The 255,592-nt window shown below is 43.9% G+C and overlaps 2 protein-coding genes across 3 annotated transcripts; one reads left to right on the top strand and one right to left on the bottom strand.

The window, feature by feature from the left end:
• Positions 1-25,331: 25,331 nt before the first annotated feature.
• On the bottom strand, positions 25,332-249,433 carry RCAN2 (regulator of calcineurin 2). Of its 2 annotated transcripts, XM_033937347.1 has the most exons (5): positions 249,371-249,433; positions 188,381-188,607; positions 74,269-74,442; positions 70,600-70,771; positions 25,332-25,951 (listed from the first exon to the last, which is right to left on the bottom strand). In XM_033937347.1, the coding sequence occupies exons 2-5, from the start codon at positions 188,603-188,605 to the stop codon at positions 25,791-25,793; spliced, it is 732 nt and encodes a 243-aa protein (XP_033793238.1). In that variant the 5' UTR covers positions 188,606-188,607; positions 249,371-249,433; the 3' UTR covers positions 25,332-25,790. The 2 variants fall into 2 exon arrangements, with proteins under 2 accessions (XP_033793238.1, XP_033793239.1); XM_033937348.1 differs by lacking the exons at positions 188,381-188,607; positions 249,371-249,433 and adding an exon at positions 163,977-164,189.
• On the top strand, positions 214,750-216,465 carry LOC117357192 (transcriptional activator protein Pur-alpha-like). The gene is made up of 2 exons (XM_033937566.1): positions 214,750-214,759; positions 215,906-216,465. Exons 1-2 carry the CDS (start codon positions 214,750-214,752, stop codon positions 216,463-216,465), a joined length of 570 nt encoding a protein of 189 aa, XP_033793457.1.
• Positions 249,434-255,592: the final 6,159 nt, after the last annotated feature.

The following is a 255,592-nucleotide window of genomic DNA, read 5'->3' as shown; positions in this document are numbered from 1 at the left end:
AAATTGGCTTCCCAATTTGGCTGATCCTCGCCCCCTAAAGCAGGAGTGGCAGCGCTGCTCTTGCTGGCCGGCCGCTGCTGCATCTGCTTCAGAGGGCGAGGGAGAAGGGTCAGTCAGAAAGTGCTGGTGTCCGGCTTCCTCCCTGGCATCCAGTTTCCCCCCTGGTGTCCGGCTTCCCCCCTGGCCTCCCGCATCCCCCCTGGCCTCCCTGCACCGTTTACCTTATAGGAGCAGCCTGCAGAGAAGATCGCGGTGCTAGCAATCTTTGCAAACTGCTTCAGAGCTGTTTCCTCCTCCGCGATCCTGCCTCTGATGTCAGACGAGGGGCAGGACCATGGCAAAGGAAACAGCTCTGAAGCAGTTTGTAAAGATCGCTAGCACCGCGATCTTCTCTGCAGGCTGCTCCTATAAGATAAACAGTGCGGGGAAGCTGGACACCAGTGGGAGGCCAGGGGGAACACGCAGGCCTTCCGGGGGGGAGGCGGGGGGGGGTGAGCAGTCCTTCGGGGGAAGGGGGTGGGGGGTGGAACAGACCTTCGGGGGGGGGGGGACAGGCAGGCCTTCGGGGGGGATGCAGTCCTTCAATGGGGGGGGACATTCCTTCAAGGATGGTGTCACAGGCCTTCAGGGGTGGGATGCAGGCCTTTATGGGGGGGAGACAGGCCTTCAAGGGGGAGGCAGGCCTTCAGGGGGACAGGCAGGCAGGCCTTCGGGGGGATGCAGGCCTTCAAGAGGGGGGACAGGCCTTCAAGGATGGTGGCACAGGCATTCAGGGGGGACAGGCAGGCCTTCAAGGGGGGGAGACAGGCCTTCAGGGATGGTGGCACAGGCCTTCAGGGGCTGGGTGCAGGCCTTTAGTGGGAGGTGCAGGCCTTCAGAGGGGAACAGACCTTCAGGGGAGGGGGGCCCTGGTGTAGAAGTACACGGAGGGAGGGAGAGAAGGGGGGTTCAAAGAGACGTGCATATGCTGGACTTTGGGGGGGGAAGAAATAATGGTTCTAAAAATAGAGGAGAGGGAGAGAGATGATGGACAATGGGATTTAGGGAGGGAAGGAACAGAAAGGGAGAGAGGTTGGACACAAGGGATGGTGTAGAGCAGGGGTCTCAAAGTCCCTCCTTGAGGGCCGCAATCCAGTCGGGTTTTCAGGATTTCCCCAATGAATATGCATGAGATCTATGTGCATGCACTGCTTTCAATTCATATTCATTGTGGGAATCCTGAAAACCCGACTGGATTGCGGCCCTCAAGGAGGGACTTTGAGATTCCTGGTGTAGAGGGGGCTAGAGATACTGGATAGGAGGGTAGTTAGGAAAAGAAAGGGAGAGATGGCGGACCCTGGGGTGGTGGGGAAGGAGGGAGAGATGTTGGATGAAAGGGTAGTTGAGAAAAGGAGGATCTGTGGATGGAGACAAAAAAAGGAAAGATGCCAGACTTCCGGGAGAGGGAAGGGAAACGGAAGAGGAGGACAGAGATGGCAGATGGATGGTCAGCACGAAGAAAGAAGGAGACCCTGGCAAGCAAGTTATCTGAAGACAACCAGAGCCTGGGACCAACAAGATTTGAATAATGACCAGACAACAAAAGGTAGAAAAACTAATTTAATTTTCTGTTTTGTGATTACAATATGTCAGATTTGAAACGTGTATCCTGCCCAAGCTGGTGTTAGACCACAAACGTGAGCTAGGATTTAACAGGGAGAGGAAAAGTCTTTTTTGTTTGTTTATTTTGTTTACACCAGAGCGCCAGTGTGGTTGGGAGAAGGCAAAGGTGGTGAAGAGGCTATAAAATAAATCCACCAGGATGTTTGGAAAAAAACACCCAATTGGGCAGGAAAATCGAATCGAAATTTTTCTTCTTGAATCGGGCAGCGCTAGTAGACAGTATAGATGGCAGGTGAAGGAGCAGTGTTGCTTGCCACAGCTGCTGGCTCTTCCAGGGTGATACCCACAAACTACTTTTCTTCAGCCATCCATTGTGGATCCTTGTTTCTTCTGCCAGCAGTTCTAGGCTTGTGTTTAGGTTTTGGTTTTGTCTACCAATCTAAAATTCCCACCTGTAATCCACAAGAAACTTCCCCCCCTCTTTTACAAAGGCATGCTAGCTGATTTAGCGAGCGCTAAACGCTAGTGCGTCCATTGAATACAGTACTCCTCCCATATTCGCAGGAGTTCTGTTCCAGGAACCCCTGCGAATTTTGAAAAACCGCGAATACGGTTTTTCTTGGGGTAGCCTGAAGAGGGCAGCAGGAGAGCAGCCGGAGCGCTGCGAGTGCAGGAAATCACTTGTGGTACGCTCCGACCGCCTCTTCCCGCACTAAGTCGGGCCTTATCCATTCAGGAGCTGCGTGTCAAAGCAGCTCCTGATTGGATAAGGCCTGACTTAGTGTAGGAAGAGGCGGTCGGAGCGTATTGCGAGTGTTTTCCTGCATTTGCGGCGTTCCGGGTGTGCTCTCCTGCCTCTCCCGCTGCCCTCTCCTTGTTTGCGGTTCGTGGTCGGAAAATACCGCGAATGACCAGGACTGTGAACTGCTGACCGCAAACGACCGGGGGAACACTGTATAATGGATGCATTAGCGTTTAGCACGTGCTAAAAGGCTAGCGCGCCTTAGTAAAAGGACCCATATGTAAGCATCATATATGCAAGCATCATATATTCACACCACAAGAAGGGTGAACTCTATCAATGTAAGATGTAAAATAAAAGCCAAAGAGGAGAATTAAATAAAGACAGAAAATGCAGACAAACAATCCTGATATTTAAAATAACAAACATGTTTTAGTATATTGTGTTGGCAGCAAATATCTTTGTGTGGAACCCAATTAGTGATGCTTTTAAATTTCTAGATCCTGGCAAGAACAAATCTGCCATGTTATTTTGAAAAATAAACAGAACACCAGACTAGCAATGGTTTGCAACCATCTTGATTTTTATCATTTTGTGGAAATCAGTTTCCTTTTGTTTGTAAGGGCTTATAGAATTTTTTTTTTTTTTTTTGTATTACTGAGATAATCCAGGTACTGGCAAAACCCAAGAAAGAAAGTCTTGAGCTGAGCAGGAGCCTCCACTTGGAGGTTTGAGATGTGCTAATTAAATTGGCATTTCATTTCCTAAGCAAAGAACATTTTTCCTTTCTGCTTGGTTTCAAGCCTTTAACTCTGCTGTGATTTTAATGTGTTTTTCACAGATATCAAGATTTTGCTTAACATCTTTGAATTATTTTCCTTGCTTATAATGTTGTAACTTGCTTGGTCATGACCCTTTTGTTAAGTTAAAGACTGTAGCTGTGTTTACTTTGGACCTTGCAGTGATGGGAAATTTTGAATCTTTTATTCCCATCTAATAACACTGAAGTTGATTATAAAGGTTCATTTTTCTTGTGTGTGTTTTCTGTACGTGCATAATGATCTGTTCTTTTGTAAGCAAAGAATGAGTGCGAGGTAATGTGGATAGACAAATCATGTAGACCAGGGGTCCCCAAAGTCCCTCCTTAAGGGCCAAATTCAGTCGGGTTTTCAGGATTTCCCCAATGAATATGCATTGAAAGCAGTGCATGCACATTGATCTCATGCATATTCAATGGGGAAATCCTGAAAACCCGACTGGATTCAGCCTTCAAGGAGGGACTTTGGGGACACCTGATGTAGACTGACAGCTCCACATAGGAGCGAGGTTCTTTTCTGTTATGCACAAAACTAATCCATTTGGAGTAAATGCCTCCATGTAAAACCAATAATGGTATTCTTTCTTTCTTTCTTAGGGTACTATGTTGGGAGCTAGGATTTTTTGTAGGCGGAAGATGACCTTTTACCTCGTATTTCCATTTCATATATAATATGCAAAAAATATTTTCATTAGTGATATCCTGAAAACATAATTGGTCTATGGCCCTCTAGGAAATTGTAACGGGGACCTCTGGATGAGGGAGACAGGAAGGGAGTGGTGAAGGAGGAAGAAGAGGTGGCAGACAGACTAAACACTTTCTTCTCATTGATCTTTACAAGAGAGGACACATCCAACGTGCCGGAACCGGAAAAAATTTTCAAGGAAGATCAAGCGGAAAAATTATCATGCATGGAGGTAAGCCTGAAATACATACTCAAATAGATAGATAGATTAAAAACTGACAAATCTCCGGGCCTAGATGGAATCCACCCGAGAATACTGAAAGAGCTCAGAAACGAAACAGCGGAGTTACTGCAGCAGATTTGTAACCTATCCTTGAAAACAGGAGTAATCCCGGAGGACTGGAGGATAGCAAATGTTACACCTATCTTCAAAAAAGGATCGAGAGGCGACCCGGGAACTACAGACCGGTGAGCTTGACCTCAGTTCCAGGGAAGATGGTCGAAGCATTGATCAAGGACAGTATCAACGAGCATATAGAAAAAAATAAACTGATGAGAACAAGCCAGCATGGTTTCTGTAAAGAAAGATCATGCCAAACGAACCAACTGCTCTTCTTTGAGGGGATTGGACAAAGGTGACCCCTTAAACATTGTATATCTGGACTTCCAAAAAGCCTTCGACAAGGTACCCCATGAGCGCCTACTAAGGAAACTGTGGAGCTACGGGGTGGAAGGGGACGTGCACAGATGGATCAAAAATTTGCTGGCGGACAGGAAACAGAGGGTAGGAGTAAAGGGACACTACTCTGACTGGAAAGGGGTCATGAGTGGCATCCCATAGGGGTCAGTGCTGGGACCGCTGCTGTTCAACATATTCATTAATGACCTGGAATCAGGGATGAAGTGCGAGGTTATAAAATTTGTGGATGACACAAAACTCTCCAGTAGGGTTAGAACTGTTGAGGAATGTAAAGAACTACAAAGGGACCTGAACAAACTGAGTGAGTGGGCAAATAAATGGCAGATGAGCTTCAATGTAGAGAAATGTAAAGTCTTGCACCTAGGGAAGGGAACACGATGTATAACTATATGATGGGAGGGATGGTACTGGGGGAAGGCAACCTAGAAAAGGACTTGGGGGTTTTTGTGGATAAAACGATGAAGCCGGTGGCACAATGCGCAGCGGCCTCAAAGAAGGCGAACAGAATGTTGGGCATTATCAAAGAAGGTATCGCTACCAGAACGAAGGAAGTTATCCTGCCACTGTATTGGGCGATGGTGCGCCCGCATCTGGAGTACTGCGTCCAAGGAGTAGGATATGGCGATGCTCGAGAGGGTCCAGAAAAAAGCAATAAGGATGATAAAAGGCATGGAAAACCTTTCATATGCTGAAAGGCTAGAAAGCTAGGGCTCTTTTCCCTGGAAAAGCAGAGACTTAGAAGGGACATGATAGAGACTTATAAGATCATGAAATGCATAGAGAAGATGGAGAGGGACAGATTCTTCAGACTAGCGGGGAAAACAAAAACAAGAGGGCATTCAGAAAAATTGAAAGGAGACAGATTCAGAACAAATGCTAGGAAGTTCTTCACTCAGATGTGGTGGATACCTGGAATGCGCTTCCAGAGGAAGTGGTAGGACAGAGTATGATATCGGATTTCAAAAAGGGTTTGGATGATTTCCTGAAGGAGAAGGGGATTGAAGGGTATAGATAGAAGGTTACTATACAGAATATTAAATGATTAGGAAATAAAAGGTTTAGGTAAAGGATCATTTACAGGTCATGGACCTGAGAGGCCGCCAAGGGAGTGTACTGCTGGGCATGATGGACCCCTGGTCTGACCCGGCAGAGGCAATGCTTATGTTCTTATGTTATTCCTGAAGAGCAAAACTCAAGTTAGAAGTCTGTAGCCAAGGAACAGACTGTTTTCCAGTGCACCCACTTCACTGGCCTGCCCTAACAGTTCGAAAACTCAGGGACCGGTCCCTTGGGAGCAAGGCTTGCCCCAGGTTCTGTTCACAGTGGGCTTGAGCACAGGCTGAGAGAATCCGAGACTTTAAAAAAAAAAAAACTGGATTAGGGCCAACTGCATTCCCTCCACCATGCTGCATTCACGGGTTCTGCTGGGGGTTGAGGTCTCCAGCCGGTAGGATGGTTGGAGAGAAAGTCAGAAGAAGCAAACATTCCAAGTTCCAGGCTTGTTTGTGGCAGAAGTTTTCCCATCTCTCTGGCTGCAGTTTCAGCCTAGCCAGCTCCCAGCACATGGCAGCCCATCTTGAATTTCCCAGTTTGAAAATTAAAGCCTCTATCTGCCTCAAAATACCTCAATTTTGTTTAAAATCAGATGGGATGGACTCCTCAAGACAGGATACATCGGATTCATGCCAGATTTGTGCTGGATGGCAGGCCAAGGACCATCCATGTTCCACGCATCACACAGAACATGGGCAGGAGCCATGGGCTTAGCCTTCTCTAGTTCCCTAGGGGATGTGGGATCACAGATGGCTCAAGGTCCAGGCCAAAAGTCTTGATTAAAACTGGGAAAAAGCAAAAGTGCATCCCCAGCAAAGTGTAGCCACAAACCTGCTACAAAACCCCAAAAAGGGACACAGGAGTATGGGACCTCAGGGCATTCTGGGTATGGTTTTGCTCCAGAATTCATCAATATACTGTATGAAGCATATTTGTTTAACCTCTGGGTTCATCATGATGCTGATACCAGTGGTCTCTTCCTCCAAGGGTGCACTTCCTCCTTAGTGGAGGCATTTACAAAAGATGGGGATTCAGTTGGAGGACTGGAATGATATGGATTCAGTTTCCATGCCTTTGCTTTCCCAGTCTGGGTCTTCAGTAGCAGAGGATCCTGCTTCACTTCTGGGAGAGCCAGATCCTGAACAAGTGGAGGCTCTGGATCTTGGACAGCACCGACTGTGCACAGGCTATTTAAGCCCTCAGCAATTTTGGAGATAATTACGAAGTATCTCCGAGAATTAAAGATAGAGATTCTGCAGCTACACAGTGCTCGCTTATGAGTAGCACTAAGGATCAGACCACATGCCTTCCCTCATATCAGGGCATTACTAAGATGTTAACAGACCATGGAAAAGCTTTATCCAATGAATGATGATTTTAACTAACTATTTGTCCCTCAAAGGTAGATTCCCTGGTGTTGCAGGTAACCAAGTGTACCTCTCTCCCCAGCAAAGGCGTTGGAAAATACCCAGGACCGCAGGCTTGATTTTGTTCTCAAGAAACAATTTGAGGTAATGGCAGCAAGACTGGAGGCAGCAGCTTTATAAGTAGCAAGCGCCTGCCACTCCAAGTTGCGCCGTGAACCAGAGGCAGATGCCAGGGGAATCAGTAGTTTTTACTTGTCGAGAGTGGATTATGTAGCAGATGCTCTATTGATATTTTCAGGGTATTGAGTAAAGTTTCTGCCTATGCCATTTCTGCCCAAAGAATGCTGTGGCTCAGACAATAGGCAGGGGACTCATCCTCCAAGGTGACGCTGAACATGTTACATTTTAAAGGCCAATTGCTCTTTGGGAAAAGTCGGGATGACCTCATGGCTAGTATGCAAACCAAAGTCTTTACATGACAGCAGACCGAGAACCCCTAGGGGGTCAGGTTGAGTTAATTTTCGCAGCTCTAGGCATTTTTGCCAGATCTCAGGAAGTTCTTTGGTCCAGAGATCATCTCAAGGTGCTCAGTACTCCCCATCTTCAGGATCCCATCCCACTTCCACTCTCAAGAAGCCAGGGCAACAGCTGGACCTCCAAGGAGGTTTACGGCCTATTGGGAATGTAGGCAGGGATCACTTCAGACCTGAAGATTATTCAGGAGGCGTATAAGATCAAATTCTTTCATCCCCTTCCGAAACTTTCTGTGGACTCTCCAGCAAGGATACCAGGTCAGAGTTCGAGCGACAGTGCAGAGGCTGCTGGATTTAGTGGCCATAGAACCCATTAATAGGGCTTAGGCAGATACACCATATACCGTATTTTCTCGCATATAACGCGCGCGTTATACTTGGTTTTTACGTACCGCGCATACCCTTGCACGTTATACGCGTGAGCGTGTTGTACAAAATTTTTTTTACATAGTTCCCCCCCCGACGTCCGATTCACCCCCCCCTGCAGGACCGCTCGCACCCCCACCCCGAAGGACCGCTTGCACCCTCACAGCCTCCCGACCTCCCCCATCATGTAGAAGCTCCTACCGGTGTCTTGCTGCTTCCTCTTGGCGGTCCCGACACCTGACACGATCGGGGCAAGAGGGAGCTCAAGCCCTCTTGCCCCAGCCAACAGCGGCACCCCCGACACGATCGGGGCAAAAGGGAGCTCAAGCCCTCTTGCCCCGCCGACTCCCCAACTCCCCGACAATATCGGGCCAGGAGGGAGCCCAAGTCCTCCTGGCCCTGGCGACCCCCACCCGCTAGTTGTTCGGGCCAGGAGGGAGCCCAAACCCTCCTGGCCATGGCGACTCCCTACCCCCACCCCGCACTACATTACGGGCAGGAGGGATCCCAGGCCCTCCTGCCCTCGCCGCAAAGCCCCCTCCCCCCAACGACCGCCCCCCCCAAGAACCTCCGACCGCCCCCCCAGCCGACCCGCGACCCCCTGGCCGACCCCACGACACCCCCACCCCCCTTCCCCGTACCTTTGTGTAGTTGGCCGGACAGACGGGAGCCAAACCCGCCTGTCCGGCAGGCAGCCAACGACGGAATGAGGCCGGATTGGCCCATCCGTCCCAAAGCTCCGCCTACTGGTGGGGCCTAAGGCACCTGGGCCAATCAGAATAGGCCCGGGAGCCTTAGGTCCCTCCTGGGGGTGTGGCCTTGGGCACATGGTCGGGTTGGGCCCACCTGGGGGCGGGGCCTGAGGCACATGGCCCCACCCCGACCATGTGCCCAAGGCCCCGCCCCCCAGGAGGGACCTAAGGCTCCCGGGCCTATTCTTATTGGCCCAGGTGCCTTAGGCCTCACCAGTAGGCGGAGCTTTGGGACGGATGAGCCAATCCGGCCTCATTCCGTCGCTGGCTGCCTGCCGGACAGGCGGGTTTGGCTCCCGTCTGTACGGCCAACTACACAAAGGTACGGGGAAGGGGGGTGGGGGTCGGCCAGGGGGGTCGCGGGTCGGCTGGGGGGGCGGTCATTGGGGGGAGGGGGTTTTGCATCGAGGGCAGGAGGGCCTGGGTTCCCTCCTGCCTGTAATGTAGTGCGGGGTGGGGGTAGGGGGTCGCCGTGGCCAGGAGGGTTTGGGCTCCCTCCTGGCCTGAACAACTAGCGGGGGGGGGGTCGCCAGGGCCAGGAGGACTTGGGCTCCCTCCTGGCCCGATATTGTCGGGGAGTTGGGGAGTCGGCGGGGCAAGAGGGCTTGGGCTCCCTTTTGCCCCGATCGTGTCGGGGAGTTGGGGGGGGGGCAAGAGGGCTTGAGCTCCCTCTTGCTCCGATCGTGTCGGGGGTGCCGCGGTTGGCTGGGGCAAGAGGGCTTGAGCTCCCTCTTGCCCCGATCGTGTCGGGGAGTCGGGACCGCCAAGAGGAAGCAGCAGGACACCGGTAGGAGCTTCTACATGATGGGGGGGTCGGGAGGCTGTGGGGGTGCGAGCGGTCCTTCAGGGTGGGGGTGCGGGTGGGAGTGCGTGCGAGCGGTCCTTCGGGGTGGGGGTGGGGGTGCGGGTGCGTGCGAGCAGTCCTTCGGGGTGGGGGTGCGAGCGATCCTGCGGGGGGGGGGGGGGGAATCGGACGTCGGGGGGGCATCAGGCTTTCAGGGTGGGGACAGGACTTCAAGGGGGAGAGGAGAATCGGGGCGGGCGAAAGGAGAGTCGGGTTGGCCAGAGGAGTGTCGGGGCGGGCGAAAGGAGAGTCGGGCAGCATGCACGGTATATAAAAATTTCTGTACATAAATCTGTGTTTTTCGCGTGCTATACCCGTGTGCGCGTTTTACACGGGTGCGCGTTATCTACGTGAAAATACGGTACTCGGAAGATTGGAGGTTGATTCTGGATGTCAAGTCTTTCAATGCGGCTCTCAAGATACCTTGTTTCTGGTTTTTGCTTCAATGGCATCTGGGGAATTTCTCACCTTTTTGAATTTGTCAGAGGCCTATCTGTACATTCCCATTTTTTCCAAAGCACAGGGGGGTTCTTATAGTTCCATGTTCTGAAGCAACACTTACATTTCTCGGCCCTACTATTTGAGCTGGCCAAGATGCTACACACCTTCACTAAGGTGATGGTGGTAGCAGTAGCACACCTCCACAAGTTGGAGATGCAGGTACATCTGTATCTGGATGATTGGCTGATAAGAGTTTTGTCCGAACCTGAAAAAGCTGGGCTAGGTGGTCAAATTTTGGGAAAGTCACCTGGAACCGACACAATTCCTGGAGTATCTGTGGATTCTGTTCAATACAAAGGAGAACAAAGTTTTTCTGCCAGAAGCCTGCAGAGCTAAATTCAAGTGACAGATCAGGGAGTTTCAGAACAGGCCAGCACCCACAGCTTGGCATTTCCTGCAGGTGCTGGGGTCTATGGTAGTGACTACAGATGTGGCTCCCTGGGCAAGAGCGCACCTTTGTCCTCTCCATGATGCACTTCTATCCTGCTGGTGCCCACAAAGGGATGCATTACAGATGCATGTACTTTGGACAGTTGAGGCACAGCTGAGTCTTAACTGGTAGCTGGAGACTCAGTCTCTGGCCCAAGTATTCCACTCCTCATCTCATGGGTGATCCTAACTACAGATGCCAGCCTCTACAGTTGGGGAGTGCATTGTGAAGGGTGTCCAATTCAGGGATCCTTGTCTCCCTGCCAGAAGCAGCCATTCAACTGGCTGGAGCTGAGAGTAATCCACCTGGCACTGCAAGAATTCAGAAGCGCACTGCACAACTAATCTGTGCAAGTTTTCTCAGACAATGCAACAGAAGTAGCTTATGCCAACTGACAGGGGGGCACCAAGAGTGCTGCTCTATGCCTAGAAGCTAAATGTTGTTTTGGTGGACGGAAATCCACCTACTGGCACTCCGAGTGGCAGATGTAGCAGGAGTGGACATTGTGCAAGTGGATTTTCTCAGCCGGAAGACGCTAGATCCCAGAGAATGGGTACCTTCTCCAGAGGCATTCAACAGCATTGTGAGTCATTGGGGGTGCCGGACATTTGATTTGATGGTGTTGGCGGCCAACAAGAAAGTGGTGCAGTTCTTCAGTCAATACAAGCCAGGAGGCCAGCTTGGATGCCCTGGTGCAACCATGGCTAAAGTCAGGGCTTCTATATGTCTTCCTTCCATGGCCAGGGATAGGCAGTCCTGCAAAGAATAAAGTCACACTCGGGGCTGGTAGTTCTGGTCACACCAGCGTGGCCGAGGTGTCCATGGTATGCAGGGCCCAATCATCCTACAGGATCCAGAGAGATTTGGTCTTACAACATGGCTCTTGAGCACGCAGCCTTAGCGTGAAAAGGAAACTCAGACGTGGTAATTGCCACCCTCCTATGATCCAAGAAGTCAACATTAGCTGCCTATGCGAAAGCATGGAAGTGTTTCCAGGCTTGGTGTACCCTGAAGAGGACACAGTTTCAGTGCCAATTTCTTTGGTCCTAGCATTCCTTTAGAAGGAGCATAAAAAAGGTCTGGTGTTGGGCTCCCTCAAAGTTCAAGTAGCAGGTATTTCACGTTTCAGATCTCAAGGGAACGAGAAGTCCTTGTTTTCGCACCCAAATGTGGCCAGATTTCTGAAGGGGGCTTTGCACCTGCATCCTCCAGTACAACACCCACTTCCATTGTGGAGTCTTAATCTTGTCCTATGGGCGCTCTCTAGAATTCCATGAGCCCCTGGAGCAGGCATCATTATTGGACTTCACGTTTAGAATGGCATTTTTAGTGGCAGTCATTTAGGCTCGAGAGGTGTAGAAAACTGCAGGCTGTCTCATGCAAAAAATCCTCTCTCAGAATATTGGAGTCTGGAGTGATACTGCATAGATAGAGCATGACAGGGAAAAAATTTGTCCTCATTTCTGCCCTGTCCCTGTGAGCTCTGTCCCCATGAGCTCAGTATTCGTCTCTGCCCCATCCCTGCAAATCATCTAATCCTATCCGCACAAGCCTCGAATAGTTTTATACTGAACTTATTAAAGTACAAAAAGAAACAATATTCTGTAAAATTGTCATTTTATAAATCAAAGTTCTGGCTACCAAACTAGAGGAAGAGATTGTCAGCTGGCAGGGCTTTGTTTATAAATGTTTATCAACATAACTAATATACTACTTTATCCTAAAGCAAAAAAAAAAAAAAAAAGAAAAGAAATAGAAATTTTTTTTCTGTCTTTGTTGTCTGGTTGCTGCTTTCATCTTCTTGTCATTCTTTTCCTTCCATCCACTGTCTGCCTTCTCTCTGCATCTTCCATATGGCATTTGATCTGTTACTGTGCCTCTCCCTTCCATTGCTCCTTCCACCCCCACCCCCCTCCATTGGTCTGGCACCCATCTTCTTCCCTCCACTCCCCCCATAGTCTGGCATCTGTCTTCTTCCCTTCCATCTTTCCTTCCCTCCCCCTGGTTTTTTTAGCATCTCCTCCTTTCCTTATCTCAGATCTGATATCTGTCTCCCCAATCCAGCATGTGCCCTTTTTCCTTTATCCCCTCCTTCCCTTCAGCGTCTGTTCCACTCTCTCCGCCCCTTTCCTTCAGTGTCTTCTCGCACTCTGTCCTCCCCATTTCCCTTCAGTGTCTGTTCCTCTCACCCCTCCTTCTCTCTCCACTTCCCTTCAGCACCCTTTGTGCAGTCCAGCAGCCCCCCTCCCTCCAGAATGCCGTGGTCTGGGCATCTCCCTCCCTCCCTTCCCCCTCACCTTCACTGGTGATTTTCATTGTCTCCAAGCAGCTCGAGCCTGTTTCTCAAGTTGTGTTTGGCTGTATGAAACTTCTCCTCTGACCCAACTTCCTGTTTCCGGTTGCATCAGAGGAGAAGTTTCAGGCAGCTGCGCACAACTTGTTTAAAGACTTGTGCCACTCGGAGACAATGAAAATCGCCAGTGAAGGTGAGGGGAAGGAAGGAAGAGAGGGAGTTGCCCGGACTGCGGTGAGCAGGAGGAAGGAGGGAGGAGGCTGCTGGACCGCATGATCATTGTGCGCATTTCCTCACATCTGCGGGGACAAGGCCATTCACCGCTCCATGGGGCGGTGAATGGCCTTGGCCCCGTACCTTCAGCGACCATTTATTTCCCTTCCCATTTCAGTGGGGTAACAGTCACCATGTCATTTTCTAATACTGCATACTGTACCTTCTTGCCAAAAGTGGTTTCTCATTTTCATGTCATCTGGGAAGTTCAGCTGCCTGCCTTCAAACCCTCGGGATCCAAGAAGGGGAAAAAGTCTTGAAATTGTGGGATGTTTGCAGTGTGGTGCTTTATTATCTGGAAGTGACAAATGAATTCTGCCTATTGGATCATCTCTTTGTGCTAAAAGGTGCGGCCCATAAGGGTCAAATCAGCTTCAAAAGCAACTATTTCAAGGTGGATTCATATGGCTATTTCATCAGCCTATATCGGGTGTAGAATGCAACCTCCGTATCCTTAAAAGCACATTCCGCTAGGGGAGTAGCATCCTCCTGGGTGGAGGCTACAGCATTTACTCCTAAAGAGATTTGCAGAGCAGCCACATGGTTCTCCTTCCATACTTTCATGAAATTTTACACAGAGAATGTGGCGGCCAAATTGCACTCTGCCTTCAAATCATCTGTACTTGCAGCAGGCTCATCTGTCCCACCATAGATTCCAGGGACTGCTTTGATACGAGAGGCTTTCAATGATTTATCTGAGTATGAAAGAAAGTATCAAGCATGTTGAATCAAGTCTGTACATGTGACATGTCTCAAGATTGTGCACATTTGTGGCTCAGTGACAAGAGACAGGATGTCAGGACAGTCCTCATGCGAATCAAGTAAGAAACTGCTAGATAGGGAGCACCATTCAATGATAACATTTCTCAGAAATGAAGAGAAAAAGACAAAAGGAGATCCATGAGCACAGTTTATGGAGATCTATGAACTGCAGTTTATGTTAAGTTTGCCCCATCATCCTACAAAGTAACATTTTGGAGCAAGTAGTTTAAATAGGGTAGAAAGTCCATTGAAGATGACCTTCACACTAGATGGCCTGTGGAAGCAACTTCCAAAGAAATGTACAAGAAAGTTGAGGATTTAATTTTGTCAGATAGATGAATTAAGGTTTCCTGAATAGCTGAAGAAATGGGCATCTTGGCAGGTACAGTTTGGAAAATAATTCATGAAAAGTTGGGCATGTTCAAGGTTAGTGCAAGATGGTTTCCAAGAATGCTGACACCATATCAGAAGGCCACAAAGCTCTAGTGCTGTTAGGAGAACTTGGAGATGCTTCGTGAAGACAAATGAATATTTTTCATCATTTGGTGACTGGAGATGAGACTTGGGTCAATCACAGAGTTCCTGAGTTCAAAATGGAGTCAATGCAGTGGAAGCACACATCGTCCCCCACCTCAAAAAAGTTCAAGACAGAAAAATCTGCATGCAAAGTCATGGCAACTGTCTTCTGGGATGATAAAGAACTTTTGCTTCTGGATTTCATGCCACACAAGACAACCAGAACCGGGAAAAATTACGCCAACACGATGATTGCTTTGAAGAAGTCAATCAAGGAGAAAAGAAAAATCTCACAGCAGGGGTGCTACTTCTTCACGACAATGCACCAGTACACATCACAACAATCACAGGCTGCCATCTGAGTATGTGGGTTTCAGGAGTTGAACCATTCACCCTACAGTCCTAACCTGGCTCCCTCGGATTATTTCCTAGTCCGAGTTTTTAACAAATCTCTCCGTGGACAGCGGTTTTCAAGTGATGAAGCTGTGATTTCCTGGTTTGAAGGTCAAACAGAATTCTTTTCAAAGGGGTTAAAATCACTGCAGGAAAAGCGGATGAAGAGCCAACAGGATGCTGGGCATCATAAAGAGGGGCATAACAACCAGGACGCGGGAAGTCATCATGCCATTGTATCGAGCGATGGTGCGTCCACATCTGGAATACTGCGTTCAATATTGGTCGCCGTACCTCAAGAAGGACATGGCAGTACTTGAGAGAGTCCAAAGGAGAGCAACGAAACTGGTAAGAGGGCTGGAACACTGCCCATACGCCGAGAGGTTGGATAGGCTGGGGCTCTTCTCTCTGGAAAAAAGGAGGCTCAGGGGAGATATGATAGAGACCTTCAGGATCATGAGGGGCATAGAGAGGGTGGATAGGGACAGATTCTTCAGGCTGAAGGGGACAACAGGTACGAGGGGGAATTCGGAGAAACTGAAGGGAGATAGGTTCAAAACAAATGCAAGGAAGTTTTTTTTCACCCAAAGGGTCGTGGACACCTGGAATGCGCTACCGGAGGAAGTGATCAGGCAGAGTACGGTACATGGATTCAAACAGGGATTGGACGGATTCCTGAGGGATAAAGGGATCATGGGATACTGAGAGAGGTGCTGGGATGTAACACAGGTATAGAAAGCTAACCAGGTAATAAGTATAGAAACCCAACCAGGTAGTGCATGTGCAAGACCGGAGGGTTAGGACTTCGATGGGAAGATAGGACTCAATGGGAAACCAAGGTGGCAAGGGGGCCCCTTCTGGTGATTCAGACAGGTCGTGACCTGTTTGGGCTGCCGCGGGAGCGGACTGCTGGGCAGGATGGACCTATGGTCTGACCCGGCGGAGGCACTGCTTATGTTCTTAAGTGTATGGAGCTATCAGGGGAGTATATTGAAAAATAAAACAAACATTTTTTAAAACTCTTTACTTTCCTACTGAGGTAGATAAATTATTGAACGTCCCACATATGTCCCACAAGATCAGGAATGATGTGCCTATTGCACTATTAGGAAAGATTAGGAACTTACCTTGATAATCTTTCTAGAAAATAGGCACATCATTCCTGAGGACCACCCTGTCAGACGTAATTAGTCTGCTTATTACCTCAGACAAGCCAAAAAGTCTGATTTTCATGTTTCTTTCCTTTTCCAAGTAAGGACAAGAATAGAGGGCGACATGGCTCTTTCAGGGCATTCAGGGGATATCCTTCAGAACCCTAAGACTAATAATGCAGGTTCCACTCAGGTAGGTGGCTAGTTTATTCCACCTCATTATATGCTTAAATCTTTATACGTTTCAATAGTTCATGTGTTATATGACATGAGCAGAACAGATTTGTTTTTTCCGGGAGTATCCCCAAACCCCTCCCTCTTGTTTCCTCTCTAGGGCTAACCCTCTGCTTTGATACAAACCAAGGAGTTACAGGACAGCCCAGAGTAATGGGAGGTGGAGTGAAGAAAATGCTAATGAGGCTCTCTATACAGAATCTGACGGGAAGGCATTGACGGTGGTGGTGGGATCGCTGGACGACCTGGGAAGAAAAGTGTACATCAAGGAAGACAAACAAATTGCAGACAGACTAAATTCCTTCTTTGCATCTGTTTTTAAGAAGGAGGACTCCGCATCAATACCCGAAACAGTGAAAGTGTTCAAGAGAGTAATAGAGGACAGCCTCACCACGGTAGAAGTGGACTTGGACCAGATATACTACCAGATCGACAAACTTAAAAGTGACAAATCCCCTGGACCGGATTCACCCGAGAGTCTTAAAAGAACTGAAGGTAGAAATCGGGGACTACTGCAAAACCTTGCCAACCTGTCAATTAGACCTAGGCAGATACCGGACAACTGGAAGATAGCGAACATCACGCCAATTTTCAAAAAAAGGATCAAGAGGAGAACCGGGTAACTACAGACCTGTGAGTCTTACATCTGTCCCTGGAAAGATGGTTGAAGCACTGATTAAAGATAGCATAGTCCAGCACTTGGATACTCATGACCTGATGAAAGCCAGTCAACACGGCTTCAGGAAAGGGAAGTCATGTTTGACGAATTTATTTCAATTTTTTGAGACAGTGAACAAACAAATTGACAGTGGAGAACCAGGGGACTTAATATACTTGGACTTCCAGAAAGCGTTCGACAAGGTTCCACATGAAGGACTTCTCAAGAAACTACAAAGCCATGGAATAGAGGGAGACATACTGAGATGGATAGGCAAATGGCTGGAGAACAGAATGCAGAGGGTGGGCATAAATGGGAAGTTTTCAGATTGGGAGAAAGTGACTAATGGTGTGCCCCAGGGCTCGGTACTTGGGCCCATCTTATTCAATATTTTCATCAATGACCTGGAAGAAGGAACGTCCAGTGAGATCATCAAGTTTGCAGACGACACAAAGCTATGCTGGGCAATCAGATCACAGAAGGATAGTGAGGAACTCCAGAGCGACTCGTGTCAGTTAGAGAAATGGGCAGAGAAGTGGCAGATGAAGTTTAATGTGGAAAAGTGCAAAGTAATGCATCTGGGCAGAAAGAACAAGGAGCACGAGTATAGAATGTCAGGTGCAACTCTGGGTAAGAGCAAACAAGAAAAGGACCTGGATGTACTGATAGATAGGACCCTGAAACCGTCGGTGCAATGTGCGGCGGCGGCAAAGAAAGCAAATAGAATGTTAGACATGATAAAGAAAGGAATCACGAGCAGATCAGAGAAAGTTATAATGCCGCTTTATAGAGCAATGGTCAGATCACACTTGGAATACTGCATCCAACATTGGTCTCCCTACCTAAAGAAGGATATAAAACTACTGGAGAGGGTGCAGAGGCAAGCAATGAAGCTAGTAAAAGGTATGGAGAACTTGGATTACAAAGAATGACTTAGGAAACTGGGACTGTTCTCCATTGAGAAAAGGAGACTGCGAGGGGATATGATCGAGACTTTCAAAATACTGAAAGGAATCGACAAAATAGAGCAGGAAAAAAAGTTATTTACGATGTCCAATGTGACTCGGACAAGAGGTCATGGACTGAAGCTGAGGGGCGACAAGTCCAGGACAAATATCAGGAAGTTTTGCTTCACGCAGCGAGTGGTGGACACTTGGAATGCTCTCCCAGAGGAGGTTATTGCGGAATCCACCATTCTAGGATTTAAAGGCATGATAGATGCACATCTCCTTGCAAGACGCATAGAGGGATACGAGTGACTAAGGTTACGCCAGGGTACACCTGGCTGGGCCTCCGCGTGTGCGGATTGCCGGACATGATGGGCCTAAGGTCTGATCCGGAGATGGCAGTTCTTATGTTCTTATGACTACCCATGAGTGCCTATTTTTAAATAGCCTATTAAACCTTTTGAAAATTCACCACATAGTTTTTAGGAAATACTGATATAGGCAATTCTAGATTCCAGCAGCAAAAGTGGATGTGGCCAGCATACATGTAAAAAGTGATTTAGAAAAAGAAATTACATACAGTATATATTTTCTTTCTAAAACCCCTGTTTATACGTGCAACCAGTAAAGCAGTGGATACATGTGTATTTTTGCCAGCAGATGCATATGCACTTTGTCAAAGCATATTTACAAACACCAATCTCTGCTCCTAGGAAAGTCTATGTAGGATCACTCCCCTGAATATACTTTTATACATGTATATAGCAGTAGATTCTGCAGAGCCTGATTTCTTAATGTAAAACTGTGTTTTCCATATAGAAAGCCTTTTATAACTATCCTCTTCCTAGTCTTTTAATTTTTATAATCTGTATATTTTTTTCATGTTCAACTTCTATTGTTATCAGGGATCATTCAGTTCAACCAGCTCTGAATGCAGCAGGATATAACAGTATTTTCTTATCACCTGGCAGCACATTAGACAGCAGGGAGGGAAACAAGAGAGGAAGGTTTTTGTGGTTCTAAAAATGTGCCCAGTATTATCAATAATATGGAAAGTTAAAGGTATTCAGCACTGCTTTGAACTATATAACTGCAATAACCCATCAGTAAATAGGTGGTTTAGACTTTGTTTGCTCTAAATCAGGGGTATCCAACCTGCGGCCCAATAAAGAGTTTCGTGTGGCCTAGCTTCTCCCTCCCTCCCTTCTGTAGTTTTCTGGCTGGCTCCCTTGCTGCATTCATCTGTGGTCGGCTCCTCGTGTGATCTGCGGCTGTGTAAGAAGCACTTGAGAGAGAAGGCTTCCGAAACCGCCGTGAATTGCATGCGAGGAGCTGATGCCACCCGCAGACGACTGCAGCAAGGGAGCCAGCCATAAAATAAACACTCACCAGGAGGCACAGAAGGAAGGGAATGCTTCTAGCACAGGTGCGGATCGCCAACGCCCATAAAATAAACTCCATCACAGCCATGGATCGCGTGAGGAGCCAGCCACTGCCACCCACAGCTTTCATCAGAAAAACGATTGCAGCAAGGGTGAGAAAGAAGGCAAGATTTGAGTGGACAGAGGCAAAAAAGAAAAAGTTAAGAAGCCGAAAGGGAAAAATCAATATGTTGGAGACAGGCATAAAGAGGAAATAGAACAAGAGAGAAGAGGAGAAAAAAATGGACAGCAGACACTGGAAAGAGAATTAGTTGAAGATAGACAAAATGCAGAAAGAGAAACTGGGACCAAGATGATGGAAAAACAAAATATCCAGACAACAAGGTTGAAAAAATTGTTTTATTTTGAATTTATTAACTGGAATATGTTAGCTTTGGGATATGTGCATCACAATTATTTTTGTATTCAGTGGCATAATCATATACAGCTGATTTGGGGGAGGGACTGGAGCCCAAAATTAGTGGATGGGTACCAAAGTTTTTCCACACCTGAGTGCAATTTATAAATACTTGAGCTAGTGGGGATTCCCAAGCCCTGCCAACTGAAGACATCTTCCTCCAGTCTGGCAACTCAAAATCTCCAAGTTTCGCGAACAGCCAATGGCAATATTCTCAAGCTGCCCTTGTTTTCATGCATGCATGAAAGCCAAGGGAGGGGGGGCAGGGAGGAGGGAAGCAGCCGCTCTGCAATATTGCTGCCAGTTGCAGAATTTGGAAAGTTGGAGGGGGAGGAGGTGGCCGTCAGGTGGTGAGGTTTGGGGATCCCTACTAACTACAGTAGGGGAGATGTTCATTTTGAGGGAGCCTAAGCTCAAAGTGGGAGGTCCAAAAAAGCAGTAATATTTACCCTGATTAAACGATCCTCCAAGTAAGCTGCTGACAGCTGATTCAGCATCCCCACTCTGATGAGGCTCACCGTAGCTGTAATAGAAGTGAATGGGAGAACCAGGAGCGCACATCCCTGCTCATCAGAGTGGGGATGCAGAAGCCTGTGGCTGCTACCACTATCAGCGGTGTACATGGAGGATCACTCAGTCAGGGTAAGTATTACTGCTTTTTTGGGTTCCTCTCCAAGGTGTCCCTTTAATGAAGGTTTATTATTAGATACGCACATCTTCTATATTAGTGACTGCAAATTTAGGACCTGCTCAACATTTTTTTTGCTCATTAGCTAGTGTTAGTGTTTGTGTGGCCAGTGCAGCCCAGGGAAGCCAAAAGATTGGACACCCCTGCTCTAAATCATTTGTCAAAGCTTTTCTGCAAAGTAATAAGTTCAACCAATTGTACAAATATAACAAAAAATGGATTTACTTAACCATCTCAATGTCCCAAAGGGCAGACTGAGGAATCTTGCACACTGGAAATACACATTACAGCAAATCTCAGTTTACTTAAAGTTAAAACCAGACAGCAACATTTTCAAGAGTGACTGCATACAAGGAAGAAACAATAAAGACTTTTGCCATTTAACAACAACAAAAATAATAAATCCCCCAACAATATAAAGCACTGATTCTATATTTAAGTAATGCTTCCAACACTACAATATGGTACTTTCTGCCTCCAAAACAGTTAGAAAGGAGGACTTTAGCAACCAGGCAGGTTGGCTAGCACAGGCTGAGACTGTGCATGAACAAACACTGGGATCTCATGAAGTCTTTATTCAAGTTTCAGTATGGTCCTGTCAATGTTAGCCTGAAGAAAAAAAATAATAATAATCACAAAGCAAAAAAAAAAGTGCGTTTAAAAAATGAACCAAAAGCAGGGGAAATAACATTTCTGAAAGCAATGCTTCAATTTTTCTGCAGATAATACTTATAATTACATGATACAAAATTGCTTTTTTGGAACCCAGTTACTGGTTACAGAAAAGATATGTAGTAAAAGCAGCAGTAAAACTGTGTTTTACCCACAGAAAAGGGCTTTTATACTATTACCTTGGAGTTACGCATATATAAAATAGGCGCTTACTCTATACAATCTGAGTATAATTATAATTGGGGAAGGAGTTTGGGTGAAGAATGGGAGCTGTTGAAAAGAGGAGACTGAGAGGGGACATGATTGAAACGTTCAAGATAGTGAAGGGACTAGATTTAGTAGATAAAGACAGGTTGTTCACCCTCTCCAAGGTAGGGAGAACGAGAGGGCACTCTAAAGTTGAAAGGGGATAGATTCCATACAAACATAAGGAAGTTCTTCACCCAGAGAGTGGTGGAAAACTGGAACGCATTTCCAGAGGCTGTTATAGAACTCGCTGGGTATGGCGGTATATAAGAATAAAAATTATTATTATTATTATTATTATAGGGGAAAACACCCTCCAGGGATTCAAGACAAGTTAGACAAGTTCCTGCTGAACCAGAAAGTACGCAGATGAGGCTAGACTCAGGGCACTGGTTTTTGACCTAAGGGCCGCCGCAGAAGCGGACTGCTGGGCACGATGGACCACTGGTCTGACCCAGCAGCGGCAATTCTTATGTTCTTATGTACATTTATACCAACTTCTGAGGTATAAGTTTACATGAGTGCATTTGGAGGTTTTGTGAGTCTATTATATAAACAATTTACTTAGCACTGCTATTCTTCAAGCTGCCCAAAAACTTTCTTTTTTATTAACTTTTTTGGTATCATACCAGGGATCCTCAGAATACTACCCAATCAAGTAGATCAATAAGATCAGTATGGCAGCACTCCTCATAAGTTCTCCTTTTCTTTGGTGTGTATTCTAATGTTCCCTTTTCATATTTATGAGTTACATTTATACCAACAGTGTTTTTCTAAATTTCATTCTTATTTCATTAATTCATTTGGTATATTCTTATAACAAAGACTTAGCTTAGCCAAAAGTGTTGCTGCACCAGTTCCCCTCCGACGCGTTTCATACTTCTTCATGGTCAGGGTACTGGAAGTGCTGCAAGAAAATCCTACAATTAGACCAAGCAAGCTTATCTAAAACCTAAATATCTTAAAAATACTGTGGCTGCTTACCAGACTTCATAAGCAACTCGCTTACTCCGTTAAACCATGTCTCCAGAAATGTCAATATGGCTGCGGAATTTTTCTTAACAGTACTAATCAAATGCAAGTATGAGTTCAGGATCAACATACATGGGAAGCCCATGGTCTCAAGGAGACCAAAATTTTTGCCCCTAGGTCAACAGCGACAGCAGGGCAACCGCGGTCGCAGAGTTGGATTTCAACCCTGGGAGGGGCACCTCAAGGTCCACAAACCAGATCACAACAGAGGAATCTGCAACCTTAGTGAACATTTCAGGCAGTATTTTGACCATAGGTCATCAATCTCTACTTGACCTAGGTTTAGGTTTTGTTACAGCAGTAATATGATGCTTTTGAAACACGACTGGCAATATAGCACTTTCTATGGGCTCTGCATATAAAAGTTTATTTCAAAGATACTACAGCAATTGGAGACCAATCTATCATCTCTAGAAAATCAGGATGGTGTCCACCTCTTCCAATATATCCCAATTTAAGTACGTTTAGGGATTTGGTACTTGCTGATGTAGGAACCTTAGAACAAACTTTAAAAAAAAAACCCGGATAATCTTACAAGTGAATAAAGACGAGCTCTGTATGAATTAAAAACCAACAAAGAGCTACATATATCCAGAGCTGATAAAGGGGGAGCCCTAGTTATCCAATCTGAAATTGCATACTAAAGTGAGGCTCATCAACAAATTGATGACCCCCGGTTTTACATGAAACTTGTTGGGGACCAGTGTTGGAGTTAAAGCTAGAAATTTCTCAAATGGTCTCCAGAGCATACAAAGCAAAGATAATAACCACCAAAGAGGTGGCATTTATAAGACCCCCCTTTCTATGTCACTTCGATAATACAATTTTTACCAAAAATTCATAAAAATTTGCATTCCCCTCCAGGACGGCCGATCGTCTCTATGAGGAACTCTGTGCTAGAACCCCTGTCTTAAGTTTCTAGTTACCGTAACAGGTGTTATCCAGGGACAGCAGGCAGCTATTCTCACATATGGGTGACGTCATCGACGGAGCCCCAATGCGGAAGCCTTGCAAGCAGACTTGCTTGTAGAAACTAGAAGTTTTGAGTCAGCCGCACCACGCATGCGCGAGTGCCTGCCCGCCCAGCACAGGGCACATCTCCTCAGTTCAGATATCTAGCAGAGAAGCCAACCAGGGGAGGTGGGTGGGTTGTGAGAATAGCTGCCTGCTGTCCCTGGATAATACCTGTTACGATAAGTAACTGTGCTTTATCCCAGGACAAGCAGGCAGCCTATTCTCACATATGGGTGACCTCCAAGCTAACCAGAATGGGATGGTGGGAGTGTTGGCAATTTAGGAAAATAAATTTTGTAATACTGTCTGGCCAAAATGACCATCCCGTCTGGAGAAAACATCCAGACAATAGTGAGAAGTGAAAGTATGAACCGAGGACCAAGTAGCAGCCTTGCAAATTTCCTTAATAGGTATAGATCTGAGGAAAGCTACTGAAGCTGCCATTGCTCTGACCTTTTGGGCTGTGACTCTACTCTGTAGGGGTAATCCAGCCTGGGCATAGCAGAAGGAGATACAAGCAGTCATCCAGTTGGGGATGGTACGCTTAGAGATAGGATATCCCAACTTATTTGTATCGAAGGAGACAAAAAGTTGAGGAGCAGTTCTGTGTGGTTTGGTACGTTCCAAATAGAAGTCCAAAGCACGTTTATAGTCCAGAGTATGAAGAGCTGATTCTCCAGGATGAGAATGAGGCTTTGGAAAGAACACTGGAAGAATAATGGATTGGTAGAGATGAAATTCTGAAACCACTTTAGGTAGGAATTCAGGATGAGTACGGAGAACCACCTTGTCATGATGGAACACAGTGAAAGGTGGATCAGCAACTAAAACTTGCAGCTCACTGACTCTTCAAGCAGAAGTGAGGGCAATGAGAAACACCACTTTCCAAGTGAGATACTTCAGATGAGCCGTAGATAATGGTTCAAATTGAGACTTCATCAATTGAGTTAGAACAACATTGAGGTCCCAAACCACTGGAGGTGGTTTGAGAGGAGGTTTGACATTGAAAAGTCCTTTCATGAATCTGTAAACCACCGGATGAGCAGAAAGGGGTTTTCCTTCAATAGGCTGATGTAAAGCAGCAATTGCACTGAGATGGACTCGGATCGATGTAGATTTGAGGCCAGAGATGGAAAAGTGCAAAAGGTAGTCTAAAACAGAAGATAAGGAGGAATGTTGAGGCTCCTTATCGTGAGAAAAACACCACGTAGAAAATCTAGTACATTTTTGGTGATAGCATTGTCTAGTGGTAAGCTTCCTAGAAGCCTCTAAAATGTCTCTTACAGATTGAGAAAACTGAAGAGAAGTTATGTTGAAAGGTACCAAGCTGTCAGGTGTAGAGACTGCAGGTTGGGATGGAGCAGATATCCCTGACTCTGTGTAAGCAGAGATGGAAAAACTGGTAGCAGGTATGGCTCCCTACTGCTGAGTTGAAGGAGAAGGGAGTACCAAGGTTGTCTCGTCCACCGAGGAGCAATCAGTATAATGGTGGCATGGTCGTTGATGAAGAGGCGAGGAATGGAGTGTCCATTCGTGAGGTTGCAGAAGACGACTCAAGTTGTCCGCCAAGCAGTTTTTTGCCCCTTGGATGTAGACAGCTTTGAGGAAGGTGTTGTGGCGGATTGCCCAGTCCCAAACCTTCAGAGCTTCTTGACAAAGGGAGGAAGGCACTCGCGCATGCATGGTGCGGGTGTCAAGAATGTTTTCAAGTTCTTGAAGTGTCCGTACCGGGGCTCTGACGGTGACGTCACCCATCAGTGAGAATATGCTGCCTGCTTGTCCTGGGATAATGACATTTGTGGAGACATGGTTTAACAGAGTAAGCGAATTGTTTATGAATTCTGGTAAGCAGCCACAGTATTTTTAAGATATTTAGGTTTTAGATAAGCTTGCTTGGTCTAATTATAGGATTTTCTTGTAGCACTTCCAGTACCCTGAACCTGAAGAAGTATGAAACGCGTCGGAGGGGAACTGGTGCAGCAACACTTTTGGCTAAGCTAAGTCTTTGTTATAAAAATATACCGAATGAATTAATGAAATAAGAATGAAATTTAGAAAAACACTGTTGGTATAAATGTAACTCATAAATATGAAAAGGGAACATTAGAATACACAAGAAAAGGGGAATTTGTGAGGAGTGCTGCCACATTGATCTACTTGATTGGGTGGTATTCTGAGGATCCCCGGTGTGATACCAAAAAAGTTAATGTAAAGAAAGATTTTTGGCAGCTTGAAGAATAGCAATGCTAAGTAAATTGTTCTAGAATATGTATTACCATACCTATCAGCAGTTTGGTGTTCTATTATATAAAGACACCTAGATGCCTATGCTTTCTTTATAAAACAATTCCAAAATGGCATCTACTTGGACTTCCTATTTAGGCAACCTGTTATAATTTTGCTCTCCACAAGAACAAAAATCAAAAGAAACACAAAACAATTACAGATTTTCTGTCATCCATATTACATGTTACAATGTATGGTACAGTTTGGTTTGTGAAGAACTACTATTTTTCAGCCCTTTTTATTTCAAAATAGGCTCTACATTCAGGGAGCTAAATATCCTGTCTCTGAAAGGCAATCATGCCCTTACTAAAACAAATAAGCAAAACAAAACAAGAAAAAAAAAAAAATAAAACCAAGATAAAAAGTGTGTTGTAGCTGGCCAGGGGCAGGAGATTCAGTTGGCCTTCGCCGGAGGTAAGCCAGGGCGCCGGGTCTGCACAATCTTTGGCTTAGGGGAGACCCGGGGATCCTCCTCTTCTTCTGTATCACTGTCGCACACATGTACCACCACACTAGGGGTGGACTCTGTCCCTGCATGCAGCTCATACTTTTCCCCTGGAAAAAAAACAAACAAGGTGGATGTATGAAGAAAATGAAAAGACAACGCATACTGCTTGCTTTAGGAGCATGCTCATTTTCAAATATACACAGGTTTCACATCTGGTAGAAATAGGCTGACCAAGACAGCACCCAAATAAACTGTTCTCACATGAGCTCAGAAATGTCCTAGTCATAATAAAATTGAAAATCTGAATTGATGGTCTCTGCTTAAAGATAATTGGGATGACGTATCTGGTTATCAATGCATAGGCTTTCAGCAAGGCACCAAGACTCAACCAATTGTAGAAACATACCCCCCCTCCCCGAAAATAATAAAAGCCCACAGAGCAGAGCAGAAAACCACATCCTCAACTTGCTTGCAGAAGGAAAAGCTGAGAGGGAAGAAGCAAGTCTACTGGGAAGAAGGCAGATTTGAAAGATGAGTGACATCCTTCTGCAATCAACTTGTGGGTTCAGATGGATAACCCTATGGCTCAGGACTACTAAAAAGAAACAAAAAACAATGTGGAGAAATGATGTTCCTGAGATGGACTTTATTAATATTAAAATAATATTAAAACTTGGCAAACCACATAAAAACCTCTAGGACGCAGTCTGCTGAACAGTTTTGGACCCTGGTAAAGATAGTGCATAAAAATGCCAGTTGGAAATAAACTGTTCCATAGAAGCTGTGTGCAGGACTACTAAACACATTGTACTAGAAAACACAACAGTGGCATATATATCTTATTTTATATACTGTATATACAAAAAGGCTAGGCATCCCTCCTGCCAGTGAAGAGTACACTGGTTCAGGGGGGTTGTTCAGCAGGAGGGACTGGGCATCCCTCCTGCTGGTGAAGAGCGTGCCAGTTCAGGGGGGTTCCGGCAGGAGAGCTGGGCATCTCTCCTGCCATGATGTGTTGGGGGGGGGGGTTGCAGCGGGTGGTGGCAGGAAAGATTGGGTATCTCTCCTGCTGAGGTCGTTACGGAACTTATGCTGATTGCGGAACTTTTGCCTGTTTTGACTTTGTCTAAGTCAAAACATATAAGTTCTGTCTGGCAAACCTGTCAAAGTCTAGGTCTGGCAAACCTGTCAAAGTCTAGGTCGGCCCACATCCTGCCCACCTCCCACCCTATCCACTTCTCCAAAAACGCTCCTTTTCACTTGACGCACAGAGGCAGTGAAAAGGTCTAAGCGGTTTTAGATATGTCTGAAACCAGTTCTGATTATTGGTACTTGGACGATTTGTTTTCTTCATTGTCCAAGTACAGACTTTGGCTGGTTTTTGGACGTGTTTATTCATGAACCCGTTGTTCACTTACAAAATGGGGGTAGGGCCAAGTTTTCAGTTCTTCAGCCAGAGGCAATAAGAGCATTATCAGTATATCTGGGAAGCCTAAATGTATTGGTAGACTAGTTTTACCATCATAACAACCACCACAAAGATATTGATTTATTCATTCATTCATTTTTCTATACCTTTCTTCCAGGAGAGCTCAGGACGGTTCACATGAATTTATTCAGGTACATAAGAACAAAATGGGGGGATCACCGCTAGGGGTGAGTAACCTAGAAAGAGACCTGGGAGTGATGGTAGACACAACATTGAAATTTCCCCACATGCATTGAAATTTCCCCACATGCATGACCTTGCATTTCCCTATGTTGAAGCTCATTTGCCACTTTTTGGCCCACTCCTCCAGTGTCGTCAGATCCTTTTGGAGATCTTCACAGTCTTCCTTGGTTTTAACCCTGCTATATAGTTTGGTGTCATCCGCAAATTTAATGAGCTCACATTTTGTTCCCGCCTCCAGGTCATTGATAAACATATTGAACAGGAGCGGTCCCAGCACCGACCCCAACAGGAGCGGTCTCCAAAAATCAGTACCACAGATTTGTCACTCAGAGAATCTCTCAAAACACTTCCCAGAAGATTCTCACAGACTATTTCTAGCATCAAATAGTTTCACAGATAAAACAATTCTTCACATCAGCCAGAAAGAAATGTTTTCACCCTTGGATAAATACCAGAATCTATATATCAAACCTCAACTTCAATCAAAACCTCTAATTCCTATTCAAAATTCAATAAAACCAGCTATAATTACCTTCTCACAAGGCCCAGAAACCAAACTACCTGCACACAGATCCAAGTCACCCTCCCAACTGTCAAATATGACAGAATGTTCAAGCAGCTGATGCTGATCTCTGCACTAGGACAGCAAACCTGTGCAGATCAGCAACAGAATACCAAAATTGCACCAATACAAAAAAATATATACACAAACCAAACTTCTCAAAATAGGACCCCCCCCCCCCCCCCCCCCAGATCTTACATTCCAGATCCTCTCTGCTTCAAAAACCCTTCAAAATCTCAAGTAACTTTTAAACTTTTAATCCTGGTTACATTCAGTCACACATGGAAGGAATAATGTTAAGGAAGTGCAACTAGGGCAACTGCCCCCTGGTCAGAAAGAGAGAGCCCTAAGCCAGCTGGAAGCTAAATAAGCATAGCCTGGGCTTTGCGGTCCCCAGTTATGTCTAGCAGGATACATATTTCAAATCTGAAATATTCTAATCACAAAATAGAAAATATATATATATTTTTTACCTTTTGTTGTCTGGTAATTTTATTCTTCAAATCACATTGGTCTCAGGCTTTGGTCTTGGTTGTCTTCTGTCTTCATCATGGCATGGCTGTTTCCTGAAGGTAAAATAGGAGCAAGAGGAGCTGGGGAGGAGATGGTGAGTCTGTCACGGGTGCAATTTTTTTTACCACAGGAGCAAGACTTTTCACTGCTCCCACAGGGCGGTAAAAGGTCTTGTCCCCATTCATGAAGTAAACCAGTTGCAAATGTCCCCGTGTCATTCTCTATTTCTAACCCTCTAAATTCAGAAAAGCCTTGTGAATGTTTACAAGGTGTTCAAAATGAAGAGAGCTGGGATTGCAGGCACTGCAGTTAAAAAACAATTAGCTTTTTGCTTTATCTAGATCTCCCACCTCCCAAGGTTCAGGCTAATTTCTCAGCCATAGGGCTGACGTCAATGCTGCTGCCAGCCTGAACTGCGAGTCCATTGGTTATCACAGGTCACGCATAGCAGCTTTCTGCTCACAAGACCAGAGTGTCTCCTAGGATAGCCACAATATAACTCTCCCTTTCAAAGGACAGTAAAACCTGGTGAAATGTCACTTCTTTAAATTGTAAAAATCTCTCTAGGAAGAGTCCTTGCACTTGTAAGCCAGAAAGCTATTAACTAAACATGATTTTAAAATAAAATCTTTATTTATCTGCAGATCAGTACGTTTTCCATTAGTCATGCAAGACAAAATCCCTGCTGATGTCCCAACAGTATTTGTTCATTTAGAAGACTCATTTTTATTTTCAGAAGTTAATTTACAAAAACAATGTACTGCTTTCATGAAATGATTATTGTCAGCATCACAAAATGATTTAACCAACCTGCCTATTTCTGTCATTCTATGTATTTACAGCATACTTCATTTCAAGTTGGGTAAAAAAGGTGCCTTTGTTATTCTAGAACAAAACATCTCCTGCTTTCCCAAATATCCTCTATTGTCCATCATTTCTACATGGTCTCTCAAGTTTCCATACCACCTCAAGTTTCCATACTACCTCACAGGGACAGTATTTATATGATTCAATGAAAAGCATCATAGTCTTTGAAGAATCCTGGAAGCTCCAAATCAAGCCAAATTTTATTTATATCCCACTTTCCCAAAAGCTCCAAAGATAGAAAGGATAAAAATGTTTCCTGACACTGTGGAAATTAAGGTCCATCAAAAAATATTTTGACCCTCTATCATTTAGACTACTAGTGCAATCATTAGTGCTTTCAACACTGGACTACTGCAATATTGTTTATATGGGTATACCTAAAAAAAACGTAAGGAAACTTAGGATTGTCCAAAACACAGCGGTCCGCTTGATATTTGGATTGAAAAAGAGCGACCATGTTAGCCCCTTCTACAAACTATTTCACTGGCTGCCAATGGAGGCACGAATAATATTCAAGTTCTCTTGCATATGTTTCAAGCTGGTTTGGGGACTAGCTCCTACATATCTGCTTCCTCACTTCACTCTATACAGTCCTACGAGACAAACCAGAAACAGCAACCTATTTGCATACCCGTGCATTACCGGCTGCAAATACAAAATCTTCCTGGATAGAACTTTTATATACCAAGCTAACAAACAACAACACTGGTTAGACAACTACATAAATGGAGCAACACTGACATATAAGGCCTTTAGAAAAGCCATAAAAACTGCCTTATTCAACAGAATTGTCACCTAAAAAAGTATCTTCACCCAACACTACATATGTCCACTCCTGCTTTTCAAATCTGAAATGTATAACATTTTTTCTGCTGCCTTTTTAAGACTCTGTTTGCTGTATTTTTTCACTGCCTGTTGTAAGACTCCATATGCTGTATCTCTCTGCCTTTTTATAAGACTCTATATGCTCTTTGTAAGACCCTACACGCTGTATCCCGGACTTTTTTGTAAGTTTCTATATGCTTTTGTAAGTTTCTGTATACTCTATCCCGGATCTCAACACATTGTAACTTCGCTGATTGTCCAGCTCTCTTCGGTGTGAACCGCCTAGAAGTCTCACGACTATGGCGGTATAGAAGAATAAAGTTATTATTATTATTCATGGGCCGAAGCTAGAGTGGAGATTTGCAGGGCAGTGACATGGTCCACTGTGCACACGTTTGCTAAATTTTACCAAGGTAGTAATGATTTTACAATTTTCTCCTTTGATCAGCATTAGATCTAAATAAGCAATTCTTGTAGAATGGTAGGCCATTGTAAACTTCAGGTGGGAATTAAGGGTATTAATCCACTCAAGAAATGCATTCAGGGGGTCCCAAGAAGAATTGGATGCATTTCTTGAGTGGATTAATACCCTTAATTCCCACTTGAAGTTTACAGTGGCCTACCATTCTACAAGAATTGCTTATTTAGATCTAATGCTGATCAAAAGAGAAGATTGCAAAATCATTTCTACCTTATATAGAAAAGACGTAGAACGGAATAGCTTCCTACATTTCTCAAGTAGCCATCTGTACTTTTTGAAATACAATATCCCAGTAAGCCAATTTATACAGATACATAGACTATGTACACATATAGAAAAATATGAAAAACAGGTGAAGATTCTGATTTTGCGATTTAAAGAACGGGGCTACCCTTTGAAAGCTAACAAGAAGGCTTATTTAAGAGCATGTTATGCAAACAGAACTTTACTAATACAGGAAGAGAAAAAACAGCAGCAGGAGGAAAGTCTGATATGTGTTCTGCCATTTTCAGATCTGAGTAGTGCCTTCTTTAGGATCATAAAAAGACATCGGGGTGTTTTACAACTGAGCCCATTATTCCAATCTTCTCCTGTGGTATCATACAAATGAGTAAGAATGATAGGGGAACTGCTTGCTATACATAAATTTGAAATCAAATCAACAGAACATGAAGAAATGTATGCTCATAACATATGTGGACAATGTCAGTTGTGTACTCAAGCTATGATTGGCTCCTCTTGGATTGACCCTGGGACGAAAAAGGCATATCAGGCTACCTCAAATACTTCCTGTACAAGTACTCATATAATATATTTAATTAAATGCCCATGTGATCTTCTGTACGTGTACAAATAGGAAAATTACTATCCATTTGACAGAACATAAATCTAGAATTAATACGGGGAATATGGAAGTTCCTCTTGTACATCACTGGCACGATAAGAAGCATATAATTAATGATATATGTGGCAAATTATAGATCAGGTGAAGATCAGGTGGGAGAGAGGGAACTATGAAGAGAAACTCAATTTTAAAGAGCAAAAATGAATTTTTACATTAAAGTCGGTGAAACTTAAGAGACTGAACACTGAAATAGAGTGGATGACGCTTGTCTGAATGAGTACTGAAGTCTTTCCACGTCACTAAGGAGTTTTCCCTGTTGATTGGATACGTAAAAAGTTTTACCTTATCACATTAGTTCAAATGATGTTTAAATAGAAAAAAGCCACGGTCATGTTTCCTGCATGAACTTTGAAACACAGGAAGCATTGCTCTGGTAAACTAAAAGGTTAGTAGCCTGAATTTTGATTTAAATACTTTGAATTAAATATTGGGGAGTAATACCAACTTGATTGAAGAGAGCTAATCATTGAAGTAATGAAGTTATGTGCATTTAAAATAAGTACTTATTGGCATTTGTTTGCTCATAGGGGGATTCCTTGAAACAGCCTGTGGCAAAACATAATCCTATGTAGGAATATGTACTCCCAAGCCGCGTTCTTGCAACCAAACTAAGATGAGTATTTATACTTCTAAACTTTATAAACTTTAATAAGAAAAATATATTTATTATAAAAATAACACTATAGAGCACTTTAAAAATAATAGAGACCAATGACGATTCTGGTGTGTACTGTCAATGTGTATTGAAACTTGATTTACATGCAGCATCACCACCGAGGTCCATGAGATGACTCTAAATTATTCCATTGAGGTATTTTTGAAGAAAACCCTGTTACTGAACCATAAGGGGTAGAAAAAAAGCCTCAAATTAACGTAGCAGCACTATTAAATGGTTCCACTTCAGTTGCTTTCAGTCATATCATATGCACACAAAAAAATACCTCAAATACTGTTTAGACTTGAGACATCACTGGCACTGGCTAGCTGTATAGAAGGCAGGTAGACAGGAACAATACAGTGCATTACCTGGATAATTAGCTTTTATTTTTCTGGAACCAGCCAGATCAAATTCATTAGCCAGTTTGCTCCAGGGTGTTGGAGGGTGGCAAAGCTTTTTGGTATTCTTATAGTGTCACAAAGGAGAGAGGGTCCAATATCTCAAATCACATTTTAGATATTGTGACTGATTCGAGTGACCTGGTAACAAGGCTGCCAAAGGAGAAAGTATAAACACTTCAGAAAAGATTTTGATGGTGAGTAGGGCAAAGAAGGTTACTTGGAAGCAAATTCAGTCATAGATAGGATCCCTGAATTTTACATGAAAGGGAATAACAATGGGAAGGGAATTCATAATGAGGCTTTGCACTGCCACATTATTTACCTCCTGCAGATGTTTAACTTGAATTAACATAGTAACATAGTAAATGACGGCAGACAAAGACTTGAACTGTCCATCTAGTCTGCCCATTAGTTATACCCATTAAAAATACATGATTGAATTAACTTAATAATAATAACTTTATTTTTATATACCGCCATACCACAAACAGTTCTAAGTGGTTTACAAGGGAAGAGACTGTATACAGACAGCGACTTTACAGAGAACTTTCGAAATTGCTTTGGCATGCTAAGTTTAGTCAGGTTTATCTGGAAGTGTTTTGGAAGTACATCAGGTTGAAGTGGGGTCAGAGAAATTTGTCAAGGAGATAAGTTTTTATTAACTTTCTAAACGTTTGGTACAAAAGTGCATTTGAGATGAAGTTGGTTCAACATTTGTTCCATTTGCCTGCTTGGAATGATAGTGTTCTATCTCTTGTAGGTGCAGTCCTATAGGGATGGAAAAGCGAACAAGTAGGTACTGCATATATTAGTTGTGCCTGTATTAGTTGTGCCCAGGGCAGGATTAACTAATAGGCCAAGTAGGCAAGTGCCTAGGGCCCGAAATGGTCAGGGGGGCCCGCTGAAGGAAGGCATCAATGTTTTTTTGCAAACGGCAATGGGCCCCTCCAGCATCGATCAGCAATGTGGGCCCCACCCCGATCGACAACCCCCCCCCCCCCCAATCGACAGAAAGTAAGGCAAGCAAGCAACACAGGTAAGAAAGGCAACAGGAACTGTAATTTTGCAAGCAGTGCTGCTTGCCCAAAGCTTCTCTCTGTCGCAGCTTCCTGTTTCTGCCTGGGCGCATGGTGGGGTGGGGCGGGGCAGGGGGCCCAGTGTACTTGTGTGCCTAGGGGCCCTCGACGAATTAATCCTGCCCTGATTGTGCCTGTGTGTATTAGTTGTGCCTTGTCTCTTCTTTGATATTTCTGGGTCATAGACTATAAAGTCCACTTGGTATTATCCTAGGTTCCAAATAAAGTTGCTATCCAAGCTCACTCCAGCCTAGTTGTGTCATTAATTACTGTAATGCTCTGAATTTCTGACTTCATGTATGTTAGTCCAAAATTTTGATTGTTTTCTTCACACTAGTAGCAATTCACTCAAATGATTAAATCCAATTCTGTTGTCCAATATTTTAAGGCTTTGAACAATAATGGATGTAACTATCTTAGAGACCCCCTCCCCCTTTTATCAAGCTGCAGTAGAACATTTTAGCATGGGTTGGATTGGTAAATACTCCAATGCTCACAGAAATTGAATGAGCATTGGAACATTTACCTTGTTGGCCTGCGCAAAAATGTTCTACCACAGCTTGATAAAAGGGGGCCTTAAGAACATAACAAGAGGGTCAGACCAATAGTCCATCAACCCAGTAGCCTGTACCTGGCCAAAACCTAAGGAATAGCAACATTCCATGCTACCGATCCAGGGCAAGCAGTGGCTTCCCCAAGTCTTTCTTAAAAACAGACTATGGATTTTTCCTCCAGAAAATTGTCCAAACCTTTCTTAAAACCAGCTACGTTATCCGCTCTTACTACAACCTCTGGCAATGCGTTCCAGAGCTTAACAATTGTCTGAGTGGAAAAAAATTTCCTCCTATAGGTTTTAAAAGTATTTCCCTGTAACTTCGAGTATCCCCTAATCTTTGTAATTTTTGACAGAGTGAAAAAACGATACACTTGTACCCCTTCTACTTCACCCAGGATTTTGTAGATTTCAATCATATCTCCCCTCAGTCGTCTCTTTTCCAAGCTGAAGAGCCCTAACCTTTTTAATTGTTCCTCATACGAGAGGAGTTCCATCCACATTATCATTTTGGTCTTTCTTCTTTAAACCTTTTCTAGCACCACTATCTCTTTCTTGAGATAAGGAGACCAAAATTGAACACAATACTCCAGATGAAGTCGCATCCTATTTGCTTTCTTGGCCACTGCCACATATTGGCCCTGATTCTCCAAAGTGCCGTCCCGATTTTAGGCAGCTGTAGGCGTCCTACAGCTGTCTAATCAGCCAATTGGGATGCACGTTTTTTTTAAAAAAATGCTCCCCAGGCAGGCCTGAAGGCGCCTCCGGGAGCCTAGGGAGACCTGCAAGATGCCTAAGCTCGCCTAAGGGCCTTAGGCAGGCCTTAGGCGAACCTAGGCGGCCCTACGCGTCTCCCTAGTAGAGGAGAAGCTTAAAATGTAGGCCAGCAAAATGCTGGTCTACATTGTAAGTAGACGCGGCCGCTATACTTATCACGGGAAGGGATCTCTCTGCCGCGATAAGTATAGCGGGCCGCAGCCTGTCCGATCGCTGGCAGGAAGGGTGCCCAATCCCTCCTGCCCGAAGACGCACCCTCCCCCCCCCCAACAATATCGATCGCTGGCAGGAAGGGTGCCCAATCCCTCCTGCCCGAAGATGCACCCTTCCCCCCCCGGCGCTAACAACCCCCAAACCTCCACCCCACCAAACTAACCTGTTCTTACGGCCAGACCTTAGACTTAGTGGGGATGGGCGGACCCGCTATGCCTAAGGCCTGATTGGTCCAGGCTTCTAGAGCCTGGGCCAATCAGGCCTTAGACTTCAGCAGGATGGGCCGGGAAGGGGCGGGCCCGCCTCATTTCGACCAGGCGTGCCTGCCGGCTGGACGGGCAACACCCATCTGGCCGTAAGAACAGGTTAGTTTGGTGGGGTGGAGGTTTGGGGGTTGTTAGCGCCGGGGGGGAGGGTGCGTCTTCGGGCAGGAGGGATTGGGCACCCTTCCTGCCAGCGATCGGACAGGCCGCGGCCCGCTATACTTATAGCGGCAGAGAGATCCCTTGCCACGATAAGTGTAGCGGGCCGTGTCTAATCTAACCTGATTCTCTAACCAGCGTCTGTAACATGGATGCCGGTTACAGAATCGGGGTTTAGTGTAGGCCAATTCTGAACAGGACGCCTCTCCCGGGCGTCCTTTACAGAATCAGGGCCTAGGTGTCTTGCGGGCCTCGCCTTCAATATAGGCAGCCTGCCTGGGGAGCATTTTTTTTAAAAAACGTGCATCCCGATTGGCTGATTAGACAGCTGTAGGACGCCTACAGCTGCCTAAAATCGGGACGCACTTTTGGAGAATCAGGGCCATTGGGCGGAAGGTTTCATTGTATTGTCTACGATGAAACCCAGATACTTTTCTTGGGCGCTAATCCCCAAGGTGGATCCTAGCATTCAGTAACTGTGATTCGGATTATTCTTCCCAGTGTGCATCACTTTGCATTTGTCCACATTAAATTTCATCTGCCACTTGGACGCCCAGTCTTCCAATTTCCTAAGGTCTGCCTGCAATTTTTCACAATCTGCATACATTTTTAACAACTTTGAACAGTTTTGTATCATCTGCAAATTTAATCACCTCACTTGTCATTCCAATTTCTAGATTATTTATAAATAAGTTAAATAGCAAGGATGTTTTACATTCTTACAATCCTTACCATATATATGGCTCTTTGAGTTCCTTTACTAAATAGTGTAAACCTGCTTATTTTGTTGCGGCTGTGAAAATCTTTACCAGAAATTCTTCAAGATGATTCTTGGAAGAAATCATCTTCCAGTCTTCCTTAGGCCCCTCCCTGGGTCCCTCCACATTGCATCCAGAGAGGGGCCTAAGGCTCTGATTGGCCCAGATGCATAAGGCCTCACCCATAGAAGAGTCCTTTAACAACCTGGACCAATCAGAACTTCAGGCCCTCCCCAGTGCATTCCAGGGTGCACTGGGGAGGGAAAAGTCCACCATTTTGAAGAGGCGGGCATTTTGAAGAGTAGGCATCCCTCCGGCCAGCCATCTGAAAATAAGGTAAGGGCAGGGGTCATTGGAGGCACAGTGGGTGGGGGTGGGTTGCGTGGCGGCAGGAGAAAATGAGCAACTCTCCTGCGGCCGGGTGTGTGTGTGTGTGTGTATCAGTTTCCAACAATGGCCAACCCAAGTACCTAGCTAGATCCCAAGTAGTAAAACAGATTTTATGTTGCTTATCCAAAGAATAAACAGTGGATTTCCCTAAGCCATCTCAATAATGGCCTATGGACTTCTCTTTTAGGAAATGATCCAAACCTTTTTTATACCGAGTATCAGCCTGCCTGTATGAAATTGCTACCTGGATGTCTGGCCACCAGCTAATCATCTTCGACTCATTTCTTTCCTTCTTTTCATAAGAACATAAGAATTGCCAGTGCTGGGTCAGACCAGTGGTCCATCATGCACAGCAGTCCGCTCTTGCGGCGGCCCCCAGGGTCAAAAAACAGGGCCCTAACTGAGATCAACCCTACCTATGTACGTTCCGGTTCATCAGGAACTTGTCCAGCCTTGTCTTGAATCCATGGAGGGTGTTTTCCCCTATAACAACCTCTGGAAGAGCGTTCCAGTTTTCCACCACTCTCTGGGTGAAGAAGAACTTCCTTACGTTTGTACGGAATCTATCCCCTTTTAACTTTAGAGAGTGGCCTTTCGTTCTTCCTACCTTGGAGAGGGTGAACAACCTGTCTTTATCTACTAATTCTATTCCCTTCAATATTTTCACTGTTTCTATCATGTCCCCTCTCAGTCTCCTCTTTTCGAGGGAGAAGAGGCCCAGTTTCTCTAATCTCTCGCTGTACGGCAACTCCTCCAGCTCCTTAACCATTTTAGTCGCTCTTCTCTGGACCCTTTCGAGTAGTACTGTGTCCTTCTTCATGTAAGCCAACCAGTGCTGGACACAGTATTCTAGGTGAGGGCGTACCATAGCCCAGTACAGAGGCATGATAACCTTCTCCAATCTGTTCATGATTCTCTTCTTAATCGTTCCTAGCATTTTGTTCGCCCTCTTCGCTGCCTCTGTCGCACATTGCGCGGATGGCTTCATCGACTTGTCGACCAGTACTCCCAAGTCTCTTTCCTGGGGGGTCTCTCCAAGTACCGCCCCAGACATCCTGTATTCGTGTATAAGATTTTTGTTACCAACATGCATCACCTTACACTTATCCACGCTAAACCTCATTTGCCATGTTGCAGCCCATTTCTCGAGAGTATTTATGTCCTGTTGCAGATCTTCGCAATCCTTCTGCGTCTTCACTACTCTGAATAGCTTCATATCGTCTGCAAATTTAATCACCTCGCTCGTCATACCAATTTCCAGGTCGTTTATAAATATGTTGAAGAGCACGGGTCCAAGCACCAAACCCTGCACACTCTGCTCATGATGCATTTCCAGTCTGAGTATTGTCCATTTACCCCCACTCTGTTTCCTATCCGCCAACCAGTATTTTATCCATATGAGTATGTCACCCTCGATTCCATGGCTTGCAATTTTTCGTAGTAGTCGTTCATGCGGGACCTTGCCGAACGCCTTCTGAAAATCCAGATATACGATGTCAACCGGCTCGCCCTTGTCTATCTGCCTGTTTACTCCCTCGAAGAAGTGCAACAAGTTCATCAAGCAGGATCTCCCCTTGCTGAAGCCTTGCTGGCTGGTTCTCATCAGATTGTGTCCGTCAAAGTGATCAATGATGCGGTCCTTTATCAGCGCCTCTACCATCTTTCCCGGTACCGAGGTAAGACTCACCGGTCTGTAGTTTCCCAGATCTCCTCTCGAACCTTTCTTGAAGATCGGCATAACATTCGCCACTTTCCAGTCTTCCAGAATCCTTCCCGACTTGATAGATTGGCTATCAGTTGAAGCAGTTCAGCTATAGTCCCTTTCAGTTCCTTCATTACCCTTAGATGGATGCCATCCAATCCCGGGGATTTATCATTTTGAAACCTATCAATCTGCCTGCATACCTCTTCTAGACTGACTGTCAATCCTCTCAGTTTCTGATATGTTGTGTATATCCTCTTCGGTAAATACAGATACAAAAAATGTGTTTAGTTTGTCGGCGATGGCTTTCTCCTCCTTTAGTACTCCCTTTATTCCATGGTCATCCAACGGCCCCACCGCTTCCTTCGCGGGTCGTTTCCCTTAATATATCAAAAAAACGGCTTGAAGTTTTTCGCCTTTTGGCAATTTTTTTTCATAGTCTCTTTTGGCCCTTTTTACCGCCTTATGGCACCTTCTTTGATGTTTGTGTTTTTTCCAGTTTTCGTCCGTTTTTTACTTTTTCCATTCCTTAAATGAAGTCGTCTTGTCTCTGATTGCTTCCTTCACCGCTTCAGTGAGTCAAGCCGGTTCCTTGTTCTTTTTCCTCTTGGATCCCTTGTTGATACGCGGTATATATAGATTTTGAACCTCAGTGACCGTGTCCTTAAAAAGGGATTATGCTTGCTCTAGTGTTTTTAAAGTGCTTATCCTCTTCTTAATCTTCTTCCCCACCATGAGTCTCATCCCTTCGTAATTCCCTTTTCGGAAGTTCAGTGCCGTGGCCGTCATTCTGGATCGATGTTTCGCCCCTGTGTCCAGGTCGAAGCGGATCATATTATGATCACTGGTTCCCAGTGTCCCCTCTACTTCTATATTTTGTGCCGGTCCTCGTAGATCTTTTAGAATTAAGTCCAGAATTGCATTTCCTCTCATATTTTCCTTGACAAGTTGTTCCAGGAAGCAATCGCTTACAGCATCCAGGAACTTGGTCTCTGTACCGCAGCAGGAGGTGCTTAGGTTCCATTCTATCCCCGGATAATTGAAGTCACCCATGATAACTGCGCTATCTTCCCTTTCAGTTGCGTTTAATCTCGTCCGTCATCTCTCCATCAATTTCTTCGGACTGTCCTGGGGGTCAGTAGTGGATGCCGATCTTTGTTTCCGTTCCATTTGTGCCAGGAATTTTTACCCATAGAGACTCTAACTTATTCTTTATTTCCGGTGTGTTCTCTCCGGTAGACTCGATTCCCTCTTTGACGTATAGGGCAATGACCCACTCTTTCTCTGCGGTATAGCTTGTATCTCAGCTGCACAGTGAACCAGAAGTTTTCCTCATTCCACCATGTTTCTGTGATGCCGATGATATAAAGGTTATCTTTTTATGCCATAGCTTCTTTTTTTTTTTTTTTTGTAAATTATCTTTATTGACAACTGCAAAGGAACACACAACCACGAGTGAAACATCAGAAAGCAGAGCATCCAAAAACAGTACAGGATATCAGAACAACAAAAATCGCAGTACAAAAATCCCATGTGTGGGTTCCCCTCACAATTGACATTTGAAAATACCAAACCCCACCACACAAACACATGCCAATCCCATTCACGCAACCCAAACCACAACAATCATTCCCCACACATACCACTAGACAGCCAAACATCCAAGCAACCCAAACCTCCCCCCCACATCCACACCGGTGCAGCCCCCCGAGAAAGAACAAAAACAAAAACAGAAGCAAAAGCAAAAACAGGAAGACAGAGGGAGAAAGCGTAACCCCCCCCCACTAGGAACCAAATCAAGAAGAGGAAGACATGCCCTCCGACTCCAAACCGGAGCAAAGCTGTAACACCCTCTGCCACAGCTCCCGATAGCAGCGGTGAATCAAACTCCCAGCCTTAGGAAGACGCTGAAGCTCATAGCGCCCCACCATAGCCAACCGAGCCAGCCAGTGCGGAAAGGATGCAACAGACTCGTCCACCCAATGCTGCAACAGGAGCTTTTTCACTACCAAGACAGCCATGTAAAGAACCCTGCGTTGAGGGAGCGTGAGCCCCCCCTCAATCAATTCACGCTGATCCCCCAAGAGCAGAAACCCATAAGACCATGGTATATCTCGGTGTAGAAGGCGCTCCAAAAAGGGGAGAACCTGCAGCCAGATAGCAGAAGAAGGGCACTCCAAAAAGTGGTGAGTTAAGGTACCCACGAAACGCTTACATTTACCACAAACTGCGTCCTCCCAAAGGCCCATACGAGCTCCCTGAGCCCGAGATAAATAAGCCCGATGCAAAATTTTAAATTGCATTTCCCTAAAGTCCGTAGAACCCCCCATGGCGTGCACGGTGGCAAAGAGATCAAGAAAGGCCTTACGGTCCAAGGCAATACCGAGCTCCGATTGCCACCGGGAGGCCAAACGGTCAATAGATCCCAAATCCGAGGCGGCCTTCAGAATCCGATACCAAGTAGCCAATTTGTTGGAAGCTGGAGAGACCTGAAAAAACTGAACATCCAAGGGACCACTGAGCCAAGCATCCCCCCAGCGGCGGTTAAGAGAAAAGTAATAATGCCGGGCCTGGAGATAAGCCCAGAAGTGAGTCCGAGGCAAGTGCCAGTGGGTCTGCAGCTGTTCAAAAGAAGGAAACCGCCCCCCCCCCACGGAGACAATATCATGAAGTGTTCTTCCCCCTCTCTGCTCCCACTGCCGGAACCAAGCGTGTCCCACTCCAGGCGGGAAGTCGGAGTTCCCATATAACTGCAACAAAAGAGATGCAGCCGGAGATTTCCCCTGCCGCCGTCTCCACCACCGCCACGCCCGCCTCATAGGCAAGAGATATGCAAACTTAGCCCCCCCTCCCGGGATAACCGACAATGGGATATGCAAAAGAGACAAGACCGAATGAGGGGCACACCACGCCTCCACCCAACTCTGGGAAGAGAATTTATAACACCCCGACCATCCTTCATGAATAAAGCGGAACAAAGCGGCCACATTATAATAGCGAAGATCAGGAAGGTTTAAACCACCCCTATATTTATCCAAGGCCAAGGTAGCAGAGCTAATCCGGGCCCGCTTATGACGCCAAACAAAAGAGGAGATAAGCGAACGAAACAGACGCACCTCCTTAGCATTAACCCAGAGCGGTATAGCCTGCAACGGATACAAAATCTTGGGAAGGAGGACCATCTTAGTCAAAGCCACCCGACCCCAAACCCCCAGGGGAAGTTCTCTCCATTTCTCACACAAACGCCGAATCTCCTCCAAATGACGGAGCACATTATAGCGATACAGAAGCTTGAGATCAGGACTTAAATATACTCCCAGATATCGCATCGGCCCCTTCACCGGGGGAATCTCAAGGCTCGCATGCCAAGCCTCCACTCGGGTAGACCGCAATGGGAGAAGTTCAGATTTATCACAATTAACTCGCAACCCAGAAATATCGCCAAAGGAGCGGACCAAAGCGAGAACCCGCCCCAAATCCCTCCGGGGATCATCCAGATAAAGAAGAATATCATCGGCAAAAAGATTAATGCGACTCTCCTGGTCCCCAATATGAATGCCCCGAATATCCGGATCAGCTCGAATCCTGGCCGCCAATGGCTCAATAGCTAACACGAAAAGCAACGGGGACAACGGACAGCCCTGTCGCGTCCCCCTACCTAAAGCAAACGGTGCAGTAAACTGACCATTAACCAACAGCCTGGCCTGTGGCTGGATATATAAGCTGCTGATCCAATGATGAATAGCACCGTCTATGCCAAACTGCCGCAGAATCCAAAAGAGATATTGCCAGGAGATACTATCAAAGGCCTTTTCCATGTCCAGGCCTACGATAGCCGATTCTCCAGTCAGGCCACGCCTGGAATGAAGGGCCATCAAGGCTCTAACTAAATTCATTGACGCGTAACGTCCTGGCACAAATCCAGCCTGGTCCTCGTGGATCAAGAGCGGCAAAAAGACATTCAAACGACGCGCCAAAAGAGCGGCAAAGAGTTTGGCATCCTGATTGAGGAGGGAGATAGGTCGATAGGAACCCACCTGTGCCGCATCCTTGCCAGGCTTAGGCAGCAGCACCACATGGGCCATATTAGGAGACCCCAAACCACGAGACTCAGAGAGAGCATTAAACGCTCCCGCCAAAGCCGGAGAGATCTGATCCGACAGAATCTTATAATACTCAGATCCAAACCCATCCGGGCCCGGTGCCTTAGTTAACTTAAGCTGCTTGATACCAATCTGCACTTCTTCCGGACTAATAGGGGCATTCAATTGTCCCAACTGGGCGTCTGTCAACCGAGGGAGCCGAAGCCCCTGAAAGAAAGCATCCCGGTCAGCGTCCGAGAACGGTCTATTCGCATACAGAGATTCATAAAAGTGAACAAATTGCTGCTGAATCTGGCGCTCCTGCGTGTAACAGGTACCCTTGGGGTCTCTGATGGAGAGGATAACCTGCCTGGTACGCGGAGGCCGGACCAAATTAGCCAACAACCTCCCTGTCTTACCTCCCCAGGCATACAATTTATACCGTTGAAAATAAATATCGCGGGAGGCCCTCTGCGTCAGGATGGCATCGATCTGCCGCCGAACGTCCAAGAGACGAAGTTTGTCATCCAGCGAGAGAGAAGTACAATGGCGCGCCCGCAGCTGTCGAAGCTCCCCCGACAGCGTCAACAATTCCGCATCCAGGGACCGCCGTTTACGAGACAGATAAGCAATAATAAACCCTCGCAGGACCGCCTTGGAGGCCTCCCAATAAGTCACAGGACCAACATCTTCGGTATTATTATGCGAACTATACTCCAACCACTGTTCCCGAAGATATTTATGAAAGTCGAGATCTCGATAGAGAGAGCACGGAAATTTCCAATGGCGTTCCCCAGGATCCGGCGTGAACTGAAGCTCCATGACGACTGGTGAATGATCCGACAGGGGAACCTCCTCGATATCAATCCCAGACACTCTGGAGAGCAGAGAGGGCGACACCAACAAGTAATCCAATCTGGCATATACATTGTGGGGATGCGAGTAGAAAGTGTAAGTGCGCTCCGCAGGGTGCAAAATCCTCCAAGTGTCCAACAGCTGCAACTGGCTAAGCAAAAAGTTCACCCCCTTGGCTCCGTGGTCCCTGGTCCCACCCTTAGCCGGTCTACAATCCAGTGCGGGATCAGCGGTAATATTGAAGTCCCCTCCTACCACCGGTTGATACTCAGGATACATGGCTATCTTGGCAAGCAAATCCGAAAAAAATTTATGATTATACACATTAGGAGCATACACATTGCACAATAGCCACTTATGACCCCATAGTTCCCCCAAAACAATAACATAGCGGCCATCACGATCTTGGAGAACTTTATGAACATGGAAGGGCAACTGTTTATGAATAAGAATGGCAACCCCTCGCTTCCGGGCACCAAAGGAGGACGAACAGACCTCGCCCACCCAATCTCGCCGCAGCTTGAGATGCTCCGCAGCCGAGAGATGGGTTTCTTGCACAAAAGCGATATCTGTCCCCCTCCTTCGGAACCACGACAACAATTTTTTCCTCTTAATAGGGGAATGGATCCCGTCTACATTTAAAGTAGATATGGTCAACTTAGTCATGATGAAAAAAATGTCCCAAATGCAAGAACAGTATACCTGAAAATAGTAGAGACGGGCTGCCCCCCAGCTAGGCCTCCCATCTGGAACCCAGAGAACCAGAATCCTCCCAAGCAAGAACTCAGAACAAAGAGTCCAGTACATCCACCCCCGGGATCGCTGCACCCCCACACACACAGTCTACTCCACAACCCATCCAAACCACAGCCATCCAACCCCACACACAAACACAACAGCCCCCCCCCTAACCCCCCACCCCCAACCCCCCCTACCCTCCATCCACAACCCACCCCCTGAAAAAACACTATCCCAGAGCCATCCCCAGAGCCCCCCAGCACAGAATGAAAAAATGGGGAACAGCCCCACCCCTTCCCCCATGAGAAACAATCCCCGCAGCCATCCCCAAAAATCCCACCCCTGACAAAACAGAATAAGGAAAGGGAAAAAACAATGTACAGCACACCCCAAAACACAAGCACCCCAAAATCCCCTACAGAGCTCTCAAGAACCCCGGGTCTCCCAAGACAAAGAGAGAGTACTGACAGATATGCAATAATAAAGCTCACCCCCCACAGCAAGAAACGACACTGCCCAAGTAATCCCAGCTAAAAAAACAAACAACAACCAGAGAAAGAAAATGAAGAAGGCTGGGAACCGTGAAACCAGTCCAGGCTTCCTCCCAACAGCAAGGGAGCACGGCAAAAACACCAGACCTTGCCAGTCCCCAGTCCCTCCATCCTCCCCCGCTCACGCTAGCCGAGACCAGCCTGCAGAGCACCAGGAATCGCAGGGCCACAGTCTACACCACCGGTCAGCAGGCAGAAAGTCAAGAGGCAAAAACTGGATGCAGAACGCCCCGACCATGTGGCTCAAGCCACCCGATCAGCTGCAGGGACTCCTCCGTTGTCGGCCACAGGCAGGGAATCCAAATAGCGCTGGGCCTCCGCACGATCAGGGAAGGTGTAAGGCTTTCCCTCCCGCCAGACACGCAGAGACGCTGGGTAGACTAGCGCGAAGCGCACTCCTCTCCGATGGAATGCTGTACACAGGGGCGCCATTTCTCTGCGGAGGGACGCCACGTGGAGGGAGTAGTCGTTAAATAACAGCAACTTCCGCCCCTCATATTCCAGCAGACCGGCTTTCCTGTAAGCATGAAGGATGAGGTCTTTCTCTCTCCAATTCAGGTAACGCGCTATCGCTGCTCGGGGACGGTTAGAGTCTCCCGAGCGCTGCCCCAGGCGATGAGCCCTTTCGCACAAAAAGCCCGCCACTGGCGGCGCAAGGCCCAGCTGCGTCGGGAGCCAATCTTGGAAAAAGTTATACAGGTCCTGATCCGCCCGAAGCTCCGGCAGCCCCACCACCCGTAAATTATTCCTCCGCTGGCGGTTCTCTTGATCATCTAGCCGGCTGGTGAGGTGGACCACCTGAGCCCTCAAGGCGAGCACACTTTCCCGATCTTGTGTAGCCGCGTCCTCCCCATCGGAGATGCGTTGCTCCACCGCTGCGATGCGGGTGGCCTGGGACTCAAAGCGCTCATTTATGCCCTCCATTGCAGACTGCAGTTTGTGCAAACGATCTTCTAGGGCCGCGGTAACCATGCGGGAGATTTCCTGGGCCCATTCTCCCCACTGTGCCGGCGCCGAAACGGGAGCCGGGGACGCCGCCATTTTAGACCCAGATAGGGCCGACTTCTGCTTAGGTGTTTTTGCCACCCGTACCGGCATTCCAGTCCCCAGCGGCCCGGCGAGTTGCCCCTCGCACACGCTCAACCGTAGCACAAGATCCGGGAGGAGCTTAGGTATCCAGCCAGCAGTTTAGAGGTAGTTAAGCCGGTGTTAGAAGACCCGAGGTCAGAGAGCTCGAAAAACACGTCCGCTCACTCCAGACTCATCACGTGACCCCATGCCATAGCTTCTAATTCACACATCTTATTACTTAGGCTCCTTGCATTCATGTTCATACACTTGAGTTTGTGGCCTGTTACTTTCTTGCATTTCCTTCCTTCTTCTATCCATTTCGATCTGTCAGGATTTCTGTCTTGCCTATGATCCGGTGAGTCTTCCCCACTATCTTCCTGCACGGTATCCTCTGGGTATACCGGTTCCTGAACCATCGACTCTCTGTCAACTGTCGGCTTTCCCCTTCTTCCTAGTTTAAAAACTTCTCAATTTCTCTCTTGATGTTGTTTGCAAGTAGTCTCGTTCCGTCTCCGCTGAGGTGGAATCCATCCTTCCTGAATAGCTTGTTCTTTCCCCAGAATGTCGTCCAGTTGCACACGAAGTGGAATCCTTCTTCACACCAGCGCCTCATCCAAGCGTTGACTGCTTAAAGCTCCATCTGCCTCTGTTCATCGGCCCTGGGTACCAGCAGGATCTCAGAGAATGCTACCCTTGGCGTTTTGGTCTTCAGCTTCCTTCCTAGCATCCAGTACTGGTCTTTCAGTCCTTCCCTGCTGTAGTTCCTGTTGCTCACATTGTATGTCCCCACATGGATCACCACCGCCGTATCTTCCTCTTCCACGTTGTCGATGATCCTGTCGATGCGGTTCACTATGTCTTCTATCTTGGCTCCCAGTAGGAAGGTCACCAGCCGATCCTTTCTTCCTCCCGCTATGTGGCTGTCGACTTGTCTGAGATGGAGTCCTCCATGACGATCGCTCTCCTCTCTGTCTTCTCTTGTCTCTCCAGGTCCATGTCCCTGGTGTAAGTCCATTTCTCCAGCCGTAGGTCCGTGTCCTCTGTGTACTTCCATCTTCCCTTTACCTGATGTTGGCTTGCACTGGACTCATCTTCCTGTGGGCTCCCTCTGCTGTTTCCAGGAGTCGCTGTTGTGTCACCCATTTCTTCCATGTGGTTGTCCTCCAGGTGGTCTTCACTCACTGTGGGTGTATCTTGGCAGTTCCACTGTTGCTTGTGATTTTCCACAGCCTCCATGTATGCCTCCTCGATGAACTTCTCTAACTCCCGGACTTCTTCCTCAATGGTTTCCTCTGTCTTGAAGTTTTCTGCCTCTCTGTCCTTCTCCTCTACTGCTCGAAGTGCTTCTAGTTCCAGTATTCTGCTTTCCAGGAGTCTAACTTGTTTCTTCAGGCCCTCCAGTTCCTTGCATCGAGTGCATATATAAGACCGACTCCCAGAAGGGAGGTAGTCGTACATATGGTAAACGGTGCAGAAAACTGGGTAGCTCAACATCCTGCTTCTGTCTTCTGCTTCCATTGCTGTCCGCTTGTCAGTTTGCTGTCTGAAGTGGTTTCTCACTGCTTGGTTGTTTCTTGAGTGTCCTCTGTGTTTGCTGCTGTTGCCCTCTGCTCTGTTTGCTTGTGTGTCTGCTATGGTTGTCCTCTGCTCTGTTTGCTTGTATGTCCTCTGTGTCTGCTGCGGTTGCCCTCTGCTCTTCTATGCAGTGACTTGTTCCTCCTTAAGGCCCTTCACAAAGGTGCTCTCGCTAAGGTGAACGCCTTTAATGCTCACCTTCGACATGCGCCAAATGGCTGAACGCTGTTGGCCCCTCCCCTTTTAAGGGAGAGTTCCGGTAAATGACTTCAGGGGTAGGCATAGCTAACTCTCACCTTCTGCTCCTGCTTCCCTTCTCTCCTGCTTTTCTCCTCTATTCCTCTCCTGTCTCCTAGCTCCTTTACAGAGCCTCTAACTCAGCGCCGTTGGCCTCTCCCCTTTTAAGCCATCTCAATAATGGCCTATGGACTTCTCTTTTAGGGAATGATCCAAACCTTTTTTTATACCGAGTATCGGCCTGCCTGTTTGAAATTGCCTCCTGGATGTCTGGTCGCCAGCTAGTCATCTTCGACTCATTTCTTTCCTTCTTTTCACATATTCAGCAGACCACCAAAACTTGTCAATTCTTTCTTTACAACATCGCTACAATCCGGCCTTTCCTTTCTGAGCACGCTGCCAAGACCCTCATCCTAGCTCTTGTCACCTCATGCCTGGATTACTGCAATGTGCTTCTTACAGGTCTTCTATTAAGCCAACTCTCTCCACTTCAGTCTGTGCAGAACGCTGCTGTATGCCTCGCATTCCACCAGAGTCATTATGCTGATATTACCCCTTTCCTCAAAGCGCTTCATTGGCTCCCTGTCCATTTCCACATGTGGTTCAAACTCCTTTTACTGACCTATGAGTGTATTTACTTTGCAGCTCCTCAGTATCTCTTCTCTCTCTCTACACTCCACCTCAAGATCTTCGTCCGTCGGGTACATCAATTTTGTTGGTACCCTTTTCCTCTACTGCCAACTCCCAACTCTGACACTTCTACCTTGCTGTGCTGTATACCTGGAACAAACTGCCTGACTCGGTGCATCAGGCTCCCTCTATGGCAGTATTCAAATCCAGGTTAAAGGACCACTTTTTTGAAGCTGTATTTAAGTCCTAACCCTACCAATTTGTAAAGCACCAATATCTGTGTCATTTCCTCTATAGTCCCCTACCCAGGGCCGGATTAAAGGGTAGGCCCAGTAGGCACGAGCCTAGGGCCTGAAATGATCAGGGGAACCCATCGCTGGAACCACCCTCCGTATTCTGCCGCTGCTACTTTTCTTAACCAGCAGCAGCGGCAGCAAACCTTTAAATAAAAAGTGTCCAACCCGCGGCCCAGCTTGTGCTTGAGTCCCAACCCGATCTTCTCCCTTCCTTTCTTCTGTGCCTCCCTCCGGCGTGTGTTCCATTTCTGGCCGGCTCCCTTGCTGCCTGTTCAAAGCCGCAGGTGTCAGTTCCTCGCAGGATCCGCGGCTGTGTCGGAAGCATTCCCTCTGATGTCAGAGAGAAGGCTTCTGACATAGCCGCGGATTGTGCAGGGAGCTGACGCCCGCGGCTTTCAACAGGCAGCAAGGGAGCCAGCCAGAAACGGAATACGCGCTGAAGGGAGGTACAGAAAAAATACTGCTGCTGCACAGGGAAGGGGGAGGAGGGAGAAATGCTGTTGCTACTGCACAAGGAAGGGGGGAGGGGATGAAATGCTGCTGCTGCACAGGGAAGGGGAGGCGGAGAAATGCTGCTGCTGCTGCACAGGGAAGGGGGAAGAAATGCTGCTGCAAAGGGATGGGGGAGAAATAATGCTGCTGCTGCTGCTGCTGCACAGGGGAGAGAGTGGAAGAAATGCTGCCGCTGCACAGGGGAGGGAGAGGGAGAAATGCTGCTGCACAGGGGAAGGGGAGGGAAGAGAAATGCTGCTGCTGCACCCAATTGGGAATAGAGAGGGAAGGAAGGAGAATGAAAAGGGAGAGGAATGAGAAATGCCAAGTCCATGGGAGGGAGAAAAAGGAGATACCAGACTATGAAGGGGGAGGGAGAGATGCTAGGGCATGGGGGAGGGAAGGAGACAGATGCCAGACCAGAAGAAAGGAAGGAAGGATGGAGGGAGAAAAAGGAAGGAGAGGAGATGACAGATAAAGGAGGGGGAGTTGGAAGGAGAGGAGAGAGATGCCAGGGCATGGGGGAGGGAAGGGAAACTAAGGAGACAAATGCTAGACCAGAGGGAAAGGAGGGAGAGGAGGTGCCAGAGCATGGAGGGAGAGAGATGATAGGCCATGAGGGAAGGGAAGGAGATAGAGATGCCAGACCATGGGGTGGAGTGGGAAGGAAGGAAGGAAAGGAGCAGAGAGATGCCAAAGCATAGGGAAGGGGTGGAGATAGGAAAATAGAGAGGGGGGTGAAGCTGAAATGAATCATGTACAAAGGAGAGAAGGGGCACAGGATAGACAGTTTATGGAAAGAGCATAGAAAGAAGGAAGATACCATATGGAATGGGGAGAGGGCGGACAGTGGATGGAAGGGGCAGAGAGAGAGGGCAGACAGTGGATGGAAGGGGCTGATGCTGCATGGAAGACAGAGAGACGACAAACTGGCTAGAAAAAAGAGAGTGAAGACAAGATGATTAAAGCAGAAACGAGAAAAGGTAGAAAAAATATTTTTTGTTGCTTTAGAATAAAATAGTATTGTAGTTGTATTGATAAAACTTTTATAAACAGAACATAAGGTAATCTTTTTATTGGACTAATTTTTTACTAACTTTTAAAGACCAAAACCCCCTTTCTCAGGTCAAGACAGTATAATGTAACAGTAATATACTACATTGACCTGAAGAATGAGGCTATGGCCTCTGAAAGTTAATTGAAAAATGGATTACTCAAATAAAATGATATATTCTTATTTTCAATTTTTGTTTTATTTCTATCTGTTAATTTGTGAAGTGGTCAGTTTCTTCAAATTTACATCTGCTATATTTATATTTTGCAAAGTATTAGGGGGCTATGTGTCATTGTTTCTGTGGTGTTTCACTGTATGCAGTTTGGCTTCTTGGCGGTTCAGTTTAACCTTTATCTACATATTTCTATTTTTAGTTTGTGATTACTTATTCCATACTGGGTGAGGGTGTTTTTGTGTTCTGTGTGTATGAAAGACATGGTTTTCTGTTAGCGTTGACTAGCCTTGTTTGGCGAAATGCATCGGGCATGATTCTTGGGAGCACCTTGAATAAACCTGATTTGAATCTCCTTATTTTCTGCCGATCTTCTTTTGTTTCATATTGGATTTTTTTGGTGGACTTCTTGCCTTGTTGTTTCATTACAAGTTAACATACATGGAGTGGAACGTACCAGAGGAGTTACAGATTTAGTTGTTTATCCATACATATGGGTTACAGTTGGTTGACATAGAGTGAGGCAGTTGAGAGGCGTTGTAAACTTGGTTATTAATATAGACATATACAGTATTTCGGATAGTATTGCTGCTTTACAATATATTTGAACACTTTTATATATATATATATGGAAAGGGTTCAGAGTTAAAGTCCTGGGTAAGTAGGTGGGAAGGAAAGGAAGGGGGATTTATTCAGAGAAGTTTGGGGGTTGCATAGAAGAAAAACTGTGCACTGGTATGCTAATCTTTGTTTGTTTTGAATTTAAAAAAAAAAAGAAATATACAAGTGGAAATAAAGAAGTAAATTTTAAAAAACAGATAAATGGGGGCGGGGCAGGGCCAGGGGGGCCCAGTGTACTTGTGTGCCTAGGGGTCCTCGAAGAATTAATCCTGCCCTGCCCCTACCCTAGCTGCCTAATCAGTCCCCTTGTAAATCCTTACCTGAGCAGTATGGATAGATTCACCTCTTGTGCTGTGTGTCTGTCTTAATTAGACTGTAAGCTCTTTCAAGCAGGGACCATCTCTTAAGTATTTAATGCACAGCACTGAGTGCATCTAGTAGCACTATAGAAATAATAAATAGTAGTAGTAGCATATGCTAAACTTTAATAAAATAGCCTCTTAGTTTTTTCCAAGACCACTACAGTAATTGGTCTCTACACTACTCAAGTTTACACAGAATGTCTGAGTCAACTTTTAGGTACAGGCAGTCCACAGATTACAAACATTCGACTTATGTTGGATTCGTAGTTACAAACGGAGTCCTGCTTCTCCCTTCTGTGTCCCAACATGCCCCTCTTCCTCCCTTCTATGTCCCAACATGCCCCTCTCCTTCCCTCCCTCCATTCTGTGTCCCAAGTTCGTGCCTCCCTCCCGTGGTGTTTACCTGTTCTGGCTGGTTCCCTCCTTCTCTTTCCAAAGCTGTGGGCAATGGTTCCTACACACGGCCCATGGCTGACCTGGAAATCTTTCTTCTGACGTCGGAGGGCTTATTGAAAATTAATGAGAGTGCCTCTGTTTTTCTTTCCAAGAAGTAGATGTGGCAACGCTGTTCTGGTTTTTGTGAAGCTCAAACATTGACATTTCTGAACCTGCAGTTGGACTACTGTAGTCTTCATTGTTGGGTCATAGCGAGAGAAAGAACTTCATATATTTTGTAATGGCAGATGAGGAAGACGTGTCTGTGAAAGTACGCCAGAAGTGTGTGATTGAATTTTATGTTAAACTTAGAAAGAGCAATAATGAAACTCTTGAAATGTTACAGCAAGAATACGGTGGTGAAGCAATTTGTCGTGCTATGTACTCTCAAAGACACGTCCTTCTTCATCTGCCATGACGAAACGTATGAAGTTCTTCCTCTCATTTGCCAATCTCTCTCATGCATGTTCATTATGGCTATCCTAAAAACCTGGCCTGCCAGTAGTTCTCGAGGACCAGACTTGGGCAGCCCTGATCTACTATATAGATAATGTATTGTCAGATGAGTTTTATTTTTTCATAGGGTTACCATATGGCTTCAGAAAAAGGAGGATGGATTGAGACATCTGGGTTTTACTTCCATTGCTTTCAATGGAAGTAAAACACAGATGTCTCTCTATCTGTCCTCCTTACTTCCATTTTCAGTTGAAGTAAAACCCAGATGTTTCAATCCGTCCTCCTTTTTCTGGAGCCATATGGTAACTCTAGTTTTTCATCAAGTCTTGCTTTCATTTTTAATTTTATCTGCTTTTGCTTTCATTTCTCTCTATTATTCCTATTTATTTATTTATGTTACAATTTTCTATACTGTTTAAAACTAAACAGTTTACATACATAATTTTGTAAAAACATAATAAAACAGATACACAAACAATCATCAGAAATCATATCTACAAACTAATAGCTAAAAATCAGGATTCAGCCTGCATACTCATATCATGAACAACTATCACTGATGGCATTAGTTTGTTGTTAAAGAGAGAATGAGTTCTCTCTCTAAAATCTTAAAGGCAGTGATACAGCAACAAAGTTAATTATGCATCTCATTCCAATTTAATTTAATCCTTTAATTCCTGCCTTCTTCTGAACATATTTTTTATAGCTAAAATAATGGACAAGCTCCTTGAGAGAGACAGGCTGAAAATTTTGTATATGAGTTCAGTCAAAATTCCTTGCCCTATCCTAGTTCTCATTGTCTCCTTTAATCTTTTGTAAACCACACCTTTACCAACCTGTGAATGGACACAGGTGTAAATAGCCTAACTGTCCTTTTTTAGAGCAAGCTTTCAGAATGTGCATGATTTTAGCTGCATTGAAAACTGAAGTTCCTGGGGATTGATGTTTATGTCACTTTGATCAGGCTAAGTGGTCATCCGTCACTTCAGGTCTTCTTTCTCACTCACACACTGCTAAAACCCGACCAGGTTCCTCTGTGCTTTTCCCTGGTCACTACCGGGTTCTCTCCAAACCCTCCCTTGGACTTCCGGGTTTTCAGATAGCTTCAGAGAGATTACCAGTCTCTCCGCTGGTCGCCATGGCCCCGCCGGTTCCTCCACTGGCCACTCATCAACCACTGTCAGTCCAGGGTCTCTCATCCTTCACCAGGGCCTCTTCAACCTTCATTGGACCTCTGGGTCTTCGGGCTGCTTCCGATACCATTACCGGTAGCTTCTGGTACCATTACCAGTCTCTCTACTGGTTGCCACCGGTACTGCCGGTCCCTCTGTCGGTCGCTCGCCAGTCACTTTTGGCCAGTGCTCTCTGGGCCTACAGACTGTTTCCTTCTGGGTCTTTTGACAGCTCCCGGTACCATTACCAGTCTTTCTGCTGGTCGCCACTGGCCCCACCAGTCCCTCTGCCGGTCACTTGCCAGTCTCCATCAGCCTAGGACATCGGACTCCTCTGGCTGCGTCCCTCCAGGTCTTCTGGCCACTTCCTCCAGTCCCTCCGTCAGTTACTTGCCAGTAAACTTCAGCCAGACTCTTCACTGATCATGGCGGGTCATCAAGATTGAGTACTCTCCGGTCACTCGAAGCTCTAATGTCACAACTCCCTGAGGACTCGAGAATGGCACGATGGCTGTTACTCGCAGCTAGCCGTAGATAGCTGCGGGTAACCCACTGAAACGGGGGGGGGGGAGTGCTCACTGCAAGTACGGGGACAAGGCCATCCACTGCCTTATGGAATGGTGAATGCCCTTGTCCCTGCAGTTAAGGGAGGGACCAATTGCGCACAGCCCCCTCCCTCCTTCTTACCTGTCGTCCAAATCTATCCATCTCCCTCCCTCCCCCTTACCTTCAGGCACGTTTTAAGTTTACAATGTAACTTATTGAAGCCGCCGGAGCCTGCCTGAAGTCGTGTGCGTCTGTGGGCGGAAGCTTCTCCTCTGACGCAACCTGAAATTGAACTCTGTAAACTTAAAACGCGCCATGAAGATAAGGGGGAGGGAGGGAGATGCTCGGACCACACGAGGGGTGTTGAAGGGCAGTGGAAAGGAACAGACGCTGAAGGGGGGTGCTGAGAGGGAAGAGTGGTGGTGAAAGGAACAGACGCTGAAGAGGGGTGGAGAGGAACAGACGCTGGAAGGAAATGGGGAAGAGAGAGTGGGGAGAAGATGCTGAAAGGAAATCAGGAAGAGAAAGTGGGGAGAAAACGCTGAAGGGAAATGGGGAAGAGAGAGTGGGGAGAAGACGCTGAAGGGAAATGGGGAACAGAGAGTGGAGAAACGACGCTGGAAGGGAAGAAGACAGAGCTGCCGGACTATGGGGGAGGGGGTGGAGGGAAGAAGATGGGTGCCAGACCAATGGGGGTGTGTGAAGGGAAAGGCACAGTAACAGAGCAAATGGAAGATGCAGAGAGAATACAGACAGTGGATGGAGGAATTGAATGAGAAGATGAGGAAAGCAGAACCAAAAGGTAGAAAAAAAATTTCTATTTATTTTCTTTTTTTGCTTTAGGATAAAGTAGTATATTAGTTGTGTTGATAAAAATTTATAAACAAAGCCCTGCCAGCTGAACATCTCTTTCTCTAGTTCAGAACTTTGATTTATAAGGAAGGAATAAGCTACCTATTGCAGTACTGAGGCTTGTATGGATGCTGCGGGGATAGTGGTCGCTGGGACAGGGAAGGGGCAGGGACAGTGGTCGCGGGGACGGGGCGTGGACAGTGGTCGTGAGGATGAAGCGGTGGTAGCAGGGATAGGGACAAATTTTTTTCCCCATGTCATTCTCTAGTTCAGTCTTCATTCTCCCTGAGGACTCTCCCAGTTGCTCAGTTGTCTTCTGCCGGACACATGCCCTGAGGACTCTCCCAATTGCTCAGACTTCATACTCCTTGAGGACTCTCCCAGTCACTCAGTCTTCTCCACCAGACCCTCTGCCAGTCATCAAGCTTGACCCTCTCTGGTCACTCACAGCTCTACCAGACAGGCCAGTCTAGATCAGGCTTACCGAGAGTTAAGCCAAAGCCAACATTCCTCCCATCGAGAGTAGCCCAGGCTCTTGAAGAAGCTCTTCCTTTCCCCAGCTCTCTATACTAGAACTGTTCGTTTCATCATTCTTTTCCACTCAGGGTGAGTACACAGCTCCCAGGTGCCTTTGCAGGATCTCATATACAAATGAGCTCCATTCCCACAGCTGAGGCTGCCCTCTGCTGGCCAGTGACAGGATATTCACCCTGTCACAGTCACAGACGTTAATAGCATGCACAGAATGCATGTTGAAATCTGCAAGTATAGCCCTCACCCCATCTCCCCAGCCATAAAAAGAGGTGCACAATCCTTAGGGTCTTTTATCTCCAAGTACTAGTCTCTGATTCTTAAATCAAGCAATCTAAAGGCTGACCCTGCCCTATCCAATGGGACATGGGGCTGGGGAGGGGGAAGAAATGATCACTCCTACCCTGGTGATTCCCTCTACCACAATGGTAGAAATACTAGGGGTCAGCACCCACCAACATTTTGGTCTTACATCAGGTCTGAGGAAAGAGGGCTGCAGGGCTCATTGGGCCCTCAGAGTACAGAAGTTCCCCAGGTTTTACCCTTCTATCACAGCAAAGGTATCAGATGGCTTCCAAATCAGGCCATGAGATTCCTTTAAATTGCAACCACTGCCATGTGAAGTTTGTTTGTATATCTTGCAGCTCTAAAATAGTAAACATATGTCCAAAGGTATAGCCACATTTTTTGTGAAAATGGACCTGTGAGGCCTGTTTCATACACTTATTTTTCCAATTTTTGACATTTATGAGCTGTTTTGAATGTATTTGTATCACAGCAGCTCATTCTTGCTACATTTACATAAAAGAGAAAAAAATACACTTTGCATGAAAATTAGTATATTTTGTGTTGTAAGTGCACTTTCATGAAGTCATGCCATGCTTTAGTAAATGAGGCCCACTATTACATCGGACTACTACTATTTAGGGCCATTGAAACCCTAAAACAAAATTACGTACCTCACATATGGATGACAACATCCATAGAAACTGGTACAGACTCTACCAAATGCACTGTCATTTTAATCTTTAGACAGTGTCCATACCGCGCATATATGCCAGTACCCTCCCACCTGATTGTCAGTTCGCAGGACCATCAGTTCAGTAACAGTGCTAAGAAGCCAACTTGGGGAGGTGAGCGGGTTGTGAGAATTTATGCCTGCTGTCCTCAGAGAACACCTGCTACAAGTAAAAAGAGATTAGGTTACCTTGCTAATATCTTTTCTAGTAGATAGGTATGTCATTTTGGACAAGCGGGTAATCTCCCCATGGTCGTGAGCTTTTGGAGAAGGAATCCATTCTAGATTTTTTTCTGTAATCTTCCTACTTCACTGAGAGCTCTACTGCCACCTACACTTAGTCCCCAAGCCATGAAGAGCTCTTCTGAAATTAGGTGAAGTAGGGAAATGGGAAAACTTCCCCAACTAATAAGTCTGTTCTGCTCAAACAAAGTAACTGAAGAGCTATAAATAATCAAATAGAGCAACAAACATGCCAGCAGAAGCATCAAAGGAGCTCAAATAGTACCCCAAAGTACACTAGCAATAGACTACTCTTCAAGGCCCAAAGGGCTGATTAGCCTCCAAGTGACAGACTTGGAGAAGAACATTCTTAATGAGACAGAAGGCAGGTACAGGAAAGAAAAGACAGAGTGGGGGTCCAGAATGACACACCTATCTATTAGAAAAAATATTACCAAGGTAAAAACCTAATCTCTTTTTCGAGTACAATAGCTATGTCATTCTGGAAGAGTGGGATGTACAAAAGCAGTCCCAGGAATCTAGGGTGGGATGACTGCACCAGCACATAGCTCTGAGTACCCAAAGGCAGAGTCCTCCATTGCTGCCACATCCAATCTGTAAAACTTAGCAAATGTATGTAGAGTTGCTGCCCTACAAATCTCCTCAGGAGAGACTGTCCTAGCTTCGGCCCAAGATGAAGCCACACCTTTGGTTGAATGGACCTTCACTGAGACAGGAGACTGTTTCCCACAAACAATGTATGTGGAGGAAATGGTCCTCCAGATCCACCTGGAAATTGTGACCTTGGAAGTTGGTGCCCCTCACCTAGCTGGATTACTCAGCATAAAAAGATGGTCAGAAAGCCTAAACTTATTGGTGACCTCAAGATATTTAATAAGCACTCTTCTCACATCCAGATTCTTTAAAATCTGGTCCTGTTTCTTGGAACCTGTGGACTGGAACGCTGGTAATCGAACATCTGATTGACATGCAAAGTCAAAACCATCTTTGGCAAGAAGGAAGGAACGGGTGCGTAAGGAGACTGCAGTGTCAGAGATTTTAAGGAAAGGATCCCTACAAGAAAGCCTGGAGTTCCGAGACCCATCTTGCCGAGGTTATAGCCATCAGCAAAAACAGTTTTAAGCATCAGATCCATCAGCGACCCTACCTTCAGCAGCTTGAATGGAGCTTGGCTGAGGTGCCATAGAACCACGTTAAGATCCCATGAAGGGAACGAGGCTTTGACCAGAGGTCTGATGTGTAGTGCACCTTTCAAAAATCTGGCTTTGTCTTGATAAGACGCCAGGGTAGACTTTGCAGTGATGAGCCCTGAAACAAGAAAGCCCTGCAGCTTGGACCCAAGGGGAAACCACCGTTAAGTCCCTTGTCAAGGCCAGCTTGGAGGAAAGCCAACACCACAGAAACTGGGTCTGGAATGGATTCTTTCTGCAGGGCTCATGAGCACGGGGATATAACCTGCTCGTCCAGAATGACACACCTATCTACTAAAAAAGATATTCGCAAGCTGTGAACCTAATCTCTTTTTATACCTCATTCATTTTTGGTTTAATCATAAATTAATAATGAATGTGACTGTTGGGCAGACTGGATGGACTCTTCAGGTTTTTATCTGCAGCTATCTACTGTGTATATAACAATGTACGTAAACCAGTTTATAAACTAAATTAGTCTGAAAAGAATGCCAGAATAGAAAGAATAGTAAAAACAGAAAACAATAACAAAAAAATTATACCTACACAGCTAGCCCAATTGCATAACCTCATGCTCACCTTAGCCTTTAAGCACTATTTTGAATAGGTCCATCTTCAAGACTTTTCTAAATTTAGCCGGTGAAGTCTCTGCCTTAATAAACAAAGGCAGGGAATTCCATAGAAAAAGAGCCAAATTTAAAACAAAACATAAAAAGCACTGTCTCAAGTAGAGTCCAATTTTGCACAAAAAAATGACGGAACGCACAAGCATAACTCACAACCTGGACTGGAAAGTGAAATGGCCAGTATGATATAAAAACAGATGATAAATATGATGATGTACCACTAAGAACTTTGTAGATCAGAATTAACATCTTGAACTGCATGTTGTAGGCAATTGTGATGCCAGTGATGTTGGATGAGTAATGAGGGAACATGGTCAAACCTATGAGCATGACCTAATATCCTGATGGTACTATTTTGGACTATCTGTATTTATTATTTTGTTTATTTATGCATACAATTCTCCCAGGGGAACTCAGAATGGTTTTACATGAATTTATTCAGGTATTCAAGCATTTTTCCGTGTCTGTCTTGGTGGGCTCACAATCTATCTAATGTATCTAGGGCAATGGGGGGATTAAATGACTTGCCCAGAAGCAGTGTGGGTTTGAACCCACAACTTTAGAGTGCTAAGGCTGTAGCTTTAGCCACTGTGCCGCCACCTCACCCCCACCCCCATAATGCATATAACTTCTAGTGTAAAAGGCATATGAATCTTGAACAGTGGGTTATTCATCTTTAGTCTCGAGTTCTGTAGAAGGAATCATCTGCATTGCTGATCTGCTGTTAGTGATCTGTAACCTGTCACTAAAAACATCTGTAGTACCTGAAGATTAGAGGATGACCAATATTATGCCAATTTTTTAAAAAGAGTTCCAGGGGAAATTTGGGAAATTACAAACCAGTAAGCCTGACTTCAGTGCCAAGCAAAATGGTGGAAAGAATTATAAAAAATAAAATTGAGGAACTCGTAGACAAATATGATTTAATGAGACAATCAGCATGAGTTCAGCCGAGGGAGATCTTGCCTCACCAATTTGCTTGACTTCTTTGATGGTGTGAATAAACATGTGGATAAAGGTGAGCTAGTTGATGTACTGTATCTAGATTTTCAGAGTGCCGCAGGGATCAGTACTGGGACCGGTGCTATTTAACTTATTTATAAATGATCTGGAAATTGGAACGACGAGTGAGGTGATTAAATTTGCAGATGACATTAAACTGCATGCAGATTGTGAAAACTGAATGCAGGAAATGGGAAGACTGGGCATCCAAGTGGCAGATGGAATTTAATGTGGACAAATGCAAATTGATGCACATTGGGAAGAATAACCCAAATCAGTTACCAGATGCTAGGTTCCACCTTTTGGGTTAGAGCCCAAGAAAAGAATCTGGGTGTCATTGTAGACAATACGATGAAACCTTCCGCCCAATGTGTGGCAGCAGCCAAAAATGCAAACAAGATGCTAGGAATTATTTTAAAAAAGTGATGGTTAACAAAACTAAGAATATCATAATGCCCCTATATCGCTCCATGGTGTGACCTCACCTGGAATATTGCATCCAATTCTGGTCTCCTTATCTCAAGAAAGATACAGCGGCACTAGAAAAGGTTCAAAGAAGAGCAACCCAGATGATAAAGGGGATGGAACTCCTCGTATGAGAAAAGGCTAAAAAGGTTAGGGCTCTTCAGCTTGGAAAAGAGCCGGCTGAGGGGGAGATATGATTGAAGTCTACAAAATCCTAAGTGGAGTAGAACGGGTACAAGTAGATCAATTTTTCACGCCATCAAAAATTACAAAGACTAGGGGACACTTGATGAAGTTACAGGGAAATAATTTTAAAACCAATAGGAGGAAATATTTTTTCACTCAGAGAATAGTTAAGCTCAGGAATGGCCAGAGGTTGTGGTAAGAGCGGATAGCGTCGCTGGTTTTAAGAAAGGCATAGAAACATAGAAACATAGAAATTGACGGCAGAAAAGGGCCATAGCCCATCGAGTCTGCCCATACCAATGACCCGCTCCTTGATTCTTACTCTCCTAGAGATCCCACATGAATATCCCATTTTCTCTTGAAATCTAACACGCTGCTGGCCTCAATCACCCGCTGAGGCAGCTCGTTCCAATGATCGACCACCCTTTCGGTGAAGAAGTACTTCCTAGCATCACCCCGAAATTTCCCTCCCCTGATTTTCAGCGAGTGTCCTCTGGTTACCGAGGGTCCTGTAAGACTGAAGATATCATCTTTCACCTCTATACGCCCAGTAATATACTTAAAGGTCTCAATCATGTCCCCTCTGTCTCTTCGCTCCTCCAGCGAGTACATCCGCAGTTTCTTTAACCTTTCTTCATACGTGAGATCCCTGAGCCCCAAGACCATTCTGGTAGCCATTCGCTGAACCGACTCAATTCTCAACACATCTTTTCGGTAGTGTGGTCTCCAGAATTGAACACAATACTCGAGATGAGGTCTCACCATGGATCTGTACAGTGGCATTATGACCTCAGGTTTTCTGCTGACAAAACCCCTACGGATACAGCCCATCATTTGTCTTGCCTTAGACGAAGCCTTCTCTACTTGATTGGCAGCCTTCATATCATCGCTAATGATCACTCCTAAATCACGTTCCACCGTGGTCCTGGACAAGGTTTCACCATTTAGTGTGTAAGTTCTGTGTGGATTTTTTTTCCCTAGGTGCATTACTTTACATTTTTTAGCATTGAAGCCTAGCTGCCAAGTGGATGACCACTGTTCAAGCTGTCTTAGGTCCTGCGTCATAAAGTCAGGCACACTGCTTTTGCCAACTATGTTGCATAGTTTGGCATCGTCGGCAAACAGTGATACTTTTCCTCTAAGTCCTTTTTTTTTTTTTTTTTTAATTCTTTATTTATCATTTTAAAAATTTTAACAAAATCAAACATTTTGTACAGAAAGATTGTCAGATTGATCACAAAATAATAAGTAAATTATTAACATAAAAAGAACAAAATTCAAATCGGACAATCTCAAGTCCTCAATAATTATGTGATCCAAGATATATATAAGAGTGAACTTTTAAGGAAATCAATTATAAATTCTATATAATAAAGAACAGTATCATGTGTCTGACTTGAGGAATTATTCTATTACCAAGTCCAACAATTACTTAGTTGTTATTGTGGTAGTTGTTGTTATACCCTCTTTTTCCAGACGTTTCAGTGTCAGAAAAGCTGTAAGTTGAGATGGCTCAAAAAACACATACTTATTATCACGATATCTTACTATACATTTACATGGGAAACGTAAAAAGAAAATGCCACCCAGCTGTGTAACTCCTGCTTTCAACAAAAGAAACTGACGTCTACGATTCTGAGTTTCTCTGCTAACATCTGGAAACATTTGAATTTTCAAACCCAGAAACTCCTTACTCTTGTTCCTAAAAAACATTTTCAAAATCCAATCTTTATCCGGCAACAATGCCACAGATAGTATAAGAGTTGCTGGTTTAACCAAATCTTTATCTGATGTTTCCAAAATTGCTGTCAAATTTTGTTGAAGGTCTTGTATTTCCTGTCTCTTATCCTCCGAATGTTGGCCCCTTACATTCATAGGCAAATAATATACTCGAGTGAGAGGAGGCAATGATTCCTCAGGAATATTAAATATCTCCATGAAGTACCTTTTTATCATCTCTCTCGGGTTTACTGATAAGATTTTAGGAAAATTTAACAGTCGTAGGTTATTAGTCCGATAGTTATTTTCCATAATTTCCAATTTTTTTCTAATACTTTGATTATCTTGTATTATTGTAGATTGAACTTGTTTAATCATTTTCACTTCATTTTCGATACCTCCCAATTTTTCTTTGACATTAGAAATTTCCTGTTTATTTTCCTCTATTGTCTGTTTTTGAATTTTTATATTCTTTTCACCTTCTTTAATTTGTTTAGTTAGTGAGTCTCCCAGTTTGGAAACTAAGTCCCAAATTGAATCAAGAGTCACTTCAGCTGGTTTCTCATATTTAAAGAAAGTCTCATGTAAAGTTAGGGAAGACTCACCTTGACTGCCTTCTGTCTGTTGGTCTGGACTTTTTTCTCCTTCTGCTCTATCCGCTGGAACCATCTCTGGACTTAACAAAGCCATAGAGACTTCACCTTGCTGGCTCCCTGATGTTACAGCCTCATGATCAAAGAGTGCTGCTACTTCTGGCCCACTCCTTTCACATGGGGAACTCGCACTCAGCGGTGGGGGAGGTGGACTCCTCTGGTCGGGGCTCAGTGTGGTATCCAGCCCAAGGACTTCCGATCCAGCGTCACTCCACGTCGCAGAGTCCAGCGGGCGATTCCCCGAACCTACTGTCTCCCTCTGAAGACGCTGAAGAAAATGTTCAATTGAAGCGAGAGGGGGGTGTTCAAGACGTCGTGAGGCTGCAGCGGCGCTCTTACCCCGTCTCTTCGGCATCGCGACTGACAAATAGTCTGATCGCTGTTGAAATATAAACAATTGTGCCCTCAGCGTCTCACCAGTCACTGATACAAATCAAATCATATATCCTGGATCTGAAGATCTCCTGTATTCGTTCCTATATTCCAATAGGCAAATCAATAATCTCCAACTCCCTGGCTCCTCGTGGCTCCAAGGGGCTCCCAAGGGGCCTGGCGAGCCCCTTAGGGCACGCCCCTTCGGCCACACCCTGCGGCCGCGCGGCTGCGGCCGCAACCGCGGCAGCGTTCTGTTTTTAAATTGTTGGAGACGGACCCGGTGACGTCAGGGGTCCGTCTCTGAAGATGCCTGCTAGGAACCAGTGGGAAAAAGCAGAACCGCTGCTACAGGAAGCCAGGGAGAGAGGCACAATCCCCTCAGATGAAAAGCTCCGATGCAGGAGATCTCCCGAGTCTCCCGCGGCGGCGTTCTGTTTTTAAATTGTTGGAGACGGACCCGGTGACGTCAGGGGTCCGTCTCTGAAGATGCCTGCTAGGAACCAATGGGAAAAAGCAGAACCGCTGCTACAGGAAGCCAGGGAGAGAGGCACAATCCCCTCAGATGAAAAGCTCCGATGCAGGAGATCTCCCGAGTCTCCCGCGGCGGCGTTCTGTTTTTAAATTGTTGGAGACGGACCCGGTGACGTCAGGGGTCCGTCTCTGAAGATGCCTGCTAGGAACCAGTGGGAAAAAGCAGAACCGCTGCTACAGGAAGCCAGGGAGAGAGGCACAATCCCCTCAGATGAAAAGCTCCGATGCAGGAGATCTCCCGAGTCTCCCGCGGCGGCGTTCTGTTTTTAAATTGTTGGAGACGGACCCGGTGACGTCAGGGGTCCGTCTCTGAAGATGCCTGCTAGGAACCAGTGGGAAAAAGCAGAACCGCTGCTACAGGAAGCCAGGGAGAGAGGCACAATCCCCTCAGATGAAAAGCTCCGATGCAGGAGATCTCCCGAGTCTCCCGCGGCGGCGTTCTGTTTTTAAATTGTTGGAGACGGACCCGGTGACGTCAGGGGTCCGTCTCTGAAGATGCCTGCTAGGAACCAGTGGGAAAAAGCAGAACCGCTGCTACAGGAAGCCAGGGAGAGAGGCACAATCCCCTCAGATGAAAAGCTCCGATGCAGGAGATCTCCCGAGTCTCCCGCGGCGGCGTTCTGTTTTTAAATTGTTGGAGACGGACCCGGTGACGTCAGGGGTCCGTCTCTGAAGATGCCTGCTAGGAACCAGTGGGAAAAAGCAGAACCGCTGCTACAGGAAGCCAGGGAGAGAGGCACAATCCCCTCAGATGAAAAGCTCCGATGCAGGAGATCTCCCGAGTCTCCCGCGGCGGCGTTCTGTTTTTAAATTGTTGGAGACGGACCCGGTGACGTCAGGGGTCCGTCTCTGAAGATGCCTGCTAGGAACCAGTGGGAAAAAGCAGAACCGCTGCTACAGGAAGCCAGGGAGAGAGGCACAATCCCCTCAGATGAAAAGCTCCGATGCAGGAGATCTCCCGAGTCTCCCGCGGCGGCGTTCTGTTTTTAAATTGTTGGAGACGGACCCGGTGACGTCAGGGGTCCGTCTCTGAAGATGCCTGCTAGGAACCAGTGGGAAAAAGCAGAACCGCTGCTACAGGAAGCCAGGGAGAGAGGCACAATCCCCTCAGATGAAAAGCTCCGATGCAGGAGATCTCCCGAGTCTCCCGCGGCGGCGTTCTGTTTTTAAATTGTTGGAGACGGACCCGGTGACGTCAGGGGTCCGTCTCTGAAGATGCCTGCTAGGAACCAGTGGGAAAAAGCAGAACCGCTGCTACAGGAAGCCAGGGAGAGAGGCACAATCCCCTCAGATGAAAAGCTCCGATGCAGGAGATCTCCCGAGTCTCCCGCGGCGGCGTTCTGTTTTTAAATTGTTGGAGACGGACCCGGTGACGTCAGGGGTCCGTCTCTGAAGATGCCTGCTAGGAACCAGTGGGAAAAAGCAGAACCGCTGCTACAGGAAGCCAGGGAGAGAGGCACAATCCCCTCAGATGAAAAGCTCCGATGCAGGAGATCTCCCGAGTCTCCCGCGGCAGCGTTCTGTTTTTAAATTGTTGGAGACGGACCCGGTGACGTCAGGGGTCCGTCTCTGAAGATGCCTGCTAGGAACCAGTGGGAAAAAGCAGAACCGCTGCTACAGGAAGCCAGGGAGAGAGGCACAATCCCCTCAGATGAAAAGCTCCGATGCAGGAGATCTCCCGAGTCTCCCACGGCGGCGTTCTGTTTTTAAATTGTTGGAGACGGACCCGGTGACGTCAGGGGTCCGTCTCTGAAGATGCCTGCTAGGAACCAGTGGGAAAAAGCAGAACCGCTGCTACAGGAAGCCAGGGAGAGAGGCACAATCCCCTCAGATGAAAAGCTCCGATGCAGGAGATCTCATGTTCCTATATTTAAACAGTAACCGATATATTTCTCAGTAGCAATCAGTGACAGTCCTCAGTGATACCACCAGGGACTCAGTACATTCATAGTCCGTGGCTTTAAGTGTCCTCTCCTCATCGGACCTATTTAAACTTAATTTTTACTTTTTAAACTTTTATTCAATTTAATAATACTATTAAATATATAAGTACTTAGCTTAGTGGTCGATGTGAAGGGATGTCAGGCCAACATGTTTCACCTATTAAGGTTTTTTCAAGGCAATATTACCTTCCTGCTTATAGCCACTGTTAAAGGCCACAGCCATCATCCAAAGATTCACCTTTTCCTGGGCTCAAAAGTCTGCCATTGTTAGTTTCTTAGACTTAAGAAGAGTGGTAATGACATCCGAGGGTGCTGAAGGAACTTGGAGAAATTCTGGGGGCTCCGCTGGCTGACCTTTTCAATGGTTCTCTAGAGTCAGGAGTGGTACCAGAGGAATGGAGAAGGGCAGATGTTATCCCTATCTACAAAAGTGGAAGTAAGGAAGAAATAGGGAATTACAGGCCGGTAAGTCAGACTTTTGTGGTAAGCAAATTAATGGAAATGTTTTTAAAACAGAGAAAGGTAAAGTTTCTGAAATCCGGTGGATTACAGAACCAGAGGCAACATGGATTCACTAGAGGTATGTCTTGTCAGACAAATCTGATTAAATTATTTGACTGTCTGACCAGAGAATTGGATAGAGGGTGCTAAATGTGGTGTATTTAGATTTTAGCAAAGCTTTTGACACTGTTCTACATAGGCATCTAATAAACTGAGTGCCCTTGGTATGGGTCACAAAGTGACAGACTGGGTCAGGAACTGGTTGAGTGGAAGGCAACAGAGGGTAGTGGGCAATGGAGATCACACTGAGGAAAGGGATATTAACAGTGGTATGCCGCAAAGTTTGGTTCTTGGGTCTGCTCTTTTTTTATTTTGATTTCACATACAAATATACAATTAACAAAATAAAGTGCATGAAAATGGATAACAATATAGCATTATAAGCAAAATAATAACAACATTCCAGCCCTCATTAAGAGAGAAGCAATTATATTACAAATAAAGCAAAAACAACAACAACAAAAAGAAAACAAGTATAATTCTTCCTGGCAAGTCCGAATGACAAAATCAAAGATACTTCAATTTCCTTGAACGGTCAGAACTTTCCTATTGTCGATTCCATAAAAATTCTGGGAATGACGCTGGACCGTTCTAGATGTTCACACAGAGTTACTGGTTAAAAAAGGCTTCTCGACATTACGGAAACTAAGAACCATCAGAAAATACTTTGATGCAGCATCATTCCGCTTACTGGTGCAATCTTCCATTTTAAGCCTGCTCGACTATTGTAACATCATTTATCTGGGGTCTTTCAAGAAAACCATTCAAAGACTCCGAATTATACAAAATTTGTCAGTTCAACTGTTTTTTGGTATAAAAAAATGGGATCATATAACCCCCTATTATCAAAAACTTCATCGGCTGCTCCTAGAAGCAAGAGTGTTGTTCAAATTTGCCTGTCTTTGTTTCAAATCTATTCTTGGTTTGGCCCCCATATGCCTGGTTTCCCATTTTAACTTGGATTGTTCCACCAGGCCTACACGCAGAGTACATATGTTTAGCACCCAACAATAAAAGCCTGCCGATACAAAAGATACCTGGACAGCACTCTTGCTTTCCAAGCAGGTCAACAGAACGGTTAGCTGGGTAACATCATTAAGCACTCCTCATCCTATCTTCGCTTTAGAAAACTAGTTAAAACAAACCTGTTTAACCAATTTGTAACCAAGAACTCTTAAAGCCTTATCCCTGTATTCTACTTACATGTACTCGATGTCCCTACATTGTGACTATTACTCTGTCTTTCTCCCTTTCTACATGTATTCGATGACTTCATTGTAATTATTTTCACTGATTGTCCAGCTCTTCTTATTGTAAACTGCCTCGAACTACTATGGCTTTGGCGATATATAAGAATAAAATTATTATTATTATTATTACTAACGTGTAGCACAATAGCTAATTATTCCTGAGAAGACTATTTATCCTCATTATCTTCCCATAATCCCCGTTCCCTTGCTGCTCACCCCAGCCCTTGTAGCGCATCTAGCTAATCTGGTTTTCAGCATATCCACAATGAATATGCATAAGATAGATTTGCAGATAATGGAGGTGATATATGAAAAAGTATCTCCTACATATTCATTACAAGTATCCTGAAAACTTGACTGGCAAGGTATGAACTGAGGACTGGGTTGAGAACCACTGACATAAGAGGCAATTTTATAACTGGGTGCCAAAGATAGGTACCAAAAGTAAGCAGGTGGTGTGGCTATTCTATGATGACAAGTACACATGTACTTTCTGTTATAGAATGATAGTCTAAGTCAGCATTATCAAGCCTACATTTAGATGCATCCATTTATGCCAAGTCTATGGCTGGCACTTTGCCCTCAGATTCTATAAATTTACATACACAAAATTACAAAATTTACATACACAAAATTACAAACTATCCTGAGATAATGCGTGAAACTAAATTGGCTATCAAGCCAATTATCAACAATATTGGATGCTATCTATTACTGGCGTTCATAATAATGTGGACTTGTGTACATATCTTGCTATGCACTATTCTATAAAGATCTGCATGCAGATCTTGCAGCAAGCAGCTCAAAAGGAGCATGGCCATAGGAGGGGCATGCGTGGGCCGGGACGTTGACCAAAGATGTGTGCAATATTACCGAATACTGAGGATCTGTGCCTGACTAATGTACCAGGATTTACACCAGATTTCAGTTGGTGTAAACCCTTACACCTAAAGTTTGGTGTGAAAATCGACTCTAAACATTATTCTATAAATGGCATGCAACTTGGAACACTGTTTATAGAATAGCTCTCTGTGTTGATTTTTTTCTGTATAACCAAAAAAAAGGGGGACAGCTGAGAAGTCAAATCTAATCAAAATAGTCTTTATTCTTGCGAGTCCTGACTAGGATCCAAGTTTCGACAACGTACAAATTGCCTTCCTTGGGGGACATAAAATACAGGATAAGCACGAACAGCTTGCATTAAGGCTCAGGTGTCCAGTTCCTCTTCTGTTTTCCAATAAAACCTATTGTCGAAACTTGGATCCTAGTTGAGACTCTCAAGAATAAAGACTATTTTGACTGGATTTGATGTCTCAGCTGTCCCCTGTTTTTGGTTCTTCTGTGGTGATTAGTGGAGCAAGTTATCTCCTTTTTTGCTTCTGGATTCTCTTTTCTTTTTTTTTCTTTATGTTTATTAAATTTCTCAAATTTAACATGATCCACAAATACATCATATATAGAAATGAACAGTCTAGTTCAGTGATTCCCAACCCTGTCCTGGAGGAACACCAGGCCAATCGGGTTTTCAGGCTAGCCCTAATGAATATGCATGAGAGAGATTTGCATATGATGGAAGTGATAGGCATGCAAATTTGCTTCATGCATATTCATTAGGGCTAGCCTGAAAACCCAATTGGCCTGGTGTTCCTCCAGGACAGGGTTGGGAACCACTGGTCTAGTTGACAGAAACATTTAAAGGAAATTTTTTCCAAATAAAATTTAGAAAGGCATCTTGTTTTGCCTAGACCATTAATTAGTCCTCTATCAATGGAGGAGGAGAACCTGAAATGTATGGAATTATCAAATTAAGTTAGTAATTAAAGAAAAGGCAAATGAGGAATCCTGAAGGTTGGCCTGGTCTATCTATTTGAGCTTCATTCTTGGATATTAACAGGTGTACTAGTCAAAATCTGCACTTTACTTACAATAAATCTGGATAGCTGTGAAGATTCAAAAAAAAAATGTATCTATCTCCTTGGAAGTTAACCAAACACTTAAGGGAAATGTTAAGACAAAATATGCACCCAGTTTTAAGACTTGAGGTTGCAATAATAATAATTGCTTCCTTTTTTTCTGTGTTATTCTGGACACTTCAGGAAACATTTTAATTCTATGGGTCATAAACAATTTATCTCTGACTTTAAAGAACATCTTTAATAATCATTCTCCATCAGAGTCTAATGCCAACTGAACAAACAAGGTAGCTGTTTGAAGTAGTTCAGAATCAGATTTTTCCAAAATTTCTGTTATGTTTAGAGCTTCAGTTCCTGGATCAAACTGATCTTCACTCAATTTTTTATTAAGATAATAAATCTTTGAGATAGGAGGATATGAAGATTCAGGCACCTTTAAAACCTCAGAAAGATATCTCTTGAACAAATCTAAGGCAGAATCTGTAGGAACTTTAGGAAAATTAATCAATCTGAGGTTCTGTCTCTGTGTTGCATTCTCCAATATCTCCAATTTATTTTTAATATAACCATTTTCTCTCATTAGGAGCTGATTTTGTGCTCCTATACTTTCTAATTTTTTCTCTTGGTTCAGGACTTTAGACTTATTTCCCCAATTTCTGTTGTAATTTAGAAGTTTCTAGTGATGATCCAGCAGTTTGTACAGCTAATTTTTGGATTGAATTCCCAAGGGAAGACTGTAACATGGAAATTGCTTCCCATATTGAGTCCAAATCAACTACTGGGGGTTTCTTCAAGGGAGAAATAGAAAAGGCAGTTTCAACCTCTTTAATCACAGTACCTGAAGGCAACATCACTGTGGCAGATTCTTGTAGATCACTGGTCAAAACCAAGGTGTCGGTTGATGGTGAAAACAATGCTGAGGCGGTGGAAACTCTTTGTACTGCAAGGTCTTCACTCTCCTCGCTACCCTCTAGCATTGTTGCCTTGCTCATCTCCGACGAAAGTCGGGGGCGTGGCTGTTCCAGCGATTTCTGCTCCTCCTGTGAGAGGCTAACTGCCTCGAGGGAAGCTCGAGAGTGCTCCATCTCACTTTCTCTTCCAGCCGAGGACTTCTCATCCGGTTCCACCCCAGCGCCTCGCTCTACGAACGCATTTATCGGGCCAAATACTTGAGGAACTGACCAGGGTTCCGTGGGATAACCCCGGGTCTTGGATTTCCTTTTCACCATCAAATCAGGAAACAAGGCACAACGGTGTTCTGCCGAAATCCTTCAGAACTCCATCTTGGTAAGGCTCCTCCCCCTATACTGCCACAGTCTTGCTTCTGGATTCTCAGTGTTTTCAGTGCCATTTGCCAAATCTAGTTCATAGTGTCTAACTTAGTGTTCTGTAACTTATGCTTTTAACTGGAAGCCCCACCCAGACTCTGCCCATGCATACACTCCACTTGCTGTTACTCACTAAGGCAGTCTTGCATGTACTGTATAGAACACCGTTGAGTGCTAGTATTCTGTTTTAGCATTCAAGAAGTGTTAAAATTTAGGTGCCCTATAATAGAATGAAGGTGATAGTGCTTACCTGGTTCCAGCTTTGCAACTGCATAAAGGAGATCATAGTTGATAATGGGTGTAGCATCCTCTATGGGCTGCCATCCCACAGGCGGTGATGCTGGAGGTGAGATCAAGTACTGCTTTGCAGGTTGTGGGGGAGCCAAATGAAGCTTGCCTCCACCAGTTTCAGAGGTTTGGACCTTTCATAAATCACAAAGACAGAATAACATTTTATTTTAGGTGTAAGATAAATCACCCTCCCAGCCTCTCTCACAAACAGAGAAAGAGAATGGGACTTGTATACTGCCTTTTTATGGTTACACATTCAAAATGGTTTACAAATATACAGGAATTTATTTTGTCCCTAGGGCAATGGAGGATTAAGTGACTTGTCCAGGGTCATATGGAGCAGTGATGGGATTCAATCCCACAACCTCAGGGTGCTGAGGCAGCAGCTCTACCACTAGGCCACTCCTCATGACCTAAAAGTGATTTGGCTAGTGTTTATTGAAACTCGGGTACAATGCAACAAAGTAATAATACCACAAAAAACAGGGAGGAATGGAGGGAAATATAATACAAAAATTCAAAAATATCACTCCAAAACAAAAGCACCACACAAGCCAAGAAAGCTAGCTTAATACTTAAGCGAAAGAAAAGCCTCAGACAAACGGAGAGGTGTACCCACACTCTTCCACCAAAGCATCATAGGCAAAAAACTTTCGCACAAGTTTAAAGTTAGTAGGTGGGAGCAAAAATTAGCCGAGAATGATTAATGGTAAAAACCACTGAACGCAAACAGGCCAGGCCAAAATGTTGGTCCAAAATCTTGTCTCTTTGATAGTTTTTCACTTTCTGCATGTTGCACTGCTTTCAGCTGTGTAAAGCTGAAATTATCAGAAGGAATTAACGAATGATTTATAAACTATAACAAGTTTTACCTTATGCAAAGTTGTTATTTCTTTAATAAGACATTAAAGGCTCCTTTTACTAAGGTGCACTAGCATTTTTAGCGCATGCAGCAGATTAGCGTGTAGCAGACCCCGCGCTACGTGGCTAGAACTAACGCCAGCTCAATGCTGACATTAGCGTCTAGCGCGTGGCATTGTAGTGCGCACTATTCTGCGTGTTAACGCCCCAACGTAGCTTAGTAAAAGGAGCCCTAACTATTTTTTCTGCGCACCTCCAAGTACCTATAAATCCAAAATGTGGCCCTGAAAAGGGTTTGAGTTTGAGACCATTGGGATAGACCAAGAGCCAGGCCAACCGTCATTGCCATACAGCCTGAGCCTTTGCATAAGCAGAGATGTCTTTCAAAAGATTTGGTAAAGAGATCAAAGGGTGAGTAAGGGACAAAAGATCATCATATGCAAACAGTGCTAATTTATACTCCCGATCCTCCACCCAAACCCCCATAATGTTAGAGTTGGCCCTCACTGACGCTGCAAATGGCTCCATCACCAAAGCAAATAAAAGAGGAGTCAGGGGGCAACCCTGCTGAGTACCTCTTGTGACAGAAAATAATCCAGAGTTTCCTCTTAACATAAACACAAGTAACTGGGGACTTATAAAGGGGCTTTACCCAATTGCAGAAAAAAGGTCCAAATCTATATTTCAGCAGAACATTGTCCAAAAAGGGCCAGTGGAACCTGTCAATTCCTTACTGTACTACCACACACCATACATATCTGTAAAACCTTGCTCTTCCTCCCTCAGCTACCCAGATTCTCACCATATTCATCACTAACATCCATAGTTCTCTCCCTGCAACCCTCCACACAGTATACACTGCCATGTAACCCCCATCCATCAGAGAAAGAAGGGGAACACAGGGTGGGACCAGGCGAGATCCTGCATCAACACACCAAAAACACTGACTCCCCACCACCACACACCCACATTCATACACAATTTCTTAAGATGCATATAATCTCCAATTTCAATTCTGAAATCATGCAAGACTGTAAAGCAGCATAGCTATTCAGTCAGCAAACCAGAAGCAAAGATGATGGAAATTAGTATATCAATTCAAATCCAATGTAACCTACAATAAGTCAAGTTGAGTCCCCAGAGAATCATTCGTAGCCTTCTTCTGTTTAGACCCAGTAAATACCCTCTGCCACCATTGTAACTTAGAAGAAGGAGCTACAGAGCTAGGAGTGTGCCCACTAGAAGCAAGACCAGTCTGATGCAGAATTTGCCAGGCTTCCCCCAGGAAGTGCACTCAATATAACTTGCCTTCCCCTGGAAAACAGAGGGCAAAGGGGAAAACCCAGCAATACTTAATATGAGCCTTGTTCAAAAGTTCAAGAGCAGGCTTCAGAGCCTAATGTTGTTGTAAATTATAAGGGGATAAATCCTGATATACTGTAATTTTGGCATCATTATAAAGCAGGTCAGGAGTTTGCTGAGCTTTTACAAGAATCCACTCCTTCTCAACAAAATGTGAAAAACAAGTTATGATATCAGGAGAATTGTTCTCTTGTGGCTGTCCCAGGGAATGGTGCACTCGCTCCAAAAGCAAGGAAGTTGTTTCTTCCTCTGGGCTAAGCAAGGAAGATACAATGGCGTAACTATAGCAGGACAACAAAGAAAAATGGGGAGACCCAATGATCCACAGTGAAAACAATCCACCATTTTTATGCTACTTTAGCTTGTCTGCGGTGTTCTTTGCTCACAGGTTTAAAGACAATAGACTGTTTTCAGTCCAATTCTTTATATGTGAGTTTGCAAACCATTGGACCCCTGAGGAAGGTGTGTTCGCTGAAACACAGATTGTGTAGGGTCCGGTTGGATTTTTATCACTGTATTTTTTATCATTGTACTTTTTTAATTGAATTTTCATGGTTTTAAATGTCAGTGTTCAATAAATTATCTCCAGAACATCCGTATCCACAGTTTTTGTTTTTGTAACTATAGTAGGGACATCCTCCATTTCATTGCCCTCGGGGATGCTGAAGAACCTCAAGTTGCTACGCTGTCCATGGTTTTCCAAATCACCCATCTTGTACACCAAAGTCTTCCCATTGGGCATAAATTTTGATAGTGGATCCTTAGTAGCTGCAATAACATCTTTATATTCCCCTAATTTTGTCTCTACATCAGTCACACGGCATCCCAACTCTCATAGATCAGCTTCAAAGTCCTTGTGCAAAAATTTAATTTCATCTCAAATCTCCTGCAATAAAGTATGCAGTGCATGAAGTAATCGTTTGGTAACACCAGAGTTCTGTAGAAATTCATATGTAGACTGATGCAAGTTGAACAACTACAAAAGCAGAGCCGGGGAAGCATGGCAGCATGAGTTTTTCATTGCTGGTCAAGTCGGAGCCTTGTCTGGGTCTTTGTACGAAGAATTCATACAGTACCTGTGAGTGTCAGCAAATAAATTCCATAGTCTGCAGCTAAAGAAAAAAGCTGAGGGCTAGAAATATAGAGGATTTAGAAGTGGTGATGTTGGAGCTGAAGAGCCAAGCCACCATTCAGCACGCTGATGACATTTCCTCCTCCCTTTTGTTTATTTTTTTTTACTTATTTTTACAACATTAGCATAGTTTTTAGAAGATGTTGCCAAGACTGCCAGTTATAAGTTACAGAAATACATACACACACACACACAAAAACAGACATCTTTCTTACAAGCCTTAAAATGGCAAGGTTAAAACTTAAAATAAAGAAATTTTGTAGCTGGTCTTACTTGAGCAAAGTAGAGTTTTAATTTTTTCCCTCGGAACTGTGTTTCGTGAAGTTCTATTCTGGCTCGGGCTGCTGCTTTGGGATTGCTAAAGTTTATCCGCACACGTCTGAAGCTTTTGAAGAGCTGGAATGTCACACAGTCATCATAGGCACGAAATAACCCCTCAAAATTTTCCTAGGGGGATAAAAAGGGCAGTAAGGGTGAGCACAATAAAACAAGTTAATTGAGAATTTTGACTTATCAGTAACTTTTTTATTTAAAAAAAAAAAATTGCCCAAACTAGCTCACAGCCTACAGATATAAAATTACAACAAAACACAATATAAATATAACTACATTTATAATGTAGACGGAGGCTAAATTTACAAAACGGTGTTAATGGTTGATATGCATGAATTCCATTAATGTGTTATTACTAACATACTGACAGCACAGAAAGACCAACATGGCCCATTCAGCTCTGACCAGGTTGTTGGGGTTACACTTGACAAGCAGTCCAGGTTACCTTCTGTATGATTTCTTAGAAGGGCAAAAACTTATTATATAGCTGGTGCTCTATACTTGATTTACCTCTTCTTACCGTTTAGGGATCTACTGTGTATATCCCACTCCCTTCTGAATTCTAGCACTATTTTTCCTTCCACTTCTTCCAAGAGGGCATTTCAGGTATCCACTACAGGTGCAAGATCCTTTATCCAAAATCCTTTTCATTTTCGGAATGGTAATATTAAAAAGTCAGAAAAAGATGGTAGCAAGTCAAATGCAGGCAAGACAACTGCGCTCGGACAATTGCGTGCAGACAAGTGAGCGCAAGACAATTCAGCGCAATGACAATTCAGCACTAAGACAATCGAGTGCAACCACAATTGAGCAGAAGACAATTGAGCGCAAACACAATTGAGCTCAAGACAACTTAGCTGAGGACAATTGTGCGCAGCGAACTACAACACATGCGCACATGTGCAGGAAATAACACAATCAAGCGCAAGATGTTGACGTAAGGATGTAACATACGTCATTGTCATACATGACTGTGTTTTGCAAATACATTTTTAATCACTATGGTTACCTAGACTCTTGTCTTGCACACTATTGTCTTGTTCTCAGATGTTTTCCGCGCTCAGTTGTCTAGCGCTCAGATGTCTCTGCGCTCAGTTGTCTTGCACGCACGCATTTGACTATGAATCCTTCACGCTCAGTTGTCTTGCACTCAGATGTCTTGCGCTCACTTGTCTTGCGCTCAGATGTCTTCTCGCTCACTTGTCTTCGTGCAATTGTCCGCACGCATTTGTCTTGCGTGCATTTGACTATGAACCGAAAAAAAACAGATCATAAAATTGCCACCAAACCTTTTTTATTGCAAAATAAGGCTAACATTAAGCATTTCAAGCACTTCAAACACAAACTTGTTCACCAAAAAGCCCGCACTGGCTGACATGTCCCTACCTCAAATTTTCATGTAGGACAAATGTAAAATAAAATATAGGAGTGCACATCCCAACAATTTTACAACACCGACAACAGCTGCCGAATGAGTACTATCTTGTTTATGGAAAGAGTGTGCACATGCACCTCGAGAACTTCTGAAAAATAATGTCTCTGCACTATTCACAAAGGGCCCCTTTTACAAAGCTGTTACCAAGGGCTTGTAAAAGGGGTCGAAACGAGTGCGCATTACTGGGGAAAGAGTGGCAAACATTAAACAAGCACTTCAAACAGAAACGTGTTCTAAACACAATCACATCATCTTCTGTCTGTATTCGGCTATCTGACGATAGTGCAGGAACAGAGGCAGTCTTTTTAAATACTTCTTCCAGTGCCATCTGTCTAATTAATAAAGGTTTCTGTTTCAGTAGTCTCTCTTTGATCGAATACACTGACAAAATCTTATGCTCACTGATAAATGCAAGTTGTTCCATGCCAGCAATTAACTGGTCAAACATTTTCACCATATCATCTATAGGGATTTTTTTTTTCTCTGGTGTTCACAAGGTCTTCATCATCGCTACTATCTTCAAGCTTTTCTTTATTTAACACCATTTCAGCAATCTTGCCATCACTGAAGGAATGCACAACAGTAGAGTTGCACTTGTAGAGAGTTGTTTCATCAGCATTGTAAATTTGTTCAGGAGCAAGGTTTCCATCAGATATCCTCTTAGCAAATTCATCAGTGTAACTTTTAGCTGCCTCGTAATCAACAGACTGTTTCAAGTTTATTAAAAAAATTTTAAACCACTTAATCAGGTTTCTAAGCAGTGTACAATATAAAATTAACATTAAAAACAGGTTAAAATTAGGGATACTAAACAATTCCAAACTAATTTAATGAAACACATAATAAGACATATGGATTAACTTCAAACAATAGGAAAAAAGGGAAGAACTACAATCGTGAAAGAGATAGCGCAACAAAAAAGGGAAAGAACAATAGGTTAGGATAAAAAGAGATGAAACTTGTTTGTTTTTGTCCTTAAGAGGACAGTTAGGCCTAAATTCTCTATTAGTACGTTTAACTTAGGCGTGCTTTGGACGTCCGGTAAACGTAAATACCAATTAACTATATTTAGGCGTGAGATAGACGTCCCGCGAAATAGACGTGCGCAAAATAGACGTCCCTCGTCGCGCAAAATAGACGTCCCTCAAAATAGACGTGCGCAAAATAGACGCAGGTTTCTGAACCGTCTCTAATGGACCCGTGATAGACCTGAGTACGGGTTTGTTTTTTGTTATTTGTTTTTTTTAAAAATTATACTTTATATATACTCTTTATTATCACACATTCAGCATTGATAAGTATAGGATGATGAAAAACATAACTAAAACACTGTATCAGAATTGTACAATTTACCATTAATACAAGGAAAAGAAATATGTTATGTTTCAAAGGAAAACTAGAAAATGAAACGTACCGAGTGGGTGTTGAACTTACATTATCAGTAATGGAAGGTGGGAACCAGTAGATGTGTGCTACACAGAAAGCTATACAAGAATGTCATACTCACCTCATATTAGAAGTGGAAAGGATAGGACTTTGAACACCATATAGACTTTTTATAAACTTCGTTTAACTTCCACAAAGACTGGCAGGAAAGGCACCCTAAGTCATCCAATAAGCTTTCTCTCGATTTGCCAGAGACATTATTTCAGAGAGGATAGTTTAGAAGTGATATCTTGCTCCAAAGAACACTCTCCTGGTCTTAAAACATTCCTACTATCAGCTCATTCTTCACAACAAGAAACAGAATCAAAACACAGATTAAACCTGAATGTGGCTTCCAGTTCACAGGAAGAGGAAATAGCAAGCAGCACAATGCTGATCTCATTGTGACATCATCAAGGTGCACCTGGAAGGTAGATATACCACAAGTAAAAGACAAGCCGGGACTTGAACTCACAACCTACAGATGATCAATATAGTGCTTTTACTCACTAACCTACACTTGTGTCTCTGGTTCCCCTGTCAAAGCATACCTTAGTGATGCAATGATTACCCCTTGTCAAATCTTGTACCTAAAGCCATTTCTGGAGACTCCCATTCCCAAGTCCCCACCATAGCTCAGTGCTTAAAAGCACTGCCTGTATCTTCCAAAGGTCAGGAGTTCAAGTCCTGACTAAGGTTACCAAAGACATAATATTTTTTTTTTCCACCCACCCAAACATGCATGTGAACCTCACTTCCCAATCTTCACTTATTTAATTTGTCATTGTGTTTGGTGGAGGTGGTTCATTCTGCTGTACTTTTTTGTATAACAGCGATATCGGCGTGGTTTAGGATGTAATTAACAGTGTTGATGTAGTGCGGAATTGCCACCGTAAGCACGCCCAAGCGGCACAAACACGTCATCGCGTTTTTTTGCGTTGTGACATCATAGAATCGGCTGTTCTTCATACGCAGTTATTTCCTCTAAAATGGCAGCTAGGAGACAGCCAAATTTCTCCACAGAGGACTCCAGGCTGCTGGCCAGGCTCTTTTTAGGACATGAGCACCACTATTTTAGAGTGGCAGGCCATCGCAGGTCATACCTGCAGTTCAGGGACTCCTGGACCCGCCTGACCCGGCGGTTCAATCGTAGAGCCTCCTGTCCCAGGGAAGTAAGTATTCCAAGTCAGGCCCTCACAAATAATCATGTAAAATGTAATGATGGAAACCTGTCTCAATCAAATTGTTCATGTTTTTGTGGGCAAATTTTGATTCCTTTTAAAAACTACAATTGTGCATAATAAATCTTTTACATTGAATACTGAAATTAAAGCACATCCCAAAGGAGCAGTAGTAGGATTTCAAATGTCAAATTCAGCTCCTAGAAGGCATCTATTCCATTCACAACATGCACACAACTAATTTTTGGGTCACAAGCTTCGCATTTGTAATAGAAACATCTTGAAATCAACTTTGCCAAATTGCTGCTATGTCATTTCAAATACCTTCACCTTTCCTGGATCAATCTGCTGGTCTAGGGAGATAGTGGCATGACGTTTAAAGTGACAGCGTCAGTACCCTGACGTCAGGGGTTTCAAGCCACGCTGCTCCTTCTGACCAAACTATGTTATTGCCCCTGCTGTATGATTGTAAGCTCACCAGGACATGCTGTAATGTGGGGCAGTGCTGATAGGCTACAGCCTCAGCACCCTGGGGTTGTGAGTTCAATCCCACACTCCTCCTTGTGATGCTGGCCATGTCACCTCAAACCCCCCCCCCCCCCCCCCACTGTCCCAGGTACAGTAGAGAGATAGCGATGCCTCCAGCACAGAAAGGGGAAAGAGCTGGAGTACGTGAATACATTCATGTAAAAACATGTGGCAGAAGGGGGTAGAGGCAGGCAGCAAAGCGGATAGCGGCTCTTGGAGGGCAGCGTGCTCCATTTTTATGTGCTTATAGAGGTCAATACTTAAGTAAACATGTTATGCCACAGTGCTAGATGGCACTCATCATATCCCTCCCTCTCTGTTCTTTCTCTCTCTCTCTATTATCTAGGTTGAGGATCTCAGGAAAAGGGGGCGGCTGCTGAGGCGCCAGGAGCGGGCCTTCCTTGAGGGGGTGAGGGAGGAATTGCGCGCTGAAGCCGGTGAGTAATGAGTCCAGCGTGTGTTTCTTTGTGATCAGCCTACCAGAATAAATAGATGAAAATGCTTGAGTAGCTGTCAACCATTCTTAATCATAAAATCTGCAGTAAAGCTGCTATTGTGATATCATGTCACAATGGCTTTATGGTGTTCTACTTGCCTCACTTACTTACGCTACATTTTGATGTTTACAGTGGAGTAGGTGCTTTGCATCCTGTTATTAGCATTTGAAGAAAATAACGTAGTAAATAATGTCATGTTCAAAAGTGTTGTCGACATATCTGACTGTATCCTATTTCTCTCTTGTCAAGCAGCACCGCAGGCACCCCCTCAGGAGGCCCCGCAGGTGATGGAGGGAGCCCCACCCTGGTCCTCAGCAGAGGAAGAGGAGATGGAGGAGGAGGAAGAGGAGGAGGAGGCCTGGCAGCCCTCAGGACCGCCCACACCACCACTGCCCCCTGGACCTCCACCACTGCCACCTGGACCTCCACCACTGCCCCCACCACTGCCCCCTGGACTGCCTGCCCCACCACTGCCCCCTGGACCCCCACCGCCTGCCCCACCACTACCTCCTGGACCACCACCACCATCCCCTGTTGGACCTTCCCCTTCCCCCACCCACAGCCCTTCCCCTCACTCTCCTGCCCTTCCTGTTCCCATCCCACCCCCTTTCCTTGCTGTTCCCCCCCAGGAGCAGCCCGACCAGCCTCAGGAGGGGGCAGCCAGGGAGATGGCGGCCTACTCTGCCATCTTGGAGGAGGTGCAGGTAATGAGAGGGTGTGTGGAGAGGATGGAACATGCCCTCTTGCGGCTGGTAGCCGAAAGAGGGCATGGTGCCAGCAGCCATACACCCTCTCATTGACTGCACCTCCTTCCGCCCCCCTCGCCTGAGGTAGCTCAAGCTGCTCTTGGGGGGCACCTACCCTCTTTCCCTGTGTTATGTGTATGTAAATAGTTATTTAAAAAAAAGTTTTAAGTTTTTAAAAGTTTTAAAAAGTTTATATTTTAATAAAAAAGTTGGTTATAGTTTAAACTTTCCTGTGTGGTTTTAACCATGTAGCATCAGCAGTTTAGTGGACAGAGTCCAAGGTAGATAGGGGTTCAGGAGGGACTGCTGAATGGGCCCTTTTCAATATACAAGAAGGTGACATATAGAAAGTTTGACAATCTTTATTGGGGTCTGTCATTCATTCTATTACCTGCTAGCCACTCTGATGTCAAATCATTGCAGAATCTAGGAAAAAAAGTAAGTGAATGCAAGGGTATATGCAACTATAGGTAGATAACGACATCTCAGCTATGATGTGCAAAATAAGGCAGTCCCTGTTCCAAAGTAAATGGCTACATAAGGAAGAAAATATAAGTCACTGTGGTAGATTTGTTGTTAAGGAATAGGGTTACTGCTACTAAGAGTTGGCTCCACACCAGGAGAATCCAAATGAGACATGTGGGTTTTTCTTCCTTTCACGGAAGGTGATGGAAGTAAAGGCCACATACCTCAATCTATCCTCCTGGTTCTTGAGCTGCACTATTTTGGTTAAGCAGGTGTGGAAACCACAAAGATGCTCACAGCTGCACTGCTCTCAGTAATACAAAACTCCATCTGACAATACTGCAGTTGCCTGTTTAAGACACCTGAAAACAGAAAAGAGGAGAAGCTGGTTTACACAAGGTTCACAAACAGGGGGTTCAACCCCCAAGGTCCATATCTATCCTCCCTTCCCTGAAGCAATGTGTTAACCTCATTTATGTTGAGCTGCTGTTTGTGTGCATATAACAGCAGGAATGCGTGCCATGGTGTTCTATGAGGCCAACATTATCAATTTACTATTGTTCCTGAAAGTCATCAAGGATACCTGTGTGAAGAGAACAATAGAAGTGTGAAACATTTATTTCACTCATCAGAAGAGTGACTCAAGTGAAGAATAGTAGAGTATCATTCTCACCTACAACTGTTTGGCTAGGTGCAAGCTGGTGTGCTGAGCTGATGAGCAGAGTTAACCTGAAATGAAGAATAGAGAAACTGTTAACAAAGATCTATGTCTCCAAAATGAAACACTGAAGTTGTGGCAGAACACACACCTAGAAGTAACAGAAGTGCTAACATACCTTTAGACTCCTTATTAAAAATGGCAGCCATTAGCCACTCATTAGGAGTTTTCCACCTGAACCATGTACACTGATTGGATGTCCACTGAATGGCAGTGTTCCCCCCCCCCAACACACCCAACCTGTTCTTATCAATGAGTTAGTACACAGAACCATTCCTCACCTGATTTTAACTTGCCTGTAATTTGATTCTACAAAGAATTAACTTTAGCTCTATGAGTAAACCCTCTCAGATGTATGAACACATCCATTTTACTTATATATCCATATTTCTACCAGCAAAATTTCTACCAGCATGGTCTTTATCAGTCTTCTCAGTCATTTTTGTCAGCCCTGTGGAATGAAGAGTAAGAGATATCAGAAATAAAATAACTATTATAAACAATAGCACACAATGAAAGCCCATAAAGAGAAGTCAGTTTTTGCTGGTTGGTTTCTTTAGTTCTATCATAAGGACACCTAAGTAGCTTACAAAATATCATTCTCACCTGGACTTACTATCTGAGCTACTTCTAGAAAAGATAAAACAACATATTAGAATGACATGTAGCTTGTTAATGGCTCTGTGGAATAGAGAGAAATGGGAGGCAGAGATAGGAAAAAAAAAAGTAAAAGACTAAGACAGAGTAAAGTCTCAAACATCTGCATAAGGAATAGAACAGAATAGAAAAGAAACACTGCTCACCTGGACCTTCTTATACCCATGCACGCCTAATTAACGTCTGACGTCAGTAGGACGGGAAAGGTTTCTCAATGCCTATTGGGCACCGTTCGGGTGCGGTTCCTTGGCCCGCTTCCTAACCACGCCTATCACACCTCATTGGCTATTCTAATGGGGGTGTGTTTGAACGTGTTCTACAAGTAGCCTGAAAAGATATCTTCACCTTACAACATGGCTCCAAAACGGAAATCGAATTTCTTGCATGGAGAGTTGCAGATATGGAAAATGGAAGTGGGGCAGACCATGACATTTTGAAAGCAGGGAGAGTGGTGGGTGTAGGCATCTGTGTGTAACCTGGCCTGGCCCCTTCTTTTCCCTAACAATTGATTCCCCTCCACACTTAACACAAAATTTAAGTCCTCAACAATCCCTCACACCAACACCCAGAAAAATCCATAAACGAAAGAAATACAGATAATGGGGGTGGGGAGGAGTGTCAAAGGCAGAAGGGAGTATAAAGGAGAACAGGCAAGTTTCATAGCACAAAGTTTCATCATTGAGGAAACGGAACACCACAAACACCAACTCACATGAGGGGGTCTTACATAGGGAAAATGGCTGTGCCAAAGCTTTCTATATACTAAGCACGCCTAATTAGCGGCGGACGTCATAGAAACCGTTAGGATTCAAATCTAATTGGATGTGCATTGGATGTGGTTTTGCAATATACAGCTGTAGTGACGTTGTAGTCATTTCCTTCACATCTCTAAGCTCTATGTTCTAAACAAAGTTACCTCTATAGCTCTATGCCTTAAGGCATTGCTTTTTTTCATCGTCCATACATCAGGGGGTTCAAGTCTTGAGTAAGGTTAGCAAATAGGTTATATTCATTTCTCAGCCAGGACACCTGGTAACTCTTTAGCCTTGCCTTTACATATCAATATTTTGCTTCAGCTTTTATTATGTGCAGCCCATTGTCTAATAGTTAATGCAACCTGTTCTCTCTCATGCTGAACACCCTCCCCCCACCAAAAACATCCCCCCCTAACTGGATCATTCTTCAACACCTGTCCAAGCCCTCTGAAGTTTGATTTAACTCATAGAAAACAAATATGAAATATGTATTAAAGAATTGCAGCACAAAGAACGCCTAAACGGAACCGATTATTTACAGTCCTATATGCATTAGTACAGTGCTTAGAATGAAGATTAGCGTGTGAGAAAAACGGAGCTCCACCTCACATGCATTCAAGCACACTTGGGAATATGGGTTTGGGGCTCAGTGAAAGCAGCCTACTATGACATTATAGCTAAACTCCTTTTCCCTTAGCACTTCACTAAGATATGATATGACAAGGGAACCAGAGGAATTGGAGCTGTGGGTCAGTGAGGAAAGGCACTCTCTACCAATTGTCCGGCCTTTGAGGGTTCAAATCCCAGCCTGTATTTTACTTGTGGCGTATCTGCCTTCCAGGTGCACTTTGATGATGCTTTCCACTTCTTATAGGAGTTGAATATAACATTTCTCCATTTAAACATGGCATACGTTGTTAGTTTTTATCGTGGTAAAGTATACATTTCTGAAATGGTGAAGAAATGGCAGAAAGCGGTATAAGCAAATCCAAACTGCTATAAGCACAAGAAAGCATTTGTAGCTCAACACGCTAATGCTCCTTTTCTGAGCTTTGCCATCTAAAACTCCCCAGTTCGACTCCCACCTTTGCTAATTTTAATAAGGTCCTAGTTTTTTGCTATTAGCTCTTATAACATTTCCCTTTGCAGGCAAACCTATTTTCAACTTACCATGGCTCGGACATCCTAAGCAGTGATGAGAGACACCTTTCCTCTGACAGCAAGATGACATTTGTGGATCGCCTGGTTAATGTGCTCTCATCACTGCTTAGGATGTCCGAGCCATGGTAAGTTGAAAATAGGTTTGCCTGCAAAGGGAAATGTTATAAGAGCTAATAGCAAAAAACTAGGACCTTATTAAAATTAGCAAAGGTGGGAGTCGAACTGGGGAGTTTTAGATGGCAAAGCTCAGAAAAGGAGCATTAGCGTGTTGAGCTACAAATGCTTTCTTGTGCTTATAGCAGTTTGGATTTGCTTATACCGCTTTCTGCCATTTCTTCACCATTTCAGAAATGTATACTTTACCACGATAAAAACTAACAACGTATGCCATGTTTAAATGGAGAAATGTTATATTCAACTCCTATAAGAAGTGGAAAGCATCATCAAAGTGCACCTGGAAGGCAGATACGCCACAAGTAAAATACAGGCTGGGATTTGAACCCTCAAAGGCCGGACAATTGGTAGAGAGTGCCTTTCCTCACTGACCCACAGCTCCAATTCCTCTGGTTCCCTTGTCATATCATATCTTAGTGAAGTGCTAAGGGAAAAGGAGTTTAGCTATAATGTCATAGTAGGCTGCTTTCACTGAGCCCCAAACCCATATTCCCAAGTGTGCTTGAATGCATGTGAGGTGGAGCTCCGTTTTTCTCACACGCTAATCTTCATTCTAAGCACTGTACTAATGCATATAGGACTGTAAATAATCGGTTCCGTTTAGGCGTTCTTTGTGCTGCAATTCTTTAATACATATTTCATATTTGTTTTCTACTTGAAAACGTTCCAAATCTTTAGCCATTCCTTTGCTTAAACTTATTTGAGTTCATCCTGACATGATACCTAATGAAGCACGGACAGTTAAGTCAAGCAGCTGTAGCTCTATCGGTTAGGAGCCCAGCCTGTGCTGCTAACATCCAGAAGTTGTGGGTTCAACACCCACCACGTCTTTTAATTGTGGCATATTACTGGAAGATGCAGATTGATGAGGTCACAATGAGGTCAGTTTTGTGCAACTGAACACCTCCATTTTGCAATGAGGGAAGCTGGATTGTTAAGGTGTGTATCTGTTTATTCTCTTTTTAAGTGCTGATAATGTGTGCTGGTTTTTCTTTGCTTTCAAAAGAGAGCCGATTGCAGTGCTGTTTGTTGAGACAAAAAAGGGGGTTGTAAAAGCCATGTGAAAATTATATTATGGTTTGGGATGAAATGTGGTTTGTTATCCATGCAATATAATGTGTTCCATTGTTATGGTGTCATTATATTTATTCGGACAGAGAAAAGATGAAATATACCTATTGAAATTCACTATTGGAATTATTGATGAAAAACACAGCGGACGTCTGCCTCGCGTCTAACAAAGAGCCGCAATTACGATAGTTGAAACGGCATTGAAATCCAAGCTAGACCAGGGTTTCTTACGTCTACATAATTCACGAGATTTAGACGCACGCGTTCGCCCAAGTAGCGCCTATCTAGCGTCCCCACTTGGCACGCCCAACGGAACGCCCATGGAACGCCCACGTCCAGAGCTGCAGACGGGACTATGCGTTCAATAGACGTTAGTTCGTTATGTACTACCTAGGGACGTCTATGTGTCGTTAATTACCCAATTAACATCAATTAAGACCCTTAACTCCGTAATTATTCACTTGCAGCGGACGTCCAAAGCACGCCTAAGTTAAACGCAGTAATAGAGAATTTAGGCCTTAGTGTTCAAAGGCATCCTGGAACAAAAATGTTTTTAATTTTGATTTGAATTATTTTGTTACGGTTTCACAGCGCAAATGATTGGGCAGTGAGTTCCAGAGAAAAGGGGCAGTGACAGCAAAATTATTGGAACGCAACGTATTTTGAGATATTTAACATCAATGGCTTACTCCAGCCCATCTACACCCTCCCAGCCATTGAAGCCCTCCCCAGCCAATCCTCCACCAAACGGCCATATAGACACAGACAGTGCAAGTCTGCCTAGTACTGGCCTTAGTTCAATATTTAATTTTGAATCAGAAAATAATATTAAATATTGAGGGTATAGATGGGCTGGAGTAAGTCTGAACAGAGATTTCAGCAGTTGGAACCCAAGCACAGTGCTGGGTAAAGCTTTGGATTCTTGCCCAGAAATAGCTAAGAAGAAAAAATTTAAATTGAATCAGGTTGGGCAGACTGGATGGATCATTCGTGTCTTTATCTGCCGTCATCTACTATGTTACTATGTTACTTCTTAAATATCTGTAGCCTACCTTCTGAATATTCACAGCCACCGTCAAATCAGTTTTTGATGGTATATTTTGGCTTACTTCATTACCATCAAACCAGTCAATGGCATGCGTTCATGCCTTTTTTGCCAAACCTACTCAATCAGCACACGATCTAAATGTTTGTTTTTGTGTCCTATGGAATGGTTTTCTGATTTTCATTCATTTCCGGTCATCACTCTCATTGTGGAACTACAACAACTTATCTTCCAGAGTGTAATCTGCATCTCTCTGTGCCATTTTCCAGCGCTCCAATCTTTTCTGCTTTTCACAGCCACCGAATGGAATCTGAAGCTCTTCTTTGCCACTTTCCAGCCCTCTGACCAGAACTGCACAGAGATCAGGAGAAACACGCGCACTTGTGTTAGTTTCAGCATTTGTCACATTGGGGAATTGACTACTTCTAGTTTGTTTGACAAGTTTTGGGGTTTTTTTTGGAGCTTTTTGATTTTTGGAATTTTGGATAAAGGATCTTGTATCCTTAAAAAATATTTCCTAATGTTGCTTTTGACTCTACCTTCCTGTAGCTTCATATTATGCCATCTATCCTTTCCTTCAGTAGGATCTCCATTACTTTTCCCACAGTCTAAGTAAGTCTTACTGGCCTGTAGATTCTCACTTCTTTGTTACCACTTTTGTGGAGAGGGACCACATCTGCCTTTCTCCAATCACTTAGAACCTTTCCCATTTCCACCCTTGCTGACCCTGGGAATGTTAGTGTAGATAGTAATATATATGGACAGGGGTCATTCAGCCTAACAAAATATCTTTTTTTACTGAAGAATGTCACTAAATGACTCCTAAAAGACTTGAGATTAACAAAGACCCTTTTGCATAGTACTTGGGAGTATCCTGCAAAGCCATGGACTTTCAAAAGACAGGTGCTTAAGGAATTCAGACACAGAATGGCTCCAGATACCAGATCTTCAGAGGTCACTCCTCTTGTCATTTAAGAGCCATTGTTTCAAACAGATACCAAATTGTGACAGAAGATACTAAAAGTTACTATTTTTTATAACAAACTCAGGTCTATAAAGGTAGACTTCAAACCCCTTGCCCCCTCTCTTTCTCTCTTCTCCCTCAGCCCTTCACACCCTTATAGCTACCATTCAGAAATATAGGGCATTCATTAGTGGGGTTTAAAAAAAGTTTGGATAATTTCCTAAAAGAGAAGTCCATAGGCCATGATTGAGGTGGCTTGGGGAAATCCACTGCTCATTCCTAGGATAAGCAGCATAGAATCTGTTTTACTAGCTAGATGCTTGGGACCTGGGTTAGCCACTGTTGAAAACAGAATACTGAGCTTGATGGACCTTCAGTCTGTCCCAGTATGACAGTTCTTATGTTCAACACAAACACTGAAGTTGGACAAAAATCTGGCCATAGATATCCATAAGTTAGGAATGAAGGGGAAGGTGCTGCTGCTAGGAAATTTCAACCTGTCAGATGAGGATTGGGAGGTCCCATTTGTGAAATCAGAAAGAAATAGGGATGCTTTTAAAAATACACTGCTGAAACAAATGGTGACGGTACCCATAAGGGAGAGGCAACGTCCAGGTGGGTGCCCACTTAGCCAATAGTGATCATCATTCTGTATAATTTGATTAAGAGCTAAAGTGGAATGCAGGCACACAAACAATTTGTACACAAAGTCAAGACCTTGGATTTTAAGCATGCTGACTTTGTTAAAATGGGGGAGTACTTGAAGAAACAGCTGATGGGATGGAAGGACGTAACAGCAGGGGAGGATCTGTTGTTCAAACTGAAAGGAGATATAAAATCAACAACAGATCTTTAAAGGAAAGTAGTATAGCGGTTATCACGTTTGCCTCACATGCAAAAGGTCCCTCGTTCGGAACAGGCAGAAACAGCTTTAATTGACCATTTTTCTCAGTGGAGAAGGGTGAATAGTGTAGTGCCGAAGGAATCTGTACTGGGACCAGAACTATTTAACATATTTATAAATGATCTGGAAATTGTAACAAGGTGATTAAATTTGTGGATGATATGAAACTATTTAAAGTTGTTAAAACATATGCAGACTGTGAAAAATTGCAGGATTACCTTAGGAAATTGGAAGACTGGGCATCCAAAATGGCAGATGAAATTTAATGTGTACAAATGCAAAGTGATGTACATCAGGAAGAATAATCCAAATCATAGTTACCAGATGTTGGGATCCACCTTAGGAGTCAGCTTCCAAGAAATAGATCTAGGTGTTATTGTAGACAATATACTGAAATCTTTTGTCCAACATGCAGAAGTGGCTATAAAAGCAAACAGGATGCTAGGAATTATTAGGAAAGTGATGGTAAATAAGACCAAGAAAATTATGATACTCTGTATTGATCCATGGTGCGACCTCACCTTGAGTATTGTATTCAATTCTGGTCACCACATCTAAAAAAAGATATTGCAGAATTAGAAAAACTGTAAACAACATTTACCATTGCTGGATTTTAAAAAAGATTTGAACAAGTTCCTGGAAGAAAAGTCCATAGTCTGCTAATGAGACAGACATGGGTGAAGCCATTGCTTGTTCTGGGATCAATAGCATGGAATGTTGCTTCTATTTAGGTTTCTGCCAGGTACTTATGACCTGAATTGACCACTGTTGGAATAAAGATACTAGGCTACATGGACCGCTGGTCTAACCCAGTCTAGCTATTATTATGTTCTGAAGGTAATCAAGAATAAGAGAAAAAGGAAACTATATGGTTCACCAAATAAGTCACTGACAAAATAGAAGCAAAAGGTGATGGCATTCATGAAATACAAAACAACAAAAGAAGATTAAGACAGAAGAAATTACTGGATAAAACTAAAAGTGGCTTTACTTCAGTGTTTGGAAAGTTAATAAAGGTGCTACTCAAGGAAAGAATAGTGAGTTTCCTGGAATGCAAGGCAACTTGGTTTCATCAAAAGAAAATCATGCCAAATGAAACTGAATGATTTTTTTACGGGGTTACTAGAGAATTGGATAGAGGACATGCGCTAGATGTAGTCTACTTGAATTTCAGTAAGACCTTTGACACAGACCCTCATAGAAGGCTCATAAATAAACACAGTATCAGAGGGTTAAAGCAGTGGCATACCTAGCATATGTAACACCCGGGGCCCATCATTTTTTGATACCCCCCCCCATCTATACAAAAAAAATTATTTTTAGTAACAAGCCACATGTCACACATAAGTACCTAGGAAAAGGCAGCATCTTACATATTGCAGTGAGCAGTACATAAATACACCCATTGTAAAACTAAACAAGCCAGACTAGTACAGATCAATCCTACACCGTCAATCCTAACAGAAAACCATGTATTTCGAGCACACAGAACACAGAAAACACCTTTGCCTAGTATGGAATATGTCATCACAAACTAACCCCTCCACCTTTTAAAAAACTGTAGTGTGGATTTTAGCCACGGTGGTAACAGCTCTGACGCTCATAGAATTCTGAGCATCAGGGTTGCTACCACCATGGCTGGCGCTAAAAAACACTCCACAGTTTTGTAAAAGGGGGGATAAAATAGAAATACATAGACAAAGGTTAAATTGAACCAGCAAGAAGCTGGACTCTGCATACAATGCAACACCACGGAAACAGTGACACATGTCTCCTAAAGCAATAAATAAATAGAAAATTTTTGTTCTACCTTTGTCTTCTCTGGTTTCTGCTTTCCTCATCTTCTTGTTATTCTCTTCCTTCCATCCACTGTCTGCCGTCTCTCTGCCCCTATATGGCATCTTCTCTCCTTCTATGCCCTTTCCAGAAACAGTATGCCTCCCCCTTCCATCTCTCCTTTCACCCCCATTGGTCTGGCATCTCTCTCCTCTCCTTCCCTCTCCCACACCTCTCTTCTGCAATCCCTTTCTTCCCTCATTTTCCTTTTCAATTTATTTTCTGCATCCATCTAGATTACGTTCTTACTACCCTCTCATCAATTTCCTTTTTTACTGTCTACCTACAGCTCGCTACCTCTTTCTCTCACCCCCTCCAGTATTTCCCTAACTCAATCCTTTTCCCCCATCATGTGCCCTCCTTGTATTAATCCCCTCCTTCCATCATGTGCCCTCTTCCATCTAGCTAAAGAAGCACTGCCTGGGCTTTGCAGTCCCTAGTTATATCTGTAGCAGGATATGTATTTCAAATCTGATATATTCTAATGAGAAAACAGAAATAAAATGATTTTTTTCTACCTTTTGTTGTCTCTGGTTTCTGCTTTTATCTTCTTTTCACTCTTTTCCTTCCAGCGTCTGCCCTGTCTCTTCAATCCAGCATCTGCCCGTTTCATCCACTGTCTGCCCCTTCCAGAAACTGTCTGTCTCCCCCTGCCATCTCTCCTCTAGACCCCCCCCTTTGGTCTGGCATCCATCATCTTACCTCTGTTCCCTCATGGTCTGGCATCTTTATTCTTTCATCTCTCTTTCCCTCCCCCCTGTGGTTTTTAGCATCTCTGTGACTGTGTCCTTAAAAAGGGACCAATCCTGAAAACCCGATTGGATTGCGACCTCGAGGAAGGACCCTGGTTTAAGGAATGGAAAAGGACAAAAATGGAAGAAAACTGAAAAAAGCACAAACAACATCAAAGCAAGTGCCATAGTAGTAGGGTGACTACTAAGAAAAAATAGCCAAGGAGGCCAAAACTTTTAAGCCGTTCTTTTGATATATTAAGGGGAAATGACCCGTGAAGGAAGCGGTGGGGCCATTAGATGACCAGGGAATAAAGGGAGTACTAAAGAATGACAAAGCCATCACCGACAAACTGAACACATTTTTTGCGTCTGTATTTACCAAAGAGGATATATCCAATATGCCGGAAGCCGACAGGCTATATACAGGAAATGAAGATGGGAAACTGACAGGGACGATGGTCAGTCTAGAACAGGTATGCAGACAGATTGATAGGCTTAAAAATGATAAATCTCCGGGATTGGACGGCATCCACCCGAGGGTAATCAAGGAACTGAAAGGGGTTCTAGCTGAACTGCTCCAACTAATAGCCAATATGTCGATCAAATCAGGAAAGATTCCGGAAGACTGGAAAGTGGCAAATATTACGCCGATCTTCAAGAAAGGTTCGAAAGGAGATCTGGGAAACTACAGACCAGTGAGTCTGACTTCAGTACTGGGAAAGATGGTAGAGGTGCTGATAAAGGACCGCATCATCGATCACCTTGATGGACACAAACTGCTGAGGACCAGCCAGCACAGATTCAGCAAAGGAAGATCTTGTTTGATAAACTTACTGCCCTTCTTCAAAGTAAATGGGCAGATAGACAAGGGTGACCCGGTCGACATCGTATATCTAGATTTTCAGAAGGCATTCAACAAGATTCCGCATGAACGTCTACTTTGAAAAATTGCGAGCCATGGAATCGAGGGTGATATACTCACGTGGATTAAAAACTGGTTGGCGGATAGGAAACAGAGTGTGGGGGTGAATGGACATTACTCGGACTAGAAAAGCATCACGAGTGAAATGCCACAGGGTTCGGTGCTCGGGCCTGTGCTCTTCAACATATTTATAAATGACCTAGAAATTGGCACAACGAGTGAGGTGATTAAATTTGCGGACGATACAAAGTTATTCAGAGTAGTGAGAACACAGAAGGATTGCGAAGACCTACAAAGAGACATAAATACGCTCGAGGAATGGGCTGTGAAATGGCAAATGAGGTTCAATGTGGATAAGTGCAAGGTGATGCATGTCGGTAACAAAAATTATATGCACGAATACAGGATGTCTGGTGCTATACTCGGAGAGAGCCTCCAGGAAAGAGATTTGGGAGTACTTGTAGACAAGTTAATGAAACTGTCCGCACAATGCGCGGCAGAGGTGAAAAGGGCAAACAGAATGCTAGGAATAATTAAGAAGGGGATCACAAACAGATCTAAAAAGGTTATCATGCCGTTATACCGGGCCATAGTACACCCCCACCAGGAATACTGCATCCAACACTGGTCACCGTACATGAAAAAGGACATAGTACTACTCGAAAGGGTTTAGAGAAGAGCGACAAAAATGGTTAAAGGACTGGGGGAGTTGCCGTACAACGAGAGACTAGAGAAACTGGGCCTCTTCTGAAAAGAGAAGACTGAGAGAGGACATGATTGAAACATTCAAGATATTGAAGGGAATTGACTTAGTAGAGAAAGAGATTGTTCACCCTCTCCAAGGTAAAGAGAATGAGAGGGCACTTGCTAAAGTTGGAAGGGAAAAGATTCCGTACAAACGTAAGGAAGTTCTTCACTCAGAGAATGGTAGAAATCTGGAATGCTCTTCTGGAGGCTGTTATAGGGGAAAGCACCCTTCTGGGATTCAAGACAAGGTTGGATAAGTTCCTACTGGAACAGAACATAGGCAAGTAAGGCTAGACTCAAATAGGGCACTGGTCTTTGACCTAAGGGCCGCCACGTGAGCAGACTGCTGGGCACAATGGACCACTGGTCTGACCCAGCAGGAGCAAATCTTATGTTCTTATGTTCATGTTACTCTCTCTCTCTTACTGAATACCTTTCAAATTTTTCACTCTTGTTCATCAGATTTACTACATTGGTTGCCCTCTTTCATTTATAATATGTTTTTTTCCTTACACTCCAACCCAACTTTTTGCTCCTCACGTCAAAATCTTATGGTTGCGCCTTCTGTCTTCAACCTCATTTGTCCTACACTAGAAGTTCTTGTTTCAGCATGAAAGCCTCAACACTCTGACACAGCTTGCCTTTCAACATTCACTTGCAGACATCACTGAAAATATTTTAAACTGATTTATAAATTTTTGTCAGACAGGCCTTCTCAAGATAATTTTTATTCTTTTGGGCTATATGACTTTCAGTGTTGCCTTGTCCCAACTTATAACTATCTACTATTTTTTCCTGCCCTTTTTTTGTATTTCATTTATTGTTGTTGTTCCCATTATTATTATTATTATATGGTTTATTTTTTATATTCTGCCTTTATATAAGGTAGATCACAACATTACATACATAATTTAAAAATACAAAAAAACACTTATAGATACACTAGTGTTTAAGCCCGTTACATTAACGGGTGCTAGAATATATGCCTGTCTGTCTTTCTTTATTTATGTCTCTCTCCCTGCTCCTGTCTCTTTCTTCCTTTCTTTCTGTCTCTCTCCCTCCTGCTATTTTTTTCTCTCTCTCCCTGGCACCCTTTGTCTGTCTGTCTTTCTTTCTGTCTGTCTCTCTGGTTCCCTATCTGTCTTTTTCTGTCTGTCTCTCTCCCTGGCCTTCTTTTGTCTGTCTGTATTTCTTTCTGTCTCTCTCCCCCCCCCACACACACTTTCCTTTGCAGAAGCAGCAGCGATATTTCCCTTCCCCTCCAGGTCCCTGTGAAGTAGTAGCAGCATTTTCCCCCACCCCCCATTCCCTTCTCTCCCCCCCCCCCCACTTTCCTTTGCAGAAGCAGCAGTGATATTTCCCTTCCCCTCCAGATCCTGTGAAGTAGTAGCAGCATTTTCCCCCACCCCCATTCCCTTCTCTCCCCCCCCCCCCACTTTCCTTTGCAGAAGCAGCAGCGGTATTTCCCTTCCCCTCAAGGTCCCTGTGAAGTAGTAGCAGCATTTTCCCCCAACCCCCATTCCCTTCTCTCCCCCCCACACACTTTCCTTTGCAGAAGCAGCAGTGATATTTCCCTTCCCCTCCAGGTCCCTGCTGAAGCAATTCCCTTCTCTTACCTGAGCTGTCCTGCTCCGTTTCAGCCCCTCCCTGCGATCTGGCCTGCTCCGTTCGGACCCTCCCCCTTCCCTTCCCGCGGGCTGGCCTGCTGCGGCCGAAGAGTTTTGTTTTAAGTTTTTAAAAGTGCCGGCGGCGGCTCCTCTCAGCTGCTGATCCTCCTGTAAAGAGCAGCCTGCGATGGTGGCTGGCTTTAGTGAACCTCGCAGGTCGCTCTCCAGCCTCGGTAGCACGTTCCCTCTGACGCACGGGATCGTGTCAGAGGGAACGTGCTACCGAGTTGGAGAGCGGCCTGCGAGGTTCGCTAAAGCCGGCCACCATCGCAGGCTGCTCTTTACAGGAGGATCAGCAGCAGCGGTGGCGGCGGCGAGTGAGGGCTGAGGTGTGTTCCCTGCCGAGGACGCGGGCAGGGAGAGAGCTTGCCTGGCTTCCACGGTGAGTGAGGGCGGGAGGAGGGGAGTGGCCAGAATGTTCCCTGCCGCTGGGTTGGCTGCCACGGATCACACACCACAGCGGCAGGCAACACGAAATCCTAAGTGCGCATGTGCGCTTAGTCTTTTATTATATAGGATATATCATAAAACTGTCATTGTAACATACATCAACAAGAACTAACCTTGTAATTATAATATTTTGTAACTAAACTGCATATTGTAAGATAGAAACATAGAAACATAGAAGATGACGGCAGATAAGGGCCATAGCCATAGCCATAGCCCATCAGGTCTGCCACCTCACCTCTTTTCTTATATTTTCATTGGAAATCAATTTGATATATTTTTGATTTTGCAGTACATCAAATAAAATTGAAATGAGAGAATGAAAAGGCAAGATAATGAGTAGTGAAAACAGTTACAGCCATACATTCACCTATCAAGGCTATTATAGTTTGTGGAAAATGAAAACAAAGATCATAAGAGAAATAATCAAAGCTTTTTGTGCAAGTAAACTGTTTCAGATGAAAGTTCCAGCAGATTTTTGTTATCAGATAATGGACCTAATTCAATAAAGATTTTTTCTCCCATAGGCACACAATGGAGAAAAAGTACTTTTTTAAATATCCAGTTACCTCTGACTGACTGTTATGAAATGTTGATTTGCTGATGCTCATCATTATACCAAAATGAAGCCTTAGTCTTCTTGTCTAATTGGTAAACTGTGTTCTTCTCATAAATGCTACTCATAATTTTCTGGGAAGGCTGCTTCTCTTCCTTAGCTGGCTCAATTCATTTCTACCTCTTTCTGTGACCCCTAGATGCAGATTGCTATCTTTTTGATTACAGCTGCTGCCACACAGGTAACATAAGCCTTTCAGAAGCTCAAATGTATATGAGGTAAGCTGTGCAGTGGTAAAATGAAGCTTTCTACATAGGGTGCTGACCTTGGAATTTTTGCTAAGCCAGGCCTCAGGAGGCTGTGTGTGCTTGAGACAGCTGAATTAACACAAGTTTGAAACTTGTGAACAGTAAGGCATTCTAAAGACTTCCACCTATTTTACTGTTCTTTCACCACACACACACACACATCAGAGCAGTTATTCATTGGCCTCTCTAAATTCTGTTTCATTTATCTGATTGTGGTCAGCATTCTCTCATTACTTTGGAAGCACAATTATATCAGACACTGAAGTGAGGCAAAGGGACTCAATAACAAGAGTCAAGACTATTGCAGGTAAGAGAGGAAGAAGAGAGTCACAAGTGAGAAGACATTAACTAGTGGTTTGTGCTGGTGGAACTCAGCAAAATGCTAAATTTCAGACATGAAAAAAGTAACATTCACTGGTATTTAATGGTCCCCATTTTTAGGGAGTATTTGCAGTATACAAACAGGAAAGCCATATGTACCTGGCTTAGGGGCCCTTTTACAAAACTGCGGTAAACACTAATGTGTGCTTACCACAGCAAAAAAAAAAAAAAAAAGGCTTTCCTTGGGGTGCACTGAGGCGTTCTATGATAATTTGGGGATATACGTGCACTACCCCTGCGCTGAAAAATAAAATTTTTTTTTTAGATCTGGGGGCAAAGAGTAGGTATGTTCTGTGCTAATCAGCACATGGGCATTGTGCTAACCGATTAGCTCAGGTTTATCACGCGAGACCCTACCACCTATTGAGTGAATTATAAAAATGATCGTTACAAAATAATATTATATACAGTAGAGTTTCTGTTAACTGGAACTCAATTAACAAGAACTCTCAAGCAACCAGAAAAAGAAATCTAAGAAATACTGTAATACTTTAAATAAAAATGAAAATAAAATCAATTTTTGGCATAAATTTAAGTGTAAACTTGGCACGCCACACCTAAGCATGCCCACGCTTTACCTACCACATATCCGGTGGTTTCTCTGGAACAGTTTATGGTATGGCATAGTATGGGGTATAGTATTAGTTAGGCATATTTTTAATAGTAACTCTCAAGCAACCAGAAACTGCATTTATCCCACATCTATCAATCTCCATGGGTGCCAGTTAACTGAGAGTCTAATGTATTAGTATTATTATAGTCACCACTATTGTATATATTTGTCCTGCAATCTGAAGGAATTTGAGAGAAAGCAAAGGGTTGTAGAATGCAGTCTGTCCTAGCCAGGCCTCAAGCAATTGGGAATTTGCCACCTGAGAGGGGGATTTATGGCAATTACGTGCTTGTGCAAACCACCTAGAAATTAGAGACCTAGGACTGAATAAGGATTTCTTTCTTTTTTTTTTAAATTTTCAATAAATGTTTACAAAAGAAACATAACAGTATATGAAAATCACAAAAGACAAATTTTTTTTACATAGAATCATCAAACTATGAAATTCCATCTAGCCCTCATTAATTGGAGAGAAGTACATTTATACAGGTAAAAGAAAACCATGAAAAACAAAAGGAAAGAAAAGAAATTCTTTCCTTAACTCTATATGCATTTATTCAATTATTACTCCTCAATAGAAATCAGCTATCTCAAACCTAAAAATGAAAAACCCCTACTTTTGATCAAGAAATTGTGTTAACTGGAGAGGATCCCCCCAAAAATATAGAGCTCCTTTTATGAAGCCGCATTAGCAATTTAACGCGCGTAATAGCGTGTGCTAATTTGCCGGCTGCGCTAGCCGCTACCCCCTCCTCTTGAGCAGGCGGTAGGTTTTCGGCTAGCGCAGGGGTTAGCGCATGCTAAAAAGTTGCGTGCGATAAAGCCGCTAACGTAGCTTCGTAAAAGGAGCTCATAATCTTTACTTTGAAAGGTTACCAAGTATTTGCAGGGAAACTTAAAAAAAAAGGTGGCTCCGATCTTCACAACTTGAGGCTTTAAGGCTATAAAGCCCTTCCATCTAAGTTGGGTTGATCTTGCCACGACAGGAAACATTGCACCTTAGCTCCACAAAACAAGGCATTTTTATTTTTAAAATAAAGTTTCATGATCAGTGCTTTATCACTCTCACTCAAAAAAGTCACAAGTAAAGTAGCCCTAGACTGTATAATATCTTGAGAGTCTTCAAGAAAATCAGTCAGGTCTATATCAATAGACTCCAAATGATCCATTCCTTGCTGCCTTAATACTTTTTGTTTTATTGGTATGTAATAAAAAGAGTAGAGTAAATTCTGCATACCCAAAATTTCCCTGAGATACTTTCGAAAAAGCATCTCTGGGGAGATTAGATAAGTTTTCGGAAAATTTATCATTCTTAGATTTCTCGACCTGAAAGGTCACTTGGACACACAAAGTCAGAGGCGTGAAGAAAGTACAAGAGGTTTATTACAGCATGCTGGACTCTAGTGCAGTTAACAGCCTGCCTACTAGAGAGTTAGAATCAGGAAATGCATGGACTTTTATGCCCTTTTCACTAAACATATGCAAACTTAATATATGCAAAAACTACAATTTTCATTTGTTACCTCTATAACTTTTCTACAATTATTACTGGTCCTAAGCCAGCACTTATGATAGGTTCAGGGATACAACTTATAGTCCTATAGGAAACTAGCTCATTTCTCTGCTTATCTAAATCTTACAGTTCTAAATGTTAAATGTACAGAAGGGCAGGGTACATCATGGCTCAAACTCTTATCTATTTAGCTTACAATGTGGTAAGGTAGGGACATACATTTTAGGCAGATGAGGTCAGTAGATTGTACACTGTTTTCAGCTATGTAGGCCAGAGCAATATTTTAAACAACAGTTAACCATTTCATGACCCTACAGACCTAGCAGCGTTCTCCATAGATTAAAGTTTTAAATGAACAGTATGGGAATCTTTCATCGCAGACATGGAGAATGACTGTAGTTTTAGAAACCTTTTTTTCCATAATTGTCAAAGATGAGTCTAAGATTTTAATATTGGAATTAACATTTTCCAGTTTTTCTACAACTTCTTTAGAAAATTCTTGAGATTGAGACACAACTGTTTTCAATAATTTCTTCATCCTCACATTAAGTAACCAAATATCTTTCAAGGAAACCTTTTTGGAATTTTATCTGAGCCTACCAGCCCCTCTATAGAGGTAGTAAAAATCTGAGGCATTTTCAAAAATGATATATCTGTTTTGGCTGGAGGATCAGGGGCTTCAATTGAAGCACCAGGCCCAACTCTGGATCCTGTAACCTCAGAAGATGTTGGAGGGAGAGGAGGAGTTCGCTCGGGATAACTAAGAGAAACTCCTCAGACCTGATCTAATCTCTCTGCTTGAGAGGGGTCTGATACTGAAGTAATCACATGATAGTCTATTTGACCTATCATAATGGGTGTAGAAACTTTACTTTTCCCCTTCCTTTTCCCCATATGTGCAATCACAAACAGGTAGTGCAGGGCCACAAATTTCCTGAAATTTGTCCAAAATAGCTAAGGGAAAAAAGGACACTTAAAGATAGTAATTACCAAGTCCACCAGATTCCTCTCTCCACCTTCTCCATGTGGCTCCAAAAAAGCTTTCAGAGCTACCAGCTCTTCATCGTTTTCAGCCTGTTGGAGAGGACCCTGGATGATGTCACACCTGTCCTCAGCAGTGCCTGCCCGATATGCAGCACTGAAGGCAAGACTGAAAACGCTGCAGGAAATCAATAAGCAGAGAGGAGTCTGAAGGCAGTTCTTTCTCCGTTAGCAGATGCAGGATTTCTATAGCAACAGGGTAATAAGTTCCCTTAGAGAATCAGCAGATATTTTCACACTAGGGACAGTATAGGGACAGTATAGAGAAACTATATAAAATTAACAAACCTGAGGCTGTTCTTTGACCAGAGAGAGACAAGCGATTTTAGAACAATGTCCTGCTCTACTCCAACTCTGGTGTTTTTTGAGGTATTTTTTTAAAATAAATTTGCTTTTGATTTGTTTTGTATCAAATTGTATTAAGCATGCATGTATTAATATTGTATTCACTTTAAAAATTCAGATTTATCCAAGGAAAGGTACAATTAAAAAAAAAAATTGTGATTGAGTCAGTTTCAGTAACATATATGGGCAGGTTTAAGAGAGAAATTCTCCGTTCAGAAGGATTTGAAAATTTTGATAAGGTATAGAATAGGGAAAGATATACAGTAATGCCTAATATTAAGTTTTAAGAGGGGTGAGAGTGATAAAGGTTAACCTTTTGATATATTTGGAATGTTATTATTTTTTCTAATTGAAAGCTGTGGACATGTCTGATAAAGAATCTGCAGGTTGATGTGGAAACAATACAAGTAGTTCAGCTAAATGGGTAACATCTGGGAATGAGAGGCCAGGGAATGGCCAGGTATTAATCAAAGGGGATCCAGAAAATATGATAACACAGCCCCCCCGAAAAAAAAATTTTAACCTGTTCCTGGGGTTATTTGGGCGCTGATTCAGAAAATTGCTTTGGATAGACTGCATCAGCTCTAGTTTCTTAGATATGTTTGAATTTATTCATTTTTAACAGCTATTTAAAAGATCTCTTCTGCAGAATTGGGATGTCATAACAAGCTTTCTTTTTTGAGTGGGAAATTTATGTATTTAAATTATCCACTTTTTTGTGTATAATGACCTTTGGTAGCATGAGATAGAATCATACTGCCACAACTACATATCAAGCTAGGCCTGATGAAATACCGTATTTTTCACTCCATAAGACGCATCCCAGATTTAGAGAAGGAAAACAAGAAAAAACCCCATTCTGAACTAAATTGTATACTAATATATACCCGACACCTTTAAATTCCATCTCAGCCCCCCAATCAATCATCATTTTTACATACCCCCTAGCACCTTTCAATTCCATCCCAGCCCCCCAATCAATCATCACTTTTATAAACCCCCCCATCACATTTAAATTCAATCCCAGCCCCACAGCACCTTTAAATTCCGACCCAGCACCCCACCCCCAATCAATTATCATTTTTACATACTTCCCCAGCACCGTTAAATTCCGTCCCAGCCTCCCCCCCGGCGGTACCTTTAAATGTTGGAGGTCGGTGGACGGCTGGCTGCTGCTTGTAGGGGCCCGCGGCACACAAGCGTGCTAATGCCTGGGCCCAGACACTTCCCTAATTGGGCCAGTCACTGGTGTTTTGCAGGGCTGCTGCCTGATGATTACCGGATAATGACAAATTTTCACCAAAACCTTACAAGTGAGTAAATGTGAACGCCTCAGTCCCACCACTCCACCGCTGTTAAACCTTGCAACTGCGGGAAGAATTACGTGGCAACTATCATCATTGGCTGTTCTGCATTTGTCAATTTTTTAGTTTCTTAAAATTTCTATATAGCTTACTAGTATGCTTTGTTATACGTTTGTTTTTTAAGTTTTTTTTAATATTCATGTATGCCTTTGCTAGTACTTGTACACTTATCTTTGCATCCTGCCAAAACCTGGGAGCCAGACCCGACATGTTTCGCGCTATGGCGCTGTATCAAGGGTCTCCCTGTGTAATTAAAGAAAGAATAAAGCAGTCAGTTCCCTTCAATCGCTGCTCCCTCCCTATATAGTACATCGCAAATGCTTTTAAATCAATTAATACTGTAATGATCTGTTGATGAGTTTAAAAGACAGGCGGATCTTTTATGGGGGAGACTCCAAGATTGGGGATACCCCGAGAGAGCTTTAAGGTTAGCATATAAGAGGGCTAGGTTTGCACAAAGGGAGCTTTTACTACAGGAAAAGGGGAGGGAGGAAGAAGATAAGGATTTAATAACATGTGTTCTCCCTTTTTCAAGAGCGGCATCCCTGATAGTAAATAGCATGAAACGCCACTGGCATATATTGCAAGTTCATAAAAGTTTGCAATCTTTTCCTAGAATACTCTAGAGGCACTACAATAGGCCAAAGGTGTAACTTTCAGAAATATGGTAAACTAAACAAGGAGACTGGGGGGAAGCATAAGGCATGTGGGAAGTGCCAATGGTGCCCCCTCATGATTGAGGGAGGATCTTGGAAAGCCCCAGGGAGGGATATCCTTTTGGAATCGAGAATTGACACTGACTGTAATTCCACAGATGTGGTTTATGCGATAACTTGTCCCTGTGGGTTGATATACATTGGAAGGACGAGCAGGATGATAAAGGTTAGATTGACCGAACATAAATCGAGGATTATTAACAACATTGCTCAAGCCCCTTTAGTAGAACATTGGGGTATAGAGAACCATAAGATTGAGGAGATGAGATTGAGGGTAATTGAAAGGGTAATCGGGAGGGATGGCGGGAAAGATCACATAAGGCTTAATGAGAGAGAACAAAGATGCATTTTTTTGTTGGATACTGTGACACCTAGAGGGCTGAACAACGAGCTGGAGTGGGCTTCACTGATTGGTTGAGGGTTGGGCCAATGGGGAGCAGGGGGAGGCGACAACTTTAAATGAATGAGGCACTAGTATAAAAACACCGGGGTAGGACGCTGCTGCCATCTTTCTCCTTTAAATTTTTCTTGTGGAGTCGGATGACAGCGGCCACCCGGTAAGATCATTACAGTATTAATTGATTTAAAAGCATTTGCAATGTACTTTATAGGGAGGGAGCAGCAATTGAAGGGAACTGACTGCTTTCTTCTTTCTTTAATTACACAGGGAGACCCTTGATACAGCGCCATAGAGTGAAACATGTCGGGTCTGGCTCCCAGGTTTTGGCAGGATGCAAAGATAAGTGTACAAGTACTAGCAAAGGCATACATGAATATATAAAAAAAACTAAAAAAACAAACGTATAACAAAGCATACTAGTAAGCTATATAGAAATTTTAAGAAACTAAAAAATTGACAAATGCAGAACAGCCAATGATGATAGTTGCCACGTAATTCTTCCCGCAGTTGCAAGGTTTAACAGTGGTGGAGTGGTGGGACTGAGGCGTTCACATTTACTCACTTGTAAGGTTTTGGTGAAAATTTGTCATTATCCAGTCCTATATCTACATTCTAGTTGAAATTGCTGGACGGATAGTAAAGATAAGACACTAGTAGCCGAACTATATAGAGCCTGCTGATTACCGGCACGTTAGGGCCAGCGGTGCACAAGCGCCACTTCTGAATGACTGCTCAGAATCTGATATGAAAAAATTTGGTCAATTTGAAAAATAGAGGAGATGGAACTGAATTCCAAAAGGACTTAACAAATGAACATTGGAAAAGAAGATGCTTTAAGTTACCAACCTCAGATTTACAAGACCAACAGCTTTGAAAACTTGGCATTAATAGTTTGAGATTTAAGTGGTGCCCATTGTGTTCTATGCATTAGAAAAAATAAACTCTGCATGATAGAAGCAGACCGAGACACACAAAATATGTTATACCAAACTGAATTCCATTACTCATCAGTGATAGAACCATCAATATCATTTTCCCAAGCTTTTTTCAACAATGATACTTGACTAGGCAAAAGACTTTTAAATAATTTAGAGAAATGAGAAGCAGTATGACCCAGGGCTATAAATTGCCTTGATAAGGTCAAAAGTGTTGGGCAATGACTTATGCCTTTATGCTTAATCTTAGATTTTCAATAGCAGATTTAAGTTGCAACCACTGGTAAAAGATGAAACTTGTTTTGCAGATCTTGAAAAACTCATTTCTATGATTACATATCGCTTGTAAGTCCCAAATACCTCTATCCTGCCAAGATCTCCAGGATGTTTCCAATACAGCAGGGAAATGTATCAAGATCTCCAGGATACCTGCTTTTTATCAATCAAAATATATTTATTGTACCATAAAGGACAACAATAAGAATCCATCCAAGGATTCACCAGTTGTTTGTCCAATTCTAGGAGAACCTTAGCAGTTACAGACATAATATACGTATAAGTTAATTTCTTCAAATAGGACGATTCAATTCAAAATTCAACATTCTCAAATTTATTTTAGTATTTATATACAACTTATAGCCAAAGTGGTTCACATTCAGGTACTCAAGCATTTTTCCCTATCTGTCCTGGTGGGTTAACACTCTAATGTACCTGGGGCAATGAGGGATTAAGTGACTTGCCAGTGTCACAAGGAGCAGCATGGGATTTGAACCCACAACCTCAGGGTGCTGAGGCTATAGCTCTAACCACTGCACCACATACTCCCTCTGATATTCTCCATATATTCCAACTTTTTTTGAATAAAGGATCTTTCTTTAATAATATCCAATTATAGCTCTTTAATTTGGCTAATTTGTTCATATTTTTTAACACTCTTGCCATGTTCCTTTAAGACTTCACCTTGGATATTCACCATGGAGATGATATTACCACAGCCACTTCTCAAAACTGAGACAGCTTTTTTCAGGTTGGAGTTCATTATTTCAATAGCCTTCAACAGTGCTTTCAAATTAATTATGTCAGGCTTCATCAACTCGCTGTACTTCAAGATCTCTTTCCCTGAAGCATTTCCTTCTTTAATCTCTAAACAGGATGCCGTTGTTAAGGCCTCAGCTAGGTAATACTCCAAAAGGGGTCCCCCAGTCACTCCTCCAGGGCTAAGCACTGCCATGTCCTCCTGGGAAGGCGAATTTGCTGCCATTCCTGTGGGGTTCACATTTCTGGGCTGGAGAGAGGCCTGCCTTTGATCAGGACTCAACAAGGCCCGATTGATGCTGAGATCCGCTGATTGGTCCGGCGTCTCTTCTGAAGCTGGATGTAACTCCTTCACATCACACAAAATTGCTCCCAAAATAGTGATCTGTACAAGATACTTCGATGTCATGGCTGCTGGAAGGCCAGTCCATGGCATCCCTTTTCGTTTCCCCATTTAGAAAACCACAAAGGTAGGTAATAACATCATAATAATTCACTTCAGGGAGAAGATTCTGGCTGTGTGTCCATCACCAATGCTATCTTGGCCTCCAGGAACATTCTATTAAGAGACCACACACTGCCTGGCTTCCTGGCGCCCACTGATTGCCTACAGGACGTGCCTCTTGCCACGAGAGGCACGTCCTGTAGGCAGTCAGCTGGTGCCGGCACTTCTCCTCCTCCCCAGTGTACCGCGGCACATCTGAAATCTCAGGAGGCACACTAGTGTGCCTTGGCACACAGTTTGAGATATACTGGTATATAGGGAAGTAATGCCCAAAGTGACAAAATAAACCTCCTGTGCAGGATCTCAATACTGTTCCAAAGTTTGCAAAAATTGTGATGAATCCTTCACATAGGAGCACACCTTCATGGCTTCTTTATGTAAAAACACATCCACAAATTTAGATAATGACTCTAACACCAATTGTCTAGTGTTAACAACAGAACGTCCCAGTGGATTCAAAATTGCTTTATGTATTTTTGAGACAAAATATATCTTTGGTTTTTTTTGGATATTTCTCAATCCAAAACTGATGTTCTTCCAACGTTAACATCCCAACTCTGTAATGTTGACTGATCCACTCAGACATATCTCCCAATAATTGAGTAGTAGGATTCACATCCAATTTTTTATATGCCACTACATCTGTTAATTGATGTTTATTTTTTTTTTTTAATTTCTTTTTTTTTTTCAATTGAAAAGCTTTTATTGAAAAACACTCCAAACAGTACAGAACAATTGCACATGAAAGGCAAAAACAAAAATACATAGAGCTGAATACCACACTCCAAAATAGCACATAGAAGTAAAATCAACAGCATAGACATGTGCAAGTCCTTTAATCTAATAAAACAATCTAAAATACCCACCAAAGCACCACCAATATCCCCCCTCCCACCCCCCAGGGACAAAGCACAATACCCACAGCTCTCAATATGGTTGAGAGATAATCAAGTCCAAACAGATACCAAAGATTGAAAAGGAATATGGTTATGTGATCCCCCCAAGCATCGCCCATCTATTCCAACCCCCAGACCCACTCAAAGCCTCTGACCACCCCTACCACAGATCCCCACAGAAGCCCGAAAATTGCGCCACACATGAGCATAACCATGTAGTTTACCATGCCGCAAGGCCGTTAAATGATAAAGATTCTGCCAAGTTTATTCAAGTTTCAAGTTTATTAGGTTTTAATATACCGACCATCAAATAAATATCTGGCCGGTGTACATTACAATAAAAATATAAAAAAGGAAGAGGAGTTAATATATTCAATATTTAGAGGACAGACAGTGTATATTAAAACATAGACTAGACAAACTTGATTGTGAGGGAAGAGGTTGATGGTAGGGTAAAGTTACAATGTTGAGAGAAAAGGGAGAAAGAGGGGATGGGAAAAAAACATTTGGGTGGGGAAAAGTCTTTGAAATAATTTTTTTGAAGTTAAATAATTAAAAATAACTGAGAAATAGATACTAAACTGAAATAAATGCATCACGGAATAGAAAAGTCTTTAGGCCTATCTTAAATTTATCCAGTTGTTGTTCGTCACGAAGAGGTTGTGGTAAAGAATTCCATAGTGTTGGAGCAGTGACAGAGAAATTTATTTTCCGTGTGTAATAAAAATTTTTAATAGAGGGAATCAGAAGAAGATTTTGATTTGTGGATCTCAGAGTACGAGATGAACATTGGGGGATGAGAAGTTTATGTAGAAATGAAGGCAAATGAGAGGATTTTATTTTAAAGGTCAAGAGAATAATTTTATATGTAATTCGGTGGGCCACAGGAAGCCAGTGGGCATCTTTCAGAATTGGAGTGACGTGATCATATTTCCCTAGTTTGTAAATGAGTTTTATTGCTGTATTTTGAATCAATTGAAGACGTCGGATTTCTTTTTGTGGGAGACCGTTAAAAAGGGAATTACAATAGTCTAGGTGAGAGATGATCAAAGAATGAACCAGGATTGTAATTGATTCGGTCTGTAAGATTGAAGTCAATGAACGAATGATACGGAGTTTATAGAAACAAGTTTTTATTATAGAGCTGATGTGATCGTGGAATGATAAATCTTTATCTATAATTACCCCTAAAAATTTTATTTTTGTTTCCATTTGGATAGGAACTGATTTAATAGCTATTTTTTCCGGTAAGGATTCAGTATTTTTGGTTGAGAATAAGAGTCCACGGGATTTGTAAGCAAACGTTGCTCCACCAGGGCCCACGTGGGAGAGAGCGCCTGATTCCACAAAGAGGCAATGGCCAATCTAGCAGCAGTGAATGTCAACTTACAAAATAAAGAATCACCCCCAGCCAGATCCAATTGATGCCAAAACAACAAGGCGTGTCGCCAATCGGCCGGTATCAGGACATCTAAGATCCGGGACACCCGATCAAAGACCTCAGTCCAGAAGCCACACACCTGCCCACACTGCCACCACATGTGAAAAAAGGTACCCACTTCCCCACAGCCCCTCCAACATAGAACACTCGCACCTCCCCGCCAACGAGCCACAACTTGAGGGGTATAGTACCACCGAAAGAGAACCTTGTAACCATTCTCAATCAGCAAAGCAGAAATCCCCGCTGAGGAGATCTCCGACCATATGTCACCCCAAGTATCCCAGGGAATAACCGAGCCACAATCATCTTCCCAGGCCCTCATGTAGGGTAGGGAGGCCCCCCTACCATTAAGGCATCTATATATTGCAGAGAGAGCTCCCCTCCGAAGCACCGGGCCCAATAGCAGCTCAAAGGGCATCTTACCACCTCTCAAGTCACCCAGTAGACCCGAGGTCCTAATATAATGCAAAACCTGTAGGTAGGGGAACAGATCCCTTATCCCAAACCCAAACTTACCCCTGAGTTCTGTAAAGGGTCTAACACCTCCCTGGACCGGGTCCCACAACTGTCCCACACACACCAAACCCCGTGACTCCCAGTCTGCAAACACTCCCCCATCCCTTCCCGGTGGAAAGTCAGGGTTGTGTCTCAACGGAGTGTACCAGGAATGTCGCCTACTCCCCAATAAACAAGCTTGGGTCTGATTCCATACCCTCAAGGAAGTCACTACTGAGGATACCCCCCCTACCAATCGCGCCCTACCAGGTACCCACGGCCTATGTAACAAAGGCACACCATCACTTAAATTTTGCTCAATTTCCACCCACAGTTTCGGCATCTGCATCTGCCATTCCAAGAGGGCGCGCAGCTGAGCAGCCTGATAATATTTCACCACATCTGGGACCCCCAGCCCTCCATCCCCTCTCCCCATACATAGGACCTTCCTACTCACCTTTGGCCGCCTACCAGCCCAAATAAAGTTAAAGATTTGCCTTTGAACCCCCTCTAGCGTTCTTCTACCCACCCAAAGAGGCAATACTTGGAATAAAAACAACAAACGAGGCAAAATCATCATCTTCACGATGGCCACCCGGCCCAACCAAGAGAAATACAGATCTTTCCAATTAAGCAAATCTTGGCGAATACGACGAAAGAGCGGGGGAAAGTTAAGGTCATATAAATCCACTCCCGGCGGTCCAAAATAAACACCGAGATATCGCAAAGAGCGCTGAACCCACCTAAACGGGTATCCGAGATCATAGAAACATCATCTTTCTATGTTTCTATGATCTCGGAAATGGGACACTCGGTCCTCAGGCAAGTTAATGTTGAGGAGCTCTGATTTACCAACATTGACCCGAAAACCCGACACCCCACCATAAATATCCAACTCCCTCAATATAGCCGGCAGGGAGGTCTCAGGTTCTTCCACCGTGAACAGAATATCATCCGCAAACAAGGCCAGCTTAAAATCCCCTCCCGGCACCATAACCCCCTTAATATCCTGATTCATCTGCACTCGCTGCGCCAGGGGTTCTACCGTCAAAGCAAAAAGGAGCGGGGAAAGCGGGCACCCCTGACGTGTGCCCCTTGCCAGAGAGAAAGTCTCTGAATAACCACCATTCACCTTAATACAGCTCAAAGGGCCACTGTACAGGACCCGAATCCAGTCCCGCATGCGTGGGCCCAACCCCACCGATTCTAGCACCCGAAATAAAAAGGGCCAAGCTACCCTATCGAACGCCTTCTCAGCATCAATAGACAAAAACACCGTTTCTCGCCCCCCCCCTCGCCCTATCATACAAGTTATAGACCCTACGAGTATTACCACCAACCTGTCTGCCCACCACAAAGCCCGACTGATCTGGATGGATCAGCCGAGGAATTCAACTCATCAATCGATCCGCCAAAATTCGCGTGAAGATCTTAGTATCAACCCCCAGCAAGGCCTGTAGGAAGCACATTGGAGGGGATCCTTCCCCTCCTTAGCTATCACCGTCACTCCCGCCAAGCGCATAAAGTAAGGGAGGGTACTATTCCCTTGTAAAGAGTTAAGAAAACGCAATAAAGGAGGTAGCAGCAGATCTTGAAAGCGTTTGTAGTACCGGACAGTGAAACCGTCCAACCTAGGCGATTTACCAAGCTTCATAGAACGCAACGCGCTACGAGCCTCAAGCAATGTAAGAGGGCGGTCCAACCGTACCCCATCGGCCTGTGTAATCTGAGGCAACTCTGCTGAATTTAAGTAAGCGTCCTGGTCCCGCGAGGGCCCTGGATCTTCCGGGGTATAAAGCTGGGAATAATATTCCACAAACCGGGCACGGATAGCATCCTCAGTCTGCAACACTTCCCCAGAAGCCGCTCGGAGTGACAAGATCTGGTTGCGCGTCTGTCGCACCCTAAGACGGTGCGCAACCAGTCGACTAGCTTTATTAGAGAACTCAAAATATCTCTGTTGGAGGAGCTGTAAGTTATGATGTAATCTGTCCAAGTCTAAAGCCTGGAGATCCCTACGGGCCTGAAACAAGCGCTCCCGCAATGTCACATTCCAAGGAGAACGCTTATGCAAACTCTCCAACCTACCAATCTCGGTTAACAGACCCGCTGCCTCCTCCCGCCGCTTATGCTTTTTGCAGCAGGGCTCGGGCTTCACGAACTGTAGTAACTCTGGTATGCACTCCATTGATAGTAATGACCACTCCAAAGGGATAAGTCCAACGGTAGCGCAGATTGCCTCGCTGCAGAGCCTTAGTCACTTCTCGGAACGCCCTGCGTTTCTGTAGTGTGCTCGCTGCCAGATCTTGATAGAATTCCAGCCGATGACCCTCCCAGGTCACCGTGCCCATTTCTCGAGCTCTGCGGAAGATCTGTTCTTTAAGCACAAAGCTCCGTAGACACAGCACAATATCTTTAGGCTGATCAGATGTGCGGGGCCCCAGTGCCCTATGAGCACGCTCCAGACCCGGATCCAAAGTGTCATTCTGCAGCAGTCAGCGAAGCAAAGTAGTAGTGGTAGCGCTGACATCTTTATATTCCGGCAATTCAGGTAAACCCCGCACCCGCAGGTTATTACGCCGGGTGCGGTTCTCCAGGTCTTCCACCTTATCTAGTAGAAGCTGATGTTCCGCGGCGGCACTCTCCAAGGAGCGCTGCATCCCGGTCACTGTGTCCTCACAGCTGTCCATGCGCATTTCCACCACTTCTACTCAATTGCCTACCTCCACGAGGTCCGTGTGCAGCTCCTGCACCACCTCCCGGACCTGCACCACCACAGCCGAAATCTCGGCTTTCACTTCAGAGATCCAGCGCTGCATATCTAACTTGGTTAGGGGGTCCGCGGGGGAGCATTCCGGGGCCGATGCGGTTACCGTTGCAGCCACCTCCGCTATAGCCCCGCTCGAGTGCGCCGCCTCACCGCCGCCAGTCTCTAGGCCCGCGCTGCCACGTGCTGTCCGGCTCAGCGCTTGTTCCAACGTGCGCTGGCCAGTTTTCTCCGTCGGGAGTTTTTTGCGCATTGCCATGGGGTCTCTGCTCCTTGCACTCTCTACCCCGCTGCCCAAAAGTATATTTAGGTGCCTTTTTCGCAACAAATTCAACAATTTAGCGCCGGGCCCGAACGGAGCTCTGAGATCAAGCTCCCGTTCGCATCGGTGACGTCACTTCCTCCTTAATTGATGTTTATTTATTTATTAATTGCCTTTTCATGAAGAGATTCACCCAAAGTGATATACAAATACACTGAATAGTAATCAGGCACTCTTAAGTATTTCCCTATATGTCTATGCAGGCTCATAGCTTAACTGTGGTACTTGGGGCCATGGAGGTTTAAATGACCTGCCCAGAGTCACAGAGAGTAGGCTGGGATTGAACTCACAATCTCAAGGGGCTGGGCCAGGGGTAGGCAATTCCAGTCCTCGAGGGCCACAGGCAGGTCAGGTTTTCAGGATTTCTACAATAAATATGCATGAGATAGATTTGCATCTCAAGGAGGCAGTGCATGCAAATCCATCTCATACTTATTCATTGTGGATATCCTGAAAACCTAACCTGCCTGTGTCTCTCGAGGACCGGACTTGCCTACCCCTGCACTAGGCCACACAAATCCCCTAATAGGCTTCTAAAATGCATATTAGGTGGTTTTCAGCTTTGTGGCTTTAGCATATTATAAACTTCTTGCATGAGGGATTTTCATGCTAGCTACTTATCCAGAAATTTGAACTATGCGTCACATCCTCATACACTGATAAAGAAGGCTTGAGCTTTTCAGCCAAGAGACCCTGCATAAAAAACAGAGCACTAAGCAGGACTCCTGTCCGTCTATATTTATGGGATATCAGTTCACACAGTGTGCCTCATGTTGTTGTTCAGTGAATTAAAGTTTGTTTAAAATGAGTACTGTTTCTGTTGCAAATAAAAAAATTCTTGCTTAGTAAGGAAGTGATAAAGAGTTGATGCTTCTGAGTACTAAGCATTTTCCCTACAAATCATTGATTTCAGGTACAATTTCTTCCTAAAGTCAAGCACCTGATGCAAAAAAAAAAATCAGTGAGGACCAGCAGTGCTCTTTAAGCTTATAACAAAACACCTTTTTCTAAATATCATGCAGAGAATGGCAAAACACTTTTCTTTACAATAAAATTTAAAAGAAAACAGGCCTCACATCACATTTTCTATCTAATCCTATGGGACAGCATCCACTTTTACTGATTTGTTTTTCTCTACATGTATTAAAGGCCACAAAAACACATTCATCAATATGAACTGCATTGCCACATTTCAAAATCCAGCCCCAAAGGTAATATATTATTTTAAATGTAGCAGTGATTGGGATCATCATCACAATTACTGTATGTTTTTTGAAACTACAATGAACACTAGTTTCCCAGCATTAACAATGAACTGTTTTCATATGTAATAATTAGTAAAGATTCTAAACCAAAGAAGTACAATGTTTACTAATAAACAAATGAGCTAATGCAGTGGATGGCACCAAAACATGGTTATCAGAACATCTCCATCAAACCATTTAATACCCATCTTGTCCTCTGTCTCTATCTTGATTAAGGTTTCCAAAACTGTTTCCAAGAGCAGAATAAAATTTTATATATATATATATATATATATATTTTTTTTTTTTTTTTTTAATTTCCAAGCAAATATATACCTTGTTCCAGAAACACATGAAACATCTTTAATAAAAGGAGGGCAGATGCATACCTTAACTTGGTGATTAGCAAAAACATCCACATCTACCACACAGGCAACCAGAGTGGAGCCATCAAAGTCCATCTTACAGGCCAGCATTCCCCAGATTGAAAGCAAAGGTAACCTTTCAGAGAGCTGCAAGTTTAAACTCCAATTTGGTAATGTGAATGAAGAAGTTGCAGTTTTGCTCCTGCGTACCACAGGAAGCTAGCTAGCTCTGTTCCTATTAAATGCACCTTCCAACTGAGCAGGCAAGCACAGCATACTAATACCGCCAGTCCATTTTTCACAGCACTGACATCATCACAAAGACTGACATAAGCAAAACCTATTTTTTTTCTAGCCTTTTATCTCCAGGCAGTGCATCGGAGCAAATTGAACATGATTATTATCTGAATTCAAAGTAAATCAATTCAGGCAGCATTCACTGGGAATTGAGTCACATCTGTTGTTTCAGTCAAATACTTTGCTTACTGTATATTGGTAAAAGGTTAAAAAAATAAATCTAACTCTTTTTTCCATAAAAGGTTTTAAGACAGCAAAGTAATTCTTCATTTGAAGCTTCAATGGAGTTGGCAAATTTCATCTTTAGATTTCCAAAATGGATAGGGGATAATTTTGAATAGCCTGCATTATTTGTAATGCATTTAGGAATTTTTATGGTTTATTGGGTTTAAAATACCACAGTTCCTAAAAATAATAGCAAGGCAGTGTATATCAAATAAGAAAATGGAAATGAATGCCCATTATAATAAAGGAAAGCAAAAGCAACATAAATTTAGAAGCTAGAAAGTATGGGCTCCTTTTACTAAGCTGCAATAGCGTTTTTAGCGCACACTAAAATTCTGCGTGCGCTAAAAACGCTATCGCAGCTTAGTAAAAGGAGCCCTATGTGTAAGTTACATTCAATTTTCACAGGCAAGCACTCAATCATTTATAAAACAAAGTTAATAGGTTAATAGCTTATACCAGTCATGTCAGTAGAATTCAGTTTTCTCCCCTCCACCTGCTGGTAGGAAGGTATAACACCCAATTGTGCAGAACAGAGGAGTTGACACAAGAAAGAAGAAATTAAGACTTATTGGTTAATTGTATTTTCTTCAGTCAGTGACACCAGTCTGCACAACTGGGTGTTATCCCTTCCTAACTGCAGGTGGATGTAGAAAAAACTGAATTCTACCAGTCACATCATTGAAATAAGCTGGGGTGCTCCCAGGAACAATCCAGTATGCATCTGCCCAAGCAGTAGGAGGTCCCTTTTATAAAGCACTCATCCCCCATGAACCACTATAGCTGCAATGATCATCAAGCAAGCAAAAACACTAGATTGGCACTCAATACTCTGCATATACCTTGAAATAGCTACCGTATATCACAGGCACCCTGTATGACTGCCAATCAAAAAATAATTATTTTTCTGAAGAACTGAAAAGAAAGCACAGAGCATGTTCAGAACCCCAGGCCAAGGTCTTCCAAGGGCAGGACTGCAGAAAGATGTTGCTGACTAAAGAAAATAAACTTATCCAATGATTCATAATTACTCCTTTCTTAGTGTCAGTTCCACTGTTCTGCAGAACTGGCATGTACTGAAGCAGATCTATTGTGAGGGAGAGTACAAGGTGCCCCCAAGTGACAGCTTTGGCAAACACATCCAACCTGAAGTGCTTAGCAAAGGAATGTCAAATTGCTGCAATGCAAATCTCCCCGGGGCCAGTCCTGGGCCTCTGCCCAGAAAGAAACTTAAGGCCCAAATTCTGTAACTAGCGCCTAATGTTAGGCACCTATTTTGGAGGCGCCCGTCTAGATAGGCGCCTATCTAAATTCAACAAGCCCAATTAAGCTTTTTAATCAGCAATAACTGAAACTTAGGCGCCAAAGAGAAAGAGTGATTCTGTAACAAGGCGCCTCTAAAAATTTAAACGGCCTTCAAAAAAATAGGTGCTATGCATGTTAAGCATGGGTGTGGCTACGTGTTAGGCACCTTGTTATAGAATCGCTGCTCTTAAGCATGCTTAAGCATTCACATGGCTACCTAACTTTTAGTTGTGCCTAGAGCTGGCCTATTTATTAGGCGCCTCCAAAATAGGTGCCCAAATAGGTGCCACTCAGCGCGATTCACTAAATAGCACCCAACTGTACTTGAATTGTGCTGAACGGTGCCTATACTGGCGTCTAATTTTTGGGCACTTCTTATAAAATTTGTGCCTAAGTCTCAGCAGAGTGAGTCTTCAGCCCTTGAGGCACCAGACAATTCTGGTAAATTTAGGCAAGCTCAATAGCTGCCTTGATACACCTTGCAATGGAGGCCTTAGACACCATCTGACACTTCCAAGCACTATGGAAAGAACAAAAAAAGTAGTCAGAGAGACAAAATTAAGTCATCACCCTCAGGTACTGGGGCAGCGTCCTCCAGAAATACAGCTTGTGGAGCCTCTGATCCACAGGAGTTGAACCCTCTGCCAAAAAGGAGGTAAGCAGACCTCCTGATTCATGTGGAACAGAGAGACCACTCTTGGCAGAAAGGAAGAGACCATACACAGGAACACCGAGTCCTCCATAAAGGACAGACATGAATCCTGGCAATAAAGTGCCTGCAGCTCAGAAATTATACAAGCAGAGGGAAAAGCCACCAGACACCTCAACTGGATAGTCAAGTCCTTAATGGAAGCCAAACACGGGTTTAACCGAAGCCTCTGATAGCTTCCTCAGCACCATGCTGAGGTCCCAAAATGACAAGGATGGGTGAATTAGGGGACGTAAATGCTCCATCCCCTTCAGGGACCGAGCAACTTCTCTATACAGAAAGGGGGTTCATAGACAACGGCGCGAAAGACAAAAGCGCGCGCCGACAATTGAGCGCCGCGCCGCTCTAAATTACAGTTTTTAGGTGCTCCGACGGGGGTTTTTGTTGGGGACCCCCCCAGTTTACTTAATAGATGCCTTTAATAGACATCGCGCCGGCGTTATGGGGGTTTGGGGGGTTGTAACCCTCCATATTTGACTGTAAACTGAACTTTTTCCCTACAAACAGGGAAAAAGTTAAGTTTTCAGTAAAATGTGGGGGTTACAAACCCCCCACCCCCCACAACGCCCCCACAATGCGGCGCGATGTCTATTAAGTAAAGTGGGGGGGTTCCCCCCCACGCCCCACCGTCGGAGCACCTTTGTCTGGCCGCGCCTTTGTCCCAGCGCGCTTTTGACCGGACACCCAGAAAGGGTGGTAGATACATGGAACAGTCTCCCAGAAGAGGTGGTGGAGACAGAGACTGTGTCTGAATTCAAAAGGGCCTGGGATAGGCACGTTGGATCTCTCGGAGAGAAAGAGATAATGGTTACTGTGGATGGCAGACTAGATGGGCCATTTGGCCTTTATCTGCCATCATGTTTCTATGTTTCTAGAGAGATACCCTGCTCCTTCCCATGAAACTGGCCAAAGCAGCCACCTGGACCCTTCAGGAGCTCAGAGTTATCCCCTGACCCAGACCTAGCTGCAGAAGCCCCCAAATATCTGGAAGACAGCAAACATTCTCTGCACTAGGAGCAAAACCTCTCCAAACCCTTAAGTACGCCAGGGACTTTCAGTAGACAGCATTTTGGAACAGAACAACAAAGACCATTGTGGGAAGAACCCATACTTCTCTATGTACCTCCCCTTGATGGCCAAACTGCAAGACAGAAGGGATCCAGATCTTCCATTCCTACCAGCCCTTGATGGAGAAGACCCTGACTCCTGGGCAATGGAGAAGGATCCTTCACCAAAAGTGCTGGAGATCCGCATTCCATGGCCTGCGAGGTCAGTTTGAAACCACTAGCAGAACCAGAACAAGAAGATGAACAATTTTTTTAAAAAAGCTGTAGTAGCAGGGGTATCCAAGATGGTTGCCAGGACAGACGTGCGTGGCAGAGCTCCATGTTAGCATTGTTTCATTATTTTTCTCCCCTTGGTTTAGCCGTACAGAGCCGAATCGCGACTGAAATATTTACCTTTGGTGCATAACTTCTTAGCGAAGTTGTGTTTCTTTTTGGGCCCTGACTTGCCTGACTTTGAATTTTTCTTCTGATCATCATTGGGAGTTCTCTGGAGCAGCTTTCAATATGGGGAAGCAGAAGGGTGCCTCTCGACCTGGACCTCCGGCATTTGGAAGCACCAGGAACCTTATGCAGACAACATTGGATGCTGGACTGATGTGGCAGCCACAGGAGATGTCCCAGACTTCGGGGGGAATGCCGAATTCATCAGCAGACCTTAGTTTCGATTGGGCTTCATTGAGCCCGATACAGAGACAGGCTCCTCTCCAGCCTGGGAGAGGGTATGATGCTGAGGAGGAGTCAATCCAGCTTGTGAGAATGACCCCAAGCTAGTGAGCCCCGGACGAACAGTGGGAGAAGGAGAATAGGGGAGACAGACACCCCCCCCCCTGCTGCAGCCTGACCAACAGTGCCCAATGCAGATGCAGGTGAGATCTTACCCTCTCTAGAAGAACAGTTTGGAGAGTTAATTAAGCCTGCTAAAGTGTGTATGGAGGATTTATGGAAAACCATTGTAACCATGGACTTCAACCTCAAAAAAGATTTGACTATGATACATTCTGATTGTGCCTCAATTATAACTCAGGTCAATATACAAGGGGTAATGATAAATGAACAAAGTGAACTTATTAAAAAGCATGAAGAACAAATTTCTCAAATAACCTTGGAACTGGAAACAATTAAAGAAAGATCTTCCATCCAAAGAAAATTGGAATATATGGAGAACCAAAAGAGGATAAATAATTTAAAGTTGCTAAATTTTCCTAAGTCTCCTGTAATTTCTTCAGTGGAAATGATGCGGAGATATTTAAGAGAAATCTTGTTAATTCCAGAAGAAAATTTACCACCTATAACAAGAGCTCAGTACATCTCAATGGGTATGAAAAAACAAGTTGCTTTCACCCCGGATGAAGGAGTGGGAACACAGGAGAATGAATTAGATTTGACGAATTTCCTTGAGAATTCATTGGAAGTTATCACAGAGAGAGCCACCTTAATTGTGACATTAGCCTTGGAATTTGACAGAGATCTAATTCTGCATTCTTATTACAGGCACATGAATGATACCTTCTTTGGTAAAACAATTAGGTAGTTTCCTGACATTTCTAAAGAGACACAAAAACGAAGAAAAAACTTCTTGGTCTACAGACCAAGGGTCATGGCACTAGGTGCTTCTTTCATTTTGAAATTTCCCTTGATATGTTGTGTCTTATTTCAGGGTAAACATTTTCTTTCTTTTTTTTTAGCCTAAGCAGTTACTGGAATTCATTGTGGCTATAGATGGGGGGGGGGGGGGGGGGGAGAAGGAGTAGTTATTGGTTCATTGGCTGTAACATCAATCTAACTGACCGGCTGTTTGGGATTTAAAACAACGTCTCCTATTCTGTCCTATTAATCATTTACTTATACCTTGTTTATTTTTCTTTGTTCTTGGATCTTAATTTTGTAGACTAAATAGCTATATAATTTCCTTTGTATTATTCTATAAGTTGTTAATTGACTGCTTAATTTGTATCTAATCCTTATGCAAGTGATTTAACTTGTATAATTATTATTATAATTTGCAATAAATAAAATAATAATAAAATAAAAAGCTGTAGTAGCAACTTAAACCCTGCAATAGTTTTACTCGCTTAAACAGGGAAAAATCTCTTGGACAATGTCCTGCAGGTTTGAGCCAAAACTTCACCTAATGGCACTAAGAAGTACGACTGGGGGGGGGGGGGGGGAGAAGCACAGAGTGAAGCTTTGTAATCAACCAGAACAGGCCCAAGCCATGAACCTGGGAGTGGCCATTAAGCTCAACCATGCTGTGCAGATGCAGCCAGAGCAGAGAGCTAGGCCAGGAACCAGCAACCTCAGCATGACCCACCACCTGCTGAAGGTAGAGAAAAATACTGGGTTGTTCCAAGAAGCATCCCAGCTTATACTGGTGATGTCACTGGTAGAATTCAGTTTTCTCTACCTCAATTTTTTAATTTTTATTTTAGATATTTTATATACCGCCTATCAAAGTGGTTTATAATCAGGTACTCAAGCATTTTCCCTAACTGTCCCAGAGGGCTCACAATCTAGCTAATGTACCTGGGGCACTGGAGGATTGAGTGACTTGCTCAGGGTCACAAGGAGCAGCATGAGATTTGAATTCACAACCTCAGGGTGCTGAGGCTGTTGCCCTATCCGCTACACCATTCCTTCCTGCAGAGCTTGAAGCAAGGGTACAAGGGTAGTTTGTCCATAAAGGAAGACCTCCCATGGTTTCACTTCCAAACTCCCTTATTGCCAGCTATGATAAGGAAAGCTGGGAAAAGATAAAACTAGAGCTATGAACAATCAAAGAGTGCTTTCTGGATTAGGAGACCTGCCCTCTTGTGGGCTTGCACATGCTAACCATAAAGGTGTGGGGGGGGGGGGGGAGACAGAAAATCAGTGTACCGTATTTTCCATTTTGTTTTACACTGATTTCTCAGCAGATTGTAATGCCTTTATTAGGCTAGCATTTAAGAATTATTCCAAAGACACTGTTAAACATGATTTTTTGAGTTAAAGGTTCCATTTTCAGCTTAATTCCAACAAAAAGGCTACAGGGTGAGAGAATTATCCTTTACCCCGAACTCCATGATTTCAGTTCAGCACAGGAGCAGAAGAACAACTATGCACCTGTGTGTGATGTATGCAGATGAGGGACTGCTTCTGCTGGGGGAAATTCGAACCTGTGGACACCTTTGAAATTTTCAAGCTCAGGGGGCAGAAATCAAGCACTGTTTATTTGTAACAACCACTTGTGCAGAATGATGGAGCTGATGCTAAGAAAAGGCAAATATTAGCATCATACATTAAAAGCAAAACTTTCTATGGTTGGGACCAAAGTGGAGGTGTCCCCCCGTGTCATTCTCTACTTCCTACTTAACAGTCACATTCTTGCAAACTGATTCAAGCCATTGCAGAGCTGATAAGCTTTTACATATGATGGATACTCATACTGCCTCTTTTACAAAGCCACGCTAGCGGCAACAGCCCCGAAGCCCTTTAAATCTCTATGGGTTCTGGGGCCGTTAGCGCAGGGCAGCCGCTAGTGCAGCTTTGTAAAAGAGGCCGATAGTGTTCTTTCACTCACTTATGTGCATTGCCACAATGCTTACACGCTTCAGGTTTGGTTGCAGATGGATTGCTCTGCTGTTGCTTATTGCTATAAATATCCACACTTTATACTGATATCTTGTCTGTGGTATTAACACTGTCAGACTGCTGGTCCGGTTCTGTAGTTCAGTTGTAAGTCAGTAAGCTCCGCAGTACAACATGATTCAAGTCACGTTCTCTTGCCAAGAACTATTTTATCCTGAATAGGTTCATATTTCAGTAGGCCACACTCACATGTCACTGTTTTCTCTCTCAGAAGGCTAGATTTTAAAAAACTGACGGGCTGCAGTTGCAGCCATTTTAGTAAAAAATTGTAAAACAGTGAGCCATTCTCCATAAAATACTCATACAAATGAGGTTGGCGGAGAGTAGCGAAGACTCGCTAAATTTGCATGTGCCTATCACTGGTTACAGTGATGGGCACATGTGCAGAATAAACAAAACAAAACAAAAAAACCAACAACAGTGGGAGAGATGCCCAAAGTCTCCCGCTGCCAGCCAACACCCCCCAACTCCCCTCGGTAGCGGGAGAGATGCCCAATCTCCCCCACCCAACTAACAACACCCCAACTCCCCTGGGCAGCAGGAGAATTGCCCATGCTTTCCCGCCACCATGCAACCCCCTCTGGCCAGCTGGCACACCTCTTCAAAATAGCAGGCCTTCCCCTTCCCGGTGCATCCTGGGATACACCGGTGAGGGGCCTAAGGCTCTGATTGGTCCAGATGCATAAGGCCCCACCCCTAGGAAGGGTTTTAAACAATCTGGGCCAATCAGAGCCTTAGGCCCATTCCCCCCCTCCCCCGGTGCATCCTGGGAGGGGCCTAAGGCTCTGATTGGCCCAGAATATAAGGGCTCACCCATAGGAGAGGCCTTAAACAACCTGGGCCAATCAGAGCCTTAGGCCCCTCCTGAGGCAACTCTCCCGCTGAGGGGGGGGGAGTGATGGTGGTGGGGTGTCGGTTGGGCGGAAGAGATTAGGCAACTCTTCCGCTGCCGAGGGGAGTTGGGGGGTGTTGGTTGGCAGCGGGAGACATTGGGCATCTCTCCCACTGTTGTTGGTTTTTTTTGTTTTGTTTTGTTTATTCTGCACATGTGCCCATAGTCCACTGCCAAAGGGGACTATAATGCACAATCAAAACACATGCCAAAAGTTGCACTTTTAACAGTGCTGTCACTGTACTGGCACCCTCTGACCAGTCGCTGATTTTTGTCACCAAAAGCTAACGCTGCTCTTGGAGAATGGCTCGTCGATTTTTAAGAATTCACCGGAGTGCTCATTTCAATGTTGAAGAGCCCATTTGCATGGCATTGTCGGAGACTGCTAGAAAACTCGCTAAAGACAGATAATCCGTTTTGATAATCTGCTGTTAAAATGCATGCAGGCTAAACTGTTGTTAACCAGTTTAGCAACCACGTTATATTTTTGAGAATCTGACAAAGTTCAAAGTGACAAAGTGACAAAGTTGTTAATGAATTCACTAGGGTTGACAACTTGAAGGAGTCTGGGACTGGTTTTCCTAAGTGTTGAACTAAGTTTTCTCTTTAATAAAATGCTGAATTATGTTTAGCTGCAGACCTAACATCTCATGTTCTAGCCTGCCTGTACTGGGTGTTAGCTTGGACATTCTAACTTCTTATGGCTATCTCAGCATAAACGATATGTAACAGAAAGACTGCAGGGCCTAGATAAGTGACCTGCTAATGACCTGCTAGTGTGAGCTTAGCACCAATGATTGTTAAGAAAAGTAACATGTGAACAGTTTTTTCTAGAATTCAGTTGTATAGCCAGAAGAATGTATAAATATCTCTGTAACGTCCTGTTTTCGGGATTTCTGAAGCCAGCTTGGAGCTTAGGAGTTGCATACGTATGCTAATAAACCATCTGTGCTTTCTTCAAGTATCCAGGTTTTTTGGCTGCCCAAAGTGACCTTTCATTTGGCTTCCGAACAGGGACTTGAAGGTCTTTTGACCACCGGCTACTTTTATTGGTCACTTGTGTCAGGTCTGAGAATTGACCTGTCTGCTATGCCGGCTTAATTCCTCTTGGAATTTGTAGACCTCGTGGCTCTGGCCGGCTCAACTGATTAATCGAGTCCTGGCTTAAAGTACAGGTATCTTTCTGGGGTTGGCCACCAAACTGGTAAGGAACTGATCATTCCTCCTGTTTCTTGTCCCTTGCTTTAGTAAATGTCTTGATCCATCACTTGAAGCAGTGGGGAATGATTCTAGGAACTGTGTCTGTCTGTTTGTTAAAGGAAATTGAATCTGGAGTCAACGGTACCCTCTCTAAAACATCGGATGTGACCAGCGGAGTGCCGCAGGGCTCAGTCCTGGGCCCGCTCCTCTTCAACATATTCATTGGGATCTGACTCAAGGGCTTCAAGGTAAGGTAACCTTATTCGCTGATGACGCCAAACTATGCAATATAGTAAGCGACTGCAATCTACAGGACACCATGGCGCATGACCTACGTACATTAGAAAGTTGGTCCTCAACCTGGCAACTGGGCTTCAATGCCAAGAAATGTAATGTCATGCATCTCGGAAGCGGAAATCCGTGCAAAGCTTACACCTTAAATGGAGAAACTTTAACCAGGACTACAGCAGAACGAGGTTTAGGAGTGATCATCAGTGCAGACATGGAAACTGCCACTCAAGTGGAGAAAGCTTCATCTAAGGCACGGCAGATGATAGGCTGTATCAAGAGAAGCTTCGTCAGCAGGAAGCCTGAAGTCATAATGCCATTGTTCAGAGCCATGGTGAGACCTCATCTAGAATACTGTGTGCAATTCTGGAGACCACATTACCGTAAAGATGTGCTCAGAATTGAATCAGTTCAGCGGATGGCCACCAGGATGGTCTCAGGGCTCGGGGGTCTCTCGTACGAGGAAAGACTGAACAAATTGCGGCTCTACACTCTTGAAGAACGTAGGGAGAGGGGAGACATGATTGAGACATTTAAGTACATCACGGGACGCGTCGAGGTGGAAGATGATATCTTTCTTCTCAAAGGACCCTCGACCACAAGACGGCATCCGCTCAAACTCAGGGGACGGAAGTTTCGTAGAGACGCCAGGAAGTACTTCTTCACAGAAAGAGTGATTGAGCATTGGAACAAGCTTCCAGTGCAGGTGATCAAGGCCAGCAGCATCCCGAACTTTAAGAATAAATGGGATACCTATGTGGGATCCCTACGGGGGTCAAGTCCAGGAATAGGGTCACTAGCAGCGCCAGTGGAGCTTGAAGGAGCGGGTCAGTAAAGTGGCTGTATAATTAAAGGGGTCAGTAGACTTAAAGGGGTGGGTCAATGGAGTGGGCAGACTTGATGGGCTATAGCCCTTATCTGCCGTCATCTTTCTATGTTTCTAAGGAATTGGTTAGAACTGGCTATATTTCTATTGTGCTGTATTTATAAAGGAAGATTGAGGAGGGGGTAATAAATATCTGTTGGATTTTGCCTACTAGGTTCGTTAATGACTGGCGCTGCTAGGTTTCATGAAAGAAAAGATCATTTAATTTGAAGAGAGAGACAGGAAGTGCTTTAAGAAGGAGACGAGAGTGGTGGTTTAAGTATTTAAGGAACCAGAATTTGAAATGAGGTGGAAGTGAATGAGTTAAAGGAGGTCTGAACAGCTGGACAGTTTATTTGTTTCTAGCTGCTCAGAGCAGGCAGTGGAATCAAGAATATACGCGTATGTTGAAAGTATTTTAGAGAAAGTATGTGCATGAATTCTGACCTGATTAAAAGGGCTCATGTAGCTGGAATCAGCAGATGTAGGTAGGATTATAAGGGGCAATGCAGTTGAGCAGCCCAATAGGGAAGAACGAATCTTTTGTGTAGGAAAAATTTTATTCCAACCGAGATACCATGTTTATAAGAAAGATATATGAGACTAAAATTGTACGAAAGTACAGAGATTGCTTTTTGCATGGACCGTTTATCTGTATGTATATGTGGTTTTTTTGTGTGCATGACATTCAAAATCCCTTTCCTTGTCTGTATTTCTATCCCGGATTCCTTATGAGTTCTGTCTGTCCAAATGTACCAGTGTAATTTAAAACTGTCAGTTGTTCAAAGCAGGAGGGGGGAGTACCCCTCCTCCTCCTTTTGTACTGATAAGGGCCATGAAGTTTTCAGCACTTCAAATGCAGTTTCTCCTGAAACAGATGAGTAGGTTTAGATTTAAAGTTTTTGGCTATGTTATAAAATGTTTATGTATATTCAGAAATGAATGTAAACAAAAAAATATGATTTCTGGAACTTATATTCCATGCTAAAAAGAAGTTCTTTGACCAAATTTAAGGACAGTCTCTCTTTTAAACCTAAGGAAATTCTGAAAAGGACTACATCTGTAATTTGATCTCTTTGATCTTTAAGCAACTCTCTCTCCTCTGTGAAATTCTGAAGGGAGGGGGAGTAAGTCTCTACTGAGATGTATGTCGATTGTAAAAAAAAAAAAAAAAAAGTTTAAAGTTGTGTGTATGGATTATCTTTTGTAAGTACAGTAAAACCTTGGTTTGCTAGCATAATTTGTTCCAGAAGCATGCTTGTAGTCCAGGGCACTCGTGTACAAAAATATACATACTTGTATTGCAAGCCCTTGCTCGTTTGGAACCGTCACTGTACTCCTGCAGCGTCATAGAGAGAGGAACCATTGGCTCAGTTGTGATAATGTGATGCTTGTATACTGTATGTACTTGTATTGCAAGACGTTGCTGGTATAGCAAGTTAAAATTTAATAAAATGTTTTGCTTGTCTTGTAGAACACTTGCAAACTAAGTTATTTGCAACCCAAAGTTTTACTGTATATTCCAATCTTTGTTTTGTATTTCTTTTTATAAATCATGTAAGCTTAGTATAAGGATGTAGCTTTTAGGTATAAGAATGTAATTTTTAGAAATACTTTTGTATGGAAGTAAATATTTTTGCCAGTCAGATGATAGTAAAGGAACTGCCGCTTTAGAGAGTGCTTGTGTCAAACTACCTTGCTTAGTGAGTGGACCCAGAGTTAAATTTTACTTAATTTTTACAAGTCAGCTCTTTGGGGTAGGAACCTGATACAGAATAGGGATTGAGAACAATTCTTATGTGCTAGTAGACAGTAGATAGTGGGTCTGCGTTTTAAATGTTCCTGTGGCCATATTTACACTGATTTCAAGTATGCCTTCCTCGTGTCACCTACCTTGGCTTTCAAATCTCCCAGAGTACTCGGTCCCTTCCTACACCCGTGTCCAGGCTGTCTGCAGTCTCCCTGTTCCTGACAATCGCAAAGCCCTGCGCACCTTCCTTGGTATTGTCGGATACTGTTGTACCTGGATCCCTGATTTCTCTACTATTGCCCACCCTCTGTATGATGCCTCCAAAAACTTCTGATTCAGGCGCCTGCCCTCTGGCCCTTCTGCCCAAGCAGCTGAGCTGTATGCCCTCACTTCTGCCCTGCGATATTCTGCCTCTTTAGTCTTGCAACATCTACACTGACTCCAAATATGCTTTCTTTACTTTGCATTCCCATAGGGCCATCTGGAAATATTGAGGTTTCATTACAGCCTCTGGCCGCCTGATCCATCATGCACCCCTCATTCTTGACTTCCTCGAGGCCATCAAATTGCCCTCCCATATTGCGATTATGTACTGTCGAGCCCACCGTTGTGTCACTGATCTCGTCTCACACGGCAATGCCCTTGCTGACCACACAGCCTGAGCTGCCAACCTCTGCCCCCTCCTTCGGCTCCTCTGGACACTATCATTCCTTTTCTGGACACTCTTACACCCCAGTACACTTCTCAGGAACAGACTTGGGTCCGCATTCTTTCGGGCCAGTCTGTTCTGAAAGGGGGGTGGATACAAAGAATACAAATATTTGCCAATTCAAGAATTCAAGTGCCAATCCAGACCCACACACTGATACTTCAAACGCAAGCACAGCAGGTACCCTCATAGTCATTCCTCAACACTTGGCCCTCACAATTGTCAAAAGATGCTATGATCTGCTGCACTCTGGAGAACCCGCTATGAAAATGACCCTGAAGAGACATATCTTTATCAATCACCTTGATCAGCTACTCCGGAATATGGTCCAACAGTGTGTTGTCGGTTCTAGAATAAATTCCCCAATCAGACGACTGCCACCTCTTGGACACCAACCCATTGGAACACATTCAGTGCTGGTCCTATCTGTAGATTTTACCCACATGCTCACTTCCCGTTCCCTCAGTCACCTCCTAGTCTTCACAGACACCCTGACTAAATGGGTCGAAGCCTTCCTTACTTGCACTGAACGAGCCAGGGATGTAACCAAACACCTTCTGAATGATATAATTCCATGCTTCGGTCTCCTCGTTTCCATAGGCAGCGACAACGGCCCCGTCTTCATTGCTGATGTCGTACAACAAACTGCTCAGGCCCTCCAAATTGAATGGAAAGTATATGCTGCTTACCAGCCCCAGAGCTAAAAGGATGAACAGAACCTTTAAGACCCTTCTCACCAAACAAATTGAAGAAACCAATCTGCCCTGGCCTATCTTGCTGCCTTCTGTTCTTTTTCAGATTAGATGCACCCCATCTAAATCCATTAAACAGTCCCCATTTCAGCTCATGTTGGGCCACCACCCATTGTGAATCCAGACCCTAGTTCCTTTGCTATTCTGGGATCAGATATCTTCCAGAATCAGGTCCAGTCCTTAGCTAAAGCCCTTCAAGAGCTCCACAAATGGGTCCTGGAAATGGCCCCACTACCGATAGCTATACAAGTTCATGGGTATGTCCCTGGAAATACAGTATGGCTGAAAATTTGGAAGTCAGACCCCCTGAAACCTAGATGGATAGGTCCTTTTACTGTCCTAATTTCTTCTCTTACAGTTGTCAAGGTGACCGGACATGAAACTTGGTTCCACTACAACACGGATCTTCAGCTGAAGCTTTCTAAGACCTCAAAAGTTCTGAATATTTACCACTGTAGCAGGTTTTCTGAATACAATGCTTTACAAGTGTTTGAGTTTAATTGACTGCCTGTGGTTCATCACTGCCTTTAGCAAGTGTCTTGAGTATAACTGTTTGAAGTTTTCTAAGTTGTGCCTGAAAGAAAAATGAGCTTCCTATGTTAGCATATATATATATATATGATATTTGTGTTGCCCTCACTGCCTTATGTTTCTTTCTTCAGTATTTCTTTCCTATTGTATTTAATAAGGGCCCCTAGCCCCTTTTCCTGATGTTTGTTTGCATGATGGAGTTAAGTACAGAAAGTATCAAACATAAGAGGGTATTTTCTGTTTCCAACCTACTGGTGATGAAGTTTAAAAGTGGGCGGAAATCTGCATTAATAATGTTAAGGGTCCACTTATCAACCAGACTCTTATTGTAGACCCCACTCGCCCGGTGTCTTTGTATTTTGATACATGTGTGTTATTTGATGCTGCCCAGGGTAATGGTTTTGTCCCTAATATTGTTCCCTAGATTGACAGCGTTATTATACCAAATGTGCTAAGTATATATGTCTGTATAACCTGATGCCTTTAAGAACTGCCCCTATGAGGAAACCTTCACTAATGGTGGAGTCTGTACTTTATAGGGATGTGTCTCGTGGGCCACCTACAAGAACCCTCATAAATACCCAGCCAATACCCCCTCTACCTCCCTTACTTTAGGTCCTAGCCATGGCCCCTTGTGTACTACAAGCTACTGTAATCCCATGGTTTTCACTATCACTGACCCACATAACTGGAATGCCAATGTCCAAGTCCAGAAGGCCAGAGACCGCATGGCATTGTATATTGATGATAAAAGGTGAGACCCAGGTACTGTTGTATATGTCCATATTGTATCCCGCTCACGTGCTCTGTCCATCACTCTGTGGTGTTTCCCCAGTTTTATGAAATTATAAAAGTAGATACTGATATTCCTGTAATCACTAGAAATCTGTTTATATAGTTTGCTGAAACTATAGTTCAGACTCTTAATGTTAGCAATTCTTTTGTATGATGAGGGACTGGTATTGGAGAACAGTGGTCATGGGAGGCAAAGCAGCTGGACATGTTAAACCTGATATCACAGAACCTCACTTTTACGTCAGATCCACGAACTTCACGATGGACCTTGTGAACCTCCATTGTTGCTTCCCACTGTCTTCAGCGCCCTTCAGATACTGCTTAATGAAACTTCCTATGAATGATGGCCAGCTCCTAATGGTCGATATTGGCTCTGTGATCTGTTTGCCTACTCTTGGTTGCCTGCTAACTGGACTGGTACATGTGTACTTGGCATGATCCGTCCCAGCTTCTTCCTGTTACCACTGGCCGATGGTGAACACCTGGGAGCCCCTGTATTCAACACCAGGGATCGCTAAAAGCGGTCTACTTCCACTAATTCCCTTAAAATAGGTGAATGGGGAGATGACTGTCCTGCAGAATGGATCATTGCTGTTTACGGACCTGCCACATGGGCCAAAGATGACACCTGGGGCTATCGGAACCCAATCTATATGATGAACTGCATTATTCGTCTACAAGCTGTACTCGAACTGATAACTAATGAGACCACCCGAGCTTTGAGTACCATTGGCAGAGCGAATGCTAAAATGCGCACTGCTATCTATCAGAACTGCCTAACTCTAGACAGAAGGTGGTGCCTGTAGCAAATTCAACCTCTCCAACTGCTGCCTTGAACTTGAGTAAAATGATTGAGGAAATTGTGGATCGCATCACCAAACTGGCTCATGTTCCTGTCCAGACCTGGCATGGCCTCACTTCAGACTGGCTCTCTGGCACCTTCGGCTCCTGGTTGCCCTCTGGTTCAGCAATGAAGACCATCTTGCTGGTTGCCGCCCTGTCTTCTCTGCTCCTTTGCTGCTTGCCCTGTGTGGTCCCCTTAGCCATACAGCTGCCCCACTGAACTGTTGATTCTGCTGTTGACCGTTCCACTGCTGCTATGGCCCTTGCGCTTCCCAAGTATCAACCAGTCCCTACAACTGATCCTGACCTTCCTCCTTCTTGTACTTTATCAAGCTCGTCTCCTTCCTCCTTCATTCGACTAGCCTGAAAGGGGGGATTGAAGGAGTCTGGGACTGGTTTTCCTAAGTGTTGAACTAAGTTTTCTCTTTAATAAAATGCTGAATTATGTTTAGCTGCAGACCTAACTTATCTCATGTTCTAGCCTGCCTGTACTGGGTGTTAGCTTGGACATTCTAACTTCTTATGGCTATCTCAGCATAAACAGAAAGACTGCAGGGCCTAGATAAGTGACCTGCTAATGACCTGCTAGTGTGAGCTTAGCACCAATGATTGTTAAGAAAAGTAACATTGAAAGGTCACTTGGACACACAAAGTCAGAGGCGTGAAGAAAGTACAAGAGGTTTATTACAGCATGCCGGACTCTAGTGCAGTGAACAGCCTGCTTACTAGAGTGTTAGAATCAGGAAATGCACAGACTTTTATGCCCTTTTCACTAAACATATGCAAACTAATACATGTAAAAACTACAACTTCTCATTTGTTACTTCTATAACTTTTCTACAATTATTATTGGTCCTAAGCCAGCACTTATGATAGGTTCAACTTATAGTCCTATAGGAAACTAGCTCATTTCTCTGCTTATCTAAATCTTACAGTTCTAAATGTTACATGTACAGGAGGGTAGGGTACATCATGGCTCAAACTCTTATCTATTTAGCTTACAATGTGGTAAGGTAGGGACATACATTTTAGGCAGATGAGGTCAGTAGATTGTACACTGTTTTCAGCTATGTAGGCCAGAGCAATATTTTAAACAACAGTTAACCATTTCATGACCCTACATTCCCCCCTTTCAGACTGGCGTACCTAAGGAGCCAAGCCTGACAAAATAAAGTTAGGGGTCAGGAAAGTCAGGGTCCCCAATGGGTAAGGGACAATACTGGGAGAGGGCAAGGGCCAATGCAGCAGTGGAACGGTTGACAGCAGAGTCCATAGTTCAGTGGAGCAGCTTTATGGCTATGGGGACCACACAGGGCAGGCAGCAAAGGAGCAGGGAAGACAGGGCGGCAACCAGCAAGATGGTCTTCATTCCTGAACCAGAGGGAAACCAGGAGCCGAAGGTACCAGAGAGCCAGTCTGAAGTGAGGCCACGCCAGGTCTGGACAGGAACATGAACCAGTTTGGTGATACGATCTACAACTTTCTCAATCACTTTACTCAAGTTCAAGGCAGCAGTTGGAGAGGTTGAATTTACCACAGACACCACCTTCTGTCTAGAGTTATGCAGTTTTGATAGATAGCAATGCGTATTTTAGCATTCGCTCTGCCAATGGTACTCAAAGCTCGGGTTGTCTCATTAGTTATCAGTTCGAGTACAGCTTGTAGACGAATAATGCAGTTCAGCATATAGATTGGGGTCCGATAGCCCCAGGTGTCATCCTCGGCCCATGTGGCAGGTCCGTAAACAGCAATGATCCATTCTGCAGGACAGTCATCACCCCATGCACCTATTTTAAGGGAATTAGTGGCAGTAGACCGCTTTTGGCGACCACTGGTGTTGAATACAGGGGCTCCCAGGTGTTCACCATCGGCCAGCGGTAACAGGAAGAAGCTGGGACGGATCATGCCAAGTACACATGTACCAGTCCAGTTAGCAGGCAACCAAGAGTAAGCAAACAGATCACAGAGCCAATATCGATCATCAGGAGCTGGCCATCATTCATAGGAAGTTTCATTAAACAGTGTCTGAAGGGGGCTGAAGACAGTGGGAAGCAACAATGGAGGTTCACAAGGCCCATCGTGAAGCTCATGGACCTGACGTAAAAGTGAGGTTCTATGAAATCAGGTTTAACATGTCCAGCTCCTTTGCCTATGGCCACTGTTCTCCTATACCAGTCCCTCCTCATACAAAACAATTGCTAACATTAAGAGTCTGACCTATAGTTTCAGCAAACTGTATAAACAGATTTCTAGTGATTACAGGATATCAGTATCTACTTTCATAATTTCATAAAATTGGGGAAACACCACAGAGTGATGGACAGGAGCACATGCGCGAGATACAATACAGACATATACATCAGTACCTGGGTCTCACCTTTTACCATCAATATACAATGCCATGCGGTCTCTGGCCTTCTGGACTTGGACACTGGCATTCCAGTTATGTGTGTCAGTGATAGTGAAAACCATGGGATTACAGTGGCCTGTAGTACACAAGGGGCCATGGCTAGGACCTAAAGTAAGGGAGGCAGAGGGGGTATTTGCTGGGTATTTATGAGGGTTCTTGTAGGTGGCCCACGAGACACATTCCTATAAAGGACAGACTCCACCATTAGTGAAGGTTTCCTCATAGGGGCAGTTCTTAAAGGCATCAGGTTATACAGACATATATACTTAGCACATTTGGTATAATAACGCTGTTAATCTAGGAAGCCACACAAAACTGTATTAGGGACAAAACCATGACCCTGGGTAACATCAAATAACACACATGTATCAAAATACAAAGACACCGGGCGAGTGGGGTCTACAATAAGAGTCTGGTTGATAAGTGGACCCTTAACATTATTAATGCAGATTTCCGCCCACTTTTAAACTTCATCACTGTAGGTTGGAAATAGAAAATACCCTCTGATGTTTGACACTTTCTGTACTTAACTCCATCATGCAAACAAAAATCAGGCAAAGGGGCTAGGGGCCCTTATTAAGTACAATAGGAAAAAAATACAGAAGAAATAAACATAAGGCAGTGAGGGCAACACAAATATCACATATATATATATATATATATATATATATGCTAACATAGGAAGCTCATTTTTCTTTCAGGCACAACTTAGAAAACTTCAAACAGTTTTACTCAAGACACTTGCTAAATGCAGTGATGAACCACAGGCAGTCAATTAAACTCAAACACTTGTAAAGAATTGTATTCAGAACACCTGCTAAGTACAGTGGTAAATATTCAGAACTTTTGAGGTCTTAGAAAGCTTCAGCTGAAGATCCGTGTTGTAGTGGAACCAAGTTTCATGTCTGGACACCTTGACAACTGTAAGAGAAGAAATTAGGACAGTAAAAGGACCTATCCATCTAGGTTTCAGGGGGTCTGACTTCCAAGTTTTCAGCCATACTGTATTTCCAGGGACATACCCATGAACTTGTATAGCTATCGGTAGTGGGGACATTTCCAGGACCCATTTGTGGAACTCTTGAAGGGCTTTAGCTAAGGATTGGACCTGACTCTGGAAGATATCTGATCCCAGAGTAGCAAAAGAACCAGGGTCCAGATTCATAATGACTGGTGGCCGGCCGAACATGAGCTCAAATGGAGACAATTTAGTGGGTTTAGATGGGGTGCATCTAATCTGAAAAAGAACAGAAGGCAGCAGGACAGGCCAGGACAGATTGGTGTCTTCAATTCGTTTGGTGAGAAGGGTTTTAAGAGTTCTGTTCATCCTTTCAGCTCTGGGGCTGGTAAGCAGCATATACTTTCCATTCAATTTGGAGGGCCTGAGCAGTTTGTTGGACGACATCGGCAATGAAAACAGGGGCCGTTGTCGCTGCCTATGGAAACAAGGAGACCGAAGCATGAAATTATATCTTTCAGGAGGTGTTTGGTTACGTCGCTGGCGCGTTCAGTGCAAGTAAGGAAGGCTTCAACCCATCTAGTCAGGGTGATTGTGAAGTCTAGGAGGTGACTGAGGGAACGTGAAATGGGCATGTGGGTAAAATCTACAGAGAGGACCTGCATCGAATGTGTTCCAATGGGTTGGTGTCCAAGAGGTAACAGTCGTCTGATTGGGGAATTTATTCTAGAACCGACAACACACTGTCGGTCCGTATTCCAAATCAGCTGATCAAGGTGATTGATAAAGAAATGTCTCTTGAGAGTCATTTTCATAGCGGGTTCTCCAGAGTGTGCCAGATCATGGCATCTTTTGACAATCGTGAGGGCCAGGTGTTGAGGAATGAATATGAGGGTATCCGCTGTGCTTGCGTTTGAAGTATCAGTGTATCCACCCCCCTTTCAGGACAGACTGGCCCAAAATAGTGCGTACCCAAGTCTGTTCCTGAGAAGTATAATGGGGTATAAGGGTGTCCATAAAAGGAATGATGATGTACAGAGGATCCGAAGAAGGGGGCAGAGGCTGGCAGCTCAGGCTGTGTGGTCAGCAAGGACATTGCCACTTGAGACGAGATCAGTGACACAATGGTGGGCTCGACAGTGCATAACCGCAATATGGGAGGGCAATTTGATGGCCTCGAGGAGGTCAAGAATGAGGGGAGCATGATGGATCAGACGGCCAAAGGCTGTAATGAAACCACAATATTTCCAGATGGCCCTATGGGAATGCAAGGTAAAGAAAGCATATTTGGAGTCAGAGTAGATGTTGTAAGACTAAAGAGGCAGAATATCGCAGGGCAGAAGTGAGGGCATACAGCTCAGCTGCTTGGGTGGAAGGGCCAGAGGGCAGGGGCCTGAGTCAGAAGTTTTGGAGGCATCATACGGAGGGCGGGCAATAGTAGAGAAATCAGGGATCCATATACCACAGTATCCGACAATACCAAGGAAGGTGCGCAGAGCCTTGCGATTGTCAGGAACAGGGAGACTACAGACAGCCTGGACACGGGTGTAGGAAGGGACCTGGTACCCTGGGAGATTTGAAAGCCAAGGTAGGTGACACGAGGAAGGCATACTTGAACTCAGTGTAAATATGGCCACATTTAAAAGACAGACCCACTAGAATTGTTTTCAATCCCAATTCAGCTTCAGTCCCTTCACTATCATCTGACTGGCAAAAATATTTACTTCCATACAAAAGCATTCCTATAAATTACATTCTTATACCTAAAAGTTACATTCTTATACGAAGCTTACATGATTTATAAACAGAAATACAAAACAAAGATTATACAGTAAAACTTTGGATTGCAAATAACTTGGTTTGCAAGTGTTCTGCAAGACAAGCAAAACATTTGATTACATTTTAACTTGTTATACCAGCAACGTCTTGCAATACAAGTACATACAGTATACAAGCATCACATTATCACAACTGAGCCAATGATTCCTCTCTATATGACGCTGCAGGAATGCAGTGACTGTTCCAAACGAGCAAGGGCTTGCAATACAAGTATGTATATTTTTGTACACGAGTGCCCTGGACTACAAGCATGCTTCTGGAACAAATTATACTAGCAAACCAAGGTTTTACTGTACTCACAATTTTAAACATTTTTCATTTTTTTTTTTTTTTTTACAATTAACATACGTCTCAGTAGAGACTTACTCCCCCTCCCTTCAGAATTTCACAGAGGAGTGAGAGTTGCTTAAAGATCAAAGAGATCACATTACAGATGTAGACTTTTCAGAATTATTTCCTTAGGTTTAAAAGAGTGGCAGTCCTTAAATTTGGACAAAGAACTTCTTTTTAGCATGGAATATAAGTACCAGAAATCATATTTTTTGTTTACATTCATTTCTGAATATACATAAACATTTTATAACATAGCCAAAAACTTTAAATCTAAACCTACTTATCTGTTTCAGGAGAAACTGCATTTGAAGTGCTAAAAACTTCATGGCCCTTATCAGCACAAAAGGAGGAGGAAGAGTACTCCCCCCTCCTGCTTTGAACAACTGACAGTTTCAAATTACACTGATACATTTGGACAGACAAAACTCATAAGGAACCCGGAATACTGCAGGACTTGGGAATCAGATGAAGGGAAGAAATTGGCAAGGTCTGAAGCAAGGGCGGTGCTGAATAGAGTGGGGCTAATTTTTAAAGCCGTGGGGTAGACGGGTCCAGGATACTTGGGAGGTTTGTCCAGTGGAAGGGTTTTCCCATTGGAATGCAAAATTGGCTGACTGGAAGAGGAACCAGAGGGGTCCAACCCACACCAAAACGTCGGCCATTCTAACTGGCACAGACGAATAAGGGTTGATTTGTTAAGTGTAATCAGAGCCAAATCCCTTTTTAAAATTAGCTAACATTGTATCAACGGGTCCCCATAGGTAGACTGACATCGCCCCATTGTGCAATGGAAGACAAAACACTTCCCTGTATTTCTAGCCCTGCCCGTCGCCGGACTAGGGAAACGCAGTACTAACAGGTCCGCACTCGCTTCGTGGGGAAAGAGGGAGAGATGCCAAATTTGGAGAGGAGTGTTGTGGGAGGAAGGAAGAGAGAGGGGAGGGTTAGAGCACAGAGAAAAGATGCTGGACTTGAAGTTAGTACTAAGCACAGGGGCAGGGAACAGAGAAACGATGCTAGACATGGCAAGATGGGGGCACAGAGGGAGATGCTGGATGTAAGTGGAGAATAAGAACACTAAGGAGACAGCTGCTGAATCTGGGGTGGATAGGAACAGGGACATGAAAGAGAGTGGCTGGACAGGACAGATGGGAAAACAGAGAGAAGATGGGTGGTGGACATGAGAGAAGAAATGTGAAAATGGACAGGAGACTCAAGAAAAAACCCCCAGAAAAACAGAAGAGACACCTGGACCAAATGAAATTGAAAAATAAAAAGCTCAAAGGAAGAAAAGAAAGTATTTTACTTTGAATTTATTAATTGGAACATGTCAGCTTTAGGAAATGAGTATCTCCGATATCTTGCATTTCTAGTATTGCTGTATATGCAAGTTTTACATCTTGAGGTTTACCTTTTTTTTTTTTTTTTCTTCATATCCATTTGCAATCTGTGGTCCCTTGTTTTGTAATTGTTGTGGGTCTGTGTGTCACATGTGTGTCCAATGTGCAGTATTTTGCTAGCATGTAGTTTCTGCATAGAGATCTGTAGCAGTCCAGTTTCTTTTGTTTGCTCACCAGATGATGTATTGATGTTTTAGGGCCTGGTGTAATATGTGCAGTGCTGCCTTTTCGAAGATAAGCTTGTTGCTCTTTGAGTCCTGGGAGTTCGCGCTGTTACAATATGGTAAGGTTTTGAGTGTGTTTCTGCACAAGTTTGGGCATAGTGTTTTCCATCAGAGGAAGTGTAAGGGAACATCAGAACTTCAATATAATTTCAGTTCGTTATAACATTAGACATGGTTTGTGAAATAATTGTAGAATATAGTTATATGTATCACAGTGTTCTCCCCAGAAATTTTTTCCAGTCACATGGCATGAATAAGTAGCCGGATGGGGCGGGACGGGGAAAATTAAGGGCTCCTTTTACAAAGCCGTGCTAGCGGTTTTAACGCATGCACTGGATTAGCACACGCTATAGCGCATGCTAGCCGGAAATCTACTGCCTGCTCCAAAGGAGGTGGTAGCAGCTAGCGCGTGCGGCAATTTAGCGCACGCTATTCCGCACGTTTATGCCCTTGTGCGGCTTTGCAAAAGGAGCCCTAAATGTGCACAATTTTTATTAGTTAATTATTATTAATTATTTTCCAATGTTCAATATGACTTCCTTTTTTAAGGTTTGACACTTCTGCAACATCCCGTCCCAGCTCTCCCCTCGCCACTTGTGATCCTGCTTTTAAAATTTTTGCCCACCCGTCCGCTCGCCCCTTGCCATCTTTGCAGATCATTAGATCTGCCTTTGCCTGTAGATCTGTGGTAAAGAATGACACGGGGAAAAAGTTTATCCCCATCTTTGCACCGTCCCTGCGAACTCGGTCCCTGTCCCTGCCCCATCCCCGTGAGCTCGGTCCCTGCATCATCCCCGCAAACCATCTGATCCCATCCACACAAGCCTCAAATAGTTTTATACTGAACACAGCTACAATACTACTTTATACTAAAGCAATATTACTTTATCCTAAAGCAAAAAAAAAAAAGAAATAGAAATTTTTTTTTTCTACCTTTGTTTGGTTTCTGCTTTTCTTATCTTCTCGTCATTCTCTTCCTTCCATCCACTATCTGCCTTCTCTCTGTCTCTTCCTTATGATATCTGCTCTATTTCTATGCCTCTACCAGAAACTGTCTGTCTCTCCCTTCCATCTCTCCCTCCCTCCCCCCCCCGCCCCCATTGGTCTAGCACCCATCTTCTTCTCTCCGCTCCCCCCATGGTCTAGCATCTGTCTTCTTCTGTTCCATCTCTCACTCCCTCCCCCAGATGTTTTTTTTAGCATTTCTTTCCTTCTTTCCTCCCTTCAGATCTGGTATCTGTCTCCTCCCCCTCTCCCAATGCTCTGGTATCTCTCCTCTCTCTTTCCCTTTCTTTTCTTTTCTGCTTTTCCTTCTCGATTTGTTTTCTACCTCTTGTCTAATCTAATCTAATCTAATCTAAACCTTAAGTTTATATACCGCATCATCTCCATGAGAATGGAGCTCGACACGGTTTACAAGAACTTAAAATAGTGGGTAGAGAAGAAGAAAAAGGATTACATGAACTTATGTGTAGAAGGGGGGAGAGAAAGGGGGGAAGGATAGAGCTACAATTTGCTGAAAAGCCAGGTTTTCAGTTGTTTGCGGAATAACTGAAGGGAGCTCAGGTTCCGCAACGGGTTGGTGAGGTCGTTCCAAAGACCTGTGATTTTGAAGAGAAGGGATTTTCCCAGTTTGCCTGAATAGTGGATGCCGCGTGGAGAGGAGAAGGCTAGTTTAAGCCTTTGGGCAGTTCTGGAGGAGTCGGGACTGGAGGAGTTGAAAGACAGTGGGATAAGAGGAGGCAGGATTCCATGAATGATCTTGAAAGCCAGGCAGGAACATTTGAAATGGATTCTGGAGATTATTGGGAGCCAGTGAAGTTTGGCAAGGAGTGGGGAGGCATGGTCAGACTTGCATTTTGAGAAGATCAGTTTGGCTGCAGTATTCTGGATTAGCTGGAGTCTTAGAATACTTTTTTTGATAGATTTAAGTAGATGGCGTTGCAGTAATCTAGTTTGGAGAGGATGATGGATTGAACAAGGATGGCAAAAGGGGTGGGGTTAACACTCGAGGTATGCAAGTCAGAAAGCCTCAAATACCAACAAGGGGAAATCAGTTGAGGAGCTCAGGTGGTGCTAATCACAATCAGCCAGCCACTAGCAGGGAGTGCAGCTTCCAAGGAGTTCCTGTTCCTCAGCCCCGTTTGCTATCCAAGAGACAACCCAGCAGGTGGGAGATTGAAGGCCCTGGTTGTGACCTTGCCTGGCTGTACAAACCCAGAGAGGGGCGGTGGAAAGGACCGGTTGGCAAGGAGCTAACACCCAGGCAAGACGGGGGTTGGGAGAAGCAGCCTGAGGACACAGGGAGAACCAGCCAGGGTTATGGATCCATGGACTGGGAAATGAACATCCTTCCTGGGGAGAGTGAGCCCGGGGAAGACATGGACTTAGGGGAGTATGAGATGTGAGATGTATTGCCCCTTTCTTCAATAAGCTAGTCTAGGCTAATTGAAGCCCTGGACACTAGCAGTGTTTGAAGCAGGCTCAGGGTCAAAGCCAAACCTTTGCTTTGTTTTTGTTGGGAGGTTTGGGATGTTAAACTGCTTTATTTTATGGACCGGGAAGCTCCAGGCAGGACACAAGGACTGAAGCCCTGTTAGCTTGGGGGAAGGAAAATGTAAAGGATGTGCTATATGTTCCAACATGTTTTTTTTTTGAAAACTTTAATAAACCTGGTTCCCGTTCCTAAGAAATCCATCCGCCGGGTTTTTGTTCATCCAGCCATATAAAAGGCGCATTAATTACATTACATTACATTACGGATTTCTATTCCGCCTATACCTTGCAGTTCAAGGCGGATTACAAAAGAATTGACTGGACATTTCCAGTGATGAACACATTACAGAAGATTTGACTGGACATTTTCCAGTGAAGATACAATTTTTTTTTTTTTTTTAAGGGGGGGTAGCTGGAGAGAATTCTCCAGCTGGATACGGGTTGGATAGTAAACTGACAGTGCCGAACTGTGTGATATTAGCAAATGGAATACAGTTAGAGTAGGCAAGATTACAATCTATTTTAGGGGTCTATTTACTTAAAGGTGTTTAGGTGGGATATTTGGGGGAGAATTATCTGGCGGTAGGTGAATTAGCTGGAGGTAGGTGAAGAGGGTTTAAGATATTTGGATGAATTTTTTGAAAAGCAGGGTTTTGATTTCTTTACGGAATGTTTTGAAGTCGTCCGATGTTGTCAGCAGGTTGGAGATGGAATTGGTGAGTTTTGCTGCTTGTGTTGCCAGAAGGTTGTCAAACATTTTCTTGCGTTGTGTGCCTTTGAGTGGGGGGAAGGTAAAAGGGTTCGGGGTTCTTCTGTGTCTTGAGGTGGAGGTCTGGTTTAAGCGGTTGTTTAGGTAGGAGGGGGAAGAGCCGTGTACTGCTTTGAATAATAGGCAGTGGAATTTGAATTGAATTCGAGCTTGTATGGGTAGCCAGTGGGAGTCTAAGAAGGCAGTTGTTATGTGATCATATTTTCTAAGTGAGTAGATCAGTCTGAGGGCGGTGTTTTGTATTGTCTGGAGTTGCTTTATCATAATGGCTGGACAAGGAAGATATAGGGAGTAGCAATAGTCCAGCAGACCTAAGACTAGGGATTGTACAATTAGTCTGAATTGTGTTTGGTTGAAGAATTTTCTGATTTTACGTAGGTTTCTCATGGTTAGAAAAGCTTTCTGGGTCATCTTGTTGATTTGGGACTGCATTGTGCAACATTTGTCTATAGTAACTCCTAGGAGTTTTAGTTCGGGTTGTATTGGGTATTTGGTATTTTTGATTATCAGTTCTGTGATGGTAGGAGTTTTGGCCTTTTCGAGCAAAAGGAATTTTGTTTTTTCTGAGTTTAGTTTTAGTTTGTGATCTATCATCCATTTTTCTACTGTATCTAGGGTTGTTTCCAGCTTTGCTGTGGTGGTGGGCTCTGATGGGTCGAAGGGGAGGAGTATGGTGATGTCGTCTGCGTAGCTAAAGGATGTGACATTTAGGTTATCTAAGGTGGCTCCTAGGGAGGAGATAAAGAGGTTGAAGAGCGTAGGTGAGAGAGGTGATCCTTGTGGAACTCCGCAGGGATTTGCCCATGGCTCTGATTTGATATCATTGTATTTTACCCCATAGGTTCTTGATTTGAGGAACCCTTGAAACCAATTGTAGACCTTGCCTGAGATCCCTATGGCGTCGAGTATCTGTAGTAATAAGGTGTGGTCAACTAGGTCAAATGCTGCAGAGAGGTCAAGTTGTATTAGTATCATCTTTTTTCCTTTACTGATGTGTTGTCGGGCTATATCTAGAAGTGAGACTAGTAGTGTTTCTGTACTATGGTTAGTTCGAAATCCTGATTGTGAGGGGTGGAGTAGGTTATGTTTTTCCAGGTAGTTTGTGAGGTATTGTGTAACTAGGCCTTCTATTATTTTGACGTATATTGGAATTGAAGCGATAGGTCTGTAGTTGGAGGGGCTATCTATTGGGCCTTTGTGATCTTTCATGATTGGGGTGATTAAGATCTCTCCTAGGTCCTGTGGGAATTGGCCTTCTGTTAATGTGGTTTGAATCCATAGCATGAAGTTGGTTTTGAATGTGGTGGAGGCGTTTGATAACAGGTAGGTGGGGCAATTATTTAGTTCGCTGGAAGCATGGCTGTATTTATTGTAGAGACGGTTCATATCCGACCAAAGTAGGATTGGGAAGTTGGACCAGCTTCTATCTGCTACGATGGCTTCACCTGCTGTTGGGTTTGTTGTTATCTTTTCGAGGTGGGTGGGTGTGTTGATGAATGCGGATCTGATATTGGTGATCTTGTTTTTGAAGTGGTCTGCTAGGTGGATAGCTGTCGGTGGGTGGTTTCCTTGAGTGGCAAGGTAAGGTTTAGTATCAGTGAGGTTCTTTACTAGGTCGAATAGCTTTTTTGTGTCTGGGATTTTTGTGCCTATCATTTTGGAGTAGTAGGCTTTCCGTTTTTCCTTGAGTTTGGTTTTGTATTGGTTAATTTGATTTCTCCATGCTGTTTTAGTGTGCTCTAAGCTCTTATTTTTTTTCCAGACTCTCTCTAGTTGTCTGCAGAGCTTTTTTGATTGGAGGAGTTCGGAGTCGAACCATTTATCAGAAGGTCTACATATTTTAAATTTTAGTTTTTCTGGGGCTAGTTCATTCAGGATGGTTTTGCTTATGGCTCGCCATTGGGATATGAATTCGTTGGGGGCTATGTTGGTGATGGCGTGGTCTGCTTTATCCCAGAATGTGGAGGGTTCGATTTTTTGGCGTGTTTTGAAGGAGGTTTTTTTTGGAGGTTGTTTGTTAGTGCTTTGAGGCCAGTTGATGTTAAAGGTGTATTTATAGTGATCTGACCAGAGTGAGGGGCGCCAGGCCTCATTTGAGATATGGATTTCGGGTTTGTGAGGGTGTTGGGTCATGTAAGCAGCGACATCTAGTTGGTGGCCTTTTTCGTGTGTGGGTTGGGGGTTAAGGATCTGGTAGTTCAGTGCTTTGAGGTATGAGAGTAAATTTATTACTTGTTTAGAGGTGTGATCTTCTAGATGGAGGTTTATGTCTCCTAGGATTAGATTATGAGGTGATGTTAGGGAGTTCTGGTAAATAAATTCTTTGATATCTTGTTTGTTATCATTCCATTTTCCTGGTGTTGAGTAACAGAGGATGCATGTTAGTGTTCCAGTGAGAGAATCATCATATAGTTGACATGCTAGGAGATCTAGGTGTGGGGTGGAGTGTTTGTCTAGGGTCTTTATATTGATGTGGTCTGAGCCTGGTTTCCCACCTACTCAGGGACAGGCCCGGTCACACCTCTTACCCCAATCCAGCATATGCTCTTTTTTTTTTTATCCCCCTCCTTCCATCCAGTATGTGCTCGCTCTCTCCTCTCCCTTCCAGAATCTGCTCCCCTCTATCCTCTCCCATGCAGTGTCTGTTCCCCTCTCTCCCCTTCCATCCAGCGTCTGCTCCCCTTTCTCTCCTCTCCACTTCCTTCTAGCATCTGCTCCTCCCTCTCTCTCCACTTCCCTTCAGCATCTACTTCCCTCTCTCTCCCCTCCTCACTTTCCTTCAGCGTCTGTTACCCTTCCCTCTCTCCCGCCACTCCTCTTCACTGCCACTCAACCTTTTCCCCTCATCGGGCCACCTTCCTCCCTTTCCCTCACCTTCACGGGCATTTTTCATAGCTTTCTGTTTTTTAGGTGTCTGGACGTGGCAATGTTCTCACCAAGTCCCGTGCGACTGCCCCAAAGCTTCTCCTCTGACGCACTTCCTGTTTCCGCCTGGGTGGCTTGCCTCAGAAGATAAGCTTGGGACAGTCGCGCGAGATTTGGTGAGAATGTTGCCATGTCCGGACACCTCAGAAAGAGAAAACTATGAAGAGCACCCACGAAGGTGAGGAGAAGGGAGAGAGATGGCTTGGCGAAGGGAAAAGATACCCGGATGGGTTGTTTGTTTTTGCCGCCAGTGCAAGGGATCGAGTGTCACAATCGCAAGGAGGGCTGGGAAGGGAATCAGTTCTCTTGCGGCCTGGCTGTCAGACGGCCGCAGCTCTCTAGCGGGCCACAGACCAGGGGTTGTGGACCCCTGATCTCAACTTCTTGAAGCCAAGTACCCCCTAAACCTAACAAATATCAACCAAGTACCCCGCCCAAGCTTCACGCCCAAGCTCTGTCCCTGACCCCACCCTCATAATAATAGTACTAATTTTAGCACAACTTCTTCCATCCATTTTTCAAATACACACAATATAATCTTAATAATACATAATGGTAACCACAAAATTTAAAAAACACAAAGCACACTGTATGCACAGAAATGTTAATTATCAAAGAGGTCAAGGCAGATGACTTTAAAATATGCATTCGGTAACAACTATAGAAAAATAGACAAATATAGAGCAAAATATAGATAGCAGATATAAATTCACAAAACTGACATTTTGATCACTAAATTGAAAATAAAATTATTTTTCTTACCTTTGTTGTCTGGTGATTTTATGAGTCTCTGGTTGCATTTCCAATATTTCTTTCTTTCTGCTTCCTGCAAACTTCCTCTCTTCCGGACCCCATTCCTTTCCCCAACCAACATCTCTCTATCTCTGTCCCTCCTTGAGTCCAACTTTTCTTCCTCTCTCCTCCACCCCTATTGGCAATATGTTTCCCTCTCTCTCTTTCTCTCTATCTGTCTTGAGAGATCCAGTCATCTCTCCCACCCCCTCTACTACCACATCCAACATTTCTCACTCTCTCATTCCCCGGATCATGTGCAGCATTTTTCACCACTGCCCACCAGCCCCATGCCCATTTCTCCTTCTATCACCCTTCTCCAGCACAATGCCAGATTTCTCCCTCCATCACTATATCCAGCATTCCTCCCCCTTTCATCCCCTTCAATCTCTCCTCTCCATATCCAACTATTCTCCCTCTCATCCTTCTATTTCCCATGCATATCTACCTCATTCCTCTCTCTCTATGCCCAATTTTCCTTTTTTCCTTTCCCCAAGTACACCATCTCTCACTCACACACTCATGTAAAAAATTCTCCCTTTCTATTCCCTCCCTCCTATGTCTCAAGTTAGTGCCCCCATGTGTCGAGTTTGTGCCCCCTCCCCCCTCCCTCCCAAAGCTGACCCGTCCACAGAAGCCGCTGGGGATCCCTGCCTGCCCCCCACTGATGCCGAAGCCGCCACCACCGAAGATACCGTCCTGTCTGACTGCAAGCTGCTTCACCCCCCACCTCTGAAGCCGACCCTGTCACCAAGCCAAAGCCGACACATTCCATTCCCCACACAGCAGCAACTCCATGCAGGGATGGGCTATGATGGAGTGTGCAACTGATACGATGCACATGGCCGGACCACAAGCCTTCCCCCTCCCCCCCCCCCCGACGTCAATTCTGCTGTCTGGATAGCCCAGAACCTTCTCTCCGACGTCAGAATTGACTTGGGGGAAGGCTTGTGGGCCGGCCGCATGCAGCGTGTCAGTCATTGTATGTGCCGTGGTCCATCCCTGCGGGAGTTGTTGGGGGGGTTGAAGCATGTCGGCTACGGCTTGGTGGCAGGGTCGGCTTCGGGGGTGGGGCAGTGTGCGGGCAGACAGGAAGTCATCCACAATGGTGGTGGCTTCATCTTCAGCTGGAGGGGGGAGGGAGGCCTGGATTCCCAGTGGGAGGCAGGGAGGGATCCTTGGTAGTGGCCAGGCCGTATACCCCCAATAGTACGCGTACCGTGTGTTGAGAAACACTGATCTACACAGTTAAAAACTAAAAAGAAAATATTTAAAATGAAGGTTAACTGCATATAGGATTCTCCTGAAATCAAGCATTGTTTGCTAAGCTTGTGCTGTTCTCCAATAAAAATAATACAGAAAAATGCTTGCTGCCTTACAGTAGATGGCACCAGAGATATTTGAGGGGAAAAAAAAAAAAAGAATCAATGCAAAGATTTTGCAAGATCTTTTGAATTCAGAAACACAATTTCAGTAATTGACTACCAGTGTAGCTCCCAAGAGTTTATCTGGTTTTCTTTACAATGACTTATAGGCTTTCAACAAGCTTTGCTCCCAGCATTGGTCCCTCGTACATTATCCACTCCAATAAAACAACACTGAGAAGAAAGCAGACCAAAATCCCTGAACCACTGATATTCTATCTTATTTCAAAAATCACACCGAGCAATAAAACAAACAGGTTATTAATTATCTTCCCCAGCTAGTTATCCAGAGGGTGATGATAAATGGAGTTCAACTCGCAGAAAAGAAAGGTGAGCAAGTGCCTCAAACAGTAGCATACCTAGAAATGTAATTCTGGGTGGGCCCATGCACTTACTTCCTCTTTGCCCCCACATCAAAAATATATACCTGGCTAGCAAGGATTCCCCCAACCGCCAGCTGAAGATGTCCTGTGGAAGTCCACCACCTCAGGTCATCTGAACACCAGGGAAGTTGGAGGTTCACTTCCAGCCACCAACACCAATACCCTCTAAGCATGCACACTTTAGGTGCATGAACTGAACATGTATGAATTGAGACGGCATCATCGACTGGAAGCATGCCACTGATTTCTCCACTATGTAGATAGCCTGGGAGGCTCCACAAAGGTCATCTTCAGCTGGCGAGACTCAGGGATCCCCACTAGCAACCCAGATGTGTACTACCGCAGCCGCAGGGTGGGCCTGCCTATCCTGGTCCATCAATGGCTATGCAAAGGGCCTCAAAGATCAGTTTTGGAGCTGATTCTGTTCAATAAAACAAGTGATTTACAAATATCAAAGGCATGGGCTAATGCTTAACAGTTAAGCTTTAATGTGAAGATGTACAAAGTAATACATTTTGAGTACAGAAATCCAAAGGAGCTGTAAGACATTGTTTGGCCTATACCTGATTATATTATTGATCACTTTAAATTTACTGACAGAAAACATTTTTCTCAGCATTTTAGATTATTTACATTTCCTACTGTAAAAGATTGTATATACAAAAGATTTTTCCATAGAATATTATCTTTTCAAGCTGGATCATGGGATAAACCCTTTTCTGTCCTTTAGAAAAATGCTAGACTTACTTATTTGACAAATTCTTCTGAATGTGACTATAATATAACATAACATAACATAAGAACATAACATAAGAAGTGCCTCCGCCGGGTCAGACCACAGGTCCATCCTGCCCAGCAGTCCGCTCCCGCGGCGGCCCAAACAGGTCAAGACCTGTCTGAATCATCAGCTCCTCCCTCAGTATCCCACGATCCCTTTATCCCTCAGGAATCCGTCCAATCCCTGTTTGAATCCCTGTACCGTACTCTGCCTGATCACTTCCTCCGGTAGCACATTCCAAGTGTCTACGACCCTTTGGGTGAAAAAAAACTTCCTTGCATTTGTTTTGAACCTGTCTCCCTTCAGTTTCTCAGAATGCCCCCTCGTATTTGCTGTCCCCTTCAGTCTGAAGAATCTGTCCCTATCCACCCTCTCTATGCCCCTCATGATCTTGAAGGTCTCTATCATATCTCCCCTGAGCCTCCTTTTCTCCAGAGAGAAGAGCCCCAGCCTATCCAGCCTCTCGGCGTATGAGCAGTGTTCCAGCCCTCTTACCATTTTCGTTGCTCTCCTTTGGACTCTCTCAAGTACCGCCATGTCCTTCTTGAGGTGCGGCGACCAATATTGAACGCAGTATTCTAGATGTGGACGCACCATTGCTCGATACAATGGCATGATGACTTCCCGTGTTCTGGTTGCTATGCCCTTCTTTATGATTCCCAGCATCCTGTTGGCTTTTTTCGAGGCTGCTACGCATTGTGCAGATGGCTTCAGTGATGCATCCACCAGCACCCCCAAGTCTCTCTCGAGTCTGCTGTCTCCCAACAATACCCCCCCCCCAATTTGTAGTTGAACAACGGGTTCTTTTTCCCTATATGCATGACCTTGCATTTGTCCACGTTGAAGCTCATTTGCCATTTGTTTGCCCAGTCTTCCAGCTTGTCCAGGTCCCTTTGCATGTCCTCACACTCCTCCCTGGTCCTAACTCTGCCGCACAGTTTTGTATCGTCTGCGAATTTTATAACCTCACATTTTGCCTCCTTTTCCAGGTCATTGATGAATATGTTAAAGAGTAAAGGCCCCAGCACCGATCCCTGTGGCACACCGCTCGTGACTCCCCGCCAGTCTGAATAATGACCCTTTACTCCAACCCTCTGCAGTCTACCCGACAGCCAGTGCTTGATCCATATACTGTACTTGTACAATCTTTTGATTGTTGTTAACCATGTTGAACTTGGAGGTTACTGCGGTATATAAATGAATTTGGTATGTTATGTTATGCTATACCGTAAATAATACATGTGCATGGACCAGGCTAGAAACCTCACGGTAATAGTGTCCAAGGATCTCAAGTTGAAAAATAATATTAACAAGGCAGTTAAGGCTAAGGCCAAAAGGAAGCCAGACTACATAGAGTAAGGCATGACTGGCAGAAAGGAGAAAGTGATAATGATCCTGTACTTGTCATTCTTGAGGTCTCTCAAAGTATTGTGTTCTCTTCTGGAGGTTGTATCTCATTAAAGATATTTAAAATAAGAAATTCAGGGGGGACGTCACATGCTTGTTTTCAAGATGGCTGCTTAGCGCTTTTTCTCCGCTACGGCCCTCCTCATTAAGCTTCTTTTCAGCCCCGAAGAGCATTTGTGCAGGTCAGTAAATAGAGCTCCCGTTCGCCGTTATGTCTGATAAATATAATAAACCCGACAACATCTCACCTGCAGACTCCACTTTGTCGCACTCTGCCACTAAACGCTCCAAGCATGAGCCGCTGTCGCCTGCTAAGGCCTCTACAGTCTACATCCTGTGCCATTGAGACCGGCGCCTCCATCCCGCATGATCTCCAAGTTCTGAGAGAGCTCATGCAGGAAAACCTAGCCGCCATTGCAGATATCAAAAATGAGATTGGTGGCATTATGACACAGCTAAAGCAACATAATGCTCGTATCGATCTCGTGGAAGAACGACTCGCGGCGCATGACTCCCAATATCTGGATATACAACGTGATCTCCGCAAGATGTCCTTTCTACAGCAACACTTGGAAGATATTTCAAACAGGATGCGTCGGAGCAATGTTCGCATCATAGGGCTCCCTGAATCAACGGAGGGAAAAGATATGCTGGCTTTTCTGCATACTGTCATTCCCAGCACCCTAAATCTCCAGTTTGTTCCACCGTTAGAGATAGAGCGAGCGCATAGGGTCCCCTCAGGCCCTCCGACGCCTTCCAAGCCCCCGAGGCCCATTGTCCTAAAACTTTTGCGCTATACACAAACCATTCAAATACTGCAAGCCGCGAGATCCGCTTCAGCTTTACTGGTAGAAGGCAAAAGAATCTTATATGTTCCTGACCTGGCGAAAACGACGGCTCAAAGACGGAATGCCTTTCTGTCTATGTGTCCTCAGCTTAAGAACATCGGTGCACAATATGGGTTATTTTACCCAGCTAGAATGAGGATAACCTATCACAATACGACCAAGAACTTTGATGACCCAGTAGAACTCCAGAAATTCCTCGATGATAATGTGGGCGCTATGACCTGATTCACATTCTCCTAACTACATCCTTTCTATTGCTCTTTGGGGCTGTGGTTCAACCGCGTTATTCATAGTTCCTGGACTGGGGGAGAGGGTTTGCTGAGCTCCTCTTGACAGCATTCGATCCCATCTCTGGATCTTCATTTGTTTTGTTGGTCCAGTGCACTGTATGCATGAATCATTTTTTTCCCTTTTATTTGTCTCTTTTTGCCCTCATTCTGTGGAGCGAATATATTATCTTTTTGCACTTCTGATGTTGTACAACTATCATCGTTAATGTTTGATCCATCACATGATGTCCTCATGGATTTGCTCACCTGGCCATTACCATCCTTATCCTCCCTAGATGGTCAAAATACACCTTGTCTCTCTTAACGTTAAGGGAATCAACAATCCTATTAAAAGAAAGAAAATTCTACATTATTTCAAACATCTTGATGCAGATATTTGCCTTCTGCAGGAGTCCCACCTTAATCAGGAGGAAGCTCAGAAGTTGTCTGGAGGGTGGGTTCAACACTGCTTGCGCCAGCTCTGGGCAAGAAGAATGGAGTTATAACCCTGATGAAAAAATCTCTCAATTTTCAACTTTCATCTCACAAATTTGATCCTAATGGGCTATTGCGGGGAAATTTGATCGAAGGAGCTATTGCGGGGAAACCTCTGAAGCTATTTAACATCTATGCCCCCAATGCGGACGACCCCTCCTTTTTTCAATCATTTCAGACTGTTTGCAATTCCTCCTTAACTTCGGACATCATCTTCGCAGGGGACTTTAATTTCCCGATAGACCCCTTTATTGATAGATCTTCAAACTGTCGTCCTGCCAAACTCAAAGTCGGAGCCTCTGTTGCCAGTCTCATGGGCATTTATGGATGGACTGACCTCTGGAGACTTTTTCACCCCACCGATAAGGATTTCAATTTCTACTCTGCCCCACACCAATCCTTTTCTAGGATTGATTATATTCTGGGATCTAAGGACATAGTGAACATTGTATTATCTATACGACTCCATGATATTACCATCTCGGACCATGCGGCTGTTTCCTGCTTCCTCAATTGGTCGGCTACCTCTGCACCCAGACAATGGAGACTGAATAGCTTCCTTCTTCATGATGATTCCTTTCTCTCCCACATCAAATCGGAGTCTCAAACCTTCTATGCCACCAATCTCTGACTTCTCTATTGTTTGGGAGGCCTATAAGGCTTGGTTAAGGGGGGAATCCATCAGCTTCTCTGCCTTTCAACTTAAGAAGAAAAAGGCTGCATTACATCAATTGGAAACAGATATTCACAACCATGAGTCTCAACTTTACCACCGTCATGATCCATCCCTGTATCAAAAATTGCAACAACTTAAATTCCAATATAATGAAATCTTCAGCTCACTTGCCTCTGCTTCCCTATTTCGGCGTTCTGCCACATATTATGCCTACTCTAACAAATCTGGTCACTTGCTAGCTACCTACATTAAAGGCAAACGCTCCAAAAACCGGATCACACACACAAAATCTGCTGATGGACACTTGCACACCGCTACCAAGGATATATTAGAGGACTTTTGTTCCTTTTATGAAGATTTATACACATCTGAATCCTCAGCGTCTGACCATACCATCCAAACTTTCTTTCATTCACTCGATTTACCTTCCCTCACTGAATCTCAACGACATTCTCTACAACATCCAATTTTTTCTGATGAAATAGATCGAGCCATATCTTTATTACCTTCAGCCACAGCACCCGGCCCTGACGGACTCACTCCGGAATTTTACAAATCATTCACATCCTTCCTGACGCCCCATCTGCTTTCCTACTATCAAGGTCTTCTGGATGCTCCAGACTCTCACCATCGTTTTCTTGAAGCAAACATAGTTGTCCTGCCAAAGCCAAACAGAGATCCGCAGTTGGTGAAGAACTTTCGCCCCCTATCCCTGTTAAACCTGGACTATAAAATTTTTGCTAAAATCTTGGTATTTCGTTTAGAATCTGTAATGTCTTGTCTGATTCTTAGAGATCAAGTGGGCTTCATGAAGGGCCGCTATGGTGCGGACACCAGACTTTTATGTCATGTGCTCCACTCCACTATATCGAACTCTCTTCCTTCCGCGATTGTTTCACTGGACGCTGAGAACTGGAGATACCTTTTTGCTGTTCTTTTTAGATTTGGCTTTCCTCAACCGTTCATTCATATGATCTCCTTACTTTATAATACACCTACAGCTAAGCTAATAGTGAACGATGAGGCTTCTACCCCATTCACACTACATAGAGGTAAATGACAGGGCTGCCCTATGTCCCCGCTTTTGTTTAATTTGGCCCTCGAGCCCCTCTTAATAGCTATCAGACATTCTTCAGATATTAAGGGTATCTCCATTGCCAATATTGAATTTAAAATCTCAGCCTACGCCGACGACGTCCTCCTATATCTGTCTGATCCAGCAACTTCACTAACCTCTCTAGTATGTCTGATTTCTTCTTTTTTCCTTGATATCTGGTTACAAGATCAACTGGGATAAATCCAAAATTTTGCTCCTCAACGACTTTTGTATTCCGTTCACCGCCTCGTCACAGCCTTTTACATGGTACCTCAGGCATAAAATACTTGGGCTTGCCATTTGATAAAGACATTCGATCTTCTCTGCAGTTGATCTCTACCAAAATTCTCACTCAGGTTAAAGACTCTTTGTCCTCATGGTCCCCACTACACCTCTCTTGGTGGGGTCGTCTTGATACTCTAAAGATGATGGTGGTTCCTAAGATTACATACATCTTCAACATGTTTCCTCTCTTATTCCCTCCCTCTTTATATAAACAAATTGAAGCAATGATGTTACATTTCCTTTGGAATGACAAACCGCATAGGATCTCTCTCCAAAAATTGAAAGCCCCTAACCTTTCCGGTGGTGTCAACTTTCCTGATCTTTACTGTTATCACAAAGCATTTATCCTTCGGCAGGGCGCAGAATGGTTCTCTACTTCTCATCCTTCAGCTATGCCTAATTGGTTACGTCTGGAACTATCCTTCATGCACCCATTTCCTTTACTTCGCCTGATGGGTGTTTCGAGCTTTCCACGTCTTTCTCAGAACCCCATCATTCTGACCACTCACAAGGTGCTCACAGAACTTGACACACACTTAGATGTCCCATAGAGGAAATCTGCTTACTGTCCCCTGTGGTTTAACAAACTGCTCCTGATTGATAAAAAACCCATCTCATGGCCCTCTTGGTTCAATCATCAAATATGGGACATCGGCTCCATTTGCCACCCTGATGGGTCTTGGCTCACTTTTAATGAATTAATGCACACTTTATCACTTACTGACTCGAACTTTTATCGATGGCTACAGTTAAGATCCGTTGTCAAGAAATCAGGCCTTTCCGCAGTCGTCTCCAACTCCGTCCCCACTCTCTATACTCTTTCACAACAATTTTTAGCACAAGGTCACGCCGCCTCCCATTTTTACAAACTACTCAAATCTCTTCTTCCTTCTCCAATGTCCCTTTTACATTCCTCTTGGGAAACGGACCTGGAGATGACTATTCCTGAAGAAGCTTGGTCTTACATTTTCAGATAAACTTTTCATACTTCCCGTTCAGCTTCGTTCCTCCAGACTATGTTCTTTCTCTTGCATAGAGCTCAGTGGACCCCTGTAAAATCTCATAGAATTGATCCTACTTATTCCAAAAACTGTTGGACTTGCCTTACAGAACTGGGTTCCTTGAAACATTTCCTTTTTACTTGTTCTGCACTTCGCCCTTTTTGGACCTCTACTTGGGATACAATTTGCTCCATTTTCCATATCAATGTTGAACTAACTTATCAAATGCTCTTATTAAAATCCTTTGCATTAGATAACGTATTAGCTGATGATGCTAATTTTCTCATGGACATCTTGCTTTCCTTAGCTTTAAAGGTTCTCCTTTCATTTTGGAAAGACCTGTCCAAGGCTTCTTACTCACAATGGTGGAATCTAGTATGTTTTACCTATAGAACCAAAGCCTATCTAGACAAATCCTCAAATAGATTCCCCCAGTTCAAATACAAATGGAATTTGTTGACATTATATATGCAAACTCCCATATCCTGATTTTCTTTTTCATTCCTATCCTCTCTTTCCCTCTTCTTTTTCACTTCCTTCATTCTCAACCCAATGTGATTCATGCTTCTTCAATATGAATATTTCTCATTCATATATGAGTAATACTTCTGGCTGTTACCTATGTTTTTTGTCTTTTGCTATCAATTTATTATTATACTAGTTGTTTAGCCCGTTACATTAACGGGTGCTAGCAGCCCTTCTCCCTTACTTTTACCTCCTCCCTGTCCAGCAGCACCCCCACCCATTCCCTGCTCCCCCTATATAGCAGTAGCCCTTCTCCTTTTATCTCCCCCTGTTCAGCATCACCCCATTTCCAGCTCCCCATATCCAGCAGTAGCTCTTCTCCTTTGCAGGAGCTCTTCTCCCTTCCTTTTACTCCCCCCTCCCCCCCCCCCCCGTCTAGCAGCACCTCTTCCCTGCTTTCCCTATCCAGCAGTAGGCCTCCCTTCCTGTTACCTCCCCCCCTGTCCAGAATCACCTCTTTCCTGCTCCTCCTGTACTGCAACACCCCCTTACCTGCTCCCCTTGTCCAGTCCGGTGATCTCCAGCCATCAGGCTGGCTCCTGCAGGGAGTCTAGTTCCTGTCCGGTCCCCGCCAGGCGTGTGAGCCTGCTTCTCCCCCTCCCGACCTGCCGGGAGTATTTGAATTAGACCCGACGGTTCCTGTTGAGGGAAGCACTCCTCACCGGACTCAGCGGTGAACTCCAGCCATCGGGCCGACATCCGCCTTGTTTTGTTGTTTTTTTTTAGTTGAAAGACGCGGCGGTGGCTCCTCTCATGATCCCCGCCTGCATCGGAAGTCCGACGCAGGCGGGGATCGTGAGAGTAGCCACCGCCGCGTCTTTCAAAGAATCGTAAGCCGCGCATGCGCACTTCCTATGCGTCGCTACAGCTCACAGAAAACTGGCACACACTTAGGAAGTGCGCATGTGCGGCTTACCATTTTATTATATTAGATTACTTAATCTGATTGCTAGTTGTTCTTGACTGTTATGTATTTCTCATATATTTCAGTGCATTTGCTTGTTTCTCTACGTTTGTAAAATTGAAAATTTTTCAATAAATAAACCTTGACTAAAAAAAGAAATTCAGAAGTGACCAAAATGGTAGGGGGTTTGCACCAGAAGACATAAGAGACATGAAAATCCTAGAAAACAGGAAAGACAGGGAAAATATGATATGGACTTTTAATTACTTGAAGGGTAATAATGAACATACAAACCTTTTCAAAGACTGGAAATACAGTATAAGAACTAAAGGGCACGAGATAAAGCACCAGCTTGTTCTTAATAGAGCTTGATGCCTAATACCAGCTATTTAGTTGAAGTTGTTTTGGCAACTGAAATACCAACTATGCTGGGGGGTTGTGTGTAGACTTTCTGATGGATTCAGTTCTTTTGAGGCAGTAAAAGCTCATTTACAGATCAGTGTGTAAGGCTTTCTTAAGTGGATTTTTCTGAGGCTTCCAGTAGAAAGTCAGAAGTACTATTTTCTCATTAACACTGAAAAGGTGCTACCACCTCTAGTAAAATTTGGGATTTATTTATTTATTTAACAGATTTATATCCCACATAAAAGTGCAAGGGTCTTAGGTAACTAGAAGCAGTCATTACGGGACCTTCCTGCAGCAGCCAGCCACATTGCTGTTGATGTTATTGTGCCCTCGTTGCCGTTTATGTCTGGGGGAGGTCTACCATTGTCATCGATGCCGGGGGGCGCGGGCCCGCCATTGCCATTTGAAAAAAAAAAATTGGCAAGATGAGCTGCTCATCTATTTGTCCTCCTTCAGCAGGCCCCCCTGACAATTTTGGGCCCTAGGCCCATGCCTACTGGGCCTACCCATTAATCTGATCCTGGTCCTATGGTTTTGCTGAGTTTCAGCAAAGATTTTCCCATGAGAGGTATGGGAAAGTCTCTCCCCCCCTCCCCCAACACAAGAGGAAGGCATCCAGTGCATCCCAGACACTAAACTGTTCAGTTAAAAAGAATGCAGATTGTGAAAAATTGAGGGCAGACCTTAGGAAATTGGAAGATTGGGCGTCCAAGTGGCAGATAAAATATAATGTGGACAAATGCAAAGTGATGTACTTTTGGAAGAATAACCCAAATCACAGTTACCGGTTGCTAGAGTCCACCTTGGGGGATCAGTGCTCAAGAAAAGGATCTGTGTGTCATTATAGACAATACAGTAAAACCTTCTGCCCATTGTGCGGTTGTGGCGGCGTCCAAAAAAGCAAACAAGATGCTAAGAATTATTTTAAAAAGGGATGGTTAACAAGACTAAAAATGTTTTAATGCCTCTGTATCACTCCATGGTGTGACCTCACTCGGAGTACTGCGTTCAGTTCTGGTCTCCTTATCTCAAGAAAGATATAGAGGCACTAGGAAAGGTTCAAAGAAGAACGACCAAGATAAATGCCAGATCCATAAATGGCAAAGACCTCATCCTCACAGACGCCATCACAGAGTACAAACTGGGACCTCCTACTAGTAACAGAAATATGGCTCAAAGACAATGATGGAGCCACCTTGGGTACATTATGCCCTCAAGGCTACAAAGCACTGGCATGCTCCCGCCCCCCAACAAGAGAGGGGGAGGGGTGGCAGCAATTGCCAAGTCCAAGTTAAACCCACGCCAAATATAATCCATAACACTACCAGACACAGAATGCCTCGTTTTCTCAATAGACCATGACAAAAAAATCACGGTTATACTAGTCTACAAAGCACCCTCCTCTCCTATGTCTGTCCTCAAAGAACTGCTACCCCTAATAAACGAGTCCCTTACAACAGGTGTAGTTCCACAGAGCTGGAAATCAGCTATAGTAAAACCACTCCTGAAAAAACCAACCATGGATCCAGACAACTCAAGCAGCTTCAGACCTGTCTCAAACCTCAGATTCATCTCAAAAATATTGGAAAAGACAGTACTCACGCAACTACAAGATTTCATGGAGACAAATGTCACCCTCTCCAACTTCCAATCAGGCTTCAGGAAACACCACAGCACAGAAACAGTGCTCCTGGACATCTTAGATGACGGCTGGAAAATCCTATATGAAGGAAATGATGCATTGCTGGTACTATTAGACCTCAGTGCCGCCTTCAACACCATCAACCACTCTCTCCTCCTGTCCAGGCTAAAAACCATTGGAATCTGTGACAACGCACTTCGATGGTTCTCCTCATTCCTGAACGACACATTCCTGAGAGTTCTACTAGGGAAATCCTTATCTGAACCTAAACCACTCCACTAGTGCCTCAGGGAGCCTTACTATCACCACTCTTCTTCAATCTCTATGTCAAACCAGTACTGGACATAGCAGATACACACCGAATCAGAATCCACTCTTTCGCAGATGACTTACAACTCTACCTCCCACTAGGCCGACATCGAGACACACAAATCAAAAATCTCCAGTCTTGCTTAACTGAAATAAAGACTTGGATGACCAGGAACAAGTTACAGTTAAATGAGTCCAAGATAGAACTTCTCTGGATCCACAAAGATCTTTGCGTATACTCCCGCCCATCCTTTTCCTGGGGCACAAACACTCTAACACCCAAGGATAATGTCCGCAGCCTAGGAGTTACTCTCGACTCAAACTTATCAATGACAAATCACGTATCCAAACTAGTATCTTCCTCCTTCTACTACCTCTACCAGCTAAAAACATACGTGCATACTTCTTAGAACCCGAATTCGCCCAACTACTGCATGCTTTTGTACTATCCCGCTTAGACTATTGTAACATACTACTAGTGGGCCTGCCTACCAAAACTCTCTCCCGCCTTCAAAGGGTGCAAAATTCTGCAATCCGCCTCCTGAAAAATCTTGGCATTCGCGACCACATTACCCCTGCATTAGCTTCCATGCCCTGGCTGCCCATTCAAAAATGCTGCGCCTTCAAGGCCCTGATGCTCACTTTCAAAACCTTCCACGAAACGATTCCACACTATATGACAACTAAACTACAAATCTACTTCCCAAAGCAATCACTAAGGTCCCAAGGAGAAAAACGACTGACCATACCTCCTGGCCGCTCCCTCAAAACTGAAACAGCCCGCAAACGCTCCTACTTACATTTCCTACTCTGACTATGGCACACCATCCCCTCACCTGTGAGAATACTAGATGGACTTTGGAGCTTCAGGAAGGCTGTGAAATCCTCTCTCTTCATAAACCCAGCGCCTTAAGGACATGCACCCAGAAATGCCATCAGAGTCAACACACCTATGCCACCCAACTCTCACCAGATGCTGCTTAATGTATATGTTTTATTGTCATGTCTATATTGTAAATTATGTCATCTCTGTCCTGTCTCAATTATATTGTGGATGTACTTTGTAACCCTTTGGGAGGAAGGGCTAAATAATTGAGCAAATAAATAAATAAAATAAAGTGGATTGAACTCCTCTCATATAAAGAAAGACTAAAAAGGTTAGTGCTCTTCAGCTTAGAAAAGAGATAGCTCAGGAGAGATATGACTGAAGTCTACAAAATCATGAGTGGAGTAGAATGGGTATAAGTGGATCGATTTTTTTCACTCCGTCAAAAATAACAAAGACTAGAGGACACTCGATGAAGTTACAGGGAAATACTTTTAAAACCAATAGGAGGAAATATTTTTTCACTTGGAGAATAGTTAAGCTATGGAATGCATTGCCAGAGATTGTGGTAAGAACAGATAGTGTAGCTGGTTTTAAGAAAGGTTTAGAAAATTTCCTGGAGGAAAAATCCATAGGCTGTTATTGAGAAAGACATGGGACTAGCCACTGCTTGCTCTGCATTGATAGCATGGAATGATGCTACTTTTTGGGTTTGGCCAGGTACTAGTGACCTGGATTGGCCACCGTGAGAAGAGGCTACTGAGCTTGATGGATTGTTTGGTCTGACCCAGTAAGGCTATTCTTATGTTCTTATGTCTGCCATGAGATCTGAACCTAGAACAGAACTGAGGGGCTTTGCTGTTGAGGTGAGTGGTGAACAGGTCCACCAGGAGGAGTTCCAAACTCAAAAAATCTTCTTGTTGAGAGACTTGCTCAGTCTATCCACCAGTATGTTGTCTTTCCCCACTAGTTATGTGGCTCTGAGTGCCATGCCTTGACTGGTGGCCTAGTGTCACACTCTGAAAGCTTATTAACGCAAGAGGTATAAAATCCTGTGCCTCCTTGCTTGTTGACATACTACTCATTCAAACTGACAACCAGGTTGTGATGAACAATGTGGTTCGACAGCCAATCTTAAAGTCTTTCGAGCATTCCAAATAGCGTGCAGCTCCAGGAGATTTATGTGAAGGGGAAGTCTCCTGAGCAGACCAGTGGCCCTGTGTGTGAAGCCTGTCTACATGGGCCCCCAGCCCAGGGTGGAGGTATCTGTTATCAGTCTCTTGTGTGGAGGAAAAATTTGGAACGGAAGTCACAAGGTCAGACTGAACGGAATCGACTACCACAAATTGATTCCCGAAGGTTGTGAATGGTAGACAATACATTTGCTAGTTTCCCCGAAGTCTAGGACCACTGGAAAGCTAGAGTCCATACAGCTTCTCTCAAATGGAGGCATGCCATGGGAGTCACATGTACTGTGGAGGCCATATGGCCTAACAGTCTCAGCATTTGTTGAGCTAATACCTGCTGGCTCTGCTGGACTTTGAAGGTGGAGGAAAGCCCAGGCCTGAACTGTGTCTAGAACGGCTCCTATGAACTCCAATTGCTGTCAGACAAGAAGATGGTACTTTAGGTAGTTTATCATGAACTTTAGTGGTTTCAACACTTGTGGATAAGCTTTTGACTAGCTAATTGTCCACAGACTTCCAATTCACTGGACAGGGATTTGATCAAAGATATCATCAAAGTGGGAATGCAGAGGTAAACATATTTGGTGACTTGAAACTTTTCAATTTGAATGCTTGCTTCCAAAATCTAAAACATTACTTAAAACCTTTCCTTTCACCCATGCTTTTTGTGGTCATGCACAGTCCACATAGACAACTGTCCGGTGAAACACTGTGCCTGTTAATTGCTTAACCTTTATTATACATTCCTTTTTACTTCTTTTTTTTCCTAAGATTTCTAAATTGTTGATAGACCAACTTACATTTAAAATTAACAAAGTAACACACAATAAGGACAGCAGTAATTATTTACATATATATAATTATGAGTGGTCAAAAATTAAAAATTTTAATTGCAACTACTTACACTTAATCACAGCATGCAAAAGCAAATTAGGAAGTTTTGTCATGGAGGGGCAAGGCTTTTGAGTAAGCCACAGACAGTGTGTGGGAATTGTTGCCTCTGCCAGTGACTCTGAAAAGCCAGGTCTGTTACAATAAGCATGGGGAGGTGGGAGAAGAGATGCTGGACTGCGGGATAGGCAAGAGGAGAGAAAGCAATGCTGGACAAAAGAGGGGAGTTAAAAATTTTGAACAGAGTTAAAAAATGTAATCATAGTTAAACTTTTAACAAATTAATCAAGTTAGTAGTTCACTAGATTCCAACCCCTAATATATATATAACAATATTTATTTATTCAATTTTTTAGCCCATCCTTCCCAAGGAGCTCAGAATAGGTTATAAATCAAGTACTCAAGCATTTTCCCTATCTGTCCTGGCAGGTTCAGAGTCTATCTAATGTATCTGGAGCAGTGGAGGATTAAGGGCCAAATTCTGTAACCAGCGCCTAAAGTTAGGTACCTATTTCGGAGGCGCCCACCTAGATAGGCGCCTATCTAAATTGAATAACAAGCTTAATTAGGCTTTTTAATCAGCACTGATTGAAACATAGGCGCCTATCAAGAAAGTGCAATTCTGTAACAAGGCGCCTCTAAAAATTAAGGCGGCCTTCAAAAAAGTAGGCACTATGCATGTTAGGCATGGGCATGACTATGTGTTAGGCGCCTTCTTACAGAATCGCTGCTCTTAAGCGTGCTTAAGCACTTGCATGGGCGCCTAACTTTTAGTTGTACCTAGAGCTGGCCTATTTATTGGGCGCCTCCAAAATAGGTGCTGCTCAGCGTGATTCACTAAACAGCACTCAATTTTACTTGAATCGCGCTGAACAGTGCCTAAGTAGGCGCCTAACTTTTGGCCGCTTTTTGTAGAATTTGCCCTTAAGTGACTTGCCCAGGGTCACAAGGAGCAGCACAGGGTTTGAACCCACAACCTCAGGGTGCTGAGGCTGTAGCTCTAACCACTACACCACACATCTCCTTCCTCTGATTTCTTTCTTTCTTTTTTCTTTATAAATTTCAAATATATTTTCACAAGAATCTTCTTGCTCAGGAAAAACAGAAAGAAGCAATATCAATCAAATAATCTTAAAAAAGAAACATAAACCTATCAATCTTCCTTAGATCACAATAATAGAGGGGAGAAAACTGGAAAAGGCAAAAAGAACCTCCAATCAATATGAAATAATTAAATAGAAAATACATAACAACCAAAGCCACACATCATTCATTAAACTGCCATTCAAAAAGTTAAACAGTTTCAGAAACCACTTTCTTCAAATCCAGAAAAGTTCTTAATTGTTCCGGAGAGAAAAAAATATATTTTACTCCAAGATATTTAACCATGCATTTGCATGAATATGCTAACAAGAATGAGGCGCCAAGAGTCATAGTTTCAGATCTCATAGCAAGGAATGATTTTCTTCTTTCCTGCATTTGTCTTGTAATATTTGGAAACATCCAAACCTTTTTTTCATAGAATAGCACTTGGGAATTACGAAAATACAACCTTATTATTGCATTAGTGTCTTGTTCAAAAACTAACACAAGTAAAATTGCTCTTTCCAGACATTTCAGATAAGGATATCCTCTATAATAAAACCCTTACCCACGCATGCGCTGTTGAAATGGTGTGATCCCTGCCGCCGTGATTTCTGCTTCCGTGCCGTGTTCCATTTGCAGCATGCAGTGGCTTGCGGCACATGCGGCGGCTTGCAGTGCATGCAGTGGTGAGAGCAATAGCAGGAGGGTGTCCCAGGTGCTGCGAGGCATCCGGCTGCTACTGCTGCACATGGAAATGGAGGGGGAGAGGGAAAAGGGGCTGCTTTAGGGGGAGGGGTGTGCTGGGGGGCAGGCAGCAATCTTGGTTTGCTTGGGGGGGGGCAAAGAGAGATAGGCAGGGGGCCAGGGAGATAGACAGAGACATAGACAGAAAGAAGTGGAGGGAGAGAGGGAAAAGGGGCTGCTTTGGGGGGAGGGGTGTGCTGAGGGGCAGGCAGCAATCTTGCTTTGCTCGGGGGGGTAGAGAGAGATAGGCAGGGGGCCATGGAAAGAGACAGAGACAGACAGATAGACAAGGGGCCAAGAGAGAGACACAGACAGAATGACAAACAAACAGGGGGCCAGAGAGACAGACAGACAGCCAGCAGCCAAGGAGCGAGAAAGAAAGACAGACAGACAAGATTTATGGATGACTAATCAGTTACATAAACAAATATGTGCCTATTTTAGTCAGATGCTAGGGAAAACCATAATCTCCTTACCCAAGGTTTGTTATTTTGCCAGTTTATACTAAGAAGCATAGAGACCCAGGCTAATGAGAAATACTTTTATTATGAAAATAAAAAAATATAGGTCATAAGCCAGCAGCAATAAGTATTGTTCACATAATATCTGAATACATATATGAAACTCAGTACATAATTATCACACCACACTTACTAGATAAATGAGTAAAACTAATTCTTACACTCTAAATAATTCCTTATAATAATAATTCCTGATTAGCAACAGCAGCAACTAAAATATAGCTTATCACCACAGGTGCTTCACTTCTTCTTATCCCGAAACACAATAAGATTCATTTATCTAACCCCAGCTGATAAGATAATAGAATTCCGTATTCTCACCATCCGATTAGGCTGTAGCACAAAATCAGATGAAAGGGAAAACGTCCTCTACTCAGCACTGAAGATAAGAATTCTTTTGGTACAGGAAAGAGTACGTTAATCACTGGAACAGCTGTAAATTAGGTGGGCAGCAAAGGTTTCATTTATGTGATGGAATCCATAGGTATAAAAGTCTGGTTCTCTCTCTCTCAGGCAGAGAGTCACAAGAGGTAACTTTTCAAGTCTTAATTATTATAGAAGATACACAGAGAAACCTATGATAAGATGCAAGTTCACTCACATCCCAGCATAGACTAAATTAATAATTAGCACATTTCACTTGGATCTCGTCAGATGACCTCTCCAGACCAATCCAGAAACATAACTTAGACGAATAGCCTTCCTGTATAGAGTCTCGCACAAGCTGTGAAACAGAGGCGCCTTTGTTAGATAAGACCAGCACAGGAGCCATAACTCCCCCAAGATTCACACAGGCTGAGCATGTAGGCATAACTGGGTGTCCTTGACTAGAATACAGTTCTAGTACATACCCAGAATGCATCAGGCATCATAAACAGCAAAGATGTTATCTTCTTTCTCTTCTTGCATGGTTCATGCTGGAATGATTTCTTGCAGACAATGGTTCAGGCTTTATGACATCGGAGAGGCCTAACCTTCAGGTGCAAATAAGGAAACACCCCTAAAGGGCCAGGGACAGACACAGACAGAAAGAATGACAAACAGACAGGGGGGCCAGAGAGACAAACAGACAGACAGCGGCCAAGGAGCGAGAAAGAAAGACAGACAGACAGACAGGGGGGCCAGGGAGAGACACAGGCAGAAATAATTACAGACAAGACAGGGGACCAGAGAGACAGACAGAAAGACATATAGACAGCCAGCGGCCAAAGAGAGACAAAGAAAAAAAGACAGACAGACAGCGGCTAAGGAGACAGAGAGACAGAAAGGAAGACAGACAGACACATCTATTCTAGTACCCCTTAATACAACGGGCTTAAAGACTAGTTTCAAATAATTCTGTAACATTCAGAGCTTCTTTCAAATTCAAATTGAAATCATCTGCCTCTGAGCTCATTCCCATGTTCTTTTTTGCTGGTAAATAATATATTTGATTGACTGGAGGAATATTTTAAGGGGAAAATTTCAAAATTTCAATAAGATACTTTTTGAAGATTTCCATGGGAGTTATGCCCAGAGATTTTGGAAAATTTAACAAATGCAGATGTAATCTATGATTATAATTTTCAATTTGTTCAATCTTTCTATTTAATAAGTTCTTATCTTTAACAATCCCAGATGTTAAATCCTGCAGAGTCTTAACATTCTCTTTAACAATTTTCAGTTCAGAGGCAAATTCTTCTTTGTGCCTTCTATTTTCCTCCCCAGATTATCCATTGTACTCACAAGTGTAGCAATTTCCTGAGAAGACTTGCGGCCTCTTTTACAAAGCCACACAGCAACAGCCCCGAAGCCCTTTAAATCTCTATGGGCTTTGGGGACGTTAGCGCAGCGCAGCTGCTAGCGCGGCTTTGTAAAAGAGGCCATTGGTTACTGTGTTGTTCAACCTTGAGAGAGCCTCCCAAATGCTCTCCAAAGTCACTACCGACAGTTTCATCAATTGAAAAGAAATCCCAGAAATCACTCCCAGGTTTCTTTCCTCTCCTGTCTCCACCACAGCTACAGCCCCTCGAAATGAGGTTTCCCCAGCGAGGTCAATCTTGTGAGGTTCATCTTAGAGAATGACATGGTGACTACTGAAACGGGGAGAGAATAAACTAGTTGCAGCGGTTATGGGGACAAGGCCATTCAGTGCCCCTGTAGAACAGTGAATGTCCTTGTCCCTGCAGTTAAGTATTTTGCACGCATTGCCTCACTTATCACTTCTCACAACTGCGCAGCCCAGCAACCCCCTCCCTCCTGATCACCGCGATCTAGGCATCTCCCTCCCTCCCCCTCACCTTCACTGGCAATTTTCATTTTTTTGTCTCCGAGCGGCACGAGCTTTTTCTCAAGTCACGTGTGGCTGCCCTGAAACTTCTCCTCTGACACAACCAGAAACAGGAATTTGCATCAGAGAAGAAGTTTCAGGGCAGCCGCATGTGACTTGAGAAATGGCTCGGGCCACTTGGAGACAGAAAAATTAAAATTGCCAGCGAAGGTGAAGGGAAGGAAGGAGGAAGAGAGATGCCCAGACTGCGGCGATCAGAAGGGAGGAAGAAGGGAGGGGGGTGCTGGACCGCGTGATTGCGAAGGGTGATAAGTGAGGCAACGCATGCATGGAAGTAGGTAGGGGAGAGAGAGAGGGGCACACGCTGGAAGGAAGTGGAGAGAAAAGGGGAAGGGAGGGAGGAGCAGATGCTGCATATTAGTGGGTAGGAAAGAGAGGGGAGAAGACGCTGAAGGAAAGTGGGGAGGGGAGAGAGTGGAACAGATGCTGAAGGGAAGTGGGGAGGAGAGAGAGAGGGGAGTACATACTGGATGGAAGGAGTGGATAAAGAAAAAAGAACACATGCTGGATTGGGGAGTCAAATACCAGATCTGAAGGGAGGAAAGGAGAAAAATGCTAAAAACCACCTGGGGGAGGGAAAGAAAGATGGAAGGGAAGAAAACAGAGATGCTAGACTATGGGGGGGGGGAGCGGAGGGAAGAAGATGGGTGCCAGACCAATGGGGGGAGCGGGTGGAGGGAGAGATGGGAGAGGCAAACAATTTTTGATAGAGGCATAGAAACTAAGCAGATGCCATATAGAAAAGGCAGATAGTGGATGGAAGGAATAGAATGATGAGAAGATGAGGAAAGCAGAAACCAGACAACAAAGATAGAAAAAAAATTCTATTCTATTTCTTTTCTTTTGCTTTAGGATAAAGTAGTATTACTGTTGTGTTGATAAACATTTATAAACAAAGCCCTGCCAGCTGAAGATCTCTTCTTCTAGTTCAGCAGCCAGAACGTTGATTTATAAAATGACAATTGTACAGAATACTATTTATTTTTATACTTTAATAAAATAAGTTCAGTATAAAACTATTTGAGGCTTGTGCAGATGAGATCAGATGATTTTTGGGGGCGGGGCAGGTTGGGGACCAAGCTTGTGGGGCGGGGACCAAGCTTGAAGGAACAGGGACGGGGACTGAGCTCGCAGGGATAGGGACTGTGCTTGTGGGGACGGGGACAAATTTTTTCCCCGTGTCATTCTCTAATTCATCTAGCTGCACAGCAAGTGGAGCAGGGCACGGTGGTGGAGCAGCTACAGGAGGGGATAAGGTGACAACCAAATCCAAGTGCTCTGGGTCTCTTCTACCCAGAAACACAGCAGACAATCCTCCAGATTCTTCTTTGGGACCAGTGGTGGCAGCGAAGCTCAAAATTGACTGCTGTGCTGAAGAAGAGGTCCTTGCCATCGAAGAAGCAGGTCACAAGCCACCTTTTCTTTTAGTATGTGGCATATTAAAGCAATAAGGTAATACGCAGCAGAAACAAGTCAGGACACCGGTTTGCCGAAACCTATTACTCCTTTCTATCAACTTCCAACTTCTTTTATTTTTATACAGCTAGAGAAAGAAACAGAGAGACTTGCAAACAGAATAGGGTTGACATGTGCCATTCACCATGGTGGCTCCCACTCATCTGTGAAAACCACTTCACTATATCAACATTGGAAATAAAAGCACACCATACAGTGACATTTTAAAAATCATTGGTACGCTTCCTGTAGAAATTTTCAAATTCAAACAATCTAGACACAGTCCACGCATATTGTTATTCCATGCAAATGATGATTTCTCTATAGACATAACTCAAAAACTGTAGGACTGAGGGCTATGTTCCTGAAAATCATCACACTCAAAAATAAAATATCTCCTCTACTGATTGAAGCTTCTTGCTAACCAAGGTCCATTTATTCCCATTACATTACCTCCTATTCTATGTGCAAACCAGCTTAACAGCATCCTACATAAAACATCATTTATCATATGAAGTGGCAGAGTTTTTGATAGCATTATCACAGAGGGGCAACAAACAATCTTAAAAAGTAGGAAAACATGAAGGTAAGATGAAAGCAACACAAGTGTACCAGGAAGCCGGCAAAGTAAATGCATTCCACCCCAGTCTCTGAACAATGACATCATCCCAGCGAAGGTGACTTTCCACACACTGTAGCCCAGTGTTCTATTCTTAGAGGAACACAAGTGTGTCACCTAAAAATACCAATATGACTTCCCCAATGCAATGTTGCAAAGACATTAATGCAAAGTAAAGGATACTGTACACGTTATGAAATCAGGAAAGTACTATAATGGCTTACCTGCTCAGTCAGTGAAGTCATGCACTACTTTGATAGTATGACTGACCTACAAGTGCACTCATTCTGCAGCCTCTCAATATCTCTCCACGCTTCTCTCCCTCTATGCTCCCACTCATGAACTCTGTTCATCGGGCAAGTCCCTCCTATCCGTACCCTTCTCCTCCAGTGCCTACTCCAGACTTCGTCCCTTCTATCTTGCTGCGACATATGCATGGAATAAACTGTCTGAGTCTTTACATCAGGAGCAGTCTCTAACAGTATTCAAATCCAAGCTAAAAGCCCATTTCTTGATGCTACTTTGAACTCCTCCCACTCACCATAAAATTTCCTATGTCTAGCCTATCATTCTCTGCAAGAAACTCCCCAACCTCCCTATATGCCCTGTCTGTCCAAATTAGATTGTAAGCTCTTTGGAGCAGGGATCATCTGCTGCATGTTGAAAGTATGCTTTTCAGTGCTATAGAAAAAATAGAAGTAGTAGTAGTGATTTCTGAAGCCCACACTTCTCATAAAAAAGGTACAGTGTTTATTCCAAGTTATCCAGATATCAGCGTTGAGTATCACCTGCCTCCAGCTAAAGCCTGGCTCTGTCCCAGACTGTCCCAATGCTATATGGATAGCACCAAGCCAGTCTATAGTAATTTTCAGCAGCAGTATATGGATAATGAAGTTGAAAACCATGAATGGTCCCAGTCAGCAGTACTAATCTATTTATTTGTATTTCTTATTATAGCTTCTATTCAAAGTGGTTTACATTCAGGTACTCTTAAGTATTTCTCCCTATCTGTCCTGGTAGGCCCAAATCTAACTACAGTACCTGAAGCAACAGAGGGTTAAGTGACTTACCCAAGGTCACAAGGAGCAGCGCAGAGATTGAACCCACAACCTCTGGGTGCTGAGGCAGGTGTCCTAATTACTAGGCCACTCTAGACAGCAGGTGATTCTACCTGGATAAGTCATTTGAGCATTAGGCTGATAATTCCAAGTGTGCACTTTCAACAGTATTCTCCAACATATATGTTCTATTATTGTGAATTTGGTGGTTTTCAATGGTGCTCTGAATCATATGCTGTGCTTTTTGTCACTGAAGCAACTTGCCTTCCACCTGCAGATTAGCACGCTACAGTTCTGCATTCATGTTTAGTCCTGTTCATAGAAACATGCTATAGTAGTGTAACAGCAAAAGTGTATATAAATATTACATCAGCACTTTTATCTTTACATTAGTTACCAGTATCCTATCATATACAATACAAAATCATTTTGCTTATCCACAAGGCTTTCCGATCTGGTGTTCCATTATATGTGTCTACCATGCTTATCCTGGTTTCTTTGTTACATGTGGTTCAGTCCTGGTACATGAATCAGTTAGTTATACCTTCATCTTTCTCCCATTGTCTTGAGGACACTAAGCAATCCTGCTTTTGATATTTAAGACCTCATTATTTACGACCTAGGTTAAGAAGATAATTAAACTTATTTTATTTATTTGAAGTACTTATTACCCACCTAACACCTAGGCAGTTTACAGTCAAAAACACCCACGATCACATTAAAATAGTACATATACAAATAATTAACAAACTGCATGAGAATAATAATAGCAGCCAGCAGCTCTCTCTTCTACCTGAACATCTTTGGAGCATGTGCAGGCTCCCTTAACAGAATGCCTGCACAATGAAATAAGTTTTTAACAATTTCTTGTCCTGCAATAAATTTAAGGCCACATTTAAGAGCCATTTATCATGGTATTTGGCACAGCTGAATTTGGGTGGTTCAGCTAGGTCCACTTTGCCGGAGGGATGCTTCTTCCTCATTTCTTTCATAGTTCTATTTTCCTTAAGTCATATGCTAGACATGGGGCCTCATTTTCAAAAAATGCAGACATCCAAAAAACAAAATAGACTGGCACTTGGACATCCTTATCGCCGAGAAGTCCAAGTGCCAGTTTTCAAAACCTTCTTTCTGGATATCTTGCGAGGCATCCCAACCACTGTGCATCAAAAACTCCATGAGGGTGTGTTGGAGGCATGCTATTGGTGGGCTTTGGGTGGGCTTACACTTGGACATTTTGTGATGATATTCAAACCTTTCCCAGAATGAAACTTGGACATCTGGAGCTAGAACTGTTTTACAATTATCTAAGTGTCACAAAGATACCCAAACTGACCAAATGACCACTGGAAAGATTAAGTAATGACACCCCACACACCCTAGTGGTCACTAACCCTCTCCCACCCCCCAAAATTCTGAATGAAACAGTAAATATCCGTCTCGAGAACAGCAGCATCTGGTATGACAAATTCTAAAAGAGCATCACACAGGTGTCTTAAGTAGCCTGATGAGTGGACTAGTAAGCCATAGAGAGGAGAATTCAGGCCCAAAAGCCACTCTGACCATTACATTACACAACCTTTTCAGCTCTTCCAAATAATAAACTTGGTTAACTGTTTGTCCAGTTGGTACAAATTCATAATCCCTCTGATATCGAAAAAGGTTAGCAACATCATTTTGACTCTTGATTTGGACTGACAGAACTTTTTTGGGTGTGGAGAATTGGCTGACTTCCATCGTGCACTTTGATGCTTTTTTTTCAGTCATATTGATATACCCATGTTTCATCACCAGTGATAATAAGGCCCAAAACATAGAAACATAGAAATTGACGGCAGAAAAGGGCTACAGCCCATCGAGTCTGCCCATACCAATGACCCACCCCCTGACTCCTACTCTCCCAGAGATCCCACATGAATATCCCATTTTCTCTTGAAATCTAACACGCTGCTGGCCTCAATCACCCTCTGAGGCAGCTCGTTCCAATGATCTACCACCCTTTCAGTGAAGAAGTACTTCCTCGCATCACCTTTAAATTTCCCTCCCCTGATTTTCAGCGACTGACCTCTGGTTACTGAGGGCCCTATAAGACTGAAGATATCATCTTTCACCTCTATACGCCCAGTAATATACTTAAAGGTCTCAATCATGTCCCCTCTCTCTCTTCGCTCCTCCAGTGAGTACATCCGCAGTTTTTTTAACCTTTCTTCATACGTGAGTTCCCTGAGCCCCAAAACCATCCTGGTAGCCATTCGCTGAACCGACTCAATTCTCAACACATCTTTTCGGTAGTGTGGTCTCCAGAATTGAACACAATACTCGAGATGAGGTCTCACCATGGATCTGTACAGCGGCATTATGACTTCAGGTTTTCTGCTGACAAAACCCCTACGGATACAGCCCATCATTTGTCTTGCCTTGGACGATGCCTTCTCTACTTGATTGGCAGCCTTCATATCGTCGCTAATGATCACTCCTAAATCACGTTCCACCGTGGTCCTGGACAAGGTTTCACCATTTAGTGTGTAAGTTCTATGTGGATTTTTTTTTTTTTTTTTGCCTAGGTGCATTACCTTACATTTTTTAGCATTGAAGCCCAGCTGCCAAGTTGATGACCACTGTTCAAGCTGTCTTAGGTCCTGCGTCATAAAGTCAGGCACACTGCTTTTGCCAACTATGTTGCATAGTTTGGCATCGTCGGCAAACAGTGATACTTTTCCTCTAAGTCCTTGGGTCAAATCTCCTATGAATAAATTGAATAGAATCGGCCCTAAGACGGAGCCCTGAGGTACTCCACTCATCACTGCTGACGTTTTGGAGGGGGTACCGTTTACCATCACCCTTTGAAGCCTACCATCTAGCCTCTCCAAAAAGTCTTGGCAAACTTCGACTCTCCTTTGTTTTCGATTATTGGTGAGCTCCTTTGGGATCAGTTTTGCACACCTTGCCTTGTTTAAAAGCAGACTGAAAACCTATCTTTTTGATGTAGCCTTCAATCCAAAACCCTACTCCCCACTGCCTTAGCCAACAGATTAACCATTTCCCCTAATTGTATCCTTGACATCCTGTTTATCTGTCTTGTTTGTTTAGATTGTAAAAGCTCCTTCGAACAGAGACTGTCTCCTTCATGACTCTGTACATCGCTGCATATATCTGGTAGTACTATAGAAATAATTAATAGTAGTAGTAGTAGAAGCAAAGGTCAAAAATTTACATCAGGCATGAATGTTAATCAAAAATACCATCTGATAGCCCAAACCAGATATATTTCAGTATTTCAAAAAGGAGAAAGGAAGGCCAAACAACAACCAGCATGATTAACAAGTGAGATGAAGGAAGCTATTAGAGCTAAAAGAAATCCTTCAGGAATTGGAAGAAGGATCCAACTGAAAATAATTGGCAGCAACATAAGCAATAGCAAGTCAAATGCAAAGCGTGGATCTTAAAGAGAAGATTGTGTTGGAGGTAAAGACACGTAGTAAAAAATTTTTTTTAGATATATTAAAAGCACAAAGCTGGTAAAAGAATCAATTGGACCGCTAGGTGACCGAGGGGTAAAAGGGACACTCAGGTAAGGCAAAGACATAAAGTAGCTGCTCAAGGGACCCAGCATAATGTAATAATGAATTCACATGTTGCAAACATTTACACAGGGCTATTCTGACCAAACTTTTAGTAGGAAAAATAGGGCTCTGGTAAGCTTCTATTTTAAGATTCCAGATAAGTTTGGGAAGAATACTGAACCACACTTGTCTGGTGGAGAAATCAATGGACAGGGATAAAGGACAAAAGAGTGTACTAGATCATCGTAATGAATGCTGAAATTAGTTTGCATGTTTTATTGTAAATGAGCTCCATTTGTGGCGCTCTCTTGCCTCATGAAGCAGGACTTTTAGGTACTGCCATTTCAGCACTGCTGTGAGGGTACTGTACTTAAGCCCACAAGAATTTCAAATGTTGAAATCAAGTGTTTTTTTCCTTTAGGATGTCCATCATATTGTGTCATCCATATGGAAGAAACCCAAAACAACTGTTTTCAGTGGTAGGACCACCATATGGAATCCTTTAGCAGTTGTTTTTTGTTTATGATTGGCATGATATCTTTTCTTTTCACGGGTCCAAGCACCGAACCCTACGGAACTCCACTCGTGACGCTTTTCCAGTACGAGAATTGTCCGTTTCCTACCCGTCAGACAGTTTTTAATCCACGTATTTCACCCTCGATTCCATGGCTCGCAATTTTTCAAAGTAGTCGTTCATGCGGAACCTTGTCAAACATCTTTTGAAAATCCAGATATACAATGTCAACTGGGTCACCATTGTCTATCTGCCTGTTTACTCCCTCGAAGAAGTGCAGCAAGTTCATCAAGCAAGATCTTCCTTTGCTGAAGCCATGCTGGCTGGTCCATCATCAGATTGTGTCCGTCAAGGTGATCAATGATGCGGTCCTTTATCAGCACCTCTACCGTTTTTCCCGGTAGTGAGGTTAGACTTACCGGTCTGTAGTTTCCCGGATCTCCCCTTGAACCTTTCTTGAAGATCGGCGTAACATTCGCCACATTCCAGTCTTCCAGAATCCTTCCTGATTTGATCGACAGATTGGCTATTAGTTGAAACAGTTCAGCTTTAGCTTCTTTCAGTTCTTTGATTACCCTCAGATGGATGCCATCCGGTCCCGGAGATTTATCGTTTTTAACCCTATCAATCTGCCTGCATACCTCTTCTATACTGACCATCAACCCTGTCAGTTTCCCATCTTCGTTTCCTGCATATAGTCTGTCAGCTTCTGGTATGTTGTGTACATAAGAACATAAGAACATAAGCAATGCCTCTGCTGGGTCAGACCTGAGGTCCATCATGCCCAGCAGTCCGCTCACGCGGCGGCCCAACAGGTCCAGGACCTGTGCAGTAATCCTCTATTTATACCCCTCTATCCCCTTTTCCAGCAGGAAATTGTCCAATCCTTTCTTAAACCCCTGTACTGTACTCTGCCCTATTACTCCCTCTGGAAGCGCATTCCAGGTGTCCACCACTCGTTGGGTAAAGAAGAACTTCCTAGCATTCGTTTTAAATCTGTCCCCTTTCAACTTTTCCAAGTGTCCTCTTGTTCTTTTATTTTTCGAAAGTTTGAAGAATCTGTCCTTCTCTACTCTCTCTATGCCCTTCATGATCTTATAAGTCTCTATCATATCCCCTCTAAGTCTCCTCTTCTCCAGGGAAAAGAGACCCAGTTTCTCCAATCTCTCAGCGTATGAGAGGTTTTCCATCCCTTTTATCAAGCGTGTCGCTCTTCTCTGAACCCTCTCGAGTAACGCCATATCCTTCCTAAGGTACGGAGACCAATATTGGACGCAGTATTCCAGATGCGGGCGCACCATCGCCCGATACAATGGCAGGATAACTTCTTTTGTCCTTGTTGTAATACCCTTCTTGATTATGCCTAGCATTCTATTTGCTTTCTTAGCGGCTGTTGCGCACTGTGCCGTCGGCTTCATTGTCATGTCCACCATTACCCCCAAGTCCCTTTCTTGGTTGCTCTCATTCAATAATATCCCTCCCATCGTATAGTTGTACCTCGGGTTTCTGTTTCCAACATGCAATACTTTACATTTCTCAACGTTGAACTTCATCTGCCATCTCGCCGCCCATTCCCCCAATTTGTTCAAGTCCCTTTGCAATTCTTCGCATTCCTCTTTAGTCCCAGCTCCACTAAATAGTTTTGTATCGTCCGCAAATTTTATTATCTCACACTTCGTGCCTGTTTCTAGATCATTTATGAATATATTAAATAGCAGCGGCCCGAGCACTGAGCCCTGCGGAACACCACTCGTGACCCCCATCCAGTCCGAGTAGTGGCCCTTCACCCCTACCCTCTGTTTCCTACCCGCCAACCAGTTTCTGATCCATCTATGTACGTCTCCGTCCACCCCATGGTTCTTCAGTTTCCGGAGTAGACGTTCGTGAGGCACCTTGTCAGAGGCTTTTTGGAAATCAAGGTATATGATGTCTATGGGGTCTCCTCTGTCCATCTGTTTGTTAATTCCTTCGAAGAAGTGCAATAAGTTTGTTAGGCACGATCTCCCCCTGCAGAAACCATGTTTGGTTGTTTTCAAAAGTTCGTTTCTTTCCAGATGTTCATCGATGTGTTCTTTAATCAGTGCTTCCGTCAGTTTCCCCGGAACCGAAGTCAAACTCACTGGTCTGTAGTTTCCCGGGTCACCTCTTGATCCCTTTTTAAAGATGGGCGTGACATTGGCTATCTTCCAATCCTCCGGGATCATGCCTGTTTTCAAGGATAGGTTGCAAATTTGCTGCAGTAGTTCCGCTATCTCCTCCTTTAATTCCTTCAGAACCCTGGGATGGATTCCGTCCGGACCTGGGGATTTGTCAGTTTTAAGTTTTTCTATCTGCCTGTGTACATCATCAAGGCTCACTTCCATGGATGTTAATTTTTCTGCTTGATTTCCATTGAATATTTGTTCAGGTTCCGGTATGTTGGTTGTGTCTTCGTTTGTAAATACAGACGAGAAGAACATGTTGAGTCTTTCTGCGACTTCTTTCTCCTCCTTCACCGCTCCCTTCCTGTCTCCTTCGTCCAGCGGTCCCACCTCCTCCCTAGCTGGCTGTTTCCCTTTAACATATCTGAAGAACGGTTTGAAATTTCGTGCCTCCCTGGCTAGCCTCTCTTCATACTCTCTTTTGGCTTTTCGAACCACACGGTGACATTCTTTTTGATACTTCCTGTGCTCCTTCTGGTTCCCTTCAGTTTTGTCCTTTTTCCATTCCCTGAATGAATTTTTCTTATTGCCTATCGCTTCCTTCACTATTTTAGTCATCCATACTGGGTCTTTTGTTTGACCCTTTTTGCACCCCTTTCTGAATCTGGGGATGTGCAGATTTTGTGCCTCGCTCACTGTGTCTTTGAAAAAAGACCAGGCATGTTCTACTGTTTGCCATTTTTTGGAAGTGTTCCTAAGTTTCTTCCTTACCATTTCCCTCATTGCTTCATAGTTTCCTTTCCTTTCCTTCGGTAAATACAGACGCAAAAAATATGTTCAGTTTGTTGGCGATGGCTTTGTCCTCCTTTAGCACTCCCTTTATTCCATGGTCATCCAACGGCCCCACCGCTTCCTTCGCAGGTCGTTTCCCCTTAATATATCGAAAGAACAGCTTGAAGTTTTTTGCCTCCTTGGCTATTTTTTCCTTGTAGTCTCTTTTGGAAAGTATGCACAGTATGCACATAATGTTGATTTCGAAAATGTGGACTTTTGCATTAGAGAATGACACGGTGACAGAATTCATCACCGTTCCTGTCCCCGCGGATAACCGCGGGAAACCATCTTCCTGTAATTGTTTAAGGAGAGAGGGAAGAATCAGAGTATGAATGGCCACAACCACTGACCCGCAAGCTTTGCTTTGAAGAATGCTGGTGTAGAAGGACTGAGGTTGAAATAGACACTAGAAAATGACATGGGATTATTTCCCGCAGTTATCCGCGGGGACGGGAACGGTGATGAATTTTGTCACCGTGTCATTCTCTATTTTGCATCTGCTTCTTGCAAGGGTAGAATTTTTATGGAAAACAGCATGTATATATTTGAATAGGATATCTGTGCAGGTTATTTTCTGGTCACATTTAAAAACCTGTCCCTCGGAATACCTCCCCCCAAACCAGCTAAAAGGATGTATGTTATAGAACCGCATGCATAATGTTAGAGAGATTAAGGCAAAACAATTTTCAGGCAATTTACTCAAATCCCTAATCCCTTATTTGTCCTGTCTGTCTTCAATAAATTATATAAGCCATCGAGCAGGGACCGTCTCATATGTGTTTAGTGTACAGCACTGTGTACATCTAATAGCACTGTAGTAGTAATAATAATAATAATGACGATAATAAGTACGTTGTTTTGAAAATTGCCCTCTAAATAAACAAAAAGATCAAAATGATTCCCATATTTTAAATTCCTAAAACAGATTTCATGGCAAGAAATTTCTGAGCTCATGCTCATTTTAGAATATTTTTCTTCTACATTTTAGTATAGTAGTTCTACACAAGGCTTGAAATGACCTCATCTTTTATCCCGAGAGAAATGCTCTTATCTCCTAGGGAAAATGCACACCATTAATTAGCACTAGATTTAGTACTTGATAAAGTTAGAACTCTTATGACATACTCTACTTCAGTGCTAATTAAAAACAACATCTGACCTTCACGTTTCCTTCATGTTGTCTTCTTTCCTTTGAAAAACAGTTTCCACAGAGAGCAGCAAACAGTGAGTAGGCAGCAGCCCCACTGTCATTTTTTTTTCTGTCCGTCTCCTATCCTCTCTACAATATATTAGGCACTACTTCTCCCATTTAGGGCTCGTTTTACTAAGGTGCACTAGCGTTTTTAGTGCACGCACAAAATTACCGCGCGGTATGCTTCTAGAATAACGCCAGCTCAATGCTGGCGTTAAGGTCTAGCGCGCGCAATTTAGAACGTGCTATTCCGCGTGTTAAGGCCCTAACATACCTTTGTAAAAGGAGCCCTTAGTGTATAAATAGAACTTTATTCAAGTACTGAAAGAAACGGTACCAAAAAATATCAAGAATATTAACTCGTTTATATCTGCTCCCTAGTATTTTTTTCTTTTGGTCACACTAAATGGTTTCTGATCTTTAAAAATGTAATATTAAAAGGGAATCTGAGTAAACACATAACAGTCTTTATTTATTTAAGGAATAAAGGGATTTGGAATAAAGGGACCCTTTTACTAAAGCCTAGTGTATACTAACAGACATTAGTGTGCACTAAGGGGGAAATTCTGTAAATGGTGTCTAAAAAAATAGGCACTTATCTCTTGTCAATTACACTTAAGCACCTGTAACAGAATCGTACCTAACTTAAAACTTAGGCACCTGTAATGTAAGGCAGGATTTTAAAGGCCTACATTATAGGTGTCTACGTCCTTTAGAGAATCGTACCTAGCAGCAGCTGAGTTTTTCTCCACCTCTAAACATGCCTAATTTGGAGTTTAGGTACCGTGCAATAGGCACCTATCATTTGTAGAATTGCACCTAAGAAGATTGGCACCTATCACCCAATTTTAATTTTTTTCAATTATGTGCCATATGACACACAGATATAAAATATAACATGCAGCATTTAATGATATTCAGATGTAGACTTGCTTTTGTTATTTTGTATCATTATCTTGTTGCATAGTCCAGTTATGCTCTGGCTTCAGTGCAGAATTCAAGGTTCCTTCAATAATGGCAAGTTTTCCCAGATCCTGAAGCAACAAAGCATCCCCATACTATTACAACAGTAACACCAAGTTTGACTTCTGGTATGACATACATACTGCGGAATACTATATAGTAAAACCTTGGATTGCAAGTAACTTGGTTTGCAAGTGTTTTGCAAGACAAGCAAAAGTAAAAAGCAGCCCAGGACAAATTTTAACTTGATATACAAGCAATGTCTTGCAATACAAGTACATAAGGTATACACGCGTCACATCATCAGAACTGAGCCGATGGTTCTTATCTCTCTGACACTGCGGGAATGTAGTGACTGTTCTAAATGAGCGAGTACGTATAGTATTTTGTATTGAAGTTTTTGGGCTGTGGAACGAATCGTCTGAGTTTCCATTATTTCCTATGGGGAAATTCACTTTGATATACAAGTGCTTTGGATTACAAGCATGCTTCTGAAACGAATTATGCTCGCAAACCAAGGTTTTACTGTATTTGATTTATGCCAGGTAAAAGAGGAGGTGAAAACCAGACAGATGATCCAAAATGTCCACAAATGCTGATTCAAAGTCCAAACAATTTTACTGGCCAAATATATATCCCAACATTACCATGTTTCAACTACAGTAAACACTCAGTTATCCAGCACCCATGTGAATTAGTGGATGCAGGATAACTGTACTTTCTGGTTGCTTGAGAGTTACTGTAAAAATAGTTTTGTCTCTTCCCACCTCATTCTCTTCCTCGATATCATTCCCCCAGCCCCACTTATAGATCCAGCATCTGTTCCTCCCTTCCCACCCTTCTTTCTGGTCTGGGTCACTTTCTCTCTAACCCCTTCTCCCCAGACTTATGAGTCCAGCATCTATCCATCTCCCCTCCCCTGCACCTTGCAGGATCCTCTCCCCACACACATTGCTGGTACACCTCCACCCCCCAGTTTGCCCTCCCTCTCTCCACATTAGTCTGGCCTCCTGGTTCCCCTCACATACTGAAGCAGCAACGCTGTAAGCAGGTTGTCTGTGGCAAGCCATGACAGAGTATTTCATCTGCCACTTTGGAAGGAAAGGCCCTGCTGGGGCTGGCCATAAGCAGCCTTTCAGCGCTGCTTCTGCTGACTGGCTGCTGCTACTTCAGGTAAGGGAGGGAGAGAGGGATAGACGGAGGTGGAGTTCACGACTCGGGACCACTGCTGCTGCTTCGGGGTTGGAGGGCCAGGAGAGGGTAGTGGCTCAGGACCACTGCCATGTTTCAGGACTGTAGGGAGGGATGGGGGAGAGTTTGAAGCACAGCACCATTGTTGCTGCTGCTACTGCTTCAGGGACTGGAGGAAGATTTTTTTTGGCAGCGATTTTTTTTTAGCGGTTGGGTGAGAGTGCCGGTTCCTTCTGTACCAGTTAATCAGGATTCTGCTGTATTTCCATCAGATGTATCACTAACACATAGAAACATAGAAATAGACGGCAGATAAGGGCCCACGGCCCATCTAGTCTGCCCACCTTAATGTCCCTCCCCTACCTTTGCCCTGTGAATAGATCCCATGTGCCGATCCCATTTGGCCTTAAAATCAGGCACGCTGCTGGCCTCAATCACCTGTAGTGGAAGACTATTCCAGCGATCAACCACTCTTTCAGTGAAAAAGAATTTCCTGGTGTCACCTCGTAGTTTCTCGCCCCTGATTTTCAATGGATGCCCTCTTGTTGTCGTGGGACCCTTGAAAAAGAAGATATCTTCCTCCGCCTCGATGCGGCCCGTAAGATACTTGAACGTCTCGATCATGTCTCCCCTCTCTCTGCGCTCCTCGAGCGAGTATAGCTGTAATTTGTCAAGCCGTTTTTCGTATGGTAGATCCTTGAGTCCCGAGACCATCCGGGTGGCCATTCTTTGCACCGACTCCAGTCTCAGCACATCCTTGCTATAATGCGGCCTCCAGAATTGCACACAGTATTCCAGGTGGGGCCTCACCATGGATCTATACAATGGCATAATGACTTCCGCCTTACGACTGACGAAACCCCTTCGTATGCAGCCCATGATTTGTCTTGCCTTGGACGAAGCCTGCTCCACTTGATTGGCAGACTTCATGTCCTCACTGACGATTACCCCCAAGTCTCGTTCTGCTACCGTTTTTGCTAGGATTTCGCCATTAAGGGTATAAGACTTGCATGGATTCTGGCTGCCCAGGTGCATAACTTTGCATTTTTTGGCATTGAAGTTGAGTTGCCATGTCCTAGACCATCGCTCCAGTAGGAGTAGGTCGTGCATCATGTTGTCGGGCACTGAATCTTCGTCTGTTGTGCATTTGCCCACTACATTACTCAGTTTGGTGTCATCGGCGAATAATGTTATTTTACCTCGAAGCCCTTCTGCCAAGTCTCTTATAAAGATGTTGAAAAAACACATGCGGCTGTATGCTTAAACCAACACCCCAGTCAGAAAATCCCTTATGTATACAGCCCCATGTTTGTAATACCCCTAATGAAGGCAGCTGAAATATGGCCATGTTGGGTTATCAGTTTAACAAATAAAATGGTTTGGATGTTTCTCCATATAACATTATCCCAAAAGGTTTGGATCATTCATGGGTGTTTTTGCTAATGTGAGACAAGTATTTATGTTACTGTTGAATAGCAGCAATTTCCAAATTAATACTCTTCCATGAATCCCATTTCTTGCCCATCTTTAAATTCTGACCTTACAGCAAACTTCAGGTTTAAAATCTGGACACTGCTCTAGTAAAAGAGGAGCTTGGGTTTTAAATCTTGAGTTCTTTTGCTATGCTATGGCAAGGTTTTGCAAATTCTGTGTGTTCTGTTCAGTGGAAAGTGGTGCTTTGGATTTATAAAAAGAGATTAAGTTCTTACCTTGCTAATATTTTTTCTAGTAGATAGGTACAGTCATGTGAAACAATTAGTACACCCCATGAAACAGTCAGTTCTTTCTTATGTTCACATATCGATGTCAAATCTTTTTTTTATTTATTTCTGGAAAAGAAAGTGATGTAATTGCAGGTAAACAACAAAAATTTTCCTTGATTTACTCATGAAACAAAAGATATTCACAAAAATGTGTATTCTAACTGAGGAATAAATTAGGACACCCCCACATATCCTCCCACTTAAATCAAACACAGCTGTATCACATCAGGTGCACACGATTAGAACATTATTACTCAGCATTTTGAAGGAGGTTTGCCCTACTTAAACCTCAGACCTTTATTTTGGTGTGCTCATGCCTGCTGTGATGAGAGTGGACACCATGGTGAGATCAAAAGAGCTGTATGAGGCCTTCAGAAAAAAGACTGTAAAGGATTTAAAAAGATCTCATCAGAATTTGGCATTAGCCATTCCATGGTCCAGAAAATAATGTACAAGTGGAGGACTTTCCAAACAACTGCCAACATGCCCAGGTCTGGCCATCCAAGCAAGTTGACCCCCCCAGAACAGACCACAAGATGCTAAAAGAAGTCTCCAAAAACCCTAAAATGTCATCACGGAACCAACAACAGGTTCTTGCTACTGTTGATGTGAAAATGCATGCCTCTACAATCAGAAAGAGAATGCACAAATTTAACTTGCATGGAGGTGTGCAAGGAGGTAACCTTTGCTCTCTAAAAGAAACATCAAGGCCAGACTGAGGTTTGCCAGAGAGAATGTAGACCAACACCAAGACTTCTGGAATAGTATTCTATGGACGGATAAGTTTAAAATTGAATTATTTGGACACCAGAAAAGAGGACATGTTTGGCATACACCAAATACAGCATTCCAGGAAAAGAAACTCATACCAGCTGTGACGCATGGAGGTGGAAGTATCATGGTTTGGGGATGCTTTGTTGCAGCAGGACCTGGCCAGCTCACCATCATAGAATCCACTATGAATTCTACCGTGTATCAGAGGGTGCTTGAGGAACATGCGAGACCATCTGTAAGAAAAATAAAGCTAAAGCGGAACTGGACCCTGCAACATGACAATGACCCAAAACATACCAGTAAATCCACCAAGGACTGGCTGAAAACTAAGAAATGGAGAGTCCTGGAGTGGCCAAGTCAAAGCCCTGATCTTAATCCCATTGAGATGTTGTGGGGTGATTTGAAATGGACTGTACATCTCACAGCTGAAAGAATTCTACATTGAGGAGTGGGCCAAACTTTCCTCAGACTGATGTCAGAGACTGGTAGATGGCTACAAGAAGTGTCTCAATGCAGTTGTTTCAGCCAAAGGAAGTAACACTAGTTATTAGAGTGTAGGATGTCCTAATTTATTCCTGAGTTAGAATACACATTTTTGTGGATATATTTTGTTTCATGAGTAAATCAAGGACATTTTTTGTTGCTTACCTGCAATTACATCACTTTCTTTTCCAGAGAAAAAAAAAAAAAAAAGATTTGACATCAATATGTGAACATTTCTTAAGAAAGAACTGAATATTTAATGGGGTGTCCTAAATTTTTCACATGGCTTTATGTCATTCTGGACAAGCTGGTTATTTTCAAGCCTTGCAAAAGGAATCCACAGGATTTTTTTCTGAATTCCTCCTACTTCAGAGTCTGCTGCATCCTACAGTTAGTTCCAAAGCAGGCAAGCGCTCTTTCCTAAAACATGTGTGAAATAGGGATACATGGAAAATTCCCAACAAAGTCTGTTCTTCTCAGAAAGATTACTGTATAACTGAAATGGATTGGAACCTCTACAACAGGGGTGCCCACACTTTTTGGGCTTGCGAGCTACTTTTTAAATGACCAAGTCAAAATGATCTACCAACAATAAAATTTAAAAAAAAAAACACAAAGCACATTGTACGCATAGAAAATGTTAATTATCATTCCTATTCCAGGGTTTTTCAAAGAGGTCAAAGCAGATGACTCTAAGCACTATCACCTCAGTAACAACCATACAAAAATAGACAAATATACCCCCTCCCTTTTTACTAAACCACGATAGCAGTTTTTAGCGCAGGGAGCTGCGCTGAATGCCCAGCGCTGCTCTTAACACTCATAGGCTCCCTGCGCTAAAAACCTCTATTGCGGTTTAGTAAAAGGGGACCTTAGTGTAAAATATAGACAGCAGATATAAATTCAGACACATTTTGATCACTAAATTTAAAATAAAATCATTTTTCCTACCTTGTCTGGTGATTTCATGAGTCTCTGGTTGCACTTTCTTCTTCTGACTGTGCATACAATCTTTCTTCCCTTCTTTTAGCCTGTATGCTTCCTCTCCTCCAGACCTCATTCCTTCCCCCAACTTTTCCTTCCTCTTCCCTGCCCTTTCTTTCTTTTCTGTTTCTCTTCTTTCCTTCTGTCTCCCTGCCTGCCCTTTTTCTTTCTTTCTCCCTGCCCTCCCCCAAGCCACTGCCATTGCCATTGCCATCAGGGACCAGGACCCAAACGCCACCAATAACAGGCCCCAAGCTCTCCCTGCTTCGGCCAACCAGCATTCCTCTCCCCGACGTCAATTCTGCCGTCGGGAAGAGGAAGGCTGATCAACCCAAGATCGTGATCAACCTATTGGGGGAAATGCTGCCGGGTCCTGCCTTCGCGGAAACAGAAAGTAGGCAGGACCCGGCAGGAAGAAGAAGTGAACAAATGCTTCACTAACTTGTCTCCCGCATTAGCCCGTAGCGAACGCTTGCTTCAGGGCTCTCAACATGTGCGTGCCGGCTTCCCTTCTCCCCCCCACCCCGGACATAACTTCCGGTTTTGGAGGGAAGAGAAGAGAAGCCGGCACTCACATGTTAGAGCCCGGAGCATAAGTTCGCTACTGGCTGAAATCTCCAAGCCGGTTTTTTTTTTAATGTTCAGCAGTGGCAGATGACAGCTGGGTGCACCGCCCAGCTAAAAGGCCCTAGGGAGAACACTGGAGAGGAAGGCTGATCGGCCCGTAGATCAGGACGGCAACACGAGTCTATCACGGAGCCCGGGATGGGCCCCGCGATCGACTTGCGTTGCCTTCCTGAGCTACTGGTCGATCGCGATCGACGCATTGGGCACCCCTGCTCTACAATGTAGACAACAAAACAAAAATACACAGGTTCCACATGCAATTGCAATAACCTTTAAACAAGAGGAAAAGACCTCAGAAGCCTGCACCATAAAGAATATTCAATTCTAACAATGGTAACTCAGCAGGACAGGTTCTCTATCATGACGGGACCCGTTTCGCCAGGTTATTGGCTTCGTCGGGGGACTTTTTTGATAGCTAAAAAGCAAAAAAGAAAAAAGACAAGTGCTTGAAAAACAGATTGAAATAATTTAGCTCTGCTGGGTAGACTGTATCCTTGTCTCAGTGACTGAATCATATTAATGAAGTGTGGGTTTTCAATCAGACGGAAAGATGAGTTTGTCGAATTAACAAACAAATTAATTAATTTGAGCACACGTGAGGTGTCCAGTGATGGTGTGCTGGCACGGGTTGGTTAATCTGTGTCTTCTATGTTAAGCGCTGGAGATCTTTTCCTATCACTGACCCAACACACTGAGGACACCCCGTTTCACACATTTTAATTAAATTATATTCTTATTGGTGCTCAGGTGCTGTATCAAGAGGGCTCTCTCCACCTTTGAGAACTTATTTGACTTAAGCTGCTTTCTGGAGTAATCTTGTTAAGTATCTATAGCAGTTACTATTTTGGGGATTGTTGTGTTGAATTAACAAACTGGGCAATTTTTTCATCAAATTACTTCTTTTTCTAACCTGTTGGTTTTTATCATAAACGTATCTATTGTGGTTCCTGGATGGTCAGACTTTATCTTTCTTTTAGGTGATATACTATGGATATGTGATACATGTGATGTGACTGAAACACTATCCTGGACAAATAACTCTGAAAATGTAAACAAGAGGATGGAGATCTCAAAAGTGAATAGTTTCCAGGATCCTTTAGGTTGATGACAGATTCCTCTAAACAAAAGTCAATGCTGTTATTTTATCATTGATACCATTTTTGCTTATTTAGTTATATATAGAAATAAAACAAAAACAAAGGAAATAAGGTAATATCATTTTTATTGGACTAAATACATTTTATAATTAGCTTTCAAAGGTAACACCTTCTTCAGATCTGAAATAAGCGAATGTTAAAAAATATCAGTATATATAAGGAAAACATGAAAGCATTTCAGTGATAGTTTCACAGGAAGAGGGGTGGGTGGGTAAGTAGGAGACAGAGAGGTGACAAAGAAGTTAAATTTCTTTGTAGTGTGAAAGGAAACTGAGGACTTTGTTACCTATCTGATAGGTATCAAAATATTTCATCATTTTAAATTTAAAAGGTCTTACATTTTTGGATTGTCTTAATATTTCCTTTTAGTATTCTCACCATAAAATCATTCTTTCCAAAGTGTTATCTGACAGAGGTGGCATTGTGGTTGGTACTGCAATTTTTAATATGATATCTGTGTAAGTTGATCTAATCTTTAGCATCTGGCCTGTTTCACCAATGTGAAATCCTTGTTTGCACTTTTTGCATTGAATGATATACACCACATTAGAAAATGAACATGTGAAGGATCCCCTTATGTTGAATGTTTTTCCAATATGAGTGACCACAGGATCCTTTGAGATGTACTGGCACAGTATTCAGCTTGCCAAACCACAAGGATGTGTGCCATTCTCTTCTTTGAATAGGGAGTTCGCTTCTTACCAGTTTCTGTTTCAAGTTAGGTAGCTGACAGAAGACAAACACAGGTGGAGCAGGGAATATTTCTTTTAGTAATTCATCTTCCTGGAGTAATGGTTGTATATCTTGTATGATTTTCTTAGTTTTACCAGCTCTGGATTGTATATCACTACCAAGGGTCTCCTTTCTGCATTTTTCTTGTCCTTGTAGTGCAATAAGTTTATTTAGTTTAACTCACTGTATTCATTTCCACTCAGTAATGCCCCAAAAATAAATATTTCCATGTTTCAACTCTTATTTCTTCATAACAAAATGGTGGTAACATGCAGTAATAATAAAAATATATATTTTTGCTCAAATATGACAATTCCTCAAGGAAGTCAAAGAAAAATGATGAAATCAAAATATTTACCAACCTGAAGATCATGCCTGTTCAAACATGTTCTTTTTGTCATCTTCATCAAAGCACTTCTAATGATGTTGCTTCATTCGAGCCACCAGGCCTTGCATTTCTTTGTTGTAGTGTTTGCATTTTGCACAAAAGGCTGCCTTACTCATAGATAGAGGAACTTCATTAAAATATCCCCAAACTGGGTCTCTCTTATGACTTGATGCCATTGTAGGTTTTCACCTCCAAGGAGTGAATAATATAATAAACCTCAGGCTATATGCAAAAGATCCCAAGACTTTGGAGTATTCTACTTAAAAGATTTCACTTTCATTTTTACTGCTTGCCCCTTTCTCCTCACAGTTAGCTCTTGTGCAGATATATAAAACTTAGCACTTAAGAGATAAGGGGTTGATTTTGTGTACATCGATTTGCAAAGGAACAATGGAGCAAAAGTATTTTTTTAACTCTTTGTATTTTATAACATTTTTGCTGTGGAGAAGCTGCATGCTATCTTTGCAGACATAAATTTACAGTTTTAAAAAATGCAAAAGGAAGCATCTGTGATAATATATTCTAGATAGAAAAATTGCCCCTGACATTATGAATGGATTAATGGAATTCATTTACTAAAAAAATTAAGGCCCCTTTTACAAAGCCTTGGTAGCAATTCTCCCACAGCAATTGCACTGAAGCCATAGTAACTGAATAGGCTTTGGTGAATTTGCCATGGGGGAATTGCTACCTTTAAACATTTATGGGAGCCTTTAAAAATTTATAGGGAAATTCCATAAGAGGCACCTAACTTACCCCCCTTTACATAGCTGTGTTAGGCATTTTTATCGCCAGAGTGCTGATATTAGCTCCAACACTCATAGAATTCCTATGAGTGTCTGAGCTAATACTGTCATGGCTGGTGATAAAAAAGTAAAGTAATGTGGCTTTGAAGGTTTTCCCTAGGGTGGAACAGAAATTTTTGAATAAACTTGGAAACTCATAGTTGAAAAAAACAAATGAATTGGATAGGCACCTATCTTCTTAAGTGTGATTCTACAAAAACAGGTGCCTATCGCATGGTGCCTAACTCCAAAGTAGGCGTGTTTAGGAGTGAGGAAGGATTTAGGTGCCACTAGGCATAATTCTCTAAAGCAGTGTTTCCCAACTCTGTCCTGGCCAGCCAGTCGGGTTTTTGGGATAGCTCTAATGAATATGTATAAGGCAGATTTGCCTGTCTGTCACCTCCATTATATGCAAATTTTTCTCATGCATATTCATTAGGGCTAACTCAAAAACCCAACTGGCTGGTGGTCCTCCAGGACAGGCTCTAAAGGACTTAAAACTCTGGCCTACATTAAAGGTGCCTAAGTTTTAAGTTAGACGCAATTCTGTAATGGGCGCCTAAGTGTGACGGATAAAAGATACGCTCTTAAATTATAGACACCTAGTTTTTTTTAGACACCATTTATAGAATTTCCCCTTTAATGAATATACAGCCTCATGATACATAATTAAAAACTGATCCTTATTTCATGATTAATAACTTTTAAGGTATTTGAAATAGAAAACTATCTTTAGATAGAATTTAAAAAAAAAAAAAAAGCGCTTTAAAAAATCAGATTTACATTTTTTTAAATCTGTTTTTTATTTATTAAAATCATTGATTTTTATCCACCTTGCAATATAACTAAGGGCCTGTTTTAGAAAACCGCGCTAGCAGCTGCCACGTGGCAAGAGCCCGAAAGCCCTTTAAATCTCTATGGGCTTCGGGGCCGTTACCACGCTGCAGCCGCTAACGCGGCTTTGTAAAAGATTCAGATCTTGGTTCATTGTTCTTTACACTCAAACACCACCATTCATCTCTTGCTTTGTGACACTCTATTTCCAGGCCCACTCACTCCTCCCTCTCCCATTTCAATTTTGTTTGGACATTTGTTCTTTTCTACACATCTATCCAGAATCCTCCCTCTCCAAGTTCAAAAAAAGTTGTCAAAACTTGCAGGGTCAACTGGCATTTGACAACTGCTGCAGTTCTGTGAGATAAGAAATAAGTAGATAACATAGCCTATTCCATTGCCTCACTTTACCTTTCTACTCACCTTTCTGTTTTGTCTATTTTTGTATCTTTTTTTCCTCTGGCTAATTAGGCTGTTCTGCTTTGTAAACTGCTGTGCTTTTGCTTGAACAGCAGTATACCAGATGTCCATAAATAACAATAAATACTTGGAACCCTTTTATAATAGATATTTCACATGTGCAAAAACATTATACAAGAATTGGGTTTTATAAAGAGACTGTCCTCAAAGTTTACTTTTGGAAATTAGCTACAGAATCCCTGATTAAACCATCCCCAGGACTTTGCAGCAAAATTGGCTATTGGAAATTACTTCCTAATTGTACGATTATTACAACAAAAGGTAATATTGCGTTTACACTTCCAAATGTAAAAATTGTACCATTTTAGAAATAAACCAGGAAAGCTGTTTATTATTTTTTATTAGAAGTTAGCTCATGCCTCTCAGTAGTAGCTCAAGTTGGGAATATTACCTCCTCTTCAATGAAACCACGTTAGCGTTTTAAACGCAGAGAGTCGCGCTGCTCCTGATGTTCATTGAGTTCCTCATTGAGCGCCAGAGGGTGGTAGTTAATGGAATTCACTCGGAGGAAAGAATGGTGAGTACACTTCTCCCTCCATATTTGCAGGGGTTAGGGGCAAAGCCGGCCCGCGAATACCAAAAAAACACGAATAACTTTTTTCTCTCATATTCATGGTACTGTGGTTAAACCACTTGCGAATACCATGAAATCATGAATAAAACTTAATTTTTATATTCGTGATGGGTTTTTTAAAAACCCAAGTTATGCACTGCAGTTCTTGTATTGTACTGAACACTTTTGCAGTACAATTCAAGTACAGTATAGCATAGTTCATATACAGTACTGTAATGTTAATAATATTGTAACAAATATTTATCTCTTATCTCTGTTTTCATCCTTGTCGTTCTGTACATGTTCTGCATGCGGTGCAGGAAGAAGAGACAAAGAGGATAAGTGAGCACCAGGTCCCTCCTCAGGCAGTGGAAGTGGATCTTCGGTGTCTTCATCCTCATCATCCTGTACATGTTCAGTGTGCAGTACAAGAGGAGGAGTAAGAGGAGGAGATGAAGGGGGGTGTAACCTCATGGGTGGCTGATGCGGACGAAGTGGATGAAGAGGCAGGGACTCTCGGTATTTTCTGGAAATACATTGTGATTTCTGTCTGGCTCTCTTCTGCTTCTTCATTCCTTTATATATATTTGTGTACATAGACATTGCTGCTTCTGCTAACTCCTTCACCTTCAAGGCACGTACCATGGATGGGTTGATGTCATAAAAAAAAGTCCATGACAGCACTGAACCTGCATAGACCCTCTGCAATACTGTCCAATGCACTTCTTCTCCATCCTTCATCTGGTATTGCCTCTCCTTCAGAAAAAGTCAGGTCAATTAGGTCATCTTCTGTTAGTTCATTAGATCCGGTGTCTGTTAAGTCTTAAATATCCTCCAGATCCATTCCTTCAAAGCCTTCCCCACCCACCTTCTTTGCCAAGTCCACGATGTCTTCCATAATTTCTTGGACTGGCTGTGTGGTAATGACAGTGAACTCCTTTTTTACACATTCAGGCCAAAGATTCTTCCAGCACAAGTTCACTATCTCTGGCTTGACAGCTTTCAGCACTCTATCAATAACATTGATGGCATCAGCAATAGTGAAGTTCTTCCACGTTTTCATGATGTCCTGCACGTTGGTGTCTTCTTCCATCACATGGACAATCCTCTCCATTGAATACTGTGTGTAGTGTGCCTTGAATGTCATTATTACCCCCTAGTCGAGAGGCTGGACGAGAGATGTTGTGTTGGGGATATGTACACGACCTCAACACCCTCAATGTGGAACTCATATGGTTCTGGGTGTCCAGCAGCATTGTCCACTATCAACAGAGCCTTGAATGCCATTTCTTTACTGGCAAAGTATTTTCTTACTTCAGACACAAAACACTGATGAAACCACTCAAGGAACAGTGCTCTTGTTGTCCAAGCCTTCTTGTTGTGCATCCAATAACAGGCAGCTGGAACTTATCTTTTCCCTTCAAGGCTCGGGAGCTCGCAATCAGTGTTGGCTTTATCATATGGCTTACTGCATTTGCACAAAGCAGCATGGTTAGTCTATCCCTTGCAACCTTGAAGCCTGGTGCTCGCTTATCTTCTTTGCTCTGTGATATTCTCTTCCAAAATAGAGCAGTTTCATCGGCTCCAGGTTCATATCCCTTCTCTTCAATAAATTCCTTAAAAGTGGCAGGGAACTCTTGAGCTGCCTCTTGGTTGGCAGATGCTGCTTCTCCTGTCACTTTCACATTATGTAAGCCATACCTGTGCTGGAATTTATCAAACCATCCTTTACTGGCCTGAAAGTCCATGGATTGTGACAATCCACCTTTCCTTTTCTTCAAGTTATCATACAAATACTTTGCCTTTCCTCTTATCAACACAGAGTCTACAGGAATTCTCTTCTTGTAGTAATCCTGCACCCACATAAATGTTGAGTTTCCACATGAAAGAGATTGGTATCTCGCACAACATGTAACATTTTCACACCCACCAGTGTAGCTGCAGCAACGGCTTCACAGATTGGTTTTTTCTTATTCTTTATGTATCTAACGGTAGATTCATTAATGCTATAATGCCAAGCAACAGCTCTATGAAGCATATCCAATAATTCAACCTTTTCTGTAAGGTCTTCATTTTTTTCTCTCTTGGGAGCACTTTTGGTAGCTGTGCCAGAAGGATCCTACGCTGTATAGAGAGAGGTAGGTTGTTGCCAGAAGGATGCTATGCTGTATATAGAGAGGTGTAACCAGTAGAAGAAAGAAGTTGTTGATGCCCCTCTAAATGTCATTGATGAGGCCCCACTTGGAGTATTGTGTTCAGTTTTGGAGACCGTATCTGGCAAAGGACATAAGAGGACTTGAAGCGGTTCAGAGAAAGGCGACGAAAATGGTAGGAGGTTTGCACCAAAAGACGTATGAGGAGAGATTGGAAGTCCTGAATTTGTATACCCTAGAGCAGGGGTGTCAAAGTCCCTCCTTGAGGGCTGCAATCCAGTCGGATTTTCAGGATTTCCCCAATGAATATGCATGAGATCTATTGCTTGCACTGCTTTCATTGTATGCTATTAGATCTCATGCATATTCATTGGGGAAATCCTGAAAACCCAACTGGATTGCAGCCCTCGAGGAGGGACTTTGACAACCCTGCCCTAGAGGAAAGGAGGGACAGGGAGATATGATTCAAACATTCAAATACTTGAAAGGTATTAACGTAGAACAAAATCTTTTCCAGAGAAAGGAAAATGGTAAAACCAGAAGGTATAATTTGAGGATCAGGGGTGGTAGACTCAAGAGTAATGTTAGGAAATTCTTCTTTACAGAGAGGGTGGTGGTTGATGAATGGAATGCGCTCCCAAGGGAGGTGGTAAAGAGGAAAACGGTGACAGAGTTCAAACAAGTGTGGGATCAACACAGAGGATCTCTAATCAGAAAATAATGGGTATATATTGAAGGAACTAAGGCCAGTACTGGATGGGCTGGGGAGGGCTTTGATGGCTGGGATGGTTTAGATGGGTTGAACTTTGACGGAGACTCTAGTAGATAGAACTAAGCACACTACCGGGCAGAGCGCTGGGTTTCTGGCCCAGAAATATCTAAGAAAAAGGACCATATAAATTAAATGATTAATTTATAGAGCATGTATATGGTTGGGGAGACTGGATGGACCATTCAGGGCTTTATTGCTGTCATTTACTATGTTACTATGTAATCAACATTACATAAAATATGGATAAATCAACAGAACCTACTTTTTTCATATTCTGCTTTTGTCCAGTTGCTTTTTAACATCTAACCAAAGAAGGAAAAGAAAATCTTGCAAAAATATCAGAATAGCCATTCTATATCTCTTGCCAGGCTGTCTGCTATCAGATCTCTGATTCCAACATCATTTATGCTGGGTTTTACTAGTAGTGTAAGAGCATTTTACCACGGGCTGGCGCTCATAGGAATTTAATGAGCGTTATGGAGCATTTACTTCAGTGGCCCACGGTAAAATGCTCTTACACTACTTAGTAAAAGGATCCCTTAAAATTCTAATACAACCCTCCTCCCAATATAATAGTAATAAAGAAGCACTGCATCACTAATTCAAAACTGGTCAATGTAAGATTAAATCAATTAACACAAACAAAAAAATTTTTGGAAATCACAAAATATAAATTTGGCATCTTACCTTGCTGTCTTCACCTTGGAACACAGACTGGTGCACATTACAGGCAAAGAGTGAGGTTGGAAGATCATTGAAGTCAGTAATGCTGTGGAAGTCTTCCCCAGCAAAATATCTTGTGATGTCCTTGTAACTATCTATAGAGCAGAGCAGCAGAAGCTGCCTGCCCTCAGGGATGCAGCTGTGATGGCTGGTGTCTCTCATTCCAATAAAAAAGGATTCTCCCTTCATCTCTGATGGCACAAAAAGAGAGAGATTTTTAAATTATGTTTAACATTTTATCTTTTCTTTTGTCCCCATTCCTTTCTTTTTATGCTGCTCCAAGACCTGATGGTACACATCATGGTATAATGTGCTTGAATGAAAAAACATCTAAACCTTCTCAACCCAATAGGGCAATCCTCCTCCTCCACAACCTGTTTTTAGGACAACTAGAAAGAATCAGCACACGTTATATCTAGATACATTGAGATCAATATTCAGCCAGCATGGTCACTAGCTTAAGTTAAATGCCAGCATGTATTCAGCACTGCTGCTCAGAGTAAGGGTAAAGATAATGCATTTGATATACTGTCTTTCTGGGGACAAATAAAATGGTTTACAAATTACAGTATACGTGTACTTTTCTCTGTCCCCAGTGGATTCACAGTCTTTTAAGATTTTGTACCTGGTGCAATGAAGAGTTTAGTGCAGGGGTGGGCATCCTGTGGCCTGCAAGGTCATGGGAAGTATACATTAAAAAATGTTATTAACTAGAGTTTTGGTGATTGTAAATACTATATTTCACAAATATTTTCAGAATAGCCACTCAAGTAGTTAAATGTTTACTTATTTATCACAGAAGGTCTATGGAGCTCTGGTTCTGACATTGACATTATGTAATACTGTGTCCCACTGGCATTCATGTGATCTTCTGTGTATAAAAGGTTGCCCAACCCAAATTTAGCGACATGTCCAGGGTTACAAGAAGCCACAATGGAAATTACACCCGGTTCTCAGCCCTTTGCACTAACCATTAGGTTAATGCTCCATTCCAGGTATATGGGCCCAATAATACACATATAAAGTTTTGTAAAATACACATATAAACAAAATATGCATTTGCCAGCTGACAAAGAATGCATAATTTATTTTGAATATTAACTCAAGTGGATTGATAGAATGATGAGAAAAAGAAAATTTGTGAACCCCCTAGGATGGGCTGTGATTTGGCACAATTTATAATCAGAACATGATTAGATCCTAATTTAAACCTTGATAAGAGATAAAAAAGGCCCCCAACTCAGACTAACAAGATGTGTTCAGATTATTTATTCAAACAAAAAGACTGAAGAATAAGTACTTTTGTGTGAAGAAGAATATGACCACTAGTTTTCTTAAATAATTAATTGACTAATTAGAATCAAGTGCTTAATAACTGAATAATAAGTAAATCTCCACACTAAGTTCGGCAATCCTGTGCAGGATACCCAAGGGCTTTCTTTGAAGCCTGATAGCACAGTTACTTACCGTAACAGGTGCTATCCAGGGACAGCAGGCAGCTATTCTCACATATGGGTGACGTCATCCGACGGAGCCTGGATGCGGACGCCTCACAAGCAGACTTGCTTGAAGAAACTCGAAGTTTCGAGTTGCCCGCACCGCACATGCGTGAGTGCCTTCCCGCCCAACGCAGGGCGCGTCTCCTCAGTTCAGATAGCTAGCAGAGAAGCCAACCAGGGGAAGTGGATGAGTTGTGAGAATAGCTGCCTGCTGTCCCTGGATAACACCTGTTACGGTAAGTAACTGTGCTTTATCCCAGGACAAGCAGGCAGGTATTCTCACATATGGGTAACCTCCAAGCTAACCAGAATGGAATGGTGGGAGTGTTGGCAATTTAGGAGAATAAATTTTGTAATACTGTTTAGTCAAAGTGCCCATCCCGTCTGGAGAAAGAATCCAGACAATAGTGAGAAGTGAAGGTATGAACCGAGGACTAAGTAGCAGCCTTGCAAATTTCCTCAATAGGTGTAGATCTGAGGAAAGCTACTGAAGCTGCCATTGCTCTGATCTTATGGGCTGTGATTTTATTGTGAAGGGGTAATCCAGCCTGGACATAGCAGAATAAGATACAAGCCGCCATCCAGTTGGAGATGGTACGCTTAGAGATAGGATGTCCTAACTTGTTTGGATCGAAAGAGACAAAAAGTTGAGGAGCAGTTCTGTGTGGTTTGGTGCGTTCCAAGTAGAAGGCCAAAGCACGTTTACAGTCCAGAGTATGAAGAGCTGATTCTCCAGGATGAGAATGAGGCTTTGGAAAAAACACTGGAAGTACGATGGATTGGTTGAGATGGAATTCCGAGACCACTTTAGGGATGAATTTCGGATGAGTATGAAGAACCACTTTGTCATGATGGAAGACAGTGAAAGGTGGATCAGCAACTAAAGCTTGCAACTCACTGACTCTTCGAGCAGAAGTGAAGGCAATGAGAAATACCACTTTCCAAGTGAGATACTTGAGATGAGCCGTATCAATTGGTTCAAATGGAAGCTTCATGAGTTGAGTAAGGACAACATTGAGGTCCCAAACCACAGGAGGCGGTTTGAGAGGAGGTTTAACATTGAAAAGTCCTTTCATAAATCTGGAAACCACTGGATGAGCAGAGAGGGGTTTCCCTTCAATAGGCTGATGGAAAGCCGCAATTGCACTGAGATGGACTCGTATAGAGGTAGACTTGAGGCCAGAATTGGATAAGTGCAAAAGATAGTCCAAAACAGAAGATAAGGAGGAATGCTGAGGCTCCTTATTATGAGAAAAACACCATGTAGAAAATCTAGTCCATTTTTGGAGATAGCCTTGTCTAGTTGTAAGCTTTCTAGAAGCTTCTAAAATGTCTCTTACAGATTGAGAAAACTGAAGAGGGGTTATGTTGAGAGGTACCAGGCTGTCAGGTGTAGAGACTACAGGTTGGGATGAAGCAGAGATCCTTGACTCTGTAAGCAGAGAAGGAAAAACTGGTAGAAGGTATGGTTCCCTGCTGCTGAGTTGAAGTAGAAGGGAGTACCAGGGTTGTCTCGGCCACTGAGGAGCAATTAGAATCATGGTGTCATGATCGTTCTTCAATTTGACCAGAGTCTTGAGAATGAGAGGGAATGGAGGAAATGCGTAGAGGAAAAGATTTGTCCATTCCAGAAGAAAAGCATCTGCCTCGAAGCGGTGAGGAGAGTATATCCTGGAGCAGAACTGAGGCAGTTTGTAGTTGTGGGGAGTTGCAAAAAGGTCTATCTGTGGCGTTCCCCACTGTGAAAAAATGTGATGAAGCAGCGAGGAATGGAGAGTCCATTCGTGAGGTTGCAGTAGACGACTCAAGTTGTCTGCCAAGCAATTCTTTGCCCCTTGAAAGTAGACAGCTTTGAGGAAGGTGTTGTGGCGGATTGCCCAGTCCCAAACCTCCAGAGTTTCTTGACAAAGGGAGGCAGACCCTGTCCCTCCTTGTTTTCCAGAACAGCTCCAATGAATTGTAGAATCTGTGAAGGCTGAAGTTGAGATTTGGGAAAGTTGATTTCGAATCCCAAACTTTGGAGGAACCAGGTAGTCCGTTGGGTCGCTAGAATAACCCCTTGAGATGTTGAATCTTTGATGAGCCAGTCGTCGAGGTAGGGAAATACCTGAAGACCATGGTTCTGTAGAGCTGTTGCCACCACTACTAGGCACTTGGTGAACACTCTGGGAGATGAAGCAGAGGCCGAAGGCCAGCACTCTGTATTGATAATGCAGATTCCCTACCCGAAATCTGAGATATTGACGGGAGGCCGGATGTATGGGAATATGAGTGTAGGCCTCCTTGAGATCCAGAGAGCATAACCAGTCGTTCTGCTCGAGAAGGTATGCCAGGGACAACATGCAAAACTTTTCTTTGACTAGAAAGTGGTTGAGAGCCCTGAGATCCAGAATGGGTCGCAGATCGCCCGTCTTCTTCAGAACAAGGAAGTAACAGGAGTAAAACCCCTTGCTCTGTTGTTCCAAAGGAACTGGCTCGATAGCATGGAGGTGAAGCAGAGCTTGAGCTTCCTGAAGAAGAAGGGCAGTCTGGGATGGACTGGAAGGATACTCTCTTGGAGGAAGGTCCGGAGGAACCTGATTGAAATGAAGAGAGTATCCTTCTTTGATGATGGTAAGTACCCAGAGGTCTGGCGTAATTGTCATCCATCGATGGTAAAAAAGATGGAGATGATCTCCTATAGGGGAAAAAGAAGGCAGAGCCAGAACGATGGAGGTTATGCTCTGTTCTAAGCAGTCAAAAAGGCTGAGTAGGCTTAGGTGCAGCAGAAGGTTGAGGTTTATGCTACTGTTTTTGAGGCTGCTGCTTCTTAAGAGGAGGATGAGTATAAGGAACCTGCCTCGGAGCAAACCGCCACTGATAAATAGGAGGAGGGCGTGCAGGTTTAGCAGGAGTTGACTTTCCCTTAGGTCTGACAATAGAAGCAAAGTACTTTTCATGGTCAGACAATTTCTTGGTGGCTGCCTCGATAGATTCATCAAAGAGGTCATTGCCCTCACAAGGAATATTGGCTAGGCGGTCCTGAAGGTTAGGGTCCATGTCTATGGTACGAAGCCAGGCAAGACAACGCATAGCCACTGAAAAATCAGCTGCTCTAGCAGATAACTCGAAGGCATCATAAGATGACTGGAGAAGATGTAAACGAAGTTGAGATAAAGAAACAATAACTTCTTGAAACTCAAAGTGCTTTTGAGCATCCAAATAACTCATGAACTGTGGAAGTAGAGAAATAAGGAGCTCAAAATAAGTAATAAAATGAAAATTATAATTAAGAACTTTAGAAGACATCATGGCATTTTGATAGATGCGACGTCCACATTTGTCCATAGTTTTCCTTTCTCTTCCAGGGGGTACGGTGGCATAGACCTTGGAAGGATGGGATCTCTTCAAAGAAGACTCAACAAGCAGGAATTGATGAGATAACTGAGAATTGTCAAACCCTTTGCGATGGAGAGTTTTATAGCGAGAATCCAATTTTCCTGGAACAGCTGGTAAGGAAAAAGGAGTCTCCATGCACCAACCAAAAGTCTGATTTAAAAGCTTATGAAGAGGAAGCTTAAGTGACTCAGCCGGAGGTTGAGGAAGATGCATGACGTCGAGATACTCCCTTGGAGTATTTGGAGCCAGTATCTAATGTAAGATCCAAGTCCACAGCCATCTGACAGAGAAAAGATGAAAATGAGAGTTGATCCGCAGGGCTGTGCCTCAAGAAGGACTCGAGGACGTCGAGGCAGCCTGTGTCGAAGATGAAGTTTCAGCATGTAAAAAGGCATCAGATGAATATGGTGACTTGGACGAGGCAATCGAATGTGGAATATCCTCGAGGTCCGGCATGGGAGACCTCGAATGAGGAGTATGTGGAGTAGAACGAGGCTTAGTGGAAGAGCCATGTCTGGAAGTATGGCTCGATGAAGGCCTCAAGTGGTGATGAGAATTGTGCCTGGAAGCAGATCTCGAAGAGCGATGACACCTTGTCGAAGAATGGAGAGAGGTAGAGGAACCTCGATGCATTCTCAAAGATTCTGCTCCTTGTATAGAGTGTGAGGAATCCTGTCGAGGCAGATGCAAAGATTCTGCTCCTTGCTGAACGTGCTTAGATGCCAGACCAGACACATGCAGAGACTTTGCTCCCTGCAAAGAGTGTGGAGGATCAGACTGAGGCAAGGAAAGCGGCTCGACCTCGCGGGAGTCTGCTACATGCCCAGGCTGGATAAGAGGGAGAAGCTGCGGTCCCATGTTAGTAAGGAACTGAACAATGTGCTTCTCCAACAAGGTCTGGAAGGAAGCTGGCAAAAATGGATCTGCGTCTGAAACCGGTCCACTTGCCTTGGCTGGAGGTTCCTTCGGGTAGTGTGATTGTGTTTCGACTTGGTAGTCTTAGGCACTTTAATCACTACTGCTGGAACAGTCTGCTGAACTATCTGACCTGAAGAAACAGGGGAAGATACAGCAGATGTCGATGAAGTAAGAGCCGCTGCAAAAGATGAAGGTATGATGAGGCTCAAGGTGGAAGCAGTAGAAGCTGGAGGACTATCGGCCGAAGTCGAAGCCGAAGTCGTCTTCGAAGTCGAGGACGAGGTCACCTTGGAAGTCGAGATCAAGGTCATCTTCGAAGTCGAGGGGTCAGAAGAATCCATTTCAAAAAGCTTGTCCACCAGGATACAACGACACTTAAAAGCACGAGGCTGAAGCGTTTGGCAAGGGAGGCACGATCTAGGATGATGCTTAGGCCCAAGGCACTTGAGGCAGCGACGGTGAGGGTCCGTAATAGAGATCGCACGCTGACACTTGCTACACTTCTTGAAGCCCGTAGCAGGCCAGGACATAGAAGTGAAAACAGCCGCCGCAAGATTGAAGTCATCGGGCCGCGGCTGAGCGGCCGGCTCCAAAAAACAGATGGAAGAAGAAATTTTTTTTTTTTTAAACCGAAAATAAAATAAAGAAAGACAAAAACAGCGATTCATGAAGAAAATAAACACAAACTGTGGTTAGAGAAGACACAAGTAACAAAGTTAACGCAGAGAGTCGAAGACGGACTTCTCGGCTCCGCAGAAAACTAAGAACTGAGGAGACGTGCCCTGCATTGGGCCCTGCATGCGCGGTGCGGGCAACTCGAAACTTCGAGTTTCTTCAAGCAAGTCTGCTTGTGAGGCGTCCGCTTCCGGGCTTCGTCGGATGACGTCACCCATATGTGAGAATACCTGCCTGCTTGTCCTGGGATAAAAAATTATACCAATGATTTTCACGTTTGTAGCCACTACTCTGTGCAAGCAATGAGATGATAATACTGAAGGATGTGATAACAATAGTTAGCATAGCAAGTTTAAAAAAGGTTTGGACAAGTTCCTGGAGGAAAGGTCCATAGTCTGCTATAGAGACAGACATAGAGGAAGCTAATGCTTGCCCTAGGATTGTAGCATGGAACGTTGCTACTATTTGGTTTTCTGCCAAGTACTTGTGACTTGGATTGGCCACTACTGAAAACAGGATTATGAGCTAGATGGACCAAGTGGAGCTATTCAGAATAGACACTCTTTTTTCATAACAGTTTATCTTCTACAAAAAGGTAATTTTGAATTTAGATTTATTGTGAATGGATTGTGTCCTGTAATATAGGAGGGAACTACAAGTGAATGGACACCCCATAGCAAACCAATAAAAGTATCATCCATTCAAATACAATATATGCCTCTACAGTGGTATATTGATGACACATTCATTCTCTGGCATAGATCTAAATTCTTTTCATTCATGATTCAACTCAAGAGATGTTAATTTATAAGAACATAAGCAGTGCCTCTGCTGGGTCAGACCAAGGGTCCATCATGCCCAAGGGTCCATCATGCTCACGCGGCGGCCTATCAGGTCCAGGACCTCTATCTATACCCTCTATCTATACCCTTCTATCCCCTTTTCCTTCAGGAAATTGTCCAAACCCTTCTTGAACTCCAATACCGTATCCTGTCCTATCATGCCATCTGGAAGCGCATTCCAGGTGTCCATCACTGGCTGCAAAAGGAGTGAGGAAAGAGACAGAGATCCTGGGTGCATCTCTCCCACTTTCTCTACTGCCACATCCAACATTTCTCCCTTTCTCATCCCCTGGATCATGTACAGCATTTTTCACCACAACCCAGCAGCCCCATGCCCATTTCTCCTTCTATCACCCCTCATCAAAACAATGCCACATCTCTCCCTCCATCACTATGTCCAGCATTCCTCCCTCTTGCATCCCCTTCAATCTGTCCCTCTGTTCCCTCACCACTACCACCTTATCCAACATTTCTCCCTCTTATCCTTCTATTCCCCATGCATCTCTACCTCACTCCTCTCTCTCATGCCCAATTTTCCTCTTTCTTCCTTTCCCCATGTGCACCATCTCTTTCGATTTCACTCACACACCCATACCCAATTCTTTCTATTCCCTCCCTCCCTCCTATGTCTCAAGTCAGTGACCCCCTTCCTCCCCCCATGTGTCCTAAATGTATGCTCCCTCCCTTTGTTCTGTGCTCCAAGTTTGTGCCCCCTCCCTGCCTTTGTCCCAAATTAGTGTTCCTCTCATGTCCAAACACGCTCTTTACCCCCCTCCTTTCTCCCTTTGTCCCACATTGATATCCCTTCTCTCCCTTACTGGCTCACTCCAGGGCCGCACTCGCACCCTTCAGGGCCGTTCAGCTGGGCTTTCTGCCTTCAGCCACACTTGTTTGCAAGGCTACGGGCAGCGGCTCTTGCATGCTGCATGTGGCTGACCTGCAAGCCTTCCCTCTGATGTCAGCTCTGTCAGAGTCTTACAATTATTGTGATATGAATAAGTAGTAGCTGAATTGAACTTGACTTGTCTGAATTATGCCACATACACACACACATGTTTTAAATTCTTTTTGACTTTTGGTTTAATCTACATTTTTTGCAGGATAGCTGACTTGTTTGTTTTCTTTAACATTTATTTTTCATTATTTCATTTTTATTTAAGAATGATACAGTTTTATTTGGGCAAGCCAACACCATGGTGATATCACCCCAGCCGTCTAACCTTCCATACACAGTGCTTACATGCATGCACACACTTTTCCCATGCATGAACAACGGCTGACAGTGCCAATGCAGCTGTTTGGATATACACGGGTAACAGATCAATTCCATCTTTATTATCTTTTATCAGGATAATCTTCATTTTTGGAGTAATTCTCTATTAGTTCACCATGGTCCTCGTGATACAGTGTCTCACGGACAGGACGCACCCCTGACGTTCTTATTGCCATGAACAATATTTCAGAAATCAATCAAAATGACAAAATGAGAAAAATTATTTTAAAAAAAATTTAGAGAAGCAGCTATTAAGTTGAGCCACTTTGGTTTTTAGATCTTTCACCACCGTTATATTTTCTGAAAAGCACAGTTACTTACCGTAACAGGTGTTATCCAGGGACAGCAGGCAGATATTCTCACATGTGGGTGACGTCATCCACGGAGCCCCGACGCGGACAGCTTTTTAAGCAAACTTGAAAGAAAGTTCAAGCTTGCTGTGCTGCACCATGCATGTGCATGCCTTCCCGCTCCACTAGAGGGCGCATCCCCACCTCTTGGTCCTCAGTTCACATAGCCAGCAAAGAAGCCATACCCGGGGAGGAGGGTGGGTTGCGAGAATATCTGCCTGCTGTCCCTGGATAACACCTGTTACGGTAAGTAACTGTGCTTTATCCCAGGACAAGCAGGCAGCATATTCTCACATGTGGGTGACCTCCAAGCTAAGCAATAAAGGGATAGTGGGAAGATGGCAATTTAGGAAAACAGATTACGCAAAACCGACTGGCCAAACTGACCGTCGCTCCTGGACAAAGTATCCAGACAGTAGTGTGAGGTAAAGGTATGAACCGAAGATCAAGTGGCAGCCTTGCAGATCTCCTCGATAGGCGTAGACCTGAGGAAAGCGACCGAAGCTGCCATCGCTCGGACCTTATGTCTCGTGACTAGACCCTGCAGCGCGAGACCAGCCTGAGCGTAGCAGAAGGAAATACAAGCTGCCAACCAATTGGACAAGGTGTGCTTGGAAACCGGCCAACCCAATCTATTGGGATCAAAGGACAAAAACAATTGAGAAACCTTCCGATGAGACTGAGTGTGTTGAAGATAGAATGCCAACGCCCTCTTACAGTCAAGAGTATGCAACGCCACCTCCCCAGGATGAGAATGTGGCTTGGGAAAGAAGACAGGAAGCACAATGGACTGATTAAGATGAAAATCAGATACCACCTTGGGCAAAAATTTAGGATGAGTGCGGAGAACCACCTTGTCATGATGGAATACAGTAAAAGGCGGATCCGCCACTAAAGCCTGCAGCTCACTAATCCTACAGGCAGAAGTAAGCGCAAGCAAAAAAATCACCTTCCAAGTAAGAAACTTCAGGTGAGACTTATCCAGAGGCTCAAACGGTGGCTTCATCAGCTGAGCGAGAACCACGTTGAGATCCCAAAACACTGGAGGAGGCTTGAGAGGAGGATAGACATTCAAGAGCCCTCTCATAAAATGAGAAACCAAAGGATGAACCGAAATGGGTTTGCCATCGAGTTGCTGATGAAAAGCAGCAATCACACTAAGATGGACCCAAACAGAATTTGTCTTAAGGCCAGAACGGGACAAATGAAGTAAATAGTCCAAAACGGAAAACAAAGTAGCTGACGAAGGATGAAGAGAATGCAAAGCACACCAGGAAGTGAACCTAGTCCACTTCTGGGAATAACTTTGCCCCGTAAAGGCCTTACGAGAGGCCTCCAAAACATCCCTCACTGACTGGGACAACTGAAGAGAAGGAATCAGGTGGAAAGGAACCAAGCTATCAGATGAAGAGACTGCAGATTGGGATGCAACAGCGACCCCCGACTCTGAGACAGCAGAGAAGGAAAAACAGGCAGAAGAAGCGGCTCCCTGATACTGAGCTGAAGAAGCAGGGAAAACCAGGGCTGCCGAGGCCACCAAGGCGCAATCAGAATCAGATCGGCATGAGTCGACTTGAGATGGACCAGCGTTCTCAAAATCAGAGGAAAAGGCGGGAACGCGTAAAGGAACTTCCCTTCCCAAGTCAGAAGGAAAGCATCCGCCTTGAGACGATCCGGAGAGTATATCCGGGAACAGAAAAGAGGCAACTTGTGATTTAGGGGGGAAGCAAACAGATCTATCTGAGGAGTCCTCCAGCGCTCGAACACCCGACGTAAAGTCTGAGAATGAAGAGACCAATCGTGCGGTTGAAGAAGACGATTCAGTTTGTCTGCCAAACAATTTCGGTCTCCCTGAATGTAAACCGCTCGAAGAAAGATGTTGTGGCAGAACACCCAATCCCACAGGCGAAGGGCCTCCCTGCAAAGAGACAGGGACCCCGTGCCCCCCTGCTTGTTGACATAATACATTGCCACCTGATTGTCCGTGCGCACGAGGACCTCCTTGTCTCAAAGCAGATGATAAAAAGCCACCCCTGCCAAATAAATGGCTCGAAGCTCCAGCAGATTGATGTGGCAAAGGCGATCCGATGCCGACCAAGCGCCCTGGGTCCGAAGACCATCCAGGTGCGCCCCCCACGCATACTCCGAGGAGTCTGTGGTCAGGACCTTGTGATGCAGAGGAGCGAGAAAGAGCAAACCCCTGGAAAGATTGGAAGAGACAGTCCACCAACGGAGCGAGCGTCTCAAAGAAGGAGTCACGGCAATGAGACGGGAAACCGGGTCCCGATCCTGCCGCCATTGGGACACCAAGGACCACTGAGGAACTCAAAGGTGCAACTGGGCGAACGGCGTGACATGAATGGTGGAGGCCATGTGACCCAAGAGGACCATCATCTGCTTAGCCGAGACCCTGGACCGCTGGTAAACCTGCTCGCACAGTCTGACTAGAGCCTCCCGACGGGGCTGGGGCAGGAACGAGCGAAGTTGAACCGTGTCCAGCACGGCGCCAATGAACTGCAGAGACTGCGTGGGGCACAACTGAGACTTGGGAAAGTTCACCTCGAACCCCAGACCCTGAAGATAAGTAATAGTCTGTCGGGTCGCTGCAATAACCCCCTCCCTCGACGGCGCCTTTATCAACCACTCGTCGAGGTAAGGGAAAACCTGAAGGCCTCGGGATCTCAGGGCCCCCGCGACAACCACTAGGCACTTCGTGAAGACTCGAGGGGACGAAGCCAGTCCAAAGGGGAGGACCCGATATTGGAGGTGCAACTCCCCTACCTGAAAGCGTAGGAACTTGCGAAAGGCAGGATGCACCAGAACATGGGTGTAAGCCTCCTTCAGGTCGAGGGAGCACATCCAATCTCCGGCGTCGAGCAGCGGGTACAGAACTGGAAGGGAGAGCATTCGGAACCTCTCCCGGACAAGGTATTTGTTGAGCCGCCGGAGGTCCAAGATGGGACGAAGGTCCCCGGTCTTCTTGGGAACCAAGAAGTATCGGGAATAGAACCCCCGGCCCCGCTGACGAGGAGGGACATGCTCCACCGCATGGAGGCGTAAGAGAGCCCCGGCCTCCGACAACAGGAGCGGCAGCTGTGACCGGTTGGAAAGACACGCGCCTGGCGGACAGTCGGGGGGAATCTCCCTGAAGTTGAGGGAGTAACCCTCGGACACGACTTTGAGGACCCAAGCGTCTGAGGTGATAAGGGTCCAAGTGGAATAAAACGCGCGGAGACGACCCCCGATGGGAAGCGGGGTCGACGACAGTTCGGAGGGGCTCAAAAAGACGGAGCGGGCTTAGACGCCGCTTGCGTCTGTGGTTTCTGCTGCGCCCGGGACTGCTGAGGCGGCCTTCGGGGAGGCGGTCTCGAGAAGGCCGGAGTAGTCTTCTGAGGGTAGTGCCGAGGCGGAGCCCGGTAAGTCTTAGGAACGGCAGGCTTCGCCTTAGGATGTACCAGGGAAGTGAAAGATCTTTCGTGCTCCGAGAGGCGCTTCGTGGCCGCTTCGATAGAGTCGTCGAAGAGCTCGGAGCCCACACAGGATAGGTTAGCAAGGCGATCCTGAAGATTAGGATCCATATCCACGATCCTGAGCCACGCCAGCCGGCGCATAGCTACAGCGAACGTGGATACCCTGGAGGTGAGCTCGAAGGCATCGTACATAGCATGGAACAGATAAAGACGGAGCTGAGAGAGGAACTCGATCAGCCGTCCAAAGTCGTCCCGATGTGAGTCCGGCAAGACCCCATGGAAGGCCGGCATAGACTTCACCAACTGTCGGAGATAGGACGTGTAAGTGAAGGAATAATTCAGAACCCGATTTGCCATCATCGAGTTCTGATACAGCCTCCGGCCAAACTTATCCAGCGTGCGGCCCTCTCGCCCCGGCGGGACCGCCGCGCAAACCCTGAAAGGGTGAGATTTTTTGAGCGAGGACTCCACCAGCAACGACTGGTGGGATAACTGGGCCTGCTCAAATCCTGGACAGGGCACGGTACGGTACTTGGACTCCATTTTAGAAGGAACCACCGTAACAGCGTACAGGGTTTCAAGATTCCTCAAAAAAGCCTGGCGAAGCACCGGATTTAAGGGGAGGCGGGGAGATTCCCTGGGCGGGGAAGGAAAATCCATCTCCGCCAGGAACTCCTTCGTATATTTGGAACCAGATTTAAGGTCCAAATCCAACGCCTGCTCCATATCTAAGACAAACCTCAAAAACAAGGAAGGCCGCTCCCCGGACCGATCATCCTCCGGGGTAGGCAAGCGAGAACAGCGAGCTGCCAAAAACGAGGGTGAAGCCTCGCGGGAATACCGGGGCTCGCAGCCAGTGCCACGACCCGACCCCCAAGAATGCGTCGGGGTCGAGGACCGCCGAGGTCCCGAGGAACCCCTCGGGGATGACCTCGGGGTACGGGGCACCGAACCTCTCCGACGCCTCGGAGAGGGGTCCCGGGAGCCCCGGAGCGAACCCTTCCGAGGAGGAGACCGAAGCAACTGCGGGTTCATAAGAGAGAGATCAGAGACCCGGAGCACCCCGACTGCCCGGGCCGGCAGGGAGCGACCCCGCCTCGGAGGGGAACCCCGAGAGCGCTTAGTGCCCCGACGAAGCGGGGACGAAGTACGCTTAGAGCGGCGCTGCAATCGAGGCAGGCCCGAGGGCGAAGAACCCCCCGAGGCCCCAAGCGAAGACTCCGAGGACGAGAGCCGCCAGATCCGGCGCACCTTGCCCCGAGACGCCCCAACGCCCCGCTCAGGCTGGTCCGAGGTCGAAGTCGAGGGAGGCTGCAAGTGGGCCAAAGCCGAGGACAGCTCCGAAGAAATTAACGCCCGGAGCATGTCCTGAAAGACCGGGACCGCCATCATGGACGGCATATCGGGGGCAGTGGTACACTCCACAGAGGGCGATCTCGGTACCGAGTATTCCCTAGGAGTGGATACAGGCCCCGACTTGGAGGACCGGGCCAGGGCAGAGGGCGTCCCACCATGCCCCGCCGAGGTCCCCGAAGATGGCTTCTTCACCGGAGTGGCACCTGAGGAGAGAAGCGGGGACTTACCCTGTGCAGACTTCGAGCCCGAAGACGAGGGTTTCGAGGCCGAGGACAGCCGGGGCGGGGCCGAGGCGGCCGAGGCCGAGGTCAAGGCCGGGGCCGAAGCCGAGGCCGACGTTGAGGCCTGGCCTGCCAACGGCTCCATCACAAACAAATCCGCCATACGAGCACGGCGACGGCGGAGAGCCCGGGCCTGGAAAGTCGCACACCGAGGGCACGAATCGGTAGGGTGATCCGCACCCAGGCAGAGGATGCACCAGCGATGGGGGTCGGTGATCGACAATAAGCAATCACAACGGGTGCACTTTTTAAACCCGGACAAGGGCCGGGACATGAAGAACAAGGGCCGCGACCGAACGAGGCCACGGCAAACTGGGAGCCCCCGGTTGCCTAGTACGAAAAACAAAAAACTTTTTTTTTTTTAACAACACAAAAGAGAAGAAACAGAAAGCGCACAGCGACTCCAAATAAAATAACAAAGCTGCGGTGCTAGAAGGCAAGTAACATGGAGAGAGACAAAAACAGGGCTTCTGGCTCCGCGGAAACTTTAGAACTGAGGACCACGAGGTGGGGATGCGCCCTCTAGTGGAGTGGGAAGGCATGCACATGCGTGGTGCAGCACAGCAAGCTTGAACTTTCTTTCAAGTTTGCTTGAAAAGCTGTCCGCGTCGGGGCTCCGTGGATCACGTCACCCACATGTGAGAATATGCTGCCTGCTTGTCCTGGGATAAGTTAGGATTTCCTATAGCTGCATGGCAATATCAGCTGCAGGGTCAGTGCCATCTTTAAGTCAAAGGAATAAAATTAAGGGATCCCAAATAGAATTCTTTTTTTTTCTGCAGAGGGAGGAAAAGAGGGGCAAGGCCCACAGGAACCTAGATAGCTTCACTGAGGGAAGACTTTTGAGTTAAAACTCAGAGCTACAGAAGAGCAGCATACTCCTCTAAGCTCAGCTATGAGAAGGTTTGTAACCTGACTCCTGGGAGCCTAGCCCAGCCAGCTTAACCACTGGACACAGACTGTATGCATTCAGAGGAGACAGATCTGTTACCATAGAAATCCTGCTGCACCAGTCCAACTTGCACCATCTGCTGGAGGCAAAGCAATACTGACAGGATCCTGACTGTACCGCCATTATAATTGGTGATACCATTATACTCATCAGCAAATAGAGAAAAAAGCTGAAAAGAGGATATAATCTACTAGTCTAGACTGGTCTAGCAAAATGACAAGAAATGTATCATTACTGTATTTTTGCCTTACTACTACTGTTCAGTGTAAGATCAATGTTCTCATCACCTGGGGCTCCATAGCAAAAACATTTTTGGTCAGGGCAAGTAGAGTGTTGGTTATCCACGGTCCACAGAGACCATAAGTGTGTGTACTTCACAGGCTCTCAGTCAATCCAACCCATCCCAACCGTACGAAAACCAGGAGCACCACAAGGCCTCTCACTGACAACTTGCCTTAGGCACATACAAAATCATAAATGCTGGGCGATAGCAAGACCCTCTACCAACACAAACTACCCCCTCTCTCCAGAAAGGTACATAAATATCCCCTCTCTTGGGCTAGAGGGTACCAGAGACACCCCTGCCCAGCAGTTTACTTCTGCTCCTTTTAGGCTTCCAGCTCATTCAGCACTGAAACCAAAATCCAGTGCCATAAGCCTTTATTCAAAATTATTTTTTTTAAGTTCAATAAGTTTTATTGAGTTTTAGTAAATAAAACCAACATGAAACAACATAAGAGAAACACATACAGAGGTGTGAAAACAAGAACAGGTGCACAACAGCAGTAATTGTATATCAAAATAAGCGAAGTATGTCACATATCACACAAGATAATAACAATAGAATAACCCAGTAATTATACTTCAATTCAGCTCAGACATAAGGGGAAAAAGAAACCTCCAGAAGTAAATTCCAATTACGTTCAAAGGCATGTAAAGATTTATTTTTTATGGCTGCAGCATGTTCATATTTGGCCGTAACACATACGGTGTTCCACCACATGATGTAGGTAGGTACTGTAAGGTTCTTCCAGTTTTGTAAGACCAATTTGATGGCCAATTTTAACAACAAAGTGAAGAGTTTCATATCCGTTTCAGGTATCTCGTGAGCTAAGGCGCAAGCGCCAAGAATCACAACATCAGGAGTAAGAGGTGTATCAATGCAAAAAATGTCACATATTTTTTCCCAGATAGATAACCAAAAGGGATGGATCAAAGAGCAATGAAACAGTTGGTGTAGGAAAGTGCCTCTTTCAGTTTTACAAGACCAGCAATAACCACGTTCTGAATCCTTAAAATGAGACAATTTATGTGGTGTCCATATGGCCCTGTGCAGTACAAAAAAGATAGATTGCTTCAGAGATGAAGAGCAAGATGAGCGCAATGACGAGCGCCACACCAGTTTCCATTTGTCCTGCAATGATGGAATTTGTAAGTCAAATTCCCACATGTGTTCAGTACCAAGGGGGCGATGATATTTAACAGCTTGAAGATATTTGTACCAGTTGGCAGCACAGCCCTTAATGGCATGTAATTTGGTTATCATAGAAAGCAAACCAGGAGGATCAGAAGTAAGAGGAGAGGTTCTCATGGATGACGATATACAATGAATTAACTGTATCCAAGGAAAATGTTGCGTGTGAGAAAGATTGAAACGTTGTTGAAGCTGGGAAAACGACATCCATGAGGAATCATCCCGAAGGTCTTGAACAGTCCAGATACCAGCTTTCTGCCACACAGGCCAAGAAACAAGAGCTTCATTGATTCTGAATGCAGGGTTATTCCAGAGAGGAGTATGTAGAGTGGATACCCAAGAATGATCTATGCAATTTTCAAATAGAGCGACTGCGGCTTTCGTACTGCGAAGAATAGGATTGGCAGATTTGGGCAATTGCTGGAAAGGTAATAGATGAAGAGGACGATCTTTATGACATTGAGATTCCCAATTGTGCCAGATCAGATAGTATTCTGGCGAAACAGGCATGAACCAGTACGAAGTTTGTTGCATAATAAAAGCAGCATGGTAGGTATGGAAATCAGGGAAGCAAACACCTCCATGTTCTTTGTTGGCCTTCAATTTATTCAAAGCAATTCTCGGCGGTTTGGATTTCCACAAAAATGTAGTAAGAGACTTTTCAACATTCTTGTAAAATGTATCAGGAAAAAAAATAGGAATCATATAAAGAAAATAGTTGATCATTTTAATAGTGCTTAACCGACCCCACCATGTGAGCCGTAAAGGAGACCATCTCTGGAGAAGTTCTTTGACCATGGATGTGATTTTATCAACATTGAGAGATAAAGTTTCGGCAATTGTAGGTGCAAAGTAGATTCCGAGGTATTTCAAAGTTGTATCAGACCATGCAAAGCTGAATTGTTGGAGAACATATTTAGACTCGGGATGATTAAGTGGCATGATTTCGGATTTTGATAGGTTAAGTTTGTAACCGGAAACCATGGAATAGTCGGTGATGGAGTTCAAGATTGAAGGGAGCGAGTCAGGAGTAGTATAAAGTAGTATGTCGTCGGCATAGGCCGAATACTTGATCTGAGCTTTGTCCAATTCAATTCCCTTGATGGTATCATTTTGCTTGATGTATAGGAGAAGAGGCTCCAAAGCTATATTAAAAAGCAAGGGAGACAATGGACAACCCTGGCGCGTAGCTCTGCTGGGATGAAAAGAGGACGATAGTTGGTTGTTTATGAGAATTCTGGTGGAAGGTAAAGTGTATAACACTCTAATCATGTTGATAGCTTGTTCCGAGAATCCAAAGTGTTTTAATGCATCAAAAAGGAAAGTCCATTCAACCCTGTCAAAGGCTTTCTCAGCGTCGAGACCAATAGCAAGAAAAGGGTATGTCTGAAGTTTCTATACGCTGAAGGATATTGAAAAAAAGCCGTGTATTGTCATGAGAGAGACGACCATGCATGAAACCAGTTTGCTCATAGGATATCAATCGAGGTAGCAGATTTTGTAGTCTCACCGCCATCACCTTTGCGTAGATCTTAGCATCCACATTTATCATGGACAGTGGACGATAACTCTGAACTTGTTGTTTGTCCTTACCTGCCTTAGGTAGTACCACAATCACAGCTTCCGTGAAAGATCCATAGATTTCTCGAGTTTGAATCAGGTGTATAAAAAAGTCACGCAGCAGCGGGAGGAAAAAGGACTAGAAAGTGATGTAGAATTCTACTGGAAAGCCATCCGGGCCAGGTGTCTTCCCTTTAGCCATGGAGAACAGAGCACTTTCAATATCAGCTGTGGTGATGGGTGTACAAAAGGACTCATTGTCAGCAGTGGTTATTTTAGGTAGATCAACCTTTTCCAGAAAATTGGTGATGCTTGCAGAAGGAGGCGATTGAGAGGTATAAAGCTCTTGATAATATTCATGAAATCTGGACAAAATAGCTGATTTGGATGTGAGCGTATCATCATGTTTTGATTTAATAGAGGTTATGAAAGTTCTTTCTGATTGAGACTTCAAGTAGTTAGCCAACAGGTGACCAGAGTTGTCATGTTCCGCATAGTAGGATGCGTCTTTCATAAATAGCATTTTTCCAGCAGAGGCAGCAAGCATGGTATTATAATTGAGTCTGAGGTTCCCCAATTGACTAAGAAGAACCTTGTTGGATGGATCAGTATTGAAAAGCAATTCCATCGATGAGATTTGAGATTCTAATTGAGAGCGACGAGTCACAATTTCCTTGTTTTTCTTAGATTTATAAGAAATAATCACACCTCGAAGGTAGGCTTTCAGAGAATCCCAAAAATTGGTCCACGAGGTGTGTTCAATCGAGTTAAATTCAAGGAATTCTTTAATAAGCTCATTCAGATATTCCACAAAAGCAGGATCATCTAAAAGCGAAGTGTCAAATCTCCAACACGGTCTTGGTGTAATTAGATGTAGAAGATTAAGCTCCATAGTAATCAGTGCATGGTCAGACACAAGGATGGGATGAATGGTGGTATTTGAAACACTAGGAAGTAGGGAAGCAGAAGTTAAGAAATAATCAATTCTTGAAAGAGATGAATGTGGTGAAGAAAAAAAGGAGAAAGCTTGTGTGGATGGATGAGCAATTCTCCATGGGTCACAGAGGTTGAGATGTTGAATAATGTCTTGCAAAGCCGACCACGCTTTAGTTGGCTTGTATGGAGCTGATGATCGTCTGTCTATTGAAGGATCCAGCACAATGTTAAAGTCGCCGCCAATGAGAAATGGTAATCCACCCAGAGCAGTGACAGAGTCTGCTAAATCATGAAAAAATTCAGGGCAATCTTTGTTCGGGGCGTAGATGTTATATATAGCCAAAGATGTTAATTTATGAGATAAGGTCACTCTTACCCATCTACCCTCAGTATCACATGCTTGATCAGTAACCAATAAGTCAGGATGTTTCTTTATTAGAATGATGACCCCATTTTTTTTGTCATGAGCAGGAGAAAAAAAAGGAGGTAGAGCCCAGCTACAGGAGAATTTAGAAGCTTCCATCGCATCCAAGTGCGTTTCTTGTAGTAGTACCACATCAGGGTGTAGCTGGGATAAGTATTGAGTTATTTTAATCTTTTTTAAGGGGTTATTCAAGCCTTTCACGTTAAGTGATAAACATTTGAGAGGCATTTAAACACAATAACATAATATAAACATAGGTTGTGCATAAAGTCAAAAGAACAGTAACACCTCCATATTGTGATAACTCCCCAGGCCGCATGAAATCACACGACAAGGGGGTAGACCAACAGGTCAGTGAGTGAGGAGAGAACAGCAGACAAGAACAAGCCACAGCAGAGCCCTGCCATTAGCAATGTGTTCGTAGTGATAACAGTTGAAAAGAAGATAAGGTAGCAAGCAACAGATAAAGAACAGGGGGAAAAGGGACAATTCAGAAAAGGAAATATAACAAGGATCTCAAATGTTGACAGAAAAAGCAACACCATGACAATATTATGCAAGTGTCCAAGGTATTAATAAAAATAGCTTGCTAGGCAGTAGAGTGAAAGGGTCAAGAGAGAGAAGGTAGTGAAGGGAGGAAAGATACAGACAAAATGAAACACTTGCCTTAAATATGACTGCTACAGTAAGTAGTAATAGCAATTGGACACAGAAAGACAAGGAAAAAGTGGAAAGAGGCAATAAGAGAGGGAAGAAAATGACATCATTTAGCAGTGACAAGAAAATAAATATCGTGCAGCAATACATACATCTGAACACAGAAAGCCATAGATATGAGATTGGTAGAAAGGAAATATAGAGGCAAAAGTATCAGCCAAAGAGAACAGCGTAGCATAACAAAAAGCATTCAAATGCAGTGGATCCAAGCAACAATAAAACACTCATGTAGCATCGATGGTACTAGGAGAGATAGATTCCAAGTAGTCCCCAAGCAGGTTAGGATCAGTAAAGTCCTTGGTGCGATTTTGTAGTGTGACTCTTAGACGAGCAGGATAGTACATGCCAAAACGAGCATTAAGGGCTTTCAGTCGGGGCCGGTATTCAAGAAGTTGTTTCCGGAGGCGGGCTGAGTTTTTACTTAAGTCCGGGACAAACATCAAGTTTCTACCCTCAAACTTCAAAGGCGCTTTCAGCTTAGCCCGCTGCATTATCTCAAGTGTTTGGCTGAAGCACAGCAGGCTCACAATAATCGGTCTAGGGAAATTTTCACGAGGCACACGCTGTGAGCTGATGCGGTGAGCCGCCTCAATCTCCAAGGGCTGTGTGAAGGTGATGTCGAGCAAGGTAGGTATGGTGTCCTGGAGAAATTTAATCAGATTTTGACCTTCACGACCCTCCGATATTCCAAGTATCCTAAAGTTTTGTTTTCGTGCTAGATCATTCGCATCGTCCAGATCTTTCTCGAGTTGCACCACGCGTTTAAAATGGCGCTGCAGTTCCTTAACATTTTCATCAGTGGCACGCTGTTTGAGTTCTAGTGATTCCACACGAGTGCGAAAGTGCAAGATGTCTGTTTTCATTATGGAAACGTCTTGCTTAATATCCTCAATGCCACTATTAGTCTCAGAAAGCAAGTCTTTCAAAGCGCGCATTTCTTCCAGTAATATAGACATCGACGCGTCTTCCGGTTTTGAGGCCTGCGCTTTAGCGGGGGAAGGAGGATCAATTTTTGTGCACTTACCACTTTTGGAAGCAGACATTTTCCAGCAGCCGAATGGCAGAATAATCCTGACCCCACAGGATATATTTCCGATCCAAAGTGAAAGGAACAAGAAAGAGTTATCACGATTCTGAGCAGAGTTCTGCCGGAGCTCAAATTCAAGCTGCCATTCTGTCCGAAACTCACTAGCGCCCCCCCTTTATTCAAAATTATGATGACATTTTACTCCTCCATTTTATTGAACCTTCCCAACTCATCACAATCATAACAGTGACAAGTCCCAGCTTGGTGCCATACATCAGTAGGAGCATTCTCAACCCACAAAGACCTCCAAACACGGCATAAATCAACACTTGGATGTTTTTTTCTCACCAAAATGTCCAAGTGCCAATTTAAGAAACTGTCTTTCTGGACTTCGTGTGAGATGTCTTAGCCACTATGCATCCAAAACTAAAGGAGGGGATGTTCTGGGTAGGCTTAGGCTCGGACGTCTTGCAATTCTAGTCAAACCTTTCCCAAGACATCCTGGACAAATCTTAGGCGTTATGAGTTAGGCCTGTTTTAAAAGCAGCTAAGTGCCAAAAAGGTGCCCAAATGACCAGATGACAACTGGAGGGATTATGTTATGACCCCTCCACACTCCCCCAGTGGTCACTGACTCCCTCTCACCCCCAAGACAGGTATGTAATACGTACCTGTCTGTAGAACTGCAGCACCCTTGGGAAACCTAGTAGAGCATTACACAAGTGTCTTAAGTAGCCTGGTGAGTGGGCTAGTGAACCACAGAGAGGAGGACCCAGGCCTATAGGCTACTCTAAATACTACATATATGGTGGAAAATAGTGTTGCCCGATTCGTTTTCTTAAAAAAAATAAAAAATTGGGCTTTCCAATTCACTGACCAACCCTCCTCCCCACATACCTTCAAGCCTCCTAAACAGGAGCAGCAGAACTCATGCAGCAAAAAGCCTGTCCTAAGTGCTGCCTCTTGCTGGCCTTCCACTGCCACTATTGCTCCTGCTTTAGGTCAGGAAGTGCTGCATAGGCATGGGTACCCTTGGCTCTGCGGCTTTAGGGGGGTTCCCCAAAGGCTGGCATGTTTTCCCCTTCTTCCCACCGTAATTCGGCTTCCTCCCAGTCTTACTTTCAAAACTAATTACAGTCTACAAAGGATCCCTGGTGATGTAGCAATTCTAGCAGATTGCCATTGGCCTCTGCTGCATGTTTCCTCTGCCTTTGTCCATCCCAGACCAAAACAGGATGTGATGTCAGAGGGGCGGGACCGCAGCAGAGGGAATGTGCAGCGGAGGCCGACAGCAGCTTGCTAGAATCGCTACATCACCAGCGATCCTCTGCAGGCTGTAATTAATTTTTAAAGTGAGACTGGGAGGCCAGGGGAAGCTGGAAGGGGGTGGAGAGAAGGGGGAAACATGCCAGCCTTCTGGTGTAGCTATTAGAAGCACATGGAGGGAGGGGTCCAAACAGAGAGGGGCAAGGGGAAGAAATAATGGATCTTAAAACAGAGGAGAGGGAGAGAGATGGTAGACAATGGAATGGAGGGAGGGAGGGAGGGAAAAGAAAAGGAGAGAAGTTGAACCCAAGGGATGGTGTGGAGGGAAGGGGGATAAAAATACTGGATGAGGGGAGTGGTCATTAGAGAAATGCTGGACTGCGGGGATGGAGACAAAAAAAGGAGAGTTGCCAGACCTCTGGGGAGGGAAGAGAAACAGAAGAGGAAGACAGAGATGGAAGATGGATGGTGAGAACGGAGAACGGAGAAAGAAGAAAATGACAAATGGGCAGGAGTACCTGGCAAGTGAGTTAATAGAAGACAAACAGAAACCAGAGCCTGGGACCAACATGATTTGAATAATGACCAGACAACAAAAGGTAGAAAAAATAATTTTATTTTGTTTTCTGATTATAATATGTAAGATTTGAAATGTGTATCCTGCCAGAGCTGGTGTTAAGACAGCGAATGTGAGCTAGGACCTAATAGAGAGAGGAAAAATCTTTTTGTTTATTTTGTTTACACCACAGCACCAGCATGGGTAGGAGAGGGCAAAAGGGGTGGGGTGGGTGAAGAGGCTACAAAATAAACCTGTCAGAACGTTTGAAAACAAAAAACACACCCAACTGGGCAGGAAAATTGAATCAAATCTAAAAATCAATTCAATAGGCTGAATCGAATCAAATTTTTTTTCCCTGAATCGAGCAGCACTAGTGGAAAGTGTGAGCCCACCAAAACCCACCCAAATCCTACTTTACTGCCATATAAGTGCCACCTGCAGCCATAAGGGTTATTGGGATGGTAGACAAGTGGGTATAGTAGGTTAGGGGGGAGTTTTGGAGGGCTCACCATACATTAGAAGGAGGTTATTGTGAGATGCACTTCTGTTCTGGCACACTTTATGTGAAGTTCACAGCAGTGCCCTCTAAGGTGCCTCATTGCTCTACTATGCAAGTCTATGTAGACCAGTGGTCTCAAACTCAAACCCTTTGCGGGGCCACATTTTGGATTTGTAGGTACTTGGAGGGCTGCAGAAAAAATAGTTAATGTCTTATTAAAGAAATGACAATTTTGCATGAGGTAAAACTCGCTATAGTTTATAAAACTTTCCTTTAACAGTTAAAAGGAAAGATATATAAACTATAAAGAGTTTTACCTCATGCAAAATTGTCATTTCTTTAATAAGACATTAACTATTTTTTCTGCGGCCCTCCAAGTACTCTATTTTTTTCTGCAGCACTCACATTTAAAGTTCAATATCTTTTCTTTCTCAAAACTGGCACATTTCAATCACTAAATTGAAAATAAAATCATTTTCCTACCTTTGTTTGATAATTTCATCAGTCTCTGGTTGCACTTTATTCTTCTGACTGTGCATCCAATACTTCTTCCCTTCTTTCAGCCTCCTGTATGCTTCCTCTCCTCCAGACCTCATTCCCTCCCCCAACTTTTTCTTTCTTTCTCTATGTCTGTCTTTCTCTGATTCCGTGCCCCATTTTTTGCTTTGTTTCTGGTTCCCTGTCCCCCCTCCTTCTTTCTTCCTTCCTCCGTGCCCCATTTTTTGCTTTTTTTTCTGGCTCCCTGTCCCCACCCCACCTTCTTTCTTTCTTTCTGCTTTCCTTCCTGCCCTCCCCCATGCCACCGCCGCCGCGGAATAGGCTGCTGCTGCCGCTTTCGGGAACAGGCCATCTCCCTACTTCTCTTCTGCACTGGGCCGACCAACTCTCGCCACCCGACGTCAATTCTAACATCGGAAAGGACTTTCCGGGCAGCCAGGCAGCGATTGGCTAGCCAGAACGTCCTCTCGACGTCAGAATTGATGTCGGGCCGCGAGAGTTGGTCGGCCCTGCAGGGAAGAGAAGCAGGGAGATCAAAGAACACGGTGCCGGCCTGATCCCCGATGGCAGCAGTGAGAAGGGAAGGGAAGCAGGTTCGGCACTCTAGGGAGAACAGTGGACCGCCCCCCCCTTGATACGCCACTGGAGCAGCAGCGTGTCTGGCCGGCTCATTCGTTCAAAGCCATGGGCGGCGGCTCCTTGCGAGATCCGTGCCTGCGTCTGAAGCCTCTCTGATGTTGTGACATCAGAGAGGCTTCTGATGCAGGAGTGGATAGCGCAAGGAGCCGCCAGCCCGCGGCTGTGAACGAATGAGCCGGCTGCTGCTCCAAAAGGAAGAGAATGATACCTCCAGAATGCGGGCCGCAAATAAAACCTGGAGAGCCACATGCGGCCCGCGGCCCGCGTGTTTGAGACCGCTGATGTAGACTGTCCATTACAATGCTGGCTCTTCCCACATCCATATGGTCTGGATTAGGACATTTTGAACTTGGATGGTTTTATAGTCAAAAATGACAAACAAAATTGGATGTTCTGGTAGCCAAGACATCTCTTCTTGAAGAACTCTATACCTCTGAGTGACTTTCAAACGTGACGGTTGCAATCCTGAAGTTTGGTTACCAATTTGAATGAGAAGACAGTTCTTTTATTTGAACTCTAATATTTTTCTGACTTCCACTAATATTTAACTATTAGTACCCCAGTGACATTATAAAGACATCTAAGTAGGCAATTTTCAAAAAAAAAAAAAAATATATATATATATATATATACTGTATATGAACGTCTTGCAGTGTTGCCAATTTTGAAAATAACCATTTCTCCACCTCCAGCTTTGGACGTCTTGTGGGAAACGTCCAAAGTCAGACTTAGACAACCTTTCGAAAACACCTCTTCAGGGCTCTATCTAGATTCTGGAATCTTGAAGTCACGAGCCCTAAATCTAGCAAGTGGATGTCATCATTGCACAATAACAGCGACTCCTTTCTCCAGGAGCTGTGAATACTGACTTTACAGCATCCTCAGCCCCAACATCCCAAAGGAAGACCTGATCCAGAAATGAAACTCAAGTCACACAGCATTGCCACTGAGTAACCAGGCCAGTCCATCATCACTTTATTCTATTTTGACTTATTTCTACATCATAGTGATGATAATTCTCTTTAGATCCAAGCTGCATTTACATCAAGGTGTCATCACCTTGACGTTGGTTTTCCCAGCCATAAAGTAAAAGCTTTCATAAGCTTTTCAGAATATTAACAAAGTTATTACAAAACAGATTTGGTAACACAGATCTATTTTGTAATAACAATACAAAGGCAGCTGAGGACATGTCTTGTTCTACTGTCACCCTTCCCAGCAGGATAAGAAGTTTCTTAGTGTTTGGCTTCAAGACAGAAATCAGGCCTACAGTACAACAATGAGCCCCTTGTGTATTACTGCTCAATTATAATAGCAGAAACATATTACAGGAACTGTATTTTAAAAGGTTCATTTTAAACACTTTTCACAGATAGCTCCTACTATCTTGTGCTTAGGGAGCTCTCAAAAGCTTTGTGGCTTAAGATGACATAAATCATCTTTTGATCTCCCTTATGACCACACCTACTGTGTCACTGCTAAAGTGATGATTGGAAAAAGAAATAGAACAAAAAAATAAAAAGCTCAGAAGGACATCATTTTCTTTTCAATTGGTATCCCACAGATTCCTACTCATTTTTTTCCCAAAATGTGTCCTTTTTTATTTTCTCTTCATTATGAGCCCAACTTTATATAAAAACACAGAGGAAACCATACAGTCTCTTAATATTCAGGTATGGAGGTTTAGAAATAGCAGAGTAAAAGGAAGGGACAGTTACCGTAATCAAAATATGGAAGAAAATGGGGAACAGTAAGAAAACTATATGCCATCTTTTTCTGACCATCTGAAAGGTTGTAAGCAGAGTGACCATAAATAACTTCATATCAAATGGACAGATTGAGACAGACTTGGTTAGGCCAACTAAATGCATAGAGTAAGTGTGTGTGTGTGTGTGTTGAAAAATTACACCTAAACACTGCTTTGTTTAATGGTGTGCCAAGCACAGATATAGTAGGCAGCTCCACTATAGTGCTACTAGAGTAATCCATGATGATACTCCTGGCAGAATTCTGTGCAAGAAGTGTGAAAATTCCACACAAAATCTTTGATAATTCCATGCAAAATATTTTAAAAGTCTGCCACATTTGCTTATAGTGTTTTGCATAGGAATTTCCCCATAATAAGGCCTGAAATTTATTTATTATTTTATTTATTTAAAAAATTTATGAATCGCTTAAATCTTCCTGCCTTTTCCTTTCTCAGGTTCCAGCTTCCTTAGTAGAGAATGATACATCCCGCTCCATCCCCTTCCCATTCCCGCAGGCTCTATCCCCATCTGTAAAAGCCTCCAATACATATGATTTTATATATAAATCTTTTGATTAAAGTATAAAAAGGGACAATATTCTGTATAACTGAAGTTTATAAATCACAAAAAGAGCCTTTCATTTCAATCTGGTTTTGGTACAACCTTCCCAAAGATTCTAAACTAAACTAAACCTTAAGTATGTATTCTATTGCTTGTGTTTGTACATCTGGAAAGATAATTTGATTGTCTTTCACACATGAGTGTAAAAGAGAACCAACAATGGGTAGTGGATTAAATGTTGAAAATGGTGCTTGATGAGTGGAGGAGTGGCCTAGTGTTTACAGCAGCTGCCTGAGCATCCTGAGGTTATGAGTTAAATTCCCACTGCAGCTCTTTGTGACTCTGGGCTAGTGCTGCCCGATTCACGATTCAAATCGATTCACCAATTCGAATCAGGTGAATCAATTTGAATTGATTCAATTAAAAAAAAAAATATCGGCCTCCCGATTCAATGGCTGACCCTTCCCCCATGCCTTCCTAAAGCAGGAGCTGCAGTGCTACCTCTTGCTGGCCGTCTGCTGCTGCTCCTGCTTGAGGGGAAAGGGTCTCCCCCAGTTTGCCCGCTCTTACCTCCTTAACGCTAATAGGGCAGGAGGCGGAGCAGGAGGAGTTCCTGGTGTGCGAGAACCGCAAGTACTACCTGGACTTGAAGGAGAACCAGCGTGGCCGCTTCCTGCGTGTCCGCCAGATGCTGAACTGCGGGCTGGGGCTGGGCACGGTGCAGGGACAGACTATCGCGCTGCCCGTGCAGGGCCTCATCGAGTTCCGCAACGCGCTGGCCAAGCTCATCGACGACTACAGCGTGGAAGAGGAGCCGGCCGAGCTGTTTGAGGGCACCTTGCTCACGATGGACAACAAGCGCTTCTTCTTCGACATGGGCACCAACAAGTACGGCGTATTTCTGCGCGTGAGCGAGGTGAAGCCCACCTACCGCAACTCCATCACGGTGCCACATAAAGTCTGGGCCAAGTTCGGCCACACGTTCTTTAAATATGCCAAGGACATGTGCAAGATACAGGACAAGCAGCACAAGAAGCGGCAGGCCAAGCAGCACGCGCCCCTGGGCCCACCCGCCTGCGGCCCCAGGCGACAACGACGAGGATTGAGAAGGAGCCAGTGCCCGCCTCGCACAGTAAGTAGCTGCTAAACCAAATACTCTTTTCAACAACTGAGTGGTTCTTGTCCCAAGTAACCAAAAACTTTTCTACACATTTAAGCTATTATTCTTCTTCAAGTGTTTGCAAGGGTCAGATTATTGCTGAATTCTATCTATATAGATATAGCTAGATATAGATATAGATAGAAAAAGATAAGTCCTTTTCATGTGAGCTAACATTTGACTTTAGCACAAAAAAAGATATTTTAGAACACGTCAACAAGATTTTTAGTTTTTCTTCTCATTTTGTTACCAAATTTCAACCTTACATGGAGATTACTCTACTATATTTTACACCCTATGCTTGTAATTAGAGATGTGTGCTTATATGTGTGTGTGTGCATGGTAGTGCTACCCAATTCACGATTCGAATCGATTCAATTAAAAAAAATATATCAGCCTCCCGATTCAATGGCCAACCCTTCCCCCATGCCTTCCTAAAGCAGGAGCTGCGCTGCTGCTCCTGCTTGAGGGGGCAGGGTTGGTCAAAAAGGCCTCCCCCAGCTTGCCCGCTCTTGCCTTCCCCAGCTTCCCTGCTCTTACCTCCTTAACGCTAATAGGGCAGCTTGCAGGCTCGCTGGTGTTATAGCGATCCCTGCAGCTGCCCGTGGTCCTCAGCGGCATGTTCTTCCTGCTACGTCCTGCCCCTGCTTTGATGTCAGGGGCAGGATTGTGGCAGAGAGAACGTGCCGCTGCGGACCATGGGCAGCTGCAGGGATCGTTATAACACCAGTGAGCCTGCAAGCTGCCCTATTAGCGTTAAGAAGGTAAGAGCGAGGAAGGTGCAGGCTTGCGGGGGGAGCAGGCGTTCATTCACGGCGGGCAGGGGGGAAGCAGGCCTTCAGGGCAGGGAGGCAGGCCTGTGCAGAGGGGGGAGGAGGAAGAGTTCCTTTGGCGGTGGGGAGGCAGGCCTGTGCAGAGGGAATTGCCTCATGTCGCATCCTTTTTTTAAAAGCCACAAAATACAGGAAATATTTTTCCCTCTGTCTTTTGAATGTTGGCACCAGTGTGTTAAACTCCTGAGATAGTGGAAGGTCATTTCTACCTTCACTGCCGTTTTTTGAGTACTAAAGCACAAACCCAAGAACACTGCGGAATGGGACCACTTACTGTATAACACAACATGGAAAACTGTAAAAAAATCTCTTAACAGATTTTTTTTTTATTATACTCTATACTGCAGCTGCATATAACAAAAGAACTGAGGAAAACAACACTTAGCTTTCATGCTTTGCTATATCCTGATCCGTTCCTTGGCAATTATATGTCCAGTTAGAAAGCCAGTAGAAGCCAATTCTTGAAGCTTGTAGAACCGTACTTCAGATCACATTCCCCATGTTGTTCAATAAGCAGTTCAGCAGAAGAGTTACAGTTCAAAACCCCCAAATTGTAAAAATCTCTTCACAAGAATGCAGTTCCAAAGAGATTTCTATAATTTTCCCAGTTGTGTGATTGAGTTATATACTCATATAGTATGTAAACTGGGTTGTTGTAGTACAATCTGCTCTCCCTTGTAGGGGGAGTGTTTTAATGTTCTATTTTTTTCCAGTCTAATTAAGAAAGAAGCCAATGATAAGAAGGATGTCTATTTTTATTTGTACTATGCAGAAGCTGCGCTGTGGTTCTGAGACCACTGTTAAAGTTTTGAGGCTCCCATTATTTACTGAACTCTGTGCTGAGTTTTACCCTATCATGCTATCAGGGATTTATATTACAGTACATTTTTAGACCGCAAAACCTTCCAGATCGATGCAGTTTACATAACCAAGAAACTGAAGAACCATCATGGATGTTAGTTCTGTTAGAATCTTACAAATAAAGTAGATTTTTAACAAACACTTGTTTTGTGGTAAACTTAAGTCTGTCATGGAGAAGGGATACTGCTTAGGATCCATGTTTCAAGTCATTAAAAAGATGTCCCCTGTTAGGGCATCTTATACTGTGTACAGAGCTATATATAGTCATGTGAAAAAGTTAGGACACCGCATGAAATATTCAGTTCTTTCTAAAGAAATGATCACATATCGATGTCAAATTTTTTTTAATTTTATTTATCTTTGGAAAAGAAAGTGATGTAATTGAGGTAAACAACAAAAGTTTTCCTTGATTTACTCATGAAACAAAAGATATCCACAAAAATGTGTATTCTAACTGAGGAATAAATTAGGCCACCCCCACATATCCTCCCACTTAAAGTGGATCAAATCACATACAGCTGTATCACATCAGGTGCACATGATTAGAACATCATTACTCAGCATTTTGAAGGAGGTTTGCCCTACTTAAACTTCAAAAGTCTTGCACACTAAAAAATCACAGAGTCACAAAAACAGTCTAGTTCAACTATTCATAAAGAATATCCTTATTGAGGACCGTAAGGGGTATCAGACAACCCGACAAACAGCATAGTTTGAAGGGAGAACTTCTTTATTTGCCCCTCGGAACCTCCTCCTCCGTTTTATCGTTTTTACTTTGCTTATTGCATTATAAGTTATTTTTTGTCAATGTGAATTATCTTATCGTTTCATATGAACATATATAAGGTTACTTAGCTTTCAGCATTTAGCTTAAGATCAATCCTCTGAACGCCAACGCGTTTCGGATGTCTTTGTCAAGGCGACATGGGGAGCTGAAAAACCAAGGATGACCATTTGTCTACAGACTCTAGCTCCACTAGCAGTGGCGGAGGCCCCTCAGGGATAAGGGGACAACGTGGCCAGGGGGGTTTTCAGCCACGAGGACCCAGAGGCAGACAAAAGGGCCGAGGGTCAAGAAGAGTGGGATTTCAGGGTCAGCAACAGGGATATGTTCAGGGCCCGCAGACGAGGTCTCAGTTTCGGACCAATCAGCCATAGTTAACCTCACTGGGACAGAGCTCAGCCCAATACAGGAAACAGTTTTAAATCTGGGACTGGGCTTTGTTCCAACTGCCCGATATGAGGCGTTTAACACTCGGTTATCTATATACAGTTTGCTTCGGAAGTTGCATCTGAAGACATTTTTTCAAGATCATCAGCCTGTGAATGATGGGACGCTGATTTCTAATAAATCTAATTGGTGCCCTGCATCCCCGTTGCACCCGAATTTGATTACTTTTCGTGATCTAGTGATGTCTGAAGTGGAACAAATGGAAGAACAAGTAGCCCATATGTCTCCTCAGTTCAATATGACTTATGCCGAATGGAGTGCCTTGCAGGAATTACGGGATGAGACTTTGGTCATATTTTCCTGAGCTGATAAAGGAGGAGCCATCGTGTTATGGTCCAAAGAACAATATTTAAGAGAGGCCCATCGGCAATTAGATGACACACTTTTTTACCAACAGTTATCGGAAGATCCAGCTATTGAACTAAAATGTACTATTTCAAAATTGATCTCTAAGGCATTTAAACTGAAAATGATCACCTCAAAAGAAGCAGCTTTCCTTAATCCCAGTTTCTATGTTATTCCTATCATCTACTTTCTCCCGAAAATTCACAAAAATCTACTTAACCCCCCTGGACGCCCCATTGTATCGATACGTAACTCTCCTTTAGAGCCTTTGTCCAAATTTTTGGATATTTTTTTGAAGAAGCAGGTCTCCTCAATCAAATCTTTTATTAAAGATACGACCCATATGCTCAGGATAATAGCTGAGATGGATGCTTATGAACCTCACTGGATACTGGTTACATTGGACGTAACGGCTTTATACACCATGATCCCCATGGACAGTGCCCTTGCTCTAATAAGACGTATCTGTATGGAACAAACCATCAGACCTCATCTATCTTTAGATATTTTGATGGAAATGGCCACCTTGGTGTTAACCAAAAGTTATTTTTGGTTCCACAATGATTTCTACTTGCAGAAGCATGGCATTGCCATGGGAGCGTCTTTAGCCCCCTCCTTAGCAGCTTTGTTCATGGCAGATTTGGAGGAGAGCCGGATTTACCCTTTACCAGGCTTCAAAAATGTTAAAATCTGGAGGAGGTTCCTCGATGATATATTTTGCATATGGACTTCAACTGAGGAAGAGCTGACAATATTCATAGAGGAGTTGAATAGGTTGGATAATAACATCAAATTCACAGCCGCTATAAAACATCAGGAGATTCCGTTTTTGGATATTCTGGTTATGAAGGGGACGACTCATCTTCAAACCTCTTTGTATAGAAAAGAGACTGGCCGCAATAGCCTCTTGCGGTTTCATAGTTTCCACCCTGAGAACCTGAAAAGAAGCTTACCTATTAGCCAGTTTTTGAGGCTGAGAAGGATTTGCCACTCTTTAGATGATTTTCGCTCTCAAGCAAAACAGATGAAAACTAGATTTTACCAACGTGGCTATCCTTATGCCACTGTTAAACAAGCTTACAAAAGAGCTAAAAATGCTCATAGAGAGTGGTTGTTGCAGGATATGAGTAGGGACGATAACTCCCTTGATACGGTGGCCTTTGTTCAGGAGTTTTCTACCCTTGCCCACCGGGTTTCAAAAATTGTGAAGAAGCACTGGCATATCCCTAGGTTGGTCATTCCCACTCTCGATGATCAACCGTTATGTTCATACCGAAGAAGAAGAAACCTGGGTGAAATGTTAAATCACCATAAACTTCAGGAGAGAACGTTACTCATCAGTGGGAATCACCTACCTTGTGGTCAATGCCAGTGGTGTGCGTACACTATCCCGGGGGAATGTTGGACTCATCCCAGTACCGGGGCCATATATAAGACCAAATATAACACCACATGTAATTCGGATAACGTTATTTACGTTATTCAATGCCCCTGTCCCAAGCTGTATGTGGGCAGAACAACTCGCCCCATACGGGTCCGTTTGACCGAGCATAAATCTAGAGTGCACACTCATACTGAATCTTCTCCGCTGGCCCGTCATTGGATTAGCTGCGGTCATACCCTTAAAGATCTTAAATGGCGTATTATGGACCGTATTAATGTAGGGTGGGAGGGTGGGAACACTGTCCGGAGGCTCAACCATTGTGAGCTCCGGTGGATGTTCATACTAGACTCGATGTCCCCTAAGGGGTTAAACAAATCTTCGGACTGGTTAGCCCAAGCTGACCTTTAAGTCTGGCTTTAGGGTTTAAATTGTCTCCTTAAATAGGTTAAGAGGTAGCTCTGGTTTAAAGAGGTTCTTTTCTCTTTAAATGTCATGAGGTAATGTAGTTTGTGTCCCCGGATATGTCGTCATTTGGGAGGGGTATTTAAATCCCAGAGTCAGAATGCCGCGGCTTGCTTTTCTAGCCGGTTGGCGGTACGCTGTGCATGTTTGCTATGAATGTAAGTAATGTTGAATAATGGGTGGGTTTGGGCCGTCCTAAAATATTAAAAAATTTTAAAAAACTTGTTAATAGTTTGGTCGGAGGCTTTAACCCTAATGATTTGTTTCTTAGCTCCCCATGTCGCCTTGACAAAGACATCCGAAACGCGTTGGCGTTCAGGGGATTGATCTTAAGCTAAATGCTGAAAGCTAAGTAACCTTATATATGTTCATATGAAACGATAAGATAATTCACATTGACAAAAAATAACTTATAATGCAATAAGCAAAGTAAAAACGATAAAACGGAGGAGGAGGTTCCGAGGGGCAAATGAAGAAGTTCTCCCTTCAAACTATGCTGTTTGTCGGGTTGTCTGATACCCCTTACGGTCCTCAATAAGGATATTCTTCATGAATAGTTGAACTAGACTGTTTTTGTGACTCTGTGATTTTTTAGTGTGCAAGACTTTTGAGATTATCTATTAAAGGACTATCTACTTAAACTTCAGACATTTAGTTTGGTGTGCTCATGATTCCTGCAGTGAGAGAGAATACCATGGTGAAATCAAAAGAGCTGTCTGAGGCCTTCAGAAAGAAGATTGTAGCAGCTTATAAGGCTGGTAAGGAATTTAAAAAGATCTCATCAGAATTTGACATTAGCCATTCCACGGTCCGAAAAATAGTGTACAAGCGGAGGACTTTCCAAACAGCTGCCAACATGCCCAGGTTTGGCCATCCAAGCAAGTTAACCCCTAAAATGTCATCACGGGACCTACAGCAGGCTCTTGCTACTGTTGATGTGAAAGTGCATGCCTCTACAATCAGAAAGAGACCTCACAAATTTAACTTGCATGGGAGGTGTGCAAGAAGGAAATCTTTGTTCTCTAAGAGAAAAATCAAGGCCAGACTGAAGTTTGCCAGAGAAAACGTAGACAAACACCAGGACTTCTGGAATAATGTTCTATAGACAGATGAGTCTAAAATTGAATTATTTGGACATCTGAAAAGAGGACATGTTTGGCGTACACCAAATAAAGCATTCCAAGAAAAGAACTGCATACCAACTGTGAAGCATGGGGGTGGAAGTGTCATGGTTTGGGGATGCTTTGCTGCAGAAAGAACTGGCCAGCTCACTATCATAGAATACACCATGAATTCTACAGTGTATCAGAGGGAGCTTCAGGAACATAAGAAGTTGCCTCCGCTGGGTCAGACCATAGGTCCATCGTGCCCAGGAGTCTGCTCCCGCGGCGGCCCATCAGGTCCATGACCTGTAAGGTGATCCTTTGCCTAAAACCCTTCAATCCCCTTTATCCCTCTAGCTATACCCTTACATACCTCTATCTGTATCCCTCAATCCCCGCATCCATCAGGAATTTATCCAATCCTTCTTTGAAACCCCGTAATGTACTCTGTCCTATCACAACCTCCGGAAGCGCATTCCCGGTGTCCACCACTCTCTGAGTGAAAAAGAACTTCCTAGCATTGGTTCTAAACCTGTCCCCTTTCAATTTCTCCAAGACCATCTGTAAGAAAATTAAAGCTGAAGCGGAACTGGACCCTGCAACACAATGACTCATACCAATATGGGTTGCTAAGACTCCTGGGCCAATCAGAGCCTTAGGCCCCTTCCTGAACGCATTGGGGAGAGGCCTAAGGCTCTGATTGGCCCAGAAGCCTAAAGCCCCTCCTAAGCAATCTGGGCCAATCTGAGCCCTAGACTCCTCCCCAGCATATCCCAGGATGTGCCAGGGAGGGGAAGGCCCGCCATTTTTCAAGAGGCGAGCCTGATGGCTGGAGGGGGAAGGCATCCCTCCAGTCAGACTTTGAAAACAAGGTAAGAGGTCAGGGGGTCATTGGAGGAACAGGGTGGATTGGGGGCACAAGGTAGAAGCAGAAGTGGGCATCTCTCCCACAGCTGGGGGGTGTCAGGGTTATTGTGTGGCAGTGGGAAGGAGTGGGTATCTCTCCTGCTACCGGAGAGGGGTGTCGGTGGTGGATGTGCGTATATCTCCAGCTGCCATAAGGGTTCTATGGGTTGTTGTATGGCAGCAAGAGGGAGTGGGCATCTCTCCCACTGCTGGGGGGGGATTGCTTGACATTGGCAGCAGGAGAGAGTGGGCATATATCCCAACTGTTGATTTTTGATTTGGGTGGGTTTTTTTTGCACATGTGCCAATTGCTATCACTAGCGATCGGCATGTGCTGACTCTCCATGAACCTCATTTGCATGTGCATTTTTTAAAGAATGACTTGCCTCGAATGTCTGTGGAAGGAGGAGTGCCTAATTCCTCCTGCCACCACTGAGACATCCCTCAGCAGGAGGGATGCCACTGGCCCCATCATCCCCTGCCACCCCCGAATGCCCCCCATACCTTTCTCTGATGGTTGGCAAGAGGGATGCCCACTCCATCCTGCCAGCAGGTCCACCTCCACAGAATGGCGGGCTTTCCTCTTCCCAGTGCATCCTGACATGCACCAAGGAGAGACCCAAAGCCCTGACTGGCCCAGGTGCCTAAGGCCCCTCCAACCGGAGTCTTAGGTCTCTTTCCCAGTGCATTCTGGGATACACTGGGAGTGGTCTAAGATTCCGATTGGCCAGATCCTTTAGGCCACTCCCATGGATGGTTATTTTACTGTATGTGTATTGCTGTGGACCCTGGCATCTGGTAACTATGATTTGGATTATTATTCCCAATGTGTATCACTTTGTATTTGTCCTCATTAAGCACATGAAAAAGGTACTTGATATCTTCCAATTACAAAAAGCAGCAGACGTCTGCCCAGGGGGAAAACAAAGGTTGCCACAAATAAAAGAAAAATGCTGTCTCCTACAGACCCACTTCCAGGTCACTGCTGCTGAAGATAACAAATGGAAGACTTTTAAGAGCCTAGAAACAAGAAGGCCCATAGTATGCAAATAACAGCTAAAATGAATCCCACCTAACAACTTCAGTTTCAAAGAAGGGATAAAAAAAATTCCTGGGCTTCTCTATACCAATCGCCAACATGACACATAGCTACTGCCACAGTTAGGTATCTCAAATTTTAAAAACCCAGCCCTCCATTTTGCCTAGAAATCTGAAGAGCCAAGTACAAAAGCCTCACACTCTTGTCTTGCCGGAGATACATCTGCATCACCCTGATCAATCTCCTTTCATCCTTAGTTTTAAGAAATAAGGGGAGCATCTGGAATAAGTATAGCCAACGTGACACCATTACCATTACCATCTAATATAATAAAATGCTAGGCCGCGCATGCGCACTCAAAAGTCGTGTTCCCTGATCCGTCGCAGACATGAGAGTGCGAATGCGCGCCCCCGGCGCGTCAGAGGGGACGGGGTATCGAAGCGCGAGCGAGCTGCGGAAGTGGTGGTGGTAGCGGCCTCAGGTATGTGTTTGATATTAGGATGGTGGGGTGGGGAGGCCTGAGAGCAAGCGTGCGCGCACAGGGAGGAGACGGGGAGAGACGCGCTGGACTGGCAGGGGGTAGGAGAAGCGGAAGAGGAGAGACCAGTCTCCAAATGCGTGTGAAAAGAGGGGGGCTCTTGGAGTGTGAGGCCAGCGGAAGACGTGTGACACTCCCCTTGTGCTTCCCTCCCCCTTCTCCCCCGCAGAACAACTTCCGAGGGAAAACACAGTGCGACTCATTGAGTTCAGTAGATTTAACCTGCTGGACTTAGCTGATGCAGCATAAACAACAACCTCACCTTCTCCTCAAATTGACAGTGCTCATTCACTACCCAAATACCTCCCTTCACACTCATCCAGTATGCTTCCGACCCAGACTCCTCCCCTCCTCCCACTAGACATTTATTACTCGCCAATGTCTTAGCAAACTCACTAATCATTCCTTACTGCCTCTCCCACTAATTAATGTTCCCACTAACCAAATTCCGTTCCTCTCTCCATCTGATTCACACTCTCCCAATCCCTCCATCCACACTTACTTTCCAACCACTACTCCTGATCAGACACTCTCTCTCAGCATGACCCAGATTCTCTACTGCCCTGGCTCCATGTGACACACACACTTCAAAACTGTTTCCCATCCTCGACTGCTGTGACATTCACTCAATTGCTCTTTCCTTCCACTGCTCTGACAGACACCAAAACTATCTCCCTCCTCCCATCCAATTCATTTGTTTCCCAACTTCTCCCTCAGTGACCACTTTCAAACCTCTATCCTCACCCATAAACATCCCTTTTTTTACTGTATCTCCCCAACTGCCCTGCTCCCATTCCACCCCCAATCTGGCACACTTACTCACCCGACTGCCACCTTTCCTAGAATTCAGCACACTCAATTCCAAGCCACTTCACTCCTCCTCACGGATCTGACACAACTGCACAGGAAAATGGAGGGGGGGAAAGAAATGCTGCTGCATATGGGAGATAAATGCTGCATAGGGGGCAGGAAGAGAGACAAATAGAAAGAAAGACAAATAATAGGAGGGAGGGAGGGAGACAGAAAGAAAAGAAGAAAGACACAAGGGCAGGGAGTGAGACAGAAAGAAAGAAAGGCAGACATACATATATTCTAGCACCCGTTAATGTAACGGGCTTAAAGACTAGTATTAAATAAATGTATACATCCTAAAAGAGATAATGGATAAGCTCTCCACAAATTTAGTTTTATTTGAGTCTCATGTAATAAAAGTTATACATTAAGAACATACAGGCGAGACAGCTTAACTGGGATGGGGACCACCAGGTATTTAAATGAGGTATCTACCCACTACAAAGGGAAAGGACCACTCCAAAGCAGACGTACCTCTAGCAACAGAGGCATAGCCTTGGACTTCATCAAGTTCAAAGTGAATCCCAAGAGAATGCCATAAGCAGATATCATAGAGAGTAAATGTAGGAGAGGTCACTGTGAATCAGTCAACACGCATGGAATATTGTCTGCATAGGCCATCACTTTAATATTAAGTGCTGAAAATATTACCCCAGAAATCTCCCTGCAGCATTCAAAACACGTACCAGGGGTTCCAATGATAAAACAAACAGTAAACGCCCTGTTGCGTCCCTCATGAAATAGGAAAGATACCAATGTGTATCCTATTCACCATCACAAAAGCTCTTGCTGCAAAGTATAATGAACGCACCACTTCCAAGAACCAGCCCTGAAACCCCATACGTTGTAAAGTAAACAAGAATGTCCAGCTAACTTTATTTTGACAATTTGCAATGGCTAAGAGGAACTTACACACATTACAGATTGAATGCCTTCCCCAAACAAAGCCCACTTGCTTCCCCCCCCCCCCCAATATTATTTGTGGGAGTATGGTAGCCAGCCTGGACAAACCCAACAGGATCTTGATAACTATATTTATTAAGGAGATGGGCCTATAAGATGACATCAGCTCCACTGGCACCCCTGGCTTTGGTAATAAGGTAATCAGTGCCACATTTTCATGTACTAGAAAAGAGCCATTCACAATCATTTCATTACAATAAGCTTGCAAAGCATGCAAGATAGAAGCTTGCAGAGGTTTATAGAACTCGCCTGAAAACCTATCAGGCTCTGAAGCTGATACTAATTTCAAGGAATGTACAGCCTGCTGCATTTCTTTTCCTATGATGCCCACATACCTGACCTAGATACTCATTTATGTCCATGATCTTACTAGGCAGGTTCACTGTAAAAAGGGATTGGAAATAATGGACAAACAAATTAGCTATGTCCTTTGGGTGGTTAGTTACTTATCCATTTGAATCTTGCAATGAAGATATAATCCTACACCCTCCCCATGCTTTAACTACTTGGGCTAACAGCCTTCCTGTCTTGTTGCTATATCTGTAAAATTTCCCTCAGCAATATAGAAGCATGTAGATAGTACGTTTATATATAAGGGAGTCCAGTGCAACCTGAATAGCTTGCAGAATCTCCTTATTATTTATTTAATTCATTTTCTATTCTATTATCCCCAAAGAGCTCAGAATGAGTTATTACATTATTCCAGTACAAGTTTACAATACAAGTTTTTATCCTAACCTGACACATACTAGGAGTCTAATATTAATATACAGTTTACCAGTTACAATTAGCCATAGTTATCCTTACAGTACAAGATTTTCAGTACAAGTTTTATTTGACACACAGATAGTTTACATGTTAGATCTGCCGTAGTTACAATGCAAGATTTTACAATACAAGTTTTCCTTATGTGACACATACTGGGGTTCTGGTATCAATATACATTTCTTTGTAGTCCATCAGTCAAGGGTAGGGGTTTAGGTGAAGAGGTATGCTTTTATTGCTCTTCTAAAGCTGAGGAGACTTTCAAGGATCCGATCTGCGGGGGAGTTGATTCCAGTAGCTCGGTATGAAGTGGAAATAGGATTGTCGGTTGGCAGTTTGCAGTCAAAGGGCATGACCAGGGGGTATTTTGAGGCATATTTCATCCCGAGAGCAGAGGGACCGGTTCAGCACATATGGAGGAAGCTTAGCCGTCATATAGCCCGGTGCCATGTCGTATAAGGATTTGAACGCTAGCATCAGGCCCTTGATGACACAACGTTTGGATATGGGTAGCCAGTGAGCCGATGCTAGAGCCTGGGAGACAGGGTCACGGGCACTGAGGTTTTTTAGAAGCCTGATCTCCACGTTTTTAATACGCTGTAGGTGTTGTACATTCTTCGCTGTGAGACCGTTGAATAGCACATTGCAGTAATCCATGCGGGAAAGTACTAAGACATAGAGTGGTTGGGCAAAGTCGGACTCTGAAAAGTAGTTCATTATTTTTCAAAGTTAGTAACATAGTAGATGACAGCAGATAAAGAGCCAAATAGTCCATCTAGTCTGCCCAACCTGATTCAATCTAAAAATCTGTTGGGTTTTTTTTTCTTCTTCTTCTTATCTATTTCTGGGCAAGAATCCAAAGCTCTGCCTGGCACTGTTCTTAAATTCCAACTACTAAAGTCTCCATCAAAGCTTACTCCAGTCCATCTACACCATCCCAGCCATTGAAGTCCTCCTCAACCCATCCTCCACCAAACAGCCATATACAGACACAGACCGTGCAAGTCTGCGCAGAACTGGCCTTAGTTCTTCAATATTTACTATTATTTTCTGATTCTAGATCCTTTGTGCTCATCCCATGCTTTTTTGAACTCCGTCATCATTTACATCTCCACCACCTCTCTCAGGAGCACATTCCAGGCATCCACTATCCTCTCCGTAAAGAATTTCCTTACACTGCTCTTAAGTCTACCACCCTTCGACCACCTCAAATTATGTCCTCTGGTTTTACCATTTTCCTCTCTCTGGAAAAGAGTTTGTTCTATGTTAATACCTTTCAAGTATTTGAACATTTGAATCATATCTCTCCTGTTGTCGCAGGTAGTAAAATGAGGAAGATACCACCTGAGAGATATAGTTGGAAAGCAGCAGGTTTACTCCTAGGAATACTCCTTGATTGCAACCTGTTGCTTTCCAACCATCTCTCTCAGTTGGTGAATATTCCTAGGCTGTGCACTTGGTTTTTCGCATTGAGTAGTCAAGTCCCAGTGCAGCGAGGGATGGGCGAGGGTGCAGCATTCTTTGCAGATCCAAAGGAATTCCATCTTGGAGGCATTTAGTTGTAATTTGTTGACGGACAACCAGTTTTTGATTTCTAAGAGGCAGGTTAGGAGTTTCGCAATCTGGGCGTCACGGGCTTCTCCTAGCAGTAGGTACAGTTGGATGTCATCCGCGAAGGAGTGAATCTGTATTTGATATTGACAGGCTATGTCTAAGACAGGTCTAACATAGAGATTGAATAATAGGGGGAGGATAGCAGAGATCCTTGCAGAACACCATATTTGATCAGTTTCAGTTTCAATAACATGTCATTGAGCAAAGCGCTTTGGGATCTGTTATTCAAGAAAGAGGAGAACCACTGTAGCACAATGTCTCTGATTCCAATTTCAGAGAGCCGCTCAATGAGGAGAGGATGGTCAAGTGTCGAAAACCGCGCTGAGATCCAGCAGCACCAGAAGGACATCATTGCCCTTGTCCATGAGTTTCCAGCAGTCATCAATGATTTTTTGGACGGTTTCAGTACTGTGGAATTTCCTGAATTCCGATTGGAAATCGGATAGGGTGCCATGTTCATCAGTTAAGGAGTGTAATTGGGTTAGCATTGTTTTTTCCAGGGTCCTGGAGAAGAAGGGTAGGTTGGAGACAGGTCTAAAGAGATGTATGTGATGACCAATTTGCTAAGGACAGATAGTAGGTCATCTAAGACGGGCATTGGAGAGTGCAGTGCTCTGTATATCAAGGGGAAAGTTAGGGCTCTGTTGTGACCCACTGAGAAGATAAGACATTCTAGCGCGTCTAGTGTGACAGTGTCTATCAGTCTTGGGTTGAGGTTGGACTTAATGATGGCAGTTATACCTCCCCCTCTTGTATCGGTGCGTGAGCAAGCTATTACTTGGTATCCTGGAGGGCACAGCATACCCAGGGTAGTTCAATCATTGTCTTTAATCAATGTTTCAATAATTAGGAAGATGTCTCATTGTCTGTGAGGAGGTCATTTAGTATAGTATATTTGTTGTTTACAGACCTTGCATTTGCCAGTGCTATTTTGAGGTTATTGAGTGGGGGTGATGGGGATAGGCTTAAAGTATCGGAGCCTGTGTGGTAAGGATTTCCTGTGGGGAAGGTGACAGAGGTCACCATATCTACCCTAGCCTGTAATCACTATGAATGGAGAATACATGCTGGCAAGGAGAGTAATTAGTAGAGGGGGTTCCATACTTTATAAAATTTCTCTTAGCCTGTTTAGGCTGCGCCTCTAAAGATAAAATATCCTGTGCTATCTGCTTTTTTCTAGCACTTGTATAGGCAATCATATAACTCCGCATCATAGTTTTAGCTGTGGACAAAATAATAATGGCTATATATACCGCCTATCAACAAAGGTTCCAAGAGGAAAAAGAACAAGTAACCGGCGTGGCTCACTGTAGCAGTGAAGGAAACGATCAAAGACAAGAAGACTTCGTTTAAGGAACGGAAAAGGACTAAAACGGACGAGAACTGGAAAAGCACAAACAACATCAAAGCAAGTGCCATAAGGCGGTAAGAGAAGCCAAAAGGGACAACGAGAAAAAAATAGCCATGGGGGCAAAAAAATTTTAAGCCTTTCTTTCAATATATTAAGGGAAAACGACTCGTGAAGGAAGCAGTGGGGCCGTTAGATGACCATGGAATAAAGGGAGTACTAAAGGAGGACAAAGCCATCGCCGACAAACTGAACACATTTTTTGCATCTGTATTTACCGAAGAGGATATATCCAGTATACCAGAAGCCAACAGGATATACACAGGAAGTGAAGACAGGAAACTGACATGGTCGACGATCAGTCTAGAAGAGGTATGCAGACAGATTGATAGGCTTAAAAGCGATAAATCCCCGGGACCGGACGGCATCCACCCAAGGGTAATCAAGGAACTGAAAGGAATTATAGCTGAACTGCTTCAACTAATAGCCAATCTGTCGATCAAATCAGGAAACATTCCGGAAGACTGGAAAGTGGCGAACATTATACTGATCTTCAAGAAAGGTTCTAGGGGGATCCGGGAAACTACAGACCAGTGAGTCTGACTTCAGTACCGGGAAAGATGGTAGAGGAGCTGATAAAGGACCGCATCATCGATCACCTTGACGGACACAAACTGCTGGGGACTATCCAGCACGGATTCAGCAAAGGAAGATCTTGCTTGACAAACTTACTGCACTTCTTTGAGGGAGTAAATAGGTAGATAGACAAGGGTGACCTGGTTGACATTTTCAGAAGACTTTCGACAAGGTCCCACATGAACGTCTACTTCGAAAAATTGCGAGCCATGGAATAGAGGGTGATATACTCATGTGAATTAAAAATTGGTTGGCGGATAGGAAACAGAGAGTGGGGATAATGGACAATGCTCGGACTGGAAAAGCGTCACGAGTGGGGTGCCGCAGGGTTTGGTGCTTGGGCCTGTGCTCTTCAACATTTTTATAAATTACCTAGAAATTGGCACGACAAGTGAGGTGATTAAATTTGTGGACGATACAAAGTTATTCAGAGTAGTGAGGAACCAGTGTTCCCTCTAAGCTGCGCTGGCGTGCGCTGGCGCACAAAATATTGCCTCGCAGCGCACAATGTCACGTCACAGTGCACGGCGTACGGAGATGGCAGGCCGCGGCGAGAGGAGAATCGGGCGAGTTGGCGCTGGCGCCCGATATTTTTAGCGCACGGGGAAAAAATTTTGCTCACACCACCCGCCCGCTTAGAGGGAGCACTGGTGAGGACACAGGATTGCGAAGACCTACGAGACATAAACACACTCGAGGAATGGGCCACGAAATGGCAAATGAGGTTCAACATGGATAAGTGCAAGGTGATGCATGTTGGTAACAAAAATCATATGCACGAATACAGGATGTCCAATGCTGTAATCGGAGAGAGCCTCCAGGAAAGAGACTTGGGAGTACTTGTAAACAAGTCAATGAAACCGTCCGCACAATGTGTGGCGGCGGCAAAAAGGGCAAACAGAATGCTAGAAATGATTAAGAAGGGGGATCACAAATAGATCTGAAAAGGTTATCATGCCGTTGTACTAGGACATAGTACGCCCCCCACCTGGAATACTGCGTCCAGCACTGGTCGCCATACATGAAAAAGGACATAGTACTACTCGAAAGGGTCCAGAAAAGAGCGACAATAATATTTAAGGGACTGGAGGAGTTGCCATACAATGAGAGGTTAGAGAAACTGGGCCTCCTTTGAAAAGAGGAGACTGAGAGGGGGCATGATCGAAACATTTAAGATATTGAAGGTAAAGAAAGAGAAATTGTTCACCCTCTCCAAGGTGAAGAGAACCAGAGGGCACTCACTAAATTAAAAGAGAATAGATTCCGTACAAATGTAAGGAAGTTCTTCTTCACCCAGAGAGTGGTAGAAATCTGGAACGCTTTTCAAGTGGCTGTTATAGGGGAAAGCACCCTTCAGGGATTCAAGAAACAGTTGGATAAGTTCCTGATGGAACAGAACATACGCAAGTAAGGTTAGACAATGGACCACTGGTCTGACCCAGCAGTAGCAAATCTTATGTTGGGCATGCTGACCATTATAGTGCACAGAGTCTTCCCATTTATCTTATAAATACTTTTAAAGTGCGGGTCTCCATGTAGATAAGCCGTTAATCTCTAGCCTGTTTGGGGCCAATCCTGATCCAAGGATTCTAAATCCGCCCATATCAAGCATTGGTCTGAAAATCTGTAATCTCCCCAGGGCCTATGGTTGCAGCAGATACTGATGGAGATAATATTTGGCTGATAAAAATGTAATCTAATCTAGGTGCCATAAGCCTGAGAGAAGTGGGTGTAGTCTCTCTCCCTGGGGTGAAGCACTCTGCATGCATTCACTGTAACGATGAGACAAAGGAATCTAGCACTATTGTACCACCTCTACCCCTCTCCCTCTAGTCCCTGTCTAGAACAATCATGCATGGGATCCATTACCAAATTCATATCCCCTGTTATAAGATTCTTATTATGATAGGGATGGCATATAGTGAGTAAGTTCTTGTAAAAATTCATCTAGTTGATTAGGGTCGTATACCACCAAAAAAATAAACTCTACCACCTTCAACCAGAGTTTGAACAAAATGCATCTCTCTGCTTCATCCTTAGCTAATAATTTGGCTCTACACTGCAGTGCCTTGTAAATCTGAACCGCTACTACTCCTCTCCTACTACCTAAGGAAGAATAATATAAGTTTCCAACCCAATTTATCTTCAGCTTCTGATGTTCTGCATCTGATAGCCTAGTTTCTTGCAACAGGCAATATAGCCACATTGTGACTTTGTAAGGCTGCCAAAATCTTGCAGCGCTTTATGGGGGACAAAATTCATCCCACATTCCAGGAGATAATACAATCACTGGAACCCCTCAGGACACCCCACCTTCATCGAGGACTCTCAGACTGCGCCAGATTAAACCAAGGCAAGTGTGTCCAGCCTTCATCCCTACCTCTACCTCTACAACACTACTCAATAAAAATAGGACACTATATTTTGCACTAGAAAGCAAAATCAATGTAGACTCTCGATAATCATAAAAGGAAATGGATACAATTGTTGCAAAACACTCACCATCTAATCTGTCTCCCCTGACCCTCCCATCACTCATCACTCAATTGTTACAAAACACTCACCATCTCATCTGTCTCCCCTGACCCTCCCTTCGCCCCACCATTCATTCCCCCACCAAAAAACCATCTAATACCCAAATTCACTTATACCCATACAACCCACCAACCTTCCCTGCACCCATATGCAGGAAAGCAGGAACTTTATGATGCAAGGTACCTGAACCAATATGGTGAATTAACAACTGAGAGAACACTGGATGGAATACAAAATTAATACTTTTAAATTAACTTATTACTCATACTAGTAAATATAATTTGAAATCTGGACAGATATAAAGGAAATAACCACACTACCCCACTAATTGCCATAAATTCTCAAGAGTCAAATGAGGTCTCTGGTGAGGTTAGCTGTTGCACATAGCTCTTGATGTCTTCTACTTTGTCCAAAGTTTTCCAGATTCCACTAGCATAAATCTTAAGGACTACTGGGAAAAGAAATAGGAAATGTATCATCTTTTCAGCTAAGGTTGCACAGAGCAGATAGAAATGAAGACGATGCTATTGGAGTGCTTGCGAATAATCCTGAAATATTTTTATGGGATTTCCATCAAAAAATAGTGAGTCCCTCTTGAGGAGGTAACTGCACAAAAGCTCCACTTTATGGAGATAATTGGGTATTTTGATAATGACTGGCAGTCCCCTGTCACGTGGCCCACACGATAGGCCTACTCCAAACAAACAGGACCCATACCAGCTGCCAGTTGGAGTTCTTTAGCAAGCCACTCTTCTAGTAGAGACCCCAGCTTATGGTCTAGCAACTGCTCGGGCAGCCCGATGAAACGTAGGTTTCCTCTTCGGGACCTATTCTCCAGATTGTCTACTTTAGCAATACAATTGCTGAGTCGCGCTTCCAAGCACTCAACAGAGGCAGAAACTGCATGGGAGGTATCCTCCATGGAAGACACATGGGATTCCATCTCTCCTGTTCAATGAGTCGTCTCTGGCAAAAGCTGCTTCAAGTGAGTAATCTGCCCCCAAAGCTTTTCCAGTTCAGGGTCCAGTGCTTTAGCACCGCTGAAGTGAGTTGCTGTAGCTGTCCATCTGTGAACTCTAAAGGTGTCAGCAAAGAAGGACCCGCCATCTTATCCTCCGGCCCTTGGTCCTTAGCTTTATCTTTTTCTGTTGTCTTGCTAGTCATTGCACCACCAGTCTTAGCAATATAACTGTCCATGTAATTGCAGTTATGAAGCAAACAAGTTTATAGCTATTAGTCATCATTCTCCAAAGAAAACCAAGTAAATGGGGGCAGGGTCCCATGAGCAGCCAAGAAACACGTCCTCACTCCTCATCGCATGATGTGGTCCTCCCTTTGGTTATACTATTAGAAAGATAGAGATAAATAAATATGAAATTATTGCAATAAAAGGTTAATCATTCATATTTGGACAACTTTTCTGCTGTACTTCATTGATAGGAGAAAATATTGATTACTTTAATAACAATTTAAATAGTTTTATTTAACCAAAATAATAACATTACAGCATATGTTTTCTTGTATTTCCTTAAACATCCATGTTAAGTGATGTGGCTAAACAAAGTATATTTTTTTAAAACTTAGACTATCTGCCAGGTCCACACATCTTCACTCATCATCTTCTTGTTTGCTCATAATTTGGGGGAAAAAAGCAAGCTTTCCTTCTTTATCAGGTCCCAAACAATTTCTCAATTTGGAATGAATGAGACGAAAGGAAGAGAATATTATTTCTTTCTATGTCAGAAGAAGCTTCTATTGATAAAAGTGCAATCATTACTTCAACAGTCTCTAAATCCAAGTGCATAATAAGTGACCTCTTCTACCAGTTCACTGGAGTGACTTTCTTTAAAACATCATTGACAAACATATATTTCTTGAATGGTTCCCTCTTAGCTTTGAAGTTTATTATAGTTGGCATTACAGATGGATGATTCCTGAATACCCATTTCATAGCTAACTCCTCTTCTTCAGCACTTCAAGTTTGAACCTGGTACCAGATATTGACAATATTTGCAAGAAAATGAGCTAAAGTCAATGCTTGTCCTATTCATTTTTTTAATGCTTGTAATTTAAATTCTGTCATTGTACAGTTCTATTTTTAAGTGCTCACTCAGTTCACTCAGTTCCTTTGAAATGTCAGCAGCATCAGCAATAAAACAGCTATTTTTCTGTATTTTGTTTAAAGCGCCAGAAATAGATTTCAGGATTCTCAACATATCTTCAACATTTTCCTTAAGCCCAACGTTGAGGATTTTGGCCATAATAGTGCCATCTATTTTCTATCATTTTTGTCCACAAACTGTCATCAGAATAGGCCAATTCTTGATACACTGCTAAAAATAGTCCACTACAGAGTTCCATCTAACATCTTGTGGGAGCGTTAGCTTGGTTCCACCAATTCTTTTTCAGGGCTGCTGCTGTAAAATGATTGTTATTGAAGTCGTTGGTTAGGAGGTGCAACAAATGAGCACTGCAACCATATGCTGTTATTAGTTTGGTATTCTCTTCATGATCTTCTAAATTTATTCTCATCTTGGATACATTTGCAACATTGTCTGTTACTAAATTGCATACTAAATATTTGAAATTTGCTTTCATTTTATTATAACTTTTCCTACTACTTCCTGTAAGTATTCTGCTAAATGTGCATTTCCTGAGGTATCAATTGTTTCTGCAAAAAAGACATTCCCTTCTTCTGTTCTTATGCAAGCACATATAACAGGATCATTGTGGACATTACTCCACCCATCAAGACTTAGGTTATCAATTTTACCCACTAGATCTGTTGCACATTGTTCCATTTCTCTGTCATACACTTTATCCAGCAGTGTCCCTGCAACATCTGCCTGATGAGTGGATTGTATCCTGGTCTCAGTGACTGAACCATATTAATAAAGTATGGGTTTTCAATCGTGAGAAAAAAGAGTTTGTCGTATAGATGCACTATAGAGAATCACGCTCAGCGAGTCTAGACGCGTCTAAATAGTTAGACGTCCTTTACAAAATCGCCTTTTAGGCAACATAGACGTTTACACAATATCACGTCTCATTATTATGACTTCATTAGAATGGCGATTTTTTGCTGTTTTTCATTAAAATTGTATGCAGTGAAATGTTGGTACCAGAATTATTTTATTTATTTATTTATTATTTCTCTTCTGTGACAGGGAGGAATGGGGGATTCAAACCAGCAACGTCAGGGTGCTAAGGCTGTAGCTCTAAACACTGCAGCACACAATCAGCTATTAAATTGTATGTGAATTATAAAACTAGGTTTTTTGGGTTCTGTTTAGTGCAAGCTAGATGGACATGACTTAGGCATCCGTGAGGCATCTTCTTATAGCTGAACAGGGCTTTTATTTTTGGGTAAAGAGGACTCCAGCTTGATTTTAAGCTCAAAATGTTTAATAATGCATTACTTAAACAAAGCACATAAATAAATAAATATATATATATATATATATACACTAAGGGGCTCATAATCGAAAGAGAAAAACGACCAAAATCCGGCCTAAGTCGGCACTTGGACAAACATTTCCCAAATACGTCCAAGTGCCGATAATAAAAACGGGTTTTGGACGTATTTCTAAACGACCTAGGCCTTCGTAGTGCCACTGAACGACCATAGCTAAACGGGTCATTTCGGGAGGAGTGTCGAGGGCGGGAGTTGGGCGGGACGTGGGCCGGCTTAAACTTAGTTGAACAGCATGTATAACTGAAAGTTATACAGGCCAGGATCAACGGAACTTGGATGTTGTGACTTAGACCATGTAAAACATAGTCTAAGTCACAAAAACCCACCTAGTCACCAGATAAGCACTGCAAGCACATAAAACAGACCACCACACACTACCCCAGTAATCACCGACCCCCCCCCATAAAAATATTAATCACACCTTTAAATTTCAGCCTCCAGACCATCATCACCTAGCCACCTGGCATAGGAAAGCCTAGTCATCGAGCACAGAGGCGGCTTAAGCCATCTTGGGGGTGGATTAGGGACTCATGCAGAGGATGCCCCATGCCCATAAGCCCCTGTAATCACTGCATTGATAATGAAACATGTGCACTCCCCTATACACCCCCAAAATCCTTTTGTACTGGCATATAAGTGCCTCCTGTAGCCATAAGGACTATTGGGGTGATAGATAAGTGGGTCTAGAGGATTCTGGAGGTGCTTTGGGGGGGGCTCACCGTGACCTATAAGGGAGTTGTAGTGAGGAGAAAACATGGCATCCTTTTTGTGAAGTTCACAGTAGTGCCCTGTAAAGTACCCCACTATTTAGGTGGCATGTCTGGGTGTTCAGTCCATCACTTTGCAGGGCTTGTTCTATGCGTTTTTGACTTAGACGAAAAGTTGGACAGAAATGTGGTATAAAAATGAACGATTTAGCGGCTTGGATGATTTAGCGGCTTGGACGATCAGATCGGCAGGACGTATAATTAGATGATTTTTGAAACAAAAAAAATTTTGGACGTATTTTTCTAAATGTGTCCTAGGCAGTTTTTTACTTTGGACGACTTGTGACTTAGATGCAAATGGATTTAGACGTCCCTTTCGATTATGCCCCTTCATACTTTCTATTTTTTAGCCTAAAGAGGACTCCTCTTTACTACTAATATAATAGCAAAAGATATTTATTAATGCATTATTGAAACAAAGCATATGAAAAAAATATATAGATTGTACACTAAACCCCATTTCTAAAAGGTTACAAACATTAAAAGAAATACTCTACTCACACAATGGCTGCTGTTCAGAGCAAGTGAACGTGATTGATGCACAATCTTGACATCATTGTGACATCATCAATATGCACCAAGATAGCAAAATGCCACTATTTAAAAAGTAGAAATATGTGTTGGGGTATCTGACCATACTTGGGATTTGAACCTATGACCTTTGGAAGGCAGAAGCAATGGGGCTCATAAACGAAAGAGAAAAACGTCCAAAAACTGGCCTAAATTGGCACTTGGACGAACATTTCTCTAAAACGTCCAATTGCCGATAATCAAACCGGGTTTTGGACGTACAGTGGTACCTTGGATTACGAGCATAATCCGTTCCAGGAGCATGCTCGTAATCCAAAATGCTCGTTTATCAAAGCGAGTTTCCCCATAGGAAATAATGGAAACTCGCTTTGATGCGTTCCCCCCCCCCGAGAACAGGCATTGCTCCCCTCGAAGGCCCCCCCCCCTGCGATCAGGCACCCCCCCTGCAATCCGGCACCCCCCCTGCCTCGAACCGGCACCCCTCCGCCACGATCCGACCCCCCCCCCCGACATGATTGGTCAGATCGTGGCGGGGGGTGCCCAATCGTGTCGGGGGGGGTCGGATCGTGGCGAGGGGTGCCGGTTTGAGGCAGGGGGGGTGCCGGATCGCAGGGGGGGTGCCGGATTGCGGGGGGGGGGTACTCGTAAATCGAGCCATGCTCAGTTTCCGAGGCACTGATTTTGCAAATGTTTTGCTCGTCTTGCAAAACACTCGCAAACCGGTGCACTCATAAACCGAGGTACCACTGTATTTCTAAACGACTTAGGCCTTCATAGAGCCGCTCAACGTCCAAAGCTAAACGGGGTATTTCGGGAGGCGTGTCGAGGGCGGGAGTTGGGCGGGATGTGGGCCAGCTTAGACTTAGTTGTACAGCATGTATAACCAAAAGTTAAACAACAGAGTCTAGAGGAAACTTGGACGTTTTGACTTAGACCATCTAAAACATGGTCTAAGTCACTAAAACCCACCTAAACTCACCAGATAATCACTGAAAACACATAACACAGACCCCCCACACACTACCCCAGTGATCACTAACACCCCCCACCCCAATAAAAATTTTAATCATAACTTGAAATTTCAGCCTCCAGACCATCATCACCTGGCTGCCTAGCATAGGAAAGCCTAGTCTTCCAGCCCAGAGGCAGCTTAAGTCATCTTGGGGGTGGGTTTGGGATCCATAGAGAGATGGACCCATGCCCATAAGCTCCTGTAATCACTGCATTGTTATTGAAACATGTGCACTCCCCTATACACCCCCAAAACCCTTTTGTACTGGCATAGAAGTGGCTCCTGCATCTATAAGGGCTATAGGGATGGTAGATAAGTGGATCTAGGAGATTCTGGAGGTGGTTTGGAGGGCTCACCGTCACCTATAAAGGAGCTGTAATGAGGAGAAGCCATGGCACCCTGTTTGTGAAGTTCACAGCAGTGCCCTGTAAGGTACCCCACTATTTAGGTGCCCTGTTTGGGTGTTCTGTCAATCACTTTGCAGACCCCTCCCACGTCCAACAGGGCTTGTTCTAGATGTTTTTGACTTGGACTGACATTTGTACGAAAATGGACTATAAAGATAGATGTTTTAGATTAGATCTGTAGGACGTATAATTTGGACGATTTTCGAAAGTCAAAAGAAGTTGGATGTCTCTTTCGAAAATGTCACTTAGGCACTTTTTGACTTTGGACGACGTGTGAAATGGACGTAAACAGACTTAGACGTCCCTTTTGATTATGCCCCTCCACGCCTTTAGCCAGTGAGCTACAGCTACTTTCTTTTAGGCAGAGGTTCTTTGCAAGGAGATATGATACATTAGGAGATCCTAGCCATCTCAGAGTAAAAATAAGTTTCCCACTGGACCCTAGAAAAGGCAGAGTGCAAATGTAAATGGCAAAGTCCACAATCCATACTCTCTTATGAGAACAAATGATGCTGTTAAGATATTGGGGGAAAATTGTGTGGATTTGAACCCATGACCTTTGGACCACTGAAGCAGCACCTTTAACTAAAGAGTTACAAGTGTTTCCTTTTAGGCAGGGGTTCCTATCATTCTTTATTGCATTCTGCTATTTAGGTGCATTTTGATGATGTCACAATGATGTCACGATTGTGCATCAGACACGTTCACTTGCTCTGAACTATAAGACATTCTCTGTGAGTAGTGTATTTCTTTTAATGTTCTTAACCTGTTGGAAATAAGGTTTAGTATGCAATCTATATATTTTTTTCATATGATTTGCTTCAATAATGCATTAATAAATATATTTTGCTATTAGTAGTAGAGGAGTCCTCTTTAGGCTAAAAAATAGAAGGTGAAGTATGCAATATATTTTTTTTCATGTGCTTTAAGTGATACATTATTAAACATATTTTGAGATTAATATCAACCTGGAGTCCTCTAAACTCCACAATTAAAAGTCCCGTTCACCTATACACAGACACCTAACTGCTGCCTAAGTCTAGCCCACCTAACTAGAAACATAGAAACATAGAAGATGACGGCAGAAAAGGGCTACAGCCCATCAAGTCTGCCCACTCTGCTTACCCACCCCCTGTCTATGCCCTAATGACCCAATTTCCTTATCTTGACCCTCGTAGGGATCCCACTGGGTATCCCATTTATTCTTAAAGTTGGCACGCTGTCTGCCTCGATCACCTGCACTGGAAGCTTGTTCCAATGATCAACCACTCTCTCTGTGAAGAAATATTTTCTGGTGTCGCCATGAAATTTTCCGCCCCTGAGTTTGAGCGGGTGCCCTCTTGTGGCCGAGGGTCCCTTGAGAAAGAAAATATCATCTTCCACTTCGACACATCTCGTGAGGTACTTAAATGTTTCGATCATATCTCCCCTCTCCCTACGTTCCTCGAGAGTGTAGAGCTGCAATTTGTTCAGTCTCTCTTCGTACGAGAGACCCTTGAGCCCCGAGATCATCCTGGTGGCCGTCCGCTGAACTGATTCAATTCTGTGCACATCTTTACTGTAATGTGGCTTCCAGAATTGCACACAGTACTCCAGATGAGGTCTCACCATGGCCCTGTACAACGGCATTATGACTTCAGGCTTTCGGCTGACGAAACTTCTATTGATACAACCCAATATCTGCCTTGCCTTAGATGAATCCTTCTCCACTTGATTGGCAGTTTTCATGTCTGCACTGATGATTACTCCTAAATCTCATTCTGCTGAAGTCCTAGTTAAAGTTTCTCCGTTCAAGAAGTACGTCCTGCATGGATTTCCGCTTCCGAGGTGCATGACCTTACATTTCTTAGCATTGAAGCCTAGCTGCCAGGTTGAGGACCAACTTTCCAATGTAAGCAGGTCCTGCGCCATATAATTCTGTAAACTGCATTCACTTACTATATTACATAGTTTGGCGTCATCGGCGAATAGTGTTATTTTACCTTGAAGCCCTTGAGTCAGCTCACACTGAAAAGTAGACCTGGTTTTGCAATGCCTACATTTTAGGCATTAGGTAGATGCATTCGGGTGCTGAGCACCATATGATTCTGAAAATGGACATCCACATCAAAGCCACTCCCACGCCACGCCCACGTCTATTTTTTAGACACAGTTTTTTCTGATGGGCATCCACGAAATTGTGGATGTCTATTTGTAGAATCGCGTCCTCTATTTGGACGTCTAAGTTCCAATTAATGCTTGTTAAAGTCATTAATTGGACTCATTATCCACTTTATTTGGATGCCTAAGTCGATGGATGTCCACATTGTGGACGCCTAAAGTTAGATGTCCTTTACAGAATCTAGGCCTAAATGCTCCAGCGTTCATAGAATTCCTATGAGCATCGGAGCATTTAGCACCCTGGGCCGCAGTAGAAACCTGTACTGCAGCTTAGTAAAAGATCCAAAATTATTTGGGATAGTATTTTTTTTTTTTTAATCTTTATTCATTTTCAAACTTACAATAAGAACATAAGAACTGCCATCTCCGGATCAGATCTTAGGTCCATCAAGCCCGGTGATCCGCTCACGCGGAGGCCCAGCCAGGTGTAACCTGGCGAAAAAAAAGGTTGGTCACCCGTATCCTTCTATGCATCTTTCGAGGAGATGTGCATCTAACTTGCCCTTAAAACCAAGAACTGTGGGTTCTGCAGCAACCTCTACCGGGAGAACATTCCAGGTGTCCACCACTCGCTGCATGAAGCAGAACTTCCTGGCTTTTGTCCTGGGCTTGTCCCCCTTCAGCTTCAGACCATGACCTCTTGTCCTGGTCACATTTGACATCGTAAATAACTTTTTATCCTGCTCTATCATGTCAATTCCTTTTATTATCTTAAAAGTCTCAATCAGATCCCCTCGCAGTCTCCTCTTCTCAAGGGAGAATAGTCCCAGTTTTTTTAAGTCGTTCTTTATAGTTCAAGTTTTTCATACCTTTAACTAGCTTCGTTGCTCACCTCTGCACCCTCTCGAGCAGTTTTATATCCTTCTTTAGGTAGAGAGACCAGTGTTGGACACAGTATTCCAAGTGTGGTCTGACCATTGCTCTATACATAGGCATTATCACCCTCTCTGATCTACTAGTGATTCCCTTCTTTATCATGCCCAACATTCTATTTGCTTTCTTTGCCGCTGCCGCACATTGTGCCAACAGTTTCAGGGTCTTATCTATCAGTACCCCCAGGTCCTTTTCTTGTTCGCTCTTACCCAGAGTTGCACCTGACATTCTATACTCGTGCTCCTTGTTCTTTCTGCCCAAATGCATTACCTTGCATTTTTCCATATAAAACTTCATCTGCCATTTCTCTGCCCAATGTGTGTCAATATGTTAAAACAGATTAACAATAAATATATCACTTAATAATCATCAATAGTACAAATGATATGCTCTTACCACCCACCCTATCCACCCTTTCCTATTATATAATCAAATACCTTGTACAATATGTAATAATAAAATTATCCCCCCTTCCCCCTCATAATTGAACCTGTAAATTTAAGGGAAAAAATGTCATCTAATCAGTACAATATTTTGTTAATGGCTCCCACACATCTTGAAATTTCCTAAAACATCCTCGTTGTATTGCAATAAATCTTTCCATTTTATAAATATGACATAAGGAATTCCACCAGAAATTATAATTTAATCTACTCCAGTTTTTCCAATTACAGTGGTACCTTGGATTACGAGCATAATCCGTTCCAGGAGCATGCTCATAATCCAAAATGCTCGTTTATCAAAGCGAGTTTCCCCATAGGAAATAATGGAAACTCGCTTTGATAGGTTCCCACCCTCCACCCCCCCCCCCGAGGCCAGTAGCGCTGCTCCCCCCCCATGAGAATCGGCATTGCTCCCCCCGAAGGCCCCCCCCCCCGTGATCCGGCACCCCCCGCCGCCATCGGGCACCCCCCCTGCCGCGACCTGAGGTCCCCCCAACCCACCCGAACCCTCTTCTTACTTTGATGTAGCCTCCGCACCTGCACCAGCATATCCTGTGCTGTGCTGTGCCGGTGCCCGAAAATTTGACTCCGGTGCTGGGCCTTGAGCATGTGCGCATGCTCAAGGCCTGAGAGTTCACGTTGGACGTGAGAGTTCACGTTGGACGTGAACTCTCAGGCCTTGAGCATGCGCACATGCTCAAGGCCCAGCACTGGAGGCAGATTTTTGGGCACCGGCACAGCACAGGACATGCTAGTGCAGGTGCGGAGGCTATATCAAAGTAAGAAGAGGTTTCGGGTGGGTTGGGGGGACCTTAGGTCGCGGCGGGGGGGGTGCCGGTTAGCAGGGGGGGGCGCTCGCAAATCGAGGCGCGCTCGGTTTACGAGGCACCAAGTTTGCAAATGTTTGGCTCGTCTTGCAAAACACTCGCAAACCGGTGCACTCGTAAACCGATGTACCACTGTATATGTAATTTGTTGAATGGCAACCCCAGTCATTATAAGTAATAATTTGTCATTATTTGAAGAAATCTGACTTTTTGCTCTCATTGCCATACCAAACAGCACAGTATTTTTTAAGCTGAGATATTTACACTCCATTAGATTTCTTTTTAGATCATTTAAAATTATTAGTTCAATTACTGATCTTACCTCATATTGACTACTAAAAAGATTTGTATTTGGGAGTCTCTGCAAAGGTGATAAACTGACTTCAGTTCATAAAATACTGCTACTAGACTGATTTTTCAGAGCGAGGTAATATGATAGAATTACTGGTACTCCAACACTCTTTAAAGTGGCTTGTATAATTTTTAGTATGCTCTGGGTCTCAGCCCATAATACTTTTCACATTCTTATCATTACTTGCATCTAACAATTCATGGCAAAGTTGTTTACTTACATATTCATTTTATTTAAACACATTTTTGGTGCATCTTTCCAATTCCAAGCAACTAAGCTCTGGAATGCTTTCCCTTTATATCTGAGACAAATTTCTTCTTATCTGGGTTTTCGCTGGGCTATGAAAATGTTTTATTTTGCAAAGTATTATACTAATGATAATTAAATATAGTTTTAGTATTTTACCCCACCTCTTTTTACAAAACCGCACAAGAAGTTTTTAGCACCGGCCAGTGCACTGAATGCTCTGCGCTGCTCCAACGCTCATAGGAATTCTAAGACCGTTGGAGAAGGGCAGAGCATTCAGTGTGCCGGCGCTAATAACCTGTTGCGCGGTTTTGTAAAAGCAGGGGGGGGGTAATTTTGTCTTAATTCTGTAGTTTATGGAGAATGCACCAGTCTTAGGGCTCCTTTTACTAAGCTGCGATAGTGTTTTTAGCGCATGCAGAATTTTAGCACGCGCTAAACCCGCGCTATGCGGCTGGAACTAACGCCATCTCAGTGCTGGCATTAGCGTCTAGTGCGTGCAGCAATTCTAATAAGGAACAAAACCAAGAACAGTGGAATATTAAATCACTCAAAATTCAAATAATATATCAAACTCAAATGGATGAAAAAAAAGCCTCACATATCCACCATGTGCAGCTTGATCTACTTTAAAGCTGTTAACATCAGTATGGACCAATATCATTTATAGGCAAAAAAAAAAAACCCTCCATTAAAAATATGAAACATTGTACAAAATGCTATAATGGCACAATATACTTCAGCACAATCTTCATAATGCTGTTATGTAGGTTACTAAGATGTTTTAAATTTAAAAGCAAATAAGCAAGCACTTAACTTAGTCCACTGTTCTCAATTTTGCAAAATAATTCAACCACATTGCCCCTCTTAAGAAGGGAATCACCCTTGCTGCCTTTTCTGTCTAGGATTAAACTCAAGATTCTTATGCTAACCCATCACATTCTGCTTTTCAGTCCTCAGCATCTTTCAGATCCAGTCAGTCACAATTTACACTCGTATCTATCCCCTCAGTTCCTCCAGAGTAATCACTTCTCTAATTCCCTTGTCTACAAGACATGGTGCCTTTTTCTACTTGGCCCCTTCACCTATGGAATCCGATCCACGAGTTGAGCTCTAAGAGCTCTTATGCCAGGTTAAATTTGGGGTCAAAAGACATGGCTTTTCTCACCAGCATATGGTAATAGGTGAATTTGGCATCTGGGCCTATACAGCCATCATGTTCTTAGCCTTAAGGTTGTATCATCTTTCGTCCCAATTCCTGTGTTATGTTGTATTATACTGTCTGGGTGCTGCCTATTCTTGTGTTTGGCATTTCACTTGTTTTCATGCTGTCCAACTTTTATGGTTACTTTTGGTGTGTATAAGGAATGATGATTAATTAACTAAAAACTAACCCCCCTCTTCTATTAAACTGCGCTAGCAGTTTTTAGCGCAGAGAGCCGCGTTGAATGGCCCGCACTTCTCCCAATGCTCATAGAAATTCTATGAGCGTCGGGAGTAGCACGGGCCATTCAGTGTGGCTCATCGCACTAAAAACTGCTAACGTAGTTAATAGAAGAGGATGGTAAATCTTTACTGGCAAAGAAATTTCACAATACGTACAGGTAACTTGAATAACTTCTCCAAATTTCTCACAACTAATAACTGAAGTACTGTACATTGAGACCCAGGTTATTCTGAGTCCCACATTTATATTGTATATCTCTTTATAGACTGATGCCATATATATATACTGTGCATTTGTTAGAGAACTTTTCTCTATTTTTACTTCATAAAATAAACAGTTAAGGTGCTGAAACATAAAGTAACCTACAGTGCTTTTCTCCTCACTATTTCTTCCCGTTTGGTTTTATTTTTCCATCACTATCCTAAGCTGAAACAACCTTCAAGTGCCTTTCCAAAATAGACTTTTTTCACTGAGAAGGATATAAAAATAGCATTTAGAGCACTCTCTTTGTGCTTCAGTTTACTAAATATGTAACTAGGTAGTAACAGCAGCAATGTTTCTTCCCCCTTACCTCTTTCTTGGAAGTAGCTGCATGAATATGCCTGAACTATGGTGCAGAAAAAGGATATAGCTGGTCCGCCCATGAGAAAAATATTTTAATTCCAGTTCAAGCACAAAACAAGAAATTGTCATTTTTGTAAACGCAAATGTTCTGAGACGTGCTTATCTGAATTAGTTGCTATACTTCATATCAGTGCACAAAATATCAAAAATGTGTTGGGCACTACTAAACAGGAGATCTGGGTTCAGTTCTAGAGCTCATTTTCCATTCACTGGGCAAGCCAGGGCTTGGGGCTGCCATGGAGATGGTATTCACAGCCCCAGAGTTGAGATTCCGGCCATCACAGAACAGTAACAGCTACTTGCCCTCTCCATGGTGCACATGTACCAGGTTCCAGAGTAACCACAATCTATGAGAGCCAGGCTGAGGATCATCATCATAAATTAAACCAGTGATTCCCAACCCTGTCCTAGAGGAACACCAGGCCAATCGGGTTTTCAGGCTAGCCCTAATGAATATGCATGAGAGAGATTTGCAGTCTATAGGAAGTGATAGGCATGCAAATTTGCTTCATGCATATTCATTAGGGCTAGCCTGAAAACCCAATTGGCCTGGTGTTCCTCCAGGACAGGGTTGGGAACCACTGAATTAAACAAATGGATGGAGAAGGATAAAAAAAAAGGAGGGGGGGAAGCCTTAGAAGTGGTGAATTATTTTAGTTCATTAATCCTTAAACCTGCTTGAGGTTCAAATAGGCTCCAAGTCTGAAACAGTTTTGGATAGTACAACTTAGGGCTCTTTTTATCAAGCCGCACTAGCGGGGTTAACACGCATGACTTTTGCGCTGGCCAAAAACTACCGCCTGCTCAAGAGGAGGCGGTAGCGGCTAGCGCAGCTGGCGGTTTAGCACTCGCTATCACGCACGTTAAACCGCTAGCGCGGCTTGATAAAAGGAGTCCTTAGAGAAAAATAGATATTGTGAACGCTCTCAATGTTGCTTGCAGTGCCAGTAAAACCCAGATATGATTGTGCTGGAAGTCCAAAGCAGAGCAAGGAACTACTGAGCTAAAAATAAAAAAAAGCTTGAAGTAATGATTTCTGGCAATCCTGAGATTACCATTAGCATCCACAAGTCACTAATATATACTAGCCTGTACCCTGACCAAAGTAGTACCTGTTTACTCTGCATGCAGACCATGAGTCTTTAAAATAATCCCTAATACACAGTGACTCGACCTAACAATGACGTATAGTGTTCCATTTCAGCTAAAAATGTTTAAGCTTATTAAAATACCAGTGCAGTGGCACTGCTATTCTAGTAAATGAAAAAGAAAATCTGCTCCTGACAAACAAAAACATGTTTTTGACTGTGGAAATTCAGTTATGTTTGAATGCATGCATTTATTTATTTATTTGATAATATATATCTAGTTATATATTATCAAATTATTTTTTTAGGAAACTCGGGAAAATGGTTATTTACAATAGGAAAAGATACATTCATTTGCAAATAAATATAAAACTTATTCATACACATGTGTAAAGCCAGCACCATACAAGATAAACATGTCAGTTGTTAAACTTAAGACTTTCTCTTTAAGCTAGCAGAGTACAACTCAAAAGGATGGAATTGTGTTGATGAATGTAGAGCAGTGGTCTCAAACTTGCGGCCCGGGGGCCACATGCAGCCCGCCAGGTACTATTTTGAAGCCCTTGGTATGTTTATCAATCACAAAAGTAAAATACAAGTTTCTTGATCATTTGTCTCTTTAGGTATAAATTACCATATTATTATGAAGACAGCCAAAAGGAAAGATTTATAAACTATAAAGAGTTTTACCTCATGCAAAATTGTCATTTCTTTAATAAGACATTAATTGGGGGGTTTTCTGAGGCCCTTCAAGTACCTCCAAATCCAAAATGTGGCCCTGTAAAGGATTTGAGTTTGAGACCACTGGTAGCCAGAGCAAAGCAACCCCCCGCAAAACCATTAGCTACTTTAGCCAGCTGAAACTGTATAGAGTAGACTAATCTGAAAAGAAGTACAGTATTTCACGCATCACTGATCCTAAAGACCCCAGCTTTTCAAACATTACGAAGAAATCACAAAACGCACTGTATCCATGCAGCAGCCCTGTCCTGTGCACGAGTCTAGAAAAAGTATGTCAGTGCAGCCTCCGCAGCCTCCTGCCCCCCCCCCCCCTCCGGTCCTGTCCCTGTCACTCCACACGTTGGTGACACACACATACTGCCGCAGATTACCTTCCGTGCCCTTACTGCCGGCGGGGCACAAGCTCAAACTGCCAAGCACCTGCCCTGACACACTACGCACGCAAAACCCCATCCTGCAACGCCACAGAACGGCGGTTGTTTTACCTGCTGCTCTGCACCTCTTCTCCAGCCGGCACCAACTGAGCCTCAGCAGCTGCAACCGTACCTTCCACCGACAGCTGCTGCAGCAGCCTATACAGCGAGGCGCGCACTCCCCGAACCGCCCTCCGGCTGCACCGCGCCAATCAGCGCCGGTCCCGGCCCGGAGTGACAGCGGTTGCGCCTAATGCCGCTCTTGGAACGGAGATCCCGGGCCCCGCCTCGTGACTGCCTGCTGGGGAGACTACAGTATAGGGCTGGACGAGTCCGGTTTTGGGGGCGGGAAAAGGGAGGCAGGCTGAGGGGATGAGGTGAAGGGAAGGATGAAGGAGGATTTTGTCGCTGGAGATTTTTCTCCTCTAGGTTGTGCTTCTGCAGGTGGCCGACGGCCGGGTTTGTCCGCTCAGGTGTAATGTTGAGCTGACTGCCTTTTTTTAAGGATGTAAAAAAAAAAAAAAAAAAGTGTGCTCTCCAGCAGCCCTCACCTTTGCGGGGGGGGGGGGGGGGGAGGCACGGGCACTGACTTCCCGAGAGATTTAATGACCACAAAATCGGGGTTTTGTTTTTCAATATTATTTTTCTGTTTGAACTCATTCAGCATTGATTAATTGCTTTTTGCCGAAACGAACACATGTACGTACTGTCCGCTTCCCTTCACTTGGAACCAGATGATCTTAGCTAGATTAGTGGCCGAAGCTGAGCATTCATTTGACCAGCATTAGGTGACATTTTGGGACATACATGACGGAATATGACATAAAACCCTGCTTAAATATGAACATCACATCTATTTTTTGGGGGGGTAGGGGGGTTGGGTTAGGGTTAGGGTTTTTTTTTTTTTTTCCAAAGCAGCGAAGGAAGGACTGTCATATTTTGAGCACGTCGCCGAATTTTGATAGACGCGAGAAAGAGCAGACGGCAGAGTGCATTGCTTATTAAACACCTAATGCTCGGTGTTAGAAGGTCAGTCAAACAGGGCTGTCTGAGGAATTAATGGCAAACAATACATTCTACCTGGAGTCACCTTATCTGATAGTTCCTACCGTAGGAGCTAGATTTTCACGATGATTTGTTGTGCTACACTCCACATAAATGAATGTTCCCTCATCGGAATAATGGAGTTTGCTTAATATTGGGGGTGCCCAAACACCTATGGTTACTCCCACCATCCAAACCTGAGGGGCAGTAGAACACCTTTTATGTTATAGGGAACTAGATAAACATATCCTCAGACCTATCCCAAGACTCTCTAATTACTGATGCCGTGTTGGGCAAAATATTGATAGGGTCTTGGCCCCAGTAGGTCACCCCATTCTGCTGCCTAAGTTGTATCTTTTGATTCTGTATCTTCAGTATCTGATCTGGTCCTTAGGCCACTACTGTTCCAGAGCTGTGCAGTGCGGCACAATTGCTACCAGAACACACCATTTTCACTGGCAGTGGTAAAGTAGTTGGGGGTGCTAGTGCAGGGCTGCCATCAGAAATTTCAGGGCCCCTTACTGAGCAATCCTATTGGGCCCCCCATGCACCCCTTCACCCCCCCCGACCCCCTTTTCTTCCATGTCGCCGCACTCTTTGACCAAAAGATTTGTAAGCCTGCAACCACGTCAAGGTAGACTCTTTCAGCAGGGCCCTAACCTAACCTAAACTAAACTAATCTATACCTATCTATTCTAAACTAACATATGTCTAATACTGAACTAATAACAAACTAACAAACATCTGCATAATAAATAACTAATAAATAATAGTGCTAGTAGCTTATAATTCACTTTTGAATGTAAAATCTCAGTTAAGGATTTCTTTTGACCTTTGTAGGCCAGAAGTAGATCACAATTGCACAATATTTTTTGTAACAAGTATTAAATGTGTTTTTATAAATACTGTAAGCTTAATAAATATAACAGAAAAAACTACACATCTGAGCGCATATCTGAACATACACATCTGTATGATCCCATCCTCCTCAGCTTGCCTATAGCTGCATCATGCATGTTAAAAATGTACAATATGTTGATATGTGCACCTTCCTTCCTTCCCATCCATCCTCCTCAGCTTGTCCTTACACATCCACAGCTGCATGTTAATGATGATGTATATGTTATGATGATAAATAAGTGCATATGAGCACATCAATAACATGCAGCCATGGATGAATATAAAAAAGAAACAATATTCTGTACAATTGTCAATTTATAAATCAGCGTCTTCTCCCCACTTCCCTTCAGCATCCTCAGCCCATTCTCTCTCCACTTTCCTTCAGCGCACGCACATAAAAACAAGCAAGTAATTTATATCATTTTCATTCTATTCATTCATAAAAATTAAAGTCTAAATAATGCCAGTCACATAACAAAACATGATTTTACAAAAATAATTCCCTGCACAGTCAAGCCTGCAAGGATTACTATATGTCTTTCAGCAGCTCCCCTCCCTCCCCCTTACCTTTGTGGCCAAGTCAAAATGATCTACCAACAATAAAATTTTAAAAACACAAAGCACGCTATACGCAGAGAAAATGTTAATTATCATTTATATTCTGCGGGTTTTCAAAGAGGTCAAGGCAGATTACTTTATGCAATGTCACCTCAGTAACAACTATACAAAAATAGACAAATTTTCCCCCTCCCTTTTTACTAAAACGCGATAGCGGTTTTTAGCGCAGGGAGCTGCGCTGAATACCCCACGCTGCTCTCAACACTCATAGGCTCCCTGCGCTAAAAAATGCTATTGCGGTTTAGTAAAAGGGGGCCATAGTGCAAATATAGACAGCATATATAAATTCTCAAAGCAGACACATTTTGATCACTAAATTCAAAATAAAATCATTTTTCCTACCTTTGGTAATTTCATCAGTCTCTGGTTGCACTTCATTCTTCTGACTGTGCATCCAATATTTCTTCCCTTCTTTCAGCCTCCTGTATGCTTCCTCTCCTCCAGACCTCATTCCTTCCCCAAACTTTTTCTTTGTTTCACCCTGCCCCTTCTTTCTTTTTCTCTCTCTCCATACCCCCTTTCTTTCTGTATGTCTGTTTTTCTCTCTCTCTCACCCTGCCCCCTTCTTTCTTTCTCTCTCCACACCCTCTTTCGTTCTGTATGTCTGTCTTTCTCTCTCTCTCCGTGCCTCATTTTTCTTTGTTTCATCCTGCCCCCTTTCTTTCTTTCTGGCTTCCTGCCCCCCCCCTTTCTTTCTTTCTCCCTGCCCTCCCCTATGCCACCACCATTGGGAAAATGCTGCCACCGCCACTGGGGAAATAGGCTGCCACTGCCGCCATCGGGAACAGGCCGGCGCCGAGTTTACCCTGCTTCTCTTCCCCGCGGGGCCGACCAACTCTCGCCACCCGACGTCAATTCTAACGTCGGAGAGGACGTTCTAGGCCATCCAGGCAGCGATTGGCTGGCCCAGAACGTCCTCTCCGACGTCAGAATTGATGCGAGTGGTGAGAGTTGATCGGCCTCAAAGGGAAAAGCAGGGAGAACTCGGTGCCGGCCTGTTCCCGATGGCGGCGATGGCACTCAAGTGGCTAAAGAGCCGCAATTTGACGGCCTAGGGAGAACACTGGAGGGTGGCCAGCTGTGCACCCCCTTGGGACATAAACCCGGGGCGGGGCGGACCGCCCCCCCTGGTATGCCACTATCTGTACCTCACTCCCTCCCTATGACCAAAAATTCTCCTTTCTTCTATTCCCCGTGTACACTACCATCTCTTTCCCTCCCTTCCTCTCTCCCAAGTCCATGCCTTCTGTGTCCAAAAACCCATTCCCTCCCCCACCTCAGCATCTCTTTCCCTCCCTTCCTCTCTCCCAAGTCCATGCCTTCTGTGTCCAAAAACCCATTCCATCCCCCACCTCAGCATCTCTTTCCCTCCCTTCCTCTCTCCAAAATCCATGCCTTCTGAGTCCAAAAACCCATTCCCTCCCCCACCTCTGCATCTCTTTCCCTCCCTTCCTCTCTCCAAAGTCCATGCCTTCTGTGTCCAAAAACACATTCCCTCCCCAACCTCAGCATCTCTTTCCCTCCCTTCCTCTCTCCCAAGTCCATGCCTTCTGTGTCCAAAAACACATTCCCTCCCCCACCTCAGCATCTCTTTCCCTCCCTTCCTCTCTCCCAAGTTCATGCCTTGTGTCCAAAATGCACTCCCTCCCCCCTTTTGTGTTCCGCGTTTGCCTCCCAGCCCAGCTTTGCTTAAGCCCTCCCTCCGACGTCAGCGCTGACATCGGGGAACACTTCCGATCGGCTATATATGAGCGGCAGGGCAGGTAGGAACAGAAGACGAGCCTCGCGGCTAGAGATGTATTGAACTCCGCGGGTTCACCGTCCAGCTCTCTCCTGTGCACCTGGGGCGGCCCGCCCCCTTCCTAGACTGTGGCCTAGGACTCTGGGGGAGCCCGGGCCCCCTGTCAGCTCCGGGCCCCTGAATGCAGGACTGGTAGTACTGCCCTGATGGCGGCCCTGTGCTAGTGGGTGAGTTGCACAGAATGCAACTATTGCTCAATATGTGCCTACTCATAGCTTCTCTGTCTGCAAAAGAATCACACTGATTAGTCCAGTGTTTCTCAACTTCTTCAAGCCGAGTGCCCCCAACCACAGACAGCCCAAGTTCTGCCCCAGACCCCACCCCCCATAATAATAGTACTAATTGTAATGCAATTTCCTCCATTCAGTTTTCATATACACACAATAACAATACATAATGGCAACCATAAAATTAAACTCCACAAACACTCTATGCAGAGAAAATTGTAATTATCATTTATACCCAGGTTTTTGTTTTTTTTCAAAGAGGTCAAAGCAGCTCCTGATTGGTGTAGCCTTACTTTAGTAACAGGAAGAGGCGGTCGGAGCATACCACAAATGATTTTCTTCACTCGCTGGTGCTCCAGCTGCCCTCTCCTGCCTCTTGACAGGTGAAAAACTGTATTTGTGGTTTTTCAAAATTCATGGGGATTTCTGAAACAGAACCCCCGCGAATATCAGGGGAGTACTGTATATCCTACAATTACTGAAAATTTGTACAGTTAATCAAGACATGATGGCCCAAAGGAAAGAACTCAAAGAGCCAACATTGAAGGAAAAGGTTGATCTTCTACATTTTCTGGAAAGCAGCAGCCAAGGAAAGATGGCAGAATATTTTGTGTTAGCAAGACCAGTTAGCAATATCCAAAAATGTAAACATGAGTACTTGGAGAGATATGGTAAGAAAAGCGAAGACTTACAGCAGAAAAGGAGGAAATCTTCCCTCAATGAAGTAAATGAAGCCATGTTAAGTTGTTTCAAATGAGTTCAGTTAATGCCTGAATCTCCAGGCCAGTGATCCAAAAAGTTGCTAAAAAAATTTGCACAAGAATTTGGAGTGACAGATTTCCAAGCATCAAGTGGTTGGCTGGAGAAATTTAAACTGTGACATGAGATCTCCCAGAAAGTCTTGTGTAGTGAAGCTAATGAAGTTCCAGTAGAAGTTGTGGAAGAGTTCATCAAAAAGTTCTTGGACTTCATCAGAGGCTTCAAAGATGATGACATCTTTAACACTGAAGAGTGCGGTCTCTTTTTCAAGGTAATGGTTGACAGGAGCCTCATCATGAAGGGTGACAAATGTAAGAGCGTAAAACTGCTATGTGCTTGCTCAACCAGTGAGAAACTAAAGCCCTTGGTGACTAGTAAATCTGCAAAGCACATTCAAGAACCTGAAGCCTGAAGACCTCCACATCACTTGGAGATCAAACAAATGCACATAGATGACTGGTGTCCTATTTGAGGAATGAGTAAGGGATATCGACTGAAAAATGAAGAAGAAGAAGAAACAGTCTATTCTATTGACAGTACACAACTGTCCTGGCCACCCGCAAGTGAATCATCTCACAAATGTGACACTGAAATTTCTGCCTCCAAACACAAACTTAAAACTCCAACCTTTTGACCATCATCAAAACATTAAAATGCACTACCAAGCCCAGGTCCTGCAGTGGTCATTACTGAAACACAAACCTGTGGTCCGCCTGTTGAAGCAACTTTATCCGCTGTATCAGTTAACACTCTGGATGCTGTGCTCTGGATCAGCTATGCTTGCAAAAAAGCTCAGCCAGAAACAATACAGAAGCATTTCAAGAATGTTGGATTTGTCACAACCCAAGAGCGCAATGTTTTAGCCCCATCAGACAATCCATGTCCCATGGCAGAATTCGAAGGAGTAGATTTTGAAGGCTTTGTTGCAATGGATGATGAGATGGC

Source organism: Geotrypetes seraphini, chromosome 3 (assembly GCF_902459505.1).
Source record: "Geotrypetes seraphini chromosome 3, aGeoSer1.1, whole genome shotgun sequence".
Lineage (NCBI taxonomy): Eukaryota > Metazoa > Chordata > Amphibia > Gymnophiona > Dermophiidae > Geotrypetes > Geotrypetes seraphini.
The sequence above is the reverse complement of the archived record's forward strand: the minus strand, read 5'-3'. Positions and strand labels throughout refer to the sequence as shown.

Excerpts from the sequence above, each read along its gene's own strand:
- RCAN2 (XM_033937347.1), bottom strand. The coding sequence starts at position 188,605 with ATGAAGGGAGAATCCTTTTTTATTGGAATGAGAGACACCAGCCATCAC. Across the intron at positions 70,772-74,268 it reads TAAAACTCTACTTTGCTCAA|GTCCAAACCTCTGAAACTGG; the intron begins GTAAGACCAGCT and ends GATTTATGAAAG. Across the intron at positions 25,952-70,599 it reads AGTTGCAAAGCTGGAACCAG|GGGAAAAGTATGAGCTGCAT; the intron begins GTAAGCACTATC and ends TTTTTTTTCCAG.